General features: G+C 45.6%; 6 protein-coding genes and 1 pseudogene across 12 annotated transcripts; 3 read left to right on the forward strand and 4 right to left on the reverse strand.

The window, feature by feature from the left end:
• Window positions 1–1,857: 1,857 nt before the first annotated feature.
• Window positions 1,858–10,387, reverse strand: FKBP6 (FKBP prolyl isomerase family member 6 (inactive); the record flags this gene model as incomplete). Its single annotated transcript, XM_079789632.1, has 8 exons — window positions 1,858–1,948; window positions 3,756–3,865; window positions 3,986–4,180; window positions 7,405–7,524; window positions 8,674–8,876; window positions 9,671–9,760; window positions 10,122–10,239; window positions 10,328–10,387. 8 exons carry the CDS (start codon window positions 10,385–10,387, stop codon window positions 1,858–1,860), a joined length of 987 nt encoding a protein of 328 aa, XP_079645758.1.
• Window positions 10,388–15,444: 5,057 nt separating this feature from the next.
• On the reverse strand, window positions 15,445–15,636 carry LOC307113956 (translation machinery-associated protein 7-like; the record flags this gene model as incomplete). Its single annotated transcript, XM_079796011.1, has 1 exon — window positions 15,445–15,636. The coding sequence occupies one exon, from the start codon at window positions 15,634–15,636 to the stop codon at window positions 15,445–15,447; it is 192 nt and encodes a 63-aa protein (XP_079652137.1).
• A 1,639-nt stretch (window positions 15,637–17,275) lies between these two features.
• Window positions 17,276–24,806, forward strand: TRIM50 (tripartite motif containing 50; the record flags this gene model as incomplete). 3 transcript variants are annotated; one of them, XM_079800025.1, is made up of 6 exons in its annotated part: window positions 17,276–17,674; window positions 20,643–20,738; window positions 21,567–21,797; window positions 21,904–21,926; window positions 23,197–23,321; window positions 24,217–24,806. In XM_079800025.1, the coding sequence occupies 6 exons, from the start codon at window positions 17,276–17,278 to the stop codon at window positions 24,804–24,806; spliced, it is 1,464 nt and encodes a 487-aa protein (XP_079656151.1). The 3 variants fall into 3 exon arrangements, with proteins under 3 accessions (XP_079656151.1, XP_079656150.1, XP_079656152.1); XM_079800024.1 differs by lacking the exon at window positions 21,904–21,926 and having other exon boundaries at window positions 21,567–21,801; window positions 23,166–23,321; XM_079800026.1 differs by lacking the exon at window positions 21,904–21,926 and having other exon boundaries at window positions 23,177–23,321.
• A 4,308-nt stretch (window positions 24,807–29,114) lies between these two features.
• NSUN5 (NOP2/Sun RNA methyltransferase 5) lies at window positions 29,115–37,809 on the forward strand. Of its 3 annotated transcripts, XM_079792459.1 has the most exons (11): window positions 29,115–29,229; window positions 29,335–29,457; window positions 29,954–30,128; window positions 30,212–30,320; window positions 35,879–36,017; window positions 36,106–36,221; window positions 36,539–36,717; window positions 36,919–37,129; window positions 37,211–37,351; window positions 37,420–37,543; window positions 37,673–37,809. In XM_079792459.1, exons 1-11 carry the CDS (start codon window positions 29,137–29,139, stop codon window positions 37,682–37,684), a joined length of 1,422 nt encoding a protein of 473 aa, XP_079648585.1. In that variant the 5' UTR covers window positions 29,115–29,136; the 3' UTR covers window positions 37,685–37,809. The 3 variants fall into 3 exon arrangements, with proteins under 3 accessions (XP_079648585.1, XP_079648584.1, XP_079648586.1); XM_079792458.1 differs by having other exon boundaries at window positions 37,420–37,688; XM_079792460.1 differs by having other exon boundaries at window positions 36,539–36,677; window positions 37,041–37,129; window positions 37,420–37,688.
• LOC307112060 (nuclear envelope pore membrane protein POM 121C-like) lies at window positions 37,806–60,708 on the reverse strand. Its single transcript, XM_079792435.1, has 13 exons — window positions 59,988–60,708; window positions 58,283–58,498; window positions 56,889–57,047; window positions 53,267–53,347; window positions 51,521–51,692; window positions 46,971–47,062; window positions 45,834–45,907; window positions 45,244–45,368; window positions 45,019–45,121; window positions 44,611–44,784; window positions 42,073–43,722; window positions 40,499–40,621; window positions 37,806–40,058 (listed from the first exon to the last, which is right to left on the reverse strand). Exons 1-13 carry the CDS (start codon window positions 60,602–60,604, stop codon window positions 39,961–39,963), a joined length of 3,684 nt encoding a protein of 1,227 aa, XP_079648561.1. The 5' UTR covers window positions 60,605–60,708; the 3' UTR covers window positions 37,806–39,960.
• A 20,186-nt stretch (window positions 60,709–80,894) lies between these two features.
• LOC307110542 lies at window positions 80,895–82,539 on the forward strand (annotated as a pseudogene). The gene is made up of 2 exons: window positions 80,895–81,697; window positions 82,242–82,539. The product of its transcript is annotated as an uncharacterized misc_RNA (transcript).
• An 11,952-nt stretch (window positions 82,540–94,491) lies between these two features.
• HIP1 (huntingtin interacting protein 1) lies at window positions 94,492–239,498 on the reverse strand. 2 transcript variants are annotated; one of them, XM_079792443.1, is made up of 32 exons: window positions 239,327–239,498; window positions 144,075–144,138; window positions 141,043–141,185; window positions 140,747–140,803; window positions 133,449–133,529; window positions 131,540–131,616; window positions 131,040–131,101; window positions 126,097–126,237; window positions 123,456–123,513; window positions 120,500–120,575; window positions 120,255–120,395; window positions 119,897–119,994; window positions 118,853–118,925; window positions 117,990–118,173; window positions 117,365–117,453; window positions 116,842–116,958; window positions 115,842–115,943; window positions 115,438–115,581; window positions 114,876–115,011; window positions 113,192–113,278; window positions 112,660–112,767; window positions 112,440–112,576; window positions 106,510–106,620; window positions 105,140–105,198; window positions 104,640–104,733; window positions 102,765–102,865; window positions 102,366–102,471; window positions 101,466–101,589; window positions 100,965–101,026; window positions 100,123–100,231; window positions 99,324–99,405; window positions 94,492–98,958 (listed from the first exon to the last, which is right to left on the reverse strand). In XM_079792443.1, exons 1-31 carry the CDS (start codon window positions 239,444–239,446, stop codon window positions 99,353–99,355), a joined length of 3,114 nt encoding a protein of 1,037 aa, XP_079648569.1. In that variant the 5' UTR covers window positions 239,447–239,498; the 3' UTR covers window positions 94,492–98,958; window positions 99,324–99,352. The 2 variants fall into 2 exon arrangements, with proteins under 2 accessions (XP_079648569.1, XP_079648570.1); XM_079792444.1 differs by lacking the exon at window positions 239,327–239,498 and adding an exon at window positions 173,001–174,536 and having other exon boundaries at window positions 94,496–98,958.
• Window positions 239,499–277,063: the final 37,565 nt, after the last annotated feature.

Raw genomic sequence — 277,063 nt, forward strand, 5'->3', positions numbered from 1 at the left:
TCTTTTTTAGCTGATGCTAGATAAAGATGGATTTCTGTCACTGGTACTAAACAACAGTCCTGACAGCCAATACAAGAGCCAGCCTGGAGGGTATGGTTTCAAAGAGACTGGTCTAGCATTTCCGCTATTTTACACTTGATCCAACCATTTACTGAGTGCTAATCATGTGCCAGGCATAGTTCCAGGTACCAGAAAATACAAAGATGAAAAAGACATGGCCTTTGATCTAAAAAAAAATTCAGTCTATTACAGTCAGAGGCTTAGAACACTCACCCCACCAAGGTAACTGTCTAATATATTAGGAGACAAGATGAAGACAAGTCTGGAATACCTAACATCTGAGATGAACAAATTTTAAATGCTCCTACTCAGTTAAAATTGTATTTTCAAAAGACCTAGACATTTTAAGTGACTAACTCAGCACAAGTACAACAGAGGAAAAGGTGGAGTAGGAAGAATACCAATGACACAAAAGCCACAATATGTTACAACTACAACAGCACAGGAATATGACAATCATAACCACTTTAGACCCCAACCACTTTAGACCCCAGTCACTGCTGGTGATAAAACACTCAAGATTTAGAAATGCATGGGATATCATCTAAAAATCATTAGGCTCCAAAAAATCTGACAGACTGAGAAAACTGAGAGGTAAAGATGATGGAAAGGGAACTTGCTGCTCTGCTGGGTTTTCTAAGATCTGTTTCTACGATGGACCCTGGAAGAACTGGATATTCATTAAATGGCAGGATATACCAGGTCACAGACTAAAATGTCTTGCAAAAAGCCACCCAGCCTCCATTTGTACTGGACATTAACAGCAGCCAAATAGGAGAAATCCTCTGGCTCACATCTTAGTTCAAATACTCCAATGTCCCTGAAAGACCTGAAGGCCAGGGTCACAGGGTCAGGGTCAGTGAGGAAGGCAACATTTATTTCTGATACTGATAGGTTGTTTCTGACAGGGCAGACAGCAGCAGTTTGTAGATCACCTGTGAAAAAGTCTGGGATGAATAGGCCTTTTCACTGCCTCCTTCTCTCAAGCCTCTTTTGTAGAGGGATGTAGGTAGCAACAAAGGAGAGATTTATCACCAAGAGCCCGTTGGGCAGCTGTTTTCTTGTTGTCCCTTGTTTAACTTCTCTCGAGAGAGCAGAGTTATCTACCCAGCTAAGCAGGTGTTTAAGGCAGGTGATTTTGTTTCCATTAATTTTCTTAAGTAATAGTAAACCAGACTAGAGGGTTATCTCATGTACTCATGGGAAACCTTAACCCTGTGCCTGCTAAATCACAAGGTATATACTGTGGTAGAAATGTGAGCTTCTGCTCCCTGTTGGTTCTGAAATCTTCAAATCTCTAATTTTAATAGCAAGCAAAACTTCAGAGTCACTGCTCATTCCTACCCCTTGACATTTGAATGTAGTCTTTTTTAATGATGTGTTAGATGTAAAGTGAAGTTGGAGGCCTTCAGGAAAAACCAGATAAGAAAAGTATTACTGTTCATTTCAAAACTCAGATAAATCATCACATTAATGACTATTACATTTCACGTTCCAAGCTTCTGTGAGGGAGAGATTAACATAAAATATGAAAAATTGTTTTCATTTTAAAGCCTAAGGCTTCACAAACCTATACATTTATCCACAAGCTCTGGACGGACTTTCCAAACTTCTCTATGAGAAGACCCACCGTGTGTGCATTCTGCACTAGACTTGTGTCACTACATTCAATAGGAATTTTGCTACTCCCATTCATCCTCAGCTGTAGATAGCCAATATCCACTGGTGGGTTGATGAGAACCACATTTTTATATTTGCTGGACAAAATCCTTTTATACTTTAGTCCTTTTATTACCTTTACTTTTCTCCTATTGTAGAGCCATTATCACAAGGAGCAAACATTCGATGGCACATTTCTTTCTCTTTATCTGTGTAGTCCCTGTAGTGGCTGTAAAGTGAAATACACAGTAGTTAGAGAAGGTCTGTCTTTGTAGGAGGTGACATCTGGTGGCTGGAATTCTCCACTCAGCTCCAGAAGCACTGAAAATTCAATGGGCTTTAAACGGAATCAGGAGGGGTGGAAGCAATACTGGAGAGGTAGGTGAGACAGTGGAGGCTCCCAAGAGCTGTTAAGGAAGCCCTTGGACAAAAAGCCCATTTCTGAAAAGATGGCAGCCTTGAAGGCTAGGAGACTCTGTCAGTGAAGCTGCCAGGTGACACCGCACACTCAGTAACCACTAACTTACCCTGAGATTTTTTTGCTAAAGAATGGTTAGATTCCAAAAGTTCTACATTTATCCTGACAGGATACTTATAAATAGTAGAAAGTGTTGGAAAGTTCTAAAAGGCCCAAAATACAATTGGACCCAAATATAAAGAGGTACACATACATCAGCTTTTTTTAATGTCAAGAAAGCTTTAACTAAGCAATTTGGATTAAATGTTTAATGTTAACAGTAGAGAAATTCACCAATACTGAACAACAAAACCATCTTAAAAAACAGTGGATGTAGCCTGGCCAGTGTGGTTTAGTGGTTGAGCATTGACCTATGAACCAGGAGGTCACAGTTCGACTCCCAGTCAGGGTATATGCCTGGGTTGTAGGCTCAATCCTCAATAGGGAACATGCAGGAGGCAGCTGATCAATGATTCTTTCTCATCGTTGATGTTGCTATCTCTCTCCCCCTCTCCCTTCCTCTCTGAAATCTATAAAAATATATTAAAAAACAAATGGTGTATATATTTGGGGTGATGGAATATCAATTTATGTTGATATTTTCAAAATTTTCTACAATAAACATGAAATTTCTATAATCATAAAAAGTTACATTACTGGCCCTGGCTACGTGGCTCAGTTGCTTGGAGCATCATCCCATACACCAGAAGATTGCAGGTTCGATCCCTATTCAGGGCTTGTACAGGAGGCAACCAACTGATTGATGTTTGTCTCACATCAATGTTTCGCTCTCTCTCCCCCAATCCCCTCTCTCTAAATATCAATAAAAACATACCCCCAGATGAGGATTAAAATAAGCAAACAAATAAATAAATAGTTACATTACTGAAAGATTGGTATATATATTACTTGGATAACAAAAAAGTAACTCTATGGGTATGAATCAGATCTAAAAGATCATTTTCAGATCAAACCAGGGTCTATAAGGCACCTTTCTGCAGTCAGTTGAGAACAGTTGGTGCCAAACAGAAAGAGTACCTGAAGAACAAGTCCCTTTTAAAAATCACATTAGCCGAAACCGGTTTGGCTCAGTGGATAGAGCGTCGGCCTGCGGACTCAAGGGTCCCAGGTTCGATTCCGGTCAAGGGCATGTACCTTGGTTGTGGGCACATCCCCAGTAGGGGGTGTGCAGGAGGCAGCTGATCGATGTTTCTCTCTCATCGATGTTTCTAACTCTCTATCCCTCTCTCTTCCTCTCTGTAAAAAATCAATAAAATATATAAAAAAATAAATAAATAAAAATAAAAATCACATTAGCCCTCCTCTTTAGGGGTGCTTATTTGCAGGGTGAGGCGTGAAACAGGGAGATGGAAAATGATCCAAACAGGTGTAGTTTGGAGTTGGTCACACTTCCCCACGAGGAGCTGCTGGTTTAGAGTACTGAGCACTTCAAACACTAGCTCTAGGGGGCGCTGCCTCATAACACGTGCTGGACAACATCCCCAGGTGGAGAGATCAGAACTGTTAAGGCATCATACCTCTCTTTCTCTGTTAGCAGGAGTGCAAACACAGGTCTCACCTGGCCAGTTTCTTCAGCTCATTATTGATGTCATGATTAAAGGGCTGTTCCTTCTGGGCTCGGACTAGAAAATCTCGGGCCTTCTGATACTCAGTCATGAGGAGACAGGCCTGTCAAATGACAGAATTTAAAAGCATAGTTAGGAAAGAGCATTTTTGCAGTGCCCAAGCTGAACACCATTGCCACCTTTACTTAGGCATTTGTTCTCAAGTCCTTGTCCTCCAACTCACCTGTCCACACCGGAAGAGGGCTTTGGCATTCTTTTGGTCAATAATCAGAGCCTGCTCTCCATAGTGCAGGGCCCTGGTGGGATGCTCCAGCTTCAGGTATGTAAAGGAGAGGTTAAGGAGAACAAGAAGCTTGGCGGCTTCCACCAGGTGCTGTTCTTCAGGGGGTGCTGATCGCCTGCAGAGAAGCAACAAAGCCTGTGGAGAGGAAAGACAGGTGGTTAAGAGGAGTGACAATCTTATATACAGAAAACGCTAAGAATCCACAAAAAAACCTTTTGAGCTAAAAATTTAGTTCAGCAAAGTTTCAGGATACAAGATCAATATATGTTAGTTATATTTCTATACTCTAACAATTAACAATCCAAAAATGAAATTAAGAAAATAACTCCAGCCCTAACCGGTTTGGCTCAGTGGATAGAGCGTCAGCCTGCGGACTCAAGGGTCCCGGGTTTGATTCTGGTCAAGGGCATGTACCTTGGTTGCGGGCACATCCCCAGTAGGGGGGTGTGCATGAGGCAGCTGATTGATGTTTCTCTTCGATGTTTCTAACTCTCTCTTCCTCTCTGTAAAAAAAATCAATGTTAAAAAAAATAATAATAACTTCAGTCCTAGCTGGTTTGGCTCAGTGAATAGAGTTTCTGCCTTTAGACGGAAGGGTCGCGGCTTCAATTTCAGTCAAGGGCATGTACTTTGAGTGCAGGCTTGATCCCTGGTTGGGGTGAGTGTGGGAGGCAATCAATCAATGTGTCCCTCTCACATCAATATTTCTTTTTTTATTTAATATATTTTATTGATTTTTTACAGAGAGGAAGAGAGAGGGATAGAGTTAGAAACATCGATGAGAGAGAAACATTGATCAGCTGCTTCTTGCACACCCCCTACTGGGGATGTGCCCGCAACCAAGGTACATGCCCTTGACCGGAATCGAACCTGGGACCCTTGAGTCCGAAGGCCGACGCTCTATCCACTGAGCCAAACCGGTTTCGGCTCACATCAATATTTCTCTCTGTCTCTCCCACTCCCTTCCACTCTCTCTAAAAATCAATGGAAAAATATCCTCAGGTGAGGATTAACCAAAAAACAAAACAAAACAAAAACCCCTCTATCATCAAAAAGAATAAAATAAGTAGCAATAAATTTAAAGTGGAAGACTTGTACAGTGAAAACTACAAAACATTGTTGGAAGAAATTAAAGATGGCTTAAATAAATGTTCATGGATCAATGTCTCTCTGTCTCCCTCTATAAAATCAATTTTAAAAAATTAAAATTATGACAATACTGGGAAAGTAGAAGTGAGAATATTGAGAAATAAAAAAAAATGTCTGAAAGAGCAACTAAAGCATGTCATTTGTAAATTCAGAATATGATAAAAACAGCAGGTATAATTAAAAAGTGACTGCCTCAGGGGATCAGATCCAGGAAATAAGGGAGGAGTGGTCTGTTTTCAAGAGAAAAAATTTTTTCAAGTAAGCAGGCTCTCAAGAAACTTTATGAATAGTATCTATGATTCAACTGTGAGCCAAAATCTGTACTATCCAAGTTTAAGAATCAGATTTCGTCAGCATTCCAAAAGACAGGCACATGCATGCTCTCCTCTTTTATCTCTCTGAAGCATATTCACATAAGCCAATGTGGCAGATACTGTTAGCTGCATAACCAATATCTATTTCCCTCCTCTTCTCTTAACCACTTCCATTTCATTCAAAGCAGCAATGTACTAACTTTAAAAGTACCTTTCCCAGCTTTCTATACAGCTAAGGGCTGTCCATTTAACATGGCTAATGAAATATAAAGGGAAGTAATATACAAACACACCAGACTCCTTCTCCCCTCTCTTCTTTTTGCCCAGATAATCATATGATGCTACAAGTTGAATGACCATCTTGTGTGTGTGTGTGTGTGTGGGGGGGGGGGAACAAGGACACATGTAAGGGTGGCTGAGCAGAAAGACAGAAGGAGCCTGGATCCCTGGTGGCTTCATGGAACTGCTCTACAGCCTTGGACTGCCACCCTTTTTATGTGAGGAAAAAGTAAATATCTATTTTGTTTAAAGAACAGTTTCCCAGGATTCTGTTGCTTGCAGCTGAGTGCAAATCCTGAATGATTTAGGCTCATATGCAAATGAGATATAAAATCAGACTACCCCTAGATTTTAAACTCTGCCCTGTTTGAGTCTGTTTGAGAACTTCAGGCACAGAGTCTGGAACACAAAAAGTGTTCATAATATTTATTGAATGAGTTACAAATCACAGTGAATTCCTGTCAGCATAACCTACACAAGAAGCCAAATCACAATAAAAAACTTGGCGAGAAGGGAGTCACCTCAGAGAGTTAAATGAATCTCCACTGTCAGACAGGAAACTTCCCAGAGGGGTGGAAAATCAGTTGGTAGAGGACCTAATACAGTACTAAGATGAGAATTTTAAAAAACTTTTTACTGCCCTAGCCAGTTTTCTCATTGGTTAAAGTGTCAGCCCATGGACTAAAGGATCCCAGATTCAATTTGGTCAAAGGCACATACCTTGATTGCAAGCTCCCTGGCCCTGGTCGGGGTGCATGTGGGAGGCAACCAATCGATGTGTCTCTCTCTCTCATCAATGTTTCTCTCTCTGTCTCTCCCTCTCCCTTCCACTCTCTCTTAAAAAAAAAATAAATGGAAAAAATAACAAGCGAGAATTAACAATAAATAAATAAATCTATAATAATAAAAGCATAATATGCAAATTGATTGAATGGCCGAACAGCAGAACGACCATCCAGATAACCTGCCGGAGGAAGCCAGGGCTGTGCGGGCGGGGCAGCCAGGGCTGCGAGGGCCTACTCTTGCACGAATTTCATGCATTGGGCCTCTAGTCTATATATATATATAAAAGCCTAAGCGACCGTTATGACTGGTCAACCAAATGACCAGTTGACAGGTGCTATGACGCACACTGACCACCAGGGAGCAGACGCTCAATGCAGGAGCTGCCCCCTGGTGGTCAATGCACTCCCACAGCCAACCTCCCGCAGTCCTTCCCACCATCTCCCCCCCCCCCCCCCCCCCCCCCACCGAGGCTGGCTGGCCCTGATCACCGGCCAGGCCTAGGAACCCCACCCGTGCATGAATTCATGCACCGGGCCTCTAGTAAATAAATAAATAAATGCTTACTGAAATGCATACACACACACACACACACACACACACACAGGTAAGTACAAAAATAAGTACAGTTCAATGAATTTTCACAACCTGAACACACCTATGTAGTCAGTATCTAGTAGCAGGCACAGAACACCAGGCTTCCCCCAAATACCTTGTCCCCTCTCCCAGCTACCTAGTATGAGGTTTAATGAGATTTTTCTTAAAGAGACAACGTCTATGTCTTTTAAACAAGAAAATTTTCAGGGTCTAAACACACTTCTTAAGCATTCTTACCCGTTTATATCTCACTTTGGCATCATAGAAACGATTTTGGCGGAAAAGGTAGTTGCCAAACTCCCGTTCAGTAGCTGCCACTTTTAGGACTTTCTGAAGTGGAAATTGATCTTGTTGTTCCTGAGAACCAAAGATAAGGACACTAAAGCTACGATGCCACAATGCCAGTATAATTACACCTGTTTATGGCTGTATGTGTGCCAAGCATGGGGCTAGGTGCCTCTGCAGAGGTCATCTGTGTGAATTCCAATAGAAGCCACAGCAGTTCGGTGTTATCACTACCCCCACTTTACAGCTAGAGCCAAAAGGAGATCTTCTATAGTGCTCCCAGAGATATTCCCTAAAGCAGTTTTCATGGAATTAGAAACTGATGGAACTTGTCAAGCACAGAAATCAGAACTATTTATCAACCAAAATTTAACAGGTCTTGGTCTGCCCAGGGCTGTACTGGTCTTTGTAGCCACAATGCGCTACCCTGGGTACATATCAAAATAACCCACAGCACCTTTTTAAATGCCGATGTCTTGTCCCCCGAACCCAGGCATCTGCAAGAATCTGTTTTGTGTAAAGATGAAAAAAGGTAAGATCCCTCACTTGGGGTGCTGACAGTTTAGCTGGGGAGACATCAAATACAGACGTAAATCTAGGGTGGACATCTTAAGATCACATATATAGTCAGTGTGAGAGAGAATACAAAGTGTGTATCCGACTATTAACGAGATTTGAAGCCCTACCTTTATAGGAAGGGTTAAGTAAAGGCAACGAAGAAATGGCAACACTTAAATTATGAGAACAGAGGCCATATGTCCCATGTTTCCTGGGATGAACCCATTTACACCTGATGTCCTGGTATCCTATCCAGTTAATAGCCCATTTCACTATCAAGTGTCCTAGCTTGGACAACAAATTAGATGGTTACCCTACTTATGAACTACCAAGGCTTGACTTGCTGAAAACCAACCTTAATGTTGAGAAGCAAATGTCCACTACCTTGCAGAGAGAAGGAGGCAAAGGTGACTGACTGAAAGATCAACTCAAACTGCTGGTCCACAACAAACCCACAGCCTGACCCTGGCCTAGCACAGTGACCCGCACCTCAGGGCCAGTATTATGGTCAGTGCTAGGAAGTGGGGGAACACCACCACCACCACCCAGGAGCCTCAGGGGTGGAACCCGGGCCAGAGGAGCATCAGCATGGATGATAATTACCAAAAACACAAACCCAACCCTCTCTCTATGAAGTGCTGACATTGGTACCCCAGGACTTACGGCGGTCAGGGCACAAAACTTGTCCGATTCAGCAGAATCCAGGAAGTCGATTAGCTCAATCTCAAATAAGACAGTGGAGTTGGGGGGGATCAAGGGCGGGCAGCCCAGTGTTCCATAGGCGTAGGGCGGTTTGAACAGAAACCTGGCCAGCTCTCCCCTCCGCATGGTCAGAAGGCCCAGCTCCATGCCATAAAGGGTAATATCTGGAAGAAGGGGCAGAGAACGTGGTTGAAGTCTTCCCAGTATCCCGTTCCCGGGCTATCAATGTCTTTCCTCCTTAGGCCCAAATCTCTCCACGCGATCTTCCCAGCCTTCTGCACTGTGGCCCCAATTCACTTTTCAGCCTTATTGCCCCCCCCCCCCTTCCAACTCTAACTTCTTCAGGCTCCGCAGCTTTCTGGCCTCCACGGCTTTGTTCACACAGTTCTGGCTTCTTGCAACGTCTTCCTCCCCATGCCCAGCGTCTGCCCCGATTGAAATCTTATTCCAACTTCAGGGCTCATTTCAGATGCCGCCTCTCCCATGACCCCTTCCCGATCCTCCCAGCTGGAGTTAACGATTCCTTCATTAAGGACTCCTGCAGCGGGGCTTACACCACCCAGGAGCTTTAACCATTCTACCAGGTTAGTTGTCTGAAACCAGTCAATCTCCACCACTACACCGGCTTCCATGTTCTAATCACCCCCGGTACATCCTCCCTTTTCAGCATGCATTGTGGGTAAGAAGCATTCAGCAGATGTTTACTTAAACACACACACACAATGCCCAATGGTTAAGTCAGGGTGCGAAGATAACCTTGCCAGGTAGGACATTCCCTAATGCCTAGGTCTCCAGGGGAAACGTAGGAGAGAGCTGGCTGGTTTAGCAAAACCCAGCCTCAAAACACCGACTCCAAGCACCTGTGCCCTGGACAGTTTTCCGGGCCTAGTGCGCTGTCCCTCATCAACTCCCCCGGAAAAAACAACAACTCCTTTTCCAGCTCCTGATGTGAACTTACCCACTCCAAGCTTCATGAGTCGGGGAGTTTTCCGAAAGCAATTCGAATCAAAAGGCTTGTCCATGTGCTCCAGGTATCCAGAGTATTTCACTAGGACAGAGGGCACAGACACAGAAACATGGACCAATACCCTCACCTCTGTCACATCACCAATCTTTCATTATCACACAAAAACAACAGAATCAGATGCCCTTCAACCCTGATGGGAACAAACCTTTGCTTAACGTTTGGATGCCCGCCCTTGGGCTTTGAGGCTCAGAAACGTGCCCCTCGTTCACAGCGGCGTCCTGCAAAGGGGACACGGGGTTCCCTGGCTTTCCCTTAAAAACTCCAATTCTAACAAAGCATGTTCTACCCAATCCGGGTGCCTGCCCTCCCCCCAGAGCAAAGTGCCCGAGGCCGCCAGTCCTCTTGCCCCAGGGCCGATGGCATCCCGCGAGGGCGGCCGTACCTAGCACCGAGGCGTCCGGCATCACCAGCTCGCCAGCACCCTCGCGGATGACGTCCTTCAGCACGCCCTGGTCCCCGGAGATGTCCAGCATCCACTGGCTTAACCTCTGGTAAGGAGACTTCGGGGAACGAAACAGACTTCAGAGCCCCGGACTGGCCCTGACTCCGGCGCCCCACCCTGCCTCGCCCGCCGCGCGGGGCCCTTACCTGGCCGGGGGCGTCCTCCCCACCTCGCGGGGCTCCCGGAGTCCGGACCTCCCCCACCATGTCCACGTGACCCTCCCGAGGCACCCGCCCCGTGCCCGAGACCCCAGGAAACGGCCGAAGGCTGCGACCCAGCCGCCCTTTATGCCCTGCCGGCTGCCCCGGGCCCGGGCATTCCTTTCAGGGGCCGCGCCGAGGAGCTCAGGGACTCACACCAACTGCAGCCAACGGCCCTGGCTCTCGGGCCAGGGAGGGCGTGGCCGGGCGCGTGACGGGGTGCGTAGCACGTGGGGCAGCACGTGGGGCAGCACGTGGCGGATGTGATGGGGGAGGGGCACCGATGGGGTCACGTGGCCAGAGCACCCTGGTGAGCACAAGGCCCCAGAAATGGCCTGCTGCAGTGGGTTATTTCCACCTTCCTTCTTTCTCATTTGTTTTTCCGAGAAATTCAGGCCAGGACAGGGCTTTAGAGTCAAACTGCCCAGTTCCTGCGAAGACAAGCTGATGCCCCTCACTTTCCCATCAGCAAATCTACAAAATCTGTGCTGCACTTGAGCTCTCCTGGCGCAAAGGGAGAATAGTCCTGGGTCCCAGCTGGGTCCTCCCGCTCATGGGCTACTCATGCACTTTAGTTACCCCCTCTCTCCTGCATGGATCTTGCCTCGAATATGGGATCATTTCCTTCTTATGTGTAGGAAAATCTACCATCAAAGGAACAGGCCTCCTTTTGTCCCACAGCGCCCTCTGGCGGCTCGTCCCAGAAAAACTTCTCAAAAGAGTTGCTGCAAAGGCTTTTTAAACTACCCTGTCTCACCCTCCAATTTCGGTTCAACCCACTTCCGTGTAACCACTTTTCCCTGCTCCGTGCTACAACAGACTGCTCTTGCCGCCAAATCTATCAGGCGCCTCTTGTCAGCATTTGATGAAGTTGATCTCTCTGACCTTTGAACATTTTCCTTTTGGCATTAATATTCGTTTTCCATCATTGTCATAACATGAGAATGCTAACCCCTATTTTGTAAAACTACTGTTTGGAATTCTCTGCTGTTTTTTTAGACGGCCTCTTATTCTAAAAAAAATAACTTTTCTTTCTAGCCTGCTTTAGCCTGCTTGAATAATGAGGAAGATAAACTTAGCTGTCTGACCTGGTAGGCTAGAGACTAGATATGCCCATACTCTCAATGCCATGCTAGGTGTATTTTTTAATTGGATAGAACTGTGTTGTTTTCAAGGCCAGCAGCGAGATAACCACTAAGCACACATAGGGCTGGCTCTTTAATAAAAAGGGAAGTTCTGCTTGTAGCCTTGCTTAGAATTTGAATTCATTTTCTCTAAGCCCACCGGTGAATAAAGTGTGACTCCAAACTCCGAGCTTTGCTTGATTTATTCCGGTTCTCTGTAACAAACAGGTTGCCACAAACCTAGCTGTTTAAAGCAACACCTGTTTATTCTTTCTCATTTCTGTAGGCTAGAGGCCTGACATCAGTCTCATTGGGTTCAAATCAAGGCATCAGCCCGATGGAAGCTTTGGGGAAGAATCCACTTCAAAGCTCATTTAGGTTGTTGGCAAATCGAGATCCCTGAAGCTCTAAGCCTGAGGTCCCCATGTCCTACCTGGCTGCCAGCCAGGAGGCACCTTAGCTCTTAGAGGCTCGTCTCCCATTCTTGCATATGGGCCCCAACATCGCAGAGTCAGCAATAGGGTGCTGAGCCCTTATGTTTGCAATCCTCCTGCTTCCTCTTCTGTGGCATCTCTCTGTGACTCCAGCACAGAAAGTTCTCTGTGGGTAAGGGGTTACATGATGAAATTGGACCCACCTGCATAATTCAGGTTTATGACCGTGATTACATCTCCAAAGTCCCTTTGGCCTTTTAAGGTAACATGTTCACCGAGGTCCAGGAATTTGGGCATGGATATCTTTGGGTGGGGGCATTCTAGCTCCCACCGTTTCCTAATCACCACACTCTCCTGATGTTCCTCTGACCTCCTGGCTGTCCCTTCTCAGCCATCCTCCACTTCCTGACCTCTAAAGGTCAGCAACCTCAGGGCCGTCCTCGGATCCCTGCCCTTCTCCGCTTTCAATCCCTAAGAGATCCCAACCATTTGTGCTATAAACAGGTGGCATATACCTGGCTAGCTTAGAGCCTCCCAAGTGCCACTGTTCCGGGTGCCTGTATCCAGCTGCCTTTTCCAATAGTTCTCAAAAGTAGCATCAGTGCTTGCTACAAATGCAAATTTCTTCGGTCCATCCATGGACTCCTGAGTCAGAAACTCTGCAGCCGGGCCTAGACATTTGTCTGCGGACCAGTTGGGCTACCAAGTTCCTCCACCTGGATGTCCTCAGGCTTCTGACTCTGGATCCCCCTTGTATTTTGTTTACATCATTCTTCTCTGTATCAGTCCTTCGGCTTCATCATCCATCCCGCCAAGTGCTCACACTACTGTGATCTATTATGTACATGGCAGCCAGAATGATATTTTAAAAATATAAATGAGATGATATTCCCTTTCCTTAAAACCGGTTTCTTCAATAGCTCCCACTGCCCTTGAAATGAAATCCAAACTTTGGCCCTAGTCTACGCAGCCCTTCTTGCCAACCTCTCTGGTCTCATCTTCTGATATTTCCTCTCCCTTACTGTGCTCCAGCTGCACAGGTCTCCTCTCTGAGTGCTTTCCAGCCTCAGGGCCTTTGCACTTGCTGACCCAGTGCCTGGTCTACCCTCCTGAATCCTTTCAGGTGGCCAGCTTCTGTGTAACCTTCTGGCCTCAGCAAAGACATTGTCCTGCCCCTTGCTCAAGTGCACCTCATACAACCTGTCACCCCATCCTACTTTTCCACCACAGTGTTTACTTCCTGCATAGCATTTAAAACTATTATATTAATTTGTTTATTTATGACCTTACACCACTCCTACCTCCATACATCATAAACTCCAAAAGGACAGAAACCTTGTCTGTCTTGTTCTTTAATATATACCTAATACCCAGCTCAATGCTTGATACATAGCAGGTTCTCAATAAGTATTTCTTGAATTAACAAATAAAATTAGCTTGCTGTTTGCCTATACCAGACCTTAGTCTTGCTTGACACTGGGGTGGAGACCACCCCTGCTGGCAGACGTGGGTGCTTAGGACTGTGGGAGTTGTGGCCTGATGTTCTAGAGCTTTTTCTTTCTTTTTCTCTCTCTTTCTTCCTTTATAGAGCTCCTGTTCTAGATTTCTCTCTCTCTCCCTCCGTCTCTCTTTCTCCCTCCCTCCCTCTCTCCCTCTCTCCCTCCCTCCCTCTCTCCCTCCCTCCCTCTCTCCCTCCCTCCCTCCTTGTTTCCCTACCTCTCGCTCTCTCTTCAAATGAGTTGGTTTAATTCCAGGTGGTACAGAATTTGGGATAGAACAAAGACCGAAGAACACACTTTGGCAGGACTCTGGGCGGGGCTTACTCTGACCTCCCAGCTAAATTGAAATGATTGAGTGAAAAGAACTAAAGAGATGTGTCACTGCATGATGATGATTATTATTATTACTCGTGGCCTGGTGCATGAAATTTGTGCAGGGGCGGGTGGGGGGGTGGTGTCCCTCAGCCCAGCCTGCACCCTCTCCAATCTGGGACTGCTCGAAGGATGTCCTACTGCCGGTTTACAGGGTTCGGGCCTAAACCGGCAGTCAGACATCCCTCTCGCAATCTGGGACTGCTGGCTCCTAACCGCTCACCTGCCTGCCTGCCTCATTGCCCTTAACCACTCTCCCTGCCGGCCTGCTCGCCCCCAAATGCCCCCCCACCAGCCTGATCGCCCCCAACTGCCTCCTGTGCCAGGGTGCTCACCCCCAACTACCCCCCTGCTGGCCTGCTCACCCCCAACTGCCCCCCCCCGCTGTCCTGATCACCCCCAACTGACCCCCATTGATGGCCTGCTCGCCCCCAACTGCCCCCCCTGCTGGTCTGCTCACCCCCAACTCCCCCCGCTTGCCAGCCTGATCACCCCCAATGGCCCCCCCCCACTGACCTGATCACCCACAACTGCCCTTCCCTCTTGGCCTCTAACCACCTCTACCTCGGCCCCGCCACCATGGCTTTGTCCAGAAGAATGTTTGGAAGGTCTCCTGGAAGGTCTCCCAGTCTAATTAGCATATTACCCTTTTATTAGTATAGATCAGTGATGGCGAACCTCTGACACGCGTGTCAGTGCCATTTCTGATGACACATGGCCGCTGAGGCGGCCGCATGCCGAGGATGAAACATTTATGTTATTTAAACTATAAATATCGCGAAATAATGTTTTTTCCTCAAAGGGACACACTACCCGAGTTATGCTCAGTTTTTTGGCAAAGTCTGAAACACCAAGCTCAAAAGGTTGCCCATCACTGGTATAGATAGAGGCCTGGTGCACGGGTGGGGGCCAGCTGGTTTGCCCTGAAGGGTGTCCTGGATCAGGGTGGGGGTTCCCTTGGGGCGTGGGGCAGCCTGGGCAAGGGGCCTGTGGTGGTTTGCAGGTCGGCCACACCCCCACGGGGTGAGGGTCCCCGCTGGGGGGCATGGCCAGCCTGGGTGAGGGGCTGAGGGCTCTTTTCAAGCTGGCCACACCCCCTTCAGGGTGGGGGGTCCCACTGGGGTGCCTGGCCAGCCTGGGTTAGGAGCTGATGGCTGTTTGCAGGCTGGCCAAGCCCCCCAGTGGGGACCCTCACCCCATGGGGGTGTGGCCAGCCTGGGTAAGGGGCTGAGGGCCGTTTTCAGGCTGGCCACGCCCCCCCGGTGACCCAGTCCCCCAGCCCCTCCTTGAGTGGAGGCCAGGGCAGGTGGGAAGCTTGGCTTCCTCCGTTGCCAGGGGCAACCCAAGCCTTCTGCTCGCTCCAACTCCATGGCGGCTGCCATATTTGTTGGGTTCATTTGCATACTCACTTCTGATTGGCTGGTGGGCGTAGCAGAGGGATGGTCAATTTGCATGTTTCTCTTTTATTAGTGTAGATTATTATTTACAAAAGTTAATTCTTAAATATACCATAGGCTCCAAGACAACACTTCATTCTAGCTCTAGATGGCAACAGATGGTATGACAGGGAATCCATAAGTTAAAACAGGAATGGAATTAGGATCACCATTGCCCCAGGCACAAGGAACAGCTCACTATTTGCCAGATTTGTTCATTCCACCTGTGACCCGGAGGCCCTTGCCCACAGCTTTCGCTTTTAGTTCCTTGAGTTTCTTCTGCTCCTCTTTTTGCTTTTGCTTGAATGCCTTACCCTCCTCATCCATCTCCTTGGCCTGCTTCTTCAGCTGCTTTAGGGGCTTCTTCTTGCCACCTTTGAGGCAAGACATGGCGCCTGCCGCCGCTTCCCCAGACTCTGCCACCGGAAGCTCTAGAGCTCCTGTTTCTTAACACCCCCGGAAGCCTCTCCATCCTATCCTTTCCAATCAGCAATTTCCCACCACACCCCTGGGGTATGTGTCGTGTCCTATGACCTGTGTATCACATATCCAGCATACATAGTATATTATTAACTGTATAACAAAATGTCACTGAACTTCTAAACCTTTGAAAGACTTCATATAAAAAAGTTCTTGATGCATGTTGAATAAAGAAGTTAGACACAAAAGAGCACATACTATATGATTCTGTTCATTTGAAATTCAAAACTGGGCCACGTTAATCTGCAATATATGAGTCATGTGAGCAGCTATTCTTGTTAGACATTCTGATTAGGGGGCAGCACGAGGGAGGTACTGGAAATGTTCTGTATCTTGATTTTGAGAGTGATTATATATTAAGTTTACTTTAAGTGTGTGGTTAAGATTTGAGCCCTTTTTAGAAGATATACCCCAATTAAAAAATCTAAATAAGTAAATAAAAATACCTTTAAACGAAAGAGATTCAGAAAGATTGTGTTGAAGCACAAATCGGCCCCGTTGGGGTGTGTAAGGTGTGAGCGGGTTCCCAGCCTCTCTGTCTGTACCCCTTCCCCCTGCCTGGCCAAAGCAAGCACCTGAATGTTACCGTTATCAGAGCTGGCCCAGCAGGGGCTGCCTCCCCAGTCCCGTGATGTGGCCCAATTTCCACCTGATTCTGGGTGACCTTGAGGACATGGGGGTGTTGCTGGGAAAGGGGAGGAGGAAAGGGAGGTGACAAGGTGGTGGAGCAAGCATCCAGCTGCAATCTTCAGGTCTCTGCTCCTGCTATTCTATCCTGGGGAGAAGAGGCCAAGCCAATCAGGTCAGTGATGCTGGTTTGAGGCCCTGGTGGGAGGCTCAGTGGATTCTAAGAAGCCAGGTAGTTCCAGGGGAGGGGGTGAGGGGGGGTGGGGTGGGAGGGTGCTCTTGGCTCTGCTGCTGACTTCTAGCTCGGTGCTTCTCTCTTTCAGAGCCAATCAAAGTTTTCAAAGAGGAACAGGGTGGGAGATTAAGATACAGCTTTCCTAAGTCCCAGACTGTCCAGAACAATGTTGTTCTAAGACAGAACTCTGCTTTAGGATGATCTGGGAGTGTCTAATGTAAGTGCAGATTTCTGGGTCTCACTGGAGATGTGGGAAGGGGTGACTCAAGAATCTCTGTCTATAACTATGATTCCAACATTGCTCGCCAATTTAAACACTTATCTAGAAGGTGGGAAGGACCTTTGCTTGTTTTTGCTGTCCAGTTCTAGGGCAGGACACCTGCCAAGGCTGGAGCTTGCATTCTTTGTGTCATGGAAATGATGCTGCAGACGGCCCCTTTCATGTTTACCTCCAAATCTGAGTTTAAATAAGTTAGAATCATATATCTCAAAGTAACCCCCCTCCCGCCCCCCCATTTAAGCCCTTTGTTTTAAACAGGCCCAAGGTTATCGAGGGTCAGGACTGGAATCCAGGACTGGAGTCTGTTAAGGCCTCTAATTTCCAGAGGCCCTTTCCAGGGAATTGTGGGCAGAGGGAGTGGAGGGCGCCCGCTCAGAAAGGCCCCTGTGTGACAGCCCGCAGGGTGGATGGCGAGGCTGGTGAGCATGACGGAGCTGGAGGACCGCCTTCAGTGCCCCATCTGCCTCGAGGTCTTCAAGGAGCCCCTAATGCTGCAGTGCGGCCACTCCTACTGCAAAGGCTGCTTGCTGTCCCTGCTCTGCCACCTGGACTCCGAGCTGCGCTGCCCTGTGTGCCGGCAGGAGGTGGACGGCAGCAGCTCCCCGCCTAACCTCTCCCTGGCGCGGGTGATCGAAGCCCTGGGACTCCCGCGGGACCCGGAGCCTAAGATCTGCGCGCACCACCGGAACCCGCTCAGCCTCTTCTGCGAGAAGGACCAGGAGCTCATCTGCGGCCTCTGCGGCCTGCTGGGCTCCCACCAGCACCACCGGGTCACGCCGGTCTCCACCGTCTACAGTCGCATGAAGGTGGGCCCCGAGGCTGCTGGGGGGCGGCAGCCAGGTCACCCAGGGGGCCCACAGAACCCAGCCTCTGCGCTCTCTGGCGCCACCGCGGGCGCGGAAGGGTCCTGGGACAGCGAGTCCTCTCCAGCCGTGTCCTGGAGCAGAACTCCGCGGCGTTCACTCACCCCCCACGCGCTGAGCAGGTGCTGAGGATTAACGTGGTTCTAAAGGAGGAGAGCGCCCTGCGTCACGTGCTAGCCCGGTCTCTGCTTTATTTTTCTTTGTAGCTCTGGTTGGTTTCTTGCACGCTCCTGGGACTGCGCTCTCAGGCACAGGAGGACAGGGACTTTGTTTTGTTCCCTAGGGTATTTTTGTGCCTGGAGCCGTGCCTGGCTTAGTAAACGTTCAAAATGTATTTGTGGAATCAATGGATTCCTGCCCTCCTGACCTTTGCCTCAGGTCTAGCAGATCATTATTTAACATCATAACAACAACAATAGTGATCCCTTCTTAGGTTAATATGTTGACCCAAGGTTTGTGAAGGGTTGTTACATTTTGCAAAAGAGGAAACAGGCTCAGACAAGGTCACACAGCTTGGCTGGCAGAGCTAGGACTCAAACCAAGGCCAGTTTTCTTTGCACTGCCAACAGATCAAGGGAGGGCAGGAAGGGCACTTGGAAGTGAATTATTATAGGGTTCGTGGCCTGGTATTTGAGGGGAAGTGGGCATAAAAGTGAGGAATGACACACACACACACACAAAAAAAAAAAAGTGAGGTGGTCAGGAAAAGAAAGAACATGGAGATCTGCAGGCAGGGCGGCTAAGTGCTCCGGGCAGCATTTCTTTGCTCCTTCAACCCTGGGAGACAGGTAGGAAACATGCACAGGGCCAGCCAGGCCATCCGCCAGCCCCGCCTCCCCACAGGCATCTACTGGCATCTGATCTGTGCGAGGCGAAGTGCCAGTGCCCACCATACAGCACGCCGCCCTGGGGGAGTTCACAGACTGGATGTCTGGTGTGTCGGGTGCTGCTGTCAAAGTTAAATTGTCTCCAGGTGAGACTTCCTGGAACATGGCTCCTGCATGGTCTCAGGTGGGCAGGGAAGGCTTCCTGGAGGAAGTAGACTACTGAACCAAGACTTGAATCCCAAGGAGGGCTAGATAAGAAAAGAAGGGGAGGAAAAGCATTCAAAGTGTAATGACAGCACATGCAAAAGCCCAGGAGGTATACAGCATGGCACATTTGAGGATTTATAAGTCATTGCATTAAGCCCATGGGAGCCAGATGGGGCAGCTGAGGTAAGCAGGGGCCAGGTCATGGGAAGACCTGTGTGACACGTGTTGAAATTTGTAGTTTATTCAGAGAACCATGGTGGTGTGGTTTGGGCACTGGAAGTCTTTAAGCAGAGTTGTGATGGAGTCCTATCCCTTTGCCAAAGGGGTAAATTGGACAGTGAGGCTGGGGATAAGAGACTGGTAGTCAGAGTCTGCAGAGTGATAAGGGAAGACACTGATGATGCTCCAAGGAGCAGCAGGGTTTAAGGTTTGGGGAGGGAGAGAACCCCGAGGAAGGGGACAGAAAGAATCAACAGAGGAAGCAGGGACACTGGCTGCATATGGCTTCCTGAAAATCAGAGGAACAGAGCATTTTAACCAGAACAAGATCACTTGTGTGAGATGTCTGCTGAGGATTCAAAAGAGTGTCAGCTTTAACAGTGAGAATTGGTTACCTTGGCAAGAGTAGTTTTGGGGAAGTGTGGAAGGAGGACATCCAATTGTAATATAATGAAATTGAACCCATGTTTTATTAGCAGATGGCTGCCCAAGAGAGAAGAAACACTTGGGAGCTTGCTCATCATTTCTGGCAAAGAGTCAGGGCCCAGCTTGGGTCCTGGTTTTGGATGTGTTTTTTTGTTTTTGTTTTTTGTTTGTTTTTTTGTAATCCCAAGATTCTTCTGTGCGATGTGACTCAGTTATGTTTCTTTATCAGATCCCTGTCATGCTTTCCTGTTTTTCCTGTTGATTGAGATCTTGAGATACTTTATTTATTTTCACAATTGTGTTTCCCCTCACTGTGGCCCAGTTGCTGAGAAAGAACTAGTCCCATCTCTTTCTGCCTCATGAGGGTTACCACTGGAATGCCCTTTCTTGGGTTGCTGTGAAGTTTTATGCCTCCTTATTCAGAGCAAGGGCTCTGTATCCATTTATTCTTTACCCAGCTCCCTTTCTGAAAGGCTCTTGTGGGCGACTTCTCCTTGGGAACTTTCTAAGTGAGAGTCAGTACACGCCATGGGCATAAACCCACAGGGCCTTCATCAAGTAGTGCAGCCTAGATGGTGGTCTAGGTGGTCCTGCTTGGACGCCTAAGGATAGATCAGATTTGGGGCCAGAGCATGCCAGGAGAAGTGAGTTTATTTCACCCTTGGGAGCCCCCAAATCTAGGCTCAGATCAAACCTGCCAGAGATGGATTCAGATCTTTATAAGGTGTTAGGGACTCACCAGGTATAACCTGGGCCACCACATGCACTACTAGCCTCCCTTGGGGACAGCCCTTTTGTAATGACACTTGATCAAAGGCTCACTGATTCTGGACCTCCTGGTGACTGGAGAGTTTACCTGGTGGGTATCCTACAGGTAGCATTCCATGCAGGAAGTATTGGCTTCAGACCAGCAATCACCTCTCTTGAATGTTGTGTGGTGACTTCCAGGTGGCTGTAACACGTTTAGCCTCTCTCTTGTCTTGGAGAGGGATGGCTTAGAGTCCCTCTGCTGTCTGGGCAGTTCCTATCATCAGTATGGAACATTCTTGGATAATCTTAACTATTTTGAGGTCAAGGGCACCTGGGGTAGCTCTGGTGCCTAAATGGTTCCACTGGGAGTGCTAGTGGCCATTGGGATGCTCCTTAGAAGTGTGAGGCCCAGGGCTGGCCCCAAGGAGCTAAGAGCCTAAAGGGGTCAGCCACTCACGGGGGCCATGGCACATTGCCTCTAGGAGGAGCTTGCAACCCTCATCTCTGAGCTGAAGCAGGAGCAGAAGAAGGTGGATGAGCATATCGGCAAGCTGGTGAACAATAGGACCCGGATTGTTGTGAGTGCCCTTTCCCTCTGCCCCTACGCTGGGACCAGTCACCTTCCCCTTCCTACAGAGCCCAGTTCTCATTTGTCATTTACAGGAATGCATGCCTTCCATATAAAGCCAGCATTCAAAGCATTCCAGGGCAGGGTGCGGAAGGTGCAAATCTCAGGGGAATTCAACCCAGTTGTCAGTACTGTCTCTAAGTTGGCTTGTGTTCCTAGAGTCCTTGGGACTGAGATAAGCCAGAACTAAGTCCCAGAGGTAAACAGCCCGAAGTGTGGGCATGACTCCCCAGCCCCTGCCTCTCGTGTCTGCTTGACCTTGACAGTCTGTGTGGTACCTTCTCAGTACCTTGCAGCACAGGCATGGAAAGGCCTGAAGCTCCCCTTGGCTGGCTGATTTTCCTTAGTGAGAGGCACACTGGGTCTGGGAGGTGCAGAGCCCAGGCCCTGCAGGTGATTGTGAAACAGCAGCGGTATCCCCGGAATATCCCTCACTTTTGAGAAGGAGGCAGCATCACCCCGATCAACGGAGATAAACTTGGGGTCACACGGGAAGCCTGGCTATCTCACTCCAAATCCTGCTCTCCTGGGGCTTTTCAGACTTTTTTTTCAGTTGTAAAACCCTGTGATAAAGCAAAATGTTACTTGCACACATAATAGTTAAGACGGTGAAAGCAGAGCCACTGCTTTGAAATGGGAACTAGGGACCCTGCTTCTGCCCTGCCACTGTTGCCCACTCCCATGGTCCCCATGGGGCCTCCAGGCACAGTGTGAACAGGTGGGCAGGATTCAGCCCTGGGACTTGGGTACCAGCCATGACAGGCCCTCCCTGTTCTAGAATGAATCCGATGTCTTCAGCTGGGTGATCCGCCGTGAGTTCCAGGAGTTGCACCACCTAGTGGACGAGGAGAAGGCCCGCTGCCTGGAAGGGGTGGAAGGTCACACCCGTGGCCTCGTGGCCTCCCTGGACATGCAGCTGGAGCAGGCCCACAGCGCACGGGAGCGGCTGGTCCAAGCCAAGTGTGTGCTGGAGCAGTTTGGTAATGAGAATCACCATGACTTCATCCGGGTGAGTGGCTAAGGCCCTCAGGGCCTCAAGAGCCTCCCCCTCCTAAGTGAGGGCTTTTGCATAGCCGCTGCCATGCCCTAACCTACACCTCTCTCTTGTCTTCCAGAAGTACCACTCCATGGCCTCCAGGTAACAACTTGGGAGGGTGCTCTCAGCATGGGTCTGGTGGCTGCGGGCACAGGCATCTCTTCTCTATTAGTTCCTCCCCTCAGTTTCACCAGTGCCTCAGGAGCAGCTGGCCACATCTGGCTCTGTACTGGGGCCAGGCGAAAACAGAGATGAAGTCAGGTCCCTGCCTTCAGGGGTTTTGCAGACTGGTGGGAGGCGGCCAGTGAACTGTGGTTACGTCATGGTGGGTACCTAGAACAATAGAAGCTACAGAAATACACAGAGGAGGAGGTGACTGTGGAGGGAAATTGGCAAAGACAGTGTATGGGTGGGGTAGCTGAGAAGGGAGAGGATAGGAGTTTGCCAGGCAAGCCAAGTAGCTTGAAAGGGCAAAGTAGTATGTGTACTTGGGAGTATTATGAGAAGTTCAGTATTGCTCGGCTGTGGATTATACACAGACTGACATGGGAAATAAGGTGGAGAATGGTCAGAATGAGGGGCCTTGACATCTGCACTTTGGCTTGTGTAAAGGGATTGGATCCATGTTCTAGTCCCAACAAGTGAACCGTCCATGCAGTTCCTGAGCCTTTCTCATACCCCATTTATGAGTCTCCTTGTTTTCTGAAATTTTCTTCCCCCCCCCCCCCAACATTTATTGATTGATTGATTTTTAGAGAGAGAGAGGAAGTGGGGTGGAAGAGAGGAACATTGATTTGTTGTTCTACTTATTTATGCATTCATTGGTTGATTCTTGGTGTGCCCTGACCAGGGATTGAACCTGTAACCTTGGCATATTGGGACGATATTCAAACAACTGAGCTTCCTGGCCAGAGCCTCAGATTTTCTCTAGTTTCCAGGACAATTTGACTGGGAGCACTGGTTTAAATGAATGGACAGAGAATCTGATTGGCTCTGTATCAGGGTCATCCATTACAGAGAAGTGGCCCTGAAATGTTAGCATGCACCAGAATCACCCAGAGGGCTCATGAACACACCATCAATGGGCCCTAGTAGTCAGTTTCTGATTCAGCAGGTCTGGGGTGCTGCCCAAGGAAATTTGCATTTCTAACAAGCTTCCAGGTGATGCTACTGGAAGTCTAGGACCTGCACTTTGAGGACCACTGATGTAGAGTATTTCTCCTTCCAGGAAGGAGGCGGGTCCTCGGAGAAGGAGGTGGAGGGGAGGAAATGATGGAACTGAGTGCACAGCCTGCTGAGCTGTAAAGGGACTTGCCTATGGGTAGGGTGCATGGTACGCAGCTCTGCCAACACTGCACCCTGTTGCCTCCAGAGCAGAGCTCCAGCCGGCCCGACCTTTGGAAAGCACGTTCAACCCCATCTCCTTCAAACCAGGCCTCCACCAGGCTGACATCAAGCTGACTGTGTGGAAAAGGCTCTTCCGCAAGGTTCTGCCAGGTGCGGCCCCATCCCATCCTCATTTCTGAGGACTGCTGGTATAAAGTACAGAGCGCTGGAAGGTCTGCATGGGCTAGTGGGGAGAGCACGGGAAAGGGGATCCACCAAACAGTTTGGGTCAAACTCAGCTCCAGCTCCTACTAACTGGGCAAGTTGTATAATTTCTGAGTCTCTGTTTCCTCACCTATAAAGGGCTATTAACCCCCACCTTGCTAGGCTGCATATTTATAAGTGTGTGTGTGTATGTGTGTGTAGTTTAGTGCTTAATAAATGTAGCTGTTACTTTGTCAAAAAATACTCAGACATTTCATTAACGTCTTCATTACTGGCACATAAAGGTGATCAATCAATAGACTGATTTCATCCAACAAAGAAATACAGGGTTTATATAATAGAAAAGGGGGGCGGGGGAGAGAGAGACATTCTGAACTCTGAATGTTGTTTGCACATTTTTGGTGTAAACTGATTAGCTGGCAGCTAGCAAAGAGGTCAGTTGGGAGTTTGTCCTTGAATAGGCTGCTTAGGATATCAAAGAAACCAAGTGCAGTTGTTATGGACTCTCCAGAAAACCTGGAGAGTTTAGCTGTGGACACACATGACAGGCTGTCTTCCAGGTCCTTCCATCAGCTCCTCCACCTTAAGCAGGCCTGTACCATATCCATTACAAGAAGGCCTCGGCTCACAGCTGTTTATTTTTTCTACCCTTCAGGCATCATTCATTCATTCAGCCAACAACCTAGGGGTGCCTACTCTGTGCCTGGTCCCTTCTCGGCCCCGAGGATACAGAGATGAGGCCAGTGCAGTTCCTCTCCTGAGGAGCTCAGGGCCTCCAATCAACCTTCCTTGGAGCAGGGTCTGCTGCCTTTTGAAAACTGCCTTCTCTGATCTTTCCTAGCCCCGGAGTCTCTCAAGCTGGATCCCACCACAGCCCACCCACTCCTGGAACTCTCCAAGGGCAACACAGTGGTGCAGTGTGGGCTCCTGGCCCAGCGGTGCGCCAGCCAGCCTGAGCGCTTTGACTATAGCACTTGTGTCCTGGCCAGCCGGGGCTTCTCCTGTGGCCGCCACTACTGGGAGGTGGTGGTGGGCATCAAGAGCGACTGGCGCCTGGGCGTCATCAAGGGCACAGCCAGTCGCAAGGGCAAGCTGAGCAAGTCCCCAGAGCATGGCATGTGGCTCATTGGCTTGAAGGAGGGCCGGGTGTATGAGGCTTTTGGCTGCCCGAGGGTGCCCCTGCCCGTGGCCGGACACCCCCACCGCATTGGCGTCTATTTGCATTATGAGCAGGGAGAGCTCACCTTCTTCGATGCTGACCGCCCAGATGACCTGCGACCACTCTACACATTCCAGGCTGACTTCCAGGGCAAGCTCTACCCCATCCTGGACACATGCTGGCATGAGAGGGGCAGCAACTCACTGCCCATGGTGCTGCCCCCACCCAGCGGGCCCAGTCATCTCAGTTCTCCACAGCCCACCAAGCTGTAGGGGTGCTCATGGGGCTGCCTGCTCATGGGCCCTTCCCATCTGGGCATGGGGACTCCAGGGATTCTGTTGGGTCCAGCAAACAGAGGTTACATCTTTACTGTTGGGATGGTCTTCATGCCTCTGTGACCCTGGAAACATTTAGTGATATGGAGAAAAGGACCACAGTTCCCATCAGCTAACAGCGTGTTTATTTACCTATTGTTAGATTATTAACCTGCTTCTTAACCAGCAGAACTGGGCCTTGGGCTTCCCTTGGTCCCTCCTACCATGCTTGTTGCTTACTCCTCCAACTGAGGGTGGGAACATTCCCATCCATAATTTTTCATTATCATTGTGAACTTAAAATAACTTCAAAGACAATAAATTTGACATTATTTATTTCTCTTTATTTAAAAAATTATTTTTAATTTAATTAATTATTTATCTTTAATGTTGACAAAATTGCAGGTGTTCCCCTTTTCCCTGCCCTTTGCTCACCTCCACTCACCTCCACCTTCCCATCCCCATTTCTCTTTAAATGATTTGCAAACATTAATTACTGTACAGAATTGCTTTATTCTTGGGTCTCCAACCTCTAGTGGGACCAGAGCTTGATTCCACCCACTGCCCTTTGTTCTGTGGTTAGAGTCACATCAACCATTCCATCACTGCTCTGTCCTTAAAGACTCTTGACTTCCCTCTCTGTGAGATGAGATGGAAATGACACTACTTTAAAGCAGAAGCAAGTTGGAACCAGACAGGGGTTCAGCCTATCCCTAAAAGCTGCCTTGCACATGGAGGGGGGCCAGAGCCCATGAATATTCATGGTGATCCTGCTCCTGGCCATAATTGATGGTGTCTAGCTGAATTCTCTCCCAAGAATCTGAACACTGGGAGAGAGAACATGGTTGAGGACCCAGTCACCTGAGACCTGGTGCTTTAGACTCTAAAAGTTTAGAGAGCTCCCCAGACTTGAGGTCTGTGAAGCCACCTGAGAGCCTTCATGGGGAAGAGCTCCATTATGGTGCTGTGGCAAGTATCGACATAGGCCACACAGGCAAAGGCTTGACTGACAGCCTGAGTGATCCTCCAGGAACAGGAGAGGCTGGGAGGCTTGTGAGGTGCTACCTCAAGGCCATGCCCACCCTCCTCCTTATCCCACAGGAGACTATCAGGAGATATCACCTCCTAGGCTCTGATGAAGAATGAGGCCTTTTGCTCCATCTCCCTCCAAGTAGAGTTGCAGACTACAAAACAGCTTAGCTGAGTGTAGTAAAATTACTATCATTTTACTGAGTGTAGAACTGGCTCCTCAGCAACAGCATATCCCAAACTGGTGTTGCAGTCATCATCCCTTTGATTTCCATGGCATCCTTTTTTGTGTGTACAACAAGGACCACTGGAGCTGGCACTTTGGGCTAATTTTCCTTCTGCTTTCGATGTAAGTAATAATCTGTCTGAATCAAATGGTGCTTGTATTTTACTGGCTGAATCTGCCAGGCGTTGGCCCTCGTTGCTGTGTGCCTGAAACCTTTCAGACCTTGTTTTTGGTTATGCAGCAATTCCTTCAGTCCTAGGACTGGGCTGAAGAATGTCACCCCTCCAAAGCCACTCTCCACTCTTCTTCATCCTGCTCTGTGTCCTGGGAGGCTGGCCCTGATGGAATGCAAAACTCTGGCTTCTGCTGGGCTCAGCTGATGAGACTGGCAGGAGATCCAAGGGCAGGAGAGGGGGGTTTGAGGTATTTATTTTCCTGGTTTCCTGCCTGCCGGGCTATGGGTTGGCAGCTTCCCTCGACTTAAGACTCCTGGCAGGTGGCTCCCTCCTTCTATTACTCTTTCCTTGTTCCTCAGGCCTGGTGGTGAATAATGCTGCTGCTAGCCCTGAGTACTGCACCATCCCCTGTAAGTTCTCTTACTCTAACCAGTCCCTTCTTTAAAATGTGCTCAACTACTCTTTTGTGTGCACCTTCCTGCCTCTAGCCAGACACCGACAGACACAATGGCATGCTTCTTCTACCTATTTAATAAATTCTGTTTGGCCAGCCAGAGTTAGTTTGCAATCAAAAGGTCTTCTTTTTATTAAAAACTTTTTAAAATCAAAGACATTCTCTTATATAACCACAATGCAAATGTGTCAAAATCAGGAAATTAACATTGATAAAACACTGTTATCCAACCTACAGATGTTATTCAGATGTCACCCATTGTCCTACTTGTCCTTTGTTGTAAGACTATTTCAGGTCCAGGATCCAATCCAAGATCACTAGTTACATTTCAGTTGTCATGTCTCTTTAGCTTTCCTTCATCTGGGTCAGTCTTAGTCTTTCTTTGTCCTCTCAACTTTGCCATTTTGAAGAGATGGGACCAATTATTTTGTAGACTGTCCCTCGATTTGGGTGTGTTTAATACTTCATTTGATTCAGGTTATGCATAGATGGCAGGAATACTCCGGAAGTGATGCTACCAACTGGCCTGAGATTGTGACTTGCTCCCATATTGGCAATGTTACTTTTTTCCCCCTAAAATATATTCTTATTGACTTCAGAGAGGAAGGGAGAGGGAGAGAGAGATAGAAACATTAATGATGAGAGAGAATCATTGATCGGCTGCCTCCTGCACACACACCCCACTGGGGATCCCGAGCCCACAACCCGGGCATGTACCCTTGACCGGAATTGAACCTGGGACCCTTTAGTCTGCAGGCCAGTGCTCTATCCACTGAGCCAAACTGGCTAGGGCTGGCAATGTTAATTTTGATCACCAAGTCCTAGACATGTCCTCCAACTTTCTCTACTATACAGTTACTTTCCCCCCTTTATTTTAAATAAAGTAACCTGTGGAGAGATTACTTGAAGTTATGTGAATATCCTGTTTCTTATAGTAATTGATGGCTCTTGCCTGAATCAAATTACTGTTATAATTGCCATATAGTGATTTTAAAACAATCATTCTTTCTGCATTTATTACTTAACATTTTATTTTAAGAGCCTTCCCTTCTACTTTTATTTATTTCTGTCAATATGAATCCATGGATTCTGATTTTATTAATGGATTCTAATCCATTACTATCATAATTTATTTTTATGCTCAGATTGTACCAGATTTGGTCAGTGGGAGCTCCTTCAAGCTGGCTTCTGTGCCTGCCATTCTTTGGTCACATTTTTACGTCTGGCACAAGATGGTCCAGGTTACTCTCCCAGCCCCAGCCCTGGACTCAGCCATGTTGCTAAGGACCCCTGATTCCTTTTAGTGGGGAGTGATCTTAGAACCCAAGATCTGGAAGCTAGGTGTGCTCATTGCCACTGAGGTGTCATCGCTTGTGTCCTTCTAGTAGACAGACTGGGGGAAATAGCCATTTCATTTCATTTCATTTTTGCCTCTCACCATTTTATATTTGTAGCTCCTTTCTCTCACTGCGAGAAGCCTGGCTCCCAACAACATCCATATATTTACTTCTTTGCTCAATTCTACAATACACGTACACTTGTTTCAGAATTACTATCATTTTACTTTTTACCCATGCCCAGAGGTTTCCCCACTTTGCTTTCTCCTGCCTCCCTAATCTATCATCAATGGATTTCATGTAAACCACTTATATTTCCTCTTATGATTATAATGTATAAAATAAATTGCAAAACTGCCATTCTCTGGAGCATATTCTCAATCCATTGAGATTGCTTCCTGGCAATTGTCGTCAGTTTGGCTCAAATAAACTCACGAAAATTCTCTACAGGCTTGAATGTTTTTTACGTGGGCAGTATATAATGTTAATATATAAAGGGCACTAAGAGAAAGATGGCATAAGAGTGAACTGAAAAAAAAAAGTGAGCTGACTTCCAGGGCAACACATTAACATCTATAATAATCTTCTATAATAATAAAAGCATAATATGCTCATTAGACCTGACCTTCCTCACAAAGCTGGGGCCCCGCGAGCCAAGGCAGAGGTGGCCTCTGGGGCAGGGGCCGGGGCAGGAGCCGAGGCAGCCTCCTGGGAGGTGGGGCCCGAGCCCCTTGTACTAATTCCGTGCATCGGGCCTCTAGTGTTATGATAACAGAAGTACAAATGACCAATAAGTATGAAGACATTCAACCTTAGCAACAGCAGTAAAATCCCACTGTTTGCTATTAGATCGGCAAAAATGGAAAGAAAAAAAGTGAAAACCTAAGAAGAAGTGGAGAAATGCGCCCCCACGGCCCGCCTCCCTACTCTAACCTAACGGACAACCGCCTTGGGAGACTCAGACGGCACTGGGGCTTCCGGTGCCGCACCTCTGCGCCCTTTAACCCCGGAAGTCTGGGCGGCTGCGACGTTGCGACAGAACCGTAAAGGCACGCGTGAGTGGAGCATGGCGCTGTACGCGGCGGCGGCGGCTGTGCTGGCTGGTGTCGAGAGCCGCCAGGGCTCCATCAAAGGACTGGTGTACGCTAGCAGTTTCCAGGTAGCGGGGTTCGGGGTTCGGGGTTCGGGGTTCGGGGTTCGGCTGGGCGGGAGGCTAGCCTGGGCCGGGCCCCGCCTCAGCTTGTGTGTCTCTGGCCGCGCGCAGAACGTGAAGCAGCTGTACGCGCTGGTGTGCGAGACGCAGCGCTACTCAGCGGTGCTGGACTCGGTGATCTCCAGCGCCGGCCTCCTCCGCGCCGAGAAGAAGCTCCGGCCGCACCTGGCCAAGGTGACGGGCGAGGGGTGGGGCGGGGGCGGGCAGAGAGTCCCTCCTAACCTGGTCCTAGCTCCCTACGGTCCGCCGTGTGACGGTAGCTCCTCTGAAATGAGGACGCGCAGCCCGCCTCTGAGTTATGAATTGAGGGGAGATGAAAATGCTTTAACTGCAAGGCTTGTGTGAAAGATTAAATAAGAACAAAAGTACAAAGTAGCAATGGCAGGGGCGATTTAGGTAAAGCAAAAGGGTGACGTTGACGAGGAGGAGGGTTGAGATCTTGAGCTCTGCTGGTGAGCGGAAGGGTTCAGGACTGGGGAAGCAAGACTTCAGGTTCAAATCCTGTATCTGCCATTGATTGAGTGTGATCTGCACAATGTTCCTCACTTTCCCCTGTTACTGTCTCGACAGGTGGTCTGTTTAGCCTTTCCAGTTCCAACACTATGGAGTTGGGAGGCATTAATGCTTAGGGTTGTTGTTTTTTCTTACCTCTTGATCTCTCCATCTCCAGGTGCTGGTGTATGAGTTGTTGCTGGGGAGAGGCTTCAGAGGGGGTGGGGGCAGATGGAAGCCTCTACTGAACCGTCACCAGGCAAGGCTGAAGGCTGAGTTGGCCCGGCTGAAGGTTCATCGAGGCGTGAGCCGGAATGAGGACTTGTTGGAAGTGGGATGTGGGCCTGGCGCAGGTGAGCTGAGTTGGGGGGTGGGGGATAGCCATCGGGCCCTCAAATGGCATGTTCCTGCTCACTGATGGCTGGTTGCTTCCTAGCCTCCCAGGTGCCTCGATTTGTGCGGGTGAACACTCTCAAGACCTGCTCTGATGATGCAATCGATTATTTCAAGAGACAGGGTTTCTCCTACCAGGGTCGGGCTTCCAGGTGAGCATAGAACCCTAGCTGCCCTAATCTCGGGAGGTGCGGGGGTGGGGGTGGAGTGGAGGGATGGGGGGGGGGGGGGCGCGCTGGGGAAACGGATGGGGAGACGTGGGATGGTTGTGACTGCACTCTGGTTTTTTCATATTTTTACAGCAGTTTCTCCATCCCCTTCCAAGGCCTGTTTTCCTCCATTCCTTAAACATTGATTGTTCTGAGAGTCCATTGACATTCTTCTAATGTATCTATCCTTCAATTTCTTCTCTAGCTCTAATTCCTAATTCTCACCTGATGATTCTTGACTCCCAGTCTAGACTTCTCTCTTGTATTCATTCCCTCAGGTTCATATCAATGCTTTACAGATACCACAGTCACAGCATATGCCAAACTGAATTCATCCATCCTCTGAACTTTGCACCTTTGTTGTTGTTCAGTAACACTCAAAATTTAAAAGTAATTCTTCCAAAAAATATGCTTAAACAAGTTATTGGATTATTTTGCAGTATTTCTTTTTTAAGTTGAGTATAATTGACCTATATAACATTATGTTAGTTTCAGGGGTACAGTGAAATGTATATATTTGATATTTGTATATATTGCAAAATGATCACCACAGCAAGTCTAGTTAACATCTGCAAAAATTTTTTTCTTGTGATGCAAACTTTTAAGATTTATTCTCTTAACAACTTTCGAATATGCAGTACGGTATTAACTATAGTCACCACGATGCACATTACCTTCTTATGATTTATTTAATAATTGGAAATTTGTACCTTTTGACTCCCTTTACCCATTTTGTCCCCCACCTCCCAGATATGTTCTTTGTATCTATGAGCTCTGGGTTTTTTGTTTTGTTTTAGGATTCCACATATAAATGAGATCATAACGGTATTTGTCTTTCTCTATCTGACTTTGCCGTTAAGGTCTATATATCTTGTTGAAAATGACAAGATTTCAACTTACACTAAATTAAAAAAAAATGGCAAGATATTTCTTATGACTGAATAATATTTCACTGTGTGTCACATTTTCTTTAATTCATGTATTGATGGGCACTTAGGTTGCTTCTATGTCTTGGCCATTGTAAATAATGCTGCAGTGAACATGGGGGTGCATATATCTTTCAAATTAGTGCTTTCCTTGAGGTAAATACTCAAAAGTGAAATTGCTGGATCATATGGTAGTTTTGTTTTTAAAATTTTGAGGAACCTCTATATTGTTTCCCATTTGGAATTTACATTCCCACCAGCAGTGCACAAGAGTTCTTTTTTCTCCACATCCTTGCCAATACTTATTTCTTGTGTTTTTTATAACACCCATTCTAGCAGATGTGAGGTGATATCTGATTTGGGTTTCCCTGATGATTAATGATGTTGAGCCTTTTTTCATGTACCTGTTGGCCATCTGTATATCTTCTTTGGGAAAATGTCTATTATCCTGTGCCCATTTTTTAATTGGATTGTTTGTTATTGTTGTTTGCTATTGAATTCTTTATATATTTTGGATATTGACCCCTTATCAGATAGATGATTTGCATATACTATTTTCTAGTAAGTTGCACCTTCATTTTGTTGATGGTTTCCTTTGTTGTACAGAAGCTTTTTAGTTTGATATGGTCCTTCTTGTTTATTTTTGTTTTTGGTGTCAAATCCAAAATATCATTACCAAGACCCATGTCAAGGAGCTTACTGCCTATGTTTTATGGTTTCTGGTCTTACATTCAAGTCTTTAATCCATTTTGAGTTGATTTTTGTATATGGTATAAGGGAATGGTCCAGTTTCATTCATTCTTTTGCATGTGACTGTCCAGTTTTCCCAACATCATTTATTGAAAAGACTGTCCCTTTCCCCATTGTATATTCTTGGTTCCTTTGTCATAAATTGACCAAATGTGTGTGGGTTTATTTCTGGGCCCTCTGTACTGTTTCATTGATCCTTGTGTCTGTTTTGTTATAGCCTTGTAATATCATGTGAAATCAGGGAGCATGCTGCCTCCAGCTTTGTTTTTTCTGAAGATTGCTTTGGCTATTTGGGTCTTTGGTGGTTACATACAAACTTTAGGATTATTTGTTTTATTTCTGTGAAAAATGCCACTGGAATTTTGATGGGGATTGCATCGAATGTGTAGATTGCTGTGGGTAACATGGACATTATAACAATATTCTTCCAACCCATGAGCATGGAATATCTTTCATTAATATCTTATAAAGTTTTCAGTGTACAAGTCTTTCTCCTCCTTGGTTAAATTTATTCTGAGGTATTTTATTCTTTTTGATGCAATTATAAATGGGCTTCTTTTAAAATTTCTGATAGTTCATTATTAGTGTATTGAAATGCATCATATTTTTGTATATTGATATTGTATCCTGCAACTTTACTGATCTTGTTTACTAATTCTGAGATGTTTTTGGTGGAGTCTTTTAGGGTTTTCTATATATATGTTATTTGCAAATAATGACAATTTTACTTCTTCCTTTCCAGTATAGATACCTTTATTTTCTTGCCTAATTGCTCTGGCTAGGACTTCCAATACTGTTGAATAAAAGTAGCCTTGTCTTGTTCCTGATCTTAGAAGAAAAGCTTTCAGCTTTTCACCATTGATATGATATTAGCTGTGGGCTAATCCTATATGGCCTTTATTATGTTGAAATACATTTCTTCTATACCAACTTTATTTAGAATTTTTGTGATAAACCCTTCATTAAAAAAATTTTTATTGATATCAGAGAGGAAGGGAGAGGAAGAGAGAGAGAGAAACACCAGTGACGAGTGAATCATTGATTGGCTGCCTCCTGCACGGCTCCCACTGGTTATCAAGCCCGAAACCTGGGCATGTGCCCTTGACCGGAAATGAACCCGGGACCCTTCAGTTCGCAGGCCAATGCTCTATCCACTAAGCCAAACCTGCTAGGGCAACCCTTCATTTTGTTAATGTGCTATATCATTAATTTGAACCATCCTTGTGTCCCTGAACTTTACACCTTCTGCATTCCCTATTTTAACCTAGCAGATATAATTATGCCCTTATTTGATCAAACCAGACACTGAGTCATCCTAGATGCTTTCTTCCTCTCCTTCCACTCACTCACTACTCTGCCTTCAGCATTTTTCTCAAATCTGCTTTCTTTTTGTCCTCCTGGACATTACCTAGGTTTAGGCACTCATCCTAACTTGGTTGGCTGCCGAAAGATCTGAAACCATATCCGACGTGTTACTTCCCTGCTGAAAACCCTCTCTTGACTCTCCATTGTGCTGTGTCCCCTGCTTCTTCTCCAGGCCCATCTGCCATGGCACTCTGTGCACCTGTTGTTCCCACAATGATTGCCGCTCTCTGCTCTGATGCTTTCCCACCTCTCCCGTCCTTTGACAGCTCTGGGACGCGCCTCTGCCCCTCCCCCACATCTGTTTTAGGTGTTCTCCCTTCTGCCTGGAGCATGTTGCTTAGAAACCAGGGAGGTAGAGTAGAGAATGGTTGTGTGTGGGTTTAAATTCCAGCTCTGCTGCTTGATAGCTTTCTGAACTGAGACACTATTCTCTAGGCCTGTTTCTATGTGGGTCAGGGTGGAGTGGACAATGCTCCTTTACAGAGTTTAGTGAATTTAGTTTTCATCTTAGCTTCTCACATTACTAACTCATCCATCAGGAGTCAGCTCAATACTTATCTCCCCTACAGCTACCCTTCTCTATCCAATTCTCCCCAAAATAACCTCTCAAGGTTTTAGCAGTAATGGCTAACATTTATTGAGTGCCTAATTTGTGCCATATATTTTTCTAAGTACTAGGTGTATCGGTTAATAATAGCGGATTTTGTAATCAAAGAAAACACGATAATTTCAAGAGAAACATCAAAAGTGCTTTATTCAAAGTAATGTCCATCGCTAGCTACACATTTCCCCATCTTTCAGGTAATTTTTAAAAAAATACATATTTTATTGAATTTTTACAGAGAGGAAGGGAGAGGGATAGAGAGAAACATCGATGAGAGAGAAACATCTATCAGCTGCCTCCTGCACACCCCCTACTGGGTATGTGCCTGCAACCAAGGTACATGCCCTTGACTGGAATCGAACCTGGGACCCTTGAGTCCGCAGGCCGACACTCTATCCAGAGCCAAACCAGTTAGGGCGATCTTTCAGGTAATTTGTTGATACCGTCCCAATAGAACTTTTCTTGTGTTGAGGCAAACCATTCAAAGACCCAATTTTCCACTTCTTCATATGTTTTGAAGTGCTGCTCAGAAAGTGTGTGTGCCATCGATTAGAACAAGTGGTAATCTGAAGGAGCAAGGTCTGGTGAATACGGCGGGTGGGTTAATACTTCCCAGGCAAGATCTTTTAATGTGTCTTTAACTGGTTTTGAAGTGTGTGATGGTGCGTCATCATAAAGCAAAATTAATTCACCGTGTCTTCTGGCCCATTCTGGTCGTTTTACGATCAAAGCATGGTTCAAATTGATTATTTGTTGTTGGTAGAGGATCAGTATTAACAGTTTCACCTGGTTTTAGAAGCTCATAATACACCACACCTTCCTGATCCCTCCAAATGCAGAACATTGTCTTCTTTCCAAAGTGATTTGGCCTTGCATTGGATGTTGATGGTTGACCTGGATCAACCCATGATTTTGTGCATTTGGGATTCTCAAAATCCACTTTTCACCACTAGTCACAATTCGATGCAAAAAAGCCTTTCTTTCTTGCCGTTGAAGCAATATTTTACTGATGAATTTTCGGTTTTCCATTTGTCTTTCATTCAGTTGATGTGGCATCCATTTTCTTCCTTTAAAGTCTTTTCCATTGCTTGTAAATGATTGGAAATTATTTGCTGAGCAACGTTTAATCTTTTTGCAAGTTGTTTTTGAGTTTGACACACATCTTCATCCAATAATGCTTGTAATTGTTGGTCTTCAAACTTTTTCGGTTGACCTGGACGTACTTTGTCTTTCACATCTAAATCATCACTTTTAAAGCATTTAAACCAGCGTTCACAAGTATCTTGAGATGGAGCATGTTCACCATAAGCTTCCCAAAGTATTCAGCAGCACTTTTCTTCAAAATAATGAAAACTTCCCGCAAATGCTCTTTTTTTTGGCACGAAATTCGACATTTTTAAGGGTAAAAATACCTATGATGTTAACACCTTCAGCAAATTTGACATATGAAGTTTAAAGCTTATTGTCAATACAACAGAATAGCATACATATCAAATCGCATATATATCAACATATGTGTAATGCCATCTATTGAAAAAAATCCGCATTATTAACCGGTACACCTAGTATTTCGCATGAACTCATTTAATCATCACAGGTACTATTTTCTAGAAGTGCAAACAGGCTGAGATAAAGGCACTTGCTCATGCTTCTACTGCTGGTAAATGGCTGAGGGATCCTGAAATCAGAGTCTGGTCTGAGAACCCAGACTCTGTCTTATTATCCTCTTTAGTTCAGCCTTAAACTTTTGTTGCATGAATGGTTAACATGTTAGGTAACATGTAAAATGCCCAGCCTGGTGCCTGGCATGGAACAATTCAAGAAACGTTGAATGAATGGTTCTTGTTCCCTGACAGTCTTGAGGACCTAAAGGCCCTCAAAGGGAAGTGTTTTCTTCTGGATCCCTTGTTGCCAGAGCTGCTTGTGTTTCCTGCTCAAACAGATCTGCATGAACATCCACTATACCAAGCTGGTCACCTCATCTTACAAGACAAGGTAGGGAAGGTGGGTGGAAAAGGAAAGAATGTGTAGGAGTGACCAGCTTGGAGTCTGTTCACCCAGCAGTTGTGCTTTGCCCTGCCAGGCTAGCTGTCTCCCAGCCATGCTGCTGGCCCCGCCCCCAGGTTCCCATGTCATTGATGCGTGTGCTGCCCCGGGCAATAAGACCAGTCACTTGGCTGCTCTTCTAAAGAACCAAGGGTGAGTGCCATGGTCAAAGGGAGGGAATGGGGTCGGATCCTGTAGTTGGAGAGAAATAAGGAACTCGTTTTCCCAATAGGTCTGAAGGCTGAAAGGAAGATTTTCCTTTAAATATGTCCTTCTGGACTTAGAGCAGTTCCTGATATAGCCCCAAACTAAGCTTCCCAGTGGGTTGCAGGTCCCAGCCTCCTGTTCCTGAGAAGTGAATTCCTTAGTCCTTGTAGGCTGTATAAATGTTATCTTCTGCATGTCCCAACTTAATGTCCATTAGATGGTGTATAAACTCAAGTTAACCTCAACTCTGGCCTTGTCTGTAGGAAGATCTTTGCCTTTGACCTGGATGCCAAGCGGTTGGCGTCTATGGCTACTCTGCTGGCCCGGGCTGGAGTCTCTTGCTGCCAGCTAGCCGAAGAGGACTTTCTGGCAGTTTCACCCTCAGACCAGCGTTATCGGCAGGTCCAGTACATTTTGCTGGATCCTTCCTGTAGTGGCTCTGGTGAGATGGGGAGAATTCATAGCCTAGGGACCAACAGATCAAGAGCAGCCTTAGAGTGGAAATGGTAGCAGTTCATTTAGGTCTTGGGTTTATTTAGTTCTGACTCAAATTGTCTTGTGACCCTGGGCAAATGTTCTCATTTATAAAGTGGGGATTTCAGTATAAAACAAGGCAATTTAATTAAAACACTCTTTTCCCTAGGTATGTTGACTAGACAGCTGGAGGAGCCTGGGACAGGTATACCTAGCAAGGAACGTTTGCGTGCCCTGGCAGGGTTCCAGCAGCGAGCTCTGTGCCATGCGCTCACTTTCCCCTCCCTGCAGCGCCTGGTCTACTCCACGTGTTCCCTTTGTCAAGAGGAGAATGAAGATGTGGTACAGGAGGCCCTACAGCAGAGTTCAGGAACCTTTAGGTAGTTGGTTTCCACTAGGGTCTTGGGGAGGGGAGGGGGCTGCTCTCTTTTACCTAGAAGTCTGTGTGCTCTTCTCCACAGGTTAGCTCCTGTCCTACCCTCCTGGCCTCACCGAGGCCTTAACATCTTTCCAGGGGCAGAACACTGTCTCCGGGCCTCCCCTGAGACCACACTCACTGGTGGCTTCTTCATTGCTGTACTTGAACGGGTAGAGGTGCCAAGGTGAGCAGGGGGCCTGCTGGGAAGATGATAGAAGATTGGGACACATCTAACTTATATTTTTCTTCTAGCTCAGTCTCACAGGCCAAAGTATCAGCACCAGAACTTAGGTCCAGCCCCAGCCCAGCTCCGAAGAGAAAGAGGCGGCGGCGAAACACAGCAGCTGCTCCTAGCACGCTATCTTGCACAAAGCAGGTGCTCAAAACTTTGACTTCTTGGGTGGAGGAAGGGATGACACTGGTTCTCCCTTCGGCTTAGCTTTGGGCCCTCAGCCCCTGGCATCAGTTTAGTTTTTGAAAGGTTCTGTTCTTTTTGTTGCTATAGGAAGGAAATTGATAGTCGTTTCTCCAGCTGGGAAGACAGAGCGGATTGCTTCGTCCTTTGGGTACCTTCCCTGAGCCATGTTCTTGCTGTTGCGAGAAGTGCTACCCACAAAAATAAAAGGCAGGACATGGTCTACGATAGATCACAGTTTTTTTTTTTATTCTTAATGACATAAGCAAGGAGAAAAATCTCACATTCATACTAAAAATTCCAACTAGACTCACAGGAATTAAGTCTTTATTTGTAATGGAAAGTCCCAGCCTCCCGTTCCTGTCCAGTGCACGTACATGTACACATACACACACACTCTCACACTCAGGCCGTGCCAGGATACCCTCTTCAGGGGGTTCCTGGACCAACTGTCCTGCCTGTGGAACTGAGGTAAACTAGCTTAGAGTACTAAAACTAAGAGGGTCTACCTTACATAAGGTATAGGTAGAAGCTTGATTTCTAGGCCCGTGCCCCACCACACCCCTCCAATTCTAGTAGGTATTTGAGACTTGAGGTTCAGGCTCCCTCCTCAGCTCCACAGACAGTTAAGTATTAACAGAGCTCTTCTAGGGGTGGGGAGCAGTCACTCCCCTGCCACAAAACTTTCAACCTCAGTCACAAAAGGGTGAGGGGGACTAGTTACATCTACATCACATTATTTATAAAAAAAAGAATTACATTTACATAATGTGTCCAGAAGGAGCTCTAGTCACCTCAGGAAAGCTGCCTGGGACAGCACTAGAGCCTCTTCTTCACACAGGCATAACTTAACTATACAGCTAGTTCCTAATCAACAGCATGTATACTTAACCACCTCAATGAACCAAGCTTGAAGGAATTTAAAAGGCAATTTAGCTTAAATACAAAAATAAATTTTTATTTTGTTAAAAAATGTTTAAATATTTTTTCTTTTAATTTAGACACACGCATTCATACTTCTCCCAAAGAGGATGGGCATGGCAGCAAGGCTCTTAGGCCTGGGGTATGTGGCTTTGAAACAAAGAAAAGAAGGGTTGAGGGGAGAGGGGGTGGCGACTAAGAATTTGAAAGTGTGGTTCATTAATTTAGGTTTTCTAACATATACTAGGGGTGTTCTAGCCTCCTGTGAGGTCAGGTAGGTAGGAGAGAGAAACAGCAGAGGGAAGAGAAGAGGTCTTTGCTTCCCCTTGGCCCTATCCTCCTGGGCTGCCAGCCCTTAAAGTCAAAACACCATTTGAAAATCCAGGAGTTGGCACTTGTAGCCATAAAGTGGTGCTACTTTCCACATTCAATTAGCTAAGTCCCAGAAACTTGAAACAGATAAGTCCGGCACTACCAACATGCCGCCACTCATACAATTCAATTCTTCCTCCAAACTCGATTCAAAGAGAAACAGACATGAGCATCAGACAAAGTAACACAGGACAAGGCTTTAAACATACAATGCCAGAGAGGCAGATGTGCCCAATGAGGCCAGCAGGGATAGTGGGTGAGGAGGCAGCTGAAAGCAGTGGTGGGCATCCTGTCTGCTCCAAGAGCTTTCCTCCCTGGAGTGAGGGATCACCCCTGGATCTGCCAGGCTAACAGTCTTGAGCCACCAAGCTTTTAGGGGCCAAACTGGCAGATAGGATTGGGGACAAAACACTGACTCAGACTTGGCAAGAGGAAGTGAAATAGCAGGAGCAGCATCCACTGGGATCTTCAAGGCAAAGCTTGATTCAAGATCGTTTAAAAAGCAATAGATCCTGCAAGGAACCAGTTGAGGGACAAAGCAAGAAATGGGGAAACAGTCCCCTAAAGGGACCAGAGGACCACTTTTTATAGCCAAGCCAAGCAAGGTAAAGCTTTAGGGATAATCCATTTCCCCCAATCCCATCAAATGCAAACGAGAGAGAGAGAGAGAGAGAGAGAGAGAGAGAGAGGTGGGCAGGGCTCTTACTACCCTTCAGCAAAGATGGCTCTCTGGGGAAAAGGTGGGAAGGAAGGCTGCCTGACTAAGCTTATATACTAAACAAGTGAGGGAAGTAAGTGGACAGTATGTACAGATGTTTCTTTAGTTTTCTCCAGCCTCACCAGTGGAACTGTTCAAGTAAAGGTATCAGGCTTCTGCCCTGCCACATCCTGCCTCCCCCTCCACCAAGAGGCCTGAGGCTTCTGCTTCCTCTAAGAGAGGGAAATGGCCCCCAGGGCTGCTACTACCTCCCAGGTGGCTGAAGCCAGGTTTGCTTTATGAACTAGAAGGGTTAGAGGCTCTTCCTAGCAGGTACCAAGGTCCAGATTTGGGCAAGGGGTGGGGGGAATGGAGGCAGGGACAAACGCTATTTCTTGCGGGTGTGCTGCCTTCGGGCCTGCAGTCGCTGTCGAGCCCCTGGGGTCTTGGATCCTGCACCAATGGAAAATGAAGGGGCCGCCGATCCTGGAAAGATTCAACAAAATCTCATCAGGGCAGCTGCTACCTGAAAGCATTTCTTTGGTTGCCCCAATCTCTGGAAAGTTAGGCCAACAGGACTGTGGGTGCTTGAAGAGGGGGGGCTTCCCACAATTGCGTTGGGAGAGGGGCCTATTGAAAAGGCAAAACCCCGGAATCACAGTCTGGGCGAGGCCCTGGACGACAATTTTACCCGGCTTTCCAGTGATCCAGGAAATGCAGCCCAAAAAGGCTCCTCTGCTGTCTGCCGCCAACTGCAAACCTTGGTTGTGCTGGACTCTCAATCTGGCCACATCTTTCTCATGCTTTCAGCCTGACTTTCCGGAGAAGGCCTCAGAGAGTCAGGAAGCTACCAGCCCACCCCACCCTACTCCCTCTTCAGAGAATAAGCAGGCCATGCTGGCAACAGAGAGACTTGCTAAGCTTACCGAAAGGTCCGACTCCAACAAAGCCTTGGGTGGGTGTTGAGGATGCCCCAAAGGAGAGGCTGCTTCCTGATGTGCCCACTCCAGGGGCAGGGGTGTTCTGACCAAAGGTGGGTGTGGAGGTGCCTATAATGAAGAGATAGCAGAGAACTGTAGAGACTAGGCCAATGAGCAGAGGGTATCAAAGCAGATGGTAATGAAACTTGCAGAGATCTCTCTGTATGGGCATCCCCCACAGACCATCTTAGCTCTGAACCACTATCAGGACTAATCATGTTATTCCTCTTCTCCCTGTTAAACAGGTTGGGTTTTACCAGTTATACCCTCCCTTCCAGAAACCAGAGCCTTCCACCAAACTCACCACCATTCCGATCCACCCTGTAGGTCGCCTAATCTGCCCATGGGGTCAGTCATCAGCAAACTCCCTTGCCCTCCCTCACTGAATCCTGATTCTCAGTAGTGATTCTGCTTTCTCTACAGCCCCCCTCAGGGAAGGCTGCGTTCTCTCACATGTACTTGTCTCAGCCTGATGTGGTAGAAGTATCTTTCTTGATCCCTGAGGCCCAGATCTTGCTACCCCAATCTATTCCTCTATCCAACCTTCACCACCACACCTATCACCACCAGGAACTGTTCTAGCTCCCATAGCTTAACTACAACTACTGCATTCTTTCTTCCAGCTGTTTCCAGTAGTCCTGCATTTCCTTAATCTCATCAAAACCTTTAAGCTCACTGCCCCTCCTGCTATATTTGCTTGAGTTTAAACAGGTGGGGTTTTACCAGCTACCTTATTTTAGATCTATACCCCAATGACAGAATGTTGCTGGGGAAAAACAGTGCTAACTGGTCTCACTTTAAATTCATAACCACAATTTTCCAGCCCTCAAATTGCATGGCAGTCAGTTCTATTACACTTTCTCAGTACCTTCCTTTCTACTCTCCAAAATGACTATTTTAAGAGGCTCTCCTCTGTACATATTTCACCGTAATCTGCTCCCCAAAAATCTCTCATTTAATGAAATAAACAGAAACTATCAGGATCAAAACTTCTAATTCATCTTTCATATGGCAAGTAAGATCATTTTTCTGCTTGAAATTCTACAGTGATTTCCCTTAGGACTTAAAATCCAAACATTTAAACCCCGGCCATGGATGATCTTCAATTCTGCCTACCTCTCGACCTCTTTTCACACCATTTACACTTTTAAACTTCTAGCCACACCTTGCTTTTATCTGTTCATACCAAGCTTATTTCTGCCTTTGGGCCTTTGCACTATCTCCTGTGCCTGCAAAGCTCTCTTACACACATCTACCCACCTGCACTTGCAACCACTTTGTCACAAATATAGTCTTGGCTTAAATTTATTTCCTTGGAAAGGCCTTCCTTGATTACCTAATTAGCTCTTCTACAGTCAGTAATTACATGTTTTATTTTATCAAAACATTGTTATCTGACATATTTATATATTTAAGCCTGTCTCTTCACAACCATTATGTAAAGCTCCATAAGAGTGGAGACTATGCTGGCACTTAAAACAGTGCCTGGCACAGCAGACCAAATCAATTCCTAGTCTCACCTCCAAACACAGGCTTGCTCTCAGGCGTGCTGGCCACATTGAAGGCAAAGGGTGTGCTCTGGCTGGGTGCGCCCAGTGTGTTCTGACTCAAGCCTCCCCCAAAGGGGGCTGTGTTGCCAGTGGTCCCACTCTGTCCTCCTCCAAAGTTGAATGCTCCAGAGGTAGAGCTTGTGCCTGGGGTAGCCACATTGATCCCAAAACCCCCACTGCCAGCTGGGGCTGCCGAGCCCCCAAATGTGAAGGGCGATGGTGCTGTGCTGCCAAACACTGAACTACTGGTCCCGCTGCTGGTAGTCTGGGTTGTAGCTCCAAAGCCAGAAGTGGTGGCTGCACCAAAGGAGAAGGCAGCTGTGGTGCTGCCAAAGGCTGGCTGGGTGCTGGCAGGGGTGCCAAAGGCAGAGGCTGTGGGTTTCAAACCACCAAAAGCTGACTGCGCAGTGTTGCCAAAGGCTGGCTGGGTTGGGGTTGGTGCTGGAGTTGCAGTTGGGGCTGAGGCTGCAGAGTTTCCAAAAGTGAAAGAGTTGCCAAAGCTAGGGGCAAGGGTTGGCTTGGTAGCTCCCTGTTGCTGCCCATCAGTGGCCCCAAAAGGCTGGGGGTTGGCTGCCGGATATGATGGGAGAGGGGCCTTGGTGCCTGAGCCAAAGGGAATGTTGAATGTTGGGGTGGTAGAGCTACTGAATGTCAGGGTAGGCTGGCTGGTGGTGACCGGGGCTGAAGTTGTAAGGGTGCTGCCAAAACCACTAAAGCCAGTGGTGCTGCTGCTGGTGGCTGCCTGCACGGCACTGGGTAGGGACTGGCCAAAGGTGGTGGTGGTTGTCGTTGTTGTTGAAGTAGGAATGGCAGAAAGCTTGCCAAATTGAAATATGGAGCCTATGGCTGGGGTAAAGCTGGCACCAGAGGCAGGGGGATTCCCAAAGAGGAAAGGCTGGGAGGTGGAAGTGGTGGTGCTAGTCATGCTGTTCATGGTGCTGGTCACATTGCTCACACCAAAGCCAAAAGTAGGCTTCGAAGCTGAGTCTGCGGAGGTGCTGGCTGTGGTCGCAGAAGCCACTGTTGAGGTGGCACTGGCCTGGCCAGTGAAGAGAGGGGCATTTGTGGTTGTGGCTGTAGTAGTTGTCTGATTGAAGGAGAAGGGAGTTGACAAGGACACAGATGTAGGTGGCCCCATGGTGCCAAAAACAGGTTTGAAAGTGATGGGTGCGGTGCTGGTAGTTGTGGGAAGGGCAGAGCTAAAAGATGCTGTGGTTGTGACCTTGGAAGGGCTACATGGCAAGGGGCCCTCATTCTCACTTTTAGGTGGGGCCTCAAAAATGGGCTTGAACATGGGGGATGCTGAAGACACAGCAGGAGCTGCAGAGGCAGGAGGGTTAGCAGGGGGAGTGCTCAGCATTCCAAACAGAAGACTTGGCTTGGGGCTCGGGGCTGGGGCAGACATGGCCTGGGATGGGGCAGATGTCTCAGCCTGAGGTGACTTGGTGGTGTCAGTGACTGGTATGGAAGGAGGGGACAGCCCCAAGAAAGATACTGTGGGTTTGGAGTCTGAGGAGGTGCCTGGAAGGGGCGTTGACTGTGAAGAGCCAAGAGGGCCCAGAAGGCTGGGTGTCTTCTGAGGCGAATGGGACACAGGAGTTGCCACTCCAGCTGAATCATCTGGGGAGAAGAGTAGAGAGAGTGAATTCTGAGTATCTCAAACATGATGGTAGTCAATGCTTTTGTATCCTCCCTGTGCCCAGCACAGTGCTGGGGATTTAAGGGTCAGTCAACGAATATGACTAAATCTATACCATTGCCCTTAAAGTATTCATTACTTAAAAGTCAAGGAAGTGTTCGTTATTTCCACTCTTCATAGGTCATAAGGAATATAGAAGGGGATAAAACTTGGCCTAATTGGGTTAAATGTGTGGAAACAGTCCAGTTAATAACCTAGATACACTTCACTCACCTAACAAAGATTTACTATACTTGACTACCATATGCTAAGTGCAGAGCATATAACAATGAATGAGATAGTCTCTGCCCCTGAGCCCTGGGACAGGCTGAGAGCTAACATATACTACTACTGCATGATAAAGTGAAATAACAGGAGTGTGTATATATGAAGTGCTATGAAAGCAGGGGGCTGGAACAATCAACAGACCCTTGGAAACCTAGAGGGAAAAGTAATTCATATCTTGTGCCTTTGGTCTAATAAGCACGTGACAAGACATCTCAACCATGTAATCACTTTTACACTTCAGCGCTACCTCATGAGCATTATTCTCATTTTACAGATGGCAGCAAGGCTCAGAGCAGCTAAGGAAGTAGATTTCAAATCAAGAGCCATTTGACTAACAAAACTAGCTTAAATGTTACAGCTCCCCTTCCCTAAAATTTCCTGATTACAGAATTCTGAAGCTCTTAAGCTTGCACCAGTTCAGGTCTGGTCAGCCAGAATAAGTTCAATTCTTATAATTCCCATTGACTGACAGGCATAATGGTTTTACTTCAACTTCAACAAAGATTGATGTCATATGCTCTAAGGAAAGCTCTCTCACTCACCTGGGAAGGATGTTAGGCCCGGGGAATCCTGCATCTTCTTCAAGCTCTCCAACAGTGGATTAGTGCTTGGGGCTGGGAGAGAGGTTGGGGAGGGAGCAGTCCCAGCAGTAGGCAGGGTAAAAGTAAAAGGCTGAGTGGTAGGTGGGTTCTCAGTGACTGAGCTCGAGGTAGCATCTAAGGAAGAAAAAGATTCAGTTGTCCTCCCTGGTTTGGGAATTCTTTCCAGTGGCATATCGCAGAGCATGGGAATGCTAAGTGTCTCAGTATAACTAATTTAGAAATGCTTCCCCTCAACCTCAGTGCTCACTTTCTCCAGATTCTACTGAGGACCCACATGGATTTCTCAGAAAGGATAGACCAAAAAAACCCCAAATCCTCCCTAGAATGTGAAACATCTTTATTCCTTACCAGTCTTATCTTCCAAGACCTTGTTAAACCATCGTAATGAAGCTTTCTTTTCCAAGTCTAGGTCCTCAGCAGTAATTGAATAACCAAGCTGGGGAGGTGGAGGCTACCCAACAGAAAAAGGAGAAGTCAAGTCAATCATAAGAAACGGGGAGAAACCTGTATTTAGCCTTCCTAAGACTTAGAAGAGCTAAGAAGGTGGGCAGGGGTAAATGGACAAGACCATACCAAGGTCAGCTGGTCCCCTCGCCTGGAGGGCAGCAGCTGAATCTTCCGTTTACGCTGCCCAGAGCTGCCAGGTGTAGATGGGGAATTCCTCAAGTTCTGTTTCTTCCATGTGGTTGTATCTACAACTAAAGAAATATAGTCTTGTTTTCTACCAGAAATGGATAGGTGTATTTATACCCCCTGATTTGTAACACTGAATTTTCACTGGATATCTCTGAAAGATTTCATCTTCCATAGTATGGGCTTGTGGATAGTGTTTACAAGATTATTTTTAATAGTCAGGAGGCTGTACAGAGAGACTTACTCCAGATGCATGCATACAACTGCTGGGCAATAATTCCTGGATTGCTCACAGATACCTCAACCTAAGCTTATCCCCATCCCAGTTACCCTGGGTTATACTGCATTTGTTTATCACCTTCCTCCCCTACCAGACTACAAACCTCTGAAGTACAGGAACTTCTGTCTCTGTATATACCAGGCCCTCTATACAGCAATGCTCAAAGTGTGATTTGAATAGATACTAGTCTATACATCCTCCATAAACACTTCTATCACCACAAGCCACTCTTGCCTGTTTATTAACTTACCCCTTTCTCCCTGGGACTCCTTGTCGGTTACTAATGGAGTTGAAGGACTAGAATGATGGGAAAGTTCCTCTTCTCTGTAGGAGAAAACCACAAAATTAACTAAGTTTAGAAAGACTTCCTGACAATAAATACTGAATAACATATCTTCCCAACTCCCAACTGGCCAAAGTCTAGAACAGTGATGGGCAACCTTTTGAGCTTGGTGTGTCAAACTTCGCCAAAAAACAGAGCATAACTCGGGCAGTGTGTCACTTTGAGGAAAAAACATTATTTCCCAAATGTTTCATCCTCGGCATGTGGCCGCCTCAGCGGCCGCGTGTCATCAAAAATGGCTACACGTGCCGAAACCGGTTTGGCTCAGTGGATAGAGCGTCGGTCTGCGGACTGGAAGGTCCCGGGTTCGATTCCAGTCAAGGGCATGTACATTGGTTGCGGGCACATCCCCCGGTGGGGGGTGTGCAGGAGGCAGCTGGTCGATGTCTCTCTCTCATCGATATTTCTAGCTCTCTATCCCTCTCCCTTCCTCTCTGTGAAAAATCAATAAAATATTAAAAAAAAGAAAAAAAAGAAATGGCTACACGTGTCAGTACTGACATGCGTGTCATAGGTTCGCCATCACTGGGAACAACAACCATGATTTGAGATCTTAGTATGCCAGGACAAAAAAAAAAAGGAGTCAAAAGAAAATTCCCACAGAAATGAAGGGAGTTAGTTAATGGAAACATGGAGAAACCACTGTCTTAAAACAAGCACAAATCAATTATCTTCAAAACCTTCCTTACAACCTCCCACGTTACTGAGTGTTCTAGGCACAGATATAATCCCTAAGAGAGTGGCATTCTAGTCGACTGTAGGTAGGCCTGGAGGGTCAGCTGCAGTCAAGAACATGAAGATTACTGCCCACTGACATTATTCACTCTGCTCACTCTATTCTACTTTTACACCTGGTCATTCGTACAGCAGAAGAGAACCAGAGGCCCCTACACTCAGTGCATAAAGAACTGTAAAAATAAGAGCAATTCTGCTTGGTACTTACCTGTCCTTCTAGATGTTGATTTATTTGATTCTCTAAGTCAGAGAGCCTAAGAGCCAAGTAAATTTCCTGACCAATAATTCACACAGCAAGTAAGTGATTACCTGATTTTCTTTGCTGGCCTCTCTGGTGTCTGGGAGCGGGATGAGGCTGGGCTGGAAAAGGGTGATGAACTCGGACCACTTCTCTTCCATAGCTAAAAGTCAAATAAAAGTAACATTACTGACATTAGGTGATACTTCAGCATTCGACCTTTAATATAACTTTGTGGTTCTATTCATACTGCATATAAAGTCCCCTTTGTAAGTGACTAAAAAATATTTCTTGGTGAAGGAAGGCTCCTGAAAAGAAAGTCAGTTGGGATAAAAAAGTCTGAAAAGTAATGGAATGCTAATAAGTGTAGAAAGAATCAATGTACTTTTTGCATATATTAAAAAGGAACATTACATTCAATAATGACTTAGAGTTATGATGCATAAATTTACTCTATATTGTCTATAGAAATGATCAGAGTACATTAAGAAACTGTTCTAGTGAAAAAAAGCCCATAAACTTAGTTTTCCTTCATTAAATTTTCAGCTTTACTTTATTAACTTTTTAAAAATATTGTCAAGACATTTATGACTTTTACAACACCTATGGTACTTATCGTTATATGATAATTATCTATACATCTGTCTCTTCTGCCAAGCAGAGTCCCTTGGCAGCAAAGATAGTCTGGGTTTTTTTTTGTTTTTTTAAAAATATATTTTATTGATTTTTTACAGAGAGGAAGGGAGAGAGATAGAGAGTTAGAAACATCGATGAGAGAGAAACATCGATCAGCTGCCTCCTGCACACCCCCTATTGGGGATGTGCCCACAACCAAGGTACATGCCCTTGACCGGAATCGAACCTGGAACCTTTCAGTCTGCAGGCTGACACTCTATCCACTGAGCCAAACCGGTTTCGGCTGGGTTTGTTTTTTTTTATCCTCACCAGAGGATATTTTTCCCATTGATTTTTAGAGAGAGTGGAAGAGAGGGGGAAAGACAGAGGGAAATATTGATGTGCAAGAAAAACATCGATTGGTTGCCTCCTGCATGCGCCCTACCAGGGCCTGGGCCAGGGAGGAACCTGCAACCAGGGTCAATACCCTTGACTGGAATTAAACCCAGGACCCTTTGGTCTGCAGACCGACGCTCTATCCACTGAGCCAAACTGGCTAGGGCAAAGATGGTCGTTTTCCTCTCCACCTCCTTCAAAGGGGGCTAGCAGCAAAGTAACTGACAAAGAGCAAGCACTCAGTAAATAAGTCTTTAGCCTAATACAAAGGTACTAAACTATCACATTTTCCTACTGGTAAGCTTCTAGTGATTTATTACTCTGTAACAGTTACATGATATAAGCACAAAAAGGAATAAAACAGTGCTAAAAGTTAAAAAGAAGGATTTAAAAATCAAAGACAAGTGATAAAATAGAAGAAGAGTTCCATACACTAATAATATCAGAAAACCCAAGGCTTAGAATTAGATTGAGAAAAATGCTGATATAGAACAAGAAAGGATGGTCATTTGGGATAAATAAGTCAATCGTGGGCCTCACACCTTGCATTTTTAATAAAGTGCCAATGGTGATTTGAATGTTTCGCCAGGGTAAAAACTTATCTCTACTTCATAAACTGTACATACACACATAATCCTAACGCAATAGCAATTTACATGTAAAAAGTGTAACAAACAAAAGAACTGTAAAAACATTGATGAGTTGTTAAATAACACGGGGTAGAAAAAAAGACTTTTTATGCCAGAAACAAAAGAAAGAATGTTACATAAAAACTAAGAACCTCTCCACATAAAAATATTGCCATGTGGAAGGAAGCTTTTGTATATCTTTTGTACCATTTGTATTTTCAATGACACTAATGTTTCCATAATCCTATCTAATAAAAGGGTAACATGCAAATTAACCATCACTCCATCACAAAGATGGCGGCACCCAGTCCTCTCAGCCCTGTTAGAGCCCCCCAGTCCCAGGGGTGCGGCCGCTGAGAGTGGGCAGCGTGAGTGGCCTGGCGGAATGCTTGCTTCATCGCCACAGCGACGAGGCAAGCGTTCCACCCCAGTCATGGAGGGCCTCTGGGCAGTGGGCACCGAGCGGCCAGGAGTGGGGGTGGGGAGGGGAACACGCTTGCGTCGTCGCCCTGGCGATGAGGCAAGTGTTCTGCACCCGGCTGCGGATGGGCCTCTCGGCCACGGAGAGCCTCTGGGCAGCAGGCACAGAGCGGCCAGGCCCCGCAGAGAGCTACTGGCGCACGGATTCATGCGCAGGGCTACTAGTTATAAATATGAACCAAATGTAATGAATTGATTTTTGGTCCCCGATACAAAGTAATAAAAGACAGTTTGGGGTAATAAGGGCAATTTGAACATTGAGTGATATTAACTAATCCTATATAATAAAAGCCTAATACGCTAAGTGTCCGACCATTTGACCAGTCACTATCACGCGCACTCACCAGCGGGGGAAGACGCTCCGACCAGTAGGTTAGCTTGCTGCTGGGGTCTGGCTGATTGGGACTGGGCAAGACGGGCCAGACACGCCCTGGAGCCCTCTCGCGGTCCCTCCCCGGCCCACGATAGTGCACCGGTGGGGTCCCTCAACCTGGTCTTTGCCCTCTCGCAATCCAGGACCCCTTGGGGGATGTTGGAGAGCCGGTTTTGGCCCCATACCTGCAGGCCAGGCCGAGAGACTCCACTGGTGCATGAATCCATGCACTGGGCCTCTAGTCTATATATATAAAAGCCTAAGCGACTGTCCGACAGGTAGCTATATGCACAATGACCACCAGGAGGCTGACGCTCCGATCGGTAGCTATGACGCGCACTGACCACTAGGGGGCAGATGCTCAATGCAGGAACTGCTGAGCTGCGGTGACTTGTCAGCTGTGGTTCTCGGTTGACTCACCAGAACCAGAAAGGAGGGAGCCCAATTCCAGGGTGTGTCACCCGAGAACTGCCCTCTCGCAATCCGGGACCCGTTCTGGGGATGTTGGAGAGCTGGTTTTGGCCGGATCCCAGCAGGCCAGGCCGAGGGACCCCACCAGTGCACAAATCCATGCACCCGGCCTCTAGTATTAATTATTATTGTTTGAGTGGAATCTACACTAATAAAAAAGAAAGATGCAAATTGACTGTACCTTCGTGATGCCCACCAGCCAATCAGGAGTATGTAAATTAACTCAACAAAGATGGCGGGTTAATTTGCATATGCAGGCACTGAGCGGCCGGGGGCGGGATGCTTGCGTTGTCGCCATGGCGATGACGCAGGTGTTCCACACCACCCCAGCAGCTCCGGGCCAGAGCAAAGGCAGAAAGGCGGCTCTGGTTCGGAGGGAAGGCAATGCCAGCAGCCAGGGGAAGGAAGGCCCATTCTTGCACGAATCTTCGTGCATCGGGCCTCTAGTAATGGTATAATAGTGACCATTAATGTTAAAAAAGTTTAAAAACACACTGAAGTACTTCTAAGGATGAAATGACATGTTTACAATTTACTTTAACACAAGAGCAAAACCAAAAGGTGGTGTGGTGGTGGTGGGGGGGTGGTATTGATGGAACAGGACTGACAAAATGCTAATTATTGAAGCTACACGGAGGTTCATTCTATGTACATTTCAAATTTAACGTAAAAACCATTTTAAATATAGGGATAATGGCTATGTACTTAATAGGCCTACTGTGACGATTCAATGAGGAAATAGGCGTAAAGTGCTTAAGGTAGGGTCTAGCCAAGAATAAGTGCTCAAGGTAAAGGTTATTATAAATGATTATCTTCTTCTTTGCAAGTCCCACAACTGCTCTGGCTTAGGCCTTCATCTTGAATTTATGTTAACTATAAGAGCCTTATGGATAAATTTATCTCAAAATTTTTCTCCCCTCAAAAATGTTCCTCCACACATGCTTTATTTTTTTCTAGTACTATGTAATTGGGCAGCCACTTATTGACAGGCACTGTAATGGGTACATTTCGAACATTACCTTCAATCTTTCCAACAATCCTTCAGAGATGAGAAAAGGAATTTATGTGATTTACCAGTCCAAGGCCCCATAGTGACTAAATGTTAGAGCCAAAATTGAACCCAAGTCTGTCTGGTAAAAAAGCCTGATCTGCTGTAGGCTATACAATATCCTCTTTCTAAAAAAACCCACCAAAAATACAACCACTTCTTATTTTTAAAACTTTCACTAAATTTACAACCTAGGATAAATTTCTTTTATGACCCAATGCAATTTGAACTCAGTCTACCTCCTCAATCCAATTAACACTATTTATTGATTTATTCATCCTTGGTCTACTTATGTGCAATGGCTCTGTCTTGTATCAGGCTCCCACATATACACTGGTTTACTTTCTCAGCTTTCTTTTCTGTCCCATTGATCTATAGTTTTTATTCAAGGATTTGTATCTTCTGTTAATTTAGAGGTAATCCCAATATCTGACAAAGAGAAGGTAGTTAGTAAACACTGACTAATCAATTAATTAATGCTTGGAATCCATTTTGCCCATGCCACCCACAAGAATACGGGTGTGTGTGGGGGGGGGGGCAATGGTAAGATATGTACACATATAATACCTTAATAAAAAAATTGAAGAAAAAAAAAAAAGAATAATGTACCTGAGAGAAACCTCGAGTAGAACTGTAAGAACTGGTAATGGCATTGCGGCTGGAGCTAAGAATGCCACCTGTGTATGTGCTCGTCATGGAGCTCATAGAGGAGGTGCGGGATCTCTTATTCAAGTGGTCATCTGAGCTCTGGGAATTGAGACCTCTTTTCAGAGACCCAGGCCTAATAAAAGGGAAAAAGATAGTTAGATGTGCTATTGATGGCAACATTCTTTTAAGGTTTCATCCATGGTCACAAAATCTTTCTTAAATATATCTGACAAAGTCAAGAAGGAAAAGCCAAATATTTTGAAAATTAAATGTATGATTCCACTTAAATAATATTCTGGAAAATACACACTTATCTCCAGTGATAGAAAGCATTATTACTGAATGCCTGGGGATGGGGGCAAGATTGGAGGGAGATACTACTAAGGGACACTGGAAAACTTTTGGAGGTGATGGTTATGTTCATTATCTTGACTGTGGTGATGGTTTCATAGGTGTATACATGTCAAAACTTAAACTGTATACTTTAAACAGACACAATTTAGTACATGTCAGTTATCCCTTAGTAAAGCTATTAAAAAAATCAGTTAAGAGGAACCAACCATTTTTTCTAAGTTTCCAACTGAAATAGAAATTCCTGTACATCCTTCCTATAGAACAGTCATCCAACCTCTATTAAAATATAGATAACTCACTATCTCTTAGAGCAGGGGTAGGGAACTCTGGCCCACGGGGCCATATAAAGCCCACAAATTCGCTTGGTCTGACCCTGCCAAGGCATTAGGGGTGAGTTAATTAAATGTTTGACCAAATATAGCAGGCTACTTTTTAAGTGGACCCTCAAATGATGTTGTAACTATCCAAATGGCCTTTGGCAGAAAAAACGTTTCCCACCCCTGTCCTAGAGTGATGAATGTCAAACGTGGACCAGTTTATTCTTATATGGGATGAAAAATATTTCCTCTAACTTTCACCCATGGATCCTATTTGGTGCCATACCAAGCAAGATGTTTTCGTTCTTTCATTTGATAGTGCTCGTTTTTTGAAGGCCATTATCTTTCCCTTCCTCATTTCCTTATTCCTGTTGAGGTTTTTCTCCTCTGGGCTAGTACTTATGTACCTTAAAATCCTCCTTACCCGCCACTACCACCCTTTAACATACTAGTTGCTTCACTCAAAATGAATTTCAGTTTGTGTATATATTTTTTTATAGTGTAGTACACCAAACCAAACACAATACTCCATGGACAATCTGAGTAGAACTAAGGAAAGCAGCACTACCACTTACCTGCCTCATTCTAGTCTCTGTTCTATCAACACAGAATAGGATCACATTAGCTTTTTTGGCAGCCGTATTATACTGCTGGCTCAAATTAAGCATATAAGTTACCCCAAGTCTTTTCACACATATTTCTGAGGCACTTTCCCTCCAATCCATTTCTTCTTCAAATGTATTTAAACTCAAATGTAGAAACTTATCACTTATCTTAAATTTCAGTTTTGTATGTTATCCATCATGCAAACCTTGTGATCTTTCTATTTACATACTTGGTTATTAAAAAATATTAAAAGGAATTATAAGAGCATTATTATGGCAAGTTACTCAAATGTTCCCCTCTGATTTAAAAGATTTGAACTTGAACAAATAAAGCAACACAAAAAGCAAATAGGAACATCTATAGGACAATAACTTTGGCAATGCCCTTTTTCTAAATAATGTATAACTCAACCAAATGGATTTTCACTTACTTAGGCACAAAAGAAGCAGGGACTCCATTGGCCACCAGGGGCTCAAATGCTGAATGTCCACTCCCACTGCTATCATGGCGCCTGTGATAAACCAAAAAACTCTCATTAAATGAAATGACTTTTTTCCCCCCTTAAAGCATATTCCTGGGGCTATGTACTATTTCTATGGAGCACAGATTCCATGCTAGACAAGAAAAAGGTTGCTTCAAATCCCAAAGATTCCAAAAGGTAAATTTATTCTAAGACTGTCTGGCAATAAGGAAAGTATAAAATCCTTGAATAACATGATTTCATTCAATGTCATTTCATTATAATGTTGATGAGATGACCATAAGAATTTAACTATTGTTTATATCAATTAGCCTAGGGGAAAATAGATTTTGTTATATATTGTCACAGTTTCTAAGAACCTATCAACAATGTTAAGACTTACTCTACATCAAGACCTTTAGAACTATTCAGTGTATTAATTTTACAATCACAAATTTAACACCCTACTATTCACAAATTAAAAACAAAACAAAAGAAAAAACATTTTAGGAACCAATCCACACATCCCATAGTGATCTAGAGGTTAATATGGCAAGTCTGTTAGGGAAAAACTTTACATCTCACATTTAAGAAGGGCCTAAGCATGGTGCACATAATCACTGATTATTCCAATTATGAGAAGGATAACTATAGAATCTTCAGTTATAGACTCACTAGGGTCAAGTAAAACTACCCATCCCTAAGAACATGAAAAACCTACTGGGACCATAAGAATGGTTATTTCCTCTCCCACCTCCACACCCCCTGCCTCCTGCCACTCCTGCTTAGCTAGTTGACATTAGCTCAAATTGCTCACTTATAAATCACATTTCTATTCATCATAACTTGATCTTCCTATCTACACTACTAAAAGAGAAAGATGCAAATTGACCGTACCTCTGTGACGCCCACCAGCCAATCAGGAGTGAGTATGCAAATTAACCTGACAAAGATTGCGGGTTAATTTGCATATGTGGGCGCCGAGCGGCCTGGGAGGCCAAGTGGCCTGGGTCCACGCCCCCCAGCCTGGTGGACACAGCAAACACGGGGCCGCCGGGCTTAGGAGCGTGTCCCCAGCGGCTGCCACGTGCCGTGTCTGCAGGATCCACGCCCTCCAGCCCACGGACACAGCGAATGCGAGGGACACGCCCCTATCCCTGTGGACAAAACGCAGGGGATCTTCTGCACATGGGCTGCAGAGGAAACACCTTCTCTTTTTAAAAAAAATATATTTTATTGATTTTTTACAGAGAAGAGGGGAGAGGGATAGAGTGTCAGAAACATTGATGAGAGAGAAACATCGATCAGCTGCCTCCTGCACACTCCCCACTGGGGATGTGCCCCCAACCAAGGTACATGCCCTTAACAGGAATCAAACCTGGGACCCTTCAGTCTGCAGGCCGACGCTCTATCCACTGAGCCAAACCAGTTTGAGCATAAACACCTTTTCTGACTGCTCATAGGCTAAGCTCCCTGTACACTGCCACTTGCCGTGTTCTTGGTAACTCGGGTAATAAGAATCCAAGGTGATCTAGGGTTTTTCCACCACATTCCTGGAGAAAAAAACAAAGGTCCGCTGCTGGAGGGGCTAAGAAATGTCGTATACTACCCTAGCCGGTTTGGCTCAGTGGATAGAACCTCGGCCTGCTGACCACAGGGTCCAGGTTCAATTCTGATCAAGGACATGTACCTAGGTTACAGGCTCCTCCCTGGCTGGGGCCCAGGTCAGGGCACATGCAGGAGGCAACCAATCAAAGTGGCCCTCTTACACTGATGTTTCTGTCTCTCCTTCTCTCTCTCTTCAACACTCTCTAAAAATCAATGGAAACATATCCTCAGGTGAGTATAAAAAAAAAAAAAAAAAGAAAGAAAGAAATGTCATATCCTATGAGACACATTTTGAAAATGCCTAAAAAAAGTTGTCATTTTTTCATGGTGAAGGGACTGGAGTCCATGTTGATGAAAACACCTTGGCAGCTGCAATGGCTGGCAATGGCTGCAGCAGCGGGGTGATGGGGCTGGCACCTTCCCCTGATCAGCCCAGTCGCCTCCCCCAGTGCGAGGCCAGATTGTGGCCTAAGCCGTCAGTAGGACATCCCCTGAGGGCTCCCAGTTTGTGAGAGGGGGCAGGCTGGGCTGAGGGGACCCCACCCTGTGCATGAAATTCATGCACCGGGCCCCTAGTGTTACATAAATACACTTGCATTGATTAATATTTCTCTACTTAATTTTGTTATCTAAAGTAGCAAAGATGGCCAACCCTGAACCTGTAGGATATGAATAATTTGGTTTAGGTAATAGGGACAATTATTATATTTTTCAAGGGTTCACTCATATAAAGAAGAGCAATTCCTTGACCACCTCATATAAAGAAGCTGCCTTCTCATTACCCTGTTATATATATATCACCCCCCTTTTTAAAATTCCTATCACCCTATTTTTTAAAATTTCTATATACTTACAATCTAAACCTTGTTTTAATATCCTCCCCCCTTTTGTTTCTTCCCTCCAAGAGGTCCCAAGAGGACTTAGTTTTGTTCACTGCTCTATCCACAGTACCTGGAATAGGCTCTGGCACATTGTGGTTGCTCAATTTATTATATTAAAAAAATGAGTGGAATCCTTAACTACTTAGAAAGCCACAAGCAATTCTGCATTCTCATTAGTGACTTCAAACTCCTTTCTTACCATACTCAGGAAATAGAGTCCTTATTTCATTTTCCTTAAGTTATTGAAAACCAAAAAATGAAGTCGGTTTTACTCTCTTTACTGATAAATCTACCATACTCTAGTTTACACTTTTCTTTGTCAAGTATTCCCTTCAGCACAATTACACATTTAAACTGGTGGTTACCCAGATAACTAAACACCACAAGATTAGGAGGGTAAGCCTTTGGACGTTTTTTCTCAAAAACAGAATTTAACACATCCGTATCAAAAGTATGAGGCTAACATGACGAATAGTTGTTGGCTTATCCCAATACTTAGAGCAGTGGTTCTCAACCTTTCTAATGCCGCGACCCTTTAATACAGTTCCGCAAGTTGTGGTGACCCCCAACCATAAAATTATTTTCGTTGCTACTTCATAACTGTAATTTTACTACTGTTATGAATCGTAATGTAAATATCTGTGTTTTCCGATGGTCTTAGGCGACCCTGCTAGCGGTTCTGCTAGCGACCCTGCTGCTGTAGAGCCTAAGACCATCGGAAAACACAGATATTTACATTACGATTCATTAACAGTAGCAAAATTACAGTTATGAAGTAGCAACGAAAATAATTTTATGGTTGGGGGTCACCACAACTTGCAGAACTGTATTAAAGGGTTGCGGCATTAGAAAGGTTGAGAACCACTGACTTAGAGAAAGGTAAATTATAACATTTATCTAACCTATGCCTAAACCTGAAATGAACAGCATTAAAGCCTCACTGTCAGCATTATTAAGCTCTTCCATGAAAGCCAAAGAAGGGGACCTGCTAAGGCTCACAAACTGGAGCAGGCCTCTGTATCTTTCTGGGGAGTAATCTTCATTTCAACAAATCACAGAAATCTATGTGGGAGGCCTGTTTAGTACTCTGCTGAGCCTGTTACCTTCTTTTATTTTCCTGGCCATCAGTGAATATTTGTTCTTCTTCCTCCACTGTTCTTTTCTTCCTCTCTTTGAGGGCACTCAGTACAGTCTCCTTTGCACATGGGTCTGGAGCATTACTTGATGGTGAGGACAGTGTTGAGCTAATTAACTGCTCTGTTCTGCAATGAAAGACAAGAGTCTAGCCTTAAGATATTTTAATTACCATGTCATATAGCACAGTCTTCATTGAAAATCAGAAGCTAACCTAGGTCCGGATGAGGCCACGCGCCCCTGGGTCTGGGAGAGGCCACGCGCCCCTGGGTCCGGGGGAAGCTAGATCCCGGGTCCGGGTGAGGCCGTGTGCCCCTGGATCCGGGTGAGGCTGGGTCCCGGGTCCGGGTGAGGCCGTGGGCCCCTGGATCTGGGTGAGGCCACGCGCCCCTGGTTCCGGGTGAAGCTGGATCCCGGGTCCGGGTGAGGCCGTGTGCCCCTGGATCCGGGTGAGGCTGGGTCCCGGGTCCGGGTGAAGCCGCGCGCACCTGGGTCCAGGTGAGGCCATGCACCCCCTGGGTCCGGGTGAGGCCACGTGCCCCTGGGTCCGGGTGAAGCCGTGCCCCTGGGTCCGGCCGAGACCAAACCAGAGGGAATCGGACCTGCATTACCACCATTTGTCCACCATCCAGAGCTGAGGGGTCAGTGCCGACATGTACACATAAGGAACTGGTGGACATTGATATTGGGTCTCAAAAGAACTGTTGGTCCAGAAAGAAACTCACTACAGACTGATTCATTTGCCTGTTAGCATAACTATTATTGCTCGTCTCACATTCAGTTCTTATAAGTATATCTCTAGTGACACATGATTTCGCTCATCTAGGGGAAATGATGAACAACATAGACTGATGAACAAGAACAGAACCAGAAACAAGGAGGCATCGATCGGACTATCGGGCCTCAGAGGGAGGATAGGGGAGGGTGGGGGGAGGGGGGAGAGATCAACCAAAGGACTTGTGTGCATGCATATGAGCCTAACCAATGGTTAAGTTCAACAGGGGGTTGGGGCATCCGTGGGGAGGGGTGTGGGATGGGAATGGGGGGGTGAGGACAAATATGTGACACCTTAATCAATAAAGAAATTAAAAAAAAGAAAAAAAAGAAAATCAGAAGCTAGCTAACAAGCAACAGTGTAATTTATACATTCACAGAAAATGCCCTTAGCAATTAAAGCTACAATGTGAGGCAAAAAAACAAGAAAATAAGAGATAGTTCAATGACTCAAATTTGAGATTTCTCATTTAAACACACAGGTACACTTTTTTTTTTTTTGCTTTATAGTTGTCTTAGTCAGAGAAACAACCATGGAAGAATAAAGTGGACACAAAAAGGAGTCTATTTTTCCAACAGTAATACTTACATTGGAGAACGAGTCAATTTGCTATCAGGAGGAGCAATCCTCACTGTCACTGGACTGCACACCATCTTGGAATTATGAGGAGATAGCACAGTCTTCTTGTGATAACCATTCCAGGACACTGTGGGAAGTACCCCCAGAAAGGAATATTGGGCCTGTTGAATTGGATATTGTCTTCGAGGTGTTATTAAAAACCGATTTGATAAAGTTCCACAATCCCTGTGGAGAATAGGAGACATATTATGGAACCAAAATGCTTAAAAGAATGTCAGAAAATTAACTGACTAAGGAACTATGTGGGTTCAGATATTTTCTAGAAAGCTTAAACCTCTAAGCAATACAAAACACAGAATTTTTATGGTAACTTCCCACACCATTCCATCTAGAGGCAGAAAGTGGCAGCTGCTTAAAAGCCATCCCTACCATGGACTTCAACAATTTGAGAGGGAAATTGAAAACCTTGCCCACACAAGCAAAACTACAATGGAAGAAAAGTGTGTATTAGGACACACAGGGAGAAACTTTTAAAATTCCCTTCAATCTTTTCAATAAATCATCAGTAATGTACCAGAGTTAAATATTTTTCAACACCTAAATGTTCATCTTCCCAACTAAATTTACTTATCAAGAACCTTATGTCTGGCTGGTATGGCTCAGTGGTTGAGAGTCAACCCAGGAACCAAGAGGTCACGATTTGATTCCTGGTCAGGGCACATGACCAGGTTGCAGGCTCCTTCCCTGGTGGGGGGCATGCAGGAGGCAGCCCATTGAACATTGATATTTTTATTTCTCTACTAGAGGCCCGGTGCATGAAATTTGTACATGGGTAGGGTCCCTTGGCCTGGCTGGTGATCAGGGCCAATTGGGACCTTCTGGCTGCTGGCTGGTGCCTTCCTTCATTCCGCGCCGCCCCCTGGTGGTCAGCGCATGTCATAGTGAGCGATCAAACTCCCGAGGGGTCACTTTGCATATTAGCCTTTTATATATATAGAAGATACATCCCTCTCCCTTCCTCTCTCTCTAAAAAATCAAAAACATTTTTTAAAAAAGAACCTATTTTCATCAAACTTTTTGTATTCTCCGCTATTGAGATTAAATGAAAGTGTCTTGTTAATTTGATCATCTTTATCAAATTTTATTAATGGAAGAAGTGTTTCCTGGGAATACCTCTTTGAGCTCAGCTAAACTGATAAAATTTCTCTGAGTCCAAAATATAAATACTATATTTATAATACATATATGTATGTAACACATATATGTAATATACATAACATGTATAATATATATATAGCGCGCGCGCGCACACACACACACACACACACACACATTACTATATGACTACACTCGAAAGATAAAGATATTTTCCCCCGAAGTAGGGGTATCTTAATGTTAACAAGTATTCTGCTAAATCTATACTGTACTAAAATTCAGGCAGTTTTAAGAATTGGAAGGAAGGGATCAGCTGTGGCATCACATCTCATTCCAAAGGTTAAATGGGGTGGGGGTGGGGGTGATGGAGGACGGTTGACATGCACCAAGATATTTAAAAGAGGTCAAACGACACAGAATCTACCTTGGACTTGAAAGAAAACCGGATTTAAAGTCAAGTCCTCAATTCAAAGCCAGTCGATAGAGAGAGGAAGGTCTGGGAAAGATCAGCGTCAGTCGATAGAGAGAGGAAGGTCTGGTAAAGATCAGCGTAGCTTACCTGTGGGAAGGCCTCCTGGAGGGTCCAAAAAGAGGAGTGGGGTGAGAGGAGTGAATGTGATGAACGCGATGAACCGAGTGACCTGGCGGCGAGGTGCGGGTGGGAGGGCGACGGATCTGCCTCTCCCGCAGGTTCCTGGCCTCCGGAACGGGGGCAGGCTGCGGGGGGCCGGGCTTGCCCTGGTAACTGCCCATAAGGAGCAGTTCAGCGGGGTCGGGTCCTTCGAGCAGGGTCCGCGGCTCTAGGAGGTTTCCGTTTACTGCCGACTTGGCCGGAGGCGAGGTGAACAGTATTCGCTGACGCCGCGCGTTCCGAACGAGCGAGGAGAAGGCGCGCGAACCTCGGGGCTCGCGGCTCAGTCCCCACCAGGCCGCGGTAGCCCCCACGGCCAGCCAGGCCAGCGCAGCCGCTGCCGGCACCAGGTACAGGACGAGGCCGAGCAGCGACAGACCGAGGAGCGCCGCCCCACCGCAACCCCAGCCCCGGGCCCGACAGTCCCTGACACTCGCTATGGGCCGCCGCCGCTCGCCTCCTCCAGGCGCCGCAGCCGCCGGAGACATCGCGGCTCCGCGCCGCGGAGAAGACTTAAATATCCCAGCGTGCACTGCGCCGCGCATTACGTCACTGGGGCGCCGGTTGCGTCACTGCATGCGCGACTTGGACGCGAGACCGGGAGGGGATACGCTACTGCTGGGCAACGCGGTAACCCGACCCAATTCGAAAAATGCGGCTTCCCTGGAAACTGAGTTCTGATTCTCCAGGCCTCCTGGCAAGTCCACCCGCACAGCACCCATCCAGAGGTGAGCCTGTGAAGAATCGGGTTAAAAATAAGAGCTCCAGACAGCGACTATTCATGTAATTCTTAATCCGTGGTATCTTCGTGGGGGCTAAACTCTCCAGAAGAGATTATCAGGCACTTTTCACAATTGCTACCAGGGAGTGTGAGCTTTTTCCAGTTACCCTATTTTCTGCCAAAGTATAAACAGCTTAAGAGGACTTACTTCAACCGAAACAGTGAAAAGACCAACCCAAACCAACCACCATTGTTAAATGTGGATCTAGTCTAGTTTTAATAAAATCCCTTTCAAGTAGTCTAATAAACTGCAGATCCAACCTGGAGCTACGAGATAATTTTAGGTTCTGCAGTACAAGTTGGCAAAGTGAAACAGTTATCTACCAAATTTCACATCAAGGTCCAGAATCAATTTTGAAGATTTGTGACCAATTTGCCCATGTTAAATTTGGTGACCTGAGAAAATAGATTAGTGGTTGTCTGGGGCTGGGGAGTGTGTTTGGTGGGGAAATGGAGAGTAACTGCTAAAGGGTAGAGTTTTCTTTTGGGGGGAAACAAAGTGTTTTAGAATTAGATTATACTGATTGCTTCACAACTCTGAATTGTATCTTAATAACACTGTTAAACAAACAAACTTGGTGGTCTGCCAATTCAGACTTTAGTGTAGCTCAGCTTATTCATTGGTATACATTAAAAACATTAATGGAGAAAAGACAGGTTCTCTGATCTCTAGAAGCCCTCAGGTGAGTAGGGAAAAAAGATGTGTAAGTAAAAAGTTAAGATGCAATGTGGTGTGATAATAGAGGCAGAAAAAGAGAAGGAATGATAAAGGGTAAGATGGGCTGGGAGGTGCTACTTGAGCTGAGAAAACTGGTTAAAGTAGGTTTAAGGCAGATGAAAGAACATTGCACAGAAGCACAGAGATGGCAAGTACTTTGATACAAGGTTCTCCAAGTAGATAAGTATGGATGGAGATTAGGATGTTTGGGGGGAATAGGGAGGTTGAAAAGATAGACAGGGCTCAGTAACAATGCATCTGGAGCAACTTGGAAAGATGAGGAAAGCAAGCAATTCTCCTCCTCCCGAACTCACTGCCAGGGCAATTCTGCTTCTTCTTTGAAAAGAAAAGGGGATGGGCTGTGTTGCTTAAGAAAAAAATCATCAGTATCAATGGAACAGTGGGACAAAAGCCAAGCTGCAGAAGGCTAAACAGTGAATGGAAGGTGAGAAAATGGAGGCAGTAACTACAGATTTCCCATTCAAGATACTTGGATAATAGGAGAAGAAGAGAGATAATATCTAACTCAGCAAGAGTCCTTTAAATTATAATATATTACTGGAATTGGGAGGAGCCAGATATAAAAGCCATCAGTGTAAAGTTGCCACAGACTAAGTAAGATTACTTGGGAATTAATGCAGATAGTTCCAAGGCCTGAACTCTGGGGCACCCCTGTGTTTAGAGGTCAAAGAAATGGGCACAAAAACATAAATAATTTCATAAAACATTCATAAATTTAACACTTCTGTATGGGAAGACAACATAGGCAGCTAAACGACAAGCCAAGATTAGGGGTGGAGGATCTAATTCACATAACCAAAAAAGGATTAGTAACTAGAATTTCTAAGGAATTTCTAAGAATCAACAAAAAGATATCCCAACTTTGAAAAAAATGCTATTTATTGACTAGGAAGCCCAAATTGCCAATAATAAATAAATACATACATATATATATATATATATATATATATATATATATATGTATGTGTGTACATATATGTTTAACCTCACTAGTAATCTAGGAAATGTTTATTGAAGTAACAAAATACCATTTCGCATTCACTTGCACAAGTAGAAAAATTAGTTCAACAGATAAAATTTTGGCATGGGTGTGGAAAAAATGGAACTCATACTGTTTGTGGGTTTGTAGAACAGTATAATTTGACAGTACCTAGTAAGGTTGAAGAAATATGTATCTTATAACCCTGCAATTCCATTTCCAGGTACAAAGATAGTCATTAAAGCATCATTTATATTAGTGACAATTATACCACTAATCATCCTTACCAACGCAAGGATGATTAGTGGTATAATCTATATATATAAAAGCCTAAGCAACCATCTGACTGTCTGACTAGTAGCTATGAAGTGCTATGACCACCAGGGGGCAGATGCTTCGACTGGTAGCTATGATGTGCACTGACCACCAGAAGGCAGACGCTCAGTGCAGGAGCTGCCAAGCTGTGGTGACTTGACTCTGCTTCCAGGTGCTGTGGTGATGCACCTGGAAGCAGAGAGGAGGGAGCCCGATTCTAGGATGCGTCACCCGAGAGCCACCCTCTCGCAATCCGAGACCCCTCGGGGGATGTTGGAGAGCTGATTTTTGGCCCGATCCCTGCAGGCCAGGCCAAGGGACCCCACCGGTACACGAATCCGTGCACTGGGCCTCTAGTTCATATTATAAAATACTATAAAAGCAGATGAAAACTTAACAACCTTTCCAGCCATGATTAAGAGACACCAAACTAGTCCTCCTATCATAAACAACTGTAAAAATGGACAAAATATTTGAGGCAACTACTTTCAGGCAGAGGTCAACAGGAAGCACAAGACTGCTCACTGAGAGGAAACTCATGAAGTGAGCCCCAATATCACTTAGATCCTCTACTTGAGGACAATTTCCTAACTGTAGTACAGAGGGCAAAAGTCTGAGCAGAGTGATTTCTATTGGGCTGAGGAGGCAGAGATCAGACTTTGGGATAGCTGAAATGGCTGGAATCCATTGGGCAGAGCAAGGGAAAGGAGGGCACCATGCAGACAGGGAGTTCCAGAAGTCTATGTGTGAGTCCCCTTCAGATCTGTGGCTGAAGGCTGTTGAGACAGTTAATTTTATGTCTCAACTTGACTGAGCTATGGGGTGCCCAGATATTTAGTTAAACATTATTTGCAGGTGTGTCTGTGAGAGTGTTTCTGGATGAGAATAACACTGGAATTGGTACTCAGAAGATGGCCCTTTCCACAATAGATGGGCCTCGAACAGTCTGTTGAAGGCCTGAATAGAACAAAAAGGCTGAGCAAGAATTCTTTATGCTTGAATGTCTTTGAGCTGGGGGCATTGGTCTTCTATACTTTCAGACTTGGACTTGGACTGAAACTCACACTACTGGCTCTTCTGCTTTTTATGCCTTTGGCCTTGGACTGGAATTACATTATCAGCTATCCTGGGTTTCCACTGGCTGACTACAGATCTTGGGACTTCTGAGCCTCTATAATTGAGTGAGTCAATTCCTAATAATAATAAATATAGGTGTGTGTTTGTGTGTGTGTGTGTGTGTGTCCATCTTACTGGCTGTTTCTCTGGAGAATCCTGAATAAATACAGTGAGGCTGTAAATAGACAGAGTGAGATCACTTGAGGCTTACCAGAAAGCAGGTACTATAAGGGGTTGAGATTAGAACAGAGATCCTAGAGTTAGAGTAGTCATGGGATAAGAGCATTGCCAGGGAAATTCTTGTCCTGCCAAAGGGGAGAGATCTTGTAAATGCATATTTAACATCCTTGGCATCCAGCTGAAACAGCAGAAAGGTTACATCTTAGGTTAAAGACCAGAGTGCAGAGTAGGAACTACTCTAGGTTGATCCTAATAAAGCCTAAAATCAAACCATGACAAGCTCCACAGGAAAAGATTTTGGAGGTTGGGTCTTACCAAGTTAGTGGGGCTTGGGAAACCATTTAGGCTCTCCACTGATCTGTAAAAACAAAACCAAGCCTAAACAAGTGTAAGATCATTAGCCAGTAATAAAATTGCCTACTAAAATAAGGATTCATGTATGGTACTTCATGGAGAGGTAACAGACTCCAGTGTATTATTCACAATGCACAATATTCAATAAAAAGTCATTTAGACAAAAATACAAACAAACAAGAAAATATGACCCATAGTCTAGAAAAAAAGCAATATATAGAAATGAATCCAAATGTTACACTTAGCCAACCAAGACTGTAGATATGTCCAAAGAATTATAGGAAAACATGGTTTTAATGAGTGAATATGTAAACAATCCTTACAGAGAAATGAAAATTATATTAGAAACAAACATACTAAAAAATAAAATAATTGAAAAATTCACTGATAGGCTTAATCGCAAATTAGAGATAAAAAAATAAAGTCAGGAAACTTAAAAGACAGATAAGTAGAAACTAAAATTTAAAAATCTGCATATAAGTGAACTTGCACAGTTCAAACCAAAGTTGTTCAGGGTCAATTGTATCTTTGATTTGCAGTTGGGAATCCGCATATGCAGAGAGTAAATTAAAGTTATACATGTATTTTTGCCCTGGCCAATGTGGCTCAGTTGGTTGAGCATCCTATCAGGTTGCCTGTTTGATTCCTGGTCAGAGCACATTCTCGGGTTGTGGGATCCATCCCCAGTAGGGGGCCTGTAGGAGGCAGCTGATCAATGTTTCCCTCTCCCTTACTCTTTAAAATCAATAAAAGTATATTTATAAAAACATTCTACACTTATTTTCAACTAGGAAATTTCTCAACATGATAAAAGGTATTTATGAAAATTCCACAGCTAAGCATACATGGTGAAAGACTGAAAGCTGTACCTATAAGATCAAGAACAAGACAAGGATGCATGCTTTAACTACTGCAATTCAACCCTACACTAGAAATTCTAGTCAGAGATGTTAATTAAATAAGAAAAAGAAATAAAAGGCATCCAAATTCCAAAGGAGGAAGTAACACTATCTGTTTCTGTAGATGACATGATCCTATGTATAAAAGAAATCCCAAAGAATTCACAAGAAAGCCATCACAGATAATAAACATAGTCAACAAAATTGTAGGGTATAAGATCAGTTCACAAAAATCAGTCATGTTTGTAAACACCAGCAATAAATAATCTAAAAAGGAAATTCAGAAAGCAGTTTATAATAAAATGTAAAATAAGAATAAAATACCCAGGAATAAATTATAATAAAATTTATTATATTATAATAAAATTTATTATATTATAATAAAATTTATTAATTATAATAAAATTATAAGAATAAAATACCCAGGAATAAATTCAACCAAAGAGGTGAAAGATTTGTACACTGAAAACTACAAAATGTTGCTGAAATTGAAGAAGACCTAAACAAATGAAGACATACCATATTTATTGGAAGACTTAATATTGCTAAGATGGCAATACTACTCACACGCAATCTAAAGATTCAAAGGATTGTTCAAGTTTCTACAGCCTTTTTTGCAGAAATGGAAAAGTCAATCCTCAAATTCACATGGAATTGTGAGGGGCAGTTCGGGCCCCAAATAGCCAGAACAATATTGAAAAAGAACAAAGTTGGAGGACTCATGCTTCCCAATTTCAAAAGTTATACAAAGCTACAGTAAACAAAACAGTGTGGTTTTTGGGATACAGGCAGATACATAGATCAGTGGAAACAAACAGAGTCCCAATATAATTATGCCCAATTAATTTTTGACAAGGGTGCCAGGTCCCTTCAATAGAGAAAAAAAGAGTCTCTTCAACAAATGGTGCTGGGACAACTGTATTTCCACATGAAAAAGAATGAAGTGAAACTCTGCTTTATACCACATGTAAAAATTGACTCAAAGTGGATCAGTAACCTAAATATAAGGGCTAAGATCACAAAACTTGTGGAAGAGAACACAGGTAAAAATCTTCATGACCTTGGATTTCATACCAAAAGCATTAACAACAAAAGAAAAAATAAATCTGGCCTCAACAAAATTTAAAACTGTGCATCAAAGGACATTATCAAGAAAGTGCAAAGACAGTCCACAGAATGGGAGAAAATATTTGCAGATTGTATATCTGATAAATGTTTAATATCCAGAATATTATAGCATACCTCCAACAACAACAAAAAGAGAGTCCAATTAAAAAATGGGCGGTGGACTCAGACAGTTCTCCAAAGACAAATGGCCAACAAGCACATGAAAAGATGCTCAATATCATTATTCATTAGGGAAATGCAAATCAAAACCACAATGAGGTGCATTTCACACCCACTACGATGGCTATAATTAAAGAAAAAGGAAATAAGTGTTGGTGAGGATGTGGAGAAATTGAAAACCTCATATAATAATGCTGTAGAAGACAGTTTGGCAGTTCCCCAAAAATTAAACATAGAATTACTATATGACCCATAAAATTTCACTCCCAAAAAATGGAAAGCAAGAATTTGAAAAGATTGCCAATTAAAAATATGCCCATCAAAAAACAAAGGACTTGACTTTTTTCCAACAAACATGAAAAGGTACTCAATATCACTAATCATTGGAGAAATGCATATTAACCCTACCAGACCTGAGGCCCTGAACCTAACTGTCCCCTATACCTGGGCTCCTGAGCATTAAAGAGAAAAAACCAACATGATATAGAAAAATGTTAGTTACATGCAAACAAGTGGTTAGAATAAGATGGAACTTGGAGACATTGTAGAAAATAGGTCTACCTTTCATCTAGCGCCAATATTCCACCTTTGTGTGCCAATCCACCCAGCAGGATGAGCCTTGTTTCACACAGAGGTACTTCTTGCAAAGTGAGCACCAGATGTTGCTCTTCACCTTCTTGCGTGGATTGTCTTTGTAAGACACTCCAGGATTTTGCTTGTTGTACCTGGAGTGCTTTTCCATGCACACAACACAGATATGATTAGACGATGTTCCAGGGGGAATCTCTGGAAAATGATTGCCTGGGGTCATCCGTTGAGGGCAGGGTTCCTTTTGTGGGTGGCGGTGGCTGATGTCCTGTATCCACCAGTAAGTTGCAGGCACAGTTTCTGAATATATCTGGTGAAATAAACTGGCTTTTTTGAAGCAGCTTGCTGCTTTGAAGCATACAAGATATAAGAATTATAACTGGCCCACATAAAAAAATTTTATGAAAAGCCGCCGGGGCCAGCGGTAATGATGACGAGACCGGTGAAGGCGGGTCATCTGGTCATTTTTGTCACAGCCACCCATATATTTATTATAGTCCTTCACCAGCTGTGGCATCTGTATTTCCTGCACACTGCCATCTTTATTTCTTCTGTTTATTACTACCTTTTGGGCTGGATCCTGGTAGTTTGAAATAAATGTGATGGGCTTTCTATCCTGCCAAACTAAACATGTTACACTTTCTTGACATAGATAGCGACTGTCACCCCTAGCAAGTTTTTTTTACACTTTTCAGCGACTTTCCTGTTTTGCTGCAGGGTTCCCACAATTCCTGTGTGTAATTCTGATAGTGCATATTTAGCAAGGGTTACAGAGTTGTAGAACCGGTCCATGACAAGCACATGAGATTTATTTTCCATTGCACATGAGGTCAGGAGACGAACGACTGTATTTCCTACTGCGCCCAAATCTTTTATAGGCATTGGTGCAGCACCAGTGTAGATTTCTGCATTCAAAATGTAGCCAGTCTCACCTTCACAGAGAAGGAAAGACTTGATGCCCCACTTTGTGGGCTTATCCTTGATATACTGCTTGATGGCCAAGTGGTTTTTTGTCGGGATCATCCCCTCATCTAGGCTCAAATGTTACTTTGGCAGATAGAAGTGGAGAAACTTGGGGAGCAGACTTTCCAAGAAAGGCCTAACTTTATATATTCTATCTGTCTTATCGATATCTGTGTCTTCCTCATCAATTATGTGTAAAAAACTCCAAAGGGCCAAGAATCTGTCTCAAGTCATAACATTTCAAAATCCGGGAGTAAACCCAACAAAGTCAGAGCCCTCATTTGTCCAATCATCCCGATAGCTGGGCTTTATACATAAGTATTCCATATAGATCCTCAGTCCAAGAAAAGCCTTCATTTCTTCCACTGTGGCATCCTTAAAATTTTTGGCATTGTAGGAGGTGGGCTTTGCTATATGCAATTGGTGGGCCCGGAGGTTGGTTTTCTCTGTCAAATTTTGCCAGAAAGTATCATCCAAAAACAAGGATAAAAAGTCAATCGGTTCACTCTCCTCTGTGATAGATCCAGGAATGTTCATTGGGCCTTTTCCATCCTCATTGAAATTCAGATCTGTATTTGGTGATACAAAATTCCTTGTCCAACCTTCATCACCACCTAGATCTCCCCCATCAGCTGTTTGAGGGACACGCCCCCCTTCTCTTACTATCGATCTAGCTCTAGATCTATAAGGTTCAAGATTCTCCTCATCACTTGAGCTCTCACTGTCTGTGTCACTTGAACTGGAAACGTATTCTTGATGAAATTCTGACTCCTCAGAGTCTGAATCAACCAAAGTATCGATCACCTGTTGGACTGTGATAAGCCTAGACCTACTTCGCTTTCCTGTTGAAGTGCTTGGTTCATCAGCCGCTCGTTTCATTGTGAATTTTCAGAATTTTTTCACGTTAAACCACACAAAGTCAATTCAAACACATGGGGGCAGACATTTGCAATGGCTAACCATGAGGTTTGACCATGATTGGTTGGTTATTTTTAGTTTGTGACGCATTTTTTTCACGTACTAGGCAAAGTACCGAAAATTAGGTACAGTGGTATAGCGGCAGATTCGGAAATTACTGAAAAATCGGTACAGTGGTCTGGTAGGGTTAAAACCACAGTGAGATATTGTCCCACATCCATTAGGATGTCTAATATTAAAAAAACAAGTGTTTGTGAGATATGGAGAAATTAGAATCCTTGTGCACTGATGGTAGGATTGTAAAATGTTGCAAGTGCTACAGAAAATAGTATGGAGTTTCCTCAAAATTAAAAATAGAACTACCATATATCCAGCATTTCACTTCTGGGTATGTATATGTCTGAAGGAATGAAATCACTATCTTGAAGATAGTGATTTCATTCCTTGGTCATTGCCATATTATTCACAATACCAAGACATGCAAACAACCTTAGTGTCTACCAATAGATGAATGGATAAAGAAAATGTGGAAGGTATACACAATGAAATATTCAGCCATAAAAAAAGAAAATCCTGACTTTTTTGACCACATGGATGGACCTTCAGAGAATTATGCAAAGTGAAATAAGTCAAACAGAGAAAGACAAATACTGTATGTTCTCACTTATATGTGAAATCTAAAAAAGCCAAACTCATAGAAATAGAGAGTAGAGTGGTAGTTGTCAGGGGCTGAGGGAAACGGAGATATGTTGGTCAAAGGGTACAAACTTCCAGTTTTAAGATGAATGATTTCTGGGGATTGAATGTACATAATGTGACTATAACAGTACTGTATTATATACTTGAAAGTTAAGAGAATCGATCTTATATGTTATCAGCACACAGAGACACACAAATGGTAATTATGTGAGGAAATGGAAGTGTTACCTAACCTTATTGTGGTGATAATTCCATAATACAGGCAGTCCTCAGGTCATATCAGACTTGACATATGTCATTTCTGGTTATGTCGCCATCTCCCATTTATTTATATATATATAAAAAAGTTCCATCATTTCGACGAATGTACATATGTGCTTTTTCATTATTTATTTACCACAAGTAAAGGTCAGGAATTGTTATCTTTCTTTTAAATTTTTTTTACTGTTTCACTTCATTACTGCTGTGGATGTGCTCCATGGGAGTGACATAGGTGCTTATGTAGGTGGGTTCTGACTTATGGCAAAAATCGAGTTACGCCGAGCCATAGGAACGGATCTCTGATGTAACCCGAGGACCTACTGTATGTATGTTTACATATATATATATATATATATATATATATATATATATACATACATACACACACACATACATATATATATATATGTAAACATACATACAGTATGTATCAAGACATGTTATAAACCTTAAATTTACGTTATCTATATATATAAAAGGCTAATATGCAAAGTGTCCCCTCAGGAGTTCGACCAGGAGCCCAGGAGTTTGATCACTTGCTATGACGTGCGCTGACCACTAGGGGGGCAGCACGGAATGAAGGAAAGCCCCAGCCAGCAGCTGGAAGGTCCCAATCAGCCCTGATCACCGGCCAGGCCTAGAGACCCTACCCGTGCATGAATTTTGTGCACTAAGCCTCTAGTATATCAATAATATCTCAATAAAGCCAGGGGGAAATGACAGTGTAGTGTATGGCTTATATCATGTGTAAAACTAAAATACATAACAGAAGGACACAACAACAGAAGGGTTGGACAAAAGTAGGTTTACAGTTGTTTGTATAAAAAATATACAGTAATCTATATATATAAAAAGCCAGGGTCCGTAACGTCCAAAACTACCAAACAGATGACTGAACACCGGAAGTCAGTCCTGCAGTCAGGGCTGGGTCACTGCAGCAATCCAGCACTGATACCGTGCTGTAGGCGCCGTGGCGACCCAGCTCTGACTGCAGAGGGGGCTGCAGATTAGGCCCGGAGAGAGAAGCAGGGTCTGATCCGTAGCCTCCATGGCAGCTGTTGATCAGCCCTTGCCTCTCTCTGGGCAACACCAGCAGCCCTGATGAGGCCTGGAGATAGGCCCGGAGACACTGACTGGCATAGAAATGACCAATCAGCCCCAGCTGGTTTGGCTCAGTGGATGGGGCGTCAGCCTGAGGACTGAAGGGTCTTGGGTTTGACTCTGGTCAAGGGCACATGCCCAGGTTGCAGGCTTAGTCTCCAGTAGGGGGCATGCGGGAGGCAGCCAAATGGTGATTCTCATCGTTGTTTCTCTCCCTCACCCTTCCTCTCTGAAATCAATAAAAATATATATTAAAAAAAAGGAACTAACCAATCAGAAACAAAGCTGGGTGAACTGTGAGGAGCCAATGGCTACCTAGGAGGTGGAGCTTTTGACACTGACTGGCATAGAAACTGACCAATCAGAACTAATCTGGGTGAACTGTGAAGGCAGAACCTAAGGTGGGGGCTGAGGAGGGTTTTTAAGGGCAACAGCTGTTTGGTGTAAGGTGTAAGAAAGCGGTTCAAGCTGGGCGTGGTGGCGCGCGCCTGTAGCTCTAGCTACTCGGGAGGCTGAGGCTGGAGGATTGCTCGAGCCCAGGAGTTCTGGGCTGTAGTGTGCTATGCCGATTGGGTGAACTGTGTTTGGCATCAATATAGTGACCTCCTGGGAGCGGGAGGCCACCAGTTTGCCTAAGGAGCAGTGAACCGGCCCAGGTCATAAACGGAGCAGGTCAAAGCTCCCGTGCTGATCAGTAGTGGGATCGTGCCTGTGAATAGCCACTGCACTCCAGCCTGGGCAACATAGCAAGACCCTGTCTCTAAAAAAAAAAAATAGAAAGCAGTTCAATTTTTTAATGACTGGTTTGGCAGTATAGTGCATATGGCTGGCTATCAGTCCAGATATAGGGATTATGTATTTTTGTCTGCCAAGAGCATCTCCTCCTGCTGAAAAAGGCTCCCCCCCATTTAAGCAATCCTATCCTATATAATCTATAATAAAAGGGTAATATGCTAATTAGACCGGTTTGATCGGCCATCTTCCGGACGTCCGACTTCCTTCTGGACAAAGCCATGGTCTGGGGAGGCCGAGGCAGAGGCAGTTAGGAGTGATCAAGCTGGCAGGGGAGGGCTGTTGGGGGCGAGATCAGGTCAGCAGGGGAGGGATGATGGGGGCAACCAGGCCAGCAGGGGAGGGCAGTTGGGGGTGAGATCAGGCTGGCAGGGGAGGGCCATTGGGGGCAAGATCAGGCCAGCAGGGGAAGGCAGTTGGGGGCAAGATCAGGCTAGCAGGGGAGGGCAGTTGGGGGCGAGATCAGGCTGGCAGGGGAAGGCAGTTAGAGGTGATCAGGCAGGCAGGTAGAGGCAGTTAGGGGCGATCAGGCAGGTGAGTGGTTAGGAGCCAGCGGTCCCAGATTGCAAGAGGGATGTCCAGCTGCCGGTAGTTGGACATCCCCCAAGGGGTCCCCGATTGGAGAGGGTGTAGGCTGGTCTGAGGGAACCCCCCCATGCACGAATTTTGTGCACCGGGCCACTAGTTGATAAATAATAACATAAGAATAAACTGTGTTTTGTATACTCACAACTGAAAGCCTATTTTTGCCCCACTGGTATTATAAAATTCTTATGCCACACATAATGTGCCTACTATTACTTGAAGGTAGACTCTGATGAGTTAAAGATATATACTATAAACTTTAAAGTAATCACTAAAATAACAAAACAAAGACATAGTTAAGTCAATAAAGGAGACAATGGAATAACAAAAAGTACTGTATTAATCTAAAAGAATGCAGAATAAGAGGAACAAAGAATAAATACAAAATAAATAGTAAAATGATAAAAGTAAACTTAAAACGTTAATAACATTAAAAGTTAATGATCTTGGCTAGAGAGGGTCAATGGGGGAAAAAAGGGGACATTTATTGTTGTAATACTTTCAACAATAAAGAATTATTTTTTAAAAAGTTAATGATCTAAACACCCAATATACAGCCTTTCTAAGGTAGAAGACATTTAACAGAATTGAATACCCATTCATGATTAAATAAAAAATCTCCCAGCCCTAGCTGGTTGGCTTAGTGGATAGAGTGTCAGCCTGTGGACTAAAGGGTCCTGGGTTCGATTCCAGTCAAGGGCACATGCCTGGGTTGCAGGCTCATCCCCAGTGGCGGGGGGGGGGAGTGCAGGAGGCAGCCAATCAATGATTCCCTCTCATCATTGATGTTTCTCTCTCTCTCTTCCTCTCCCTTCCTCTTTGAAATCAATAAAAAAAATATATATATATATATATATATATATATATATATATGTATATATATATATATATATACATATATATATATATATATATATATATATATATATATATATATATATATATATATATATCTCCCAGCAAGCTGGGACAAGAAAGGAACTTCCTTAACCTAATACAGGACAAGTTAGAAAGCTGAGGAAAAACTGTTTGGGACAAGGTAAGGATGTCTACTCTCATCAGTTCTATTCAACATTACCTGGGCAATAAAGGCACGAAAAAGAATGAGTTGACATACAAATTGTTAAAAAAGAAGTAGAAATGTTCTTTATTTGCAGATGACATGATTTTGTTCACAGAAAATCCCAAGCAATCTACAAAAACAAACCTTGCTAGAACTAATGAATGAATTTTAGCAAGATTACAGGAAAAACAGGGACAACATACAAAATCAATATGCTAGCAACAATTGAGATTTTATATCTAAAAATACAATACCAATTATAATAGCATAAGTACATGAAATACTTAAGAGATAATTTTAATAAGATATGTGCAAGACTTCTACATTAAAATATTACACTAAATTTGCAAAACATTTTTGACAGAAATTAAAGATCTAAATAAGAGGACCAGAGTGAACATTCAATATTGTTAAGGTAGCCATTATCCTCATATTGATCTATCGATTCAGTAGAGTCCTAATGAAAAATCCCATTTGTTTGTGTGTTTAGAAACTAACAAGCTGATTTAAAATTTACATGGCTATGCAGAGAACCCAGAATAGTCAAATCAATTTTGACAAAAGTAATAACAATAGCCCTGGTGGGTGGCTCAGTTGATTAGAGCATTGTCCCATACATCAAAAGGTTATGGGTTTGATTCCTGGTCCGGACACATACCTAGGTTTCAGGTTGGATCCCATTGGGGCACATGTGGGGGGTAACTAATTGATGTTTTCCTCTCACATCAATGTCTCTCTCCCCTCTCCCCTCACCTTCCTCTCTCTAAAAATCAATAAAAGCATACCCTCGGTGAGGATTAAAAAAATAACAATAACAAAATTGGAGAACTTACACTACCAGACTTCAAGGCATCAGTAAAAATCATAGTAATCAAGACAGTATGTTGTTGACATAAACACAGACATGTAGCTCAATCGAACAGAATAGAGAATTCAGAAAAAGACTAATATGTATGTGGTCAACTGATGTTCTATATTGGCAGCATTGTAATGCACTGGATGTATTGGTTATCTATTACTGCATAACAAATTACCCCACAGCTTAGTGTCCTAAATCAACACAAATTTCTTATGTTAGGGTCAGGAATTTGGGAGTGGCTTAGATAGGTGGTTCTGACTCGGGAATTTTTAATTTTTTAAAAATATATTTCTTTATTGATTTCAGAGAGGAAGGGAGAAGGAGAGAGAGATAGAAACATCAATGATGAGAATCATCAATTGGCCGCCTCCTGCACACACCCCCAACTGGGGATCGAGCCTGCAACCCAGGCATGTGCCCCTGGCTGGAATCGAACCCAGGACCCCTCAGTCCACAGGCTGACGCTCTATCCACTGAGCCAAGCCGGCCAGGATTTTGTATTTTCATGAGGTGGCAGTCAAGACATCAGTGAGGGCTCCAGTCATTAATAAAGGCTCAACTAAAGCTGTAGGATCTGCTTCTAAGATAGTTCACTTACATGGTTATTTGGAAGAAGCCTCAGTTCCTTGCCAGCTATTGGCAGAAGGCCTCAGTTCCTCCTCATGCTGATCTACATAAGTCTGCTTAAGTGTGTCCTCACCACATGGCAGTTGGCTTCCCACAGAGGGAATAATCCAAGGAAGAGAAAGCAAGGGGGAACCACAGTGCCTTTTATGCCTTAATCTTGGGTCATACACCATCATTTCTTCATATTTTATTCATTAAAATCAAGTCATTAAATATAGCCCACACCTAAAAGGAGAGGAATTTTTTGAAGAGAGGAGTGTCAAAGAATTTATGGAAATATTAGAAAATGCCACACTAGGTATCCATATGGAACAAAATGAATCTCAACCCCTACCTCAAACGATAAAAATTATCTCAAAATGGGTCAGAGCACTAAAAGGTAAAACTATAAAACTTCTTGAAGGAAACAGGAGATAATCTTTGTAATCTTGGGGAAGGCAGATGTCTTAGTACACAAAAGCACTGTTTAAAAAATGCAATGTTGTATATATATACCAGTATGTATAAATGTCAAAAACAATGTTGAGTAGAAAAAGGAAGTGGTGTAATAATATATGCAAAGTTAAAGAATAATATACCTAAAATGGGTATTATATTAAGAATAAATATAAAGTATAATGTGTGCAGGGGAAAACACCAATTTCAGCATTGTGTTGTCTGGAGAGAAAGAGAAAGAGGGGAATGGCATCCAGGTGGGGTACATAAAGAGATTTTAACTGTATCTGTAATGTACTGTTATTTTTAAAGGTCTGAAACATGGCAAAATATAAACATTTGGTAAATCTGGGTGATAAATACATGAAGTGTTCATTATATTATTCTCTGTACATTCTGAGGTTTGAAATACTTCATGATTAAAAAACATTTTTAAAGGAATGGGGTCAGCAAACTATGACCTGCAAGCAGGTTGCCTGTTTCTGTATATAACGTTTCACTGGAACACATACACATTAGATTATGTATTCTTCCTGACTGCTTCCCTACCACAATAGCAGTCACTAGTTTTGATAGAGGCCATATGGCCTCTAAGCTGAAAATATTTTCTACCTATCCCTGATTTATATAATCTATGGTATTTGGCTTAATGTCTTAAACATAGAGAGCTTTCAAGAAATGTGCTAAGTGCTCATAAACAGTGTGTGTTGGTTATTTTGTTTAATAAATATTAATTGAGTACCTACTAAATGTCAGGTAATATAGGTACTGATTATATATAGTCAAGAAGACAGAGCTGGGCCCTAGCCAGTTTGGCTCAGTGGATAGAGTGTAGACCGAGGACTAAAGGGTGTCAGGTTCAGTTTTGGTCAAGGACACACATGCTTGATCCTCACCCCTGGTTGGGAGGCAACCAATCTATGTGTCTCTCTCACATTGATGCTTCTCTGTCTCTTTTTGTCTCCCCCTCTCTTGCACTCTGTCTAAAAATCAATGGAAAAATATCCTTGGGTGAGAATTAAGAGAAAATATCTAAAATAGATAGATAGATAGATAGATAGATAGATAGATAGATAGATAGAAGAGGACAGACAGAGCCGTGCCCAGCACTTTAATATTCTTTGTCCCTGGGATCCAGGTTGCCTCAGGGTGTAATATAGTAGGACTTTATTGTGCTGCTTCCCACTAGAGGGCAGCCTGAAGCTTGCCCATAATGGTATAGTAATATTATCAGGAAAGAACTGTCATGAAGGACAAAATACCAAACTACCTAAGGTTTGTATTTATTCTTTCAAGATTGTTAACAAAATTATAAAATGGGTCCAGTTTGTCTTTGGAACCCCTAGCTTCCTATTTCTTCACCTTTTCTACCCTTTTCCCTGCAAAGGTGGAGTGATATATTTACTTACACCTGTAAGTAAAACATTTGGGAGAAACAGGCAGGTGAATCTCTAATCAATAGATCAGTCAGGGTGAGGAGGGAGAGGTGGTTCCTGGGGATGGAGGGCGCAACCTGGGAAGCAGAACTGTAGGCCAGGAGCAAACTGGGAAGCAAAAACACACAGATACCAAATTGGGTGTCTACCATAATTGGGTGTCTACCATATTAAAAGAAGAAAAGAAATACATACCTTCTATTTATTAATTCACTATTTATTGTGCATCCACTACCTACTTTGTGCCACCCAGGATACAGAAATGAGCACTACAGACACTGTACCAGCTCTTAAAGAGCATACAGTTTACCAGAGAAGCCAAACATTAAACAAATAGAAACGTGCTAAAAGTACTGGAGTAGTAAAGACTGTTTCAGTTACTAATAGCATAAGAAACCAAGTGTAGTGGCATAAAACATATTCTCAGGGATTCTATATTAGGAGAACCAAGATGGTGGTGTAGGTAACTGCCTATACGTACCATCTCCCACAACCATATCAAAATTACAACTAAAATTCAGAACAACCATCATTCGGAAGGGCTTGAAATCTGACTGAATGGAAGTCGTACGACTAGAGAAGTAAAGAAGAAAACACATTGAGACTGGTAGGAGGGGTGGGAAGTGCAGAATGGGCTGGTCTGGCACCCATGTGCTGTTTTTTTGTTTGTTTGTTTTAAATATATTTTTATTGATTTCAGAGAGGGGGAGAGAGAGAGAAACATAGATGATGAAAAAGCAGCATTGATTGGCTGCCTTTTGTACACCCCCCTACTGGGGATCAAGCCCACAAACAGGGCACGTGCCCTTGACTGGAATCAAACCCAGGAGCCTTCAATCTGCAGGCCAATGCTCTATCCATTGAGCCAAACCAGGTAGGGCTTTTTTTTTTTTTAAATCAGGAGGGATATCTCCAAGGCCTTCCATGAGAAGCAGGGGGTCCCAGCCATATACCAGTCCCCCCCCCCCCCCACTCCCCCACCCAGGGTTCCAGAGCTGGGAAGAGAAGTCCTTGTAACTTTGGGCTGTAAAAACCAGCAGGGGATGTGGCTGAGTGACATGGAGGATGCTGGATTACCAGGTGTTCCTCTTAAAGGGCCCGTGCATGAACTTACATAGTCTCCATTTGAGCTCCAGTGCTAGGCAGTGGCTTTGGGGGAATCCAGGGACATGTAGGAAAGAACTGGACTGTCTGGTATGGGGCAGAAACTCAGGGGTGGCTTTCTCCCAGTTAGGGGTACACCAGGGGTCATTGTTCCTGTGCTGGGACCTCCCCCATCACAGAGCTGACTGGCAGCCATATCTGATTGTCCATCAGCATGGCCCACACTGTTGGCTCCACCCTGGTGATTCCCTGAGCCCCCGCCCCATCCAATTTGCAGCTCCACCTAAGTAGTTTGTAGCTGGTTTTCCATATGAATGGCATGAGCTGGCTCAGGCTTCAGACTTTGCTAAAATCTCTTAAACAAGTAGCAGCTGGAGTCAGCATGCCCCAAACCTATCAATAAAAGGCCCCAAACCTAGCACTAGCACCAGCCTGCCTTGCTACACAGCTGGGCCTTGCTTGCCTGGGTACTTCTTAGCCCCGTACAAGTAGCAGCCATCTGAAGATCTCTCTGTAGCTCCTGCTGGGTGGCCCCTGGAAGTGGCTGACTTTGCAACTCCCGGGAGACTCCAGAGCCAGTGCACAGCTTCAGACCATACCAGATTACAGTTACAACTCTACCTATCCGAAAGTGACACACTCAAGGGGCAGACTCGAGTGAGCACCAAAGCCCCACTGAAGCAAGTCCTACTTCATAGGGGTGTCTCTTGCACAGCTGTTCTTCCATTGTAGACACAGCTGGTCCTTACAGCCAATTGGCCTGGAGGTCAATTCCTTCTGTGACACCAACAGCAAGCAAGGCTCAACTACAATAAGACTATGCATGCAGTCCACACAAGGGTGCACCTAGAGTGTCCAGCTCGGTGACTGGGGAGTATCAGCCACTGGGCCCTACAGGACACCTACTACACAAAGTCACTCTACCAATTCCAGAAAACATAGCAGCTCTACCTAATACATAGAAACAAACAAAGGGAAGTAGCCAAAATGTGGAGACAAACATGTCACAAGTGAAAGAAACAGAAGCAAGCAAACTACTGAGTTCAAAACAATGGTTATAAGATTACTTGAGGAACTTAATGAGAGCTTTAAGGGACTTAATGAGAGCTTCAAGGGAATTAATGAGAGCATCAAGGGACTTAGTGAAACTTTCAAGGATCTTAGTGATAATGTCAAAGACATGAAAAAGGACTAGTCAGAAATTAAGCATATACTAACTGAAATAAAGAATAATTTACAGGATTCAACAGTAGAGTGGAGGATTCCAAGAATCAGATAAACGATTTGGAATATAAGGAAGCAGAAAACACCCAATTAGAAGAGAAAAGAGAAAAAATAATCCAAAAATATGAAGATGATGTAAAGAGCCTCTGGGACAACTTCAAGCATACCAACATTCACATTATGGGGATACCAGAAGGAGGAGAGAGAGAACAAGATATTGAAAACCTATTTGAAGAAATAATGACAGAAAACTTCTACTGGGGAAAGAAATAGATTTACAAGTCCAGGAAGTGCAGAAAGTCCTAAGCAAGAGGAACCCAAAGAGGCCCACACCAAGACACATCATAATTAAAATGCCAAGAATGAAAGACAAAGAGAGAATCTTAAGAGCAGCAAGAGAAAAGCACTTAGTTACCTACAAGGGAGCACCCATAGGACTGTCAGATGATTTGTCAACAGAAACTTTGCATCCCAGAAGGGAGTGGCAAGAAATACTCAAAGTGATGAGTAACAAGGACCTACAAGCAAGATTACTCTACCCAGCAAAGCTATTCTTTAGAATTGAAGGTCAGATAAAGAGCTTAACAGTCAAGAAAAAGCTAAAGAAGTTCATTACTACCAAACCAGTATTATGTGAAATGTTGAAGGGTATTCTTTAAGAAGAGGAAGGAGGATGCAGGGGAGGAGAAGAAATATAAAAAATATGAACAATAAAATGTCAATAAATACTCATAAACAATTGAAACTAGAAATCAAAATGAATGAAAATCTAATGAACAAAATAAACTGATGAATACAATAGAACCAGAGGCATGTGAACATGGAACAGACTGATGAATCTCAGAGGGAAAGAGAGGGGAGGGTAGGAAGAAACTAACCAAAGGTCTTATATACATTACTTATGGACACAGACAATAGGGTGGTGAAGGCCTGGGGCGGGGTGGGTTCTAGGTGGAGGGAGGCAATGGGGGAAAAAAGAGGGACATCTGTAATACTCTCAACAATAAAGATTTAAAAAATAAAAATATTAAAAACATTTAAAATACTAAACTATATTAAATGTAAATTATTTATACAGGCCAATTAAAACAGACATTGTCATAATACATTTTTTTAAAAACATGACTCAGATGTCACACAAAGTGGCAGAGTAGGAAAGTGTAGGAATTGGTCCCATCATCAAAGCAACCACTGATCAGGGAAAAATGATTGAAATAAACTATTTTGGAACTCTGGAACATGACCAGACATTTTTAACAACCAGAGGAATCTTTATAAGAGTGAAGGGAGCCCTGATCAGTGTTGCTAAGTGGTTAGAGTGTCGGCCTATGCACCAAAGGGTTATGGGTTTGATTTCTTGTAAAGGACTTGTACCTGGGTTGCAGGTTTGATCTCTGGCCCCTGTTCAGGGCACATGTGGGAGATGTGGGAGGCAACCAATCAATGTGTCTCTCTCACATCAATGTTTCTGTTTCTTTCTCCCCTCCCCGTCCCCCTTTCCCTCCCCCTCCTCCCCTCCTTCTTCCTCCCTGCCTTCCAATGTCTCTAAAAATCAATGGGGAGAAAATATCCTCAGGTGAGCATTAACAAAACAAAACAAAAAAAGAATAAAGACTGAAGGGCGAGGTTGTTGCTCTTTCACAAGTAAGCAGCATTCACAACCAGACAATATCTATCCCCCATTTCTTAGACATGTTGCACCTGTATGAATAGCAGCCTGCATTCCTAAAGAAGCTGGCTGATGTCATTGCAGGCAGTAGAAACCCTGTCCTCCAAAATTTGGGGTTACATATTTTGGTCAGTCTTAAGGATCCTTGAGGACCAGCACAGATGCTTGCCTTGCACTTGATCCTCTCATCAGCATCGGCTTCCTGAGGAGGAATCAATCAGATTTACAGAAACAGTGACTTCACAAAAACAAGGAATATACTTTGCCTTTGCCATTAGGGGAGATGGGCCACCACTAGCTGATTCCTGTATCCTCTGGAGGCCGATGTTGCAGAATCTGTCACCAGAAAAGGAGTAGAAGGTTTACCAGTTCTAGATTACCAAGCAGTTTCACACATAAACCCTCTAGCAAGTTTAAAAATAATTCGGCCCAACTCAGAGGAAGTGGAATTGCTCCTGTTGCAACAAAGATGTCTAGTAATGAAATCCACATGCAGGAAAGTATCCTGTCTGACACATCCTATAATGAAGAACAACAAAAAACAATTCTGAATGCCCTCTAACTACCAGATCATCCACAAAGCTATTCAAAACCTGGATAAGAAGTTTGATGTCATTAATGGAAAGGTTTCAAAAATATACTATTTTTGTGCTAAATCAATGTGGCAAAACCACCCACTTGGATATGCATACAAAAATTAAAATTACCTGCTTTCTAGAAAGATCAAATTGCAGAAAGTGAAGAGGGAGCCTCTTCCCTCTTCATTGTCTTACCCTGAAAATGAGAGCCCAGCTATGCCAGTAGAAAGGCTAGAAAATGATTCCCAGAGCAACCCTGTCGAAACATCTTACCAGTCAGAGGATTCCCAGGACAGGATCAGGAGTTACTCTACCAGGAGCAGGAGCCTTGCCTCAAACAGAGTCCCATGATTTGTTCCATCTTCACACTCCTATCAGTCATATTACAGAGCCAACGATCCAGTGCAGGGCTCCTTTTCCATGCCTTGCTTCGCCAGCCCAGGGGCTGGCAGCAACACTAGTATCTTCTCAGTTGCCTGAGCTTCTACATCAGCACCTACAGCCATGCTGGGCCAAGACAGATCCAGTGTAGCACACAACCCTGAGATGATGGCTTACTCAACTTTGCTGGAAAAGAAGAACCCCAGCTATATGAACTCATCTCTGCATCCTGGCTGGCTTTACTATAAGTTCGTCAGTTGGTACTGACCCAGGTTTGCTAAAACAAAACTTCTCTGATGACCCTTCAACTTGATCTGTAGAGGAAGTGATCCTGTTTCTGAAACATAGATCCTCAGACACTAATCCCCCTCATGGACCTCTTCAGGCAATATGACATTTGATGGGAAAGCTCTGCTACTACTTAAGAGTGACATTATCCTATATAATAAAGAGGTAATATGCAAACTGACCCTCACACCATAACGCCGTCACAAGATGGCTGCCCTGCCTAGCCACCTCTTCCGGCCCCACCCCTGATCAGCCTCTCCCACCCCAATTGAGGGTGGGGTGGCTAGCCAACCCCACCCCCCACAGCCCCTCACCCAGGCCAGCCAAGCCCCCACGCTTTCCCAGGGCTGGGGGTACCCCAGGCAGGTTGCAGGCACAGTGTCGGTCAGAGGCAAAGGTCCTGGCTGTCCCTGGCCTAGAGAGACCATAAAACCTCAGCAGTGACCAAAGACCAAGACCGAGTGGAAAGGTCCCTGCCGGCACTTATGGCTCAAAGTGCCAGGAGGAGGCAGAGCGTCTTAAATCTGCAACCCTAGCATCTGCGCACCAAGCCTTGGCGCACACCACGCCAGTGGCACCTGTGGGTGAAAGGGGAGGAGCAGGGAGCTGGGGTGCAGAGCTGGGAGGGTCCTAGAGTCTTTGGGAGCAGCCCACCTGCCAAGGTTGCTGTGCCCGGCACGCTTGGGCTTGGTCAAAGCCCCTGGTCAGCTCTGCCACTTGCCTTCCAGGTGTGGCTAGCCCTGAGCCGGCTGGCGTTGCACTCAGAGAACCAGCTGTCACTGGGCTCAGTTAAATAAGAAAAATCAAAGAGCCAAGAGTAAATATCCTCCCAGTCCCTTTCTACGCCCCTGGGTGAGGAGGGCTGGGGATGGGGGTAATGGAAAATAGCTGCTGCTTTGCATTTTATAATGAAAAGACTCCTGCTACGTAGAGAGGAGAGCTGATTTGTTTCCAGCAACACCTGGTATGTTCCCTGCCCCAGCCCTGAAGCCTGATAGTACCTAGCAAAGGTGTGTCCACACAGCCATGTTGGCCTGGCTCCTGGAATGTTGGGAGCAAGTTTGAGCTGCATTGATTAAAAAAAAAAAAAGGTAAAGATTGAAAACACCTCTTTGTACTCAAATGGCACTATAAAATGCACATTACAGCATCTGATTTTGTCTTCAGTGTTGATTTTGAGGCAGAACGCAAATAGGTTTATGGGAAAAGCAGAAAAAAACAAAAGGAAAGAGAGGATTCTGCCGTCCACAGCCTGAACATTGTTTTTTATGGGTTTTTTGTGTGGTTATTTTTCCTTTTGTTCTTCAAGCCAGCATATGCCATTTAAACCACTTTATGGCATTAGGTAATGAGCTAATGCTTCCTCTATTAAGAGCAAGCAGCAGTGCCTTTCATATGAGTCACATACATTTAATCCATTCAAATGGAGCATACTGAGTGGAGAGAATGGTATGTGTCATTATATAAAGAACTTGGCATTATGATGCTATCTGGCTGAAGATTTTATTTATTTTGCAATTTAGAGAACGTAGACAAATCAGGCATTGAAAATGAATATGCATGCTTAAGTGCATGACTTTATTTTCATCTGTAACGACCAAACGACCAGTCACCAGGAGGTGCATTGATGGGTCCCGCTGTGCGGCGGATCTGGGGTCTCTCGGCACTGTGGGTCTGGGTGAGGCTGCATGGCGTGGGCCAGGGCCAGGGGACCTGAGGCCGCGCCCCCTGCCCCTGCACCAGGATGGGAGGCTGCGTCCCCTGCCTAGCGGGGCTTGACGGGGGTGGAGCCAGCCGGGTCTTGGTGTGGCCCAATGGGGGTGGGGCCGGCCGGACACTTCTATTACAGAGAAAGGGCAAATAACAATATTAAAATATTTCCTCTAATTAATTCCCTTTTAATGTGCACGAATTTCATGCATCGGGCCACTAGTGATGAAGTATATGGGCTTAAGCCAGGGACAGCTCTGAAGTTGTGCCACTACATCGAAAAGCGTAAAGGAGAAAAATATGTTGACATTTGAAAAATATTTGTGTAGATTTATTTTTTTAATATATTTTTATTGACTTTAGAGAGGAAGGGAGAGGGAGATAGAAACATTAATGATGAGAGAGAATCATTGATCAGCTGCCTCCTGCACACCCCCTAATGGGATCGAGCCCGCAACCAGGGCATGTGCCCTTGACTGGAATCGAACTGAGCCAAACTGGCTAGGGAAACATTTGTGTAGATTTAGATTGGACTTAATTCTGGGGAGACCAATGCCATTTTGTTGTAAAATCACTTTGCTGTCCTTAGAAATGTTTGTGTTGTAGAAGGTTCCTCTAAAAATATGTTATATCTAGAATTGCAGAACTACATCACAGTCCAGTCTACTTCTTTAGAAACTATTTCACATGCTAACATTAGCATATTCAAATTGGTAGCCTGTTTTTTGTTGTTGTCATTGCATAGTTTACAAATATACTTCATGTAAGAAACAGAGAAACACCTTTGCTTTCGGTTAATATTTATATGTACAACCAAAACAGCTAAATCCTAAAGAGAAAGTACCAGGGATTGACAAGTTCTCTAATAAAATCCATGAGAAGTTTTCTTTAGAAGAGAATTTAAAGATACAACTATAGATATCATCTTTCTCAAATATTTTATGTCTGTTACTGCAGTGTTCTATTCTTGTTCTACCAGTTTCCTGATATGGAATAATCATATAAATTATTTTTCTTTTTGTTATTATTTCTTTGAATGCTGTATTTGTTCCTATTTAAAGAAAAAAGCAACCTTATAAGCTTTCATGAAGTGTTCTTACCATTTTTAAAAATAAATTATAAAATAGATAGCATCGTTGTTTTATGCAATAGGTTTTATATTACTAGGTTGGTTTGGGTGGAGTCTGGTTATATTCTTTTATATTAAATACCTATTATTTAAAAATTTTTAAATATTTTGCCTAAGCTCAGATATTTAACTAGCCATTTATAGCTCACATCTCTCTGTGAAGATGCCTATGTCCAAAATTTTAAAAGATGTATATTCTATTTTGTGTTTATTCCTCATATTTATATTTTACTCTATATTTAAAGTATACACACAAGTAAATCTTTTCTTTTTGAATTAAAAATGGCACTTTGCACTTATACAGAGGTAAAGATTAAACTGTTATATAGTGAGAAGTTTTTATTCTGTAAAAAAATTTATCATCACTAGTACATCTCAGCTCACTCTTCAGGGTTTTCCTACAGGAAAGTTCTCTATCCTTTGTAATATTTCTAGTTAATTTTTTTTGCTGAGTCTTTTATTCTACTAAACTTTGGAAGGTATATTAGTTCTGATTTGTCATTTTGGACTTTATTTTAAAAATCAGAACTTTTAAGCAGTATATGTTATTATTTTGTTATTTATTCCATTGTTATATTATACTAGAGGCCCAGTGCACGAAATTTGTGCACTGAGGTGGGGCAGGGAGGAGGTGTTCCTCAGCCCAGCCTGTGTCCTCTTGCAGTCCAGGACCCCTCGCTCCTTACCACCCACCTGCTCACTCCTTACCACTTGGCTCACTGCTCCTTAGCGGCGGCTCCTTACTGCTCAGCTCGCTGCTCCTTAGTGCTGCCGTGGAAGTGGGAGAGGCTCCTGCCACCATGGCTGCGCTTGCCAGCCGTGAGCCTGGCTTCTGGCTGAACGGTGCTCCCCCTGTGGGAGCACAATGACCACCAGGGGGAAGCTCCTGAGTTGAGTGTCTGCCCCTGGTGGTCAGTGCGCATCATAGTGACCGGTTGTTCTGGTTGTTTCGCCGTAACAGTTGCTTAGGCTTTTATTATATAGATAACATTTGTTATAATGTTTATAAGCTATGAGAACTGGTGCTAGTTATATTGGTGATCTATTGTAAATGCCAATAAAATGCTCACCAGGGGTCAAAATGTACTAAAATTTTCTTTTTAGAAAACCAAGTGTCCTTTATATTCATAAACAAACACAACTATTTATTGGGCATATGTAATCTAAAGAGCTGTTTTATCTGTGTTATTCCTTTTGTGTTATGAGACTTAATTTACACTTTTAATCTTCTTTCAAATTGTGTGAAGATGCTGTGCCCAGTTGAACAGTTCTCAGGTGTTTGTATAAATATTGTTTTACAGTTCTCAGATTTTGAAATATAATTAAGTTAAATAACTATAAAAATTTAAAAAAACAAGGAATACACACTTTGCAAAAATAGTTTGGAAAAGTAATATACAGCTCCGGCGCTCAAAAAGCAAAAATTAGCAATGCCTCCCTGGCCAGGTAGCTCAGTTGGTTAAAGCATTGTTACAATATGCCAAGGTTGTGAGTTCAATCCCTGGTCAGGGCACATACAAGAATCAACCAATGAATGCATAGAAAAGTGGAACAACAAATCCATCTCTCTCTTTCAATATCAATTTAAAAAATAAGCAATCCTCAATGACTAAGAATCACATTTTGAGAATTACCACATTATAACACTTGAAATATACAGTTCTCGGCCCTGGTGGTTAGAGTGTCATCCTGATACACCAAGGCTGCAGTTTCGATCTCTGGTCAGGGCACACACAGGAATCAACCAATGAATGCATAAATAAGTGGAAAACAAATTGATGTTTTTTTCTCCCTTCCTCTCACCAAATCAATAAATTAGAAATTTTTTTTTTTAAAGAATGTACAGTTCTCAACAACAAATATAAAACAGAGAGAAACAGCATAGTTTGGACTATTCAGAGGGGAAAATAAGTTGACAGAAACCATCCCTGAGGAAGCCCAGACATTGGACTTACTAAATAAAAACTTTAAATCAACTATCTTAAATATGTTCAATGAGTTCAGTAAACCGTGGACAATGAACTAGAGAAACAATGGATGAACAAAATTAGAATACCAATAATAAAAAGAGTTATAGAAAGGAACCAAGCAGAAATTCTGGACTGAAAACTACCTGAACATGAAATGAAAAATTCACTGGAGGGGTTCAACAGCAGATTTGAGAAGTAAAAGGAAAGATCAGCAAACTTGATGACAGGTCCTTTGCAATTATCCAGTCTGAGGAGCAGAAAGGAAACTAAATGAAGAAATGGAACAGAGAGCCCTGTTAGAGCACTGTTTGGATATGCCAATGTTGTGGTTTCCATTCCCCCATTAGGGTACAAACAAGAATCAGCCAAATAATGCATAAATAAGTGGAACAACAAATCAATATTTCTCTCTCTTTCTAAAAGAAAAAGTAACAACAGAAAATAAATGGAACAGAGGCCGAAGGACCTGTAGAAAAGCAGTAAGAAGGCAAAGGACAGAATGATAGAGACAGCTTTATAGGGCCTGGCACCTCATAGAATGTTGGGGCAGAAGAGGTGGTTAAGAGTCAAATCTGACAGTTTCATGCTTTAGTGATTCTGGTAAATTTAGTGAGCACACAGAAGGCGAGAGACTGAGAGAGGAAGTGTATATTATGACTTCAGATTTAGACAGAGTCAGAGGGATTAAAAAAAAACACATAATGCTGCCCTGCACAGTCCTAGAGCTCATAAGTCCTGTTAGAGGAGAGCAATTAGGAGCCATCTAAACAACCTTGATAATTGAGCAGATGGTGTAGTAGACCAACATCTGTTAAGAGTGGGAAGAACAAAACCCAGAACAGGGGCGTGTGCTGAGCTGAGGAGTAGAAACCAGGCAAGGAGCAGCAGGCAGAGAGGAGGGGTTGGATGTCATTAGAAGGAGTGGCCTCGTGGGACCCACGCATACAAGAGCACAGGAACCAACGAAGGCGAAGAATGAACTACTGGAGCTATGCTAAGCAACAAATACTGCGCACCTACTACGTGGGGAACTGCGTTCATCACTTTATCTGAGTTGGAAGAAGCTGGTAACCAGCCCAGAAGTGTCTGGGTGATGTGCGAGGCCTAGGCGGCCTAAGGGCGTGGAAAGGGCTTACCCGACTGCGACTGCGCATCTCCAGGCTGTGGCCTGGCCACGGCCCAGCAACCAGGCAGTTTCAGCGGCTGCGGCCCGCAAGGCCCCAATGTGAGCCGGCCCAGGCCGCGAGGCCGGACCTCCCTGGCCAGCCCGCCTGCCTGGAGCAGGTGGAAACCGCGTTGCTCTGATGACGTGCACCTCGCGCATCTAGCGTCACTGTGGGTGATCCTGCGAGAGAGGCACAGGGGAGCTGGTTGCTGGGCAACGAGGCGAGGCTGCTCCCCGCTGCGGGTGGGACCCAGAGTCTGATCCAGGGTGGGAGGAACGCATGGTGAGGCTCCGGCCCTCCTCCTTCACCTCGAAGATCCAGCTTGATGGCTCCTTTCCATAGGAGGGGGTGGGGGGCGTTAGCTCAGTCCCGGCACCCATGCTCCCTAGGGGAGTGAGTTCCTCCAGGCTCTGGCTCTTTGAGAGCCCAAATCCCACCTAGCTCTGCCCCTTGCAAGTGCAAGGCTTTTCTGGGATACCCCCACCTCCTCAACGAAACACCGCTGGAGATTTCCTGCGGTTGACTGTTTCGTTTATTCCTCCGTTGTAAGTCACTCCGATCATGGTAGAGACTGCGTGGAAAACGGAACATTTGGACAATCCAAACCCAACGGGCACTCCCCCCATCCCCGTCCCCTTTGCTAAGGGGTTTCCCCCTCTCACCCTCATTCTATCACAAGGCCTGGCCCAAACTGAAGAGCTAACACCTGTTCTAGTCTGAGCATGAAAGAAAAACCATTTTTTTGTGGATTTCAAACTCTGAAATTCCTCTCTTCTACTACAAACTGATTCTGTCACCTCTCTTCCTCCTTCATTTATTGAGAATAGTTTACATTTCCTCCAGTTCTATTTCGAGTACACTTTTCATCATTTTACTCTAATCAAAAGCTCTCTGGGCTTCACTTCTGTACCCAAATTGCTTGGATATTATGACCAGTCATTTCAATTCTCACCTCAGTGATTTTTAACTTTGCCCTTTTTGCCACTCTCCATCCTTTGCTAAAACAGGCAGTGTGTTTTCTCCAGTCTGGTGCAGAAATTCCAAGCATTTGTGAAAAGCAAAGAATCGTGCTATCACTCCTCCACAAACGCATTGAGCTCCTATTGCAGACTGGAAGTTCTTTTATCCATTCTTGTGATCTTGCTGTCAAATTAACTACAACATGTCTTCCAGACTCAATTCCAGTCTACTTTTAGGAAATGATCTCACCTACATATACTTTGCATCTGCATGTTTTGTATACATCTTTTAAGTAAAAATCTGAAATATGTTTGAAAATAACACAGGTATCAAATAATCCACCACTCAGAATAAACAAATATTGTCATATCTTTCAAACTTTTCCCCCAAATATTTTTAAATGAAAAAAAGTGTAGAGGGAAAAAAATATTTTTCCTCCTTCTAAGTTCTCAACTAGGGACCTATAACCAAAAAACAAACATTAACAAGAGAAAAGCATACAAATTTAGTAAGTTTTATGTGACATGGGAGCTTTCATAAGGGAATGACCCAAAGAAGCAGTTAAACCTGAGTAGATTTTTTTGCTAGGTTGGATGAAAAGTGGAGTTGTGGAAAAATGATAGTACAAAAAAGGGTGTGAGCTGAGTGTAATAAATTGGGGGAACAGCAAGGAATGCCCATTTGTTCAGATTCTTCTCAGCATCCCTCCTCCTAGGAGATAAAGATGTTCCTTTCCTCTGGGGAGTCTACTTTTTACATGAGCTTTTTATGACCTGCTTCAGGGGAAGGTCAGAAAGTCCTTCCAGTACATGTTTCTCAAATTCCTTCAGCTTAAAATATTCAGTATGCTAGAGTATCAATATTTTAGGTAGCATGTCCTGAACCCTGTATCCCCAAGTTTCATAGTCCAGAAACTGAGTTGGTAGATTGTTCCATAACCCATCGACCCAGTCTCTCAGGCCTGGGAATAGGTCAGTCCAATAAAACAGCTGTATCTCATTTCAGGAGGCAGTGTTATAGGTGGGCCACCTATATGGTGTGAGCAATCAGGCATTTAATAAGAAGCATTAAAAAAAAAAAGCATTTCTATGGAAACAAAAGAAAAAGGCTAATGATTAGAACAAACTATTCAGTTTTTTATTTCCGAGGGTAAGTTGAGAAGATTTCTAGATGTTAGATGGCATGAGGCAGTGGCAATTTGACAGATTTTCCTAGTTTTTAGTGTGAATGTCTCTTGATGTCAACAGGTATTCTGGTAAACTTTCTGAGTGACCCACTCAGAAAGGCAGGAAGGGTGTCCATACATGAGCTATTAAGATGATTTCTCTGAAGTTTATATAAAATCATCCAGCTTCAATTTGAAGTACTTTGGGGAAAGGGCTATTTTATGTTTTCAGTGGTTTCAAGTCAGAAGAGTGGGAGAAAAATTGGAAATGTTAGTTCGGAGAGTTGTAGCCAGATATTGGAGGAAACTAGAATAATTCAGGATCCAGTCCAGTTTATAGGTAGATAATAAAACTTTAAAGACAATGACGAGGCCTAGAACTTAATATCCACAATGTTGTACTATAATTTTCAATTGAAACGTATCTTTCTAGTCATTGAAAGGTTTTAAGGAAGAGAGGGAGGGTGACAAGATCAGATATAACTTTGGGAATGATTACTCTAGATGCAAAATGAGAATGGCTTGGCAGAGGGCAGAGCTGGGTTAGGTATAAGATTTAGGAGGCACCCTGGCCCGTGTGGCTCGGTTGGAGCATCGTCCTGTACACCAAAAGGTCTCGGGTTTGATTCCTGGTCAGGGCACATACCCAGGTTGCAGGTTCAATCCCAAGTTGGGGCATGTGTGAGAGGTCAATGCTTCTCTCTCATGTTGATGTTTTTCTCTATTCTTTCTGTGCTCTCCAAAATTCAGTGAACATGTAGTCAGATGAGGATCAAAACAAAAAAACAAAACAAAAATAAAAAAAATGATTTAGGTGGCCACTGAGGCTATTTAGATGAGAGGTGATAGCTGATGTTATATCACACCCCTGCTTAAAATCCCAAGCATGAAGCCCCAAATCCTTCAAGTGGCATTCAAGGTCTTCTACAATTTGGTTCTTACATCAGTCACCCATAACTGATAGGGGCTTCTGTTATCCTTCAATGTGCCAAACTCTTTCACTGCTGTTAGATTTGCCTGGAGTATATTCTTCGGGTTCAGCATAAGTGTCATTCCTCATGGAAGCTTCCCCTGACCTCCTTAAATGTACTAGTTCCCTTGCCATGTCCTCCTTTGCCCACAACCTTTGGGTTATGCCTTATACTTGTTCAGTGTCAGTTGCCCCACCAGACTGCATGCTCTCAAAGGGTGGATGGATGTGTCCCTGGCATTGTATCCCTTGTGCCTTAAACTCAGTAGACAGTGAATAAGAATTTGTGGGAAGAATGATTGAATTCACAACTCAAGGAATTTGCTTCAGTATACCTCTCATTTGTGTCATACTTCAATTCCTATCTCCTCTGACTTCTTTTTAGCCTTAAAGCATTCTTTTAAAAATACATGTATATATTTTTATTGATTTCAGAGAGGAAAGGGAGAGATAGAAACATCAAGGATGAGAATCATTTGTCAGCTGCCTCCTGCACGCCCCACACTGAGGATTGAGCCCACAACCCAGGCTTGTGCCTTGACTGGGAATTGAACCATGACCTCCTGGTTCATAGGTCGATGCTCAACCACTGAAGCCATGCCAGTCGGGCAACCTAGAAGCATTCTTCTTACATCTTTATCCTTAAAAACACCTCCTTTGATAATCATTGCTTTCTAAAGTTACTGCCTGATTTCTCTCTTTCCTTTGAATACTGCTTAATTTCTTAAAATAGTGTTTTATTCCTTTCATGTGTATGTGTCTTGTCTTCCTTTCAAGCTTGAAATATCCTTAAAGAAGGGACCATACTTGGCTTGTTTTTGTCTTTCCTATAGTCTCTTGTGTACAGTAAGAACTCAGCAATGTTTGCAGAGTTGGCACGATTAAAGAGGACATACCTGTTGTAATATTAGTCATTATAAACAATGTAGGAATTGAATAAAATTTAGTTTTCAAATTGATTTTGAATGGTTCCATAGGAACAAAATGTATTTAATTAGGAGACATGGAAAGTTCAGTAGAGATTTTGAAGGACAGTCCAGGATGCTTCCAAGGACTTTGGTATTTAACTTAGAAACTTAATACTTTCTCTAGAAACAGTACTGCTGAGCTGTTTTGGTTCACAAAGGGACCATGGTGCACATGGATTGAGGAAGAAGGGCAGAGCCTGTGTGCCCTGTGAAATGGCCTGGAGAAGAATTAGTGAATCGTGAGATGAAAGGCAAAGTTAAAGGGGAAACTGAGAGGGAGTGTGAAAGATCTTGTGGGGTGACAAAAATGTGTCAGCCTGCAAAAAGTGTTTTCAGTTGGCCAGTCTGACTAGTGAACACAGGAGGTGAGGATGAGGGGTGATCTGCCCTCCTTCAATGGCTTGTTCCTCTCTCTGGAACAAAAGACTCACTGGATTTCCCATTGGCTCCTGCTCCACTCTCATATGTTCTCTGCACTGCAACTGGAATGGTCTTTTCAAAATGCAAATATGATTTGATACCTCTTTGCCTAAAGCCCATCAACCACGTTCCATGTCTGCATGATCTGCTCCTGCCTCTTGGTCCAGACTCACCTTGTACCACTGGTTGGGCTCCAGCTATACTGGCCTTCAGTCCCTTTCGTGCCCTCTCACAGAGCCTAGTCAACACCTCTTCGTACTCTGTATTTTAGTCCAGCTATCACTATCAGTGCTCCTTTCTTGTACTTAACTCCAATCATAGTTATACACTTGTTTTTATTATTGATTATCCTGTTTGCTTCAATAGCCTAGAAGCTCCAGAAGCGTGGAACCACGTCTGTTCTTGCTTTCCACTGTGTTCCCAGAGCCTGACAGACACTTGAAAACACATAGTTTGAGTACGTGAGTGCCACTTTTGAGGACAGGGAACAGAAAGCCTTCATCTTTGAAAATTTCTGCACAATGAATGGATGCATAAAATGTGTGTAAAAATAAGAACACATTTCAAAATGAGCGTTCATTCATTACTAAGTGTTTAAAGACCTATCTGTCCCTTACATTGGGGTAATGTGTTAGAGACTGAGGACAACCATAGTGAGCAGGATTAAAACTTACTGGCTTTAAATCACAATGGTACTTAGTACGCTTCAGCTATATGCCCCTGGCCTTCATCTAGGCCAGTGGTTGGCAAACTCATTAGTCAACAGAGCCAAATATCAACAGTACGACGATTGAAATTTCTTTTGAGAGCCAAATTTTTTAAACTTAAACTTCTTCTAATGCCACTTCTTCAAAATAGACTCACCTAGGCCGTGGTATTTTGTGGAAGAGCCACACTCAAGGGGCCAAAGAGCCGCATGTGGTTCGCGAGCCGCAGTTTGCCGACCACGGATCTAGGCTATCCTTCCACTTGCCCAGTTCAACCATTTGTTCCCTTTTACTTTGGCAGTGCCATTCCTAGACCCAAATTTGGTCCCCATCTATAAACCCTAATTATCCCCCCCCCCTCTTTTTAGGCATCATTCTGGTGGCCTGATTTCAGGACTCCTTATAATAGCCAGTGACCAACTAGCCAGGCTGCCTTATACTACTGACCACTTTGACCAACTAGAACTGGGGAGCAAGCCACAGGACCCCAGGAAGACCACTCAGGCATGAGTACCAGCGCCCTTGGGGTACCTGGTCAAAGCCATGTGCAGGTAGGGGGTGTCAAGGACGAGTACACCTGGAACAGAAGCAAGGATCTGCCTGGATGGCACTGCTGACTGAGGCCAGACCCACACCCCAGATATTTCAAAGCATGGGGCCCTGTGTGCTCAAGGCAGTCCTCTGCCTGGCTTCCGGGACTCTCAGATTCACACTTGATCTGCAAGAGCTGTGACCAAGTGCCCGGTCTATCAGTGGTGCTTCAAATGGAGCAGGCTCACTTTTGCATCCTCCTGCAGGGAGAAGAGCCCAATGATAGGCAAGTGTTCCCCATCTTCTGTCTCTCTCCAGATCATCTTCCCCAATGGGTAGTTTCAACACTATTTTTCCTTCCTTTTCCAGGTTCTATGACCTACTTACTCGATAGCTTCTGATTACTTGCTTCATTCTCTGCTTACTTAATGTGTTATTTGGGCAATTATCCTGCTTACCAACCCCAGGCCTTCCCCATCTCCCTCCTTCCCTGTAGAGCCCCTTGGCTTAACACACTGGCAAGCATGAGGTAGCAGACAATCCTGCCAGGGAAAGGTCACCATGCAACCAGCCCCATTCTATCAGCTCCCTCTGAAAATCCTCTGGTAACTGGCTGGCTGGCTGGCTGGTCCCTGAGCAGAATTTGTCCCATCCAATGTTAAGGCAGCAGTTTACTTATGCATCTTAATGGAGAAGGGTGTACCCATAGCCTAAGACTCCAGGTTTTAGGCAAAGACCTGGTCTTCTAGATAAATTATACTACTGACCACTTTGATCATTTTCAGGGACAGGAGTGTACAGAGAGGACAGATGTTTAAGGGGTACAAACTAGAGTTTCTCTACAACAACAAAGGAAATGCAGTAGTTCCATGCTTCAGAAAATGTGGACATATTCCTAGAGCATAAGTGAATTAAATGAACCCCAGACCTCAAAACCACTTTGGTCAGTTATCAAAGCTATTTTTCATTGCCAGGATGAAATATTTATTTGAAAAATTGGAAACACAGATGCAATGTATTATACAAAGAAAGGTCTTAATATCATAATAAAAGTATTATTGGAAGGGAACAAAAGCCAGTGGCTACCTGCCCTGGGAAGGTAGGCACTCAGTGAAAAATGAAATTCACTTATAGGAACTATTCTAATGGAAAAGTGGGGAAAAGGTTAAAAACAGAAAAGAAAAACAATCCCAACTCCATCCCTGCAAACCTAAGTGTGAGAGTTATAAGTTCGAGACAACTGTGTTATCACCAAGATTTACCTGAACCCCCTCGGTTTGTCCCTATGAAAAATCAGCTTAATTTAGGGCCTTCAAACCTGAGGTAGTTGAGGGTCACCTGAAAGACACGTCTGAAAATTATCTACTCTCAGAATCGGACCCAATAGCATCTAAGCAATTGTTTCATGTTGCTTTGGCTCCTGGGGTAGAAAGGCTGGGCCACCACTGTTAGTTGCTGATCCCCTATTTGGTCTGGACCTGGGAGACGAAGGACTTGGACAGCAGATAGCTCGCCAGTTTGCTGTGTTGGTGGCGGGCAGGCCTGTGGTGGTGTTCTATGCTACAGGCAGTGCAGTCTCTGGAGGATGGAGAATGGCAGAGAGAGAGGGCAAAGCCGATTTGATTGGAAGGCCAGTGCCAGGATTAAAGGCTTCTGTTGGCAGGAGGGATTTCCAGAGACTTTGAAAGGTGGTAGAAGGTAGCAAGAACTTTAGTTATTAAAGACCAGGGTAAGTGGAGCCAGAGGATCCCACTGGAGCAGCGATTTTCAACCTTTTCATCTCATGGCATACATAACTACTAAAATTCTACAGCACACCAAAAAGACAATTTTTGCTGATCTGACAAAAAAAGGTATAATTTTGATTTACTAAAAAATTAATAGTAATTACCTACCCTTTTTGCTCCAAAGTGACTTTAAAAAAATCAGGTATTTATACTTACTTGTATATAAGGATTTCTGGTACCAAGAATTAACCAATCGGATGCAACCTTATTATGCAATGTGACCAATAAGATGCAACTCTATTATATGACCTATATATTTATGGTTCAAGACAGGGCATTCACACTAGATGGCTATTTTCATTTTTTTAAATTTGACAATCTAAGGGAAAAAGGTCAGTGCCCCTGACTAAATAGTTAGGTATTGCATGTTTTAAAATTATGCACACTGGTTCAAAATCGCTGCTCTAGACTAAGAAGTGAGTATGTCCTGGGTACAAACTCAGAACCAGCTCCTCTTAGTGAGGCCAAAGTGTACCAACCTGAATAAACAACTTGCACTTGTGACTCCCTGGGACCTGGTGTCTGATTCAGCAGCTCAAACACTTCCAAGAAAGGATGCCCTGGACAATGTTTGGTTCTTCCAGCCACAGGGCTGGGGACTCATATTTAGGTGGGATCCTAAGGATCAGTCTCAATTATAGTCCAATTTAAACTTCTTGCTCAGATATAAATACTAGTAACCCCACAAATAGTTCTTTTTTTTACTTTTTCCTTATTTATATACACACCCTTATTCTACTGGTAAATGGTATTAGAGCACCGTATTACAAGACTGCATAACAGATTCGGCCGCATTTTAACCTCTTGTCAGTCCTAAGGCATTATTTTGCTGTTGTCCTCTCTTGTCATGACCCATTTACACTGACCCATGAGACTCCAGTCACTAAATGATGCTCAGTGACTAATTTAAAAGGCTGTGAGGTTCATTTTTAGCCTTAGGATATGATTTCTGTTTTCATCAGGTATTTCACACCAAGTACCACACACTCATTTTTAGAAGTAACGACATAGGCCAATTTGATTTTGGCTGGAGAATGGACTAGCTTCTAATTTGAGCAATGATGAAGTAATTATCTGACAGGTATCGCCTCCTGTGAAACTGACTGAGCCTGTGCTCCTGTTTAAGTGCTTTCTTAATGGTTTTATTACTGGTTAAGCCCATGAAGTTTTAAAAATTACTGTGGTGCCCTGACCAATGTGGCTGTTGGTTGGAGCATTCTCTCATGCACTGAAAGGTGGTGGGTTTGATTCCTGTTCAGGGTGTATACAAGAGGTGGCCAGTGTCTGTCTGTCTGTCTCTCTCTCTCTCTCTCTCTCTCTCTCTCTCTCTCTCCCTTCTCTCTAAAATCAATTAACATATCCTCAGATGAGGATTAACAACAACAATAACAAATTACTGTGGCTTCTTTTTAGAGGGAGTATTTTTCAGAGTCCTAATCTGCTCCAATATACTAGATTTTCCCCTCCACTGGTAATTTTGAGCACAAATGTTTGGCTGAAATTCTGGAAATGAAGACCAGCCACCTTTGGAAATATTGACCCACATTGAGAACACACTGATTGGCTTAATTGGCACAAGTGGGACAGGGATGCCACACACCACTCATTCTGAGCCTTGGATGGAAAAGCACTAAGCACAAAGAAGCATTAAACACAAGCGCTCAATTTCTACTGCTGAACCCTCTCTTTAGCCCAGTGTGGAGATCACACATCTGAATCTCATAATTTGAGCTCAAGGGAGACAGTATTTTGAATGCCCACTTAGAAATGCACAGAGACGGAGCCTGGAGGGTGTATAGGAAGGAGGGAGGTTGATTCACAGTGATCAAACAGGAGTCTCACAACCTGTCACGTAGCCACACTTACAATGTTCCTTTGGGACAGGTCCTGGGAAGTGCTTATTGGCTACAACCTAGGAGTTGCTATGGATAAGGAAGACACAGTCCAAGATCAAAAGGTCACTTAAATGCTGGGGTCCGGCTGGAGGTGGAGAAGTGCTGTCTGGCTGTCCATCTCTACAAGGCTATTAATGTGCCCTCATCCTGTCCACAGGGTATCGAGGGCCCGGGACATGTGTTGGGAAGGGGTCAGAGCCAGCGTTCCCCCTTTTTTGTTTTCCCTGCCCTGGATGCTCTGTGGAACCTTGCTTGCTTTGTGATCCAAGCTGGTTACAGATGGGGATGGCATCTTGGCCTTGTTTCCAATTCTTCAAGACTGATGTATAGGGCAGAAATACAAGCCTTGCCATAATCACACCCGAAATCCTGATTGCTCCAAGTGTCTTTCTGTTGGCTGCTGCTGCTGCTGCTTAACGGAGGTTAGTAATAAATATTAAAGGTACCAAACCAAGCACAGGATTCTTTCCTACCGGGAGCAAGTTTGCCTGATTTTCTGGGTCTGTCAATTAGGTAGAACATGGAACCATCTTTTTCAGATTCAAGAGGATACCAAGGCAGGCAGACATTTGGAGAAAAGAATTGAAAACCTCTCACAAGCTCCCTCTTAGGGCCCTGCCTGGATCTGAAGGGAGGTGCCAAGGAACATTCATTCTGGAAAAAGAGGTGTGGCTTTCTCACCAGTTCCATTCGAGCATGCGATAAGGTTTTTCAGCCTGGTCACAAGGAGTTCCCAAGGAAGGTGTCTCCTGAAGACCTGGGCCGTGTGCACCCCTCCTTTCTCTCTGGGGCCCTCTCACTTATGAAGGTGGCAGAGGCTTTCAACTGGGCTCCAGCTTTAGGCGGGAAAGGCACTCCCTCCACTTCTGCCTTTGGAGGAAAGCTGTGGCTCAGCAGCTCCACCCGACCCTGGGAAGTGGCCTTGAGTCCCACACTCAGCAGGACACAAGCATGGAGGCTGATGGGGAGCACCAAGGTAAAGCCTGAGCAGCACCATCGCTGTTGACTGCTGTGGTCAGGGGCTCCTAGGAGCTTAGAGCTTCAGAGCTGTTCCCTTTGGGAGAGTTGGCTATATGAGTGAAACTTGAAAAAAGAAACCCCAAAACCCAACCAACCACCATAAGAAGCAGTGGGAATCCACGGAACTGCCAAAAGAGGGGAAGCATTGCCTTGGCATTCTCAGCCAGGACACTCCTGCTGTTCTTCTGACTCTGTGCACAGACTCAGGGTAGTGTCCTGGTTTGGAATCCACCAGCCCTCTGATGCTCACAAGTTTGTGCAAGTGATGAAACTGAAAAGACTGAGAAGAAAACAGAAGAGAAAAAGCATAAGATCTTCCCTCTCCAGGCTCTCAGCCATAACAACCACAGCCCCTCGGACAAGGACACTGATTGTTTGGGGCTAAAATAGCAGGCAGGACTGGGAGGGAGGTCCTCTCTGTGGGGGTGGCCCTGTTCCCCGTCCTCTCTGGACACCAGGGAGGGTGGGGAAGAACACAGATCACGGGTTCCAACACAAAGGGTGTCAGTGTGGAGGAGTCTTTGGAAGGCCATGCAGGTCCTCAGCACTGGACAATGGGAGTGGTGTGGCTGCCACTGTGACTCCAAGGGTTTAGTCTGTGGCTGGGGAATAACATACACACATAAACAGGCAACAAAGATTTACACTGTGACGTGTGGGGCATCAGTGCGGCTCTATTCTTTCTCGGTTACCACTTCTTGCAGTGCAGGTGGAGATGCTTCTGTTTCTAAAAGACAGTAACAGCCATTCATGTTTCACAGCCCTTCGTGCACCTATTCTGTTAACCAAAACTGCCACCATGCTGGGCTCTAAAGTACATTACCATCATAACCACCTCGTCCCTAAGTGAAGTGTCCAGGAACGACTGGGATATACTACAGCCAGCCAAGTTTGACAAGAATCGGCAAGCTTGGTGGTGAACAAGTGGCCACCTTGGACATGCAGAAAAGCAGCACTCACTGAGTCTGAGCAACGAAGTCTTTGGGCTGGTGGCCGAATATTATTCAGTCCACGCCATTTCTAGCTCCTGACTTCCTATCTTTTGGCCATTGCTGCCCATCACTGGCTCTAGACAGTCAGGACCTGGTAATTCACTTGCCCTGTCTGCTGGATCTTCACTGGTCACTATTCAACTCTAGGCTGGCCAGAGACTAGACACCTGGGGGGTAAACCAGGCTAACTGGGCCTGGAAGGAAATGGTGGTGAGTGACCACTCTACCGGTCAATGTTAAGATCTTGAAAGGTGAAAACAAAAGCTTTCAATTCACAATTTATCTGTTTTGGGCTTTTAGATTGTTTCCAACTGAAAACATGCTCTGTGAGTATAGAGAAGGAGGAAGTCACTGACCAATGGGCTCCTCATTCTGTTACAGTCGAGGGGAAAGCCCTTATCACACAGTATCCCCCTTCACTGCAGGCTAATGCCGGTCCTCCAGTGGCTTACCTTCTTCCCAGCCCTCAGCAACACCAGCAAGCTCGTAGTGCTTTTTTCGAAGCTCCCCCAGTTTTTGACGCTCCTTCTGCAGTTCATTTTCTAGCTCTAGCACCCTAACCTGTGGGGAAAGTGTAATTTTCTTTTGAGCAGTGATCTCAGAATTGTCTTATTTTGACTTAATCCCTTTTCTCCATCTTCCAGTTTTCTTCCATATTATTCTATAGCTTACCCAGTTCTCAATTCCAAACTCATCTCTGTTCTAATTTCCTCACCCTCTCATTCATCCATCTATTCCATCTATCTTCTCCCCGGGACCCTCTACTAGAAATGTATGGTGCTTTATAGTACAAATGCCTGAATGGGAGTAGGACTTAAGTTCCTCTGATAAATCGCTATCTAAAAACAACTCTAATGTCTGGCATATCTGTATTGTGTTCCAATCTAATCATAACCCTTCAATTCTAGTTCCTTGGAAGTTCAGGCAGGAACCAATAATGATAGTTCTGGCATCTTGGAGGGGTTGGTACAACTTAGAGTTGTTATTGTACAGGCACAATCTCACTAAAGGAGAGGTTGGCTCTGGCTCTTCTTCCGTTCATTAATTTTAGTTATTTTATTTATTAATTTAAGAGATATTTGCTGAGCACCCATATGTAACCCAGGCTCAGTTGTAGGTGCTGGAGACCTCCACTGTTTCTTTCAGCATTGCTTACATTAATTCTTGGGCTAAATGGTACACCTGAGTTCATTTCCTCCCAAGTCTCTCGCTCACTGGCTTCTCACCATGGGAATATTTGGGGTCGACACCATATGCAAGAGAGACTGCCTAACCTTAGAGATGGAGTTCCTACCTGGGAATCCATCTCCTGGCGTTTTATCTGGGTCAGTGTCATGCCTGAGAAGTCCATGTTGTCTGCAAGGATAGAAATGAGAAGTTCTTATCAAATAATACCCCTGACTGACCCTTGCCTGGGAGGTGGCCAATGCCAGTGTTCTGCTGAAATGTTTGGTTTGCCTTTTATCCATACACATGTGCACATTGTAAGGGATGAAGACAGTGACAGGGTAACCAGAATCAGAACTCCACCCCCCAGACAACCAGGCCTGTAGAGGCATTTCTTTGAATTCAGAGGAATGGCTAAATGGAAAATCTACCTAAAGGTGTGTCACTATAGTGAAATAAATAGCATGCTCATGTGGTGTCCCTTCTTATGAGAAAATAAGTATTTATGTAAAAGATGAAAAGTAAGAGAGAATTTAGAAACAGAACTGTGAGAAATTGGGATCATGGAGAAGACTGTAAAGAACAGCTATATCGGATGGATAAAAAAGTATCGCTTCTGAAAGGCTACCTGTCTCCTCAATCTGTGATTTGCCAGAAATGGTTGAGGCCACGACCGCGGCGGTGGCCTGGTTCACCCCGCGAGAGGCTTGCTGCAGCTGGGCCAGGTTTGGGCTGTCCTTACCAGCTTTCACCTGCCAGAACCAAGCATATTTAGGTTCATATAACATAGAGTGGTGGCAAGGACTGAGTCAAAAGTTGGATTGATGGTTCTTGATGAATATATCTGATCCACTGCAGTTACCAACCAACTTCTCAAAAATCATTGCCTGTGGGGTCAACTCCTGGCATATCTTTAATATAAAAGGTGCTTCCTGGCTTATCTGCTTGGTGGTCTCAAACTTTAGCTTTATCAGGTATTTTAATGAAATGCTCCATTTGTGAAAATCAATTTGGGATAGCAATAAATAAGGATGATTAAAAAACACTCCCCGGGGAACTATAGAACTCACAGAAGGATACTGGTGACAAGCTTTGCATTAGGACTAGCTGGGGCAATGGTTCAAATTTGGAGTCTTGAGGAGAGGCAGACACTGATTGTGGAAGCTCTGTGCCATGCCGGGCAAGCATCTGACTGCTCTGACTCATTCCTTATTTGAGTGCTCCTGGAATGCTGTGATCGCTTATCAGAGGTCGGCACAGTTGGGACCCTCAAAGGCTACTTGTAACAAAGGTGAAGAATGCCAAGAGGAGCACGTGTGGTGAGCTGGGTGGAAGGGCTCCTTGCTGACAGATGAAAGGCTTTTAGAGGGAGGGGTAGGGGGACCCTTGAGAGTCAGAATTTTAATTTGGGACCCAACCCTCCTGGACCCTGGAGAAATCATCTGTTCTTGAATCCAGCTTCAGGGTCCAAGTATCTCTAACCTAGCCAGGCCTCATAGTGTCCCAGGGAGTCCTATACAGGTCCTACCTTGGATGCAGCCACAAGCTGGGCTGTGCTAGCAGCTATTTCATGGGAACACACCATTAGCTCCTCGAACTTCCCTTTGCCTTGTACCACCAGATCGGCTGCATCACTGACAGTCAGGAAAGGACAACATGGATTATGTCACTGTGGCAGTCACATCTGCAACCCCTTATGATCCCACCTCTAGACCATCCCCTCACCCTGTCAGCCAGGGAGCACAGCCTGCCTGTGCTGCCCCAGGAGACCCAGTCTCCCTTTTAAACTTTAGTCTTACTGACTTCCTTATCAACAGTGTATTTCTAGTGGGGATATCTCCCCCCCCCCCCCCCCACTTAGTTATTCTCTGGGGTGATCAATGGAATGGGGGTGGGGTGAGGAGCCTTGGGACCCAAAGACACTTACACCATGACAGTGGCGCCCCAGCCCACAGCTTTGGAGGCTGAGATGAGTCCTTCTGTCCATCGAGAATTCTTGGCATAAAACTCTTTAGGAGATGCTGTGCCCTAGGGAAGTAAGAAATAATAATAGCTACCTTTTATTGAGTGCCTGCTGTGTGCCAGGTGCTTATATATATATATATTACCTCATATAAATTTTCACAGCCACTCTGAGAGGCAAGCATTATTATTCCCATTTTACAGATAAGAAAAATAAAGTTTTGAGAGGCAAAAATACTTTTTCCCAAGGTCATGCAGGAAATAAAGTAAATCCTAAGCTCTTCTGACTCCAAAACCCATAGCATTTCTATTATATTTCCAAATAGTTTGTGTGTGTGTGTGTGGGCTGTCCTTACCAGCTTTCTATTATATTTCCAAATAGTTTGTGTGTGTGTGTGTGTGTGTGTGTGTGGGCTGTCCACACACACACATATTATCCTATATAAAATAAAGAGGCAATATGCAAATTGACCATCACACCCTTGCACAAGATGACCGCCCCCATGTAGTCACAAGATGGCCAACAGGGGAGGGCAGTTGTGGGTGATCAGGCCAGCAGGGGAGGGCAGTTAGGGGTGACTGGTCAGGCAGGGGAGGGCAGTTGGGGGTGACCAGGCCTGTAGGGGAAGGCAGTTGGGGGCGACCGGACCTGCAGGGGAGGGAGGGCAGTTGTGGAGAGACCAGGCCTGCAGGGGAGGGCAGTTGGGGGCAACCAGGCCAGCAAGGGAGGGCAGCTGGGGGCAATCAGGCCAGCAGGGGAGCAGTTAGGCATAGATCAGGCTGGCAGGGGAGTGGTTGGGTGGTGATCAGGCTGGCAGGCAGAAGTGGTTAGGGGCAATCAGGCAGGCAGGCAGGCGAGCAGTTGGGAGTCAGCAGTCCCAGATTGTGAGAGGGATGTCCGACTGCCGGTTTAGGTCTGATTCCACAGGGACATCCCCTGAGGGGTCCCAGGTTGGAGAGGGTGCAGGCTGGGCTGAGGGACACCCCCCCCCCCCCCCAGTGCACCGGGCCTCTAGTTTATGAATGACAATTTCAGAGGAGTCTAGCTGCTCTCCATTATTTTCCAAAAGAAGAGAGTATAGAATGAATAATTTTAAAAAACTATTTCTACTTGGATTTAAAAAAAATGTATTTATGCTTTGAAAGTACCTGATAGTCTGAGAATCTACAGATACTCCTTGCTCAGTCCCTCTTTCTAATTTTGGGGACCAAAGCACCACCAAAACAGATATGGCTTTGTTCCTTATATGATTGCTTTCAGGCTCATAAACCTTCCCTGGACCTTTGTCTCTTGAGTTGCAGCTGCTTCAGGGATGTGGGGGAAAAACAAGATGGCAATAATGCCAGCAAAGGAGTGAGGAAATCCAAGTGACAATGTCAAGACAAGACTGAGGGCGAGTCTGTGAAGCACTGCAAGTTGACTGCTGTTGGAAAGAGACATGGCAGAGCCACTGTGAAAGTCAGCAGCAGGTTCATTCTTCTGATTTGCCTAGTTTTCAAAACCTCTCACTTCCTCCTCCAAGGGCTCAGACTTGCAATGCACACTTGGTTTCCACAGCAGGCTCCAACGATGTCGCCTGGGTTAATGAACCTGTAGCTGGAAGCTGTGCTTGGCTGCTCTCTGGGGACTTGGCAGTGTTCCAGCTTCTTCCCATGACATATGCTGACATCCCCAGTGACGGCAGCTGCGCCCTCAGACGGACACACAGGGTGAGAAGGCATCATACATAGATTTCACTGAATGTGGATGAGTGTTTCGTGTAGACTTAGCCTCTCAGTGAGCTGGGAATATGTAACTAATGTCTGTTCTCCCTGTTCCCGGGCCCTCACCCACGCTTACCCGGCCACTTTCCACTATCTCTCTCTGGAGATCCTTCGAGGCCACAATCAGGACCTGAATAGCTTGCATTAGGCTGGTACATGAACCAAGAATCCTGCAAAAAAAAAAAAAAAAGTAAATAAATAAAGTGAGGATACAGAACTGAGACTAATACCAATGAAGAAAACTGTTCTCTTTTTCATTCCTAAACACAGGCATACTTGGAATGGGAAGTAAGGCAGGGTATGCTCTCCGGTTGAAGCCCCAAAGGAAAGGCAGGTGAGTGAGGAGACTGGATTGTGGATCTTCTTCATAAGGAATAGCTAAGTGAGGATTCCTGGGGGTTTCTTTCCCCCTATAATGCAACAGTGATACTATCTCCATCGTTAATACTGTTATTGATAATTACATACTGGTAGACTCAACCTTTTCCTGTGGCTGCTAGTGTTCTAATTAGTATAAACCAGTGCAAACAAGACTGACCCTGATCACCTACGTGCCACCATGCTGTTCAGACTGACCTTTCGTTCACTTCTAATTTGACTCCCGTGTCTCCTTCTCGGGATTTGCTGAGCATCTCCTGTTAAAGAGAAGCAGGGTTTTTTAACACATCACAGGACTGAGAACCTACTGGCATCCCACACTTTGGGTCCAATATTCAAATCTAGAAGAACCCATCCATATCCTTGTGAGAATCAGAAAAAGAATCTACTAGTAAACTTCCGATCTACTCAGTGGGGGGCAGCTACAGCAGGCTGTCTCTGTCAGTGTCTTGACATTCTGGAACCCAGGCTGGTGTGCACAGAACTCTGCGAGCTATAGCGCCATGCTGGTAGGGGAAGCTGCTACCAGGTCCTATAAGCAGGTACTCACTCCAGGGTGGCAGCCTGAGTCTTTCACCAAAGCAGGTACTCACTCCAGGGTGGCAGCCTGAGTCTTTCACCAAAGGAGCAATGTGTGACCTTTCCAACGGGGCCCACTCAGCTTTTCTGAGACAAGCATTGTCATTGGTTTTGAAATCAGAATCTTAGCGAGGTTAATGTAACTTAGTGGAAGTCATACAGTTAGTAAGTGGTCAATCAATCTGGAACTTGACTGCAGGATAGCCTGATACCAAGTATGTTGATCCTTGAGAAAACTGCTCACATTCTAGTGGTGAGGACTTTCTCATTTTCTACCCCTAAGAGATTCTGGTATAGTCTGGTTTTGGTTTATTTTTATAGGGAGCCTCTGAAGCCTTAATGAACAACTAAGATATATCCAATAGGAAATGTTGCCAAAGGAAAGCTGCAAGAGCATCACTTTAGACCTTGAGACACTTCCATACCTCTATTCTCTTTTGTTTTTCTTTTGTTAATCCTCACCCAAGGATATTTTTTCCATTGATTTTTTATTTTTATTTTATTTTTAAATATATTTTTATTGATTTCAGAGAGGAAGGGAAAGGGAGAGAGAAACATCAGTGAGGAGAGAGAATCATTGATCGGATGCCTTCTGCAAGTCCTTCATTGGGAATCGAGCCCACAACCTGGGCATGTGCCCTTGACCGGAATCGAACCTGGGACCTTTCAGTTCCCAGGCTGACGCTGTATCCACTGAGCCAAACCAGCTAGGGCTTTCCATTGATTTTTAGAGAATGGAAGGGAGGGAGGGGGGTGAGGAGGAGGAGGAAGAGGAGGAGGAGGAGGAGGAGGGGGAGGAGGAAGGGAGGAGGAGGAGAGAGAAACATTGATGTGAGACATCAATTGGTTGCCTCCTGCACACACCCTGACCAGGGCCAGGATTGAATCTGCAACCCAGGTGCATGCCCTTGACCAAGAATCAAACCTGCAACCCTTTGTTGTGTAGGCTGATGCTCTATCCACTGAGAACACGGGCCAGGGCTCCATACCTCTATTCTGGCTGTAGCAGTTTCAATGGCAGCTGAAGTGGCAGCCATCTCCTTGTCCACCAGGTCTCCTAGCTCCTCCTGTTTGATGTCCAGGCCTCTGGGCAGGAGATCCTGTGAACACATCACAAGGGCTGAAATGACCCTTTAACCTCTTCTTTCTCTGGTGGCAGACCTGTAATCCTCACATGAGGGCCCCACCACTTAACACACTTCTGTAAGCCTTGGAGGGGCATCCCTAATAGGCCTTGCTTGGAACTCTCTACCATGTGAACTCTGGAACCTCATGTTCCACCCCCTCTACCTTCACTCAGAACCCATCTCCTTCCAGAAGGCCAACCCTGCTTAACCCCACAAGGCCATTCAGTTGCAGCTGCTTGGACCCTAACCCCACAGCTGCACAGCTGATCGTGTTTGCTGCCTGGGATGTGTTTTAAAAACCTCTTCAAATGTAGATAATGTCTTCCAACCAGACAGCCTGCCCCTTATTTAACTTTACTCCCACAGCAATCATACGAGGCAGTTATTACTGTGTGTGAAATTCATCCTATAAACTAGTAATTCGATTCCTACGTATATAAACTCTAGAGAAATTCTTGCACTCATTCATCAGGAGATGTGTATAGGAATGATCACAGTGACCCATTCATAATAGCCCCAAACTGGAAATAACCCTGATGTGCATCAACAAGAGAACAGATATAATAGAAATTAAGCAATATGCACACAATGGAGCGCAATAGAGGAGTGAAAAAGAACATATCCGAATGGATAAACCTCACACACAAGAATGTTGGGAAAAGCATAGAATTAACAATATGTTGCTGGGGGTGGGGAGAACATAGTCTTTCTATTATCTTCTGGAACGCTGATTAAATATTCTATATATAACCATTTCATTCCAACTTATAAAATCTGTGCCATATTTAGATAATTCCTCTAGTTCACTAATTCTTTTTTCAGCTTTGCTTTAACTTGCTGTTGAATCTATATATTTTAAAGTTATTACTTTCAATGATTATATTTTTCATTTCTAGAAGTTCTGTGGTTCTTTTTCAAATATATCTGGTTACATTTGAAACTATCTTATTCCTTTGTCTTGCTTTTAATAACTTTTATAAGGTTCTTTAGCCCTAGCTGGTTTGGCTCAATTGATAGAGCATCGGCCTGTGGACTGAAGGGTCCCAGGTTCGATTCCAGTCAAGGGTACATGCCCAGGTTGTGGGCTCGATCCCCAGTGTGGAGCGTACAGGAGGCAGCCAATCAATGATTCTCTGTCATCATTGATGTTTCTCTCTCTCTCTCTCTCTCTCTCCCCCTCTCCCTTCCTCTCTGAAATCAATAAAAAAAATATTTAAAAAAGGTTCTTTAACATGTCACAATAATTGCAAACTTATTTTTTTCTTCTTCAAATTTTATATTCAGCATTTTCCATGTCCTATTCTGGGAAGATTCTCTACATCTGGTAAGCCCTAGTGCCAGAAAGAAAAACTGCCCATGATCTTTCTATCACACTTTGCTTTGCTTTCAGTAATGTAATTTTTATCTCTTCATGGTGTCCTACATACTTTGCCCCATATATTGACTTCTCAATTCTGCACTATACGTGGTAAGATGCTCTATCTTCAACAAAAGGCAGACTGTGTTAATATTGCCTAGTGCCACACCAATTTAATAATACCAAATTTCATCATTATCATGTCACCCTATTGAAATAGAGGTTAGCAATTCACCATTGTCCATAGTCTTTCTTTATCCAGACATTCAAGGGTCTCCACCTCATTGCCTATTTCTCCCCAATATGAACATTCCTCCCCCATCCGATCCATCTTTTTATCTGGTTTGCTCTCTCTCTGTGCATATTCAATTAATTAAACATTTGTGGGGTATTAACCACCTGCCAGATATTATGCCAGGGACCGGGGATACAATATGAAGAAGGTATGGGCTCTACTTCTTGTGGGGCGCGGCTACAGTGTTTGGACAGGTTCAAGCCTTGGACTAATGAGAGGGCACAGTCCTCTCGTGGCCACGTGCAAGTCCCAGCCTGGAAGGCAGAGCCCTCCCAGCACAATTATGGCCAACAGCTATAGTTGTAAGCTTGAACCTATGGTCTGAACACGTGGCCCCACATGCCTAAGTGATATAGGCTGCAAGTAAACAAAGCTTGATCAGGTGCATGTAGTTGAGTAGGCACCAGAATGTTGTAAACATCTTGACCACGCCCTTACTTTGCCTCATGGCATCTGCTATAAAATAAAGACACGGCTTGTGGGCATCGGCGCTGCTGGGTCCCCATCAGGGAAGCAGCATCCCACCGAGTCCCAGCTTTCATTCTCTTGTCTATCTTTTCTCAATCCTTCATCGCCCCCACTCGGGTTCATCCTTGGCCGTGCTGGCGCAGCACATAAGGCGCCCTAGGGCTGAGTATGCCATGGCTGTGCCGGCTCCCCACAAGGATGAGCTGGCGTGGCACATAAGGTGCCCTAGGGCTGAGTATGCCATGGCCGTGCCGGCTCCTCACAACTTCTGAGAACTCATTGGGGGGAAATAGGTAAGCAGGCACATCACAGTGCTAGCCACCAACTCTAAGGTGAAGGGAGAGTGCAAGAGGGGTCCAGAAAGGTGAATAAAGCCCAGACTCTGGAGGTCCTTTTATGTTACATTACATAATATAATTTTTGGTATCAAATTAGAGGAATCATGATCAGATCTCTGTTTTTGGAAGAGAGCAGAGAAAAAAGAGGCCTGAGGCAGAGAGAGTAATAAAAAAGTTGTTTAGACTTGCACAAAAGAGGGAGCCGTCTGGCTGGTCGGTTGCCTCTTCCCCAGGGACCAGACTCGCCCAGGAGAGGAGAAACCAAGATGGCAGCATAGTTAAACACCTAAACTGCAGCCTCGCACAACAATTTCAAAAATACAACTAAAAGACAAAACAGACATCATTCAGAACCACAGGAAAGCTGGCTGACTGGAAATCCTACAACTAGAAGGAAAGAGAAAACCACAAGGAAAATCAGAGGAGCTGTAAAAGCCTGAGGTATGGAGGCACGGGCGCGCGAGTACTAAGAGGACGGAGCCGGAGAGGACTGGGCGGCTGAGTGCCTGGCTGGCGTTCTCTAGCGGGAAGGAGATAAAAGCTCCAGACTGCGCTGAACCCCAGTTCCGACTGCACTGAACCCCAGTTCCAGGCAAGACCCTGGGGACCCAGGCTCATACTGGGGGAATCTGGGCTGTAAGGCAGAAACTCAGGGGAGCGGCGAAAGGCAGAGCTCCAGAGGCGCGCACGTGAATGTGCTCAGAGGACGGACTGTTGACTGTGCCGCTGAATTGCCCTAGCGGGAAGGAGACAAAAGCTCCAGACTACGCTGAACCCCAGTTCCAACTGCACTGAACCTCAGTTCTGGGCAAGAATCAGGGAATCCAGATTCATTGGGGGAGAGACTAGACCAGTGATGGGCAACCTTTTGAGCTTGGTGTTTCAAACTTCGCCAAAAAACTGAGCATAACTCGGGTAGTGTGTCCCTTTGAGGAAAAAACATTATTTCGCGATATTTATAGTTTAAATAACATAAATGTTTCATCCTCGGCATGCGGCCGCCTCAGCGGCCGTGTGTCATCAGAAATGGCACTGACACGCGTGTCAGAGGTTCGCCATCACTGGACTAGACTGTTTGGCAGCAGGCGAAACTCCAGGGCGCCTTTCTCTCAGAGGTGCTTGCAGCTAGTACCGAGGGACACTGAGGGACACTGAGACCCAGGAACCTCATAGGGCGGGGCTGACGGGAAGCCAAGGCTGTAGGCTCCACCCTGAAACTCCGCCCCATCCAAGCTGAGCACAGAGGCTTTTGCAATTTTGCAGGTCTAGTCGAATAAGGCTGTCTCCCGGTGTAGACACAGCTGATCCGCACAGCCAATTGCCCTGGAGGTCAACTCCTCCCACTGATACCAACAACAATCAAGACTTAACTACAACAAGATTGTGCACACACCCCACAAAGGGGTGCACCAAGAGTGTCCACCTCAGGTAACTGGGGAGGCCGAGCCACTGGCCCATATAGGACAACTAGCACACAAAGCTACCCTACCAACTCAGGGAAGCAGCGAAAATGCGGAGACAAAGAAACAGATCAAAAACCAAAGAAATGGAGGAAAACAAACAACTGGAGATAGAGTTCAAAACCACGGTTATAAGGTTTTTCAAGAATTTCCTAGAAAAGGCCGATAAATTTAGCGAGACCCTCGAGGATATGAGAGAGACCCTCGAGGATATGGAGAAGAACCAACTAGAAATTAAACATACACTGACTGAAATAAAAAATATTATACAGACACCCAACAGCAAACTAGAGGAACGCAAGAATCAAGTTAAAGATTTGAAATACAAAGAAGCAAAAATCACTCAACTGGAAAAGCTAAAAGAAAAAAGAATCCAAAAATTTGAAGATAGTGTAAGAAGCCTCTGGGACAACTTCAAGCGTACCAACATCAGAATTATGGGGGTGCCAGAAGAAGAGAGAGAGCAAGATTCTAAAAACCTATTTGAAGAAATAATGACTGAAAAATTCCCCCATCTGGTGAAAGAAATACACTTACAAGTCCAGGAAGCGCACAGAATCCCAAACAAAAGGAATCCAAAGAGGACCACACCAAGACACAGCATAATTAAAATGCCAAGTGCAAAAGACAAAGAGAGAAAAGCAGCAAGAGAAAAACAGTTAATTACCTACAAGGGAGCACCCATATGACTGTCAGCTGATTTCTCAACAGAAACTATGCAGGCCAGACGTTAGTGGCAAGAAATATTCAAAGTGATGAATAGCAAGAACCTACAACCAAGGTACTCTACCCAGCCAAGCTGACATTCAGAATTGAAGGTCAGCTAAAGAGCTTCACAGATAAGAACAAGCTAAAGGAGTTCATCACCACCAAACCAGTATTATATGAAATGCTGAAAGGTATTCTCTAAGCAGAGGAAGAAGAAGAAAAAGGTAAAGATAAAAATTATGAACAACAAATACATATCTATCAACAAGTGAATCTAAAAATCAAGTGAATTAAAAATCTGATGAACAGAATAAACTGGTGAATATAATAGAATCAGGGGCATAGAAAGGGAGTGGACTGACAACTCTAAGGGGTAAAAGGGTGTGGGGGGTGCGGGAAGAGATTGGACAAAAATCGTACACCTATGGATGAGGACAGTGGGGGGGAGGTAAGGGAAGAGGGTGGGATGGGAACCAGGTGGAGGGGAGCTATGGGGGGAAAAAAGAGGAACAACTGTAATAATCTGAACAATAAAGATTTATTAAATTTAAATGAATAAATAAATAAATAAGTTGTTTAAAGCACTCAAATGAGAGATAATGAGGATCTGAACTCTGGCCCTGATTTCTTTCTTTCCTGAACTTATCACCACACACTTTAGAAATTAATTAAATGCTGCCTTGTACTGTACTCTCAAAATAGAGCTCTATTTCACTTCTCATTGCACTGTATAGAAATTGTTGCTTTATTTTCCTTTCCTCTAGAGACCATGTCTTACTTGTTCCTATATAACTACACCTAGCATAAATCCCAGTAGTAGTATATAGGACATATTCACTATATCTTTATTGAATGAATAAATATATCATTATCTCTGTTACCTGTCCAACCACATAAAATTCCTTAAAAACAGAGAAACCATACTTATTCTTCTTTGATACTTCCTAATGATGACCACAGAGTAGATTCTTAATTAATAGCCAGTGAATTAAGTGTAACTGGAATGTCGTTCAGGGAGGTAAAATTTTTCAGCACACTTACTTTCTAGAATCAAGTTTAAAGTGCAGACAGAACTGGCTTAGAGCTGGCTCACTGACTTCCTGGCAAATCACCAGCACTCACACCCAAGAACAACAACTTTCCCCAAAAGATAATACTGATAATACCTCGCCGATGGCCGCAATCTTGCTGAGGAAGCTCCTCATGGCTGTGCTATTGACATTCTCAAGGGTTCTTTCTTCCTCCAGGAAAGCCAGATAGAGGAGGGTTTCCTTGCCATACTGCTTACAGGCCTCGGTCAGTGCTGGAGTTGCAAGACAACAGAGACTTGTAAAGGCCCTCTGCTCCCCCTGCTTTTCTGAATGGCCCCTCACCTCTGGTACTCACCATCAGCAGGCTCTGGTAGGGCTCTAAGGCAGGTGGTGCTGCCGTGAACAATGGTGTCACTGGTCAAGTGGGCAAGGAGGGTTACTGAGTGCAGAAGCCCACTGATATCTGCCAGGAATTTAAAGGAAAGTTTCTCAGTCCTGCTTGAGGGGTATAGCTTTCTTTCTTTTGTTGTTGTTAATCCTCACCTGAGGATATTTTTTCCCATTGAAAGGAGGGAGGGAGGGGGAAGAAGAGGGAACGAGAGACAGACAGACATCGACCAGTTGCCTCCTGCATGAATCCCAACTGGGACTGGGTTTTGAACCTGCAACCCAGGTATGTGACCTTAACCGGGAATTGAACCCAAGACCCTTTGGTGCATGGGCTGACGCTCTAACCACTTGGCCACTTTCATTTTTCCTCCCTCCCCACTTTATGAGTTGTACATACTCCTTGCTTGGTACATAGAAACCCATGTTTCCACATTCAAGCATTTTTGAGCCCTGCCCTGCCATCACTGGTGACAGACCCTATCCTTTGCCTTTGTTACCTTCTGGACAGGCAAGATACTGGCTCCAGCATTTTTCCAGTTGTTCAATACAGCTGGAAACGGACTTGACCGTGGAGAGAAGGTGATCTGTGAGAGGAAAGACGGCAAAGTGAAAGTGAAAGTTGTCCTAGCTTGTTCAGTCATTCCTGTTAAGTCACTTGATGGATGAGCCTACCTAGTGAGTGGCCCCAGCCCTACAGGAGCTGCCCTGAGAAGAGGGAAGGGAAAAAAGCTTGTTGGTTACTCTGGTACGTGATTCTCTTATTGCAGCTTCAAAAGCTGTGTTTCTGAGCCTATCTGGTCTTTAGCCAAGAACCAGGGCAACCACATTGCCAGCCTAGATTCTGCATCTCATTTCTTATTACTGCCCATTGTATCAAATCCAGGCTTTTCTGTCAAGTCCTTCAAGGCCCTTGGACTCTCATTAACCTTGAGCCCAGATCCTTGGCTCCCATTAAGCTAATCTGTGCGTGTGCTCCACACACAACAGCCATTCCCACTGCTGTGCCTCTGTGCACAGGTGTGTGGAGACTGTATCACAGGAGTTACAGCATGGGCTCTTTGGTCACACGGCCTCGGTGTGGCTCCTGGCTCGACCCCTAGGCTGTGACCTCATGCTGGCTGTGCTTCCGCATCTGAAAACAGAAAACTGAGAGCATCACCTCTGCCATCACTCTGAGGATTCGCTGGGCTAAGGCACATAAAGCGCTTAGAACAGTGCAAGGCACATAGAAAGCACTCGGGAAATGTCAGCTGTTTTTATTATTATTCCCCACTTCTCTTCTCTATGGTTCATGTCTCTCCTCTTCTTTCAAAAGCTAGCTCATAACATCTCCGAATCTGCCCACATCGGCCCTGCTTCCTGGCATTCCCTCAGTACATTAGGTACTCAGTGTGCTCCTTCATTTGTAACGTTGTGTTTCCTTACAGATGGGTTCCCTGTTGAATAAGATATAATAGTCCGTGCTGTGTACTTCACCACACCGAGACCTTTCTATGTGATAATAAAAATCAACTGTTAGCCGTTTCTTCCCATCTGCCTCCTGCTTCAATGGAAGCTCTCATTGCTTTGCCAATGTCTTTTCTGCTTGAGAATGAGCTGCAATGAGATCTGCTCATCACTATGACTTCAAATCCCATGGGCCTGGATGCTCTCCTACTGTGCACAAAGGCTCTCTCCTCTCACCCAGAGGGCTTCTCTAGCTCAGATGGCTGCTCTACTCACAAGCCCTTAGGACCTGGTACATGCCAAGTAGGCCTCTGTTCATACCTAAGACTGAGATTTTTATTGTTTCTGTCCCTCCACACTTTGAAGCCTCCCTGTCTCGACTTGAAGCTCATGAGCAACCACCCCTTAATTCAGAGCACATTTTTCTCCTTAGAGAGACACAGGGCTGTCTGCTCCTCCTCTTACCGGCCTTTAGAATTGTTACCAAGGCTTAGCTCCCGGTAGATGTTGCATTGGTGTGATCTATGACTAAAGCAGTAGTTATCACAGCTGGGGCTTTAGATAGTACTGCTGCCCAGACCCTATGCCAAAGAGCTTACTCCTGAACTGATCTTGGCATTGGGGCCCAGGCACCCCCAGGCAATTCTGACATGCAGCCAGGCTGAAAACCTGAGTTCAGTGTCACATGGGATTTAATGCCAACAGGATTCAATACCTGCAAGCCGGGAAGAGTACCTGCAGATCCGGCACAGCTGATGAGCGTGGGCTCCTCAAGCTGCCTCAGGGCCTCTTGTATCACCTGCTCTGCCGCCTTCCTTGATTCTGCCAGAAGCATTTTTCGTTGGTCCTTTGCGAGCTGGCACATAGATTCCTAGAAATGGTCCAGGGAGGTGAGAGTCTGCCACAGACCCCATACGAGCCTTCAAGCAGCATCCATCTGTGACACGGCTGGGATTCCTGGTGTCTTAGCTCAAGCTGTTGCTTGCTTTGTCCAAAGTGTGTCACTGAGCACAGAAGGCTCTGGGAATGGGCCACTGCGACCCCTTCTCCAATCTTGGGGAGAGAGTGCTAAGTGCATCCCTTTTTCATACAATAAAGGAGAGCTTTGCCTTCCCTCATGTGCTCTGTGGGTGACTCAGGGCATGCCGGCATTAGGGGCTACTCCTACAGATGCCTTCACAATCAGGCTGGAGACCCCAAACCCTTTTCACAGCCCCCAGCCCCCAGCCTCCATGATATGCTGCTGAGGCCCAGGAGTGAAGTTGAACATGGTCAGCCAAGGGTGTCTGCTACTTGCCTGTGTGCTGGACAGTTTGAGCTGGGTGTTTTCCAGCTGTTCCTGAAGAGCAGACAATTCCTCTTCTCGACGGGCCATGGCATTCACCAAACTGCCCCGCTCCTTCTCCAGTTCAGCAATCTGGGTCACCCATTTTTCTTCTGACTGCAATGGCGACCGAGTGGGAAGAGGGAGCTTCTGGGAGGAATGAAACTGTCCCTCCCCAGAAGTCCAAACCCACCACTAGGCCACAAGGAACAGAAGGTGATATCTCTCAACCTGACAGTTTCATTTCCCTGAGTACACACTGATCACAGATGGGACCAGGTTGGCCATATGCTGCATGGTGACAGGGGCTCGGTGAGAGCCACATGAAAGCCAGAGGGGAAGGAATAAGGAAGGGGGATAGAGAAGGTGGTGCTCACCTGGGCAGCTATTTCCAGGCTGCCTTGGACAACCTGGAGTTCCTGTTTGCTGGTGGCAAGTTCTTGCTTCAAGTTCTCTAGTACTTCCGTCTGTTCTTGAGTCTGAAAGAAGAAAACCAGGAGCACCCTGATTTGGGTGGTGATTACAAGGGATAAACACGTGTAAAAAAATCCCTGAGATTTGTGTACTCTTTTGTATGCAAAATTACCTCAGCAAAAAGGGGGAGTGGGGAGGTGAGAACTCAGAGTGTACCAAAATTTTTTCTTCTGAGCAAGTGGAATGTCAAGGGGGGGGGGGGTGAATTTTAAGGACACTGTCTGAGTGCCATGCTTAAGCCTATAATACTCATTAAAGTAGAAGTGGATCTTTAATTCAGGCATCCCAACACTGGTACATTGCGAAATCTTGCCATCTAAAAATAATTCCCCTTGTTTGATTTCTAAGTGGTGTTTTTCAAAGAGTGGGTTGTGACCCTATTAGTAAAATTCACAGTTAACATTAAAAAAAAAAAATGAAATAGCAGAACAAAATATACAAATGCAATCACATAGTAAGGGTAAGTATTGCTTTGTGAAACTTTGGTTTCGATTAGATAGATGTATTTTTTTACTCTGGGTTACAGGAAGTGTGAAATCCCTCCCAATGGACCTGCGTGCCAACCCCACCCTGACCCATGGATGTTCGCCTGGCTGCAACTCCATGTAAACACTCGTTCCTCTCTCCGATATCCATGCGCTTTTACTTGATTCTCCTTAGGACTCTCCCCGGGAAGGCCTTTGCTGATGAACCTCACTCAGCTCGTCCATGCATCACTTCTAACCCTTGTGCCTCGGTAACCATGATCTATTCTATACAGCCTCTCCTAGCATCCTCATAGGGCTCCAACCCACAGAGCTAGCTACCAATGGAGCAGAAGACGATAAGGTCTTTTGATCAAGGCCTGTCTCCAACTCAGATGGCCCCTCCATCATTTCCCACGTATGTCTCCCACCCACTCACTTTCCGCTGGGCCTGCTCGCTCACGCGCTGGAAGGAATCCTCTATCTCTTTTTTCTCTCGTTCCAAATCCACCTGGGCTTGTCTGGCCACAGACACCTGTTTGGTCACCTCTGCATTCTGTAAGGGGAGAACATTGTCTTGAAGTGGCTCATTACGGGCTTAAAGGACATCTTCCTTCTAGAACAAATGGCAGCATTCAGATCATGAGTGGCCTAGAGTTGGACACAGAAATCACTGTCCTACCCAGAGGGAAGCCAGAAGAAAGCTGTCACCTGCAGATATCAACTCTTAAATATTTAAAGAAATAATAAAAATGGGGGATAATGCAAGTAGAGCTAGCATCTCAGGTGGAGCTCAAGATATGAGAGGCCAGGGAGCCTGAAAGCTGAGGTTCCCAAGAAATGGTGGTGACCCACTGGAGACGAGTGGGGGCACTGGACCCGGAGAAGCTACGAGGCCCCAGCTGTCCCTTCCCCTGTGGAGCGGGGCCTATGCGTGGTGAGAGGGAGGCTGAGGGTCCTACCTTCCGCAGCAGGTCAGCGTGGTTCTGCACCAGCTCACTGTACTTCTCCTTCAGCTTGCTGTACCGCTGCTCATTGGCCTGGGCTTTCCCTGTGTGGTCAAGGACCAAGGTGAGGACGCTACCCAGCTAGGACCCTCCACCGGTCCTCCAGGAAGCCAGAGTCCCCAGAAGACCCTCATTTCTCTTCACAAATGCATACATCTCTTCTCCCTCAAAAATTCTACTTAAACTCCTGGGGGAAGTCTTTCGTAAAAAAGAATTCACCTGACTCAAATCACCAATTCATGCCTCCTGAGCATTTACACACATGCATTTACTTAATCAGTGTTTTTAGCTTTAAGTCAAGTTATTTCTTGGGCTCTTTCTCTCCTACGGAGATCCACGCTCCTGGGGTAGGCACCCCCGTCACCTTCTGTAGTCCCCATAGCTGTGTTCTCAGTAGTGCCTCACACAGGTGCTCCACCTGCTGGCCTCCCGGCTGACCTTTGACTGGTGGCAAGAGCTGGCCTTCCTGACGGCTCCTCTGGACAGATGCAAAGCTGGGTGACGCTCTGCCACCCTGCCTCCTCCTCCATCCCGATCTCCCTGACCTACACCCTCACTCCCACCCCCACCAGCTTCTCACTTTCTATCTCTGTCAGGCTCCGCTGTGCCTTCTCTGTGTCTTCTCGCTTCTTCTTGAGTTCATCCAGCTCTGCCCGCAGGAACTCGCTATCATCGGCCGCCTGCTGCCGCAGATGCTTCTGCTCTGCCAGCTCGGCCTCCAACTCGCTGATGCGGCCCTTCAGCTGCAGGACAGCACGCTGGCTCTGTGGGAGGGACTTAGGTAATGTACCTGGTCGCCGCACTGCTGTGCGTCAGGTGTGTTGGGCGGAGAAGCAGGTCCTACCATGTTTCCAGCACCGACCAAATAAACACCAAGGTTTTCCTAACAAGCCCACTCCCAAGGCCTTATGAGAGCCGAGCCTGGGGGTTATTATAAGCCATCCAATCAGCAACAACAGGGGACGACTGTGGGGTATTCTGGTCCTATTAGAGTGCCTTGGGAGCAGCAATGAATGAGCTGGAATCAGGAAGGAGAGAATGTTCACCTGTCCCAGTGAATAAAGCCTCTGACCAGCTCTGGATCTGAGGAGCAGGTATATTTATAGCATCATTCACTGCAAACAGCCATCAGAGTTGGGAATTAAGCCTTCTTATCACCATTTGAAAACAGGTCTTTCTCACTACACCACTTCACAGCCATTTGGTGATCATGGTTATCTCCGAGGGACACTGGAGCTTGGCTTCAATGCTGTTCTCAAAGCCAGTACAATAGAAATGCATTATAATTGAGACCCTGGGAAGACCAGGTCCTCTGGCTTTGACATTTCTACTAATGAATCCGCTTTAAGATGTGGTCTAATAAGTATCGATGTGAAGAAAATTTAATATTAAAATCTGTCCTGCTCTGGTGACGCCCAGAAACAGATCAGAACCCACTCATACCTCAGTCTTCATGTTTTCCAGCTGTGCCTTCAGCACACTGATCTCTTGGTACAATTGGTCAATTAAGTGGCCCCTGTGAACAGAAGGAGAGCAAGTTTGCTTCTACTGTGCCCCTACTCCTCTCCTTTTAAATGCAAGCTGGGAGATCAGGGGAGGAAGTTAAAGCTGGTGTTGCCCTGGCCAGCAGCTCAGTGGTTAGAGCACTGGCCTGCACACTGAAGGGTTGCCAGTTCAAGTCCCTCTCAAGGGCATGTACCTGGATTGCAGGTCTGATCCCCGCTCCCGGTTGGGGTGCATGCGGGAGGCAACCAATTGATGTGTCTCTCTTACATCAATGTTTCTCTCTCCTCCCCATCCCCCCTCACTTCCACTCTCTCTGAAATCAATGGAAAAAAATAATCTCACTCCTTGGGCGAGGATTAAAAAAAAAAAAAAAAAAAAAAAAAAAAAAGCTAGTGTTAATCTGGGGACAATACTTTGAAATTCCATAAATTTCAAAGTATTAAATTTTCCTCTAAGACTGTTAGTATTACCAGATACTAATCTAACACCCATGGGTCCCCTGTTATTTCAGCATCATTTGATTTTCCTTTGGATTAAAGGGGCCAATATTTGAAAGTCAAGACATTTCTCTAAGAAGCCCAAGCGTCATTATGAATTCCTCTTTGGCCCTGGCTGATGTAGCTCAGTTGGTTGAGAGTCATCCTGTGCACCAAAAGGTTCCCAGTTGGGGTGGGTACAGGAGACAACCAATCAATGTTTCTCTCTTACATCAATGTTTCTCTCTCTTCCTCTCTCTAAAATCAATAAAAACATATTTAAAAATATCCAGCGGTTAAGGACAACAGGGGGTGGGGGCATGTGTGGGGAGGGGTGTGGAATGGGAATGGGGGGATGAGGACAAATATGTGATACCTTAATCAAAAAAGAAATTAAAATATATATATATATATATAAAGAATTCCTCTTTGGTTATATGTGGCGAGTCAGATCATGGCTTAACTTAGTTTCTGTGTCATCTACATTAACCCAGCTTGGACTCACTTCTCATCCTTGTTCACACCGTTCTGACTGTTGAAATTGAAGGGGTCATTGCTGAATGAGCTGCCAAAGATGTCATCGAACTTGTTGTCAAATAAATTCTGCAATGGCCAAAGAGGATTGAGAACAAAGTCAGAGACCCAGAGAATGCTGGGTGGGGGGTCAAATGAGTGACACCTAAGAACAGGCCCTATCTTAATTTGGTTTAAATCTACTTATGTTCCCTCTTAGGGACCACAGGGCAGGGTGCTCAGTGTAGGTTAGAGCCTGGGTTAGAAGGCAGTGACCAGAGCCCTTCCTGTCCTTTCCTCAGCACTTGGGGTCAACAGGAAGAGCCAAGTTTCTCTCAAATGGTCCTCACCTGCTGGGAGGCATCCATGTCCATGAGGTCATCCTTCTCCAAGACGGGCTCGCTGTCAGGGGACGAGGCCTCGGCTGGGATTACCACCACAGGGCTGATGTGTTCTGACAGCGCAGAGGCTCGTAGGAAGTTGGGTGGGTTCTGAAAAGGGAAGACACATCCTCAAACTTTGTCATTCATTAGATCTGCCTCTAAAAGAGTGCCCTAGACTTAGCAGCTCCCAAGGTGTGGCCAGGTACACTTACCTCAGGCAGCTGAGGGATCTGAATGAGCCGCTTGAAGTACTGAAGGTTGCTGGAGCGGTAGAACAGATCTTTCAACCTAGGGATGGAGGAGGGCCCGAGGGGGCTGGGGTCTTCACCAGCCCCGGAGAGGAGGGGACAGTGCAACCACCCTGCTTTCCTCCGGTGCCTGCCCAGGCCAAAGGCATAGGCTGTCAAGGAGATAGCCTCCATGGTGCAAGGATTCAATTATGATGCTATAGAGAAAAAGTACTTATAGCCAGTCCTCACTTACCTTGTGGTGAGGAAAGAGTAACTAAAACTACAAAATCCTTTACAAGAGTAGATAACCCCTAAACTAATTTCTGCACCACTGTAGAATAGTTTATTGATTTTTAGAAAGAGGAAGGGAGAGGGAGAGAGAGAGAGAAACATTGATGTAAGAGTGTAACATCAATCGGCTGCCTCTTGCACGCTCCCTACCATGGATTGAGCTTGATACTTGGGAATGTGCCCTGACTAGAAATTCAACCAACAACCTTTTGGTGCACAGGATGATGCCCAACCAACCGAGCCACACCAGCCAGGGTAAGGTAGATCTCTTTTTAATCAAATCACCTTGTGTTAGAGCTATTTGTTATCTTCCCAATTAGACTATCAGGTTCTAGAGAGCAGAGACTGGGCCCTGCTGATCTAAGTTTACCACAGTACCAGGCATAGAGGAATTATTTAACAAGTATTCTTGGAAAAATACTGTGTCCTCATCTTGGATGAATAGGGAATAAAGAAATCAATTTTTTCCCCCTCATCCTCAAGTCTCTATTTTGAATCTAAACATTGAAGGACAAGAAAGCTGAGGGCAGACATATTTTCTGAGATGGAAGAGGTCATGGATCTCAGCACCTGCTCTCTGCAACACAGAATTTTCTTCAGCTTAGCCCAATAAACTAAATCCCTGGGGTCTCATGACAGCCCTTCAGACCCCACGGTTAGGACTGTCCCTGTGACGTCATTGCTGCTTTCCCAGAATTAGAAGATAGTTACACCTCAGAGAACCGCCGTGCCTGTTAGAAGAGAAAGTGAGGTGGATACTCATGGGAAATGTTTTCATAAGCTAGAAAAAAAATTAAAGGAAATAAAATCACCTGACTACACGTCTCCTTTCTGGGATGGAGCCAACAGTAATAGGCTCTACTGCTTTCAAAAGCTACTGGAATTTAACATTCCAGGAAATCAGCCGTAGGGCCTGTCTCCTAGGGTTTAGTAAGCCATTTGTTATAGAATAAACAGATGAGGCTTTTCAAATGGAACAAGGAAATCAAGAGGTCAGTACAACCCTGAACTTGTCCTCTGATTGCTGCCTGGGAACCAGCAGCGGCAGAAGCCTAAGCTTGGGATTTGGGGGGTATGCTTTTCCTGTTGTCAAGGCTGAAGACATTAACAGGAAAAACAAGTGTCAAAATAAACCCTGCTAAGCTGATTCCCTTCCTCAGTTCTTTATCTCCCACTCCATTCCTTCCCCTCTTCCTGGACACACTTAACTGAGAGGTGAGTTTTACTTTTTATCTAGCTACCAATTTTCTTTTCTAAACGCACCAGAATAATTAGCCTCTCAATCAGACAAGCTCTTCTTCTTCTAGACTAGAGAGTTGACTTATGAGCTCACTAATTCATGCAAATACTTATTAAACACTATATGCTTAATTGCTTTGTATCAGGTGCTAAGGGTATAATAGACAAGACAGTCAAACAAGAAATAAAGCTGTGATAAGAACGCTGAAGGAAGTAAACAGGGTGCCGTGAGAGAGAATATGGGGGGTGGGAGGGATGAGGTTGGAGGATCAGGAGATGGAGAATACCCAACTCGAATAAGGGGACCAAAGATTGCCTGAGAGCAGGTGACCAAAGATGACCTGAAGCTGGTCAGGCTGGGAAAAGAGAATCCCCAGGAGAGGGAACAGCAATATGAAGCCCCCGAGAGAGCACTGCCCTGAGTCTGTTCCAGGAACCGGAGGAGGACCCTGTGTGGCTGAAACAGGTTGAGCTCTGGAAACAAGATCAGAGATGGCAGGCAGGCATCAGATCATGCAGGCATCTTGTAGAGTCTGGCTTTTATTCTCAATGCAATCAGAAGCCATTGAAAGGTTTTGAGCAAGGATTTACATTTTTACAAGGATGTTCTAACTGCTGGGTAAGGATAGTATTGCAGGTGGGCAGAGTGGGAGTCCAGGGCAAAGGTAGCCGAAGAGATGGGAGGAGATAATGACCAGAGCCAAGATATATTTGTAGAGTATCAACTGAACCTGTGAATGCATTGGATATGGGGGATGAGGAAAATGGCGAGTTCTGCCCTGCAGGTGTGGCTCAGTGGTTGAGCATCGGCCTGTGAACCAGGAGGTCACAGTTCGATTCCTGGGTTGCGGGTTCGATTCCCAGTGGGGGTCGTGCAAGAGGCGGCTGATCGGTGGATTCTCTCTCATCATTGATGTTTCTATCTACCGCTCCCTCTCACTCCCTCTCTGAATCAATAAAAATACATACATACATACATACATACATGGTGAGTTCTAAATCCCTGGCTTAAATGAATGACGACAGTATTTACTGAGATAGAAAAGACCGGGAGAAAATGGTTCTTGGAGGAAAACCTAGAGTTCGGTTTGAAATTTAAGTTTAATGTATAGGTGTCACATAGACAATGTGGTATGTGAGACTGGAATTCAGAGATAAGGTTCTGCTAGCAATACAGATTTGGGGATTGTGAGCATGTACATAGTAAAGACCACAAGAACTTAGGGAGAAGAAAAAGGGAAGAGGATGAAGCCCTGGGCATGAAGCCGGTGATGAAATAGCCTTCTTCAGTGCGCTTTTATGGGATTTATTAGAGAAACAACAGCTTTGCCAGACATTTAAAGCAAATGCTCTTGTATGGATTGACTTTATGGCACTCTTTTGATTTGCCTTCATTTCCATCACTTACTTTGTGAACTGCTCCATGAAACGGTCCCGGTGGCCTTGCAGGGTGTCAGCCGGGAGACCTGGGAGAAATTGTAAAAGAGTGAGAAGGATGAGGAGGACCAGCAGGCAGGTCAAGCCACAGGGACCATTCCTCCTGAGGCCTGTGGCCAACCCTGCCGGTGGCATTCCTGGCCTAGAGCTGCCTCAGGACTGGTATGCAAGGAGGCTCCTCAGGACCAACAGGGAGTCTGGGTGCTTATCCTCTAAATCTTTCCTTCTGTTTGCTCCTAAAGTGCAAGCCATGCTGGACACAGTGGACTGGAAGCCGTATCCCTGACCATGGAAGAAGCAAGTGGTGACCTGGCCAAGCAGCAGAATGACCACAGCTGGCCCCACAGAGAGGGGGATGAGGGTTCTTCCTAGAGGTGTTTGCATTGGGTGCACTGGGTGAAGCCCAGTGCAGACATTACTCTGGAAGAAACCATAGAGCCTGCCCGAGAGGATGCCTGTCAGAGGAAAGACCGTGGACTGAGACTTGGAAGATTAGGCCCAGTGCCCACTTGGTCCCTGCTGACTCTGTGATGTGGGACAAGCAGCAGCCTCCTCCTGAGTGGGTTTTCTCTACGGTCCCTTCACCTCACAGCATGTGTGATTCTGTGTATTTCAGTTATAGAGCACAACTCAGAGAGCCTTTTGTTTTTAAAATTTGAATCTTATTGACGAGGTGATCTATTCATTTGGTATAAAGAGGTAGTACCCGTATAAGGTCTGATCATCCAAAATGGAAGCAGTATAGAGTGGGTGGCAGCGTCACTTTACCTCGGTGATCTGTCTCCCAGAACCCCAGTCCAGTCATGAGAAAAGTGCCGGACAGACTCAAATCGAGGGACATGCTACAGGATATCTGACTAGGACTCCTCAAAACTGTCAACGTCATCAAAAACAAGGAAAGTCTAAGAAACTGTCACAGCCGAGAGGAGACTGAGGAGCCGTGACTGAATGGGACCATGGGCAGAAAAAGGACATTAGGTAAAAACTATGGAAACATGAAGGAAGTATGGACTTCAGTTAATAATAATGTATCAATGTCAGTTCATTAGTGTGACATATATCATACTAATCTAAGACGTTGACAATAGAGAAAACTGGGTTGGAGGTATATGGAATTCTGAACTACCTGCAACTTTCCTGTAGATCTAAACTATTCTAAAATAAAATTTTATTTTTAGAAAAGTATATACTGCCGAAACCGGCATGGCTCAGTGGATAGAGCGTCGGTCTGCGGACTGAAAGGTCCCAGGTTCGATTCCGGTCAAGGGCATGTACCTTGGTTGTGGGCACATCCCCAGTAGGGGGTGTGCAGGAGGCAGCTGGTCGATGTTTCTCTCTCATCGATGTTTCTAACTCTCTATCCCTCTCCCTTCCTCTCTGTAAAAAATCAATATAAAATATATTTTAAAAAAGAAAAAGAAAAGTATATACTGTACAGAGTGTCTCTCACACTCGTTCCCCATGCTACCAAGTGCTCTTGCCCAGAGGCCATCCGGGAGGGTCTTGTGTATTGTTTTGCCTTTAAAGAAGGCCTTTAAACTGAAATACTTAATTACCGGTCTCTTCTCATAACTCACCACTTTATAAGAAAGTGGGGATGTTCTAGTGCAGCGGTTGCCAACTGGTCTGCGAGGTCCGAAAGGTTGGCGACCGCTGTTCTAGTGGGAAACTGGGTCCCATAGCATCTTAGAAACAATTACAAGTTCATCTATATTCAGAGCTTCTAGGTAACTGCCTGCCTTCACTTGGAATTTAGTCCAATCTCTGCTCCCTTCAGACATGCCCATCTGCTCCAAAGCCCTTCTAATCCTTGAGCATCGAATTCCAACCTCCCTTCCACCAAAACCTCCTGGGTTCATCAGAGTAATGCTGGCTCCTTTGTCCTAAAGTAACCAGACCCATTCCTTGTCAGCGACCGCAGTTCCAGAGTGCCCCTTGTCCGAGAATTCTAAATGCACCTTGCTAGTACCATTTATGTCTTGATTTTAATTGGTTTCCATCACCCACACCTTCTGCATGTGTATACCCTTCACAGTGGCCACCTTGGTGTGTGGCTCAGGCTACACCCACACCAGATTCATCGTTTTAAACCAAAAGCACATGAAAGTATAAGAACTTCTGCAGGACCAGTAATCTCAAAAATAGATTCTGCAAAAGCATCCCAAGGATCTGTGGCTAGGTCAAGATCAGCACTCCATTTACTTGAGCAGCTGTTTTATATTTTATATTTCTCTCTAAAATTCCATTTGTACAAAGAGACTGTGTTGATGAACACTTTGAAAAGCACTGCCTTTGCTGCTGTGGGTCTAGGCCAGGTCTGTCATCATTTGTGTGGTTCATAGAATACATGACATGTATGGATGCAGATGAGGTAAAGCCAGGGATGGAGGGAGAGGCCCATCCTGGGACACGACTGTGGCAAGCCAGGTGCTTCACTGGGCACACCAAAGCTTGCACCCTGCTCTTCTCAAGCTGGCTGGGAGCCCGAGGGCTGTTTGGAACAGAGGCTGAAAGCTCAGGCCACGGAGGAGCTGCATTTCTGCAGGAACAGCCTCAGGCTGAGCTTCTCCTTCCAGCCAGAAGCTCCGAGAAGATCTGGCCAGTGTACTCACAGGAGTGGAGTTTGAAGAGAAGCTTGACAGTGTAATCATAGAGGTGACTGCAGTCCAATATGACCTGGATCAGCGGGGCGAGGCGGCACTGCCCAGCTGTCGTCACTGATACAGAGCGGGACATGTCCAGGGAGTTGAACACTAGAAAATAAAAGAGGGGGAGAGGCACTGGAGCTAGGAAACTATAGGTGACTTTCTCAAAGGGGCAGAAGGCAGGGGTCTCACATACACTGAGGACCTATTCTGAGCATACACTATTGTATTTAATGCACTTAAACCTTCCACCGTTCCTACAAGATAATTCAAAGTACCCTGGTACACAGATGAGGGAACTGACAGTAAGTGACTTGAAAGTGGTCACAAAGTCAAGAACTGATTTTAGAAAAAAAAAACACGAAAAAAACGAACAAGCTGGTTTTGCTGAGAGGTGATGAGTTAAGACAGTGCCTGTGTGGCCAGCAATGGCCAGACCAGAAGGCTGTGCTCCCATAAGCCGAGGCACTCGTGTCATGAACAGGTGAACTCGGCTCTTCTGTGCACAGCCCTGTGGAAGCCGGGAAGGAAAGGATTTACCCACAGCCTGGTGGAGCACCTCGATGAGGGGGATCCCTCCGAGAGGAGCTTTGTGGCCTCTGGCCCAGGCTGATCAGAGAGACTGACACATCATTTTCCAGTTTCTGATTTAATGGTCATGAGGAGACGGGAAGCCTCAGCTCTATGGGACATCAGAGTTTCAGGACTGAAGGGGCTGCTGAGAGGGCCAATCCAGCCCTTCCTCTCACGCGTGAACACAGTCTGATGGTAACCCTGACCCTGAGCAGCAGACAATCTGGTGGTGGCAATAGTTAGTTAACATGTGGGGAACACATCAAACATGGAGCAGAACACGAAGAAGGGGATGAGTCAGCCTTGGGTTCCTGGTGGCTTGCCACAGGGTTGTTGGGGCAGCAAAAGGGGGGATGTGCCAGAGCCTTGGGTGATGATTGGAGAGCCTGCAAGAACCAAGGCCAGGCACTGGGAGGAGGATGACCATCAGGAGCAAAAGCTGATGAGGTCTTTGGAGCAGGTCAACAGAAGTATTGCCCTCCATTCTCCCTAGCTCCAGGGAGCAAGTTGCTCCCTCAGTGTCTTGCTCCCAAGACCCCTCCACTTTAACCCCCTGCACTTGCTCCTAAACCAAGCAACTAGATGCCTGGTTGTCGATCCTCAGCACAAACCAGTGGCCTGGGCCCATGTCCTGTCTGCAGTGGCTGCCCATCACCTTCAGAACTACACGCGTGGCTGGCAACGAAAGACATTCTCTGCAGTCCCTCGGTGAGTGGGGCTGCCCCGGAGGAAAACCCAGAGCTGCTGTGCCTGGCCTGCCCTGACTGTACTAATCCCTGTTAACTGGCTTCGTCTGGCAGCTGAAAAAAAACAACCCCAAACGGTTCTAATTAAAAGGCAGCTTTTCTTGACACAAATTAAAAGCAGCTGTCACTGCAAGGCGGCCATCCTCCATTCTTCTGGCTTTATAGGCTCCACTCTGGCAGGGAATTACAGACTGCTCCATCTCCAGGCCTAACGCTGCTTTCTAGGAATGCCCTTTGGCATCCAGGAACATCTAGACTCGCAATGTGACCATGGACACGTGACTCAACCTCTCGTGCCAACAGATGATTTTCTATAAAATGCAGATGGTTCTAATAGCACATACTTCATAGAGGTCTTGTAAGAATTAAATGAAAATGTTGTGGAAAGTGTGTAGTGCTGGGCAGTGGTTCTAAACTTTGGCTTTGAGATTGATTAGAATCATCTGGGGAAACTTAAAAACTACTAATGTCTGCCTGCAACTCCCCTACACCCTCATTCTGTTTTATTGGTCTGGAGTAGGACTGGGCATCAGTAGGTTTCAAAAGCTCCCCAGGTGATTCTACTATGCAGCCAGTTAAAAGCTGTATTTTCTAGCTCAGTGGTTCTCAAACTGTAGTAAGCATCAGAATGACCCGGTAACAGTGGCCAGTTGAATTCTGTGATGACGGAAGTGTTCCAAATATGCCGTCCAATATGCTAGCCACACGTGGCTACCGAGTGCCTGAAATATGCCTAGGGCAACTGAGGACCTGACTTTTTTTTTTTTTAATATATTTTTATTGATTTCAGAGAGAAAGGGAGAGGGAGAGAGAGATAGAAACATCAATGAGAGAGAATCATTGATCGGCTGCCTCCTGCACGCCCCACACTGGAGATCGAGCCTGCAACCCGGGCATGTGCCCTGACTGGAATCAAACCATGACCTCCAGGTTCATAGTTCAACGCTCAACCACTGAGCCACGCTGTCTGGGTAGGACCTCACTTTTTAATGTTATTTAATTGTAATTAATTTTATTTTTAAAATATATTTTATTGATTTTTACAGAGAGGAAAGGAGAGAGATAGAGAGCCAGAAACATCGATGAGAGAGAAACATCAATCAGCTGCCTCCTGCACACCCCCTACTGGGTATGTGCCCGCAACCAAGGTACATGCTCTTGACCAGAATCGAACCTGGGACCCTTGAGTCCGCAGGCCGACTCTCTATCCACTGAGCCAAACTAGTTAGAGCTAATTGTAATTAATTTAAATAGTCACACATGACTAGTGGTTGCCATATTGGACAGTGCAGACCTGGGGGCCTTGTTAAGACACTAATTGCTGGGTCTCAGCCCCAGATCCACTGTGTCTGGGGTGGGACCTGAGCATGTGCTTTTCTAACAAGTTTTTTAGGTGATGCTAATGCTGCTCGTCCAGGGATCCTAGTTTGAGAACCACTGTAAGTGCTCAAAATAAATGTTAACTGTAACTGGTCCATCTCCCAGAGCTGAAGGCCAGGGGCATCCTCCTGAGGGTACTGCTGGAACCTCACGGAGTCACAGACCAGGACTTAAAAGCTGGAGCAGCTTCCTCCAACACCACCCTCATGACTTTGTGTCACACAGCAGGTGACCAGGACAGGGGAGGTAGCAGGGGAGACACGTAGCAGAGGGCTCTTGATTCCAAATGTGGGCTCTTTCAGGGGTGAGAAAGCCACCAACGTTTACCTCGGAAAGGCTGTGCCGACTCGGTAGCTCTCCTCTATAGAAAACTCTAAGTAGCTAATCACCTGATAAGCCCAGAGCATTCAGCCAGATGCTGTCACCATGTTACGAACTCTGTTCACCTGCTGTTTCTTCACTGCTGCTCATCTAAGGCAAGCATCCTTGAACTTTGCTGTTGAGAGCTTGCTATAGACCGGGCACTGGGCTAGAACAGAGATGAGTAGGGCACGGTTCCTGATTCTGAGGAGAAGCTCAGCATCTAGTGGTAACAATACAAGTGAGCAATGCAGATAAAAGCAGCCAGGTATCACGGGAGGTGGGAGCAGGCTGGCCACCTGGGGTGAGGCATTTGCCTGCACCACTTACTCATCCTCCCAGCCTCGTCACATCCTGGCGGGGTTACCACTCCTTTGCTTACTCTTACTCCAACGGTTTGCCAGCGACTGGAAGAGGCAGCCCCAAAGGCTGAAACATTTGCCTTGTTTCCCACCCACGACTGCAGTGGCGGGCAGACTCTGGGAAGAAGGCCCGAGCTCCTGGAAGAGAGCTTGGGTCAGCTCAGTGGCAACCTCTAGGCTGACGCTCCCAAGGATGACAATCCCTAGAATATCACTCATACCTGCTTTCAAATTAAGCACATTCCGAAGCTGAATGTCAATGAATTCTGACTTATCCCCCCAGGCCCTTCCTGCCCAAAGCGAAATAACTGCAAGTCAGCCCCAACAATGTGTCGCTGTTTGTATACTTTTATGCAAAGATTTCTAATGCATTTAAAAAAAAAAAAATCGCATCGACACCATTTCTCCTACCTTGCTGGGAATGCCTTACAGCAGGGACTGGATTTTGTTTCCTTTTTACTTCCCTACTAGTATTGACTTCTGTGGAAGACTCTGCTCAAACAGGTTGCTAGTAGGCCCAGTGCCTTCTTATTTCTTCCACAAACCATAGTGTCCCTCTGACCACATCCTGCACTGAACTGATTAGTCAAAGTATCAAGGAGTTTGCTGCCCTGTCACAGGCCTGGCACAGCTGGAATGAACTGGCCAGTTGTAATTACTTGCTACATAGATGAACATATTGCAAAAAGCTGCAGCTCTCCTGTCTTTCATGAGAATCAAAGCCCCAGGAGTGGCCTACATGCCCAAACGCTGAGGCCGCCAAGCTTGTGCACACACACTTGTGGTTTGGAATGTGCTTTCACGGAGCTGGACACTCATCACAGAACATCCTGAGTCTCAGAAAACTGGCTCTTCCATTCCCCAGCGATAGAAGGGAGAGCCATGCTGGGAAGTGTAGGGATGAGAGGACACAGGAGACAAGGGAACCGGTTGCTTCCCTCTCAAGTCTTGTCAGGGGCTGACAGCCTAGAGGCACCAGGACTCTCAGCAGGAGGGAGTCCCCAGTGCTCCCCCACCAGGGGATTAGGACTTCTCACATGGACTTCGGTAACAACCCAACTCAACCTGGCTACCGACCAAACAGCAGACAGCAGCCCTTCGGACAGAAATCGAGCCCGAGTGCCGGCCTGGCTGCGTAGCCGACGGGGCTGGCCAAGGACCGGCCAATGTTGGGGCCAGAGTCCATGGGCTGTCAAAGGGGTCAGACCTGTCTTTGGGCTCTTGGAGGCCTGGACTTCAGGGGTGAAGCCAGTAAGCTGGGGAGTGTGGTCATTCTGCTCAGACATGAAATCACCGACTCTGCAAATGCCCCAGAGCTTCAGCCCCTCTCTGCACCAGGGACGGAGAGCCTGAGTCTCCATGTTCCTGACCTTGTGCTGTGCAGCTTGTAGGGAGAGGCAGACGAGCCTGGCTGGTCCAAGTAGCGAACTAGGCTGGGAATGAGGCAATGCCCATGGAAGCCTGGGCCAGATGGGAGGGAGAGACTCACCAGTTTGGAAGAGGTTAAGTTCGCACTCCAGGTAGTCGAACATCTCCACTGTTAGCTGAAAACTAGACCCAAGAAGAAAGAGAGCTGATGCTCCCAAAGCGAGCACTTAACCTGTCCCTCCCCCCACACTCTGCACTGCTGCTTCCAACCCCAATGTGCATACACACACACACCAGCTCCAGTTCTTAGCTCCCACCTAAGTGGGTATTGAGGCCATCTGAGGAACAAGCAGGGTGAATTCAATAGTGACAGCGGCAAAGGGGGAGGGCAGGCACCACACTGGGTGGGGAGGGTGGAGGGGACCAGAGCACAGAGCTGAAGTGTGAGACAGCCTGGAAGGGTTCTGGATGAGGCATCAGCAGTAAGTGGCCCCAAGGCCTTCCGTCCCCCCCCAAGCCCCAGCCTCTACCGTAAGGGCCTCTGAAAGCCTAATGGGAAGTGAGAGGTTCCACAAAAGCTCTCTTCCCCACGGGGTCCAGAGCACGAGGACAGCCACTTACAAGTTGTTAACATCACTCTCTCCAGCCTCGTCCAGCTGCCGGTCACTCATCTGAAGGTTGCCTGGGAACCTGGGATTCTGGAAGGGAAAGAGAGAAAGGAAGTCAGAACATGACACCTCAGAAGCTCTCTACATAGCCTTAGCCGGTGTTTCTCAGTGGTTAGAGTGTTGGCTCGCACAGTGAAGGGTCACGAGTTCGATTCCCGGCCCAGTTAAGGTGCTTGCAACCAATCAATGTATCACTCTACATCAATGTCTACCTGTCTGTCTGTCTGTCTCTATCTCTCTTCCCACTCCCTCCCACCCACCCTTCCACTCTCTCTAAAAAATAAAAATCAATGGAAAAAATATCCTCCAGTGAGGATTAACAATAAAATAAAATAAAATACCTTTCCACCTTATTCTTTTGGGAAACTTCACCAGGCTGTGAAGAAGTCCTGACTAGCTCTGAGCCTCCAGGAAGAGAGAGCTGGCAGGCCAACCCCGCACTGTTGCACCCCAGCCAGCATCTGACTGCAACTACATCTGACTGCAACTGCCCCGCCAAGCTCTTCCAGAACTCCTGACCCACAGAAAGTGTGGGAGATAGTAAAGGACTGTTGTTGGTGCAAGACACTAAGTTTGGGGTGTTGTGTTGTGCAGCATAGACAACTGTAACACCCTACGACTGAGCTCAGGTGTCACACTGCCTCTCAGAAGCCTACCTGGTTCAGTCTAAACCAGATAGCCGTGTATGTGCTTTTGTATCACCTCCTGCTTCTCTCAATTCTCATCCTTACTGCAGCCTATCTTCTCTCCCTCTGTCACTTCTCTCCCAACCAAACTACGACTCCCGGAAGCAGGGCCAAAGTCTGTTCACCTTTCTCTCTTCAGAGCCTACTAGCTCTGGCCCTTGGCAGGCACTCAATGAGACATGAGGGGAGGTAAGGGTGGCCCCTGACCCACATAGGCTATAGTATCATATGGGCCTGGGTTCAAATCTCCACCTCCCTACTGAGAAGCTACGTGTCTCAGGCAAGGGACAACCACTCTCTTGAGTTTCATTTTCCTAGGATATAATAATAGCTACTTCGTAGGGTTGTTGTGAGGATTAGGTGATGTACAGAAAAGGTTTAATAGACTAGGATGGATTCAATGAATCAAAGCTACCCTTTAAGTTAGTAAAAGATAATGGAGATAAAAGACACTACCGTAAATATGTTATTCCTTCTTAATGGTCCTTCCTTCTCCATTTGTACTGCCAGCTCCCTAATTCAGGTGGTTTTCTCTCCCACCTGGCATGCCATCCACCATCTATATGCACCACACCCATCCTTCGAGGTCCACATCAAGCCCCGCTTCCTTCACTGTGCCCTTTCAAACACCGCAATCCTCAGGCGTTTCAAAACATCTCTGCATTTTCCCACGGGCACAGACACACGCAGCTGCTTCGCACTATACATGAGTGCTTAAGTACATAAGCCTCTCCCCAGCGGATCTGCAAATGCCGACGAGCACCCTTTTTACTTATTCTTACATGCCACTTGGTACCAAGCACACAGTTTTACATGCATTAGGTATGTAAGAAATACTGACTAAAGTTATAGAAGGTTCTGTGTGAAAACTCGCTATACAAATGGAAGGAATTATTTTTGTTAACAGTAAAGTCAGTGCTTCTAAAATATTTTCATAAGGCAACCTGCAGGATAGGGTTCCTCCTCCTATTTCCAAAATGGTGCAGAAGACTCGGGCCACATCCCCGGGCCTGGCCATGGCTGTCCTATAACACGCTTCCTCTCACACAGCTGGGAGGTGCTATAAATACTCCCTGAGCCAGGCTGTCTTATTACCTGAAAGACCTGACAAGGTCATCAAGGTACTGAGGAGACTTGGGGAGGGGAAAGAGAGCAGAATTGTCAGCAAAGACTCACTTTGGTGTGGTATTCCATCTTCGTTCTCAGCAGTTTGAGGTAGATGCTGCAAAGCTGTCCATACCCCTCACTCAGGTGGCCCTTTCAGGAAGAGGAGAGACAGTAGGGTGTTAACACTAAGAACAGTTGAGTTGAAAGACCTACAGCCGGGACTTCATTTTTAAAAAATATATATATTTTTTCTGATTATGAAAATAACAAACATCCATTGTTAACAATTTGGAAAATATAGGGAAGTACATATGTGAACATCAGATATAATCATGGCTAACACTTTGGGGTACAAAATGTTATTTATTTTCTTTTTTCCAATTCAAATAGACTTCATTTTCAAAGTAGTTTTAACTTCACAGAACATCAAACAGAACGTATAGAGATTTCCTATATACCCCTTGCACATAAACAACCTCCCCAGCTGTCAACATCCCACACCAGAGTGGGACATTTGTTACAATTGATGAACTTACATTAACACATAATTATCTTCAAAAATAAATTTGGCATTAGGGTTCACTTTTTTCCCCTTTCTCTATTGATTAAGGTATTACATATGTGTTCTTATGCCCCCATTGCCCCCTCACCCCCCTGCTCATGCCCTCACGCCCCTGGTGTCTGTGTCCATTAGTTATGCTTATATGCATGCATACAAGTCCTTTGGTTGATCTCTCCCCCTTACCCCCACCCTCCCCTACCTTCCCTCTGAGGTTTGACGGTCTGATCGATGCTTCTCTGTCTCTGGATCTGTTTTTGTTCATCAGTTTATGTTGTTCATTATATTCCACAAATGAGTGAGATCATGTGATATTTATCTGACTGACTGATTTTGCTTAGCATAATGCTCTCCACGTCCATCCATGCTATTGCAAATGGTAGGAGTTCCTTCCTTTTTACAGCAGCATAGGATTCCATTGTTTTTTAATCCACTCATCTGCTGATGGGCACTTAGGCTGTTTTCAAATCTTAGCTATGGTAAATTGTGCTGCTATGAACATAGGGGTGCATATATCATTTCTGATTGGTATTTCTAGTTTCTTGGGATATATTCCTAGAAGTGGGATCACTGGGTCAAATGGGAGTTCCATTTTTAGTTTTTTGAGGAAACTCCATAGGGTTCACTCTTGATATTGTACATCCTATGGGTTTTGACAAATGTATAATGATATGTATTACCATTATAATATCAAACAGAGTAGTTTTACAGCCCTAAAAAATCCTCTGTTGCTCCACCTTTATTTTAAAATAAAAAACGGAATCAATTTGCCATTTCAATATACTGCAATTTTTTCTATCTCCTTAAATTTTTTTCTGTATCATTATTTTTAGTGACTCCCCAGTACATTATAAGTATGTACTATAATTTATCAAACCAACTCCCTACTGTTCATTCTTACAGTATAATCTTGTGTACAAACATGAGGACTTTTCTGAATAAATTCTGTACAAGGGCTTCTTATTTAAGAATTTTAAGTCTCTTAGTCTTAGTAATCACAGCCTGGCTATGGGCTATTTCTTTCCTTCTGTCTCTCTAAGCACAGGAGAGGAAACACCTCCTCAAGAGGGACCCCAATGGATTAAGGTCATCTACAGTATTAGACATGGGGTGGGGATTTTAAATGAAACCAATCCTAGCAGGTGAAGAACAAGCATTCCCATAGAGCCTGCCCACGCAGTCATGTCCTAGGTGTGTGGGAGGAAGCTAGGATTCGCAGAGTAATGCTGGGAACTCCTAGTTATATACAAAATGTCCCCATATCCACAAAGAACCCTTCAACTGAATAGCTGTGGCTTCCACATGAGTTTTGACTTTTGTTTTCTTTTAATTGCATCTATATCCTCTAGAAAAAAGAAACCCTGTTGAAACAGGCCTGAAAGGGCACCAAAGGGAAATGAATAATCAGAGGTTAAAAATGTCAATTGCTAGAGATGAGTGTTTCATAATTTTCTATGAAAATTAACCTGATTAATTTTTACATTATACTTATTTATTATAGAAAAACTAGAGGCCTGATGCACGAAATTCGTGCACGGGGGTGTGTGTCCCTCAGCCCAGCCTGCACCCTCTCCAATCTGGGACCCCTTGAGGATGTCCGACTGCCCGTTTAGGCCCGATCCCGGTAGGATCGGGCCTAAATGGGCAGCTGGACATCCCTCTCACAATCCAGGACTGCTGGCTCCCAAATGCTCGCCTGCCTGCCTTCCTGATTGCTCCTAACCGCTTCTGCCTGCCAGCTTGATCACCCCTAAACCACTCCCCTGCCAGCCTGATTAATGCCTAACTGCCCTCCCCTGCCAGCCTGATTGCCCCTAACTGCCCTCCTCTGCAGGCCTGGTCACCCCTAACTGCCCTCCCCTGCAAGCCTGGTCCCCCCCAACTGCTCTCCCTTGCAGGCCTGGGTTCCCCCCAAATGCCCTTTCCTGCAGGCCCGGTCACCCCCAACTTCCCTCCTCTGCCAGCCTGGTCACCCCTAACTGCCCTCCCCTGCAGGCTTGATCGTCCCCAACTGCCCTCCCTTGCAGGACTGGTCCCTCCCAACTGCCCTCCCCTGCTGGCCTGATTCCTCCCAACTACCCTTCCCTGATTGCCATCTTGTGGCAGCCATCTTGTGTTCACATGGGGGCAGCCATCTTGTGTGTTGGAGTGATGGTCAATTTGCCTATTACTCTTTTATTAGATAGGAGGATTGGAAAGTACTGAAAAGAAGCAAAAATATTCTCACCATCAAAGACAACTATCCTTCACATGAAAATGCATAGGATCAAAAAGTAAAAGATGAATGAATGGATCACAGACTTAGTGTAAAACACAAAACTATAAAACTCCTAAAAGATAACACAGGAGAAAAACCTAGGTGACCTTGAGTATGGTGATGACATCTTAGACACAACACCAAAGATACAATCTATTAAAAAATTAATTTATAAGCTGGATTTCATTAAAATTGAAAACTTTTGCTCTTCAAAGGACATCAAGGGAATGAACAAATAAGCCACAGACTGGGGAGAAATATTTGCAAAAGACACACCTGATAAAGGACTACTGTCCAAAATAATTTTTAAAAAACAAAACCCTCTTAAAACTCAATAAGAAATCAAACAGCCCAATTAAAAAATGGGCCAAAAATATATATAGATGGCAAACAAACATACAAAAAGATGCTCCACATCATATGTCACCAGGGAAATGCAAATTAAAACGAGACACCACTACACACCTGTTAAAATGGCCAAAATCCAGAACATTGGCAACACCAAACGCTGGTAAGGATATGGAGCAATAGGAACTCTCCTGCATTGCTGGTGGGATGCAAAATGGTACAGACAGTTTGGCAGTTTCTAACAGAACTAAGGATACTCTTACCAGTAGTGGTGCTCCTTGGTTTTTACTCAGAGGAGCTGAAAACTTATTTCCACTCAAAACCTACATACTGGTGGTTATAGCAGCTTTATTCATAATTGCCCCAAATTGGAAGCAACCAAAAGACACACCTGATAAAGGACTACTATCAGTAGATGAATGGATAAATCAGTTGTCATGTATCCTGACAATGGAATATTATTAAGGGTTAAAAAGAAATGAGCTATCATGCCATGAAAAGACATGGAAGAAACTGAAATCTATATTGTCAAGTGAAAAAAGCCAATCTGAAAAGGCTACATACAATATGATTCCAAGTGTATGACAGTCAAGAAAAAGCAGTGAGACAGTAAAAAGATCAGTGGTTGCCAGGGGTTGTGGGCAGGGGGACAGGGAGGGATGAATAGGTGGAATATAGATCTTTTAAGTCAGTGAAAATATTCTGTATGATACCATAATGATGGATATATGTCATTACACATTTGTCCAAGCGCAAAGAATATACAACACCACGAGTGAACTATAATGTAAACTATGCGCTTTGGGTGATTATGATGTGTCAACATAGGTTCTTCGATTGTAACCAATGCACTACTCATTGTGGGGGATTTTGATATAGGAGAGGCTATGTGTGCTGGGGTGGCAAGGCGTATTTGGGAAATCTTTGTATTTTCTTGTCAATTTTGCTGTGAACCTAAAACTGCTGTAAAAGAAGTCTTAATTTAAAAAAAAATAAAGTAAAAGAGGTTTCTAATTTCAGAGGTTTCTAATTCTTAGGCAAATGAGAGAAATAGACTACATAGGGAAAAAGACCTAAAGGAATTCTATTTTGGATAACAAGGTAGGCTAGCTACCTGGGTTGACCTTCCCACTGAAAACTGACAATACTGGGAAAACATTTAAAAATTTTTGAAGGCATTAATGAATTAACAAGTGTAAGGAATCCATAGGCCAGGGACTGAGTAAACACAGATTCTTGGAGAGTAAATGGATTACTGGATTAGTAGAGTTGGGGGAGAGGGGACTTTGCCAGAGCAGGTGAACTTGAGCTTTGATTTTCTGGGCCTCGAGGGCCAGGTGGTAAACAGAAGGCAGGGCTCTGCCCAACTTGCAGAGTCTACTGAAGAGCCAAAAGGCTTCCTCCTTTGTTCAGGGGAACCAAGGATAAATCGGAAATAACACATTTCCATACTCCTGCACTGAAGGAGTCCTCCATGTGGACTACAAAGAAAATCGGCTGCCTCAGACCACTGTTGTGATCAGAAGGAGGAGAAACTGCTGCTGAGAACTGGACTCATGAGCTAGTACTCAAGAGGCTCTGCCTAGAAGTCACAAAACCTTAAGCTGAGAACTTAAGAGCGGTCAACAGAAGCAAATGCCAATTCTCTCTACACTGTAGGAACCTACAGACTCCAAAGACTTCCCACAAATAAAATTCTAAGGAAAATGAGAAGCTCACAGTAAGAAATAACTAAACACAAAAAGAAACTACATACTATGAGCAAAATTCACAAAAAACAACAGATGCCAGAAACAGATCTCTTAAGGGCTTTAGATAATGGAAATATTAAAAATGATTTATGAAATCACTATGTTTAATATGTCTAAATAATTAAGAGACTATTTAAAAATATATGCAGGGCCAATCCAATTAGAGCCAGCTGAAGAGGGAACAAGTAAACTGAAAGCCAGATGTAATAAAATTATCCAGAATGAAGTATAGAGACAAAGAGGTAGAAATAGTGGTTTAAGTGAAATAGTGGTTTAAAGTGAGATGGGGATAAAGTGAGAAAGTCTAACTAACTCTAACCAAAGTCTCAGAGGAAAAGACAGAATGTATAGCAAAGGCAATATTTGAAGAGACAATGAGAATTTTTCATAACTGATGAAAGATACTGACTGATAGATTTAAGAAGTCCAAAGAATCACACATAGACATGTACTAATATCTTTAAAATGGCCAGATAAAAAAGACAGATTAGCTTAAAAAAGACAACGATGAGTCTGACAGCAGACTTCATGAAAATGATGAAAGCCAGAAGTCAGTGGAAGGATATCCTGAATAATATCTTCCATGTGATGATATAAAATAACTGTCATACAAAAATTCTAAACCCAGAGAAAATATGTTCCATGAATGAGGGTGAAATAAAGACATTCTTAAACAAGTAAAAATTGTTGTTGGCCAAAAGTAAACTTTCACAGAAGGAAGTTCTAAAGGAAATAATTTAGACAGAAAGAAAGTGATCTCAGATAAAAGATATAAGATGTAAGAAGAAATTAGGAACACAGAATAAAACAAAATAAAATACCTGATAGTGTTTAAAAAGAAACAAATAACTAAGATTAAAATACATGACAATAACATACAAGTTAAGGTGTGAATGGAGTTAAAATATTCTGAGTTCATTGTATTATACAGGAAACAGATAAAGATATGAATTTTAGACCTTGATAAACATGCATTTTATAAATATTAGATAACATACCAAAAAACAACACATAAAAACAGATGTTTTTTAATCTCCCAACTAGCAATTAGGGAAAAATGGAATGAGAAAAAATAATCAATCCAACTGAAGACAAGGTGGGAGAAATAGAAACAGACCAGATGGAACAAATAGCACAGAATAAGACTGAAATATAAATCTAAACATATCACGCATTATAATAAATGTAAATGGAGCAACTGCACAGTTAAAAGACAAAGACTGCCATCTTTAATAAATCAACAACGAAATCCAACTAATTGCTATTTCCAAGTGATATTTTTAAAACATAAGAATGTAGAAAAGTAAAAAATAAAAGGATAGAAAAGGACATACCAGGCAATTTCTAACAAAAAGGAAAAAGACCTAAGCCCTACATGTTTAGGGATACAACGAAAAGCTCTCTAGCATCCATCTGGGAGTTTGGGGGACAACTCTCAGCTTTGTTCAGTTGAACTAGCCTTATGACTAGGAAAAGCAGCTTTCCTGTCTGGGCCTGTCGTCACTCATCTGTAATGGGTAGACTGGACTACACAGTTGCTAACATTTTGTGAGTGCAGACAGATACAGGTAAGAATTTAAAGGGGAGAGCTAAAGTAGTAGTTCTCAACCAGTGGGGAACACATCAGGATCAACCTGGGAGATTCTTCAAAATGCAGATTGCCCCCTATCCATACACATACTCTTTGGATGTAAGAATCTATTTAAAAAAAATCAATCAATCAATATATATATTTTTAAAAAGAACCTGGTGGAATTCTGATGTGTGCATAAAAATACTCTTTTCAATTGATTCTGGTATTGTCAGCTACCTCCTCCCTCATCCTGGGAATCCCTAGGCAGAAAAGAAAAGGCACTGGCATTGCCCTAGCTGGTTTGGCTCAGTGGATAGAGCGTCAGCCAGCAGACCCAAAGGTCCCAGGTTCAATTCCGGTCAAGGGCACATGCCTGGGTTGCGGGCTCAGTCCAACGTCCAGGAGGCAGCAAATCAATGATTTCCTCCCATCATTGATGTTTCTAGCTCTCTCTTCCTCTCCCTTCTTCTCTGAAATAAATAAAAATATATTTAAAAAAAGAAAAGGCACTGGCATTAAGAAGTGGGAATGCTAGTCCTCAATGTATTGTGACTCCAAAAGGACCAGTAAAAAAAAAAAGAGGTGGGAACTGTGGCAATGTCACTGCTGGGGGATCCCAATGCCTGGAGAACGTTGTGACATAAGGTCCCATTGGCAGAAAAAGCTCCCAGACCTCTACAGCTTCCAGAGATCCCAGGTAAGACTGTGGGCGTCATGGTACTATTTGGAGGTACCCTTGACCCCTCGCTGATGCACATGAGAGAGATCTTAAAATAAACTGAAAGAGATGAGTTTGTTCAGTTCCACAGTCCTTGTTCTGTGGTCTCTGGGGAAGGAGAATGAGGCACAAGTAGTCCTTGTGCAAATCTCCAAACTCACCCACATCCTGCTCATGTCACTCAATTCGTTTTTGTATCTCAGAGAGTCCTTCAGGACCTGGGGAGGAAAGAGAACAGCCTGTGAGAAGAGAGGAGACAGAGGAGGGTAAAAGATGGTTCTCAGGGATGGAGAGGCTGATCAGAGAGACAACCCCACCTCAGGTCAGTGAGCAAAAGGCCAGAAGAAAGGGGCAGTTGCCACCCTCAGGGCAGGAGTGGACAGCGGCGCAGGCAATCACACTTTCCCCACACGGTCCCTGGCCCTCTGGCCCAGCCCTTGCAGCCCCAGGAACTCACGTTTGGGTGTCCATCTCGGAGGAGTTTGTGGAACACGTGGCAGAACTTCCAGCAGAGCACAGCGTTGCTGGAGAGGGGCAGCCGGTTGACGACAGACCAAAAGGTCTGTGCCCCTTTCTCATGGTGGGTGCCCAGTATGCACGGTGAGGAGGGTCATGGAAAACAAAGCACAGGCCCTGCCTCAGGCAGCCAGCCGATCTTTGGGGTCGAGCCTGCAACAGGCTGCTGCAGAGGATTGTGCAGTTGTCCAGGGCACAGTGGCACTCCCTAGGAGGGGACGCTCCTTATAACTAACACACCAAAGCCCTGTACAATTTTTTGACAGATGCCAAGAAAGTGTCCCATTCTAATAAAATCCACTTTATTAGACAATTTCCCCAGAGATGGCAATGTCTTTTGGGAGGGGTGTCTTTTTCTAATTTGCACAAGTTTGCCTTTAGCGGGAAGATAATTTGGTTGGCTCCTCCTCCAGCAGCACCTGACTCCTCTCTATCAGGTTCTCTGCTCTTGCCCTGAAAGCAGCAGTCTTTGTTCAAATGTCTTTTCTCTAAACTTAAAATGACTCTGACACCCCAACTCCTCTATAAACATTCCTGACCTGTTCAGGGGTGCCTTCATCTCTTAACACCTTCAACTCCCTGTATGTCAAATCCTAGGGCCACTTCCTCCCAAGATCCAATTCCCAACAGTACTCACTCCCCAGGGACCGCCTGCCACGGTATGAGTGTAATAAATGTTCGTCTGGGTTCACAAGCTTTTAAGTTAGCACTCCAGACTCTGCAGTTAGTGAGCCCTTTTTGGGGTGAGTAAAGGATGCCCACATTTCTTTTGTGATTGTCTACGTAAACAGGCCACACACATCCAATAAATGGGCACCATCAACCTCAAGTACAGCTCTTCCCTCAGAATTTCAAGTTCTTTATCAAGGCTCAGGTAAGAAGCATGGTGCCATTTAGGACAGAAAGACTTGCCTCAGGTCACAAATTATGATTCACCCAGACACATGTGGTTTTGCTTCTGAGCTAGAAGGGATCATAAAGTTTCTTCCCTAAACGGAAACCTGCATTTTGAGGGGGGTGGGCTTGAACACAGAACTTTTGGGTCCGGAAGCTGAAATCAGCTATTGGTCTTGGAGTGATTTCTGAAATAACTTACACTTTCACCTAAAACACAGCCCCTCAGACTACAAGGGAGTAAGAGGAGAGATGGGCAGCACGCCTCCCTCTCGTGCGATGACTCCTCACACTGACTGTGGTACTTTACCTGAGAGCAGTTTGCCGAGACAGAAGCAGGAGTGGAGCTAGCTGGACACTCTTACTTTGAAAGAAGCAAGAAGACCTTTCTGTCCTTCTTTGACTTTATAAGCATTTTAATGTGTGACCCATTATGTGTCAGAAACTGTAAAAGGCACTCAGGGATATAAAGAAAAATAAGCATCAGTCCCCAGCCCTCCAAAAGTGGATGCCATGGTGGTGGAGGGAAGGGGAGTAACCTGTTTGCCAGTTAGGCACCTGGATAAACAGATGTCTGAACAGCATTTCTGAAGTAGAAGCATCAGGTGGCTGCTGCTCTTTATTTATCCACCACTTAGAAACTGAGAATCAAAGAGATGCACAGAACATTAGAGCTGGAACATGAGACCTTCGAAATCTTCTTCAACCAACTCTTTCATGACAGATAAGGAGGCCCCACAGGGTCCAGAGCAAGCTAGAGGCGGGATCCTGGACCCTTCCTCCAGCATTCCTTCTTCACCCAGGTGACTCCCTGGAGGGGTGTGGCATGGCCCCGCCGCGGCAGGCCTGGTCCTCTCTGTGCCAATCCCCATCCAGAGGAGCACACTGGCCTACGCCAACTGTCTCTGTCTTACTTCAATCTTGCACCAGACTGACCACAAATCCTTGGCCGGTATGAGTCAGGACTAGATAATTCTGAGAAAACCAATTGGGCTTTTCTTGGTTTGGTTTTCTTGACTCAGTAAAGCAAGGGGACTATGCCCTTCTGGGGCTAAAAGGACAAGATCCAGCTGGCTCACTGTCAGGCAGGCTCCTGGGGTACCAGGGAGACGTTCTATAGCCCCCACCACAGAGCAAAGCCCTAATTCCAACCAAAGTAACTTCCCGCTAAAGAGCAGTACATGATGTTAGCAACAGTTCCTGGGGGCCTGCCAGCTTTGGCATCTAACCTAGAGTCTCCCCCAGGGGCTGAGGTGCAGCCACCATGACGAGCCCAGGCAAAGAGGAGCTGCCATCCCAGACAGAAGCCGAGCCTGCACTTGCTCTGCCCGGTGCCCTGCTCTGCCCCTGGCACACACAGAGGCTCAGCCCCACTGGCAGCCCCTCCTTCGGCCTTTGAGGACTCGGCCCTTCAGCTCCTGGACTCTACACCTCAGGGGCAGATCCCCAGGGACCCGAGTGCTGCCTGCACTTCTCTCCAAAGCCACCGACCCACCATGGTGGTCTCCCAGGGCCTCTGCTAACTCGGCGTGGTGAAACTTTTAAGTCACTGGTTCCCTCACCACCTTGAGGTCCCTGCCTTTTCCCCTCTGGCTTCGGGTGAACCCCTGCATTGGCTTAAGGCCAACCACTGTAGCGAGAACCTTTGTTTTGCTGTTGAGGTCAGAAAAGGGGAGATGATTATGTCCCCAAAGGGGTGGTCAGTGTGGCCCTACAGGCAAAGGACAGGACCTGGAGTGCTTTGATGGCACCGGTGAAAATCCCTCTGGTGCCCCGAGGAAGAAAGTAACTTCCAAGGACTTGGCAGTTCTGGAAAGCTGGAGTCCCGGGAGGGGAGTGGGATCTTGGTAAGCGTGAAGGACTGGCCTAGATGCATGCCACTTGGGTGCCTTCCACCCTGATGAGCCTTGGTCTCTGGGGCCAGCTGCTGCTACCCCACGCTGCTCAAACCCTGCAGGGACCTGGCCTGTGTGGGGGTTCCCTTTCCCACAGCTGAGCAAGGACTCCTCACCCTGACCTCAGTACCCATAATTCAACCCCTCTCAGGGTCGGTCTTCCAAGCAACATCCAAAAGGATATTTCTGGCGTGTTTTTCCTTTACAGCCACTTCCTGCGTATTAATGGCCTTATTGATGCTGACAGTCTGAAAAACAAGAGGGAGGGGAAAGAGAGGGGAGGGTGAGATGAATAAGCTTCTGAGAGTGGCTGAGACCCTCCCAGGGGCCACCCCTTTCTCTCCCTCTAATGACTCTTCTCTCCTTTCTACAGACCCTTCTGCCCCACTGTCCCAGTGCAGGGCCCCCAGTGGGGGTGGGGGGTGGAGGGCAGAGGTGGGCAGTGCTCCCAGGCCAGCTGGCCCAGGCTGTCCTAAGGCAGCGGGCTTTGCTGCCTGGCATTGGCTGTGCCCAGCTGCTGCGCCTGCCTGCCACTCATTCACTTGGCACAGCGGCATGGCAATTAAAGCCTACACAAAGGGATGCTTTTTCATCCCCCAGGGAAACATTATTTCTCTGGGAGCAGGAGGAAGAGGCGCTGAGATCAGGGAGCTACTGTGGCTCAAAGCATCGACCCGCCCCTCTCTCACCACTAGAACCTTCCAGAAGAGCCTCCCTTTGCTGGCCCAGGTCACTCTTGTCTCTTGTTTTTCCACTCTTGGGTAATTTCCAATTTGTAACCAAATTCCCTTTTATTTCCTCACATCAAAGGACATTAAAATATGCACACCTTTCCAGTTATTTTAAAAACCATAACTCTTAATTTAGCAAAGCACATATACATGTGAATATAACTTAAGAAACATATACAATCATATCATGTAGGCTGTTTTTTAAGTATAGATTTTTCCTTTTCTGTTTTGCTTTGCTTCCCTTCCACAGATGTCATTCTACCCCAACCTATGTTAACAATCTGTTATGCATATCATACATACATTCATGCCTGCATTCCAGAAGAGGTTAATTTTGTCCCTGTTCTACAAAAATCAGACTGTCACATACAGATTTTCCTACATTTTGCTTTTCTCACTTGAAAATATCTCATGGAAAATTCACCAAGTGGAATGGCAACATTCTAGTTCATTCTTTAAAAAGACAACATCATAGTCCATGGTGTGGGTGGATGTGATTTATACAAGCATTCCCATGTTGGAAGGCAATTTATTTCCAGTTTTTTGTTTTTACACTATAAACCATTGTAGTAAACATTCTTTCACACATATCCTTATTAATTGATGCTTTTATTTCCAAGGGTCAGATTTCTAGGAATGAGATTACTAAGTTTTTTTTTAGTTTTTTAAAAAGCGTTGCATTATGGAAAAGTCCAAACACAGAAAAGTATGAAGACCAGTCTAATAAGCCCTCACATCACCAGTCCCAGAATCAACCATTACAAACTTTTAGCCAAACATGCTTCTTTATGGGTGAGGGATGGCAAAGATTTTCTGTAGAGCCAGTTAGTATGTGAATATTTTAGGCTTTGCAGGCCACATGGTCTCCATTGCAACTGTTCAACTCTGCTGCTGCAGCGCAAAAGCAGCCTCAGTGATACCAAACAAAATGTAACTAAATGAGTGTGGCTGCATTTCAATAAAACTTTATTTAAAAGCCAGGTGGTGGTCTGGATTTGGCTGTGCTGTAGTGTGTTGACCCTGACTTTATACCATCAGCCACTGAGCTCCTTGTTCCCTGGATTATCTGCAGTAAACTCCCAGGAGTTCTATCATTTTAACAGTAAATATTCAGTATGACCCTTTAAGGAAAAAAAAAAAAAGACTCTAAAAAAATAATCATAACATTATGATCATACCTAAGTCCTTAATATTATCAAATGGTTAGGTGTTGCTCACATTTCCCTACTATATTAAAACAAAAAAGCTTTCTTGCAGTCATTCTAATCAGGATCCAAATTGCTTTCTAAAAAGGCTCTAACAACCCACCTTTCCACTGAACATGTACAAAAGCACCCCCAACTACAACAGGGGTTATTGCTTCTTGTTATTTTGTTAGTCTGATGGGTATAGTGACATTTCATCTCTACTTTTAATTTGTATTTCCTGGACTTCTATGTCATGATTGTTGATTGCCTTACATAGTTAAGTATGTTCACCTTATCTTTTATAAGTTCTCTATTTATTTAAGGCTTTTTCTACCCTGGGCAGACTCTTACATTTTCTTCTAAGTGTTTTATTGTTTGTTTTTTCACATTTGAGTCTTTATCTGGAAAAAAAAGTACATATATATGTACATATGTACATGTACATATATGTGTATATATGGTATAAAATAGGTTATTTCTAGGCTTTACCAAGATACGTTCTTTTATATCTGGTTTATATAATGTTTGGATGTGTTAAGTCCACTATTCCACATGTCTTTTCTCCCTACCAGACTCATCTCTTTAACAGCATAAGCTCTGTTGTGGGTTTAACTGTGTCCGCCCCTCCCCCCGGCCCCGAAAAGATATGTTCAGGTCCAAATCCCCCAGTACCTATGAACATGATTTCATTTGGAAATAGGGTCTTTGCAGATGTAATTAGTTAAGATGAGGTCATACTGTGTTAGGTGGGCCCGAAATCCAATATGACCAGTGTCCTCATAGGCAGGGCATGTGAATATAAAATCATATTGCATGCAAACTGTAATTGGAAAATAAAGTAATAATTTTTAAAGGCTATGTGAAGACACAGGGACACAGAGACACACAGGGAGAAGACCATGTGAAGCTGGAGGCACCGACTGGAGTGCTGTGTTTATAGGCCAAGGAACACCAGGGATGACTGCAGTCACCAGAAACCAGGAAAGGCACGGAAGGGTTCTTCCCTGGAGCCTTCAGAGGGAGCACGGCCTTGTTGACACCTTGATTTTGAACTTCTAGCCACCAGAACAGTGAGCGAATACATTTTTGTTGTTTTAAACCACCCTATTCGTGGTCATTTGTCACGGCAGCCCTGGAGACGAACACAGGGTCCTTTCCCCGTCACACGGGGTCCTCCCGAGGACAAGGAGAGTGCGGGTGCTTGTCCTCTTCCCTACAGCACATGATACGGGGCTCTACTGAGAAGGAATCTCATGTGAGATGTTGCGAGAGAGAAGTAAAAACATTTATTCACAAATACCTCCCAGTGAAGCAGTTCGTGAGGCAGAGTGCTTCCAGCTTCCTTTTAACAAATCCTTACTTGGACCTTTCTCAGCTTCTGCTTCCAGGACCAACCCAGGCCATTCACTTGCCTTCAGATTTCCTTGGGTGATTTACAGAGGTTTAAACTATGTTCTTCCCCTGGCCCAGGACAAGGAGGGGGTCCTGGCTGCAGACAGAGCTCTAGGCAAAGTCACCACCTTTGTTGAGTGCTTAAAGATTGCCTGCATTCCATAAAATATTATAAGGGCCATAAACATGTAAAATGACAACAAGAGACCCAAATCCAGCGAGGTGCTGAACTGGATGTGGTCAAGTTCCAGGGTGGTTGGTAGAGTCAGTAGTACAGGCTGAGAGAAAGAAGAGCAAACCCAGGTTGGCGGGAAATGCTAGGAACCACGTCAGGGCCTCGAGGGAGGACCTGTGATGGGTGGGATTTAGACTTGCTACACATATATTTGTTTACTAGAGGCCCGGTGCACAAAATTCATGCACTGGGGGTGGGGGGTTCCTCAGCCTGGCCTGCGTCCTCTCGCAGTCTGGGAGCCCTCGGGGGATGTCTGACTGATGGGTTAGCGCTGCTGTGGAGGTGGGAGAGGCTCCCGCCACCACCACCGTGCTCACCAGCCGTGAGCCTGGCTTCTGGCTGAGCGGCACTCCCCTGTGGGAGCGCACTGATCACCAGGAGGCAGCTCCTGCGTTGAGCATCTGCCCCCTGGTGGTCAGTGCACGTCATAGCGACCGGTCGTTCTGCCATCGGGCCAAAACCGGCTCTTCAATATCCCCCAAGGGGTCCCAGATTGCGAGAGGGCGCAGGCCAGGCCAAGGGACCCTACCGGTGCATGATCAGGGCCAGGGAGGGATGCGGGAGGTTGGCCAGCTGGGGAGGGACCACTGGAGGGCTCCAGGGCATGTCCAGCCCATCTTGCTCAATCCTGATTGGCTGGACCCCAGCAGCAAGCTAACCTACTGGTCAGAGCATCTGCCCCCTGGTGGTCAGTGCACATCATAGTGAGTGGTTGAGTGGCCTTAGCATATCATTAGCATATTACATTTTGATTGGTTGAATAAATGACTATACATTTAGCATATTAGGCTTTTATTATATAGGACTAGAGGCCTGTTGCTTGAAATTTGTGCACCACGGCGGGGAGGGTCCCCTCAGCCCAGCCTGCACCCTCTCCAATCTGGGACCCCTTGGGGGACATCCCTCTCACAATCCGGCTCCTAACTGCTCACCTGCCTGCCTGCCTGATTGCCCCTAACTGTCCCCCCCACCACCGGCCTGGTCTCCCCCAACTGCCTCCCCCCCCGCCAGCCTGGTCACCCCTAACTGCCCCCTCCTGCCGGCCTGGTCGCCCCTCACTGCCTTCCCTACTGGCCTGGTCGCCCCCAACTGCCTGCCCTGCCAGCCTGGCCGCCCCCAACTCCCACCCTCCCGGCCTGCCTGGCCGCCCCTCATGGCCTCCCTGCCAGCCTGGTTGCCGCCAACTGCCCCCCCTGCCGGCCTGGTTTCCCCCAACCGTCCCCCCTGCCAGCCTGGCCACCCCCAACTACCCACCTCCCGGCCTGCCTGGTCACCCCTCATGGCCCCCCTGCCAGCCTGGTCGCCCCACACAGCCTGCTATTCAGTCATTTGATCGTCCCTCACTAACCCCCCTGCCAGCCTGGTCGCCCCACACAGCCTGCTGTTCGGTCATTACAGTGAGGGCATCCTGACCAATTTGCATGTTACCCTTTTATTAGTATAGATATTGATCAAGTGTCCAAGCTTGTGGTCATTATAAGCCTTGCTTAAAAAAAAAAAAAGTCCTCAAAATTCCTTTAAGCAACATAAAATACCATGAGTTTATATCTATAGACTCTGTGTGTGTGTGTGTGTGTGTGTGTGTATCTGAAAATTGGATTGGAACTGTTCTGTGCTCTAAATGTTTAAGGAGAGAGAAATGCCTTGAAATGGCGATGCTGCTCAAGAAAGACTTCTTAGAGGAAGAGAGGGGTAACTTTTCCCAGGTGCCATCCCCTGCAATTTATCTACTTCTTTTATTTTCACTGCATTGCGAACTCAGGAGCCCTTATGACTGCTGCACAGAAAGGCTCAGTGACTTGCCCAAGGTCATACTATTCACTTCTAACCGTGTGGTCAACTAGATCTGCAAGCCCATCCTGAACCATGGAGGTCAGGGAAGAGGGGGACAGGCCCTCCCGGCAGAGAGCACAAGGAAAAGTGCAGAGTGGAAAGGCCTGGAGCAGGCAGGCAGGTGTAGCTGGAGGGCGGCATCTGTGCAAGGGAAGAAGAGGGATGGCGCCAGAAAGAGAGGTGCTGCTGAATGTGAAGGCCAGTGTGCTTCTGAGTGGGCAGGGGAAGGCAGAGCAGCTGGAGGAAGACTGGCCAGCAGCAGTGAGAGCTGGAGGAGAGGAGGGCGGAGCCTGGAGGTAGAGCTGAAGGAGGAAGTTCTTAATAGCAGACAGAAGTGAAAGAATAAAGGCCTCAACCAACATGATAGAAGTGAAAATGTTAACAATCGTATACTAAGTGTACTATAAAATGTATTTCAATAGGATTGGCCAGTAGGAGCTCCCATTTATAGGGACACAGCAGGGGAAGCATCCAAGATGCTGCAGAGGTTTTGAAACTACACAAGGGGGAGAATAGAAGCAGGTATCTCAGGCTGAGGAGACAATGAGGCCAGGAGGATTTGGGGTGAGACATGGCCATTTTAAAAAGAATGAGGAAGTGAACTAGCCAGTAGCAGTGGTTATAACCATCAAGATTATGCAGCGAATGCATGCTTACTACCAGGCCCTGTGCTAATGAGCATTTTGTATGAATTATCTCATTAAAGTCATACCTGCATTCTATAAGCAGGCGAGCATTACTACTAGTTAGCTGCATCTTACAGAAAAAGAAACCCAGGCTTAGAGAGGTGAAGCAAATTGCCCACGGCCACTCCCCCAGCCAGTGTGGAGCTGGGACTCAGACCTGCAGTGTGGCCAATGGCTCAGGCACTGGGTCAGGATCCCCACACTAGACACGGTCCTCCATACCACAGAAACAGAATCAGAATCCAAATGATTTCCATACATTGGAAAAATGGTTAAACCTCACAAGATGCAATCCAGTAGGTATAAAGGAAATTTCCTATAGTTAGATCTAAACTCACTGGCACAGGGGAGAAATGCCTCAAAGCAGCAATTGTGAAAACAATTTCGGTGTTTTATTTGGCTACCAACTTGACAGAAGCAACATTTTGGTATGGCTGGTCTCAATGCAAGTCAGAGACTGATGCATGAAAAGGAATATATAGGGTTCAGAATGAGGGGGCGTGTCCAATTCACTATGCAGAGCAATTCACATGTAAAAGTTAAAAATACTAGGCAGTTTTAGGCTTCACAGAGGGGCATTGACAAACTAAACCACCTCTAAAAAAGAGTGACCTGAACTGGGATGGATGTGGGACCTGAAGAAAACTTAGAGGAATATCAGTATTCTTAAGGGTGGTCATGTGGGAGAGGAATAACCCCAGAGGATCAATCCTAGACCAATGGGTACAACTACAGGCAGGCCATTTCTGGATAAACTTAAAGGCATCTCATGACAGACAGACTTCCCCATTATTAGACACATATAGGCAGAAGCGAGGCAACCTCTCCTCAGGGTTATTGCAAAAAAGACTGATTGGCTCTGGCTAGATTAGACTTCTGGGTCCCTTCCAATATTTAGACTCTGTAAAGGCCCTCAGATGATGGAGGGCTTTGGATATCAGGATAGGAAATTGTGACCTGATGGATACTAGGGAGCCACAGAAGGCTCTTGAGCAGGGAAGGGCCCTAATACAAATGCCCCTTCATCCTCCTGAGTTTCAGGAGTTGCTGCTTAGTGCCCTGATGAAAGAAAGTGTGGAACAACTTCCAGGTGGACATTCAGAGTCACAGTCCCCAGCACGAGGTTAGCACACTGACAAAAGCCTAGCCTAGCACTGGGCTATGGAACAGCGTTTCTTCCCAAACCAACAACTATAAGACACCTGCAAGTGTTGCCTGCCCTTGTCAGGACTGCCCCAGACCTTTCTCTTGCAGCTCTGGCAGGCTCACAGGAGCACCCACGTACGGCAGCCAACGTGCCTGAAGTCCTCCAACCAATCCTTCCCCAGCAGAGCTCCTGAGAGGCAGTCCAGCCCGAGACCGTGGGCCCACTGCCCAAGGTTTCTATGGCAAGGCTTTCTGGGCTCAGAGGCAGGGCTGAGCCTCAGCATCCTGGGCTGGTAAAAGCAAGCTGTGGGCCTGCCGGGGCCCTCGGAATGTCAGATACAGGGACGTTTCCAGGGCCGAAGTTCTCGGCTATGGCAAGTTCCTTATACGGACGTTATACTTGGTGCCTGGCATTCCACCCTGTGTGACACACTTCTCCACTTCCTTCTTCATCCCAAATCCTTCCCAGTCTTCCCAGCACAGACCACATTTTACCTTCCTTCGGACTTACCAGGCCACTCTGACCAATAACTTCTCTGTTTCTTTCTTTTTTTTTTTTTTGAATTCCTATTTCTCTTCATGAGTTTCACACTTAGTATGTTATATTGTCTTACCTCCCCACCCAGATTAAAATCCCCAGGGCAAAGATCCCTCAAGGGCCCACAGTTGCTAAGGCAGGGCCAACAGTCTTAATAAATCATTAAGGACGACTTGCTCCCCCTCTATAGACTACCAGGTATGTGATTCATGGTCTCTTGAGAAAATCTGCTTCCTTTTCCTCCCCTCCCCAGTCTCGCTCTGAAAGAAATAATTGGGTTCTGAACTGGGCACCGGCTGGGGGCCCTGCCAGGGCAGAGGGTGGGAAGTTCAGGGCTCAGTCTCTCACCTCCGGTCTAGGTTAGGGAACATCCTCTGAGAACAGACTGTTTTCCAGATGTCCCTGGGGTCACAGGGCCCTGAGGCCGTGCAGAGCGCCCCCTGAAAGAGCAGCATTGTGCACCACTTCCTGACCCAGCTGGCCCTGTGTTCCGAGTTGGTTCCGGAGAGCCAATTATCAGCAGGCACCACAGGAAGGGTGGCTTTCTCCCAGCCCCCCCCCCCCCCCCCGCCCCCCGCACCCTCTGCCAGGCTGCAGCTAATGGAAAACCCGTGGGCCTTGCTTCTTTGGGGAGCAGAGCCTGGGCCTGGCCTGTGGGGTCCAGCTGGGCACTGTCAGGTCACACACACAGCTCCTGGCAGGGGCCCAGCACTTGGGCTGCCAAGGCCGAGCTGGCTCGCAAAGGTCCCATGGGCAAAGGTTCATGCCAGGGGCAGGCATAAATGAGGTGCCCAGGTGGGGGTGGCAGGTCTTAAAGCAAGGGACGGAAAGGCCCATGGCCCAGACCAAGCAAAGGAGTATCTGACTCCAGAAAGGGCAGAGGGGAAAGAAGAAAGTTAGGTAGAAGGGAGACAGAGAGAAGTGAAGAGAGCAGGGGGAAAGGAGGCTTTTCTCAGCAAAGGCATAGCGGCCACCGCCATCGCCCGGCCATGGTGATGACTGCCCCCACGGGGCTGAGCGCTGCACACCGGCGACGCCTTACAGCATTCCTCACCTCCTCAGGTTTGGAAGCTTGAGGTGAACAGATAAGGGAGGTGGTCCCCTTTAATTCCCGCAATTTAGTCTAGGCTCCTTCTCCCACCCCAGCCTGCATTCCCGCAAAGGCTTCCAGAGTCCATGAGCCAAGCTCAGCCAACATGGGGTTGAACGAATCTTTTTTTCCCAAGTACCTAATCCTGAGAGAGGGTAGGAAGGGATCCTTGGGCCCTCAGCTCTGTCTGGGGAGGAACAAGAATGGCAATGAGGGAGGGGAGGGTGAGACTCCAGGAAAGAATACAAAAGGCTGCTGTGGCATAGCGCAGGAAAGGTGGGGACAACTTAATTTCACAGCTGGGACCCCAAGCCTGGGTGAGGCTGAGAGAGTTCCGAAGCAAGTCGAGGTCCCACGAGTCTCCGGGAAAGAACAAGCGAGGCACAGCCAGGGTGCCTTCCGCATTGAGTGAGACTTCTCTGGTCTTGGCTGTGATACTTAGAGGCTAGTATCTCTCTCTCTCTTTTTTTAAAAAAAAATTCTTTATTGTTTAAAAGTATTACATATGTCTCCTCCCCCCCCCCCCATTGACCTCTCCCCAGCCATTCCTACCCCCAGCACATGCCCTCACCCCCCCACCACTGTCTGTGTCCATGGGTTATGCTTATATGCGTACATACAAGTCCTTTGGTTGATCTCTTAACCCGCCCCCACCTCCCACTCCGCTAGTATCTCTTGATCAGAAATAATAATAATACCAGAGCAGGCGTAGTTGTTGTAAATGGATCAGTGGTAACAGCAGCAGCACAGCCTCTGCCTCCTACTAGCCACTGCACTCGGGCATTTGCTTCTGATCCACCCCTGGGCCCTGGAGGGCAGGGATTGACCCCTATTCTCTGAGTCAGGTTGCCCAAAGTAGCACAGGCAGCAGCAGGCAGAGCCAGGATTCAAACCCAGGTCCCTGTCCCCAGTCCAACACCCTAGTCAACACCGTCTGCCTGCCTCACTTTCTACCCCACGATGCTGGTCCCCAGATCTCCATCTATTTATATTCACGCCTTAGTGATCTCAACCAGGCCCATGGATTGAAAGCTTAACTTCTGCCAGCATGCCCACCTACCCAAGTATCCCTCTCCCACTCTCCCTAGAAGTCATCCTTGACTGCTGCCTTTGCCTCAGTGCTCCCATCCAACCCATCAGTAAAGCTGCCCTTTCCGCCCCAAAGCCCCTCTGCTTCTACTCTTCTCTGCCTCCACTCAAGTCCAAACCACTACTATGTCCCCACTGGACCCCAGAAACAGCCTCCCAAATGGACTGGCCCGCCCCCAGCTGCTCTCCACCCAGAAGTCAGGATGAGCTTTATAAACCACTCAGGAGGTCACACCACCTGCTCAGAGCCCTCCACCACATGTGGAATGAAGTCTGCATCCCATGAGGCCGTCCATGCCTGGCCATCAACTCCCATTCTCCCTCCTACTCCTTATGCCCAACCATACTGGCTGCCTCTTTGTTCTGCAAATATGTTTTATTCTTTCTCTCTCTGATGCTCCTTTGGCCTGATTGTCTTTCCCCTCATTCTTTCCTCCTTCTTCAAGCTGTTCAAATACCACCCCCTAGGCTGTCTCTAATCTCTCCACCCATGCCCAGTGCTCTTCATCACAGCTCACAACCACCCTGGCTACTTCCTGTAGAGGCCCTTAACGCAACCTGAAATTCCCTTGTTTGTTCATTTGCTTGTCTCCCACTGGACAGCGAGCTCTGTGAGGGCAGGGACCACGGTCCCTGCTGTTCCCCCCGCCCCGTGCTCACACACTGGGCCTGGCACACAACAGACAGGAACGAAGAAGGGCCTGCTCTGCTCAGTCCTCCCCAAGCAGACTTCCCCATCAGCACTTGATACCGTGTCTGCCCCGCCCTCCTGCCTGTCCTGTCTTTCCTCAAGTCTCATTTCTTTCTCTTTCCAATTGAAAATCTTACTGATATTTAAGTGTAAGCTACACCAACTGATGACATCTGGCTATTCTTTCTTACATTTCTTTTATACTTAGTAGGCTCCATATAATTAAATACTATGACTCATTTACATGTTTTTATAAAAGGTATTTGTCATGGACTGAACTGTGTGTCCCCCAACTCGTATGTTGAAGCCCCATCCCCAACATGATGGTATTTGGAGATGGAGCTTTGGGGAGGCGCTTAGGTTTAGGATTAGATGAGGTAATGAGGACGGGGCCCTCATGACAAGATTAGGGCCCTTATAGAAAGAGACACCAGAAGGGGCTTGCTTTCTCCCCTCCCCTCCCTCTCTCCCTTCCTCCCCCCCCCCCCCCCCCCCCCCCCCCCCGCCTCTAGAAGGTGGCCATTTAAAAGTCATGAACAGCACCCGCCCTCAGTGGGGATCTGAATTGGTCAGCTCCCTGATCTTGGACTTCTCAGCCTCCACAACTGTGAGAAATAAATTGCTGTTGTTTAAGCCACCCAGCCTATGGTATTCTATTATTAGTATTTTGTGTGTACTTTCTCCTTCATAAGCTGGGGACTACTGAAATTAGGATCACATCTCCCCCTTTCCTCTCACCCCAAAGCCATCAACCATTCTCTGGCTTCTGGATAGTGGTTATTAACCAAACTGCCTAGTTCACACATATTTCAAAGGGTTTAGCAAAAAGCAAGGCACCATTCTGCAGTCTGATAATCCAGTAGAGAAGATGGAGAAAGAAAGCTGAGATTAAAAAAAATGTTAATCACTTCTGCAATCAGTAAGGTATAGATCCTGTGTTGGGAGGAGAGTGTGGGGGTTACTTCTCTCAGGAAGAAAGTGTTTCAGTTTGGAGGGAGCTGCCAACTATGTCAAATCCTGCTGAAGGAGCAGGAGAGATGAGGACTGAGAATTATCCACTGCATATGGCAAGGACGTCATTGGTGACGTGGGCAAGAGCTGCCCCAGGTGAATGACGGTGGAGGCAAAAGGCTGTGTGGGGAGGGGTAGGAGAGAAGGGAGGAGAGGAGTGGGAGACAGTCTAGACAGAATGGACGTCTCTTCCCTCCCAGGCCTGGGGCTCAGTGGTGGAGCTCTTAGGGCCATGAATAGCTCCACATCTCTCTCCTTCCCTCCAGGACCCCCCACTGGTGTCCCCACTTAGAATCACAGCTCCATGGCTGGTTCTCCTTCCCCAGACAGGGTCAGATAGACCAGGAGTACAGATGGGCACAGGATCTTTCCAGATTGGGAGCAGAGGGCTGTCTCTTTTGCCAGAGACAGATATCTTTCCGTCTCTGAAAATGATCCAGGATGCTCTTCAATCCCTAGAAAAGCGTTCTCCCTGCTTTTCAACAAGACCTTTCTCCCACCTGCCCCCTCACTCCCAGTCCTGAGGCTCTTTTTATTCTGTGGGGGACAAAGTGGGGGAGCCGAGTGAGCAGCCTCCTTCCTGAACCGGTCCTCCACACACTTTCCAGCCTCTGAGAGGCCTTCTGGGGCCAACCCCATTCCCACGCTGTCATGCACCCCTCACGCTAGTTTTCTCTGCCACTATGTGGAAGATACATCCCTTTCCCCCACCAGCTCCATACCCCCAAAGCTCTCCAGGACTTTTACTACAGGCACCGAATCAGATCATATGGTGCGGGGGCAACTGATTACGGAAAGGCGGACCCCATCGTGATCCCTCCTGACCTGCAGAAGCCAACAAGCTTAGTCTCTCTGGCATCTCCATGGCCGTCTCACTGCCCTCAGTTATCATTAAAGCTGCCTAAGAGTCCCCTTAGCCAGGTCATCCTGTCACATCCTTAGGCAAAGAACACAATAACCCCAGTACTTTTGTCTCCACCAAAACTGCCATGCCCATGTCACCCACTGACTTGAGCAGCCCAGTTTCTCCTGTGAGTCTTGCAGCCACTCCTTTTCTCCGCATACTGGCTGCCTCTTCCCACATGAGAACCTTTATGGCATCCCTCAGGGGCCCAAGGAGGCCTTCAGAAGGGCCTATGGATACTTAGACCCCAGGTCTCAGGGAAAAGAAGAGGCCAGCCCCTCTCCCTTCTCTCCCACCTGCAGGGGGCCATGGCTTCAGACCTCCCCTACAGTTCTGCTTCTCTTTTCACAGAGGAAAGCTCAGTTCTGCTTCCCTAGGAACCGGAACTGCAATGCCAAGTTCACAGGTCTTGCACTGAGAACTCTTTAGGGTTGCTTTGTGGCAAGTCACTCTGCCTAGAAAGTCAGGCCTCGGGCAGGCCTTTCGAAATGTCCTTGCCTATCAGATACACAGCTGGCCTCCAAGAGTGAAACCCTGTGCTGTCTTTGCCCACAATACCAGCATTGCTTCACTTCCTCTCCTCCCCTCTACCCTGTCCTCCACCACTCTCCACCTCCCAGATTCTTAACTGTGAGGTGAGTTTTGTCTCTTCTCTGCCTCACTGAAAGACAGGTGGTCCCTAGGCACAGGAAACACCCATTATCAGGCTCTGTGCCTCTCTCAAAGCCCTACTCCTCTCTCAAAGCCCTACTCCGTCTGTCAAATGAATGAGTCAGGAGGCACTTGTCATATCCACATAACACCAAGGCCTGCCACTCCTCCCTCCCGAACATCCTTCAGATCTCTTTTTGTTCTATTTGTACAGCAAATACCCTCATCTTACACCCATATTACTATATGTAACTGGCCCTTTATCTCTCGTCACCACAACTGACCCCAAATAAAGCAGCAAGAATAACTTTCCTCATGAGTTCTCCCAGCAGAGAAATCTAGTGGCTCCTGACCTTGTGAATTCCAAACTCTCCAATATAGCTCCAGCGCCACCCCTCTCAATACTTCAGCGGCTTTTCTCGCTGCAGATGGTGGTCTTCACACAACTGTGACCCCATTTTCATGGAATGCAGTTTATAGATAGAATCCCTTTTTATGCAAGGGGGTGGCTCTGTGAAGATATCTTATTTGACTCTAGCGGATAATTCTGTGATGTAAACATTTCCAAAATACGGGTTGGGCTCATTCAAATGTGTAAATACCAGGTTTGAATAATAATGACAACAGCATTTCTCATTTTGTTTAGCCCTTCACAATCTCCAAAGAGCTTTCATAGGTACTGTCTTCCTGATGCTGAGAAAACCTTGTGGGGGAGGCAGGGCATACTTTAAACAAGTGGGCTCAGAGAAGTCAGACACACCGAGGCTGGAACCTGCCTTTCTCAGTCGGGCATACATTCTACATCCTACTATTTAGATGGACTCTGAGCCAAAACCAACTTGTTTCCGAAACCTCTTCCCTGACCTCAACACACTGGTTGTCTTAAAGGCAGATTTCTCTGAGCCTCATAAAATGTCCAACCTGCCCTACTAGCAGATGCTACATACAATCTTTCGGCCTAGCGAGAACCAAAAAGGAAATCTAGAGTGGGCACATAAATGAGACCCGACCTCAGGCCAAACAACCTCTAACAAGTCAGCCTTCTATTGCTGTCAAGAAGCACGTTCCACTGAACCCTTCATCGCAGTTGTGTTCTCTCGAGGGGCCCATTCCAGTTTGAAGGAAAACAGATTGTGTGATAGGACTGGGAAGCCCCAGTTCATCACAGGCACACTCTGGAGAGCACCTGAACAAACTCCATGAGGTAGTGGCCACAGGATCTTGCTCTCATCTAAGAAATCAGCAGGGTGGGTGATGTTACTCAGAGAGGAAGCTGAGCCCGGAACTCAAACCCCCAGACAAATCATCCAGTTCTGTATCAGTCTGTGGTCAAATTCACATCAGCCACCTGAAAAGCCCCAAGGGGATGCTCGGCCAGTCTCCTCAGTTCTGAAAGTGTAGGCTCGGATGTGGGAAGGGTGAATAGGACAGGGTTGCCTCTTTGGCCAGTGGTTCTCAAACCTGGTTATGCACGAACATCACGTGAGCACCTAACCCTGTACCGCAGTGGCATCCACACACTCCTAACAGATTCCTCTGCCCACCCCCAGATTGGATTCATTTGGTCTGGAAAGGAGCCACTGCTCATTGCACTTTAATTCTGGCCGTGTTACAGAACACTCCATGTCAGAGTCTAAGAAAAAACTCAGCTACAGGAAAAGCAGGAATGAAGAGGGGAACGAATGAGAGAAAGGGAATAAAACAGTAAATAAATGGAAAACGAAGAGATTTTCTCAGCTTGAACCAGCAAACCTTGATATCAGTAAATATAAACTTGGGGTGAAGTGGTATGAGTTGGCACTAAGGCCAAATTAGGAGATTGCTACTCATTTTATAAAAGAATTTGGCACCAGATTCCTTTAAATAGCAACCTCCACTAGTACATTTAAAATGGGATTCCGTTTATAGAAGTGTGGTTTATACAAACCACATCTGTTATACCAGCTCGGAAAAATAGCTCTCCTCCTGGCTAACTATAGAACTGGTCCAGTATAGATGGTCATCTATTTTCTTCTTAATGATACCCAGCCCTGCTCCCTGTCACCTATTTCTATGTTTAATAGATTCATATATATATATATATATATATATATATATATATATCTCCTATATAATAAAGAGCTAATATACTAATTAGATGGAACAGCAGAACGACCGTCCAGATGACCTTCTGGACGAAGCCGGGGCTGCAAGGGCCAGGGACCAGCCAAAGCAGCTGGGGCTGCGAGGGTCAAGCTCCTTGCACGAATTCCGTGCATTGGGCCTCTAATACATATTTCAGAGAGGAAGGGAGAGAGAGAAACATCAATGATGAGAATCATTGATTGGCTGCCTCCTGCATGCCCCCTACTGGGGATCGAGCCCACAACCTAGGCATGTGTCCTTGACCAGAATCGAACCCAGGACCCTTCAGTCCGCAGGCCGATGCTTGACCAGAATCGAACCCAAGACCCTTCAGTCCGCAGGCCGATGCTGTATCCACTGAGCCAAACCAGCTAGGGCTTAATAGATTCTTAAGGGCCACTCAGATCTGTTTTGGTCTTCCCTAAACTCGGGGAACACTGCTTTGAGTTCTTTTCATAGTCACTATTCATTCAACATATATTTGTTGAAGACCTATCATGTGCTGGACACTACTCTAAGAAATAGAGCTGTAAACAAAAAACAATGCCTCTGGTACCATGGATCTTTTATTCTAGGGGAAGAGAGAAAGTAAACAAATGAGCAAAATACAGGGTGGGGCAAAAGTTGTTCATATGGAAAATAATACAATAATTAATAAACAATAATAAACTGTGTTTTGCATACTCAGGACTGAAACCTAACTAAAGCCCAACCCTATATGTATAGTTGGTAAGATGGCAATAGGTGCTATGGAAGACAAATAAGGCCCACTATGGGGCTGAGGCTTACTGAGCTGGCGGTATAACCCAATACAGGCTCATCGGGGAAGGTAACAAAGGAACACATTTGAAAGTGATGAGGAAGCAAGCTGGCAGACGCGAGTTCCAGGAATAGTCCACCTGGCAGGTACAGGAACAGCTAGAACTTAAGTGTGGCTGGAGCCAGGAGGTCTGAGATGAGAGGGGCCGAATCACAAAGGGCTTGTGGACCACTGTAAAGGCCAGTCTTTGTTATGAGTGAGACAGGAACCACTGGAAGATTTTGAGCAAAGGGGTGACACAACCTGACTCACTTTTTAAAGAGGGTCCCTCTGGCAGCTATGCTGAGAAGAGACTGCAGGGACCGGCGTGGAAGCAGGGAGGACAATGAAGATGCTGCTGCATTAATTCAGGCCAGAGATGCTGGTAGATCAGGCTAGTCGCAGTGGGGGTGCCGAGATGTGGTCGGTATATTTTGAAGGTGGAGCTCACAGGACTGGCTGCTGATATGGATTTGGTGTGTGAGGGAAGAGCTTGGAATTCAAAAGAGGTTCGAGCTGGACCTAGCAGTATGGCAGCCATCAGGATATCGAGATGGGGTTTAAGAAGGGTAAGTTCACCAAGGAGTAAGTGCGGATGGGAATCTGGAAGCCGCCCAAGGACACCCAGCATCCACGAAAGAGAAATAATGAGCAGTGGAAACAGGAAAGAAACAGCCCATGAGGCAGGGGGAAACCAGGCGAGTATGGCACATGAAGAAATGAATCTCACCTGGAAGTGATCGATTGCGTTAAATGCTGCCAACAGGTCAAGCAGGATGAGAGCTGGAAACTGACCGTCAGACTGAACATCGGGGTGACCTTTACCAGGGCTTTCTGGTAGAGAAGCAGGGAGGACCTGCTGGGGGATTCATGAGAGAAAGGGAAGGAGGGGCCCCGGAGGCAGCAAGGCAGTGAGGAGGCAGGGAAAGCAGGAGGCGAGGTCCAGGTCGTTTTGCTTTAAATTTTAAAACAAGGAAGAATTGTAACTTGTTTGTACATATGTATGGGGACAGAAAGGAGAATTGCTGGAATGGGGGAGGGATCTAGTGCACAACAGGAGGCAGCCACCCTGTTAGAATAACAGGTCACCGAGTACGGACCCAGGTGCAGGCAGGCGTGCGAGCTTTCTCAGGGTTGCATCTCATCTCATTTCACAGGAAAAAGGTCATGGGCTGAGAGTGAGGACAGGGAGGAGGAAGCACAAAGTATCGTCTAGGACGGTGGTGGGCTGCACAGACCAGGGGCTGCACAGGCCTGCCAGGGAGCAGCGCTGAAGGCCCATCCCACTGCAACCTGAAGAAAGGAATCAAACCGGCCCTCTGCCTCCTCTTCCAGGACAATTCTCCTCGTCCCTTTCACTTTTCCTCTCACCAACCCTTCTTTTCTCATTGCCTTTCCAGCTTTAAAACTGATTGGATCTTGACGTAATCAATACTCAGATATACCTGGTCACTTCAGTGTCCTTCTTCAGTGAGGCCTTTCAGGAAGGAGAGATGGAACTGACGGTGCTTCCTCTGGGAAGATAGGCCCAGGAGCTTGGCAATAGGGGTGTGTGTGTGTGTGTGTGTGTGTGTGTGTGTGTGTGTGCGTGCTGGGGGAAGCAGAGGAAGTATAAGGCAAAATATCCAGACTCCCTCTCAGTTCTTCTCTCAACTTCCTCCCCCACCGCCATCCCCACCCCGCCATCCCCCTTCCTTTTGGGTCTCAATTTCCTTATCTAAAACAGACTGAATAGTCTCCACCTCACTGTGTTCAGGCTCTCATTCTCTAATTCAATTAACTTCTCCTGGACTGTAATAGATCCCAGATTCATTTGCACACATTATTTCATTTAACCCTTACAGTAACGCTGGGAGTTGCTGACAAGATGGGGAAACAGACTTGGAAGGGTTAAGTGACTTGCCCACCTAGTTGGGATGCCTGGCTAGCTAGGTGACTCAGCTAGTAAGCAGAGAGCCAGGATTTCAACCAAGATCCCACTCCAGGTTCAGGCCCATCAGTCCCATTTATCCTTCCAGGTTTGAGGTAATTCAGGCTCACTTCCACTGAGAGAACACTCAGGCCAACATCAAGCCCGGGGGTCCAGCGAGTGAAGTCCTTATTAACACACAACAAAAGCACAGGCCTCACTGATCTCAGATCAGGGCCAAAGAGAAGAGAGTGGATGCGTGGTGCAAGGTCTGGTCACACTCAGGAGGCCAAGGAATGCCCCAGCTGGCAGGCAGGAGCTCTGATGGATACTTCCAGCTCCAGGCACAGGAAGTAATAACAAGCGAAGAAGGATGTGCTAAACAGTTTTCTACAGTGGAGAGAGGGTGGTTGCTAATTCCAGAGGTGGATTTCATCATCAGCTGCATGGCTGTGATGAACTTCCTCAGAGAGCAGAGCAGCCAGGAACTCGCACTTCCGTTTCTCGAGGGGCGAAGGAGAGCCCTTCCTTGGCAGACGAGCCCTGAGATTCAGGAGAAGGGTAGGGGTGTGGACAGAGTCACCCAAAGTGCCCCAGGCAGAATGAACCCCCCTGATCGTCCAGGCCTGATATTTCCCTTGTCCCTGAGCTACCAGCTCCTGTTGGCCACACATGGCCAGCCCTCTGTGTCTAAAGCACAGCTCCAGTCACATCAGACATGTCCAAGGGTTCACCCACACCTTGGCTTCATTCCACCCCTATAACCCAGATTAATCGCCCTCCTCAATCCATCTCCATTTATGTAAGTCCTGCCATTAATTAGTCAGTCATGATTTTATTCATTCACTAAATTCACCCACCAAACATATACTGAGTATAGTATGTGTCAAGTGCATTGCCAAGTCAACTCACAGGGAAGTAAGACCTAAGTCCTGGTTTTAAGGAGGACAGTCTAGATGGGGGAAAGATGGTGACACTGTGAACACTGACAGTTAGAGGAGAGACACTGGTGGGTACGGGGTGCAGGGAGCCTGGGCACAGGTATCTAACCAAGGCTGAAGGGTCGTGTACGGCTGCCCTTCCCTGGAGGAAAGGCATCCAACCCGATGAGCTAGCTTGGAGAAGGGGCATGGAGGGGCCTCACCAGGGAACAGAAGTGGGGCCGGAGCACAATGTGGGAAGTGGCCAGCTGTTCGTGTTGCTGGAGTGTGAAAAGGCAAAAAGGAGGCAGGAATCAGAGAGCCCAGTTTACAGAGTTATAGAGCAACAGAAGAGAGAACCATCCAAGCAACCTTCCCTTGCATCATGCACCACGGCGCTCAAAACACACCAATAAAAAGAATCCTTTTTTAAAATTTGATTGATTTGAGAGAGAGAGAGAGAGACATTGATTTGTTGTTCCACTTATTTATGCATTCATTGGTATGTGCCCTGTCTGGGGATAGAACCCACAAACTTGGCGTATCAGGACAACACTCTAACTAACCGAGCTACTCGACCAGGGGACATTAAGAAAAATTCTTAAAAGCCATAACCTTAAAGTGTAAAGCAGTGAATGGATAGATGCTCTTAGATGTGTATACAAGGACATCACTTCAACAGTGGAAAATGGATACAGCCTGGCTGGTGTGGCTCGGTGGTTGAGCGTTGACCCAGGAACCAAGAGGTCCCCGGTTTGATTCCTGGTTGGGCACATGACCGGGTTGTGGGCTTGATCCCCCATGGAAGGCCTGCAGATTGTTGCTTCTCTCTCCTCGATGCTTCCATCTCTCTATCACACTCCCTTTCTCTCTCTCTAAAAAAATTCAATAAAAACATATTTTAAAAAAAGAAAATGGATACAGCTAAAAGTCTATTGGTAGGGTGTGATTGCAATGAAATGATACATTTCAACTCACTTGGATATATGGTAGTTAATTGCTTAACAGTTACTGAATGCTGGCCATGGGTTAGGCATGGGTCTATGCACTTGACATACATACTAACTCCTGTACCCCCACAACAATCCTATGTAGAGGGTATTGTGACTCCCCCACTATACAAGGGAGAAAACCCACAGTGGGAGCTTCAGTAACTTGTCCAGGTAAATGAAGATAGAATTTGAACCCCAGAATGCAGGCCCTTCACCACTGTTTCTAGATCTACGGCACAGTATAAGCTAAAATAAACATCTATAAACTGTAATTTGGATTGGCTATATTTTGTTTAAATATGTGTGTATTTGTCTACATATGTATGCTTGTATTTGGTTGAATCAAATGAGAATGTGTTCATTTTTGACTTATAAAAACAGCACCTGCCGTTCAACCCAGCAGAAAAGTCCATAAGGATCTATACCAAATTGTTAGCGGTAGTTTGGGATGGTGAGAATATGCCTGATCTTTATTTCTTTACACTTTTTCATAGTTTCTGAAAAATAGCACAGGATTACCTGTTTCCTCATCACAGCTGCCAATCACCACAGCTACGAGATATTTAGTTATAACCGAAGTGCAGGAGCCCCAGTCTTCCTGAGCTACAGCATCAGAGGCCAGAGCACTCATGGCTGTCTCCCCGCAGGAGCTGAGAAGCCCAAAGTGTTGCCAAAAGCTGCCATAAGAAGAGCCCAGCGTTTAAAGTGCTGAGTTCTGCCAGCTGTTGACCTCTCTGAGCCTGTTTCTTCACCTGGAACATGAGAGGAGGAATCACACTTTTCTGATAATTGAATTAAACCTCATTCTGCATACTCCATGAACAAAAGTGTTCTGTTGTCCCACCCTCATTCTAGCTGAGGTGACCTGGGCATGGCTGAGAGGGCCTCCTAAGGTATTGATGACACCAAGTCCCCCCAGGACCATGCCCAGAGAACTGCTCAGTTGGCACTCAGCTCCTTTAATGGAGAGTCATTGGAAATAAGAGGCAGCATCTTCCCTCCAACTTCTATGAAATCTGAGAAGAATTGATAAGCTTGCATTACACTCAAAGTTGAATGCACTGCAGAAAGATAGCATAGGGCAGTTGGAGCACAAGGCAGGTTTCCTGAGGTCCAGATTCAGACAACTCTCAGCAATGAGCCAGGGCAGTTTCAGCCAGACCAGAAGCCAGTAATAGACTAGGAATGGAGGTCCCAGGGTCCACTGGTGGTCAAGGATACCAGCTAGGAAGGACGGGCCTATCCCCTTAACAATTCTTTTTTTTTTTTTTTTTAAATCTTAGGAGGGAGGGAGGGAGAGAGGGAGAGAGAAGAGGGGAGAGAGAGAAAACATGGATCGGTTGCTTCCTGCACATGCCCTGACTGGGGATTGAACCCACAACCTAGGTATGTGCCCTGACCAGAAACTGAACCCACCACCTCGTGGTGTATGGGAGGACACTCCAACCAACTGAGCTACCTGTCCAGGGCACTTTAATAATTCTTATCCAAGTATCCTTAGGGCAATTCTGCATACTCCATTCCCTTTTCACCACTTTCCAACATCCTACACAATTTACTCATTTACATTTATTGTTATTATGTAGCCGCCCATTCTCCTCTTCCCTCCTTACACACACACACACACACACACACACACACACACACACACACACACACACGGGCAGCTCCATAAAGCAAGGAACTTTGTCTGGTTCACCTAAGTGCTTTAAACAGCACCTGGTGCATGAAGGGTACTCCATTAATATTTTCTGAATAAATGAATGAATGAATGGCCTGCAATGTCACCAACCCACCTCCTTACCATTTGGCAGAATTAATTATTCCTACCTGAGTTTCTATAGGACTTTCCTTAAATCTCTAATATGGCACTTACCACACTATATTACTTCTTCCACCTCCCTGAAGGTGGGAGTCTTCAAATGACACCATTTCCTTTGATATTCTCAGTGCCTGGCATAGGGCCTCAGTGTTTGCTGACTCGGGGGATAATCTCAACATATGTATAGACAAAAAGCATGATCTCCAGAACCCTGGTCAAGATTGCTGATTCTGACCTCTGAGCTGGTGGGGCTTGGGAGGCAATGATTTGGTAAGACTCCTTTCCAAAGAATCCAGCCTGAGAGAACTCCAGAAAGAGGCTATTTCAGGTCCCAGAAAATGAGGCTGAACTGAATGCACCCAAGAGAGGTCACAGTAGAAAGTTTTAAAAAATGTTAATTTCAAAAAAACAAACAAAACTTTGCCCCAACCCACGGTTTGCAGCTCCCACACTTATTCTGGGACCAGAAGGAGGTGCAAGCCTGTTGGCCAGAATAGTACAGCCAAGCCTGACTGTCCAGTGGGGGTGGCCTCGTTTACTGGTTCTACTGGACACCTGCTGATTATTTTTAACTTGGGCCTCACACCCTGCTCCCACTCATCTCTCCTCTCATTCCTCTGGCCCTGCTCCTAACAAACCTACTCAACATGCATCTGCCTGCACACAGCACACTCTACTGGAATGTTGTCTTTCATCACTTCACCCATTCATTGAGCACCTACTGTGTGTCAGGTGTTTTCATCAATAAAATCACTGCTCCTCTTCATCAAAACACAGCTTAAACACCTCTTCAGGAAGTACGGAGGCATAAAAAGATTAGGATCCCTTATCCTGGCTACTCTGCTAGTCCCTCGGAGACAGGGACTGCACCTACTCACCTAGCATAAACCACAGGTAGTTCCTGAACACACTGGTGGACTCATGACCGTGTGCTTTTGCATGTGTGATTCCCTCTGCCTGGAATGCCCTTCCTTTCCTTACCCCCTGGGGGAACTCCTCTCCCCATTCTCCAGCTTTCTCAGCGAGGCCCTTTCTCTAGTGCCAGGTCATTAATCTCACCCTTTCCCACACTAGCACACCCCTCAGATGTACTCTGTGCATTTTACCACAGGTACTGTAATTACTTATAACTTGTCTGATTGCCCTACCCGACCGAGTTCACCCAGCAGACGGGTCATTCTGAAAGAAGGAACATTCTACCTCATTATCTGAAGTTTTAGCCCTTTGCACTCGGATGTCGAGTGTGACTCGACACGGTTAGCAGTAGAATAAAGGAATCGAGAAAAGCAAGTGAGTGCAAAGGGTTAAAATTTTATTTGTTGCCTAAATGAATGAGCAAAAATATTACTAATTGTAGCAGTGGCTTAGTAAGTCCCTCCCATGTGCCAAGAACTTTAAACAGGCCATCTCAACCCCTCCCATGTCTGTAGACACCAATCCCTCTGAGAAATGAGGAAGCTGGAGATAGTGAGGTCAACTAACTTGTCCACAGTCCTAGAGCGGCAAGTGGTGGCATCAGGATTTAGCCTCTGGCTAGGTGACTCGAAAGCCCCTGGTCAGCATCTAGTGGTCTCTGGACACAGAAGATGCTCCCTGATCCTCCATGTGGCAGGGATGATGCTGTGGACTCCAGGTGGCTCCCACTCACATGTACAAATAGTCTCCTCCCCTTTAGTCCCATCCACTGGAACCACCTCCAGATCAAAGACACAATTGGACAGCAGGGAACCTAAAGGAGACAGGAATCTCTTTTTTCTTAAAAGATCTATATCTTCACTTCTTTGGGCCCCAGACAGCATGACAAATGCTGGAATTCTCTGGCTCAGGGACAGCTGCCAGACCACATGACTGTCTGGCTTTGGACTGGGACCTCTCAGGCAAGAAAGGAGACAAAGGTGGAACGGAAACAGCCCCTGGATGAGCTCTTCAAGAAAATCACCCAGCCGTGTGTGTGTGTGTGTGTGTGTGTGTGTGTGTGTGTGTGTGTGTGTTGGGGAGGGGCGGAGAAGCTTAGGGGGAAGTCAGCAGGAAGGAAGGGTCGTCTGTGTGCTGGAATGTCCTAACACCTACCTTTGTCTCTGAACTTAGTCCCGGACTAGCAGGATGACTTGGACTGGCCTCTGAGGGCACTAATTCTTGCTTCTCAAGGCTGTTTTGAAGGGGAAAATAATCCAGGTGAGAGTGTTCTGTCAATTACAAATGTCTATGTGTCATCTCACTCAATGCACCTCGAGGAAACCTCCGTCTCCCACTCTTGACTCTATGTCTTTCCACGGATAACTCGGCCATCCGCAGCTCTAGATCCCTAACACCACACCTGGGCATAAAGCGGATATTCAATGTGCTGGATTGAACTGAACCTCATCTTAGTTATAATCACTTGGATAAAATCATAGTGGTCAGTGACAATAAGTGATAGCAGTTATATGGTAAATCAAAACCTTTCTAAGCATTTTTAAAGGAGGCAACTTACAGATTTCCTTCCCCACTGGCACTTGGCTGAGGCCCACGTCATCTGTAATTTCTGACCCTAGGGGCTAGATGGAGAAGGCGGCTCATCGTGATGCTCTGAGTTTTAGAAACTGTGGTGGGTGATGTAAAAAGCCAGGATACGTCAACTCGCTTCTCTGGAACCGCTCCCCAGTGTTCAAATGAGCTGCCCTTCACATGAGGCCGGCCATACTAGACCTCAGCCACGAACCCACAGTCTCTGAGGATGTTCCCAAAGCCTGAGCGCTGAGCCAGTCTCCAGGTTGGCAAGGAGTCAGCGGCCATGCTCCTCCAAGTGCCTGAGCAGCACCAGTGACCAGACTCTCTCTCTCTCTCTCTCTCAATAAAGGCAAAGGAGTTGGTTTTCCCATAGGATGGCCCTACTGTGGGTAAGTCCTGGCCAGCCAAAATCTGCCACATCCAGAAAACAAATCGCACTTCCCAGAGCCACGTGGGTAGATGCACAGTCTCTTCCTCCCGACAGCCCTCAGTGAGTCAGAGAGCAATCGGCCTCCAGTCTTCTCAGGAGGCAGACATCCTCCTTGCCCTCTTCTGGGAATGGTCTAGGTCAGAGACCCCAAACCTTTTTTTGACTATAACCACATTTTATTTGGCCAGTCCTTACCTGTGTCTATGTGAATATACAACCAAAATCAGTTTCAGGAATTGGATGTTTTCTGATCTATTTCGCTCTTTCAAATGCTGGCTACAACACACTAGACTGATTCCGTAACCCAGAGCTGAAAACCGTGCTCTGGTTTCACTCATGCCATCCATGTCCAGACCCTAAGTGGGAGGACAACCTCCTTGCCACAGCTATTAGCCAATGTGGACTGTGAGGAGAGTCTACGGCATCATTCTACACTGGGATCTCCCCAGCTTGGTATTTCCTTCTCCCACGTCCCAACTCAACCCAGCAAATAAATACACATGCGCACCAGCAGCCACAGCAGACTGACCTGAATCTTTTTCCTGGCCACCATCGTTATCATTTACTCAGAACATCTGAAACACCTTTTCTCCACTCTTCCCACCTTCCCGCTGTGAGCTAGAGGATCCGAGGGTTCAGGTGACTCAGATTTGAGGGGCAGCAGAGATTCACGAAGAAACCCCAAGTTTTAAAAAGAGCCGTAGGTGATTGAGGAGATCCATGGTCCACCTGGAGACAGGTGCTAATCCTTTCCCCCTAGATCTTATCCTCTAGGGGACCCAGAGACCAAAGGCCGACACCCAGCTCATCTTTTCAGATTAGCTTATGTCCATCCTAGAATCTGGTCACTGAATCTTTTTCCGGACCCTTTATTTACTTTGTCATCATAGCGTACATTTTGGTGATCAGGAGAACTGGGTACAAGATCTGGTTCCACCACTTATGGAATCCGGGGTTTCACTTTGCTGAACCTCAATTTTCTTATCTATAAAACGTGGCTTATAGTTTCTGCCCTGCCTTCCTCACAGGATTGTAATAAGCATGAACAGATGTGAAAATGCTTTATAAATTGCATAGCACTATGCAAATATAAATTATATAATCTATACGTTCTTTTGTAAGGACTGACAGTGTTGACTCTGCTCCCCAAATTAGAGCTCTGCATTCTCTGTGTTCAATAAAGGCACAGACTCCATCATCGACCCCCAAAAGGCACCTGCACTTTACCCCCCCCAGGTGCCAGGTTAAACCAGTTCTCCTACCTGATGTCATAAAAAATTCATCAGTCACAGCAGCTGGTGAACCCACTCTCCCCAGTCATTTGTACCTTCATTCACAAAATAGACATGGGAGAATTGGTCCCAGGAGCAGGCAAATGAAATACATCCTACACTCAGCCAATCAAGAAAATAAGAGGGGGGGGGGGGGGTGTGTGAGGGGGCGGGGATCAGAGTCATCTTAGATAAGACTTTGTAGACCATCATGATAATAGCCACCATGTATGGAGGACTTGCTATGCCAGGTCCCATGCCTTATAGTTCTTTCCAGCCTTCATGAGAATGCTCCAGGCAGGTACAGGCATACCCTGGAGCAGGCGTCCTCAAACTATGGCCCGCGGGCCACATGCGGGTGTTTTTGCCGTTTTGTTTTTTTACTTCAAAATAAGGTATGTGCAGTGTGCATAGGAATTTGTTCATAGTTTTTTTTAAACTATAGTCTGGCCCTCCAACGGTCTGAGGGACAGTGAACTGGCCCCCTGTTTAAAAAGTTTGAGGACCCCTGCCCTGGAGAGATTGAGGATTTGGTTCCAGGTGACCACAATAAAGTGAATCACAATAAAGTGAACTGCACAAATGTTTTGGCTTCCCAGTGCATATAAAAGTTATGTTTAAAAAAAAAAAGTTATGTTTATACTGTAGTCTACCAAGTGTGCAATAGCATTATGTCTAAAAAAATGTACATACTTTAATTTAAAAATACTTTATTGCTAAAAAATATTAACCATTTTCTGAGCCCGTTTGAAAAGTGTCAATAGACTTGCTTGGTGTAGGGTTGCCACAAACCTTCAATTTATTAAAAAAAAAAAAAAAAAAAAAAAGAGCAAGATCTATGAAGCGCAATAGAATGAGGTATTGCCTGTACTACTGTTCTCACTTTACAGGTGAGGCTAAGAGGTTAAGAAACTTGCTCAAAAGCATGCAGGGAGTTGGGTGAACTATAATTTACGTTTCTCATTCAGCAATAAGCTAAAGAAACCCCCAAGGCTGACTCTGGGCTCTGCCAAATATGCGGTGAAAATGCTGGATTTGAGGTCGACCCTGGAGCCAAGGGCCCCCAGAGTGAGGACTTCAAATAGGAGATGGGCTTTAATGGTCAGAACGAATAGTAACCTGGGCCTACTGCAGGAATGGGAAGCAGGTACCAATTCCCCGGGGTGGGTAAGGTTCTTCTCGCTGCACAGTCCAGAGTCTGTGCTCTTTACAAAGAGCCGAGGACAATCGTTTCTGAGCTGGGCATCTAGTTGCTCAATAATTAACGAGCATCCAATATCACTTTTGTTGGGCCCCCAGCTAAAAGAGGCAACACATGTGCCTTTCCTGTGCCCCAAATTCTCCAGAATTTACCCAGTACCTCAGGCCAAAGTTGGAACACCTTGGCTGGCTTTCAAGGCCTTCATGGCTCTGCTCATTCCTCTTCCTGTGGCTCTCCCAACAGGTGATGCCCCTTGCTGCTCCCAGCAGAGCCAACACCACCCAGCCTTGAAGAGCCAGCCTAGGGCCTGGCCCTCCATTTGAATTCTGCAGCCCAGTCCCTTCTCAGACCTACACAGCCCCTGCAGCTGTGGCCTTCTGATTAGGGTCTGCATTGGTAACTGTTTGGCAGCCACTGGACTAGAGCTGTAGGTCCTCCGTGCCTCCCCCTATAGCCCGAATAGGTGACGCTTTGGTCTTGCTAAGACACCTCTAGGAAATGGCTGCTGGTCAGCTTTCCACCTCCCCACCCCCAGCTGCACAGAGTTTTTTTTGTTGTTTTTTTTTGAGGGGTAGTTCTAATAGTCACCCAAAGAAAGCGAGCTTCATGGTTCACACATAGGGAATGGTGGTCCAGCCTCTTGGCATTGTCCAAACGTGAACAGGTATGCATCCTCATAGGAAGATGGAGCCAAAGCCCCTCACTCCAATCCCAGGGGTGGCACTCAGTCAGTTTGAGACTGGTCGCCAGCCATGGGGAAAAAATGACTGTAACCTATTATTTGCTCCCCTTCCTTCTATTCCCCACCCAAGACGGAATCCCAAAGGCCTGGCAGGGCCAGGAACCTACCTGCCCTTTCCATAGAGATATTTGCTTCAAAGGGGCACTCTTGGAAAACTAGCCTAATTCTGTACAAGATGAACTCCTATTCCAGTACCTTCCTATCCCTAAGGTGCAGGTAGACCCAGACCCCTCTCCCAGACCCAGCTCCTTTCCTCTGAAGCACAGCCCATCATAGTACCTCTCTAGCCTGACAAGCCCTCAAAGTTTGTAAGGTTGGCGGTGGGGGTGTTACCCTGGTCTACAGCCAATATGGGGGTGGTAGTGATCTCAAGTGCACCCTTAAATCTTCATTCTGAGTAGCAGCCAATCAGGACCCCTGAAAACACCTGCCCCACACTACAAGTGGTCCCAGAGACCTCCCTCCTTCAAAGTCCCTTAAATGACACCCTGCTACCCCCCAGACAACTGATCCTCAACCAACAAACAATGTATTCAGCTCCCACGGTGTTCCAGGGGGTGGAGGGTTGCCCTGAAGGGGGGATCGGCCCACTCCAGGGAGTCAGATGCTTAAGAGGCAAAGGTGTTTGCTGTTCCTCAGGCCCAGTTAGCTGGCGTCCACAAGTGGTAAATCTAGGACATCCCCCATCTATGACAAGATTCCATTTCTGCCCACTCATCTTCTAGGATGGTTAACGCCTTAGCTCTTCCACACCGCTGTCCCAGGCCACACACCTGTGCCCTCCTGCCCACTGGCTCAGTCCAAAAATCTTTCCATAAATCTCAAATAGGTGTGCAAGCAGGGGCTCTGGAGGAGAGGGAAGGAGAGAGGAGTTCCCTTCCCGCAGCCATGCCCGCCCCCCCACGACCTCAGATGGTTTCCCAATTTGGGAGGGGGGGGTGGGCGGCTCAACAACCCTCCCCTGCTCTCCCCGGAGTAAAGCGAGCTCTCCTGGGCAGCTCTGGCGGCAGCGCGGCGGGAAACAGGGAGCCCCATCCCTGCCCGCCAGCCGCCTCCAGAATCCTGGCCCGACTCCCTTCTCCAGAACGCCTGGAGTTGGGGCCAACAGGCAGGATCAACAATCCAGAAACTTTCAATGGATGAAGCCGACTGGGAGGCGGAAAGAGAGAGGGAAGTTGGGGGTGGGGGGTAGAGGCTCCAGGGCAGAGCCCCTGCTCTTCACTTACCATCTTGCTCACATCCATGACTGAGGCTGCAGGGCACCCCCCACCCTTGGAGGTCCCGCTTCCCCCAAACGCTGCTCCTGGTTAATCCAGCCCCTTTGGTGCCATGCTGCAGGGAGGGCAGCTGGCAGGGCCCCCGCGGACCGGGGAAGGCGGCGGCGGCGGCAGGACCGAGGCTGGACCGGAGAAAGGAAGGGAAGGGGGAGGGGAGGCGGGAGGGGGCGGGGGCCAAGCGCGGAGCCGCAGCGCGCACCGGGGGCGGGGGAGGCGCTGTGGGCTGGCAGACCCTCGCGGCTAGCCTCCGGTAGCCGGGGAAATCCCGAAATCAGCTGGGGAGCCCCGATGGGGGTGGCGGGGAGCCCGGGGGGCGGGGAGAACCAATGGACCGATTTTCAGGGCCGGAGCCCGCTGCCCGGCGCGCGGCGAGGATGTGATTTGAATAACAAAAGGTCCCTTCGCCCCCCACCCCCCAGCCCAAGCGGCGGGGAACACCAGCCAGAGCGTGGCCACGGGTCCTCCAGGAAGTGTGAGTGTATGTGTGGATGTGCGTGTGCGCGCGCGTAAGTGTGTGTGTGTGTGTGTGTGTGTGTGTGTGTGTGTGCGCGCGCGCGCGCGTTTGGTGGTGGGATCAGTGGGACTCAGGAAGTGAGCGGAGAAAAGGCGGCTGAAAAGGAGGGAGAGCTGGGGGGCGCCACGAGCCGACATTCCAGTGGGGGCAGGGGGTCCGCTCAGCCCTCCTCACTTGGCTTCACTGGACAAAGGCGAATTCAGAGCCAGTTGCTCGCCTCCTGAGGCTAATCCGGAGGGGACGCCCAGATGAGGCTGGGGTCTGCCAACAGATGGGCGAATTGAGGAAGTGGAACAGGTATCCCGGAAAGGCCCCGAGGTTCCCCGAGAGTCAGCCGGAGCCAGCCTTTTCTGGAGTAAGGGAAACTGGCTTCCAAATGATGTTGGCCCTGAGCGCAGAGCTGCTTTCTCTCAAACTAGAATCCCGTCTCCCATTCGTATTCAAAGCCTCCTCTGCCCTTAGAGAAATGGGAGGCAGACATTCCTCTCTGCAAGAGATGCAGCTGGTGTTGGAAAAGGACTCCTGACAAATGCTCCTTGGGGGCAGACACCAGAAAAAGGCTGGAGGCACAAGCCTCTGGTTTCAAATCCACAGGCTGCTTCAAATCGTCGACCACATGCTGACCTGACAAGCTCAGAGAAGGCCTGCAGGGCGGTCTTGCAAACTCAGAGACCTAAAGTAACCACAAAGGATGGTCTGAAATTAAACGTTAACTAAAAGCAGTTATGGGTAGTTACCCACCATAGGGCGGTATCTTCACTGACTTCTACCTTAACTGAGCTTATCTGTCTTTTAGCATCTATGATAACATATCCTTGAAATGCCTGGGAAATTTGTAACTTCCCTTTTTCCAGACCCTTTGGGGCAAAACATAATGTGCCTGGGTGTCAAGGACAGATACCACAAATTCCTTCATTGTTATCAAGTTAATTGTTGACTGTTGGCTATCCTGTACCTAACTAAGTAAGTGTCTATCATTTTACTTTTTATCCAATCCCAGAGGTTCCCCCACCCCCGCTTTGCTTTCTCCCGCCTCTAATCCATCACCAATGGATTTCATGTAACCCACCTACGTCCCCTCCTTTGATTGCAATGTATAAAAATAGATGAAAAAAACCGACATTCTCTAGAGCTGTGGTCGGCAAACTCATTAGTCAACAAAGCCAAATATCAATAGTACAACGATTGAAATTTCTTTTGAGAGCCCAATTTCTTAAACTTAAACTTCTTCTAACGCCACTTCTTCAAAATAGACTCGCCCAGGCCGTGGTATTTTGTGGAAGAGCCACACTCAAGGTGCCAAAGAGCCGCATGTGGCTCGCGAGCCGCAGTTTGCCGACCACGGGTCTAGAGCATTATCCCAATCTGTTGAGATTTTGCAATTGTTGACAGCTTGGCTCAAATAAACTCACCAATATTCTTTACCGGTTTGAATGTTTTTACGTTCACAAAATCCTCAGATGAGGAGGAAAGTTTTGGGCAAAGCCAGGTCAGCAGAGACCTGAGACCACTTACACCAACTTGGTGTTACACAACAGGTGAGGATATTGAGGCCCAGGGAAGGGTAATGATTTGCCCCAGGCCATACACCTGGCAGGGAATGGGGGCGGGAGAAACCTCAATAAGGAGGGTGCAGCCCAAGCCAGTAAGCTTCCCATCCTGCCATGGCGCATCCAGCTTCTAAAATCCTTTCCAATGAACTGGTGATAGAACCCATCCACAACCCGGGTCCTCTGGCCCGTGACACCAAGGGGCAGAAAGGCAGCACTGGCTAAGCCCCCCATGCTGACCCAGGGCCGGCTGGGCTAACTAGGACAGCCCCTGCTCCTTTACTTCTGAGTTCTCAATCTATGAAATAGGTCTGCCTCCTAAGGAGATGTGAAATATCATGATATAAAAGACATAAAAGCGGAAGTACAGGGATGTAAGGGGCTTTCTTTGTGGCGGTTATTTTCATTTCTGGGCCCAGGATCCCAGTCAAGGGTCCCTCAGCTTCAGGTAAGGGCTCTCTGGGCCCAGATCTCTGCCTAATCTCGAGAGTGGACTGCAGACTGACTCTCCCACCCCACTGCAGGGGTTCCCCTGTAAGCACAGCTCTTCCCATGCTGTGCCCGGGTCAGCGAAGTCAGGAGGGCTGCCAGGTCTGCTCTGGTATACTGGGCTCCCGTGGAGGTGACACTCAAGCAAGATCAGGGCCAGGTGAACCAGCAGAAGTCACCCGATGCAGAAATGAAGTTTGGATTATCTACATGATTAAATGTACCACCATCTTTAAAAAAAAAAAAGATAGACTTTATATGCTTAAAAAATATTATGAACTCTTAGGCCTGGGGTTCATCAATAGGCCAAGGTTTCTCCATAGATATCGGCACCTTAGCTGGCAGAACCCATTCCTCATTGCTAAAATGGATGTAGTGACACCACTCCACTAGCAAGAGGTAAGAGACAAATGAAAGATCTTTCCTACACCTTAACTGTAGTCCACTGAATAACGGCCCCCAAAGATGGTAGGTCCTCATCCCTGAACCTGTAAGCACTATCTTATATGGCAAAGACTGTGCAGGTATGATGAAGGATTCTGAGATGGGAAGATGATCCTGGATTACCTGAGTAGGCCCTAGATGCAGTCACATGTCTCCCTATAAGGGACATTTCACACAGAGAAGAGGTGAGGAAGTGTACCACAGAGGCAGACTGATATAATGATGCACCACAAGGTAGGCCATGCTGGTAGCCACCAGAAGCTCCAACAGGCAAGAAACAGATTCTCTCCTAGAGCCTCTGAAGGAGTGTGGTCCTGTCACTGCCTTGATTTGGGCCCAGTGATATTGATTATAGACTTCTGGCCTCTATAAAAGAATAAATGTCTGCTGTTCAGTCATAAAACTTACGGTCATTTGTCACAGTAGCGTCAGGAAGTAAATACATTGTCTAGAGGTGAGTAAGGGATGGTGTCATGGCTCCAGCCAGGCCCCTGCTTCGGGGGCTTCGCTGTAGACTTCCTTGGAGCTGCTCGTGTGATGGCAAAAGGCCAGAAGCAGGCCTGCCCTCCTGTTCCATTTAGGGATAGCGCCCTGGCAAATACATGTAAGCATGCATATGCATGGGTTCACATATGCACACACATACACACACAGGGAAGGGGCAAACAGCTCCCCCCCGCAACTAGCTTTTCTTAAAAAAGCTTGGGCTTCTCTGCTTGGGTTACCCTAGCACCAGGTAGGTCCACCCAGCACATAAACATCTTCGGAGGCCTGCCATTCCTACCACTCCTTTTAGGCAGAGAGGTTCAGACTTAGAAACGAGGTAATGAGGGGCCTGCCTGAGCATTCCCCATTCTACGGTGGTTGTGCCGCAAGGTATCCTGTGGTCTCAGGACATGAAGGAAAGACATTTCTAGCCGTGCGGGTGGGGAGAGAAGAACTTGAAACGTGTGTGATCTCTGTCAGGCTGTGGGCCAATCGCTTAGACGGGGGGGGGGGGGGGGGGGGGGGGGGGGAGCCTCTTTGGAACAAATTGGGTCAGAAAGAGAAAGAGAAACTGGGTCCAAAAGTGAGAATGCTGTGGCCCTCCCACTGCTATGCTGTCCTTTCTTCAGCAGCTCCAAAAGCTGTATCCAAAAGCCTGCTGGATGTCTCCACCTGGGGGATGGGGCAGGGGTCTCAGTCTCACAGGCTCCTCATACTCAAGGAATCTAAAGACAAATTTTTTTTCACTCTGTTTTCACAATCTGGTTTCCTATGTTTTCTGTCCCAACTAATGGTTCCACTTCCACTAGTTGCTCAAGCCGGACACTGCAAAGTCAGCTTAAATTCTTCCATTGACAATCCCCAACTCCCACCCCCACTTAATCAGGCCCCCGATCATGCAATTCTGGGAAACAGCTTCCATTCTGTTTCCCCTCCCAAGGCTGACTGTTCCTGCGATGGCTAAGATTTTCAACAGCCTCCTAGACTCCCTGCCTCCAGTCTCTTCCTAAATAATTCCTCTTCCACACATCTAAGTGTGAGTCTCTACTGGCCCACCCCAAATGGGAAACCAACCAACCAACCAACCAACCAACCAACCCTCAAGCTCCTTACTAATCTGGCCACATCTCCCTCTATTCTAGTCCACCTTCTCCCACTCATCCTCCTCTACCCTATCAGTGAGATTCTGGCCCATCAAACTGCTCATGAGTACTCAGGATGCTCCTGGAATGCCTTTCCCATTTCCTCAGCATGGGAGATTCTTCCTCACCCTTCAGGGTCATCTTTTCTGTGAGGCCATCCCTGACCCCTCCAGACACAGCTAGTCACATGGGAGTCCCTCTTACAATGGAGAGCTCCTGGATACAGCCTGCAATACCCTGGTAAGGGGTGGTCCCTGCCCTGGGTACTCCCTACCTACCTGTGAGCTCCCTCAGGTGGAAGCTGGGCCTCACTGGCCTTGCATCCTAAGTGTCCTGCCCTTTACTTACTTACCTGCCCAGGGCTCTCTCCAGTCCGAATTCCATAACCACATTACTGCATTACTGCATTATTGCGCTACTCTTAACATAACCTAAAAGTACGGAAAGGACTCGGGAGGCCTGTATGAAGGTTTAGTGGACGTGATCTGGTAAAGGGTGACGCCTACTGGAGAACTGTTGATTCTGTAGCTTAGTGCTATAAATACCACACAGCTGACAGGCTCAGGGCTGGGCCTTATAGAATACTTCAGAAGCTTGAGATTCCATTAATTTCCAGGAAAAAAGGTTTAAACTAAATAATACTCCCAACAAAGGGCCTTATATAATGCATGTTGCTATGCTACCAATAACAATAAGCATATGAAATGCCCCTTTGTTCATTATCTCATTTGATCCTTAAAAAAATTGGGTAAGGCAGATAGAATGGGTATTATTATCACAACACTATTTTACAGGTGAGGTGTTGTAGAGGAAAGAGTGTACAACTGAAAGCCAGGGAAGGCACTGAGGTGGGGAGGGGAGGTCCCAATAGTTTTTGAGCTTTGCCTATAGTATTTTAATATTTTATAAGGAAAATGTGATGAAATATTAGTACTTGCATAACAACGATGAATATTAAAGAAGAAAGTGTAGGCTCTGAGGTCAGACAGACCTCCAGTTAAATTCTTGCTCCATTACTTTTTTGATATGGGCATCTTTCCCTCTCTGAATTAGTTTTCTTACCTGAAAAGTAAGGCTAATAAATAGAATGCCTCCCAGGGTTGATGTGAGAATTAAGGAAACCAATGTATAAAAAGCACATGGCATAGTCTCTCCACTTACTTGGTCCTTGAGAAGTTCGGGATAATTTTTTTAAAAGCTTATATCATAAGAAAATAGGATGAAAAGCCAAGGATAACAGTAGTCCTTCTGATTAAAATCACAGTAAATAAGTAGTTTTATAGGGAGAAAAAGTAAGTAAGCAAAGCCATTGACCCAGCTGGGCAGCAGAGGACAGTCCCTAGCTGAGTGACCCCTAATCTTCCCAGGGGAAGCTCCTGCAAGAGCCTTGGCCAGGGTGAGTGAGATCCCAGCATGGCCTGTGATCCTGGTGGCTCCGTCACGGAGTGTTCCCACTGGGCTTTCCAGTATTTCCACTGGACTGAATGTGGCCTTTTCAATGAGTCGCTTTCACTCCAATGGGAAAGGCCTCCTGCTGTCTCCCTGTGGGGCATGAATACACTTAAAAGTTGAAAAAGAAAGCACCTTGAAGAAACACAATAGGTCCTAGACCTCAGGTGTATTTCAATACCTGAAGGGTACAGTACCCTGTGGCAAGTCGGGAGGTGGGTGCTGTTGATGGGAGGGAGGACATGTTATTCATGCTATACATAGAAATAACAAGTAGCGTTTACTGAGTTCTTACCACATGCCAGGCACTATAACAAGCACTTTGTAAGCATTAGTTTTTAGTCCTCCCAACAACCCTGTATACTATACTAAGTGTTACTGTTATCATCCTTATTTTACAGATAAGGAACCAAGACCCAGAAAGGTTCGGTGACTTTCCCAGGGCCCACAGCTAATAGGCCGACAGTGTATCACTCATGGCCCCTACAATGGGTTTATGCTGAGCCACACTATACAGTGTCCCTCGCACCTGGCACTGCCCTGTCTTCACCAGGGGTGGCAGGAGTTTAAACTGCTATTATTAGCGTGGATTTTTGTTTATGGGGTTGATTTTCTTAATTCTTCTAAAACCTTATGAATAATTGTGAGTAAAATGAATTTGGCTGCCTTCTCTTCCTTCCCCTAAGTGATCAGCATAAATTCCCAGAGCCAGATACTAGGCACTTGGACTTCAATCCCATTCCTCCCCCCTGCACCAGGAGTGCTGGTATATAGGCTTATCTGCTGTGGGTATGCAGGAATAGACCCGAAGAAATGATTCCTTAAGTAGTTTACACATTTCCCCTGAACACAGTTTTCATCATGAACACCCGAAGAGGCATATATTTTAGGGATATCTGGCATTGTCCCAGGTATCCCAAATTATGAAACTGAAGTTAAAATAAATACAGGCAAACCTGTTTTTATTGTGCTTTGCTTTTATTGTGCTTCCCAGATGTTACTTTTTTTTTTTTTTTACACAAATTGAAAGCAAGACCCTCCACCAGCAAAATGATTACAACTCACTTTATTGCAATACTTGTTTTATTGTGGTGGCCAGGGCCCAACCCCCCAATATCCCCGAGGCATGCCTGCACTGACTATTAAACACCAAGTAGAAAGAAAAAGATGGCAGCGTAGGCAGGAAGCTATCAGCTATGAACGAGATACTAGGACATGACCGAGAAATTCCTATAGCCAGAGGGGAATGAAGTGAAGTAAAAGACAAGCAGAGAATACGTATGGGAGACCCTAGAGTTTAGTTTAGTGCTAGAACGGAGAGTGAACTGCTAGGTAGGGACTAAATTTCCCACCACCTCCAGTGATGAAGTAGGTTACAAACAGGTTCAGTTTCCATCTCAACATTTTCTCACCCAAACTCTTCAGATGGAACCACTGGGAAGTCTTTCTCTTGACCTCTTGGAACATACCTCTAATTTTAGAGGGAATCCTAGTTATTTGCTTTCTATACACAAAATTCATTTTATAGGAACCTCTCAGCAGTATCCAGGTATAGGTGACAGGGTCACAATAAACTGTGAAGCTGAGCAACCCTCTTGGGAAGTCCCATGCTGACAGGGGCAGTTGATGGCACTTAAGTGCCCCATCCAGATGTTTTTACTGAGCCCAAGATCTGTTTCTGAGTTGCCACAACTGCCCCCAGAAACCTCATCCTTTGTGGTTCTGAAGGGCCAGGCTGTTAGCAGCTTAAGTCATCATCAGATCAGAGTCCTGGGCTCATGCCATAGCCAGGTGCCTACAGGAATCTTTGTTCCCCTGTTGATGGGCCACCAGCTCTCCTTCTCATCTAGACCAGCCACATATGTGTTGATATTAACAAGATGACTCAAACAGGAGCATGGGTGGTAATCTCCATTATGAGCACTAAGCAGGCACAGGGCTCCCCCCACAGGCTGGAGCCTGGCCTCTGAGCACCTGCTCAATAAAGACTTAAGTTACTGATGTGTGATCACAGTAACTGCATTGTTGAGCCTGCATTAAACCTAATAAACATCTGTGCAGTGCTTTGCCCATCACAGGGTTTACAGCAGCCACGAACGCACCTACAACATGTCAGGTATCAGACTGGATGTTCTGCCTACATTGTCCTGTCCAATCCTTCCAGCTCATGGTACTTGCTCTATAGGTGTGAATGCTGAGTTATAGAGGGGCTAGGTTCTTCCCAAGATTCCACAGATAATTAGTACTACCGGTCATCCACCTGCAGATTCCTTGTTTTCCCTGTGTATCCATGGCCCACCTTCCTGGGATAAACTTGGGCACGCCAGGGGCTCAGATCACTTCTACTGACAATCTGTCGGCCTTCTAAGAGGGAGGCCATGGGAGCCTCGCCATCAGCTGGGACATGCCTGCCCCAGTGCGCACTCTGGGCACCAGCTGGGGGTATCAGAGCTGTCTTTGGAGACCCTAAGGAGCTACAACATAAATGAATAATGAGATGAGGTCTGAAGTGCCACTTAGAGGCGGGAAAGGTCAAGTGCTCTGCTATCATCAGGCCTTCTCCAGGACTACGGGTGTTCCGAGGACATACTAAGGAGTGCAGGCCTCTATAGAAGGTGTCTAGAAAGGTACCCTCCTGATCAGCTAAAGGGCCAGGAGTCTCCTAAGAGGAAGGGCAGGGTCCAGGGTGCCCCTCTCACTCTGGCACTAAGTGTGCATGAGCCTGTATGCCTTAGCCCTGGTTTTGTTATCTGTGAACCTGAAAATCTAGAATTATGTTTTCAGTCTTGCTTAGCAGTGGCTCCTGCAGCTGCTAAGCAACCCCAGAAATGTTCTTGTTCTTCCCTAAGAGGAATGGGTACATAGAAAGGGCAGGCAACAGTTTCAAATAGAGAAAACCAGAAGTATGCCCAGAGCTCTCAGGCAATTCAGGAGGATAAGATGGGAAGGCCCCTGTTGGCTCAGCTGTATGGACAGGGACTGCCCCAGACTCCATTTAGGGAGGTGCCATGGGCACCTGCACATGCCACTTTACTCCCGAGGGTTCTAGGAGAGCAGAGTGTGGACGGAGCTGAAAATGGAGGCTGGTGGGGAGGAAGATCAGAGGTGCAGGAAGACCTGGCAGCAGAGCTGACCACAATGGGCAGGGTGACCAAGTGTGTCTGTGCCCCACCGAGCATATTCCTGGGGAGTAACAGCTAGAACACCTAGGTTCTGCCATGTAGAAAGGCTGCCGGGTAGGAAAAGCAAATACGGACTCAAGAGGGGAAGCAGGATAGAGTGCCTCTTCACTTTCGGAGCTCAGGCTGAGGCCGGATGGAGCACCTGACGAGGACTGAGTGGAGGGTGAGTTCAGTGATGGCTCCTGCGGTCCCTCTGGCCTGTAGACTCTCAGGTCCACTTGTGCTTGAGGCCAGTTGCTGGGAATGGTACCTGGGAAGCTTCGAAGAGGAGCCAGACTGGCAGCTACAGGAAGACAAGAGCCCAAACTGGGGCCAGGGCTTTAAGAAGGGAGCAAGGGGAAAATGAAACCAGCTGCAGGATGGAGGGGCAGAGGGAGATCTGACTCTGGGCACTAGGAGAAGTGGTGATAGGAGGAATCAGGACAAGAGTCCTGCTTTCAGGGCTATGGGGGGAGGAACTTGGTCTTCACGGCATTGTCTGCACTGCTGATTAACCCTGTGCCAAGGCAGATGCACTGTAACTTGGCCAGAGGGGGCCCAGACATGCAGATTCGGGAATCATCTGTGAGTCAGGGGAGCAGGAGAGCCATCTGGGAGGCTCCTTGGTCCTAAGGACGAGAACTCTGCTCAGGCCAGGCCCAGGAGAAGGCAGTAGAGCTCTCAAAAGATGGGTCACTTTGCTGTCTATGAGCTAAGGGGAACTTACGTTTTTAACCTCTTTTGGAGCTTAAGTACAACTTTCAAAATGATCCTTTCTTTCCCTTTAATATTTATAAAAGACATTTTTTAGTGAAGTCAGAGAAAAGCACTTTTTGAAATCTTCTAGCCCTTGGAGAGTGACTTAAATCATCATCATCACCACCACCACCACCACCACCACCACCACCACCACCACCACCACAGCAGCCCTGAACCTTATTTACTCAGTCCCTGTTAGATAGGACACAGTGTCAGGGGTGGCAATGCCTACCTCTGCATTTGAGAAACCAGAAGTTAAAGAGCAAGGCAGAGGGTGGCGGAAAATGGAGGCCGTTATTGCCAGGATGGCTCCGCACTCCAGCTGCACACGGCAGTCACCTGGGCAGCCTGGGCCCTCCCCAGGGGTGCTGACGTAACTGGCCGGGGTTAGCCTGGGAATCCAAATTGTAAAGCTGAGGTGTAGCCAAGACTGGGAACAACTGAAATCATCGTTAGGGCTCAGGAACCCTGGCCCCAGTCCCGGGGGAAGCTGAGGGGTGCGAGAGACAGGAAGTGTGGCACTTCCCTTGCCACTTCTCCTGCCCTGGGAATTTCCAAGCTTCCACCTGGAATTTTCCATCTCCTGGCCAAAGACTCAGCATAAGTGGAGACCTCTTTGCGCCTGGTGATTTCTTTTCCCTCTTTACACTGCCATCCCCACCCCCATATTAAACACAGGTATCGATGGACCTTTTCCATACATTTGACATCACAGGGGAAAGAGAGGCCCCAGGTATGGCTGAGCTACATGGAAACACCAGCATACCACCAGAACCCATATCCATTCTGCAGGTCAACCAGGCTGAGGAAGAAATGTGGCCTGGTTGCTACTTTTTAGCTGGAAGGTTCTGGGAAACAAAGATCTAATGGATTTCTAAAGCCTCTCCAGACAGTCTGTGGGTGGGTGGTGGGGGTAAAGGGGCCTGTTAGAGGCACCGAGACAGATAGAAACCACTCAGCCAAGTCCCTGAGTCAGCAGACAGCTGGAAACCTCGGCTCAGGGGCCCAGGCTGCCAGAGCTCCCTGCCTCTGCCCGCCTGGTTCCTCCCCGGAGGCAGGAATTTGGGGCACCCTCAAATGGCCAAGCCCAGAAGCTGCCAGCCTCTCATTTGGAGAGGTTTTTCCATTGCTCCTCCCCAGGTAGACAAGTCCAGGAATCTGTCTGTGCCCAGTTTCTAATAAGCAAAGACCTGTCCCAGGGGCGTGGACCAGGGCAAGAGGCATCAACTCAGATGTCTGTAGTGACCAAGGGTCAGCATTTCCGTCCTGGAGAGGGCGGCAGCCAGGCTAATTCCATGTTATTACAGCCTTACAGGAAGCCAGCCTGGCCCAGCTGTCAACCAGCAGCAATTTATGGGCCTTCGGGGCAGAGGGAGGGAGGAGAGGGAAAAGAAAGGAAAACACAGTCTTCCCCCTCCACTCCCCCCCAAATTGATCCTGAGTTATTTTTAGGTGCTTATTCATCCCACGCATTTCTTTTTAAGAGCCACAACATAGGTTCTGTACAAACACCATTTAGCAGGAGGCAGCTGCTCACACAGGCAGAAGAGGGCGGGGGCGCCTGTGAGCACTGGGCCTGCATGAGAAGGAAGGAGAGTGAGAGGGTCTTCAAGGACCCTTCTCACAGTAAAAATATCCCAGGATTCTGAAGGCAGAGGAGGGAGGCTGAATGAAGAGAGGCTTTTAAATCAGAATCCACAAGTTCAAGTCCTACCTCCAGCTTTCTCTTGCTGTATGGCTTTGGGCAATTCACTCGGAAAGTCAGATGAGACCCTGGGATGGAACCCTGTGGCTTTGGGCAAGTCATTCAATCTCTCTGTGCCTCAATGTCCCCATCTACAAAACAAGGCTAGTAAATGTACGTAAAACACTAGAAAATCGCCTAGTATACTTAATATTCTATAAGAGTTAGCTATCGTTTCTATTATAGTACCATACATATGTTAATTATTACTATCCATAATAATAATTTAAAACAGTATATTGGAGTAGAATAGAGTAGGAAGCCACAGAAGGCCTGAGGTGAAAAAAAAAAAAAAAAGGTTACAGAATGTTGTATTCACAACCCAACCCCTGCTGAGAATGAGTGTAAAGAGGCTTTGCCTCCATTTTGGTGTGAATGTTGAGACAGTTTCTCTCCTATAAATGGGCGATACCCACTCTTGGGGTGTTAAAGAAGTTCATGAAAATGGAAGCTGACAGCAGGCTTACAGGAGGTGCTCATCCTGCTGTTGACTCTGAAATCACCCCATCCTGGTGTTGCGGGTAATTTTGTCCACTGGACTAGGTCACAGGGTGCCCAGATATTTGGCGAAACATCTCTGGGTGTGTCTGTGAGGGTGTTTCTCTCTGCCTGGCAGGAAAACACACACATGCCTATCACTCGGTGAAGTCTTCCTGGGCAGGTTGTCTCCCCACAGCACTTTCTGCACATCTGTAGCTGGTGCCATTACTTGGGCCAGATGATGCTTTGAGGGCATGGACCTGGTCTTATCCTAAGCCCAGCCCAGGGCAAACTTCAGGTGAGGTTCTCCCAAACTTCAGGAGAGGCTCTTGAAGCATATGTGCAGGGGAACATCCCACCATTTCTAAATATACTGGCATCACTAGAGGTGATAATCCTTTTAACAGATGGCAATCGTATGGAGGTAAAGTTTATTTCACATTCTAGAGAAAAGACTGGTAAATAACACATATAAGTCAACAGCATTCACTACAATACATAAGTTGAATAATAAAGGTTTGGGAGAAAAAAACAAACTGTGACTGCCCTTCCGAACCAGGCTGGGGTCATTCTGCCCTGAGAGCCCCACTGGGAGTGAAATACTTGATAAAGCTGTTGCCCACAATTGTCAGACCCCCCCACACATGTCAGGCCTCACACACGGACTAGTCATGCAATTTGAGGCATCTTACTTTCTGTGAGCCACAGTTTCTCTGTCCATAAAATGGGTTAAAAAAAAAAACACCATTGCTTTTACAAGAGGTTATATTATGAGGATAAGGTGCAAAATAACAAGGGAAAGTATTTAGGAAACTATTAGTGCTCGTAAAATTTTCTGAGCTTCAAAAGGGTCCCTTTATTGCTAAGGTTATTAATAAATAATAAAATTCGTTCTTGTCAGTATAACAGGTTTTATTACACAGAGTCTCTTGCCAATTCTTGCCCCATCAACCTTTGCTTGGCTCCTAAGATCAACTAGTGTCCTCTGGTAAGAACAAGGATTCTAGCTCTACCGTGAATAGATGCATGACCTAGACCAGTGATGGGCAACCTTTTGAGCTTGGTGTGTCAAACTTCGCCAAAAAACTGAGCATAACTCGGGTAGTGTGTCACTTTGAGGAAAAAACTAACTCCAAGACTCTAGTCGCAAATGTTTCATCCTCAGGAGCAGCAAATGTTTCATCCTCGGCATGCGGCCGCGTGTCATCAGAAATGGCTAGGTTCGCCATCACTGACTAGACTGAGGTTCTTACCCTCCCTGAGCCTGTTTTCTGTAGACGATCAAGGGTTGTGGAGAGGATTAAATGGGATGATTGACAGCCAGTGCATGAGATCCATGCTCAGTGGCCATGAGGCCTTGGGCCACCTTAGAGGGCTCCTGTGGGGCAGGGCTCAGTGACCAAACCAGATAAACAGACTTCCATCTCCCAGTGGGGCCAGAGAGTCACCTGCCACCACTCCTAGTTAGATCTGGTGTTGCAGGGAGCCTGGAGACGGTCCTCCCACCCAGCCCCAACGCCAGCAAGAAGAGGTATGGAGGCCACGCCTCTCTCATGTTTCCTGGGGGTTCCCCCTCATGGAGTTTCAAGCTGCTTGACTTATAAAGCACCTGGCCTATTCTTTGTTCTACATTTTAAAATCCATTTTTCTCCTTTAAGGTGGAAACACCTCCTTAAAACACACGCTCTTCACCAGCATTTCTTGCTGTGCTTTTAGAAAGTCTAGAGTTGGTGCCAGAAGAATAGGAAGGGAGTTGTCTCCTGGGACTTGTTCTTGGACCACTGAGTGATTGATGAGGCCAGGGCCTTTTTCTCTCTCTTAGTCACAGCTGAATCCCAGTCTCCAGAACAGTGTCTGGCACAGAGCAAGCACTCAATTAACAGTGGTTGAATGTATGGATGAAGGCACACAAGAAATCATTTAACCGATGCGTCAGGCCCTAGCCTGAGTGCTGGGGCACACGTGGGACTCGGCAATACCTAACACTGGTGGGTGTCTTCGGCTTTTGCACCCAGATCTCATGTCTCAACACCCAGTAGAGCAGGAGTGCAATCACCTTTTACAGATTAGCTAAATGAGACAGAAACTAAGGGCTCATCTGCGAAACAGAACTCATGTCTCTCGTCACACGCATTCACCATTAATATGGCTCCAGGCACTTTTCACAGCACCACATTGCTTTCTGCTCAACAGTCCAGTGGTCTGAAGTTCATCTGTCCATTTACCCACCCAACCAGGCCAACCCGCACTTGGTACCACCATGGGCCAGGTTCTGTGCTTGGCTCTAGTCGGGGAGGGAAATGTGGGCAGGAGAATGCAAAACAGGCCTCAGGGACTGCTCTTTCTACTAACAATGAAGGGGTCAAGCATCTCCTCTGTGGCCACTGTAGAAAAGAGTTTGGCGTGCCACAAAAAGTTAAACATAGAATTACCATATGACCCAACTATTCCACTCTTAGATACCCAAGAGAACTGAAAACAGGGACTCAAACAGATTCTTGTACATATATGTTCATAGCAGCATAAACAAAAGGTAGAAATAAACAAAAGGTATAAACAACCCAGGTGTCTATGAACAGATGATGGATAAGCAAAACGTGGTATATATACAACAGAATATTACTCGGCTATAAAAAGAAATGAAGTTCTAATACATGATTCAAACTGCATGAACCTTGAAAACATTAAGCTAAGTAAAATAAACCATATACAAAAGGACAAATATTGTATAGTTCCACTTACATGAAACATCTAGAATATGCAAATTCACAGAGACAGAGAGTAGACTACCAGGGGACGGGATGAGATGGGGATAGGAAGCTATTGCTTAACGAGGACTGAGTTTCTGTTTGAGCTGACGAAAAGTTCTGGAAACAGTGGTGATTATTGCACAACACTATGAATGTGATTAATGCCACTGAATTGTATACTTAAAAATAGTTAAAATGGAACTTTGTATGTTATTTATTTTTCCACAAATTTTTTAAAAGCACAAAATATGACAGCAATAGTGTAAGAGTAGACATATGGATCAGTGAAATAGAGCAGCAAGCCTCAAAGCAAAGTAGAGTATTCAGGTGGTACTTATACAATGGAAAAAGTTCTCATAGGGAGTGAAGGTATTCAAATGTAAAAAAGCAAAAGGCCAAACATTATAAATACAGAAAAATCAGTTTATAACTTTAGCAATGAGAAGAGCTTTTTGAGCAAGATATAAAATGACACCATAATTTTTTTCTGTGGCAGCAGTCTTTGAACTGAACAGTCTGGCAGGATCTAATCAATTTTTAAATACACATATCCTCTCACCCCTGGGCATCTCTATCCTAGAGAAACCCACAAGCTGCATTTGAGGGCATTCCCTGAGCATTGTTCCTAAGGAAAAAGCAAGGACAACTTAAATGTTGAAGAAACTTGAAACAAGCTAGGGCACTTTAATTCTAAGGAATAACTTCCTGGATCACTCCAAATGGCTTTGGTGGCTGGATTACCAGCCTCTTCCTCATTTTCTTTCTTCTTTTTTAAAAAATATATTTTATTGATTTCCTACCGAGAGGAAGGGAGAGGGACAGAGAGCCAGAAATATCGATGAGAGAGAAACATTGATTCAGCTGCCTCCTCCACACCCCCTACTGGGGATGTGCCTGCAACCAAGGTACATGCTCTTGACCAGAATCGAACCTGGGACCCTTCAGTCAGCAGACGGACGCTCTATCCACTGAGCCAAACCGGTTTGGGCCTCTTCCTCGTTTTCAAATGATTCTGCAGGTGAAATACACATCTGCTCAACTCCATAACAGCTACGTTGTGTGATGCCATTTGAAGAGCTGCTAGACCTGAGAGAAGGACTTGGAATGTCCTACCCCAGCAGCTTTACTCTGGAATACGGAAAGTCAGGAAGGGGCAGCTAGGTAGGTGTACTGGTATTTGTGTATGCAGTAGGGGCCAAGGGAGGGAAGGAGGCAGGGGAAAAAAATATAAAAACAGCAAAAAGAAAGCTAAGGCAAGGCTGTGTGAAGGTTAAAGGGGCCATACCAAAGTGCAATAAAATTCCAACCACTGGCCAGTCATTTACGGGCAGAGATACATCAAGTATATCAATATGTCCTGCAGCTTTCAGCAATTTAGGTCACTTTGTCTCCTCCTACTTCTGGCCAGTCCCAGGGCTGAAACTGTAGATCATTCATGGAGGATCCTGTGTTATGTCAAAGTAGGGCAGGCTTGCAAATGGCTTCCCCACAAATCCCGAAGTCTGCACAAATGCTTGGCTTTGGTTTCACTGAGTGTCCTAGTGTCCCCCAGGTTGGTGCTCACCTCACTCCACTCCTTCCCATGTCAGGAAGAGGAAGGGACCTGAATCTTCTGAGCATCCATTGTCCTATTTGATCCTCACATTACTGTAATTAGAAAGGTAAGCAATGTGCCCAAGGTCGCCCAACTACCCAGGTTCAGCATCAGAATCTAGGTCTGTTTATGTCTAAAAGTCATGCTCTTTCCATTAGCTGATGCAGCTGAGGAAGCTCTTATAGATTAAACACTCTATGCAAGAATCTGTTAAGTGCTCCAAGGGATATAAAATAAGCCAAGTCCTGACCTCAAGATAGCCTGTGTCCTGGAGAAGAATATAAGCTACAGTACATGGTGAAAGGACCATGTCATAGTTGATTTGTAAGAGAAGCATTACTAGAATGCTACAGAGGTCATGAGCGAGGAGAAGACACAACAGGTAAAGAAAGACCAAGACAAAGGATGTTTGAGGATGCCCTGGCTGGGTAGCTCAGTTAGTTGGAGTATTGTCCTGATATGCCAAGGTTGCAGGTTCCATCCCCAGTCGGGCACATACAATAAGTAGCCAATGAATTCATAAATAGGTGGAAAAGCCAATCAGTCTCTCTCTCTCTCTCTCTCTCTCTCTCTCTCTCTCTCTCTCTCTCATCAATTAAAAAAAGAAAAAAGAATGTTTGGGATATGTCCAGAAAATAGCAGAACCAACATGTGGTTTGTTGTTCTCCTTGAACCCTCTCCTTTGTGCCCTTAGGAATCCCTCAAACCATTATAAAACAACTACAACAATAATAAACCAATATCACCAAACCAACACAAAGAATCCCCTATCCTCATAGTCTTTTTAGTACCCTCTCTCCATCTCCTTGTTGTCATAGGTAATGGGGAAAGTGTTGAGAAAAAGACCAAGAACAGAGAATCAGGAAACCCTCCATCTAGGATGGGAGAAGCAGACACGGCAGGAACCCAAGAAAGCACAGAGACAACAAGGGAAGAGAAGATGAGGACTGGGGCTGCCCTAAAAGGAGGAGGAGTTGGCCAAATCCTGTAGGGAGATCCCTGAGGATGAGGACTGGGGGAAAGGGAAGGAAAGGCACTAAAATTGCTGGTTAGGTTTCTAATGCCACTTGGGGAGCAGCTGTCACAGAGTAACTCAGGCCGAAGTCACACTGTGTGAAACTGAGTGACTGGTGAGAGGCGGCAAGAGGGAGGCAGGGAGGTGGACTTCTCTTTGGAAAAGGCTGGTGGTGAAGGGCAGAGCATCGCAGGAAGTTCTTAAGGGATGGAAAAATCCAAAGGAGGCAGTAAGGATGGAAAAATTTGCACATGCTCGTAGGCAGAGGGATGGAATGGGTAGGAACTGCAACAGAAGAGACATGGATGATTGAGCGAGGTCTCTGAGGAGCAGATGGGCTCAAGGGAGCATGTGGGTAGGGAAGCCACCGTCAGGAAAGAGGAGGGGGACTATATTCAATGACGTTATGGTGTATGAAATAGGAAATGGAGAGCTGAATCACTCTGGAGGGTCTCCAGCTTTTCAATAAAGTAAAGTTATCTCCAGAGAGGAGGAAAGGAGAGAGGATGAACCAAGAGAAAGTAGCATCGTGGAAGCTAAGGTGGGTTTTCAGATAGTACGGGATGGATGGTGAGAAGGGGAAGCAGTGAGCATAGACTCTTTTTTTCAAGAGTATAAAAGGAAAGAACATTAAAGCAGGGAGGAAAGGGGGGCATCTATAATACTTACAATAATAAAGATACATTTAAAAAATAAACATTAAAAAATAAAAGGAAAGAACAGAGGGAAGCACCTGAGGAAAAGGCAGGTGGGACAGAGGGTTTTAAAGGTTGGCAGGAGGGGCACATGCACATATTTACAGGATGAGAGGATGGGTGGGAGTGGAAATTACTGAAGACACGAGAGAGAATAGGGACAGTAACAGAGCGACACCAGTATGGGAGGCCAAGCTTCCCGCAGCGTCCTGCAGCCTGACCACACCCGCAACCCAGGCCGAGGCTGCGTCAATGAAAATCCCCAACTTTTCTCCCATGAACTATCACAAAGCCATACTTGCCCACCTGATATCTGCATGCCTATTGTTTTTGTATGTAGCTACAGGCACTTACACTTACCCTAATTACATTTCATAAACTGTCTTTATGACCATCTGTTCTGGTACAATGACCAAGAAAACATTAAACTCAGTCTGTCGTTTGCCAAGTTCCTTTTCGGTTCAGTTGTGCACAAGGTATGTGCCAGGCTGTGTGAAGAACAAGACACAGTCCTTGCTGTCAACATGCTTCTAGTGTCGTGGGGATGCAAACACAATAAAACATTTTAATATCATGGTAAGTGCTATGAAGGAAGGAAGTGGGATGTTTCCCGTTACCCCAGAATTAGCTGGTTGGACCTAAACCTGGGGCCCAAGCAGTGATATGTGATCCACATTCTAGGATCAGATGGCTTCCACCCAGCTTCCTAAGAGGCAGCCAGACCACCAGGCTGCTCAACAAAGCACTTAGGTTGTGCAGGATGCTAGGATTACCCAGAGTGGGGATCACTTACCCAGCCTACATCTCGGGGGCAATGATGCCTGAGCTGAGTTTTGGAAGATGAGCAATAAGGGGTCAAAAGAAGTAGGGTGGTAAGTGTGTGGAAAAGTGGGGTGGTTGTGTGACATAAAGTCCAAGGCGAGGAATGCTGGCAGGTGGGTCTGGAGAGCTGGGCGATCAAGGGCCCTAGAGGAAAGAGCCTAGCATTACAAGACTATCCTGAAAGTCTGTGACTCAAATGGACGAGGGAAGCTTTTCCAAATTATAGGTGCTCCCTCACCAACCAGGGGTTCCTTACACACCGCTCTTACTGCAGTGGACGATACAAGTAATGGAAGAGGCAGGCGGTCAGTGAAAGGTGTTTGGCAGGAGACATGAGCAGGTCTGAGTTTTAGATGCACCACTGGCAGCTATGCGGAGGACCCTCCAAGGTCAAGTTGAAAGCAGGGATCGGTGAAGTCCCGGCATGAAATGATGAGGCCTGATCCTGAGCAGTAAAGGACGGAAAGAGAGGAGAGAACAGAGCGAGGATGTATCTAGGAGGTAAAACCCAGCAGGATGTGGTAATAAACGGGGTGAGAGTGCAGCATGGTGGGCCAAGGTGACTTCTAGTTTTCTGACTCAGGTAATCAACGGTCCTACCAAGGCAAGATGGGATGGGAGCCAGGTTGTGATGGCTTCAGACAGGAGAGACACCTTCCATTTTAACGGGTGGGAGAGGGAATGGATGGGCTTGAGTTCAAATACACTTAGAGGTTCTGTGGTAGGAAGAAGAGAGCATTTGTACCTGGTGATTTTGGTTTTCTGAGTGAAGGAGAAGACAAGCAAGCAAGGAGGGATGGAGTTGGAGCTGTGAGGAGCAGGAAGGTCTGAGAAAGGGGTGAGAGCACAAAAGAGGTTCACCGAGCGATGATGGAGGCCCAGGTGAATGAGGAAGCTGTTTTGTCTTTATTTTTAGTATCTTTTCTTACACTAAAGCTTTCAATTTTTATGTAGTCAAATCTATCAACTTTTCTTTTATAGCTTGTAGGCTTCATGGCATGCTTTAAAAAGCTTTCCTGTACATGGCAGTTTAAAACAAACAACAAAACAAGGCAGGGCCATGTGTGCTAATATAAACAATATCCAAGATATATATTAAGCGAAATAGCACAGCAAGTCCACATCGACTATATGCTTGCAGACACACAGACTGGTCAGGAAGATTGTACAAGGACTGTAAAGGGCTGCCTCTGGGGAGCTCACTGGTTGGAGTGGGTGTTATGGAAGCCATAGGCAAGGGAGCAGAGGATCTGAGCAAGATGGACTCAAGGCAAGGAAGCCACGGGCCAATGGGAGAGGGAGCAGACATGTTTCATAGAGCAATTCCTGATCCCAAGAAAAGAGATCGCCCGGGATCAGAGGAGAGTACATAGTACCTAGGATATGGCATATTTTGTATCAAAGTTTGAATGAACCTCTCTTGTATTAAGGTACAAAAAGGTTAAGTGGCATTCACAAGGGCACACAGGATGTTGCCTTCTGTTCTAGGGCCTCATTAACCTTCACCAGTATGCTATGCCACTTCTCACAACAGCATGCTAAGTGGAAAAGTAGGACACAACGCTGTTTATAGTATGAGCACAATTTTGTACAGATAAAAAAAAATATATGTGTGTATATATGTGTGTGTATATATTTATAGGCCGTATATTTTTAGGAAGACACCAGTAAGATATACACTAAAATGTTAACAGGAGTTATCTGAGTGGGATTTTAAAAATGTTTTTCTAGATTATCTACAATTACCATTCATATTAACAGAAAAAATGTTATTTAAAATAGTCACTGGAATGGGCAAGCATCAAAGACATTTTACAAAAATAGACTTTCTGGAAAAAGTTACGTTGGCAACATACTCTGAGAATTTGAATAAACAAAAAAACGATTCTGCTTGATTCATAGGGTAACAGTGGAAAGAACGTGAGATTTAGAAGACCTGGTTTCAGGTTACTTAGAAAAGTGTTAACCCTGTAAGCTTCCATGTCCTTATATAAAATGAATGTGAAAATAATAAAACTTGCTTCACATGGTTACTATACAGACTAAGTGAGCCAATGAAGATAAAAAAAAAAATCTGCCAATTAAACCATGTAAGTTTAATATCATTATTAATTCTACCCTTTTCTCTTTTATGAATGCATTGGCAGATAACTCGATTCAAAATTAAGTTGTGATTGTAAAATCCAATGCCACTCATGATTAACCAGTCACTTTGGTTTCATAAAACAAACATTCATTAAAATCAGGCTATGGCTTAAATTATTGAGCCATAACAACAGAATGACTATCTCAAGTTTCCTCATATTCCAACGTAAAAATCATTGTTGTGTACAATTCAAGAGGACTGCTTCCCTGACCAGAAGCCCTCATGCCCAATCCCAGGGTTCCATGGTCTTTCTGGAAGCCAAGGCCATGTTCTCTGCTTGCCCACAGCTGTTTGAGGCTTCCAGCATCCCCTGCTCACAATGATACATGATTCTTTCCATATCAAACCAAAAGACAGACCTAATTTTCTAAAATGCCTACTCCTATAACCCACATACCTTCTTCCCTCTTGCCTCACTGTGGAGGCGCCCCTCTTCCTGCTGAGGCCAGCCTCTTCGATGGATTCCTGTCCTGGGCCTTCCCACCTTTTAAAGCCATCATCCCCTTGGGCCCTAGTCATAGTTCATCCCTAGATGAGACTGAAACAACCTCCCAGTCTCCACTCTTGCCCACCTACTCCATCCCTATATGCAGCCAAAATAATCTTTTTTATTTTTATTTTAAGTTGAGATATAGCCCAGCCGGCATGGCTCAGTGGTTGAGCATCAACCTATGAGCCAGGAGGTCATGGTTTGATTCCGTCAGGGCACATGCCCGGGTTTTGGGCTCGATCCCCAGTAGGGGGTGTGCAGGAGGCAGCTGATAGATGTTTGTCTCTCATCATTGGTATTTCTATCTCCCTCTCCCTTCCTCTCTGAAATCAATAAAAATATATATTTTTAATAGTTGATATATAATTCAGATACCACAGAATTTACCATTTTACATTCCCATCAGCAAAGTATGAGAGTTTTGATTTCCTTGATGGGACTGTTAGGCCCAAGGGGATGATGGTGTTTAAGTCTTTGATCCCTCTGGAGTTCATGTTTTGTACATGGTATGAGGTAGGGCTCCAACTTCATCTTTTACATATGGATATCCAATTGTCCCAGCACCATTTGTTAAAAAGACTATTCTTTCCCCATTTAAATGGTCTGGGTGCCCTTGTTGATAATGAACTGACCATAGATATATGGGTTTCTTTCTGGACACTCAATCCTATTCCAGATCTATATTTCAATCCTTATGCCATACCACATTATCTTAATTACTGTAGATTTGTAGTAAGTTTTGAAAGACCTGTCTTTGTAGATTATCTTCATTTTACAATCTCAACAACAATCTCCATTTGCAAAATCCAAAGAACACTTTTTCCCCCCAGATCCCATCTAATTAGAGCTTGTGTTTTGCTTTTGTTTGTTTGTTTTTGCCTGAGGATATTGATTTTCAGAGAGAAATATAAATGTGAGAGAAACACATCGATTGGGTGTCTCCTGCATGAGCCCCGACCAGGGCCCGGGCCAGGGAGGAGCCTGCAATCGAGGTACGAGGTACGTGCCCTTGACCAGAATTGAACCCGGGCCCCTTTGGTCCGCAGGCTGACACTCAATCCACTGAGCCAAACTAACTAGGGCTAGAGCTCGTGTTTTTAGTAATGTTTTCCACAGCTCATACTTTGATATGCATGAAACTCTTCCCTTGTTCTCTATGGTACCAAGCTTTCCTGGTTTTCCTTTTTCTTTTCACTTTTGCTTCCTTGGCTGGCTTCTTCTCAACCTGTGTGTTAAATGTTGGGGTCCTCAGGGCAGGTGAAGACCCCCTTGGTCCTCTGCACTCTCTCCTTCAGTAGTCTCCTCCTTCCCCCTGCCTCCAGGGCAGGAATTTCACTGGGATGCCGACATAACTTCCAACTCTCTGACCTCCAGATGTTTAGCAATATTTACAGTGACCTCAGACTTAACATGTCCAATCCACCCCTGACCATTCCTGCAAACCTGATAAATAACACCATCGTGCTTTTGGCTGTGGCCAAAGCCAGAATCCTGAGAATAATCCTTGACTATGCTCTTTCGCACTCTAACCAATGACCAAATCCTGGCAACTTGGTTTTTTAAATGCCCCATCCACGTCTTTCCTGTCTCTGTGGTCACCATCCTCATTTTCCTCACTGACTTCTTGCTCCCCGCCCCCATCCTATGCTTCACAATGAGACCTCCCTTTAATCCATCCTACCACCTCATTCAAATATTTATGGGGTCACAACTATATGCTAGAAGGATCTTTAAAAAGTACATATACAATCATAACATTCCTCTGCCTCAAATCCTTTGAAAGTTTTCCATCGTCCTTAGGATAAAACATAACACTATCAACAAGGTCTCAAAGCCCTGTACACCTGCCCTGTCTCTTCAGCATCACATTAAGACCCTTATTCCCTTGTCTACTGTAGAGGCACTCCACACCACTCCTGGAATGAGCAGCATCTTCTCCAGCTTCTGGTCTTTGCAACCTCTGCCTGGGATGTTCTTCTCGACCTCCTCTTCCAGCCAATTCCTGATCTTCCTTAAGATCTTGGCTTGAACCTCCCTTCCTGCTGTCCCTTGACCAGGGTGTTTCTCCTATTATTCACGCCACAGCACCTGTTCTCTTTTATGGCCACAACATGCCTATCATCACATGTTGGACATCCATCCACCCACCGGACTCATGAAGGTGGCACTTGGTCCCGTCTTGTCCACCCACCATATATGCCAGCAATGCTGGCACAAGGTCTTCTCATGGTGAGGGATTAACAAATACCTTTCAAATAAATAAGTTTAAACGGCTTGAAAGTGATTTATCTAGCCAACACCCTCGTTTTACAGACAAAAACACCAAAACAAACAAATAAAAAAACAACTGTAGCCCAGAGGAATATTCCTATTTCCCAGGAGACCAGAGTTTCAGCTGTTTATGCAGGATTTTGACCTTGGAATGCTTAAGGAGGCCTTAATAGATAGACATGGCTATAGAGACACATAGACACTCCAAAATACACCTGCTAGGAAACTCATAAACAGGAGCAAACTATTCTGACCATGTGCCCACCTCCTCCCTTGATAATGTTTCCCAGATTGCTGCCCTAGAGAGATTTTACTATTAATCCATTCTCGCTCTGCTGGTCAGCCAAGGGCATGGTATGATGGCATGGGGCATTCTATTCAAGGACTTAAGGAGTGAGGCAGAGGTTAGCTCCAAGAGGCAAACATTAATATTCATCATTCACTTGAGATTTATGAAGGACCTGGGAGGTGCTGAGGCCCTAGACTGGGGCACTGCAGAGGATCCAAGCATGAACCAAATGGGGTTGTTTGACCAAATGAGCTGTAAAGGTCTCCTTCGGCCCCAAAAGGCGGTGCCTGTGCAGTTCCTGGGCAGGGGCTTCTCTGGGCAAAAGAGCACGGGAGATGATTCTGATAGCTGTGAACACGCTGGGAGGGGGCAGCCTGCCAGACAGCAACGGCTTTCTCTCAGGTTTGTGGGGCAGATGCATAGGACAGCCGAGTGTGTGCATATGCGCGTGTGCATGTGCAGATGGTACCTCAGGGAAGCTGGAGGGGGAGGGGGAAAACCAGCCTGGAGGAAGAAATGATACCACTGGGGGCCTCTACGTTTCTAGTATGAAGGAGAGACATCTTGAGGGTCTAAGTCTCGGGAAGTGCAGCTTGTGGAGGTCCAAAGGTCATGGGCATCTGAGCACCATCCTCTGCCCCATCCTTACCACCTGGTGTTGTGGAAAAAAAGAATACCGGCTCCCATTTTCAAAGGGTCTGCTCTGGTCTCTGAAGTTCATCAAAGAGGAAATAAAAACAAATAAACATCTGTACAGTACTTGACAATTTATAAAACACTTTCACGTATATTATTCAATAATGGAGGCAGTGTAGCTGGGTCAAATTCCAGTTCTGCAGCCAACCAATTATGTGAATTTAAACAAATTACGTACTTCTCTGAGCTTCCGTTTACTCATCCCTAAGTTAGGATTAGAGATCACTTCTAATTGGCTCATGGGTTGGTGATTCAATGTGGTTAAGTACAGCACAATGTCTGACACAAGGATGCACTCTATACAATTGCTGATTATTATTATTTAGCTTTTGTAATATCTTTGCAAATAGGTATTATCCCCGTATTCCACTTGAGGAAACTAAGGCACAGAGAAGGTAAGTGATTCACTGGGAGTCTCACAGCTATGTGCTGCAATGCCGCTCCTTCCAGACACCACAACGACATTACTGCTAGAAGGGTTCCAAAGAGATTTATGGGTACTTGAGTGCAGGGCAGAGTTAAAGGGTCTCTGAATTGGGCCTGCAGGGCAGAGAGCTGAGCTGGCTGGCTTTGTGCTTTCAGGTTCTGCACTATGGAGTTGCAAACCCCAGCTTCCCTTAGCCCTGCTCCTCCCAGGCTGCTGCTCTTCTTCCCTTTAAGCATGCTTTCTCCTAGAAGTTTCCACTACCATCAGCTCTGAACCCGGTGTCTGCTTGCAGCCTTCTCTACCTGCCCAAGTTACTCATTGCCCAGTTCAAAGACCTCCTCTCAGGATTGGGCCCTTCCCCGCAAGCTCTGTTCTTCCACACCCCATCTGCCTCAATTCTCCATTCCCCTAGCCTCATCATGAGCCCCTTTGCATCTACACACCCTTCAAAGTAGTTGCTCCCACAGAGACATGCTCTTGGCCCTGTCTACTGGTCAACCCTCAAATCTTCATTCCCACCAATCATCTCTTTCTCTTTGCTCTAAGCCCATTTTTCTTTCTCTTTTCCTTCAATTTCAATCACGCAGAAAAGTAAAGAAAATTATGACACCAATGCACTAGTTACCCAGCATTATCGAATCTTAACTTTGGCAGAGTTGAAGCTCCTTGCTCATCCTTCTCCAATTCCATTCTGTTTCCTCATTCCCAGTGTTCCTACTCTTCTGAATTTGGTCTTTATCATTCTCCTGCATGATTTTTATAACATTTACTCATATGTGCATATCCAAACCAATTTGCAGTGTCTTCCATGTTTTCAAACTGTATATAAATGGTAGCACCATTTCTGCTCATTTTTTCCTTACATCCTAACCAGAAGCTGAACTCTCACTTTCTTTTTTAGTGTGTGTCCAACATTTATATGTTTTCAGGGCTATCCATGTTGACAGAATGTAAACCACTGATTTGTGTCCCAATTTATTTGGCCATCTTCACGTAGGTAGACACTTAGGTTGTTCCCAACTTTTTACAATTACAAACAGATTATTCAGTGCTTCAGTGAATAATCTAGTTTACATGTCTTTGTGCGCATATGCCTAGAAGTGAAATTGCTGGGCTGAGGGTATGCACATTTTAAACTCTACTTCCCAAAGTGAGCTCCATAGCAGTGAAAATTACACCTTCGGCACCAGGAAGAAATGCCCCAAGCAGCTCCATCAACTTGCCAGCATGTGTTCTCAGACTTCTCCTTATTTGCCAAATAGTCTTTCATATGTTTGTTGGTCATTCACATTTTCTACTCTGTGGAATGTCAATTCATGGCTTTGTCCACTTTTCCACTGGGTTACCTGTCACCTTTGTTATAGATTTGTACTAGTTCTTTATTTATTCTTATTAGTCATTTTTTGTCAGTCTTCTGCATCACAAATATCTGCTTAAGCCTGTGGACAGTCTTTTTATTTATAGTGGCATCTTTTGTTGACAACATCAACAATTTTATTAATATTTTCCTTTATCTTCATGCTTTTGGTGTCATATTTAAGACTTTTGTCCCTACTCTAAGATCACACAGGTGTTCTCTCATATTTCCTTCTAAGAGTTTTAAAGTTCTGTATATTTCACAGTTAGGTCTTTAATACATTTTTAGTTAAGGTATAAAGTAAGATTCTAATTTTATGTTATTTTTCCCTACGGGAAACCAGTTGCTTCAGCATCATTTCCTGAAGAACCCATTTTAGTTTGGGTTCCATAGAAACAGGCTCCAGGGATAAGGATCCAAGAGCAAATTGTTTATTTGGAAGGGACCTCTGGTAGCCCTGGGTCAGGAAGGTGAGATCGGAATTTCTCTTACTATCCCATAAATACTTCTGTGCATATGAATGGATATTTGTTCTCTTTTTTAAATCCTCACCCGAGGATATTTTTTCTAAAGTATATGTGGGTGTAGGGCCAGCCAGTTCCACCTCTCCACTCTTCCTAACAGTCTTGATGTGGCTTCTTTTTTATATTCATAGTGATAGGACTTCTGTTCAGCTAGATTTCAGGTGGTTCTGAATGATGGTTGTTCTATAGTTTACTTGTAGCTTTCAGTGGTTGTGGGAGGTTCTGATACCGATTTTACTTACACCGCCATCTTGACTGGAAGCCCTATCTAGCCTTTCTAAAGGTTTGAGGCAACAGGGCTTTCAGACTGTCTGGTCCACCTGGAGGCCGTAACCAAACGTGTCCAGAAGCCCCAGATCTCTCCCCCAAGAGTCCAGCTGGCACCTCACCAGAAACAGAAGACAATTTTGCCAGAACTCATCTGCTCCCTGCATATGATGCCTTTAATATCTCGGATGACAAGAAAAGAAAAAAAAAAAGAAATAAAGAATAATATCTTGGATGACAAACACACATAATCTAGGCCCAAACTTCCTTCCTAGCTTCATTTCCCCTGAGCCTTACTCCCTTCCCAATCCGTATCCCAACCTCTCACTGTTTTCAGAACCAGACTATCTTTCATCTTTCTTAACATTTCCAAAATTAATTTTTTTCTCTTGTGCCCTCAGCTATAAAACTTCTTCAAGGCTGCCCTAGTTGGTTTGGCTCAGTGGATAAAGCATCGGCCTGTGGGCTGAAGGGTCCCGGGTTCGATTCCAGTCAAGGGCACGTGCCCAGGTTGCGGGCTCCATCCCCAGTGTGGGGCATGCAGTGCAGGAGGCAGCCAATCAATGATTCTCTCTCATCATTGATGTTTCTCTCCCTCCCCTCTCCCTTCCTCTCTAAAAGCAATAAAAACATATTTTAAAAAACACACAAAACTTCTTCAAGGCATTGCTCATGAGTTACCTCCTCTGTAAGTTATCCTCACCACTAGAAAGAGTCCTTCACTTCCTTCCCAGCGCCCCCTAGTGCCACCTCAGCCAGCACTCTCACTCTGGTTGTTGGCGAGTGTCTCTCCTCTGTGAAACCGGGGGCAAAGCCCCACTGTATGTGGCACAATCTGGGAGGTGGTATATGTAAACCCACCAGGACTGCCTTCCCTCAGAAAGTGGTTGGAAAGTGAGACCCCACCACCACCACCACATAAACAGAAGGCCCTCAGCCCCACCATAAGTGGCCAAGGCTGAGCAGACCCAGGGAATGAGAAGCCCACCATGCTGCATTTGCAGGAGTAGGAGCAGGTGTGGGGGCGGGGGGAAGGGGGGGTCTTAGCAGAGACCCGCGAGGAGTGAGTGACTGGAAGGTGGCCAAGTGCAGCCGGCAGGAGAAGGAACTGGGTGAAGGGGAGATCTGCTAGGCCACTCCTCCAGATGACAGCACCCAGGACACAAAGCTCCACCTGTCAGGCCTTCCACACAAATCCTCTGCATGGTTCTCCCAGGCCTGGCCCTGTGCCCGCCGCCAGCAGCTGCCACCCTCCTTCACTTAGCGGCCTTTGGTCCCCTCCTGGGGACAGCTGCACCACACCAGTGGGGGGAAAGTGGTTCATTACAGGCCTCCCAGCTCTAGTTCCTAATAGCAACCTTCAAATCGCTGGAATCTCTCCAGAAGCCGGCAGCAGAGAGTGGCCCCACGGCATCTGGGTGTCCCTGATCTGAGTCACAAGCAAAGGACTAGTGCTTCCAGCTGAACAGGTGACCAGGGGCTTTCTTCAAGAACCCCTCCATCCTCTTGAGCACCCCTGATTGAGCTCCACACTAGCCATACCCAGAACCCTTGTCCTCTCTCTGTAGAGCCTTCTGGGCAGCCTGCAGGCAAACCAGACAGCAAAACAATAAACCAAACAAGCAGAGTGAATGACTAAAGAGAAACACAAAGCACACTTTTATTTTTGCCACATAATGGCGATACCAACTCATTGTATACATACACATATATATACACACACACAGATACATATATATGTATATAATGTATATAAGCAGGTATATATAAACATATGTATACATATACCTATATGACTGTATAATAGAAATAAAATTTTTGGCTGTGACCTGGCACATGAGAGAAACCAGTTTCCCTGGAGTAAAATCTGTGACTTCATCTGTATTTCCACAAGGAGCCTTACACAAACCATGAGGACAAATAGAGAGTGAGGATTGTCAACACAATGAGCCCTCGGGTACCCTAGGCCTGGCTATCAGCAGAGAGATGTCAAATGAGTGATCGTGATAGGTACATGGAAAACGCCACCAAGAAACTTAAAGATGGCATCATCCTTTGCTATACACACCCGGAGAATGGTCTGGAGCCACGGTGCATTTCATTTGATCTTAGACGGGAACTCCCTAGGGTGAGGGGGTCCTTGAACTTTGTGTCCTTGAACTTTGCCTGGTGCAAAATGGATGCTTAAGTGCTTGAGAATAAATTTCATATAGTTTACATTTCTCAGCATGCTCAGCAAAGAGTCAGATGTCTCAGCCTAAAAAGGGGAGAAACCTTTACTAAATAATCTGATGGGGGGAGTGAGAGAGCCCAGCAGAAGACGTCACCTCCACTTTCAGATCATCCTTCCCACCAGGTGATGAAGTCCTGGGAAAACTGCCCTAGCTGGGACAGGTCGGACAATTGTGCAGCAGCTAAGGAGATCATATCTTTTTCATTATCTTACATAATAAAAAGGTAATATTTAAATTACCATCACTCCGCTACGCCCATGATTGGACCAGCGGGTGACACAGGGGGCGGGACTCGGGGTGGCTGGGGTGGTGATTGGGCCGGCAGGACGCTGAGCTCGCGTTGCCAGCGGCGACACGAGCTCAGCGTCTGCGCCATGGCTGTGCTGCGGCACAGACAGGCCTCTGGGGCAGCGAGCCGAGCTGGCGTTTTGGAGGTTTGGAGGCGGTGGGCGGGCGGCGCGGCTCCCCGGGGAGGAGTCTGGCGGCAGTTGGGCCGCAGGAGCACGTGGCGGTGGCCCCAGCCTTCCTGGGCAGGAGGCAAAGGCAAGACCCTGGCCTGGGTTCCGGCCGCAGGAGGACCATGCCCCCGCCCCGCCTCGCCCTAGGGGCCCAGGGACTTCGGAGCTGCCGACCAGCGGACAGACAGCTTACACGTGCATGATTAAATCATGCACTGGGCTTCTAGTTTAATAAGAAGCAACATTTAAATTTATTTCCTTCTTTTTCCTATGCTTTCTTTTTATCTTTATTTTACCAATAAATAAAATCTTTAAAAAACAACCGGGTAGTTAGAACATATTCCAGATAAACTTTTTAATGTCATTCCCCCCATAGTTGATAACTTCACATTATTAAAAATGATAGACATACTTTTACATTACTGCATAATATTCCATCCTATGGATGTATATCCAACAACCATTTCCTTTATTCCTACTATGTGCTGGGCAATTTTCAAGCACTGGGTATATCAGAAATTACTCATCCACCTTCTGTAGAATGTTTAGGTTGTTCACATTTCTCACTATTAAACTAACACTATGATAAACATATTTGTATGTAAGAGGACTTTGTATAGTTCAAGTTATTTTCTTAGGAGAGATTCTTAGAAGTTGAATTACTGGGTCAAACAGGAACAATATTTTTAAGATTCCTGACATGTTGTGCCAAACTGCCTTTCTCTATCAGAAGAGTGCCTATTGTACATCCTGACATTATTCAATTTTGTAACTATAAAAAAATGTATAAATATTATATATTAAAAATGTATTAATCTTATTAATTTGTTTACTTACTAGTTTTCTTATGTTTTTGAAATTTTCCTTCCTTTTTGACTCATCTATCTATTCATATCCATTTTTCTATTGGAGTCCATGCTTACTTAAAGGTTTGTATAAGTTTTCTAAATAGAGTAAAATATTTCCTGTATCACTTTTTGAAACATATTATCTCTTTTTTACATAATATCTATTATTTGTACTCTTTTGTTATTTTTAATATTTTAATAAAGATAATCAAAATCATACATGAATATAGTTTAAAAAGCAAATGACAGCACTATCAAGAAAGTGAGAAGATAACCAACAAAAATGGGAGAAAATATTTTTAAATCATATATTTGATCAGAGTCTAGTATCCAGAATACATAAAGAACTTTTACAACTCAGCAACTCAAAGAAAAACAATCCAATTAAAAAATAGGTAAAGGGTACAAATAAACATGTATCTAAACATGTATACAATGGCTAATAAGCACATGAAAAGATAGTCAACATCATTAGCCATTAGAGAAATGCAAATCAAAACCACGATGAGCCCTAGCTGGTTTAGCTCAGTCTCGGAGGACTGAAGGGTCCTAGGTTTGATTCCTGATTCTGGTCAAGGGCAGGCTCCACCCTGACCCTGGTAGGACATGTGTGGGTGGCAACCAACCCATGTTTTTCTCTCTCACATTAATGTTTCTCTCTCACTGTCTCTCTCCATCCCTTCCACTCTTTCTAAAAATCACTGGGAAAAATATCCTCGGGAGAGGATTAACAACAAGAAATAAAAAATAATAAAAGCAGTGTTTCCAAATTCATTTTGTATAATTTAAAACACACACACACACACACACACACACACACACACACACACACACACACCCAGGATGAACTACCACTTCATACCCACTAGAAAAAGAATTTTTAGAAAATAACAGATGCTGGCAAAGAAGTGGAGGAATTAGAGCCCTTGTACATTGTTGGTGGGAATGTAAAATGGTACAGCCACAGTGGAAAACTCTTAGGTAATTCCTCAGAAAGTTAAACATAGAATTACCATCTGACCCAGTAATTCCACTCCTAGATACATACCCAAAAGGACTAAAAACAGGTATTCCAACAAGTACTTGAACATTAATGTTCATAACATCACTATTCTCAACAGTCAAAAAGTAGAAATAACCCAAATGTCCTTCTATTATTGAGTGGCTAAACAAAGGTGGCATTATTCATGCAATGGAATATTACTCAGCCATAAAAAGGAATGAAGTACTGACACATGCTACAACATGGATGAACCTCAAAAACATCATGCTAAGTGAAGGAAGCTGGCACAAAAGGTCACATATTGAGTGATTCCATTTGCAGAAAGCTTTTAAAATAAAGCCACAGAAAAGCAGACAACTGGTTGCCAGAAGCTAGGGGTTGGGGTGGAAGGAGACAGAGGAATGGGGAGGGACTGCTTACTAGGTATGTGGTTTCCTTTGGCAGGGGAATGAAAACGTCTTGGAACTAGACAGAGTACTGGTTGTACAACACTGTGAATGTACTAAATGCCACCAAATTGTACACTTTAAAATGGTTAATTTTATGTTACATGAATTTTACCTCAGTAAAAAAAAATCAAGTGGTAAGGACAGCTTCTAATATGCACTAGCAGTCATTTTTTCCCTCCCATTCTCCCAATTCTACTTCCCAAAGGCAGTCTTGCTTTAAATATTTCTAATTAATATACTTACCTATGTCTTTATTTACTAATTTTAAATATTCCTAATGATTTCCTATTATGACAGATATATAATTCCCTTAGATATCCAACCACCTTCCCTTCCTCACATTCTCAATATGGTTATACAAATATTTCAGTTAAGTAATCAGTGTTTAAATTATCCTATCTAATAAAGAGGGAATATGTTAATTGACCCTCACACCATCACAAAAATGGCAGCACCCACAGCCAATAAGGAGGGAATATGCTATTTGACTGCCACGCCCTCAAAGATGGCAGTGCCCACAGCCAATAAGGAGGGAATATGCTAATTGACTGCCCTGCCCTCAAAGATGGCAGCGCCCACAGCCACAAGATGGTGGCGCTCAGTCCCCTCAGCCCTGCTGGGGCAGCAGCCACGCGCCTGCCTCCGGAGTCCCCCAGTCCCCTCAGCCCCCCGAGCCGCCCAGGGCCAGCCCGAGGTGCAGGCAAGCCTCGGATGGCAGCTGCCCAGCCTCCCAGGGCTGCCCGAGGCTCAGGTAACCAGGCCGGCTGAGGCTTGAGCTGCCGTCAGTGGCAGCAGCAGAGGTGTGACGGGGCAGCGCCTTCCCCTGATCGCCAAGTCGCCTCCCGCCCCTGAGGGCTCCCGGACTGTGCGAGGGGGCAGGCTGGGCTGTGGGACTCCCCCTCCAGTGCATGAATTTTCATGCACTGGACCTCTAGTAACTATATAAATGTCATTCAGCACATAGCCAAGTGGAACACTATGATTATATTTTCCATTCTTGTTCAATTTTTAACTCTTTTTTTGGAGTTAGTAATTCCTTTGTTATTCTATATACACGTCCTAAACTTTTCCCAAATACTCTACCATGTAAGATATTCTGTGGGGTGTCTTGTTTTCAGAAGGCACCCCTCGCTCCACTTTTCCCAAATCTCATGCTCTCCTCTTCCTCTTGTCTTGCTGAAGTGCATCCTCCAGTAAAAAGGATTCACAGAGATAATTGTTGTTTGCATCTTAGATTATCTGAAAATACTTTTGTTATGCCTTCACACTTTATTAGTCATTCGGCTGGGTAAGAAATAATAGTTTGAAAATCATTTTCCCCTGGAATACTTAAGGCATGCACAACTAGCAACCAGTATCAACTCTTGAAAAGTTCAGTACCATCCTCTCTGGAAGCCTGTAGAATCCCCTCATTTACCCTGGTGTCCTAAAATTTCACAATGCTGTACCTTGGGGTGTCTTCTGTCATTTACTGTACTGGGCACTGGTGGTCTGAAGATGTGTTCCCTGTACAACTTCTTTGATTCCCTCAATTCTGATGTCTCTATTTCTTTCTAGAACTCTAAACATTCTGATGTTGAACCTTCTGAATTGATTGTCCAGGTCTCTTATCTGTTCTCTGTACTTTTTCAACTTGTCCTTTTTGCTACTTTGTAGGAGATTTTCTTGACTTTTATCTTCTCTGACTTTATTTTCTAATGAAATTTTGAGTTCACTGCCCTCTTGAACTCTACAAGAATACTATATGGAAGTTTCTGAAGTTTTCTTCTGAACTTGCATTGTCTTTGTTTCTTACACACTGCTTTTTCCTGATTGTTCGAGTTCTTTTGTTCATGCAGGGGCTTGCCTTTCCTTATAAGTCAGCTCATCCTTGGTTAGCTGTTTATGTTAATGACAAAAGCTCTGAAAAGTTAATTGGAGGTTCTGTGTGTAAGTTCCAGTGGTGGAACTCATCAACTGGCAAATTTTATTTTGGCGGGGGGCAGGGGCGGGGAGGGGAAGCCACCTCTCTCTCACTGGGCCTCCCAATCAGACTGTGGAGGGTTCTGCTCTGAGGCCTTGGGTTTCTCCAGAGAAGCATCTTCTGATCACCCACTTGGGAGGTAAATGTACTTGGCTCATCTGGATGGAGTGAAGGTTCTAGACTCACTCCCTTGTTTTAACACTGCAGTACCCTACCCTCTGCCACAGAGAATTCTGAATTAGGAAGCTAATCCAGGTCAGTTTTTCCAATCTGGTCCACAGCTGCAGGATAAATATTTGGCTGCTGAAATGTAGCGGGGGGGGGGGGGGGGTGGGCGGTCAGTTCTTACATACTGATATCCTCTCCACCTGACTTTAGTCCTGCCTCCTCTATTCCCACCTCCACCAACATGCCTCCAAGCTCAAACCCATCTGGGCCCAGTAGGACATATCTCCTCCTGTCAGCATCTCTTTCTATATGGCCTTTTTTTTCTATCCTCACCTGAGGACATTTTTCCATTGATTTTTAGAAAGAGTGGAAAAGAAAGGTAAAGATAGAGAGAAATGTTGATGTGAGAGAAACACATCGATTGGTTGCCTCCTACACGGGCCCCAAGCAGGGCCCCGGGAGGAGCCTGCAATCGATGTGCCCTTGACCAGAATCAAACCCAGGACCCCTCAGTCCACAGGCCAGCGCTCTATCCACTGAGCCAAACCGGCTAGGGCATGCCAGCATTTCTTGAATTCTTTCCAAATGTTTTGAAATACCTCCTTTGATAATGATTCCTCTCCAGTTCCTGATCCTTATGGGTCTTTATCATTCTTATTTCTTTACTATTATAGCAAATCAAGGAAGATAAAGGTGTGGAGACAATTTGCTACTTTAGCTGAACTCCTTTTTTGTGCTTTGACATATGAAGCCTGTTAAGGGTTGAATTCTGTCCCCCAAAAAGACATGTTTGTGTTTTTTTTTTAATATATTTTTATTGATTTCAGAGAGGAAGGGAGAGAGAGAGAGAGAGAGAGAGAGAGAGAGAGAGAGAGAGAGAGAGAGAGAAACATCAATGATGAGAGAGAATCATTGATTGGCTGCCTCCTGCATGCCATCTACTGCGGATTGAGCCCACAATCTGGGCATATGCCCTTGACTGGAATTGAACCCGGGACCCTTCACTCCGCAGGCCGATGCTCTATCCACTGAGCCAAACCAGCTAGGGCCAGAAAGACATGTAAGACCCAAATCCCCGTACCTTAGAATGTGACCTTATTTGGAAATAAGGTTGTTGCAGATGTAATTATTAGTTACACTGAGATGAAGTCACATTGGAGTAGGGTAGACCCTTAATCCAATATGAAGTATAAGAAGAGAGACACTGAGACACACAGGAAGAACCCCATGTGAAGATGAAGACAGAGGTTGGAGTGATGTACCCACAAGCCAAGGAACACCAAGGACTGCCAGTAAGCACCAGAAACTAGAAGAGGCAAGGAAGGAGTCTTTCCTGTGGGTTTCAGAGGGAGCACGGCCCTACTTTGGACTTCTCGCCTCCCAAATAGTGAGAGGATAAATTTCTGTGGTTTTAAGCTACCCAGTTTATGGTACTTACTTACATCAGCCCCAGGAAACTAATACAGAGCCCTTAACTTTTTGTGATCACATAAGTCAATGTTTTCCTCACTGTAATATTTTTAATAGGTAATAACTGCTTTAAAACTTTGAAGTTATTCTCACTAATTTATTCTCCCCTTTCCCAAAATGCTTTCTTCTATCTTCATCAAGGGTTTTTAAAACAATAGTTTAATTCCCCTTTCCCAAAATTTAACTTTTTAATCCTTCTGGAATTTATCTAGGCATGCAGCCTGAAGTGGGGATCTAAAACATCCTCTTCTCACAAACAGCTAACCAATGACTGACCCTGACTAATCTATCAAATGATCTTTCCAATCCTATTGACTTATGAGGTCACCTCCATCCACCACATAATTAACTTAAATGTGTATAAAGGTATATTTCTGGGCTATTTATTCTACTGATCTGTTTATTCTTTTTTTAAAAATATATTTTATTGATTTTTTACAGAGAGGAAGGGAGAGGGATAAAGAGTTAGAAACATTGATGAGAGAGAAACATTGATCAGCTGCCTCCTGCACACCCCCCACAGGGGATGTGCCCACAACCAAGGTACATGCCCTTGACCGGAATCGAACCTGGGACCCTTCAGTCCACAGGCTGACGCTCTATCCACTGAGCCAAATCGGTTAGGGCTGATCTGTTTATTCTTACGACAATAATTAAGACACTGTTTTAAACATTAAAATGTTTTTTGATATTTAGTAGGGCAAGATTCTCCTTGCTGCCCTAACCGGTTTGGCTCAGTGGATAGAGTGTTGGCCTGCAGACTGAAAGGTCCCAGGTTCGATTCCGGTCAAGGGCATGTACCTTGGTTGCGGGCACATCCCCAGTAGGGGGTGTGCAGGAGGCAGCTGATCGATGTTTCTCTCTCATCGATGTTTCTAACTCTCTATCCCTCTCCCTTCCTCTCTGTACAAAATCAATAAAATATATTTTAAAAAAAAAGATTATCCTTGCTGCAATATTTTTCAAAGTTTTAAAGTTACTCTCACTCATTTATTCTTCCCAGTAAATTTTAGAAAAACGTAAATTCCAAAATAAATCCTACTGAGGTTTTGGTTATATGAAATGGGGAAAGTATAAATTACACAAGGAAAAGCTGACAATCTCTACAAATTCCATAGTTTCCACTAGAAACAAAGTACATCTCTCCATTAATTCATCTACTTTATCTCTCAATAGAGCTTTATAATTTTGATCAGGACCCCTCTGTCTAAAATACCTCACCCCATGAGTCACTCCTTATTCTTTACCATACTTTGCATTTATAATAGTCATCATTTTAATAAGAATAAGAAAAGCGGCTAATATTTAGAGGATCCACTAGGTGCCAGGTACTATGCTAAGTCATTTTATAAGCAACATCTCAGTAAATTCTTACAACCTATTATTTCTACTTACACATGAAAAAGCTGAGGCACAGAGAAATTAGTTCAAGTCACAGCAAAAGAACCAGGTTTCAAATCCAGGCAATTTTACTCTGGAGCCCATGGTTTTATCTAAAATCAGTATTTTTACTATTCAGCTGTAAAAAGGAATGAGGAAGCCTTTTATGTGCTGATATTTTAAAAACTGCTATTGGTGAAGTGAAAAAGCAAGATTCTGAACTACCATTTGTATAAAAAGTGGGGAAGAGGGCATTACCCAATATATTCATGTCTACTTATATAAAAAAATATAACATTTGGAAGGCATAACAAGAAATGAGTAAACGAGTAACTCTCTTGGAGTTAGGTAGGAACCAGGCAGTAGGGGACAGGAGTGGAAGAGAGCCTTTTCTTTTCTTTTCTTTTCTTTTCTTTTCTTTTCTTTTCTTTTCTTTTCTTTTCTTTTCTTTTTAACCAAGTAAATGTATTACCTATTCAAAAATTAAGTAAATTTTAAAAATATATTTTATTGATTTCAGAGAGGGAGAGAGAGATATAGAAACATCAATGATGTGAGAATCATTGATTGGCTGCTTCCTGCATGCCCTACCCTGGGGATTGAGCCCACAACCCGGGCATGTGCTCTGACCGGGAATCAAACCGCAATTAGGTTCATAGGTTGATGCTCAATCACTGAGCCACTGCAGCTGGACAGTAATGTTTTGAGTGAATGATTGGAGATTTCATAGATTCTTATAAAGGAATATTATGATCTTGCTGCTTTTGGTGAATAGGAACTGTTTTTATTATACTTTCAATGTGGTTGTTGATATATAGAAAGTATACCACTGATTTTTATGTCTTGCTCCCAGCACTTTTATTCCTTACTAGTGGCCCAGTGCACGAAATTCGTGCACGGGGGGTTGGGGGGGGGGAGGGGGTGTCCCTCAGCCCGGCCTGCACCCTCTCCAATCTGGGACCCCTCGGAGGATGTCCGACTGCTGGTTTAGGCCCGATCCCACTGGCTCCTAACCGCTCACCTGCCTGACTGCCTGATCACCCCTAACCACTCTGCCTGCCGGCCTTCTCAGCCCCAACTGCCCCCTACCAGCCTGCTTGCCCCCAATTGCCCCCCCTGCCGGCCTGCACTGCCACCCCCTGCTGGCCTGATCACCCCCAACTGCCCCCCCACACCGGTCTGCTCGCCCCCAGCTGGCCCCCTCTGCCAGCCTGATCGCCCCCAACTGCCCCCCCTCCGCCAGCCTGATCACCCCCAACTGCCCTCCCCTCCTGGCCTGATCACCCCTAACCACCTCTGCCTCGGCCCCACCACCATGGCTTTGTCCAGAAGGTCTCCAGGTCTCATTAGCATATTACCCTTATATTAGTATAGATAGGATATGACATACCACCATAACTATATCTACCAGTATTACTCTATGAGAATACGTACTTCATGTGATAGGAAGGCATCTAATATATTACATTGTATATGTTGTAAGTAGTAGGAAATACTGTATTCATAGCAATAGTATACACCCTGTGACTTCCCTTCCTGATGTGGAATGGTTCCCCAGTTCTTTGAATGTTTCCTGGCCCCTGACGTATTTGGAAAGAAAATAGCTCTGAGTTTGGAGAAATTAAATTACAATCATGACTCTAATTCAACTGCCTCCTGTACTTCCAGCCAGATAACAGGAAAAACATCCCAGGGCCAGCGCCTCCTATGGCTGAGCTCCGGAGTGAGGGCCCGCGGCCCAGCACTGGGTGGGTGATGGCGACTGGAGGCACCTCGGGTCCATCCTGCTGTCAGCCCGGCGACTGGAGCCCTCTGCTTCCAGCCCCTCCTGAGCCCCGGTGCCTCCTAATGGGGTCCCGAGGCTGCGCCCCTGATCCCGCTGCCCTCTCCACACCGGGGACCAGGGTGCAGTGGATCGGGGCACAGGCGTCCCATTTTCATTAAAATGTTCAACCCGCGCCTCCACTGGTGTCCGCAGGTGGCCCAGGGGCTGACAGTGATCCTGAAGGTGCTTGCCGCCCCCATCAGAGCTCAGCCATGATGGTCCGGGGTGAGATAGCCCTGCCAGGCCCCGTGGCTGCGACTTGGACTCGCTTCCTGAACCAGGGACCTGGTGATGGGTGGGCGGCAGCACTGCTTCCTCCCCAGCCCGTGCTGGGGTGGGTCCCTGCGGTTTCAAAACCGAACTCCGAGGGCCTCCCCGGGCAGCAGCGGCCCTGAGCCCGCCAGCTCCCCCTCGATCCTGCCAAGGCTTGCTTCTCACACTTGCTGAAAACCTTCTCAGTCCACTTGCCATAATCAGTTCAGGCTGAAAGGACTGGGGGACTCCAGCCACACCCCTCCCTGCCGTGGGGCTGAAAGGACTAGGGGACTCAGGCGGGGCTGAGTGGACTGGGTGCTGCCATCTTGTGGCTATGGGCACCGCCATCTTTGTGATGGTGTGATGGTCAATTTGCATATTCCCACTTTATTAGATAGGATAATGAACTTGCTTTTTAAAAAAAAGTTAATCTTTATTGTTCAGATTATTACAATTGTTCCTCTTTTTTCCCCCATAGCTCCCCTCCACCTGGTTCCCACCCCACCCTCTGCCCTTACCCCCCCTCCCACTGTCCTCATCCATAGGTGTACAATTTTTGCCCAGTCTCTTCCTGCACCGCCCACACCCCTTTCCCCCCGAGAATTGTCAGTCCACTCCCTTTCTATGCCCCTGATTCTATTATAGTCACCAGTTTATTCTGTTCATCAGATTTTTTTATTCACTTGATTTTTAGATTCACTTGTTGATAGATATGTATTTGTTGTTCATAATTTTTATCTTTGCCTTTTTCTTCTTCTTCCTCTTCTTAAAGAATACCTTTCAGCATTTCATATAATACTGGTTTGGCGGTGATGAACTCCTTTAGCTTTTTCTTATCTGTGAAGCTCTTTATCTGACCTTCAATTCTGAATGATAGCTTTGCTGGGTAGAGTAATCTTGGTTGTAGGTTCTTGCTATTCATCACTTTGAATATTTCTTGCCACTCCCTTCTGGCCTGCATAGTTTCTGTTGAGAAATCAGCTGACAATCGTATGGGTGCTCCCTTGTAGGTAATTAACTGTTTTTCTCTTGCTGCTTTTAATATTCTCTGTCTTTTGCTCTTGGTATTTTAATTATGATGTGTCTTGATATGGTCCTCTTTGGATTCCTTTTGTTTGGGGTTCTGTGTGCTTCCTGGTCTTGTAAGTCTATTTCTTCCACCAGGTGGGGGAAGTTTTCAGTCATTATTTTTTCAAATAGGTTTTCAGTATCTTGCTCTCTCTCTTCTTCTGGCACCCCCATAATTCTGATGTTGGTTCGCTTGAAGTTGTCCCAGAGGCTCCTTCCACTATCTTCATATTTTTGAATTCTTTTTTCTTTTTGCTTTTCTGGTTGAGTGTTTTTTGCTTCTTTGTATTTCAAATCTTTGACTTGATTCTTGCGATCCTCTAGTCTGCTGTTAGATCTCTGTATAATATTTTTTATTTCAGTCAGTGTATGCTTAATTTCTAGTTGGTCCTTTTTCATATCCTCGAGGGTCTCGCTAAATTTATCGGCCTTTTCTAGAAAATTCTTGAAAAACCTTATAACCGTGATTTTGAACTCAATATCCAGTCGTTTGTTTTCCTCCATTTCTTTCATTTGTGATCTGTTTCTTTGTCTCTGCGTTTTGGCTGCTTCCCTGAGTTGATTGAGTGGCTTTGTGTGCTAGGTGTCCTATAGGGCCCAGTGGCTCAGCCTCCCCAGTTACCTGAGGTGGACACTCTTGGTGCACCCCTTTGTGGGCTGTGTGCACAGTCTTGTAGTTAAGCCTTGATTGTTGTTGGTATCACTGGGAGGAATTGACCTCCAGGCCAATTAGCTGTGAGGATCAGCTGTGTCTACACTGGGAGAACTTCTGTGCTGGAGACACCCTTATGAGACAAGACTTGCAAAATCCTCTGTGCTCAGCTTGGATGGGGCGGAGTCTCAGAGCAGAGCAGACAGCATTGGTTTCCCGTCAGCCCTGCCCTAATAGGTCCCTGTGTCTCAGTGTCCCATGGTAATTGCTGCAAGCACCCCTGAGAGAAAGCCGCCCTCGAGTTACACCCGTTGACAGACAGTCCAGTTTCTCCCCGAATGAGTCTGGGTCCCCAGAGTCTTGCCCGGAACTGGAGTTCAGTGCAGTCGGGAGCTTTTGTCTCCCTCCCGCTTGAGAAAGCCAGCCGCGCACTCAGTTGCCCGCCCTCTCAGTGCACGCACCTTGGTACCTCTGCCTTCCGCAGTTCCTCTGAGTTTCAGTGTGCTTTTCTCTTTCCTGACAGTCCAGTTTCTCCCCGTACGAATCTGGGTCCCCAGAGTCTCGCCCGGAACTGGAGTTCAGTGCAGTTGGGAGCTTGTGTCTCCCTCCGGCTTGAAAAAGCCAGCCGCATACTCAGTTGCCCGTCCTCTCCGCGCACGCATGTCTCAGTACCTCTGCACTTTACTTCCACAGCTCCTCTGAGTCTCAGTGTGCTTTTCTCTTTCCTTCTAGTTGTAGAATTTCCACTCAGCCAGCCTTCCAGTGGTTCTGGATGATGTCCATTTTGTCTTTTAGTTGTAGTTTTGAAATTGTTGTTTAGGTGCTTTTTTAGGTAGCAGTTTAGGTGCTTACCTATGCCGCCATCTTGGTTTCTCCTCTGAACTTGCTTTTGAATTCTAGACTCTTTTGCATTGATTCTTCTAGGTTTTCATGGTTCTGGAATGGTTCCATAAATGTGTTTAGACAGGTTTGGAATGAAAATGGGGTACGGTGAGGACTGCAGTGAAGGGAAAAGTGCATTCTCCATATAAAGACATTACATTCCAATTTTTAAAAAACACCACGTGGGCCAAACAAAATAAGCCCACAAAAGAATCCAGCCCTTGAGATGCCAGTCTGTGGCCTCTGTTTGCAGTATTTCCCATTCACTCACACTTTCTCCCTCTTCCCCTCAGCTATACCCCTTGGTCCTCCGAAGCCATCCTCGTGCCCACCTGCCCCGCCAAAGCCTCCCTGGTTCCTCCAGTCTGCACTGAGCTCCTCTTCTCCACGGCTGTCAGGTTTGGAATCACTGCAAGCCAAGTGTGGCCCTGAAATAGTTAATCCTGCTTTCCTGGGCTCTTTCCATCATTTGGGGATCCTCTGTTTCTGTGGTTATTGGGTTGCCGTTCAGCCCATCCATTCTTCCTCGGGTCTAAGAGCAACTTGAACTCAACAATCAAGTCTGATTTACCCCCTGACTCCTGGCTCCTGGCACTGGGGAACCTTCTCTGCTGAAGGGGTGAATGCGCTTGGGGCAGGTTCTCTCCTTGGCAGGCAATCCAACTAACTCACTCATCCAGACCCTGACAGAACTTTGTAGAGCAAGTCAAAGAGGACAGGATACCTGTCCTCCAGGGACCAGGCAGACCCTCCATGAGGGCAGAAACTAGTTTTTAAGCTGTCACTTGGAGCAAGCTCTCAAACATATTTGCTGGTGTGCTGACATGGAGCTTACCATCCATACAGTCACAAAAAATACAGCCACAGCAGAGACAAAAGACAACATCCGAGGAAAACCAACCAGAAGGGGCTTAGGACAAGGTGTGAGAAAAGTCTCCTAGGGCTTCATGATCCTGGTAGGGAGTGGCCTTGCAGTCCCCTCCCTGAAAGGGAAACTTTTCCTTCTGAATGAGAATACTTGCTGCCACCTCTCCCAACGCTATGAGAGCATTCACATTTCATTCTTGCAAAAACTCCATCACATACAGTTGTCCTCATTTTAGAAATGAGAAAATGGAGACTGAGAGAAGTGAAGTAGTTTGCCCAAGATCACACAGAAAACATGCCTTTCAGCCAGAACTGAGACACTGACCTTTGACTCTATCTCCAGTGTTCTTTCCTGAGAGATTCTGGGAGGAATTTTGAGGAGAAGTAGCAGGGGTTTAAATAATCTAACCTCCAGAGAGTAGGCTGGCACCTACTGCTGTCCCAATGCACTGTGGTGGGGGCTGAGGACGCAACAGTAAATAACACAGATTCTTACTACGCTCATGGAGTCCGTGTTGGCAGTGGGAGGGAGATAGATGATGAAACTGGGAAACAAATAACATGCGATTCGGAACCTTCATTCTCGAAAACCAAGTAAAACTTGAGCTCTGGAGGGCTTAACAAAGACAAACATAAAAAGATTTCCCCAGGGACATCTTCATAATTCAATGCAAATGCAAAACCCCATAGAATATAATCTACACCAAAGTGGGACTCACAAAAATGACCAAAGTTACCGGGAAAATCAAATGCTATACAAAGAGAACATTCAACAAATAGAACGAAACTATAAATAATAGTCTCCTGAAAGGACTTTAAAATAAGAACGTTTAAAATAGTCAAGGAGATGAAAAAAGAAGTAAAAACCACACAGAAAAAAAAAAGATATGGTAGAAAAAGAGCAAGTGAGTTTTTAAAAAGTAGAAATTCTAGAAATCAAAAGTAGATTTTAAATGCAACGAAAGGGAAAAATAGTGAATAGGAAGATAAATCTGAGGAAATCACCTAGCATGAAAACAAAGAAAGAAAAATAGACAGGAAATATAGAGAAATTAAATAAAATGAGAAGTTCCATCATACACTTGATAGGATTTACAAAAGGGAGAATAGTGAAAAAAATCAGAGTAATCATCAAAGAAATAATGGCTGAGAATTTTCCAGAACTACAATATAAACAAAACCAAGTCCCAAGAATAATAAACTAAAACACCTGGTGCACATAATGTACCATATTAAAAGCAGAGAATATTGAAAACCATTAGAGAGAAAAGGTAGAGTATCCACAAGGGACTAACAATTAAACTAGTCAAATGCCTGAAAACAACATAATAATAGCTTCATATCATTGGGGAAAAAAGAACTATGTATCAAGAAGGCAGCAGGGTCCTAATCCTGTTCTATCTGCTATTCCACCTCCATCTTGTATCTCAGCAGCTCAGGTAGCAGAAGGGGGAGTGGGTCCAGGTGGCTGGCTTTGGGAAGGTTCTCACCAGGGTACCCACAGGCCATGTCCTCTGACCCCACTGCGTCCACAGTCACTGCTTGTACCCAAGATGACAATCTGGAAAGTCAATTCTGTTGAATGGGCAGGCATGAAGGGAAAACCCCAAAAGATCAACAAAGAGTCATTTAGCATGACCTTGAAAAAAATGGAATCTTAGGCAAAAAAAAAAAAAATTTTTTTTAAGGCAACAGGAAAGGATAAATCTTCAGATCATAAAAGTCTTCACAAAAGGGAAAAGGAAGCAAAAGAAAATGGTCAGAGAAGGATCATTAAGTAAACTAAAGATGACTTAACAACAGAACCAGTATCTAAAAATGAGGATATTTCAGACTCCAATGCAGTGGGAAACAAAGCTATCTTAGGCCAGTCTGAGTGATGCTTCTTACATACCTTTCTCCTACAATTCTTAGAAGCAGCTTCATCAACTATTTTAGGAATGCAAATTTTCTCTAGTTCCAGAAACATTTTTAAGATGCATGGAATCCACCTTATCCTGTACTTTAATACATTTTTAAATAAGTACAAATGCCTTTTTAAGAGGTAAAATCATGTGCTGATTAATTTCAGTAAAAACAGAAATTAGTGGAATGTTCCATTAAAGGAGGTTTTGTTTTATGTAAACTTAACATTCCATAGACTGTGAAGGGCATAATAAAAAAAATCCTCTAAAACACACACAGCCCAAATGACAGAGTCATTTAAAATGGCCCATCTTTCATATTTGTGTTTTTCCCTACGATTATTGTCTCTGTGTCTTCTATATGGTCTTTGTCTCCTTATCAGAATTGCAAACTACCTGTGGCAATATCCTGCAAGGGAAGGTCCGGAATTTCCCCAAACCTGTTAATGTGCTGTGGATATAATGTGTAAGATATCACATCCTGTGTTATCAGGACATTCCTCACAAAAGACTTAAGAGTTGTCAATATTGGAAAATTCTGAGCTCTGGTGTCTGCTTGTGGATAAATGTCTCCAGATATTATGCTGGAATAGCCACTGAGTAACACTTTAGCAAAATATTGCAGCTACATTGTTTAGAGTTTTTAATACTAGCATAATTAAATATGTTTGTGTGCTGAGGACAAAAAAAATAAAAATAAAATCTTGGTTATAAAAGAAAAAAAAGATGGTGAAATGTAGACACCTTCAAGTATGCTTAGACTAAGAGAGTTCACTGCACAGAGCTTCTTACAGAAAGAGCTACGAAGTTCTTCTCCTAAAGAGATGTCAGTTCAGCCCCAAAGAAAGTTCAGAATTCCTAGAATAGTCCTACTTATATTCTAGAACAGCAGTCGCCAACCTTTCGGACCTCACAGACCACCAGTGGCCCACGGACCACCGGTTGGCGACCGCTGTTCTAGAAGAAACATTTGAGAAACAAAAACATCATTCCCAAAGTTTCATATTCTCTTGGCATTTTCACCACCCAGTGAGCCCAAAGTGGAAGCCAGAGGCGAGAGTAGATAGAAAGCCCTAACCCTCAGTCCATGCCATTGTGACCAGGGTGAGTGGAATTTCAGTCTAGACCTCTCTCTGAGGCCTGAACTGTTTCCTGGCCTCTGCAACCAATATCACTTTACACCAGTAAGGATCCAAGGGCCCCATCCCACTCCTTTCCATCTGTATCACCTGCTGCTTGTCAACCAGCACCTGAGAGAAAATGATGTTGTTACTCCCCACTCAGCCACTGCTGGTCCTGGGGCTGGGGGAAACGTAGCTCTCACTGACATGTTCCTGAGCATAGCTCCCCCAGCCTTCTTGGGGAGGGCACACTGGTCAAGGTCACTCTCTAGGGCAGGAAGCATGTTTAAATAGAGATGAGAAGGAATTATCAAGAAATGACTCCTTAGCCCTAACCAGTTTGGCTCAGTGGATAGAGCATCGGCCTTCGGACTGAAAGGTCCCAGGTTCGATTCCAGTCAAGGGCATGTACCTTAGTTGCAGGCACATCCCCAGTGGGGGGGGGGGGGGGGGGGTTGCAGGAGGCAGCTGATGGATGTTTCTCTCTCATCGATGTTGTTAACTCTCTATCCCTCTCCCTTCCTCTCTGTAAAAAAATCAATAAAATATATTTTTTAAAAAAGAAAAGACTCCCTGACAACAAAAAAACTAAACCCAAGCCCCAATCTGGTGACGAACATCTGGTGATTCCATAATGAAGACACTGGCATCACACCATTGCTCTGCTCCATGCGGACCCACAGAAAATCTGGTGCAACTTCACTCTTTTTACAAAAAAAAAAAAAAAAAGTACTTTCTTCCCCTGCCTCTCTGTTCAGACATAACATCATCAACACAGCTCTTTAAATATCTCTGCCGGGAGGCTATATTTAGTGACTATTTGGCCCTTAAAATGAGCCTGATTTCCTGTGGCAAAAAGTTCTCAGCAGCTAGGAAAGAGGCCCAGAGAATTCTGAAGCACTGACAAACAGCTTTTAAGCTTGCGATGTTCAAACATGGTAAGAAAAGGAGTTAACTTGCTTTTTCTAGATAAGTGACTAGCATTCGACAGGGGGAGAAAAATCATAATAGAAGTGTATGACTGGTCTGAATGCTTCCAAAGTCATCCTGGAGAACAGACTGACATGAAGTAACTATTTGAGCCAAAAATCGTACGTGGTAGGATATGTGGCACGAGAAGGCACCAGTTACTCACTCACTCATTCATTTACTCACTCATCCACTCACACATTCTCCATTCTCCATTCACTCACCACATCTGCACATTTCCCTCTAGAGTCTAGGCAAATCCCTCTGGTCTATAAGAGCTCTAGGTCATGGGCAAACAAAAAACACAAACCCTGGGACTGGAAGGCTTTCCCTAGACAGGACCTTTGGAGGGACACAAAGTGAATGCTGTGGGGAACCTGGCAGGTGGTGGGCACTGGAAGACTTCGGGCGGAGAGGAAATAACAGTCAGCACTGGCTTCTGCTCTGGACCCTCTCATTCAACCCATTCACTGAGCCCAGATGTCAGTACATTGTCCCATACTACAGAGGAGTAACTTTCCCAAGGCCCCCACAAGATAATAAACAACAAAAGTTGAGCCTGGCAAGTGTTGCTCAGTGGTTGAGCATCAACCTATGAACCAGGAGGTCAACGGTTCGATTCCTGGTCAGGGCACATGCCTGAGTTGCGGGCTCAATCCCCAGTACAGAGCATGCAGGAGGCAGCCTATCATTGTTTCTCTCTCATCCATGTTCCTATCTCTCTCTCCCTCTCCCTTCCTCGCTAAAATCAATAAAAACATATCTTTTTTTAAAAAGGGGAGCAGGAGCTAAGACTGTCTGGCTACAAAGGGCTTAACTCTGAGTCCCAGGCCCACTGCAGCAGGTGGAGGCTGACAGAGTGTCTGCTAGACTGCACACAAAGGCCCTGCTCTGTTTCTGCCTCCAAGACTGGCCACAGGAAGCAGCTCCTCTTTGGAACAGTCCCCAGACCTTCTGCCTCCTCTGATGCAGCCTGGGCTAGTCATACTTTCCCTTCTCTGAACCGCTGACCTGTCCCTCTGTGTGTGGGTCTCCAGTGTCCCCAGGATGACCCAAGGGAGCAAGGGAATGCACGTTTACTTAGTCGTGACTAAGGTTTGCCAAGCAACATGCCATTCTTTTTTTTAGCATTCTAATTGGAGATAATTTTAGACTTTCAGAAGAATTGCAAAAATAGTACAGAGTTCCCGTACATCTTTGCCCAACCTCCATTTATATTAACTAACGTCTGTCTTACATAACCTTAGGAAAGTCATCAAAATGAAGAAATTAACCTTGGTACAATACTATTAACTGTACTACAGAATTAATTAGGGTTTCTCAAGTTTTTCCACTACTGTTCGCTTTCTGTTCCAGAATCCAGTCCAGGATCTCCACCTTGTATTAATTATCCCATTTCCTTAGTCTCCCCCAGTCTGTGACAGCTCCATAGTCTTTCCTGGTCTTTCTTCACCTTGACATTTTTGAAGGGCACTGGCCAATTATTTTGTAGAACATCCCTCAATTTGGGTTTGTGTGTTTTGTTGTGATTAGTTGAAGTTATGCAATTTTGGCAAGAAAACCACATATGTGACATGCCCGGCTCAGTGTATCTTGGCAGGGGTCATTTATTTTGATACACTACCTTCTTGAGTTTCTCTGGATCCTCAGGGCAATCCATGAGACCGTTTTGCTATTCCCCGTTATACAGATAGGAAAACTGAGGCCAAAAAAATTGAGGCATTGGCCCAAGGTCACAGAGGTGGTGAGTAGGATGATAGGATTTGAACCCAGTTATGTCTTTGGATTCCTCTACTCCACACCAAACTGTTACTTCAATTCTAATTTAAAATACTTCATATGACTTTAAATATAGGAAGTTGGACTTGGATATTTAATCTAATTATTCCTAGTCCTACTAGTGTGATTCTAAAATCAATGAATGAACAATAACAACTAACATTTATTGAGCACCTACTATTTGCCTGGCATAGTGTTTCATCTTGTATACATAAGGTATCTTATTCAAATTCTCCCAACAACACAATGGAGTACATACTCCGGGATACAATCCTTTATTCCAAACTCTTGAGGCAAGTGTGTTTGAGATTAGAATTTTGGGGTCTAGGAAACACCCTCTATTCAAACACAGTAATATCTTTGTAGCATATCGTATGACCATTCATTGTAAGATGGGCCTATAACAAAGACTGCAAGTATACAGGCCCAGACAAGTGCAGATGTGGTATCAAATTCTGAAAAGAACTTCAGGTTTCCAGAGCTTTGGGAATTCAGAACAGCAGATTAGGGATTGTGGGCCTGTACTATTATGTAGAGTTGTGGATAAATAATATGTGATAAGTACCTAGAAACCCAAGCAAACAAGGATAATTAATTACTCCAGGACTAACGAAAATTTATGCCGGGAAGGAAAAGATATCAGAGTACACTAGGGGCTCACCTGCCCCTAGCACTTACAGGGTCATGATCAAGTTGACACTGGATACAGAGTTAAAATTCTAGGGACAGGACGGGGAAAGGGTTTGCCATGTGGGTGGGAATGAAAGCTAGATCTTTATCTTCCATAATGGCAGGTTCATAATAGAGGCTATAATGAAAGCAGTTTAAAGAAATGAAACTGGAGTTTCTGGGGAGCAGGAAATGGTTGGGGAAGGAGGAAGAGCTGGGCCAGCAGAAGGCTGGTTTTGGCTAACAGGCCTATGTAACTATCTGACCCCTGCAACTATGTACAGGTTTACTGTTAATGAAAATAAAATCAGCCCTAACCAGTTTGGCTCAGTGGATAGAGCATCGGCCTGCGGACTGAAGGGTCCCAGGTTCGATTCCGGTCAAGGGCATGTACCTTGGCTGCGGGCACATCCCCAGTGGGGAGCGTGCAGGAGGCAGCTGAATCAATGTTTCTCTCTCATTGATGTTTCTAACTCTCTATTCCTTTCCCTTCCTTTCTTTAAAAAAAAATCAATAAAATGTATTTTAAAAAGAAAAGAAAATCATACTAGTCCTGGGCAGAACCACAAACCCAAGTGTTCTGACCTGGAGCCAGTGTCCTTTCCCTCCCATCTGCACCCTTGCTTCAGCCTAGACCCGTGGTCGGCAAACTGCGGCTCGCGAGCCACATGCGGCTCTTTGGCCCCTTGAGTGTGGCTTTTCCACAAAATACCACGGCCTGGGCGAGTCTATTTTGAAGAAGTGGCATTAGAAGAAATTTAAGTTTAAAAAATTTGGCTCTCAAAAGAAATTTCAATTGTTGTACTGTTGATACTTGGCTCTGTTGACTAATGAGTTTGCTGACCACTGGCCTAGACAGTTTTCTCTGCATGCTCTCTGCGATCTCAGCCGTCATCTCTGATCCAGCCTGTGCCACGATGTCTTTCTTGGGGCCTTAGAACTGAAATGCAGATTCCTCCAAGCACACAGTCTAGCCTTGGCCCTATGCAAAGGCAGGCCATTGTGTTCAGGTCGTGGCCCAGGAAAACACATCCTGAGATCTCCCAGTAATGCTTCCTGTGGTGCTGCACCCCTCTAAAACAGTGCCCTGAAGCCCAGGGCGAGTCCTCATCTAGACGTTACTCACTGGAGGGAGGGGGCACTTCATTAAAGCACAATTTGGGCCTCATCCAGAGCAGATAAACCAGGAGACCTATTCTGTGCCAAATGGTGCACCAGCCCCAAACTGATGTTACCAAGAACTAGTAAGAGAATAATAATAAGAGCTGATATTTCTGAGTGCTTGCTACATGGAAGGCAATGCATTGAGCATTTTTCATGTATGATGTCACTTAATCCTTTCATCAACCCTATGAGGTAGGTGTTTTTTGCTTGTTTGTGTACTTAGATGCTCTTTCAACAGCTCTCCACTTCATTGACTCAGAGTAACATATGCCAGCCAGTGCCTCTGGAGAGCAGTTTGCCTGGGACCCAGGGCAGGTGAACTGTCTGGCTCTGAAGCCCATGCTCATCGCCTCTACAGAATCTTGGAGCACAACGTGGACCCAGACACAAGCCTGGGTCTGCCTCAAATCTGGGCAGTGACTTGCAGCATGGAGCCTGGGCAAGTTATTTTTCTTTTCCAAGCCTCACTTTCCTCAGATTGAATCAAAGGTCACACCTCAGATAATGACAGAAACCAGGGAGGTAAGGTCAATGCAAGAAGCTGGCTGGTAGAAGACCAAAGTGTTTATGCCCTGGTTGCAGGTTTCAGTTTATTTAAAAATCTTACCTAATAAAAGAGAAACATGCAAATTAACCATCACTCCGCTACACCCACAGCCAATCAGAGTGAGTATGCAAATTAACCCAACAAAGCTGGAGGTTAATTTGCATACGCAGGCGTGGAGAGGTGTGAAGCCTGCTATGAGGGGAAGGGGGGTGGTGGAGGGAGCTACTGGAGTGGTGCTCCAGACAGAAGCGAGGACTTGCCGGCTCTGGGCGGCCCGGGAGTGGGGATGTGCCAGCCCCGGGGCAGCTGGGGTGGGGAGCGGGGACTTGCGGGCGGCTGGGAGTGAAGCCAGGGGAAGGAAGGCCTATTCTTGAACGAATATCGTGCAATGGGCCTCTAGTAATAATAATAATAACAAATACACACATCTGCAGCTGCCAGCTTGAATCTCTCATATTCTTCCCAGCTCAACAGTCTCTGAGTCAAATAGATTTTAGTAGGTCGGGCCACAGGTTTGCTATCATGGCATCATTTTAGACAGTCCATGTGTCCTCCGATTTAGGGTCAAAGAACTTTTCTGGACATTATCTTTTTTATGTGCTACAACCTAAGCCGAATAGGCTAACACGAGGAAGGCTACCACAGATGAGAAGACACAAAGTTGTGCAGGGCACAGCCTGCAGATGTACGTGGCAGTCCTACGCACAAGGCAGAGGATGGTGCCTGGGCAGACGTGACCGACTAACCGTACTGTAAGTCTTCTGAGTGAGTGGCTTTGAGAGGCCAGTTCTTTAGGGGGACATGGGTCCATCTGACCAACACCCATAAAAACTAAGTGCAGCCAGGAGGAAAGGTCTCTAAGGGATGGGAAAGACAAGCAGAATTTCGTGTGGAGGCGGAGAACCAGCACAGTAACGCTGGAATACCAGGGGCCAGGGGTTACCAAAAGGCAGCCAACCCTAGCAGTGCTACCTCCGTCACTGCACGGTCACAGAACCAACAACTCTCTAAGCCCTTGGGGCCATCTTGTCCAAGCTCCCTCATTTCACAGACCCTGACTGAAGACCTACAGAGGGAAGGGGGCACGGCCAAAGAAAACAGCCACTGCCAGAAACAAGGCTTCCCGATTCTTCACCCAGTGCTGCAGGAGCTGCTGGCTGCCTGGCCGCGAAGCCCAGGAACACTGGGGCATTCAGACCACCACCGTGGGCCTAAGTATCAGGACACAGCAGGCCCACCGGAGGGAAAGCCAATCATTATTCCCACCTCTGCTTCCTGACTTTAAGTCCGCTGTCTTTCTAGCAGAGACACCACCATGATCCTATAGCACCGCGGGGATTTCCCACTCCCTTTTTAAAATAGACAGCGCGGTACTTCATCAAAAAAAAACTTGTTTAAGGTTAAGCAAATTATATCTGTGATCCTCAAACTTGGAACTGCACCAAGAAACTCCATGGCCCAGCAGGAAAGAATGTTTTGAATAGGCTGCTGAATTGTTTTTCCAGGATAAAGCTTCTGTGAAAACGTGCCAAGTGTGGAAATCCAACGTTTCATCTACGACCACAACGAGCACAAATGAAACAGTAAGTGTCCCTCTAGGTTCAGAAGCGTGGCCCGTCTGTGCATCGAGGCATGGGCTCCGTTAGGCCTCTTGCCCCGGAGCATAAGTTACCTGTAGTAGGTTTTATTGCTGCCGTAACAAATCACTGCAAATTTAGCAGCTTAAAACAACACCCATGTAACATCTCACGGTTCTGGAAGTCAGAAGGCCAACGGGGTCTCACTGGCTAAAATCACGGTGTCAGTAGGGCTGTGCTCCCTATTGGAAGTACTAGGAAAAATCCCCTTTTGTGGTCATTCCAGTTATTGGAATAATCTAATTCCTTGTATTTAGAGATCCCAGGTCCTGTACCCTTGCTGTCAGCCAGAGGCCACCCTTAGCTCCTAGAGGTCTCTCCCCAGTCCTTGCAGGAGGGCACCTGCATCTCAGAGCCAGCAACAGCATGTCGACTCCTCACACATGCACTCTCTCAGCTGCATCCCTCTTCTTTTTTTTTTTTGCATCCCTCTTCTGCTCCAGCCAGGAAGGTTCTCTGCTTTAAAGGGTCTATGTCAGTGATGGGCAACCTTTTGAGCTTGGTGTGTCAAACTTCGCCAAAAAACTGAGCATAACTCGGGTAGTGTGTCACTTTGAGGAAAAAACATTATTTCGCAAATGTTTCATCCTCAGGAGCAGCAAATGTTTCATCATCAGAAATGGCTACGCGTGTCAGTGCTGACACACGTATCATAGGTTCGCCATCACTGTCCTATGTGATTAGATTGGGCCCACCTAGACAATTCAGGCTACTCTCCCTTTCTTAACATGTTAAGCGCCATGTCAGTCACCGGTGACTGAAACGGAAAGGAAGACAAAACAGGCTTGGCGCTTAACGTGTTAAGGTCCTTAATTACATTTGCAAAGTCCCTTGTAGCATCACAGCTTCAAAAGGTGGACATGTTGATGGGATAGGGCTGGTGGTGCATTATTCTGCCCACCATATCCCATTTCACACTTCTGAGCCACAGAAGGAACACTCATGAGCCCACCTATGGACATAGATCACAAATACTGTCTCTCAGTCCGCTGGCTCTGGGTGTACCACGGCTGGATGTGGAAGCCTTTCTCTGTAAACATGTCCCTCCCACTGAATTCTCCACCCCTAAAGCACACTCACCTTTGTCCCACCAGGGTTGCCAAAATTTGTGTTTCAGTCCAATGGGACACAGATCAAATATACTCACATGCCTTGGAGCAGGGATGGGGCCTATTCCATTTTCTGTTAGAGTAACAACCACATGCATCCTTAATATGCACCATTAGCTCATTCAACAAACATTTATTGAGGCCCTACTGGGTGCTGAACACTGTGCTTAGTGTGGGGAGGCCTACAAAGAAAGGCCAAGCTACAGGGAAGCTCATAGTCCAGTGTGGGACAGACAACCAGAGAAACATTAACACAGAAACACACAAAAATACCATCCAATAAATTGGCCTGGAAGAGTAAGGGCAAACCTCCCAGACGAAGGGCCATCAGAGGTGGGACTTAGAGGTGAATAAAGTGGAAGAGGCATTCTGAGCAGAAAAGAACTGCCTGGAAAACAGAGGAGTGAAACGCCAAGGGCTTGGTAAGGCTGGGCTGCAGGGGAGGGGAGTGGCAGGGCATTAAAGTTGACAAAGTTTGGCTCTGTGTCATGCCAACAAGCTTGGGTTTTAGCTTAGAGTAATGCATAACAAACAGAGGTTTTTTAAACATGAAGTCATACAAGCAATTGTGCCTTTTATTTGTTTTTTTTTTAAATATTTTTATTGATTTCAGAGAGGAAGGGAGAGGGAGAGAGAGAAACATCAATGATGAGAAAGTATTATTGATCAGCTGTCTTCCTGCACGCTCCCCACTGGGGATTGAGCCCACAACCCAGGCATGTGCCCTTGACCAGAATCAAACCCGGAACCCTTCAGTCCACAGGCCAATGCTCTATACACTGCGCCAAACCAGCTAGGGCCAATTGTGCCTTTAAAATAGAATTCAGACAGCACTGGCCGGTCTTGCTCAGTGGGAAGAACATCAGCCCTCAGACTGAAGGGTTTCAGGTTCGATTCCTGGTCAAGGGTACATACCTCAGTTTTGGTTCAATCCCTGGCCCTGGTCAGAATTTATGTGGGAGGCAACCAATTGATGTGTTTCTCTCCCCCACCCCCTCCCTTCCACTCTCTCTAAAAGCCAATGGAAAAAATATCCTCACTCCTTGGGTGATGATTAAAAAACAAAAACAAAGCAGAACTCAGACAGCCAAGGAAAGGGTAGATCTCAAGAGGGTGGAGGGCAGGAAGGCCAGCTGAGCCATGTAATAAACAGTTCAGGCTAGAGATGAAAGGCTAAAATAAGGCCGAGGTAGTGGTGGGGGGATGGGAGTGAGATGGAGAACAATCAAGGAGACATATCAGCACCAGGGCTCTGTGAGGAGCTGCAGGGGTGTAGACTAGAGGGGTGTCAAAGGTGACTGGGAATATTTCAGCTGGAATGGCCAGGGGTGGCTTTTATAAACAGAAATTCTCAAAATCTGAGAACAAAGGAGAATAATTAAGCTTGTGGCAGGAAACAGAGTTCAAGGTTAGGTGTGTTGGATTTTTCTTATTAGCAGTAATGGGCCCAGACTGTAACTGCTAAGGTCCCATCTGGAATAAGGATCTCAAAGGAAACAGAAGATCTTAAGCCACTTCCAAGCATGAGCCAGGGAGCTGACATTCAATAGGAAGTCTGCAGAGAACCACCCACTGTTACGTCAGAAAGCTGGTCTCTTCAGGGTTCTTTCTGGCGGCTCCAAATGTGCTCATGAGACCCCACATTCACAGCTGCATCAGGGCTCACAGTTCAGAACTGGGACCAAAAATGGCTGATGCTCATTCAGTTCTTTATTCAAAATACTTTATCCTTCATTCCATATACCCTTATTCAAGATTTGTTCAGAGCTAGACACTGTGCCAGGAACCTGATGTTATAAGATGAAGAAGGCACTCAACATAGATTTTTTTAATGTCTACCAAGTGCCAAGCCCGGAGAGGCTGGGCTGACTTGTTACTCTAGGGCAGTGGTTCTCAACCTTTCTAATGCCACGACCCTTTAATACAGTTCTTCATGTTGTGGTGACCCCCAACCGTAAAATTATTTTCGTTGCTACTTCATAACTGTAATTTTGCTACTGTTATGAATCGTAATGTAAGTATCTGTGTTTTCCGATGGTCTTAGGCGACCCTGCTAGCGGTTCTCAACCTGTGGGTCGCGATGCTGTAGAGCCTAAGACCATCGGAAAACACAGATATTTACATTACGATTCATAACAGTAGCAAAATTACAGTTATGAAGTAACAACGAAAATAATTTTATGGTTGGGGGTCACCACAACATGAGGAACTGTATTAAAGGGTCGCAGCATTAGAAAAGTTGAGAACCACTGCTCTAGGGGAAGTTGCCCTGGATCTTGCTCAGAAAAGAAACCACACAGCTCATGCCTGTGTTTCTGAAGGATTATGAAAAATGGAAGGAAAGCAATAGCGTCAGTCAAGATACATCCAGGGAAAACCAAACAGAGAAGGCATTTGCTTCCAGCCCCAAAGGGGAGAGGGGACATATGACAGGAGAGTAAGACATAATAACACACAGAACAACTACATCATGGGCTGGCCCCAGGGACCACACAGCCAAATACCTTAAAGAACCACTGTTAGAAGGCTAGCATTTTTGCCGTGTTCACAGGTGACATTTCCCAAGTTCCCACATTCTCATAGTGGCTCATCATCGCTCCATTATGCATGACTTAATCTAAATCTTTGCAACATGAGCTAAACTTGAAGCTGTATTCCAAAAGTCCACCACCCAGTTCTTTGATTTTATTCAAACGTGCTCCTTTTGAGCCTTGGAACTTTTCGCCACCTAATTTATTTTGTATTTCATGGACATCCGGAGCCTTAGCTGGTGTAAAGCCCTCCGCTTGATGCTGGGGCACTGGCTAAAACCTGGGTGAGAAACTGAGAGCCCATCTGCACGAAGGAAAGTAGACATAAAACAAATGAACGGAAGCCAAGGGCAACATGCTAAGTGTGGGTTAATGATAGGTCTCAACTTCCCGGCTACATGTTACAGCAGTGCTCGGAAGATGCTTGTATATGCATGATTCATAAATCAAAAGCTTTCCAGTTCTAGGGCAGCACCAGAAATGCTTTCACAGTGAAGGCTGTATTTGAGAGAGACCTCAAATATGTAAGTGCAGGATCTTAGCCTCCTCAAGACATTGTCTTCTATTTGCTAGGAGGAGGTGTTTGTTTGTTTTTTTAATCTTTTGTATTTTGAAATATAAGTAGAGATAACTACACAAAACAAAAATGTACAGTAAATAAATGATCATAAACCACCACCCAGGCCAATAAACAGACTGAGGACAGCACCTCAGCAGCTCCCTTTGCACACCCTCCCAATCACTAACCTCCCCCTGCACCCAAGGATAATCTTTTATCTGGACTTGTATGGTAATCATTCCCTTTATTCCTTACAGTTTTTTTTTAATTTTTATTTTATATTCTCATTGATTTCAGAGAGGAAGGGAGAGGGAGAAAGAGAAACATCAATGATGAGAGAGAATCATTGATTGGCTGCCTCCTGTGCACCTCCGACTGGGGATCGAGCCCGCAACCCAGGCACGTGCCCCCGACTGGAATCAAACCTGGGACCCTTCAATCCACAGGCTGACGTTCCATCCACTCAGCCAAACCAGCTAGGGCTATTCCTTACAGTTTTAAGCAGCACACCTTAATACTGGTTTAGCTTTGCCTGTTTTTAATTATTTTATTTTATTTTTTCCTTTCTTTTTTTTCTTCTTCTAGATGTTTCCTGCATGGTTTGTCTCCTCCGGCATGTCCACAGGACTCTGAGAAGCTGTAGGAATGTGCAGGCACAGACTCAAGACCCGGCTTTCTCTCCAGTGTTGTGGCAAGAGACTGTACATCATGGGGCACAGCCTTATGCCCCTGGATGCCACCTGGACAGAGCCCCAGGAAGAGTGACCCCCTGGGGTTACCCACTTTGGAGCTTTGTTGCTTTTTAAAACTGATATAAAGGGAAGCATACAGAAGGTGTTCTTTTGGACCTGCCTTTTTTGTAAGACTCATGCATGTTGTTGAATGTAACTATAGTTTATTCATTTCCATTGTTGTAGAGCATCCCAGTGAGAGACTATATCACAAGTTATTTATCCATCTATTGTCAATGGACTTTTAGATTGCTTCCAGTTTGGAGCTATTACAAAACATGATTATGAATATTCTTCTTGGTGCATGTGTATGCATTTCTGTTGAGTATTTAGCTACAGTGGAATTGCTGGTTATTGAGTGTGCATATCTTTAATTTTAGTCTAATACCAGACTGTTTTCCAAAGCAGCTGCTCCACTGTAGAGCCCATCAATAGTGCATGAGTGTCTTCATGCTTCACATCTTTGCCAACGCTTGACACTGTCAGGTGGTTTTTTGGTTTTTTTCCCTATTTTTATTTCAACCACCCTGATGGGCATATAGTGAATCATGTTGTAATTTTAATTTGCATTTCCCTGATTACTAATGAAGTTGCACACCTTTTCATGTGTTTATTTGCCATTTGTTAATCCTCTTTTGTGAAGTTCCTCCTGCCTATTTTTCTATTAGGTTTTCTTTTCCTTTTTTTTTCTTATTAAGTTTTTTACATATTCTGGATACAGGCCCTTTGATGGTTATGTTTGTTGCAAAAATCTTCTGTGAGGAACTTCAAACGTCCAGATAAGTCCATTGGGAAAGACCTAGGGAAAAACAATCTCTGTATCTTTTCTAACTTAGCAGCTCTAGACCACACTTCAGCTTTAAAGGGAGATATGAAAAGGAAAGTAAACTATTTGAGATTGACTCACCAGGTTCAAACCTCAGATCAGCCACTTCCTCAGTGCCATTAAGACAAGTCACTTAAGCTCTCTGGGCCTCAGTGTCCACACTTAAAAACGGACCACGATCACCTACTGCATGGTTGTTCAGTGGTTAAAAAAGGTTGTGTAATGGTGCTTTATAAACTACAAACAGTGTCAGTTGTTAAATCAGAAGCCATCAGCCACACTAGCTTCCTGGACCCTCCAGACCAGCTCCTTGAGTTGTCCCACAGCCCTAACAGCAGAGGCAACAGCAGCAACCTTTGAGATCCTAGTCTCTCTTCTGATGTCTGAGCCAGGACACCTTCATCCCCATCCCGCTCCCTGAATGGCACTACCCACAGCTGGGAGCAGGGCTCCTCCCTGCCTGCCTGGGCAGGAAAACAGGAAGCAGCCCTCACCCTGCCAAGAGGTGGGGCGGACAAGTTCCCTTCTGAGGTGGCATCTATCCAGGCCATCAACCCTCTGGATGCAGGCAAAGCACTGGCCCCCAGCCCGCTGCCCGCTGCAACAGGCTGCTCCCTGCCCCGTGCCCAGGTTTCCTCAGCACTTGGTCGCGGGGAGGTGGAATAAGTGCACCAACTGATGGGGAATGCAAACAGGCGCTCATCAGTGCTTCACAGACAAGGGACCCTTGCAGTAGCCAAGTGGCACCAGGGGTCTGATCTCCTGGGCCCCACAACCACGCCTCATCCCTTCCTGGGGTGCAGCAGCATCCTCTCCTGAGCCCCACATCACTAGTACCTGGTTCCCATTCCACACACAGGGGGCATTTGGAAACCTTTCAAGCCAGCAGCTCCAGCTCAGAAGAAATGCAAGTCCTTATTCCACAGTGTGAAAGCCTGTTGACAGGAGTTTTATAAGCTAAAATATTTGATAGCTGGAAGAACCTTCAGAAATCTTTTCCAGCCTCCTGAATTTTGAAATGAGAAATTCAGTAGCAGAACCAGATATTCTCCCGGGGAGGGCTCTCATATTCCTCTGCACTGATTGTAACATCTCTCATGCCCTGATGCAAACTCCAGCACTTGCACATACCACTGCCATTAGCCACATCCAGGTGCCTGGGTACACTCTCCCTTCCTGGTAATACATTCTAGTTCAGCAAGGTCCCACCTGAAGCAGAAAGAAGCTCTGAGAAGGCCAAGACCATGTTTGGAGGAATGCTTATAAAGTATTCCAGCCCAGAGTGGCTCAGTGGTTGAGCGTCCACCTATGAACCAGGAGGTCACAGTTCGATTCCCGGTCAGGGTACATGCCCAGGTTTCAGATTTGATCCCCAGTGTGGGGCATGCAGAAAGCAGCCGATTAATGATTCTCTCTCATCACTGATGTTTCTATCTCTCTCTCTCCCTCTCTCTTCTTCTCTGAAATCTATAAAAATATATTTAAATAAATAAAAAAATAAAGTATTCCAAACTTTACAGAAATTCAAATAAATGGCCTTCAGCCCAAATTCTGTTTCTAGACTCTTGCAGGCTTTCTCTTAAATGGGTTCTCCAGCCTAACTCTCAGGAGCTGGGCAGGGGCTCCCATGGCACCCTGGGAGCACAGGCATGGCACACAGGGCAGAAACGTAGTAAGAATTAATCGCTGAAGAAATCAAAGGAGACAGAGGGAGCATCTCCAAAATGTGCAAAGGAAAAGTGCTCTGCAGAGGGGGCCTGCCTTAGTACCCAGCTCCCTGTAGATCCTCCAATGTTTTCAGTTCACACATTTGGCAAACAGGTCACATTGCCTGCCTCATGCAAGGCCCTGAGACCTAGACCCTGCCCCTAAGAGCTTACAGTCCAACAGGGAAGCCAAGATGGGGGCTTGCTTGGATGAATGGGAGACATACAGTAGCTAAGGGCCCCTGCTCACTTGGATACATGATCTAACAGGAACCGGACGCAGGGGCTGCCTAGTGGAAGGAGGCAGTGTAAATTAAGGCCTGAGAGGGACTAGGGACCCTGATGGATGAGAGCAAGCTACTTGAAAACAGGAAGTTATAGAAGCAGTGTTGGGCTTTAGCGACAATCCCTCCGGCACCAGGCTCTTTGGGGGAGAGGGCAGGGAGGATGGGATTACAACAATGTAGACAACAAGTAATAAGGGCAGGAACTGTGAGAAGCGAAGGCACAAGAGAAATGTCACGGAACAGAATGTGACTGTGAGGGCAAGAGGGAAGGAAAACTCAGAACTAACTGATGCCAAGGAAACGAGGGGAACCAGACACGGGCATTCAGAGGCATGTGTTTGGGGCATGTGTAGTTTATCTGGGGGGAAACGTCCAATGGGAAATGGTCACTCAGGGTGGGAAGTCAGGAAGGAGATGTGGGGAGCTGGCGTCATGGAGATGAGAACAGAAACCACCAGATGGTGGTGAGGGCAGAGAAAGTGGGGTGAGGACAGCACCTTGAGGACCCCAAGCATTAATGGGAGGAAGGAGGGAGGAGGAAGGCAGCCAGAGGGAGCCAGGCAATGACACAGGGATGGGAACTGCGTAAGGCCAGGCTCTGGGACTGGTTTTCCTGGGTCTGAGTCCCAGCTTTGTCACTTACTTCAGAACCTTGAGCTAGGTCTTAACCCTCTTAAACCTCAATTTCCTCATCTTTAAAAATAGGGGTTAGAATTCGTAAATTTGTTGCAAGAATTAAAAGGGGACGGCTTGTGTAAGGCCTTTACCAACTGCACATAGTAAGTGCGGTAAACGTTGGCTATTATCAGTAGTCTGAGTAGGAGGAAACCAAAGGAGTACAAACCACGGGCACAAAGAAAGTTGTCAGTGTCTTGTCTACGTTCTCAATACCAACTAGAATCAAAGGCTGATTGTTGATTGTATGCTGAAGATCACGAACAAGGTGGCAGAAACACCCCGACCTACACGTGGAGAAGAGGACCTGGCTGTCTAACTTTAAAGCCCTGGCTTCGCTCTTTACTCACTGTGTGACCTTGGATAAGTCATTGCCCTCTCTCAGCCTAAGCTACTAAATAGGATAATGGATAGAAATCACCTGACATGTTCCTAGTACCCAGTAGGCCCTCAATAAGTATTTTGTTTCTCTCTCTTCTTCTCTAGAACCCAAATCTCCTGGCTCTTCCAAGCACATGATTCATTAGGATCCTGTACTCTATGGTTGGCTCCACCTGAAGACATTGCTACTCTCTAAGGCAGTGATGGCGAACCTATGACACGCGTGTCAGCACTGACACGCGTAGCCATTTCTGATGACATGTGGCCCCTGAGGCGGCTGCATGCCGAGGATGAAACGTTTGCGAAATAATATTTTTTCCTCAAAGTGACACACTACCCGAGTTATGCTCAGTTTTTTGGCGAAGTTTGACACACCAAGCTCAAAAGGTTGCCCGTCACTGCTCTAAGGGCTCCTCTGTGTTTCCAGAGCCCCCACCTCTCTCCTCTGATCCCAGCATTCACCTGCCAGAGAGCAAAGCTGCTCAAATGCCAGTGTGCACGGGACCCCCGGGGCTCTGGTTGAAATGCAGCCTCTGATTCAGCAGGTCCTACACGGGTAAGGACTCCAGTGAGGCTGGGGCTGCAGGTCCACTGTCCTCCATGCAGAGCCCCGCAGTGGCCGCTCCACCTCCCTGCTGACTCAGGAGCATCCCTGGGGCTGGTCTCTTCATCTTACTCATCTCTGTGTCCCCTCCATGATTAAGTGCTCTAAATGGATGTTGGAAAAAAACTAAACAACCATGGAGAAAACGGAACAACCATAGAGAAAACTATTTTCTGGCTGAGTAAATACAAGCAGGGTATCTTGCTTTGTCTGTGAGCTGCAGCCCTCCTGGTTCATTCCAAAATCGTCCTCTGGAATTGGCAACGTGAGGACAAGGTGGTAGAAGGGGCCCGAAACGTAGAACCTGGAACTCTGGGTTTGAATTTCGACCCTTTCATTCACCAACCGGTGGCCCTGGGTAAGTCACCAAGCTCTCATCCATAAAGTGAGGGAGATAATAACCTAACCATCATGTAGCCCAACGATAGCTAAAACATGCTTTATAAACTGCAAAAGGCAAGGGATTATTATTACAGCAGCTATTTTGAGGACAAGAGCAGCTTTTCATTTCCCTAGAGCCCGAGGTTGCTTGCGATGGACTGGATGGGGAACACACTCCAGGGGTCTAGTTGGAAATGGGGGCTGTAGCAGGTGGGTCTGAGGTCCTACACTGGCAGGGCCAGTGACCATGAGAGTTGAGGAGGAAAGGCTTCCCGGAAGAGGCTAGCAGAAGTGAGCAAACAAGGATGGTCTGAGGGCACAGACAGGATACGGGCCTGCCTGGAAGGCAGGCAAAGAAATCAGAGTTCTCTGATGGGCATGGGGCAGGCTCCTGACTCAGAGTGCAGGAGGCAAGGCTGTACCAGGAGGAAATGGTGGAGGGAAAACATCAAGTAACTACATCTGTCCTGTAACCCAGAGCTGAGTAACCCACTCAGGCCAGGGCTTACCTACCGAGTTAACCAGTCATTTTCCACCCTTGACTATAGCCAGCTTGCCACTAACACAAGCCTCAGGCATCTGAGGACACAGGCAAGAACAAGGCACAGTCCTGCCTCAAGAAACTCATAGAAATGGTGACAGTATGAGGCAGCAGGCAGGAGTGGCCAGTTCTGTTCCTATCTCCACCTCAGCCAATTCCCGTCATTCACACTCACCTCCAGATGTTTCCTGATGCCACCCCCCATTCCTGGAATGCCCCATCCCCATCCCAACCCCTCTACTCAGCAAGTGCTAACTCATGCTGAAAGGGGTTCAGTCTTCAGTGAGGGCTCCCCACCTCTTCCCAACCCCACAGCCTGTACTTTATGCATATGCTCTTGGTAATTATCACATTACCTAGTAACACTTCTGTCCCTCTACTGAAGAGTTAATCACAACCTGCACGATTACTTATACTGTGCTTTTTTAAAAATATATATATTTTATTGATTTTTTTACAGAGAGGAAAGGAGAGAGGTAGAGTTAGAAACATCAATGAGAGAGAAACATCAATCAGCTGCCTCCTGCACACCCCCTACTGGGGATGTGCCTGCAACCAAGGTACATGCCCTTGACCAGAATCGAACCTGGGACCTTTCAGTCCCCAGGCTGACGCTCTATCCACGGAGCCAAACTGGTTTTGGCTATACTGTGCTTTTTTATGTCTTATCTCCACAGTCAGATTTATAGTAATAATCACTGAAATAGTGCTCTGCAGTTTACAAAATGCCTTCACACATATTATTTAAATTAATCCCCACAATAAAGTATTACCTTTGTTTTACAATAAAAAAACGGGGCTTAGAAAGGTTAGACAACTCGCCTGAGGCCACACAGCCTAACCAAATGCCCAGACATAAAACTCAAACTTCTTCTAGCTCCAATGCCAGTACTCCGCCCAGTAGTCGGAGGCAACACAAGGCAGTGCTTAAAGGCTGGAACCACTTCCAGCTGTGTGACTTTGGGCAGGTTACTTAACCTCTCTGGGCCTCAATTTCCTCCTGGAAAATGTGGCTGATGCCCACCTAATAGGTTCGTGTAGAGGTTAAAGAAGGTAATACAATAAAGTAATCAGAACAGTGCCAAACACTAATTAGTTACAATTATCACTATACCTTGGCTGATTCTCATGGTCTCTTAACTCATTAAAGATTTTTTTCTAATTTATTTTTATATCTCATAATACATTTAATAGGTAGTCATTAAACAAAATAAATTTTTGCAGGTTGACTAATGCTAAGTTTCAGGATTGTTCTCTCTCTCTCTCTCTCTCTCTCTCTCTCTCTCTCTCTCCAACCCCCTAATAGAAAAACTCCCTTTTACTGCTCCAGACTACCTCCTCCCTCCCACACTATCCCCCAACACTAGGACAGATTTAGCCATTTACAGGTGTTCCACAGAATAATCTAGACTCTCTTCGTTGGACTGTCCCTGGATAGCAAGGAGGCATGCCAGTCATGGATAGAAACTTTCACAAACTTAATTTTCATCACTTTAGATAATGGGTCAAAATTCTATTTCTCTATTGCTCCAGTTTTTACTTATATGAGACTCTAGAAGGAATGGGTTATCACAAAATAACATCTATTTATTTTCCTTTTCCATCTTAAAAAAAAAAAAAAAAAGGATCTCCACGGCTTCCTGGGGCAAGAAGCCTCATGTGACCAGGCAGCTCGTCGAGGCAGACACACCCAACGCAAATGGGCACAGAAAGCTTCCTTCTTTTCAGCAGTCAGTCCGGTCCACAAAGCCAGAGAATGAGCCACAACCCCGGCTGGACCCTGGGAGGCAGAAACGAATGGCTCTCTCTCCCGTTCTGCCCGGAGTAGGATGACCCAGGGAGGGGACACGCCCTACTTTACATCCCCCAGACACACCTTCCGTGGCCAGAGGTGGCTGGAAAGGGTGGAGAGGATGGAGTCCCTGTAAAGCGTTTAGTCTTTGCAAGAGTCCACATACAGAACACTCGGCCGGGTCCTCACCATCTCTTCTGTCTAAACGTGTGGAGGGAAAAGCAGAACAGAGCAGGGGAAGCGCCTCTGGCGGTGGAGGACCAGCTGGGTCTTCAAAGGTTCCGCTCGGAGAGGAGGGGGAACCCATCTGCCCGCCCAACTTTGGCACTGGGATGAAAAGGAGGGCTGCACCCTTTGGAACAGAGTTTGCACACACACGAACTGATGAACACTATCAACACGTCAGCTTGGTTCAGTCAAATCGATACACCAGGCATTAAAACTCTGAGGCGAAAATGGATTGTGGCTTTTTGTTGATGATAGAGGAATTTTTGGCCCCCAGGCCTGGGTAGGCTGGACAAACAGGGCAGTCTGCCTATTAGCTGTCAGGCACATCTTGGGGGGATAGAATCAAAACCCCAAGTCAGGTCTCTGGGCACCGCCGGGTAGCTGGCCCATCCTACCACAGCACCTCCATTCCTGCCCCTGGCCGCCCCCTCCTCCAGCCCCCAGTCATTTCCCGAGCTCGGCCACACTTCGCATTTCCCACATTCCTTCTCTCCGCTCGGACCCCTTCGGCCCAGCCTCCGGGGGCCGACAGCTGCGGGTGGTGTGCGCTAAGCAGGAGGCACGAGGCAGGGAGTTCTAGGGGTGGGGGCAATGTCAATGCAACTGAGAAGCGATGGGGAGGGAAGGAAAAGGCTCCCGACCCTCCACATCTCCAACCCTGCACCCTCTCTTTGCCGCCACATTTGCGTCTCCAAGTGGCTCCTCGAGGCACTCCCCTGCCTCAGGGGCACTCCTTCCACGCCGCCGCTTTTCGGTTCGTCCCCGGGTCGCCGCCCCTGTGACCCCGGCACAGCCCCGCCGGGACCTCCCCTCCGCCGCGCCGCACGGATCCCGCTCACGCCTCGGAGCCGCCCTGCCCCTTTCCCCCAGACTCGCTGGGATGCCCGGTCCCCAACTTTCCCCGGTCGCCTAGACCGGAGATGCCCCCCTCTCCCGGCCCCCGGCCTTCCCTTGGCCTGGAAGACCCCTACTTCCTTCAAAGCCCCCATGGCTCACCGCATCTCTCGGGGGTGCCCCAGCCACGCACGCCCCGGGGATCCCCCGTCCTCACCTGAGTCCGCTCGAAACTCTCCCGTTCCGCCGCCTCCATCCCCGCTCCGACCCCGCGCCGGCTCAGCACTTTGGGCAGGGGGTTGGGCACCTGCTTCATGGAGCTGGCCATCCGGTCCATGTTGCCTCCCCGAGCCGAGTCTAGGGCCCTCGACCGCCCCGGGATCCCCACGGCGCCGTCCGCCCCGCCCGACCCGCTGGGATCCGGCGCTAACGGGACGGCTCCCGCCTCTCATTGGCTGGGAGCGCTGCTACTCTCCGAGGCCCCGCCCACCAGAGGCTTCCCCGCCCGCCCCGGCCTTTCCAAAGCCCCGGCGCGCCCGGCCCGGCCGAGCCCTGCGGACCGCGAGGCGCACGGTGACCGGCCCGGAGGTCTGTCCATCATTAGGTCCCACAGCCCCCGGCGGGGGCGGGGAGGGGGCGGGGCCTGGGGAAGGCCCTGACCTGCCCCGGCCCGCCTCTCCCCTGCCTTTGCACCGCTCTCCGCGTCCCTCTCCTGCGCCCAAGTCCCTGACCCTTCGTGAGCCGCTCTCTCCTTCGGCCCCGGGCGCTGCGAGGTCCCCGCGTGGTGGGCGGAGGTCACCCTGGCCGGGCGTCGGGCCTCCCGCAGGACTCCGGGCTCGCCTGGGAATACCCTGTTTACTTCTTTGGGTCCGGGGACCTGCGATCGCGGGATGGACCGACTTGGCGGCTGGAGCCCCAGGAAGCGCTGCCCCCAGGCCCGGCTCCCGCAGCATCTGCCAGACCTGGTCACTTGGGTGGCAATTCCCGCTCAGTTTCCTCGGCTTCCTCCCTTATCCTGATCCTGCTCGGAATCCCTGCCAATCCCCTGTGTAGTGATCGCAGCTGCCCCAGGAGCGCTGGGCTGGGTCAGTGGGAACCTCCCGCACCTTCTTTCCAAACCTCTCCTCATCTGGACTTGGCCTGAACGTATTGTTGGTAGAACCCCTGTGGACGCGTTCCTTGGTTCTGGGCCACCCCTCCCACCCTACTCAGACGTCAGCCAAGGTGCCGACAGGCGGAGGGAAATGTGATGCTTAAATGAGATGCTGAAGAAAGAGATCATAAATTTTGGAGTTGGGGGGAGGAGGGGTTTGAAACTCAAAGTAGAGAAAGGTATTAAGCCCTGGCTGAGCCGCTCAGTTGGTTGAAACGTCGTCGTCTCTTACACCAAAAGGTGGCTGGCGGGTTCAACTCCCGGCTAGGGCACATACCTGGGTTCTGGGGTTGGATCCTAGTGGGGCTCCTCGGCTCGTATGGGAGGCAACAGATCAATATTCTCTCTCATATCGATGTTTTCCTCTTCCTAAAAATCAATGGAAACATTATCCTCTGGTGAGGATTAAATTTTAAAAAGAAAGACATTACAATTTTTAACCAAAAAAAAAATGCAAACAAAAAACAGAAAAAAAAATTTTTAACTAAGAGCCTTGGATAAAAATTCACATATTCGGTAAAGAAGTGAAAGAGTGGGTGGGCCTTTTGCAGGCAGGCTCTTGCTCAGACCTGTGCTTTGCATTGTGTGGATGGGATCTTGGCGGGAGAGGGAAGGGAGGGAACCAATGGGGAGACTCCAGCAATAGGTGAGAGATAGTCATGAAGGCGTGCACTAGAATGGAGAGGAGAAAGTTCTGTCCTGTAGAGGTTAGTAAATAGGCTTGGACAAAAGGAATTCTGGGGGAGAGGAGGCAGATCATGATGGGAACAGAATTTCTATAGAGGATGGATTTAAGGGTGGCTATGTGATGGAGGGGAATTGCCTTGCATAGCAAGCACACTGGTTTTACCTTTTCTTTCTTTCTTTTAAATATTTTTTTATTGATTCGAGAGAGGAAGGGAGAGAGAGAAACATCAATGATGAGAATCACTGATTAGCTGCCTCCTGCACGCCCCCCACTGGGGATGGAGCCCGAAACCCAGGCATATGCCCTAGCCTGGAATCGAACTCTATCCACTGAGCCAAACTGGCTAGGGCTCACCTTTTCTTAAATTGTGTCTACATGGGAGACTTGGGAGTGACTCCCTTTGGGTTCCTCTGGGAAGAGGTTCACTGTCACCTAGTTTTTGAGGCCTTGTGTCTGGGCATGTAGAGAGAACACGGAGTAGAGGAGCATGGTAGGGGTGCTGGTTGATGAAGAGGAGATGACTTTAATTCTAGGCAGAGCAATGTCAACATAGGCTTGGCCAATAAGCACATGATGGGTAGAAACAGAGGCACCTGGGGAGAAAGAATTGAAGAAATAGGAGCACTTAAACCAAGAGGGTTGGACCCTAGGAGGTGCTATCAGTAAGTTGTGCCCTGTTGGGAGATAAAGACAATAGATGAGGATCATGTATGGGGGTGTTTGGAGGTCATGAGGATGTATCAGTCAGAGCTGCAGAAGGAAAGGAATTGCACCCTGGAAGGGCTGACTGAGAGCTGAAGAAGGAACTTGTACAAAGGTGTGACATAGAATAAGGGATCGGCCAAGGAGGGTGAAGCACTAACAGTGAAGAACAGTGGGAAGCCGTTACCAGTCTGTACCTGCAAGGACAAGGCAGGGGAGCTATACTGGAACCAGTTGGAAGCTCTAATCACAGGAAAGGAGGCACCTGACAAGAGCTGTGGCCTTAGGTAGAACACCAGTCACTGGGAGATCCTACTCTCTATCTCTTCCATCTTTTGATTTCCTAATTGTGCCTCCTACTGGCCAAACCCAGCTGGCAGCCCAAGGCAAGGGTGATGCCTCCACCCCTTCTTCCAGATATGGAGAAGAGTGGAAACTAGATGGGGAAGGGGGGGGGGGGGGGAGTTCCCATCACAGGAGGCTCAGAGGAATATACCTACAAGGAAAATAGACAAGATTCATAATATTACCTTCGTGTGCCAGTTCTTAATCCTGCACCCACCCCATGTCTGGACCCAGCTAGCGAGTGATTTATGACCTTTGCCCAAAGTTTATGTCTTCAATAAGCAAGGGCCCTTTAAACAGGGATTAAGGGATCAGTCTACTTCTTATTAAAATAAACCAGAATAGGAATCAGGAATTTGTAGTTTGGAGCACCCTGTGGAAAAGATTCAACCAAGTTACATTCCTCTGTGAAACTCAGAATGAGTTAAAAATAAGGATTTTCCACCTGTCGCAGCAGCAAAACCCTTTGTTAAGGGTTGAGGGAAACCACCCCCATGATATACAAACTACAGGACTCTACAAATTTCCTTTAGCTCTTACTGTCTCTCCCAGCAATGTGGGGACCACTTGTTTTAAACCTTGTAGGGATGCTGGCTTTTGGACATGCAGTCCTAATATCTGGGAAACCCTTAGGGGAATAAGTGTGACATCTGGCTCTCTGTGACTGGTGAGATCTGTCCCACCCCAGACCAAGTTTGGATCTGATTTAATATCTGGTATGAGGATATATAAGCCCACCACGCTATGACTACATGTTCCTTGAGCCAAAGTATACACTGAGTGGCCAGATTATTATGATCTGAACGCATAATAATCTGGCCACTCAATATATACATATATATATATATACATACATATATATATGTGTGGATATATATATATATATATATATATATATATATATATATATATATGAGGCCTGGTGCATAAATTCGTGCACGGGTGGTATCCGGCCAGCCTGGCCAGGGGGAGGGGACATGGGCAGTTGGCCCTCCTGCCTGCTGGTCGAACTCCTGGTCAAGGGGACAATTTGCATATTAGCCTTTTATTATATAGGATATACACTGAGTGGCCAGATTAATATGCATTCAGAGATCAAAATAATCTGGCCACTCAGTGGACATGTTTTAATAGTTTGAATGAGATGTCATTAATATACATTAAACTGCATAATTTAAAATATACAATATGATGAGTTTTGACGTATATGTACACCCATAAAACCATCACCACAATCAAGGTAATGAACATATTCATCACCCCCAAAAGTTTCCTCATGCCCTTTTGTGGCTTTTTGTGTGTGTGTTTTTTTTCCTCATGCCCTTTTGTAATTCATTCTTACCTCCTCCCAAACCCTGTGCCTAGGCAACTACTGATCTACTTTCTGCCACCATACATTAGTTGCATTTTCTAGAATTTTATATAAGTGGAATCATATAGGATGTGTTCTTTTTTTGTTTGGCTTTTTCCACTAAGAATGGTTATTTTCAAATATATGTACGTTGTCACTTGTATCAATAGTTTGTTCCTTTAGTTGCTGAATAGTATTCCAGTATATGGATAGTCCACAATTTATTTATCCATTAACCTGCTGATGGACATTTGGATTCTTTCCAGTTTTTAACTATTACCAAGAAAAGCTTTGTGTGAACATATGCTTTTATTTATCTTGGGTAAATACCTTGTATGGTAGATGTATGATTAACTTTTTAAAATTGCTTTCCAAAATGGTTGTACCATTTTACATTCCCACCATCAGTGTGTGAGAGTTCCAGTTGCTTCACATCCTTGTCAATACTTGGTATGCTCGGGCTTTTTATTTTAATCATTCAAGTGAGTGTATGGTAGTATCTCATTGGTATTTAAATTTACATTTCCGCAATCACTAATGATGTTACTGTCTTTTCAGATGCTTACTTGACATCTGTATATTTTCTTTGATAAAGTATTTAAATCTTTTGCACATTTTTAAAATTTTTTTCATGTTGAAATAATGATAGACTTATAGAAAACTAGAGGCCCAGTGCACGAAATTCATGCATGCGGAGGTGGGGGTTGTCTCTCAGCCTGGCCTGTGCCCTCGGGGGATGTCCGACTGCCAGTTTAGGCCTGATCCCTGGGGCCTAAACTGGCAGTCGGACATCCCCCTTGCAATCCGGGATGCTGTATGCACCCGTGACCATACTTTTCATACAAGTGAAAGGCATCTTGCTGTTGTATGGGCATTTTTTTGCCCTGATTATAAAAAGTAGTACATAACATGATCCTTCTGAGGCAGTAGTACCATTTTCCCCATGTTATGGGTGGAAAAACTGAAGCAGAGAGAAGTTAAGTAATTGGCTTTGTCACACAGGTATAAGTGTCAGAATCAGGGCTGACCACAAAATGTGCAAGCCAGAGTCCATGCATGTTATTGCTGCATCATCCTGTTTTTTCAGTGTTAAGGTAGCCTTGCCTGGTTTTAATTTTTAAATCTAAGAGACTGTTCCCAATATATAGGGTAGGGTCCCTAGGCCTGGCCAGCGATCAGGGCCCATCTGTGGGACGACCGGTGGGTGGGGCAATCAGGGGGGGGGGGGAACCGCTAGCACCCGCCTTGGCTAGCGTCCTGGCATGGCCCGCTGGCCAGCCCCACCCCTGGATCACTGCTTACGTCAGTCACCTCCCTAGTGGTCAGTGCGCATCATAGCGACCAGTCATTCAACTGGTCATTCCACTGTTCAGTCAATTTGCATATTAGGGTTTTATTATATAGGATTGCAAGATACTACAGAGTTTCCACATACCCTTCACCTACCTTCTTATACAACCTAATGTTAACATCTGACACAACCATAGTACAATTATTAAAACTAGGAAATTAACATTGGTACAATACTATTAACTAAAGACTTTATTTATTTTTATTGATTTCAGAGAGTGGAAGGGAGAGGGAGAGAGATAGAAACATCAATGATAAAAGAGAATCATTGATTGGCTGCTTCCTGCACACCTCCTCCTGGGGATTGATCCCACAACCTGGGCAGGTGCCCTGACCTGTAATTGAACATGACCTCCTGGTTCATGGGTCAATGCTGAACCTCTAAGCCACACTGGCCAGGGTAAATACTTTATTTGGATTTCACCATCTACTAATGTCCTTGTCTGCTCCAGGATCCAATCTAAAACTGCACACTGTCTTTAGTGGCCATGTTTTCTTAGTCTCCTCCAATCTGTGACAGTTCCTCAGTCTTTCCTTGTGGTTTTGAAAGTGACACTTTTGAATAGTACTGACCAGATATATTATAGGCTGTTCCTCAATTTTGTAGGCTGTCCCTGGTATTTTCTCATGATTAGATCGATGTTATAAATTTCTGATAAAGATAGCACAGAGGTGATGTCCCCTTCTTCACACAGTTATTGGGGGTGCATACTGTCCATATGTCTTATTACTGTTGATAAGCTCAATCACTTGGTGAAGGCAGTGTCTATTATTTTTCTCCACTGTAAAGTTACCATTTTTTTAAATTAATAAAAATTTGTGGGAGATAGTTTGAGGCTGTGCAAATATCCTGTTTCTCTTTAATGTTTCTGGCCCATCTTTTAATTGGGTTGTTTGTCTTCTTATTAAACTCATAAGTGAGTTGAGCAAGGCTGCAGGAATCAGAGTCACTACACAAAACTCAATTGTATTTCTATACACCAGCAATTAACAATCAGAAATTGAATGTAAAACGGATACCATGTATAATAGTATAAAAATTATGGAGTACTTAGGAACAAATTTGACATAAGACATGAAAGACATGTACACTGAAACAATAGAGCATTGCTGAAAGAAAGGAAGACAATGCAGGGACGCACCATGTTTGTGGATCCGAGATTCAATTTTTTTAAAGAAGTTTGGAGACATATATCAGGCTTTCTAGTTCTATTTATTTATTTATTTATTTATTATCTTTTAAATCCTCACCTAAGAACATGCCGAGAGAGAGAGAGAGAGAGAGAGAGAGAGAGAGAGAGAGAGAACATCAGTTGCCTTCCACATGCTCCCAGACTCCCAGACTGGGGACCAAACCCACAACCCAGGCATGTGCCCTGACTGGGAACCGAACCTGCAATCCTTTAGTGCACAGGACGATGCTCAACAAACAGCCACTCCAGCTGGGCTGAGACTCAATTTTGTTAAGATGTCAATTCTTCCCAAATTGACCTATAGATTTGATATATTCTGATCAAATTTACAGCAAGTTATTTTGTAAAAACTGTTAAGATGATTCTAAGATTTGAAGAGAAAGGGAAAGGACCTAGAATATTCAAAACAACTTTGAAAAAGAACACATTTCATGTACTTACATTACATGATCAAAACTTACTATAAGGCTACAGTAACCAAAACAGTGTGGTATTGGTGAGAAGGTAGATGTGTTGATCAATAGAACAGATTAGAGAGTCCAGAAATAGGACCACACATATATGGTCAATTGATTTTCCACAAAAGTGCAAGGCAGTTCAATGGAAGGAATATAATCTTTTCAATAAATGGTTCTAGAATAATTGGATAACCAAATGCCAAAAACAAACAAAATAAAACGCCAGGCCTGCACACCCCACACTGAAGACTGAGACCACAACCGGGGCATGTGCTCTGACCAGGAATCAAACCGTGACCTCCTGGTTCATAAGTTGATGCTCAACCACTGAGCTACACAGCCTAGGCACTTTTATGTATCTTTTAATCCTATATAATAAAAGGCCAGCGACCATAAACGTAACAACAGGAATGACCACTCGACCAGTCACTATGAGGCGGGGGCTGGCGAGGGGTATTGGGTGGCTGCGGGGGAGGCGGGGCGGGAGCTGGGGCCAGCAAGGGGAACCAGCTGGCTGGTGGGGGCAGCAAGGTGGGACCAGGGACTGGCAAGCAGGCAGAAGATGGGCCTGATCACGATTTCATGCACTGGGCCTCTAGTTTAAAAATAAAATTAAGAAATGTAAACAAAATAGTTTATAAAAATACACCCCAAGTAGTGCTTTTTACGTTGATTAAAACAGACTCTCAGCTTATGACTAGCGGGTGCACAGGTGGAGCTCCAAAACGGAAAACTTCCCTTTGGTTGCAGAGGGTGACTTATACTTTGTTACCGAAAGTCTTTGCCAGATCTCGAAAAGTCCATGCCAAGACTCAAAACATTTATTGTATGTATAGGGGCGTCAGGGTAGATTGGGGAGAAGGATAGTGACCAGTAAGGGGCAGCAGAGACCGGGCAGAAGTGGTCAGGGGTACCCCATAGCTGACCAGGGCAGGTAAGCTGGAATGGGGCACCTCTCCTGGTTGAATCAGGAGCTAAGGCAGAACGTGAAACTGGAGCCAGGGGCTGTGTCAAGTCAGAAGCCAAGGAGATAGGAACAAAGCCAAAATGGCAATCCAAGCCAAAGCCAGACAGGCAGCCTGCAAGCCAGGGATGGGCAGACAGCACTGAATTGACCCTGGCGATGGACGAGGGTCAAGTGTCTGCAGGGAAAGCTGATCTCACCCTGCGCTCACTAAATAATGCCATTGCTCAAGATGAGGAATACTTTGAGGGAAAGATAGCAAGTTCATTTGTGGACACATCAAGGTTCAAATACCCACGGAGATAGCCATCAGGTTATCGGAACATCTGAAGGACTGTCAGAACTGTTGGAGTAAGGTGAGTGTCACTCTCATAGAGATGGTCAGGGAAGCGCTGGGCCTGGAGGAGAGAAGAGAGGGGGCTCCAGACAGAAACTTGGAACAAGCCACACACTGGGAGACAATATTTGCAAAACATTTATCCAACAAAGGACATGTGTCTAGAATATACCAAGTATACATTGTTAAAGTTTACCTAGTTTTAAATTATTCACACAGGTCAGGATGAATAAGGAACAAGAGGACCGTGTAGGGGACCTCCAATGACAGGGCTCTGGCTCTGAGCTTCAGCTCTATCATGTTTGGTTATCATGTAGGAAAGTGACAAGCACCCACAAGAAATGGTTGAGGAAAAGAAGTAAAAGGAGACTGAAAAAAGGGAAGACTGAGAATTAGAAGGGAGGCCAGCAGATTAAAATGTCATCAGAGCCCAGGCAGGAGAGCATTGCAAGAAAAAAGGGAGTTGATAAAAGAGGTCAGGGAAGGATGACTGAGGGGGAGGGGGGGACCTAGGAAGTGGAAATTTGTGCCTCTGAGAGAGCAGTTTAAGTAAATGTATGGATGCCACAAAGTTGAAGGGTCTCCAAGGTTTGATAATCCACTAGGAGGACACAGCACTAACTGAAAGTCGTTATACTCATGGTTACAGTTTACTATAGAGAAAGGATACATATTAAAATTTGCCCTGGGGAAGAGTCCAACGGGGTTCTAGACTTGGGGTTTCTAATGAAGTCCTGGACAGCTCTGGCTTCTGCAAATAATGATGTGTAACTACATGCTTGGAGTGTCACCAACCAAGCCTTGTGTGCAGCATTTTATTGGGGCTCCATCACATAGACATGGTAGTCACCTGTGTGGCTGACCTTTAGTCTCTAGCACCTCCAAAGATCAAGTAATACTGTATGACCCAAAGCCTGCAGGTAAACAAGGAACACTTTTTATTTTTTTATTTTTTTTAAATATTTTATTGATTTTTTACAGAGAGGAAGGGAGAGGGATAGAGAGTTAGAAACATCGATCAGCTGCCTCTTGCACACCCCCCACTGGGGATGTGCCCGCAACCAAGGTACATGCCCTTGACTGGAATCGAACCTGGGACCCTTCAGTCCAAAGGCCGATGCTCTATCCACTGAGCCAAACTGGTCAGGGCAAGGAACACTTTTTAAAATATATATATTTTATTGATTTTTTACAGAGTGGAAGGGAGAGGGATAGAGAGTTAGAAACATGGATGAGAGAGAAACATCAATCAGCTGCCTCTTGCACACCCCCCACTGGGGATGTGCCCACAACCAAGGTACATGCCCTTGACCGAAATCGAACCTGGGACCCTTGAGTCCGCAGGCCGATGCTCTATCCACTGAGCCAAACCGGTCAGGGCAAACAAGGACACTTTTATTAAGACAATGCAAAGGCTTTGAGATCACCTCACCAGAGCTGGAGGCAAAGCCAGCTCTCTCTTTGGATAAGGTCATTTCTTTACTATACAGATGCTAAACTGCAATGAGTTGAGAAATGAATTAAATATGAGCAGGGGAAGTAGACACGATGGCACTACTCCAAAACATGTATCAGGAAAAACGAAGGTAAAAGTCTCCATGGAAAAACGGGGAGGGCAGAGGCATGGAAAGATAAGGAGGGGCTGAGGGTTGCAGGTTGCAAGGAAAGCACAGGCCGGAGCCCAGGGCCATGAGAGAGAAGATGAGGTGGGAAAATGTTAGACTGAGCCCAGCAAGGGGTGAGTTTGGGAGAGGAATTCCGCAGCGAAGCTGAGGCGCCCCCATCTGGCAGTGAGAGTCTGAAGTGGGATGGGGTGTTCGTTCCTGTAAATGAGGAGGCAGGGAACTGGATGGGAAGAGGTGGTGGGCTATACAAACTGGATGTGGAATTGCCCAGAGCAAACTTAGGAGCAATGCTCCTGGGAGAAACTTGTGAGTATAGGTGTGGCTGGATAATACTTTAGATACGTCACTCTCCCCCACTCTCCCTCCCCTCCCCCATTTCCTTTCCCTATTACACTTACCCAGTGGCATTTACTGCCTCAGCAGAGGACAAATAAAGCAGAAAGAAATGCTTTGTGTTAAGAAGCCTAGGGTTTGAGTTTCAAAAGCCTGGAAGACAAAATTATGTCATAAACAATGGATTGGGGAGAATAGAGAAAGGATCAGGCTACCCCATGTCCAGACCTGGTCCACCTATCAGGGGTTTGGGGAGAGACAGGATGCAGAATGCTTAGACAACAGTCTGTTTCTTACAAATGGGTTCTTTACCCTGGTTCCTTGGGGCTGAGTCCTGGGGGTGAATGGGGACCCTGACACAAACCACAGAGAGGTCTGGAGAATCTGGGGCAGAGGGAATCCACACTCTCCTTTTCCTAGAGGGTCCCAGTGTAGCCATAGGAGACCAGGGCAGAGGACATTTCCCATGAACCCAAGAGCCATGGGCCATGCCAGAGAGTCAGCAGACCCAAAAAGGTGGACATGGCAGTGACCTGTAGGGATCAGGCTCTGAGGCCATGGAGGGCACAAGGATGTCTTGGGGGTGTCAGTGTAGATGGGTGATGACAACCAGCGACCAATGCCCCCCCCCCAATTCCTTAGCATGGTAAGAGCCCTTTGGAGAAAGGGGCCATGAGACCCTGAACTGCTGGCTATGAGTTCTGCCCTCTGGAACACCAGTAACTCAAAGGAGAGCTCCAGTTCAGGTATGGAAAAACAAAATTACATTACTTACACAGCTAAGACTGTGAACTTCCCAGTCTGGAAAATAAAGACGTACAGACCAGAGAAAGATGTCTTTCTGCTACAATGTTTGGACCAAACTTCCATCACTATTTGCCCAGAGTTCCATTTTTCGATGCCCTATCAGTTTTCTTGATTATGGGGAAACAACCTTGCATTTTTTAAAAAATATATTTTATTGATTTTTTACAGAGAGGAAGAGAGAGGGAGAGAGTTAGAAACATCGATGAGAGAGAAACATCGATCAGCCGCCTCCCGCACACCCCCCACTGGGGATGTGCCCACAACCAAGGCACATGCCCTTGACCGGAATCGAACCTGGGACCCCTCAGTCCACAGGCTGATGCTCCATCCACTGAGCCAAACCGGTTTCGGCGATTTTTTTTAAAGAAAATACTTTTTAATTCACTTCAGAGAGGAAGGGAGAGGGGGAGAGAGATAGAAACATCAATGATGAGAGAGAATTATCGATTGACTGCCTCCTGCATGCCCCCCATTGCGGAATGAGTCCACAACCTGGGCTTGTGCCCTGACCAGGAATCCAACCGTGACTTCCTAGTTCACAGGTCAACGCTCAAAAACTGAGCCACGCCAGCTGGGCAAAACAGCCTTCCTTGAGTAATACTTTTTGTCTGCAGGCCTGCTGGGGTCATTTTCAGGAGCGATGGTAGGGGCCAGCCAGACTCCAGCAGCAGAGAGCAAGAGCAGGTGAGGGCCCATGGGCTGGGTGGGGGCTTCTGTAGATAGCAGAGGACCAGCCCCCAGTGGGTGATGGAAAAGAGGGCCAAAAGCAATCCCGAGCTCTCAGTTCCGTCGTGATAAAACAAGATCCCCTAAAAGTAACACCATTTCCTTGAAAGACTTTCTTGTCCTTCTCAGGATCACATTTGTGTGTTTCTCAACATACGATGGGGCCCGTTTTCCAGCCTTTGGCCCCCACCCCATCTTTTCCGCATTTAACAACAATGGGCTGAAATGTGTCTGTCAATAGTCACACGTGGAAGTATCAAGCCCTCATTCTTCAGAATAAGACTTTATTTGGAGACAGGGTCTTCCATGAGGTAATTAAGTTAAAATGAGGTCAGTGGGGTGGGCCCTAATCCAACATGACAACTGCTTTAATAGGAAGAGAGTAGGATACAGATACACGACAGAGAGAAGACCATGTGAAGCTGTAGGGAGAAGACAGCTATCTGCCGACCAAGGACAAAGGCCTCAGAAGGAACCAGTCCTGCTGACACCTTGACCCCGGCTTTCTGGCCTCCAGAACAGTGAGAGAATAAATTTCTGTTATTTAAGCCGCCTGGTCTGTGGCACTTTGCTATGGCAGCCCTAGCAGAGTAATCCCTCCTCCCACCCCATCTATAACCTTAATCCTCTCCCTCTAAGGCAGCATTTCATCTCCTCTTCCAGGGACTTACACACCTGTACAAATATGTTCAGTTGAGGAACACAGGAGAGCAGACCTTTGCTTGTGTTTCCATCTTCCACTTTTCCTGAGGCTACAATCTGATCAACAATTCATTCAGTTCATGTCCGTAGCTGATTTTATGCCACTCACAAGGGCTACACCATCAAAAGGGATAGACATGGTCCTTGCCCCATGAAGACTGCAGTCTGGTGGCAAAACAGTTAGCATCCCCATGCCCTTTCCTGCACCCCCCATCCCAGCTGCCAGCTTCACCCCACCCTGGCCCTGCTGCAAACGGAGGGAGGAGGGATGGTGTCCACACATTCACCAGGTGTCTAATCCTGGTGCTGGTGCCACAAACCCTGAAACATACAGCCCTGGTCGCTGTTGGCAGGCATTTGACACTACAGTGGAAGGCAGCCTGAAGACCAAACTGGTATCAGGAAAAAGACAGAGCCCAGGGAATCACAGAGGAATAAAGCTAGAGTCTGACCAATCTCTGATGCCGCATGGCAAAGACTTCCAGTACCATGATGAATAAAAGTGTGAGAATGCCCATTCTTGCCTTGATCTGATCCAAGGGGAACAGCATTCAGTCTTTGACCATTAAGTAGGATGTTACAGTGGACTGAGACTCTGAACTGTCACAGAGGAGTTCCACCCGCTCTTCTTCATATTAAGGAAAGAATGCAGATCCCTCACCGGAGAAGATATATGAATGACAAGCAAACAGATGAAAAGATGAGGCTCAACATTTTATGTCATTAGGGAATATCAAATTAAAACAGCAATTAGATACAACAACGCATACCTATTAAGATAGCTAAAATTCAAAACACGGGCAACACTGGCGAGGATGTGGAGCAATAGGAACTTTCATTCATTGCTGGTAGAAATACAAAATGAAGCCTCCACTTTGGAAGACAGTTTGACAGTTCCTTAGAAAACTCAACATACTCTTCCCATATGCGTCAGTGATCGTGCCCCTGAAAGCAACCAGGATATCCTTCAACAGGTCGATGGGTAAATTGTGCTACGTCCATACAATGAAATAGGATTCTGTAATTGAAAGAATTACAGAGCTATCAAGCCAGTAAAAGGCATGAATAAAACTTAAATGCACAGTACTACGTGAATGAAGCCAGTCTGAAAACATTACGTACTGTATTATATCAACATTCTCAAAAAAGCTTAAGTTTGGAGACAGAAAAAGGGTAAAGTGTTACCATGGATTTAGGGGAAGGGAGAGATGGAGGGATGAATAGGTGAAGCTCAGAGGCTTTTTAGCTCAGTGAAACTACTCTGTATGGTACTTCATGGTGGATACATGTCACTATATATTTGTCCAAACCATAAAATGTACAATAGAGTGAACTATGGACTTTAAATATAATTTTTAAGGAATGAAAAAAGAAAGTATGATGTTAACTGTAGTTTTTTTTTGTGTATATATATATATATATATATATATATATATATATATATACCCTTTATCAACCCTCTGTATCTGCAATTAAAAAAATGCTTTGTTTGACAATATCATTATGTCTTTATTATGAAAATTAAATGTAGTTTTGGTGAAAAAACTGATAAATAATACAGGGCCATAGCCTGGCTGGTGTAGCTCAGTGGTTGAGCATTGTGACCCATGAACCAAGAGGCCATGGTTCAACTCTTGGTCAGGGCACAGGCCCAGTAGGGGTGTGCCTGAGGCAGCTGATTAATGATTCTCCTTCACCATTAATGTTTCTATCTCTTCCTCTCTCTTAAATCAATAAAAAATATTTAGAAAAAGAAAATAATAATACAGGGCCATACACACACAAATACCACAAATTCAAAAATAATATGAAATCACTTGATGAAACAGAATGGTATAGAGGAAAGAGCATGGACTTGGGAATTAGTTCTAATCTTTCCTTGCCTGCTTTTTTTTTTTTTTTTTCGGCTCAAAGTTTAATGACCAGAGATATAGGGCACATAAGGACCACAGAAAATATTATCCTTGCCCTGATGAATAGTTAGAACCTGTTCTTAGGATGTGGTGTATAATTTGCAATTGTGTCAATTTCCATTAATTGAGAAATCTGGCTGAGTGCCTGCTATATGCTGGTCTGCAGTGCATACAAATATGAATGGGAAAAGACTACTGTCATAGAACTTTGGTAGCAAGGAGGAGGAGGTGTAGGAGGAGGAGAAAGAAAGAAAGAAAGAAAGAAAGAAAGAAAGAAAGAAAGAAAGAAAGAAAGAAAGAAAGAAAGAAAGAAAGAAAGAAGACAAAAGAATTATGGAGAATTCAAATACAAGGGAATATATAGGAAGACTGGCAGGACTCATTACATAGCTTGGAGAGGCCAGCACAAAATGAAATCACAGGGTCTCTTGTTCAAAAAATATTAAGAATTTCAAGACAAAAAGAGCAGAGCATTAATCTAAGCATGGGACCCTTCCAAGCTAAAGGTCTTGCACAACTCCACACACAGGCTCTACGCCCAGGAAGATAAGCCAGCCCTGCTGTTGGGCGGGGCAGGCAGCAGAATAAGGCTGGTCAATGGGGGAACCGTGGCAGCTCCGAAGGACTCAGTGATTTCAAAATACGCTCACAAAATCCTTAATGCTCCTCTCTTCAGTGCGTGGAGCCTAATTCTCCTCCTCCTGAATGAGGGCTGAACACAGTGACTCCTTCTAATGACTGGAATAAAGCAGAGTGACAAGGTGTCACTTCAGGGACGAGGTGACAAAAGGCACAGCAGCTCCCAGAGGGGACGCTAGCTGCCATGGCATGAGGACACTCAAACAGCCGGGGAGAGGCCCCCATGGCAAGGAACCAACAACTCCTGCCAATAGCCAGGCATGTGAATAAGTCAACTTGGAAGCTGATCCTGGATCCACATTCAGGCCATCAGATGACTGCATCTCCTGCTGGCACACGGAATGAGACCACACGAGAATCCCTAAGCTGGAAACACCTAGCTAAGCTACTCCCAAGCTCCTGACTGAGAGGTAGTAAGTATTTATTGTAGTAGCGGTAGATAACCAATACAGCATGGAAGCCGGAGCCACATGAAACCGGTGGGTCCATCTCTTCCTTCTTCAGCCTTCATGCACTTGCTCAGGATCCAAAATCTTGGAAGAGACTATTTGAGCTGCGATCAGGATCAGCAGGTCAGTGAGAGGAAGGACGGTGGGCCTCTGCAGTTTTGTCTTAATGGGCAGCACATGGGTGTGCCTTCCCTCCAAGGCTGTCCCTACTGGGAGAGGGGTGCTGTTAGGGAGAGAAAAGGACCCAGGTACAAGTGTCTGCCACTTCCACTTAGGGAACTCATTCTTTTTTTTTTTTTTTCCAATCCTCACCTGAGGACATGTTTAGAGAGAGGAGGAAGAGAGAGAGGGGCCTCTTACCCCTGTTATGTGAGAGAGAAATGGTTGCCTTCCGTATGTGCCCTAACCAGGAATCAAACCGGCCACCTTTGGATGCATAGGACTACTCTCAACCGAGCCACTCCAGTCAGGCGTGAAAGCAGATTCTTAACACATGAAAGAGGAACTCCCTCTTATTGTCGATAAAAGTGGCCAATGAGTGTCAGATGGGAGCTACTTGCCTTAACTATGCCTGTCAGGTGGGAGATTCTGCCTGCTCTTAAAGGAGTTTCAGGCATCAGTAGCAGACAAGAAAGACATTGGATCTAGAACCTTCCCTGCATCCTGGCCATTTCTTCCTCAGACAGTAAGGTGGTGCAACTGGGGAAAGCACAGACTTTGGAATCAGCTTACCTGGAGCCAGACTTACCTGCTAACTATGTACTCAATCACTTAACCTCTTTGATCCTCAACTTCCTCATCTGTAAAATGGGGATTTAGTTAATTCTTACCTTAGTAAACTGTTGGATCCAGAGAAATAATGCTGTAGTTATCTTTCTTTTTCTTCTTTAAAAATGGGTTACTTTTATCGAAGTTGTAATGCATAGAGTTTTAAAATATCAAAGAGTTCTCTACGACTAATAACCAAAAAAAGTATCTTCCTTCTTCTTTCCTTCTCTTTCTCCTCTCCTCTCTGCTCCCCTGACAATCCCGTCCCTTACCCGCCTCCCTTCCTCTTCCCTCTCCTCTCCTCTCCTCTCCTCTCCTCTCCTCTCCTCTCCTCTCCTCTCCTCTCCTCTCCAATTCACTTCCCAGAGGAGGCATTTTTTCAATTCAGTCTCCTTTGGAAGCCCCAGGAATTCTAGAGACATGTTATTTGAATTTCATTTAAATGACAACTTTTTAACCCTTTATAAAGCAGTGGCCAAAAACACCTCCCCAAAATGTATTTTGACATATATGAGATCCTTGATTGATTTAACATCAAATTAACTTATAAATTGCACTTATACATTTGAAATTATAAGATAAATCTCAGTTTTACTTGTACTTTATATTGTGATTCCATATAAGATTTTATTTTGAAAAAAAAAGTTTTCCCTGATTAAAAAAAAAATATTTGAACACCACTGAGGCAATGGTTTTGAAAATGCTTTACATGCACTTAGAGGAGAACATCTCCAACCTTCAGAGAGCAGGGAACAGTACCCTGCATGGCGGCCAGGCACTCTCCTGAAAAAGAGGGCGCAAATCACAGTCACCTGTGGGGCTCGGATCCAATGTGCTCTCGTGCCCTGCTGCGAGAAGTTGGAATCTAGCTGTACTGACCAAATCCTAGAATGCAAGACCTCCCATCTCCAGGCTTCTCGCCCTCCCATTCCAGGCCCCTAACTCTCCATTAATAGGGGTCGGGAGCGAGTCTGTTTTGGTTTCCCTGGGCCTCAATTCCCTCGAGGGCCAGGAGGGAGTCTTGCCCACTAGAAGTAAATGGCTCCCCCGATCCTTCCTCAAGAGGGGCCCAAAGAGAACCCTGCCCAGTGGGAGTAAATCCTCCCTCCCCAGCAGAGTGAGACCCACACAGGGGAACCAAACCACACCTCCCACCATGTCCTGTCCTTGACCCACTATCTGCCTTGGCTACACCAGTACCAATCCCCCTGGGCCTCTTACCCTGTGAAGCCCAGACCCCCACGTCACACCTCTCCTCCCTGCTCTAATACCCAGCAGCTCCAGCCATGCCCATCTTGTCCCCATGTCCCACTCCTCCCAATTCTAGAACTCCCTCTACTGTACGCGCTGGAATGCATGTCCATCATCAGCCAAGTGCATACCCTCAGCTTCTTGCTAAGGAAACCTGGCTCTTTCTCCCATGTCCTACCACCAGGATATGGGGTAGGTGTCCTCCTGGCTCCTCAGGGTTGCTTCCACATGTCTTCCTGTCTCCTTCCTTCAAACCCTCAGCCTTCACTCTGCATCATCAGCTACACCGCCAACACTCATTGCCTGTGCCATTTACTGACATCCCTTCCCCCCCGGCCACCCTCCCTCACTTCATGATAGTATTGACTGTGCCTTTTATTTTCTGACTAGAGGCCCCAGCGCACAAAATTCATGCACTGGGGACGGGTCCCTCAGCCCGGCCTGTGCCCTCTCGCAGTCCGGGACCCCTTGGGGGATGTCCACCTGGGGATCAGGCCTAAGCTGGCAGTCAGACCTTCTCGCAGTCCGGGGCTCTCGTAGTCTGGGACCCCTTGCTCCTTGCTGCCTGCCTGCAGCAGAAGTGGGAGAGGCTCCCACCACCACCACTGTGCTCACCAGCCACGAGCCCGGCATCTGGCTGAGTGGCACTCCCCATTTGGGAGCACACTGACCACCAGGGGGCAGGAACTGCGTTGAGCATCTGCCCTCTAGTGGTCAGTGCACATCATAGCGACTGGTCGTTCTGCCGTTCGGTCGATTTGCATATTAGGGTTTTATTATATAGGATACTTTGCCATCTTGGGACCTTGCTGAGCCTGGAGGGACTGTCCCTTCCTGGACTATCTAATTCCTAGAGATGGTAAACAACTCACCTGTGAGTGTACCTTTCACATTCAAACAAATCATCCAAGAGTTCATACCCCAACCACCTCCCTTATGGGCTCTCACTCTCAGGGCTTCTATCCACCTGCCCTAATTGCCCCACAGCCAGGAACCAGACAGCCAGGGACAGCCCCTATGACCCGGAGCCCACTGAAATTATTCAAAGTAGCCAATCCTAAATCTGCTTACCCTGCCTCCCCCATTCCTTCCCACAGAAATCACAATACTGTAAAGACACTTGCCATGTGTCCCTCCCTCTGACTCCTGACTGGTGATGGTGCTCCCCGTGTGGCCCTGGGTGCATGGCATGCACCTTTCTCATGGGATCTGTAATAAACTATCTTCTCAGTGGCAGTTGTAGCAGATCTATTGGCCTTGCCATACCTGAATAATAATAAAGCCTACATTTAGCTTCCTGGCTCATTGCCTCTCTTACCAACATTATTCCATCTTGATTCCTTGATTTCCATACACACATAGATAATCCTCCCACACCCCAGCCTTTCAGTTCCTTGTTCTCCACCCAATCTCAGCCACCCATCCCCAATTTCATAACCTTGACCTCACAGGTACTAATAGCTCAATTTTGTGCCTCCCTGTCACTGGCCACCACCTCCTATCTTTACATGCTTCTCCTCTAGAACCTCGACTCCAGTTCACTGGGACCTACCAATCCTTTGGATCTGCCACTTTTCCATTGCCTTCCCCCTCCCACACAGCCCCTACTTCTCTCTTTATAAGCGCAAAAGTCCTGACAATCAGCCACAAGGCTGACAGGCTTTGTGTCCCATTATCTCTTTGACATCACAATAGCAACTGAAGGACCATGAGATCATCTGATCCAACCTTCTCATCGAAGCAGCAGCAGAAACAGATGTTTGTTCATCACTTTGTGTATCAGGCACTGTGCTCTGAGGTTTTTGCGTTATCTCATTTAACACTCAAAGCAACCCCCTGAGCTTGGTATCACTACAATCTCTATTTTACTCACAAGAAAACTGGGGTTAATGGGGGGTTGGGGCTCTAGTCCAGGAACTTATCTCAGATCTCCAAATTGATAAGTGGTGGCACTAGCATCCATGTCCAGGCAGCCTGAGTCCAAGCCCCAGCTCGCAGGCATCTATCTGCCTATGAGATGCAGATCATGCATGCAGAAGATCTCTGCGAAAAACGCTTCACACGTGGGATAAATTATTGCATAGGATACTGGGGCCCAGGTACCTGCTTAGTGCAGGGATGCCCTTAATCAAGCGCCTTGAATTTGCTGGGGTTGCAGGTTGGGGGTGAGGGGGTAGACAAGGCAGCAGTCTGGCTGCTCGGGCAGGCAGCGGTGTGGCTGAGCAGAGCTGGCTCCCGGTACCTCCGCGCCTGCTCTAACGCACCCCGTGGAAGCCTAACTGCCCCAGGAGAGTCTTAATGGACCCCTGAAGTCACAGCTTCAGCTGAAACAGTGGATGAATAATGGAGAAGGCAAGGTCATTAACAACCAGAGCAGGGAGGTAGAGGGAAAAAAAGTGATTGGTTTCTGAGGATCCCACCCCATTCTGACCGAATCCTTGACTCCTGTCTCCTCAGTCCCAGCTTCCTTCTTCTCTCTTCTAGGGTCCTGGTTTCTACTGAGCCCCAAGTCTCTCTATATATCTGGGTTCCTCTCCTGCCAGGAATCTGCCTCACCTGGGTTCCATACCCCCAGCTTTCATCCACCTCAGCTTACTGAAATTTGGGCGTGGGGGTCAGAGAGGAGTCACTGAAGGGCCAGAGCAAGCTTATTTAGAAAAAGCTTTCCAGTGATTCTAAGATGCCACTCTCTCTCCCCTGTGTCCACTGAGAGCCAATGTTGTGCATTTCTGTTTTTTTATTTCTTCCATCCTTCATCCAATACATTGGAATTAAGAATTTACTATGTGTCAGATGTTTGCCCAGGTGCCATTTCAAAGATGTGTTCAATAATTCATAGGGGTAGCATAATGGAAGCAGAGAATTTTAGAATAAAAGCAAAGCACATAAGCTCTGGAACAGCAGCCTCTGGATTTGAGGCCTGGGTGACTCAGGAGTTCATCTTTCCCCACCCCTCCTGTCCTGCCTGCTCCGGGCCCTGGGCCTTTCTCTTGTGGATTGTATAGCATCTCCTGTTCTCATATCTCTCCCATGCCTCCCTCCCTCAGTGCGTGCAGGCAACTCTGGATCTCAGGCAGGTCCTCAGTAAAGACTCATAGAATGGACTTTACGGTAAATTGGACCGTTAGGAGAGAGATAATAGGAGGCCCTAAAAAAAAAAAAAAAAAAAAAAAGGTTAGGAGACTGTTGCCATCTACTGGTAAATTTGTGGAACTACAGACAAAAGTCCACCTTGCTGGTAGACAGGGTTTGATTATGCAGGCTTGCCTGCCTTGCCCTCTTCCTGTACTTAAGCCACTCTGACTCAGAGCAGAGCCAGAGCAAAGAGTGTCTGGCAATATTTGTCTCTGGTAGCAGAGGCCACAAGTTTTCCGAGCCCTTTATTTGTGCAAAGATAGACTTAGCCCCTGACCTTAAGGAGCTTAAAGGTCAGTAGAGAGCTATGAGCATCAATAAATATATTACAACTAGGGGCCCAGTGCACGAATTCATGCACCTTGAAAGAAACTGTGGGCCCAGGGGTAGGTCTTGGCCCATCCTCTGTGCCCCCGCCCAGCCCCTCCCACTGCAACCCCAGTCCCCTGTCTGCCAGCAGGCCTGCTCCCATGCTCTGACGGTATAGTCCCTGCTCACACCTACTGACAGCGCAGAGTGATTGGGGCCGGTGCCAGCAGCAGGTGTGAGCAGGGCTGGCCGTCAGCAGGTGTGAGCAGCGGTTGCTTCCCCAATTGCTCCTCAGGAGCAGGGGAAGGTGGAGAAGCCCTGAGGGGTGATCTGGGCCAGCAGCCATTGCTCACACCCGCTGACAGTGCTGAGTAATTGGGGCCAGTGCCGGACACCAGCAGCGGGTGCGAGCGCCAGGTGGGACCATGGCGAGCGAGAGCAAAGAATTTTCAGTAACCACCAGAGCTTGCCCCAATGATAGCAACCGGTGCCCTGCCTTGGTCTGGCGCCTCCGCTCACCTGTTCCACCATCCCATCAAGGCCGATGCCCTCCATGTTCCGCGCTCTGCCACCTACTGCGGACACCTGCCATGTTCCGTGCACGCCCCCTGGTGGTCAGTGCACGTCATAGTGACCGGTTGTTCTGTTGTTCTGCCATTTGGTCTATTTGCATATTAGCCTTTTATTATATAGGATTGTAAACAAGTACCATGGAGGGGAGGACAAAATATGCCAGAGTCCATCCGAGGTTCCAGGGCTGCTGCTGCTGTTTGGGAGCGTGGAGGAGATCACTGAGACCCCATGGAAAACATGACCTGACATTCTCATCAAAGGGAAGAAGCATTTTGCCAGTGTGGTCTAGTTGGGCAAGTAGAATTTTGGCAGGGAGAGACTGGCAGTAGAGAGGGGATGTTCCAGCAGAGGAAACAGCATTCAGGAGATAGAAGGACATTAATGCTTGAAGGCCTGAAGTGAGCTAGGGGTTGTCTCATAGTATTTAGAAAAGCAAAGAATGGCCCAGTGTGTTTGGTTGGTGAGTGGTGGGTGATAAGCTGGAAAAGTAGGCTGGACCTGGTTCAGTGAAATACTAGTACGTGGTGTCAGTGCCCCACTTACACACCCTTAGGACTTATTCTGTATCGCAGCCTTCCAGCACCTGCAGCTCTTTGAGGGCTCCCTTTGGTGACCCACCCTGCCCATACACACAGCAGGCAGAAAGTGCACCCCTCACTTACCCCAGCAGCCATCTCTCATGACCGACTGGAATTCGTATGTAAATACCTTTGTTCTCTTCCCCTTTGAGTTATATTAATGCTTAGATGTATGTTTGGCCATTGTTTCCCAGAGGTTCCACCCTTATGGACTGCCTTCCCTTCCCTGTCTCACTTCCCCATTTCCTACTGGTGTCTCCAGAGATAATTTCCAACATATATTATATACTCAAATTCTTATCTCAAGGCCTGTTTCAGGAGAAACTCAGTCTAAAACATCAGGGAAGACCTGGGATGCTAAGTTAATGTCAAATCATAATAGCCACTATTTGCAGGTAGTTCTTCTAAACTACCACCCTCTCCACATCCTGTGGCCAGTTTTCCTTAGCTGAGTTATATTGCTATGAAATGACATAGTCGTACATATACCCCAATCTCAGCACAGCCAAGTGAAATGCTGCATTTTTTCATCTACTATTGGTCAACAATTTTCCAAGATTTCTTCTTTTATATTTTCCTTTCTGTTTCTTTAGCCATTCTTTTAAGGCAGGGAAGAAGGACTTTCACCCCCTACTCAGCAGTAATAAGGTATCTCTCTCTATTGCAAATGGATTAAATATACCAGCTAAAAGACAGAGATTGGCAGAATAGATTTTTGAAATGACTAAATTATATCTATCTGCCTATAAGAAACTCACTTCAAATATAACTACATAGGTAGGTTTAAAAGGATGGAAGAAATATAATTAATCAAAAGAAAGCAGGAGATAATATATTGTTATCAGATAAAGCAGACTTCAGAGAAAAGAAAATTACCAGGAACACAGAAAGAGGAAGATTATATAAAGATAAGAGGGTCAATCCACCAAGAAGACATAGCAATCCTAACTGTGTTTGCACCAAGTAGCAGAGCTGCAAAACATGTGAAGCAAAAAAAAAAAAAGAAAAGAAAAGAAACAAAAGAAACAAAAGGAGAAATGGACAAACCCACAATTTTACTTAGAGATCTCAACATCCTTCTCTCAACAACTGGTACAGAAAATCAGCAGAAATGGAAGAACTCAGCAACATCATCAATCAACAGGATTGAATAGATAGAACACTCTACCCAGCAACAGCAGAACACACATTCCTTTCAAGTGCCCAAGGAGCACCATGCATTCTGGGCCATAAGACCAAACCTCAAATTAAAAAGAATTGAAATCATACAGAGTGTGTCCTCTGACTACATAGAGTAAAACTAGAAATCAACAACAGAGAGATAACAGTCAAATCTCCAAATACTTGGAATCTAAAATAATCCATGGGTCATAGAAGTCTCAAGGGAAACTTTAAAAACACACCGAATTGAATGAAAATGTAACTATATCATATTAAAATGTGTGAGACACAGCTAAAACAGTGCTAAGAGGATCCTTCTAGTGCTATATACTTACATTAGAAAAAAGGAAATGTCTCAAATCAATAATCTAAGCTTCTACCTCAAGATATTCAGAAAATAGCCCTAGCCGATTTGGCTCAGTGGATAGAGTGTTGGCCTGTGGACTGAAGGGTTCCAGGTTCGATTCTGGCCAAGGGCACATGCCCAGGTTTCGGGCTCGATCCCCAGTGGGGAGTGTGCGGGAGGCAGCCAATCAATAATTCTCATCATTGATGTTTCTATCTCTCTCTCCCTCTTCCTTCCTCTCTGAAATCAATTAAGAAATATACATATTTAAAAAAAAAGATATTCAGAAAATAAATGAGGAATAAACCCAAAGCAAACAAAAGGGAAGTAATTATAGGGATCAGAAATCAGTGAAACTTGGGAAAACACAAAAACAATAGAGAAAATCATGAAACTAAAAGCTGATTCTTTGAAAAGATCAATACAATTGACAAACCTTTAGCAAGAATGACAAAGAGAAAAAGAAGATACAAATTACAAAAATCAGGAATGAAACAGAGGAAACACTATAGGCACCACGGACTTCTAAAGGATAATAAAGGATCACCTGGAACCCATCTACACCATGAGTTCAACTCATAAAAAAGGGCCAAGTCTCTAAAAAACACAAATTATCACAACTCACCCACTATAAAAAATGTAATTTGAATAGCTTTAAAACTAGTAAGAAAATTTAATTTGTAATTTAAAACTACCCAAAAGGAAATCTCCAGGCCCAGATGTTTTCACTAGATTTACCAAATGTTTAAAGAGGAACTAGAGAAATACCTAGAGGGCTTGTGAAAACAGATCACTGGGCTCTACTCCCAGATTTTCTAACTGAGTAGGTGTGGACGGGTCCTGAGAACTTCCATTTCTATCACGTTCCAGCTCTCGTTCGTGCTGCTCTAGGGACTGCATTCTGAGAACCACTGCTATAACACAAATCCTGACTCATTCTGCGTATCCTAAATTGGTTTGTTCAAATAACATCCACATGAGGTCAAACTTGCATGTGAATGTTTCTACAGAGGAACTTTTAATTTAAAAAGTCACAGAAGTTAAATAGCTTTCAGGCTATTTATTCTAAACATTTTCCCCGAACCACACCCCCCCAAGTAATATTATTATACTTAGCAATTATCAAAAATTGTATAACTGAGCTGTTTCTTTGTTAAAAAGTGATGTAAGACAAATTCCACTATTATGTGTTTATTGCCTGGAATTTTCCACTAGCTGTTCTGTGTGTTCTATAATAATCCTCACATTAACCTGGAGTGACTTCTGAATCATGAGGAAAAAGTTATATTATGTTCAGTTCAATTTTAATGTTAGCATGTTTTATAGAATGCATGTTTTGAGGAATGCAGCTGCCTGTTGGATATAATTATGTTTCTAACTCTCTATATTAATTTACAAATTATTTAATAATTATTAAAACATTGGAGTTGCCCTGGCTGGGTGGCTCAGTTGGTTGAAGTATCATCCTGTACACCAAAAAGGTGGTGGGTTCAATTCCCCATCAGGGCACATGCCCAGGTTGCAGGTTTGATTCCAGGTCAGGGTGCATATGGGAGACAACAGATCAATGTTTCCCTCTCACATCAATGTTTCTCTCTCTTCCTCTCTCCCTAAAAATCAATAAAAATATATCCTTGGGTAAGAATTTTTTTAAATGCTTAAAAAACAACAAGAAAGCCCACTGCATGGGAGAACATATTTGCCAATGTTATCACCGATAAGGGTTTAATCTCCAACATTTACAGGGAACTCATACAACTTAACAAAAGGAAGATAAACAATCCAATCAAAAAATGGGCAACGAACCTAAATAGATACTTTTCGAAAGAAGACAGAAGGAAGGCCAAGAGGCATATGAAAACATGCTCAAAGTCACTTTGAGCAGAGAGATGCAAATCAAAACGACAATGAGATACCATCTCACACCTGTCAGAATGGCTATCATCAACAAATCAACAAATGACAAGTGCTGGCCAGGATGTGGAGAAAACGGAACCCTTGTGCACTGCTGGTGGGAATGCAGACTGGTGCAGCCACTGTGGAGAACAGTATGGAGTTTCCTCAAAAAACTAAAAATGGAACTCCCATTTGACCCAGTAATCCCACTTCTAGGAATATATCCAAAGAAACTAGAAACACCAATTAGAAAGGATATATGCACCCCTATGTTCATAGCAGCACAATTTACAATAGCTAAGATTTGGAAAGAAGCCTAAGTGCCCATCAGCAGATGAGTGGATTAAAAAACTGTGGTACATCTACACGATGGAATACTATGCTGCAGTGAAAAAGGAGTTCTTGCCATTTGCAACAGCATGGATGGAACTGGAGAGCATTATGATAAGTGAAATAAGGCCAGTCAGAGAAAGATAAATATCACATGATCTCACTCATTTATGGAATATAATGAACAACATAAACTGATGAACAAAAACAGATCTGGAGACAGAGCAGCATCAGTCAGACCATCAAACCTCAGAGGGAAGGTAGGGGAGGATGGGGGTAAGGGGGAGAGATCAACCAAAGGACTTGTATGCATGCATATAAGCCTAACCAACGGACACAGACAACAGGGGGGTGAGGGCATGAGGGGAAGGGATGGGGGGTAATGGGGGAATAAGGACACATATGTAACACCTTAATCAATAAAGAAATTAAAAAAAAAAGAATTGTTGTCCTAGCAGGTTTGGCTCAGCGGATAGAGTGTTGGCCTGTGGACCCAAGGGTCCCGGGTTTGAGTCCAGTCAAGGGCATATACCTCAGTTGCATGCTCCTCCCTGGCTGGGCCCTGGTTGGGGCTTGTGCAGGAGGCAACAAATCTATGTGTTTCTTTCACATCAATATTTCTCTCTGTCTTTCCCTCTCTCTAAAAATCAGTGGGAAAATATTGTCGGGTAAGGATTTAAAAAAAAAAAGAATTGTTAACATATTAGAATATTTGATGATCCAAGACACTTCATACCACCACCAATAATTAATAGGAATTAAATAAGAACCTATCACTGGAAAATTATTTATTATAGAGGTTTTCATACATAGTCCAAGAACCCACCCTAGTTGATTCCCTGAGACCCTGCCTCACCCAAATTTCAGGCCCACCCAAGCTGTTTCCAGTGGCTTTACTGTAGGAATGGCCTGTCTTGGCTCATGCTTCAGATTTTCCTAAAATCTCTCAAACAAGCAGCAACTGGCCTCAGAGAGACCCGTGCCTATTGCTAAGTGGCCCCAGGCCTGCCACTGGCAGCAGCTGGCCTTGGTTCACAGCTTGGTCTCGCCTGGGCACCTCCAAGGCCAGTACAAGAAGCAGCCATCTGCATATCACTTTGTAGTGCATGCCTGGTAACTTAGGCAGAACACAGGCAGTGACTGATCTTGGCCTGCACCTCCCTGAAGAACCCAGAGCCAGTACCCAGTGGACAGCTTCAGACCACGTCGAAGCACCACCATCCAACCACCTCCATAAACGACACACTCAAGGATGGACTCAGCAGGTACCAGAGCCCTGCTGAAGTAAGTCCTGCTCTGCGTGGTGCGTCCCTGCACAGCTGATCCTCCAAGGTGGTTGGAGATTGGTGGTCAGTGGTCACAGCCAGTCCTTTTAGCTGATCAGATTGAGTAAATCCCTCCCACTGACATGCCAATAGCAATCAAGACTCAACTACAATAGGAGGGTGTACAGTCCACATAGGGAGACCACCTTGAGTGCCAGCTGGGGTGTTTGGGGAGACTGTTCCATTGAACCCTAAGGACACCTACTACATTAGGCCATGCTACCAAACCTGGGAGACATAGCAGCTTTATCTAATACATAGAAAGAAACACAGGGAGGCAGCCAAAATGAGGAGACAGAGAAGCATGGCCCAAATGAAACAACAGAACAAGACTCCAGAAAAAGAACTAAACAAAATGGAGATAAGCAGTCACTAGATGCAGAGTTCAAAATATTGGTTATAAGGATGCTCAAGGAACTTAGTGAGGACCTCAACAGCATAAAAAGAAACAGTTAGAAATGAAGGCTACATTAACTGAAATAATTTACAGGGAATCAACAGTAGAATAGATGAAGCTGAGAATCAAACCAGCAATTCAGAATATAAGTAAGCAAAAAACACCTAATCAGAGAAGAAAAAAAAAAGAGGGTAGTGTGAGGAGCCTCTGGGACAACTTTAAGCATATCAACATTCACATCATGGGGGTGCCAGAAGAAGAAGAAGAGAGATCAAGAAATTGAAAACTTATTTGAAAAAATAATGACAGAAAACTTCCCTAACTTGGTGAAAGAAACAGACAAACAAGTCCAGGAAGTGCAGAAAGCCCCAAACAAGATGAACCTAAAGAGGCCCACACCAAGACACACCATAATTAAAATGCCAAAGGTTAAAGACAAATAAGGAATCATAAAAGCAGCAAGAGAAAAACAGTTAGTTACTTCCAAGATACCTCCCATACGATTGTCAGCTGATTTCTCAGCAGAAACTTTGTAGGCTAGAAGGGAGAGGCAAGAAATATTAAAAATGATGAAAAGCAAGGACCTACAACCAAGATTACTCTACTCTGCAAAACTATCATTTAGAATTGAAGGTCAGATAAAGAGCTTCCCAGATTAAAAAAAAACACACCTAATTTGTTCATCACCACCAAAATAGTATTATATAAAATGTTAAAGGTTTTATTGAAGAAGAAGAGAAGGAGGAGGAGGAGGAGGAAGAGGAGGAGGAGGAGGAGGAGGAGAAGGGAAGATAAAAAATATGAATAATAAAATGGCAAAAATACATATCTATTAACAATTGAATCTACAAGCAGAACAGAAACAGACTCATAGATATAGAGAACTTTTTGTTTGTTGCCAGATGGGGAGGAAGGGTGAAAGGATTAAGAAATACAAATTGGGTGTTACAGAATAGTCATAGGGATGTAAAGTACAGTGTAGGAAATATAGTCAATAATCTATAATAATAAAAGCATAATATGCTAATTAGACCAGACAGCCGAACGACTTTTCGGACGTCATTCCGGATGAAGCCATAGTGGCGGGGGCCAAGGCAGATGCGGTTAGGGGTGATCAGGCAGGCAGGTGAGCAGTTAGGGGTTATGAGGCAGGCAGGCAAGTGGTTAGGGGTGATCAGGCAGGCAGGCAGAGGTGGTTAGGAGCGATCAGGCAGGCAGGCAAGCAGTTAGGGGTGATCAGACAGGCAGGTGAGTGGTTAGGGGTGATGAGGCAGGTAGATGAGGGGTTAGGGGTGATGAGGCAGGCAGGCAGAGTGGTTAGGGGTGATCATACAGGCAGGCAGGCAGGCCAGCGATTAGGAGCCAGTGGTCCCAGATTGCGAGAGGGTGCAGGCCGGGCTGAGGAACCCTCCCACCCCCCCTGCATGAATTTTGTGCACTGGGCCTCTAGTATTCTAATAACTAGGCATAGTGCTGGATGGGTGTGGGATTTATTGGGTGATCACATATTAAGTTATGTAATGTCTGGTCACTGGAGTGTACAAAAAATATAATAAAAAATGAAAAGGATTGGCCATTTCAATTGGAAATAAGCGAATATTCTAGAAAAATCTATTGTACTGGACAAAAAAGCTGTTCCTAAAGTGTTAACTAAAATTTTTATTGGTAGTTCATCTCATGGTAAAATTGCATAACATATAATGAACCTAAAGCAGTCACATTTTAGTGCAAAAAAGTAAAATTTAAAAGCTATCAAGGTTACAGCATAACAATTCCAAAAGCCTTCTAATATTTAAACCAAAAAAGGGGGATAGTAGAAGAATATCATGTAAGGAAGAATATCCTGTAAATAAATTACATCTAGAAAATTTTTACTTTAGAAAATTAACTTTCATTTGTAATGCTAACAGCAAGACACCCAAGTAAAACATACATGGTGTCAAAACAAGCCAAAGGAAAATAGTTTGGGCAAAAAATGAAAAAGGATCACAAGTCAAATTTATAGAAAAGTTTCCTTTATTAACTTTTGGTTGAGAATATGTTTGTATATTTTCAGAAATCAACTCCGAGACCATGTGGATTCCTGCAACAGAGAGGAAATGACAGGAGTGCTCCAGCCATGAAGACAGAAGAGAAACAGTCCAGAGATGGAAGACACTGACGATGCCTTGCCATACTAGCAGTCAGTAGATGTGCGTCACTGCAGATTTCCCAGGACCAAACCAGAGAGGGTCGGACCTGCATTACCACCATTTGTCCACCATCCAGAACTGAGATATCATTGCTGTTATCCTACCTAATAATAGACAAATATGCAAATTGACCGCACCTTTGCTATGCCCAAGCCAAGCCACGCCCACCAACCAATCAGGATGAGTATTCAAATTACCCCAACCAATATGGTGGTTAATTTGCATATCAAGACAGCATAGAAAGAAGCCAAAGCTGCAGAAGGAAGCAAAGCTGCGGAGAAGCAAGCAAGCCGGGGGGAGGAGAAGGGAGGAGCGCAGGCAGGGCCGGGGGAGAAGGGAGAAAAGCAGGTGGGCTGGTGGAGAAGGCGGGGTGGGGAAGAAGGGAGGAGAGCAGGCAGGACGGGGTAGAGTGCAGCATGAAACCCTATTGCAGGATTCTTCCTGCAATGGGAATGCTAGTGTACACATAAAGAATTGTTGGACGTAGAAATTGGGACTCAAAAGAACTGTTGGCCCAGAAAGAAACTCACTATAGACTGATTCATTTGCCTCTCAGCATAACCATTATTGCTTGTCTCGTTTTCGGTTCCTATAAGTGTATTCCTAGTATCACATGAGCTCACTCATCTAGGGGAAAAGATGAACAACATAGACTGAAGAACAAGAACAGCATCGATCAGACTGTCAGACCTCAGAGGGAAGGTAGGGGAGGGTGGGGATAAGGGAGATAGATCAACCAAAGGACTTGTGTGCTTGCATATGAGCCTAACCAGTGATCACGGACAACAGGGGGATGGGGGCATGCGTGTGGAGGGGTTTGGGATGGGGATGGGGGGAGGGTTGAGGACAAATATGTGATACCTTAATCAATAAAGTAATTTTAAAAAATGAAAAGGAATTAATACCAATTCTACACAATCACTTACAAAAAGTAGAAATTGAGGGAGCACTTCCCAATTAATTAATTTTATTTAGAATTACTGATACCAAAGACAGTAAGTACAGAGAGAGAGAGAGAGAGAGAGAGAGAGAGAGAGAGAGAACTAAAGAACTACAGATCAATATCTCCCATGAATATAGACACAGTAATCCTTAACAAAATCTTGCAAATTAAATTAGGCAATATGTAAAGAGAAAAATTAGTAATTAAATTGATGCAGAAAAGCTTTTGAAAAAATTAACACCCATTCATGATAAGAACTCTCTAAAATAGGAATAGAGGGGAATTTCCTCAACTCATTTTTTTAAAAGTTAAAATGAAAACAAAAACACCAAAACTACAACTAACATCATACTTAATGATGAAAAGCTGCTTTCTCCCTGAGATTAGGAACAAAGCAAGGATGTCCACACTCAACAGTTATTCAATATAGTACTTGAAATTCTAGCCAGTACAAGAAAGAAAAGAAAGGAAACAAAAAGAATACAGATTAAAAAATAAGAAATAAAACTGCCCCTATATGCAGTTGACACAATTATGTGCTTATGAAATTTCAAGGAATCTACCAAAAAATTCCTAGAACTAAGCAGTGAGTTCAACAAGGTCTCAGAAAACAAAATCAACATACAAAAATCCATTGCACCCACTTCACAGCATCCTATCTAATAAAGACGGAATACGTAAATTGACCATCACTCTGTGACAAAGATGGCAGCACCCACAGCCAATAAGGAGGGAATATGCAAATTGACGTGACAAAGATGGTGGTGGCCGGACTGAGATGCTTGCGTCATCGCCATGGCAATGATGCAGGCATTCAGCCCCGCCCTGGCCACTCCGGGCCTCTGGGCAGCGCACGCACGCAGGTGCGGAGCGGCCGGGGTGGGGCGGGATGCCTGCTATGAGGTTTCTTAGCTATGACTGTTAGGGTCACTGAAGGTGAAATGCACTAGGCCAAAAGTGGTAAAGAATTATGAATTTATTAGGTCATCTGGAAAACCAGAGGGGCTGAGCCCCATAATGGCATCAGCACCCAGGGACAGGGAGTCAGAGATTTTAAAGGACTCTAAGTGGGCTTTTTCTGGGTGGAGAATTCTCTGGGCAGATCCTGAGGGGAAAGATAATGGTCTTAGCAAGTGGAATATGGCCTAAGCAAAAGGGAATGTCAGTTGTGAAGTGGTCTAAACATCAGTTCCCAGGGGAGGGGGTGTGGATTCAATTATTTGATTAGATATAACAATGATACTAAAAGCACAAGCAACCAAAGAAAAAAATAGATAAATTGGACTTCATAAAAATTAACAAATTTGTTCATTAAATGGGTACTATCAGGAAAGTAAAAAGACAACCCACAGGAGGGGAGAAAATATTTGTAAATAATCCTCTCTAATAAAATGGTAATATGCAAATTAACCATCACTCCGCTACATAGACCACGCCCACCAGCCAGGCCATGCCCACCAGCCAATCAGGGTGAATATGCAAATTAACCCCAATCCAAGATGGCTACAGCCACAGTGAGCAAGGTTTCCCAGGTAACAGAGCAAGCCAAGCTTTCCATAGCCGTTGCAGGCCTAAGCCTCCACTCAAGCTACAAAATTTCAATTATAGAAGGTAAACAAATTCAAACAAATGGCGGCAGAATGGAGCTTGAGAGAGCAGGCCAGGGTTGCTGGCGGCAACAGGGGAAGCAAAGCTTTCCGCACACCCTGGCCGGGCCCACCCGCTTAAGGCTACAAAGTTTCAATTGTAGAAGGTGAATTAACTGCCACAGAAATGGCTGCTGCCCCGGAGGGAGCAGCAGGCTTGGCTCTGCTCCAGGCTACAAAGTTTCAATTGTAGAAGGAAAATAAATTCCAGATACCAGGGCCTCCCCTTGGGTTGCCAGGGGGCGTGGCCGGCCTGCAAACCACCACAGGCCCCTCGCTCAGGCTGCTCCACGCCCCAAGGGAACCCCACCCTCATCCGGGACACCCTTCAGGGCAAACCAGCTGGCCCCCACCCCTGTACCAGGCCTCTATCCTATCTAATAAAAGAGTAATATACAGATTGATCATCACTGCAACACACAATATAGCTGCCTCCATGTGGTCAAAGATCCCGCCCCCATGTGGACACAAGATGGCCACCACAAGATGGCCAGCAGGAGAGGGCAGTTGGGAGGCACCCGGCCTGCAAGGGAGGGCAGTTGAGAAGGACCAGGCCTGCAAGGGAGGGCAGTTGGAGGTGATCAACCCTGCAGGAGAGGGAAGTTAGGGGTGACCAGGCCGGCAGAGGATGGAAGTTGGGGGCAAACAGGCTGGCAGCAGAGTGGTTAGGGGGTGATCAGGCAGGCAGACAGAAGCGGTTAGGGGCAATCAGGAAGGCAGGCAGGCAAGCAGTCCTGGATTGTGAGAGGGATGTCCAACTGCCCGTTTAAACGGGCAGTCAGACATCCCTCCAGGAGTCCCAGATTAGAGAGGGTACAGGCTGGGCTGAGGGACAACCCCCCGCTGTGCACGAATTTCATGCACCGGGCTTCTAGTATATTTAATAAAGGCCTAGTATCCAGAATATATAAAGACCTCTTACAACTCAACAATGAAAAGACAAAGGTAAAAAAATTTGAGTAGACATTTCTCCAAAGAAGATATCCAAATTACTAATAAGTACATGAAAAGATGCTCAATATTATGAGTCACTAGAGGCCCGGTGCACAAAATTCATAAAATGGGGGGGGTGTCCCTCAGCCCAGCCTGCACCCTCTCCAATCTGGGACCCCTTGGGGGATGTCCAACTGCCGGTTTAGGCCCGATCTCTGCAGGATCTGTGCAGGATCGGGCCTAAACCGGCAGTGAGACATCCCTCTCATAATCTAGGACTGTTGGCTCCCAACTGCTCGCATGCCTGCCTGCCTGATTGCCCCCTAACCACTCCCCTGCCAGCTTAATCAACGCCTAACTGCTTCCCTGCTGGCCTGATCACCCCTAACTACCCTCCCCTGCAGGCCTGGTCCCCCCTCAACTGCCCTCCCCTGCAGGCCTGGTCGCCCACAACTGCCCTCCCCTGCCAGCCATCTTGTGGCTTTGGGTGCTGCCATCTTTGAGGGTGTGGACATAAATTAGCATATTCCCTCCTTATTGGCTGTAGGCGCTGCCATCTTTGAGGGTCTGGCAGTCAATTAGCATATTCCCTCCTTCTCCTTACTAGCTGTAGGCGCTGCCATCTTTGAGGGTGGGACAGTCAATTAGCATATTCCCTCCTTATTGACTGTGGGCACCGCCATCTTTGCCACACGTAAGGGTCAATTAGCATATTCCCTCTTTATTAGATAGGATAAGGGACATACAAATCCAAAGTACAGTGAGATACCACTTCACATCTTACTAAAATGAGCATCATCAAAGACAGACAATAACGTGATAGGGTATGGAGAAACTGGAATTCTCATACAGTGCTGGTAGAAATGTAAACTGATACAGCTGTTGTGGAAAACAGTTTGGGGTAGTTTCTCAAAAAGTTGAACATAGAATTACCACACACCCAACAATTTCGCCCATACATATGTACTTGTAAGAGTGAACCAGCGATCTTTTCTGTCAAAGAAAGGAGCTCACCACCATCTTAGGTCCCGCCATTTTGATATGACCTTCAGATTCTTTCAGGGGGCCACCATCTTAGGTTCTGAGATCTTGGTATGACCTTCAGGCTCTGGGGGGGGGGGGGGGGGGGGTGCCATCTTAGGTTCTGCCTTACCTTTCCCTTCCTCTGAATTAGCCAATTGTGCAATAATGGGAATCCAATCAGGTCAGAGTTCAGAGTGAGGGGCAGGGCAGACCCCGCATCAGGAAATAAAACCCGATCGGACTTCCCGGTCGGTGTGCTTTTGCCCATGGTTTCCAGCTGGCAGGAGCACCCTTCTTTGCAGAAGTAAATTTGCCTTGCCAATCCAGTTTCGAGTGTTTGTCTCATTCCTGCGACATTGTTGAGAGCATTTCTAACATACTCAAGACAATGAAAACATATGTTCATACAAAAACTTGTACACCAATGTACAGCATTATTCATAATAGACAAAAAATGGGGGAAGAACCAAATGTCCTTCAACTAATGAATAAACAAAAGTTGGTATGCAATGGAGTATTATTTAGCCATAAAAATGAATGAAGAACTGTTATGTGCTACAACATGAATGAACTTTGCAAATATTATGCCAAGTGAAAGAAGCCAGATGCAAAAGCCACATATTATATAATACCATTTATATGAAATGTCCAGAATAGGAAAAATCCATAGAGACAGAGGTTGATTAGTATTTTTTAGGGTTGAAGAGAGGAAAGAATAGGGAGTGAATCCTAAGGGATATGTGGTTTCATTGGGGGGGGGGAGGGGTGAAAATACTCTAGAATATTAATAGTGATGATGGTTGCACAACCTTGTGAATATGCAAAAAGTCACTGAAGCCGAAGCCGGTTTGGCTCAGTGGATAGAGCGTCGGTCTGCGGACTGGAAGGTCCCAGGTTCGATTCCGGTCGAGGGCATGTGCATTGGTTGCGGGCGCGTCCCCGGTAGGGGGCGTGCAGGAGGCAGCTGGTCGGTGTTTCTCTCTCATCGATGTTTCTGACTCTCTGTCCCTCTCCCTTCCTCTCTGTGAAAAGTCAATAAAATATATATATATAAAAAAAAAAAAAAAAAGTCACTGAATTGTACATTTTTAAATGGTTAATTTTATGGTGTGGCAATTATTTTTCAAGAAAAATAAAATTTTAAAATTGATTATATTATGGAGCAAATGGGATAGAAATAACCCCACACAAGAACAGAAGTGCAAAAACTATTCAATGGAGAAATAGTCATTTTAATAAATAGTGCTGGTGCAGTTGATTATCCATAGGCAAATAAACCAACCAACCAACATTGACTTAAACCTCATACCTAAGCCCTGACTGGTTTGGCTCAGTGGATAGAGCATCGGCCTGTGGACTGAAGGGTCCCAGGTTCAATTCCAGTCAAGGGCATGTACCTTGGTTGCAGGCACATCCCCAGTAGGGGGTGTGCAGGAGGCAGCTGATCGATGTTTCTAACTCTATTCCTCTCTGTAAAAAGTAAAAAAAAAAATATATATATATATATATATATATATATATATATATATATACACACACACACTTTAAAATTAACCCAAAATGCACGATAGATTGAAATGTAAATGGAAAACTAGAAAACTTTTAGGAAAAACATAGAAAAAAATATTTGGGCCCTAGCCGGTTTGGCTCAGTGGATAGAGCGTCGGCTTGCGGACTGAAGGGTCCCAGGTTCGATTCTGGCCAAGGGCACATGCCCGGGTTCCGGGCTTGATCCCCAATAGGGGGCGTGTAAGAGGCAGCAGATCAATGATTCTCATCACTGATGTTTCTATCTCTCTATCCCTCCCCCTTCCTCTCTGAAATCAATAAAGAAATTAAAAAAAAAATATTTGGGACCTACAGCTTGGTGGAGAGTTCATAGGGATGACACTAAAAACATGATTCATGCCCTAACCGGTTTGGCTCAGTGGATAGAAGATTGGCTTGTGAACTGAAGGGTCTGAGGCTCGATTCCAGTCAAGAGCATGTACCTTGGTTGTGGGCACATCCCCAGTAGGGGGTGTGCAGGAGGCAGCTGATCGATGTTTCTCTCTCATGGATGTTTCTAGCTCTCTCTCCCTCTCCCTTCCTCTCTGTAAAAAATCAAATATATATATATATATATATATATATATATATATATATATAATATCATGATTCATAAAAGGAGAAAAATAAATAAATTAGACTTCATCAAAATTCAGTCTTGTGATCTGTGAAGGACCCCATTAAGAAGATGAAAAGATAAACTACAAACTGGGAAAAAGTATTTGCAAACCAGATATTGATAAAGGACTCGTATCAAAACTCAACAGTGAAAACAAGCAGTCTAATTAGAAAATGGACAAAAACACAAGAGACATTTCACCAAGGAGGATATATGGATAGCAAATAAGCACATGAGAAGAAGCTCCATATCACGAGCCAAAAGGGAAGTGGAAATTATGACCACAACGATTTATCACTACTCACCTATTAGAACAGGTAAAATAAAAAAAAATGATGACAATACCAAATGCTAGCAAGGATGCCCAGAAACCAGACCATACATTGTTGGTTGGAATGTAAATTGGCACTGCTCATTAGTGAAAAACAATGAACTATTGACACACACAATAGTTGGATACATTGTGTGAAGTTAAAAAAAACCCAAACTCAAAAGGTCAGATATTACTAGTATAGGATTCCATTTATATAATGTTCTCGAAATGACACGATTATAGAAGAGAACAGAGTAGCGGTTGCCAGAGGTTAATGATGGTGATGAGGTGAGGAGTGGCTATAAAGGGATACTACAAGGGAGATCTTTGTGGTGATGGAATACTTCTTGTATCTTGGTTGTAACGGTGGTTACACAAATCTACACATGGATAAAATGATAGAACTACACAAACACTATATCAATATCAATTTCCTGGGTCTGATATTGTGTTATAATTATGTAAAATGTAATTGTTGGGGGAAGCTGGGTAAGAGATACACCCAAACTCTCTGTACTATTTTTGCAACTTCCTGTGAATCTATAATTATGTTTTAAATTTTTTTTAGGCTATATAGACACAGGCACCTTACGGTTGGTAGGTAGATAAACTCATGTTTATTAATAATACCATATGAGAAAACACTGCCAAATATGGAGGCATTTCATTTACCCAGCACCAACAGGCTATGAGGGGTTACACAGAATTTTCCAAGTAACATAAACTTACCTGTCCAAATAACATTAAAACATTTAATGGGCATTTTGCCAAAATGTATTATACTTGTCCATGATTTTTTGACACGAAAACATAAAGGTAAAATTCAACACCAGGGTCAGTTCAGGGGTTGGGGACCTACCAGGAAGTCAGCTGTAAATGTTGACTCAGTTTTGCCCACTAAGGTTACAGGCTCCATCCCCGGTGGGGGGCAAG

Source organism: Cnephaeus nilssonii, assembly GCF_951640355.1.
Source record: "Cnephaeus nilssonii genome assembly, chromosome: 2".
NCBI lineage: Eukaryota > Metazoa > Chordata > Mammalia > Chiroptera > Vespertilionidae > Cnephaeus > Cnephaeus nilssonii.

Excerpts from the sequence above, each read along its gene's own strand:
- NSUN5 (XM_079792458.1), top strand. The coding sequence starts at position 29,137 with ATGGCGCTGTACGCGGCGGCGGCGGCTGTGCTGGCTGGTGTCGAGAGC. Across the intron at positions 37,130-37,210 it reads CAGAGTTCAGGAACCTTTAG|GTTAGCTCCTGTCCTACCCT; the intron begins GTAGTTGGTTTC and ends TCTTCTCCACAG. Across the intron at positions 37,352-37,419 it reads GAACGGGTAGAGGTGCCAAG|CTCAGTCTCACAGGCCAAAG; the intron begins GTGAGCAGGGGG and ends TTTTTCTTCTAG.
- LOC307112060 (XM_079792435.1), bottom strand. The coding sequence starts at position 60,604 with ATGCGCGGCGCAGTGCACGCTGGGATATTTAAGTCTTCTCCGCGGCGC. Across the intron at positions 53,348-56,888 it reads GGCCAGGAAAATAAAAGAAG|GCGCCATGATAGCAGTGGGA; the intron begins GTAACAGGCTCA and ends GGTTTATCACAG. Across the intron at positions 47,063-51,520 it reads CTACTCGAGGTTTCTCTCAG|CTATGGAAGAGAAGTGGTCC; the intron begins GTACATTATTCT and ends TTTGACTTTTAG.
- HIP1 (XM_079792443.1), bottom strand. The coding sequence starts at position 239,446 with ATGGACCGGATGGCCAGCTCCATGAAGCAGGTGCCCAACCCCCTGCCC. Across the intron at positions 131,617-133,448 it reads AGATGGAATACCACACCAAA|AATCCCAGGTTCCCAGGCAA; the intron begins GTGAGTCTTTGC and ends TTTCCCTTCCAG. Across the intron at positions 119,995-120,254 it reads ACATGGATGCCTCCCAGCAG|AATTTATTTGACAACAAGTT; the intron begins GTGAGGACCATT and ends TGGCCATTGCAG.